Genomic DNA, 269,297 nt, shown 5'->3' on the forward strand with positions numbered 1-269,297 from the left:
GAGTGGGCGCAAAGGGCGGCGGGCCCGCGGGCGCAAAGGGCGGCGGGCCCGCGGGCGCAAAGGGCGGCGGGCCCGCGGGCCAGGGCCCCGCAGCCAGCAGGTGGTCGAGCGTGGCCAGCGCCCAGTGCAGGGCGGCCCCGGCGTGCGCCAGCTGCCAGGTGAGCCAGGCGCGCTGCGAGGCGCTGGGCTGCGTGCCGCCGGCGGGCCCCGGGAGGAAGGCGCCCCCCGGGGCCCGAAGCTCGCCCAGGGCCACCTCCAGCCCGCCCAGGTGGTTGACGACTCGCGAGAGCGGGCACGGGAGGGAGAGCCAGGCTTCTGGGGAGTGGCGTCGGCGGCGCTTTGGGGAAGTGGGTCGCTCCTCCCGGAGGTCAACGCGGCGTTGCGGGCCGCTCGTCGTCCCTGGCGATCTAGGCCGGTGCTTTGGCTCCTCCAGGCGCCTCGGGCTGGGAACAGAACCTGCGCGGGACACAGAGCGGGAGGTGTCAGAGGGACTGCGCGCAGCGCTAGGGGACCCATTTCCAAGGTCCCAAAGCCCCTCCCGACCCCGCCTCCCCCTGCCCTCCATCCCCCACCCCTCCGCAGCTGGCCTCCGCGCCCCATCCTCTTGGCCCCTTCCTGCATCCTGGGGACTCCGGGGCCCCGTCCGGGGTGCCTTCCTCTCCGCCCTTTCAAACTTGAAGCACGTCTCATCTGGGGCCACCGGGGGCCCGGCTTCCTGGCGCACTGAGGGCTTCCTCGGCCCCCTCGGGGCCCCCCACTCCCCGCTCCCCTTCCCGGGGCCCTGCGCCCTCCTCCCCACCCCTCCAAGCTCCCAGCACCTAAACCTGCCTCCTCTGCGCTCGTGGGGCCGTCGCGCTCTGCTGGACTCGGGCTTGTCGTGGCCTCTCTCTCCGGCTGGGGCTGGGGCTGGTCGTGGCTTGACCTTCCGCCCTCGGTTTCCGGTTTCTCTGCCGGGACTGCGAGGGGAGCCATCCGGGCTTCTCCACCGTTTGTGCCTGGACGCAGAGGCCTCCCGGCTGTGCCCGCTGAAAGCTGCGGGGGAAGAGGAGGTCGACAGTGAGTGGGCCATGACCCCGTCCGTAGACGGCTGCGGGAGGGTTGCAAGGGCCAAGCTCCCAGAGTGACTTCAAGGCAGGAATGGCTCTGCTCCCAGGTGCCCCCCACCCCCTCCTCTTTCTGCAGCTGCCCAAGACCTGCAGTCCCCACACCGCAGGTCCCTTCCTGTCTCCTGACTCTGGCTGTTCCCCAGCTGCCTAGCACCCTCCAGCAAACCCTCCTGCGCGGGCGCACCCAGAGGGTGGCCCGGCTGGCGGAGCCACCCACCGCACAAAAAGTCTGCCTTTCTTTGACCTTACGTTTCCCCACCACCTGCCGCATCAGGGCCCGCGGGGCGGGGGCCGCTGCCTTTGTCACCCCAGCTCTAACTCTCCTGCCCCCCTGGCCCCCTGCCACCCCCTCCGCACACCAATCCGCGCAGACAAGACACTCGACCCTCACTCACCTCGTCCTCTCTCACAGCCCTCCCGGTTCTCGCGGGTCTCCATCTTCCCCTGCTTTCCACAGGGAGGTCTGTCTTCTCCCTTCTCTTCAAAGGGCAGGTTCCCCATCCAGGAAAGAGCTCTGTGTTCCCGGCGAGGAGGCTCTACCCTCTGGCAGCCTGAGCAGCGCAAGCGGGGAAATGGCGGGTTGGGCGCAGCCCGCGGGCTTTTATAGGGAGCCAGGACCCCCTGCTGGGTGGGCCCAGGAGGGTTGGCTGCGGACACGCCCACAGTGGCAGGCTACCTTGATTAGGTTAGGCGGGTTGGAGGAGTTCTGCTTTCTCCCTGGGTCCCTGCCACGCTCTCTCCAGCAAGTGATGAGCAATTTTGCGGAGTGGCGGAACAGAGACAAAGGTAGCTGTGGGCTTCACGGTAATTTCAAAGAAAGTGCCCTACTTCGTTGCCCATTTCGAAGTCCTCTCTACCTGTGCGTTGGGCGATTTCTCCACTTCCTGGTGTGCACCTGCGTGTGTGCGTGAGCGTGCGTGCCCGCGTGCGTGTGTTTGGGTGTGTGCACACTATGCCGAGAGTCGGGCAAATTTCGAGTGAAGGGAGACCGCGTCCCGCAGGTTCCCTTGCTCCTGCAGTCTGCGGAGGAAAAACTCCTTTCTGCCAGGGCGGCAGGAATCCATCTACGGACGTTAGGAAAGGACAGGGTGTGCTTTCGTCCCAAATTAGATTTTTCTATGGAGAAAGAGGCAGCAGAGGAGAGTGGGCCGGAGGGCCACATTTTGCCCACGACCAGCCAGGTTTGAGTTCGTTCCTCCTAGGCCTCACGGTCTGATTTTCTCCTCCCCTTTCTGTACCCGACGGGTGTTGCTCCGAGATCAGGACCATCCATCCCAGCGGGCTGCGGATGGGATCATCGTGTGTGTGTCGCCGCAGCCCTCCGCCTCGCTCGCTCGCTCGCTCGCTCGGTGAGCACGCGAATGAAGGAAGGGGCACAACTCTAGGCGGGACCCGGCGGGGTGTGGGGAGGAGCAACTCGGTAAGAGAAGACAGGGAGAGTCAGACGTGCCAGGCGCAGGCTGTCCCGGGCGAGTCTTAGAAACCGTGCGCGCGGAGAAGTCCGCCAGAAAGGAAGCAGGCGAAAGCAAATGGGATGTCCGCAGGGCCGGTGCCATGGGATCCGGTCTCGCCCTGACGGCTTTCATGGACATCTAGGGCTCGCTCTCTCTCCACCTTGGACCTGGCGCAGAGAGGAGTGAGGCCTGAGGACAGGGCTGCGTGGCCAGCTGGGTGTGGGAGGCGCCAGCACAGTAAGGGCTGGTCAAGGGGTGGCAGAGAGCGATACGGGGGTTGCTCAAGAAATCGCCGCTGGAACTGGGATCCAGCCATCCCACTTCTGGACGTATCGCCTAAGGACACAAAATCGGGGTGTGGAGCCAATGTGTGTCCTGCCGCGTTGGTTGTCGGCACGCTGCATGTAACCAAGACGTGGAATCGACCTAAGTACCCATCAGCAGATGACTAGAGAAGGACAAAGGAGTAGGGTTCGCAGAAGAAACACGTCAGGGAAAGGAAAGGAAAGCCTGTCATCTGAGACGTCATGCATGGACCCAAAAGTCATGGTACCCAGTGAAATCAGCCAGGCCCATCCGACCCGTATTGCATGATCTCCTTGGGATGTGGGATGGGAAGCGGTGAGGATCACGAAAGTAGAGAGGAGAAAGGTGGGTGTCTGGGCCTGGGGCCGGGGTAGGGGCAGGTGTAGGGGCGGGGAAACGATGCCAATGCGAGACGTGGGTCAAAGGGCACAAAGTTTCCGAGAGACAGGTGGAGTGCTTCCTGGATATCCATGGCAGGGCAACGTGAGTACGGTGGAGCAGAATGTAAGGTTCTCTTGAATACACCCACGGGAGTAGAGCTGAAAATTCTCCCGACAGGGACAGGGGACGCCTGTGGGGCGATAAGTGTGTGAATTCGGCCGATTCTAGTGAATTCCCTAATGAAGACGTCACACACGGTAAATGTGTATCCTATTTATTGTCATTCATGCTTGAAGGCACCGGCGGGGGAAGGAAATATTAAATCGCAAGACAGAACTTCAAGGAGAGATCACTTCTAAGAGAGTCTAACGTCCGTAGGAACGCTCTCGGGTTCACAAGGATTGACCGAACACCAGGATACGTCGCTCTCCATCTGAGGCTTGCTCCAAATGGCCCTCCACTATTCCAGGCACGTGGGTGTCTCCCCTAACTCTCCCTGCTCTCCTGAGCCCATGCTGCCTATCACCCATCGGTGCAGGGCCTTTCTGAAGAGCTCGGGTGGATTCTCTCCATCCCCCCTCTTCCCAAGAAAAAAGCCACCGTTCCAAGACACCCAGTGGGACATTCCCCTTCCACCTCCTTCTCCAGAGTTGCCCAGGTGTTCATCACAGGTTAGGGAGAGAAGCTCCCGGGTTTCAGTTACAAGGCATAGGACGCTGGCATGAACACACACACACACACACACACACACACACACACACACAACAACGTGCGCGCGGGCACTCACACACAGAGACACAGGCGCGCCCGCGCGCACACACACACACACACACACACACCCCACTCGAAGAGGTAGCCACAAGTGTCATTAAACACTTGACGACTGTTTTCCAAAAACGTGGATGCAGTTCATCCATGCCAAAGCCGAGGGTGCAAACACGGAATGGTGGAGAGATCCCAGAGGCTCACCAAACCCTCTCAGGAATATTTTCCTGACCCTGGGGGCGGAGGTTGGAAACATTGAGGACATTTCTTGGGACACACGAAGAAGCTGACGGACCAGGCATTTTCCTTTCCACCGCGAATGACCCATGGCGGGGGCATTTCACTTTCCCCTGCAAATCACCTATGGCGAGGTACCTCCCCAAGCCCCCACCCCCACTTCCGCGAATCGACATGGCTCGGCCTCTATCCGGGTGTCACTCCGGGTAGGCTTCTCAACGCTCTCGGCTCAAAGAAGGACAATCACAGGTCCGACCCCAAAGCCCACACCCCTTCCTTTTGTTATACCCACAGAAGTTAGAGAAAACGCCATACTTTGAGACAAATTAAGAGTCCTTTATTTAAGCCGGCGGCCAAAGAAATGGCTAACGCTCAAAATTCTCTCGGCCCCGAGGAAGGGGCTTGATTAACTTTTATAGCTTGGTTTAGGAAGGGGAGGGGAACCCAAATGCAGGGATTCTACAGAAGTAAAAACATGCAGGAATCAAAAGAAGCAAATGGTTCCAGAGAGATAAACAATTTAAAAGACAAATGGTTACAAAATGTAACCGTTCTTTGTACCAGGCGCAGGGCTCTAAATCCTTCATTACACTTAGATATAGGTGCTATGCCGGACACCAACTCAAGGCTTTACGTTGTTATCTCTTTGAGAAAAATCCTGGGAACTTGATACACTGTTTGTGCCAGTACCTTATCAGTTGATTGGGCTCCCTTGAAATGCTGAGTAGCTGCTTACACAGGTCAACTCCTTGCGGAAGGGGGTTGGGTAAGGAGCCCTCAGTGTCTTGTAAATTAAGGGGTCAATTGGAGTTTGTCCAGCATTCCCAGCTAGAGAGAGCCTTATTTACACGAGAAGCAAGGCTAGGTGATTAAAGAGACGAACAGGGAAGATTCAAAGTGGCGAGTTAGAGCAAAAAGAAGGTTAGGCATTTCACTTTCCCAGAAAACGCGCAAACATTCAATGGGAGAGAGGTCCCGAGTGGTCAAAGTCCCAGATGTGGTGAGCCCCCGGAAGGAAAAACCGTGTCTTCCTTAGAATGCCCGGAACAAGAGCTAGGCTTCCGGAGCTAGGCAGCCATCTATCTCCGTGAGCCGGCGGGAGGGAGACTGCCGGGAGGGGAACTGGGGCGGAGCCGTGCTTCTTTCTGCTCTGCTGCTGCCGGGGAGCTCCCGGCGTCCAAGCGCAGGAGGCCGCCGTCCTGCAGGGCGCCGTAGAGTTTGCGGGGCAGAGTCCGGGATCGTCTCTGGGGCAGAGGGTTCGAGCTTTTCCAAGGCGAGGGTGCTGGCTCCCGTGCGCACCTAAGGCCGCCCAGGAGTGGGCGCAAAGGGCGGCGGGCCCGCGGGCGCAAAGGGCGGCGGGCCCGCGGGCGCAAAGGGCGGCGGGCCCGCGGGCCAGGGCCCCGCAGCCAGCAGGTGGTCGAGCGTGGCCAGCGCCCAGTGCAGGGCGGCCCCGGCGTGCGCCAGCTGCCAGGTGAGCCAGGCGCGCTGCGAGGCGCTGGGCTGCGTGCCGCCGGCGGGCCCCGGGAGGAAGGCGCCCCCCGGGGCCCGAAGCTCGCCCAGGGCCACCTCCAGCCCGCCCAGGTGGTTGACGACTCGCGAGAGCGGGCACGGGAGGGAGAGCCAGGCTTCTGGGGAGTGGCGTCGGCGGCGCTTTGGGGAAGTGGGTCGCTCCTCCCGGAGGTCAACGCGGCGTTGCGGGCCGCTCGTCGTCCCTGGCGATCTAGGCCGGTGCTTTGGCTCCTCCAGGCGCCTCGGGCTGGGAACAGAACCTGCGCGGGACACAGAGCGGGAGGTGTCAGAGGGACTGCGCGCAGCGCTAGGGGACCCATTTCCAAGGTCCCAAAGCCCCTCCCGACCCCGCCTCCCCCTGCCCTCCATCCCCCACCCCTCCGCAGCTGGCCTCCGCGCCCCATCCTCTTGGCCCCTTCCTGCATCCTGGGGACTCCGGGGCCCCGTCCGGGGTGCCTTCCTCTCCGCCCTTTCAAACTTGAAGCACGTCTCATCTGGGGCCACCGGGGGCCCGGCTTCCTGGCGCACTGAGGGCTTCCTCGGCCCCCTCGGGGCCCCCCACTCCCCGCTCCCCTTCCCGGGGCCCTGCGCCCTCCTCCCCACCCCTCCAAGCTCCCAGCACCTAAACCTGCCTCCTCTGCGCTCGTGGGGCCGTCGCGCTCTGCTGGACTCGGGCTTGTCGTGGCCTCTCTCTCCGGCTGGGGCTGGGGCTGGTCGTGGCTTGACCTTCCGCCCTCGGTTTCCGGTTTCTCTGCCGGGACTGCGAGGGGAGCCATCCGGGCTTCTCCACCGTTTGTGCCTGGACGCAGAGGCCTCCCGGCTGTGCCCGCTGAAAGCTGCGGGGGAAGAGGAGGTCGACAGTGAGTGGGCCATGACCCCGTCCGTAGACGGCTGCGGGAGGGTTGCAAGGGCCAAGCTCCCAGAGTGACTTCAAGGCAGGAATGGCTCTGCTCCCAGGTGCCCCCCACCCCCTCCTCTTTCTGCAGCTGCCCAAGACCTGCAGTCCCCACACCGCAGGTCCCTTCCTGTCTCCTGACTCTGGCTGTTCCCCAGCTGCCTAGCACCCTCCAGCAAACCCTCCTGCGCGGGCGCACCCAGAGGGTGGCCCGGCTGGCGGAGCCACCCACCGCACAAAAAGTCTGCCTTTCTTTGACCTTACGTTTCCCCACCACCTGCCGCATCAGGGCCCGCGGGGCGGGGGCCGCTGCCTTTGTCACCCCAGCTCTAACTCTCCTGCCCCCCTGGCCCCCTGCCACCCCCTCCGCACACCAATCCGCGCAGACAAGACACTCGACCCTCACTCACCTCGTGCTCTCTCACAGCCCTCCCGGTTCTCGCGGGTCTCCATCTTCCCCTGCTTTCCACAGGGAGGTCTGTCTTCTCCCTTCTCTTCAAAGGGCAGGTTCCCCATCCAGGAAAGAGCTCTGTGTTCCCGGCGAGGAGGCTCTACCCTCTGGCAGCCTGAGCAGCGCAAGCGGGGAAATGGCGGGTTGGGCGCATCCCGCGGGCTTTTATAGGGAGCCAGGACCCCCTGCTGGGTGGGCCCAGGAGGGTTGGCTGCGGACACGCCCACAGTGGCAGGCTACCTTGATTAGGTTAGGCGGGTTGGAGGAGTTCTGCTTTCTCCCTGGGTCCCTGCCACGCTCTCTCCAGCAAGTGATGAGCAATTTTGCGGAGTGGCGGAACAGAGACAAAGGTAGCTGTGGGCTTCACGGTAATTTCAAAGAAAGTGCCCTACTTCGTTGCCCATTTCGAAGTCCTCTCTACCTGTGCGTTGGGCGATTTCTCCACTTCCTGGTGTGCACCTGCGTGTGTGCGTGAGCGTGCGTGCCCGCGCGCGTGTGTTTGGGTGTGTGCACACTATGCCGAGAGTCGGGCAAATTTCGAGTGAAGGGAGACCGCGTCCCGCAGGTTCCCTTGCTCCTGCAGTCTGCGGAGGAAAAACTCCTTTCTGCCAGGGCGGCAGGAATCCATCTACGGACGTTAGGAAAGGACAGGGTGTGCTTTCGTCCCAAATTAGATTTTTCTATGGAGAAAGAGGCAGCAGAGGAGAGTGGGCCGGAGGGCCACATTTTGCCCACGACCAGCCAGGTTTGAGTTCGTTCCTCCTAGGCCTCACGGTCTGATTTTCTCCTCCCCTTTCTGTACCCGACGGGTGTTGCTCCGAGATCAGGACCATCCATCCCAGCGGGCTGCGGATGGGATCATCGTGTGTGTGTCGCCGCAGCCCTCCGCCTCGCTCGCTCGCTCGCTCGGTGAGCACGCGAACGAAGGAAGGGGCACAACTCTAGGCGGGACCCGGCGGGGTGTGGGGAGGAGCAACTCGGTAAGAGAAGACAGGGAGAGTCAGACGTGCCAGGCGCAGGCTGTCCCGGGCGAGTCTTAGAAACCGTGCGCGCGGAGAAGTCCGCCAGAAAGGAAGCAGGCGAAAGCAAATGGGATGTCCGCAGGGCCGGTGCCACGGGATCCGGTCTCGCCCTGACGGCTTTCATGGACATCTAGGGCTCGCTCTCTCTCCACCTTGGACCTGGCGCAGAGAGGAGTGAGGCCTGAGGACAGGGCTGCGTGGCCAGCTGGGTGTGGGAGGCGCCAGCACAGTAAGGGCTGGTCAAGGGGTGGCAGAGAGCGATACGGGGGTTGCTCAAGAAATCGCCGCTGGAACTGGGATCCAGCCATCCCACTTCTGGACGTATCGCCTAAGGACACAAAATCGGGGTGTGGAGCCAATGTGTGTCCTGCCGCGTTGGTTGTCGGCACGCTGCCTGTAACCAAGACGTGGAATCGACCTAAGTACCCATCAGCAGATGACTAGAGAAGGACAAAGGAGTAGGGTTCGCAGAAGAAACACGTCAGGGAAAGGAAAGGAAAGCCTGTCATCTGAGACGTCATGCATGGACCCAAAAGTCATGGTACCCAGTGAAATCAGCCAGGCCCATCCGACCCGTATTGCATGATCTCCTTGGGATGTGGGATGGGAAGCGGTGAGGATCACGAAAGTAGAGAGGAGAAAGGTGGGTGTCTGGGCCTGGGGCCGGGGTAGGGGCAGGTGTAGTGGCGGGGAAACGATGCCAATGCGAGACGTGGGTCAAAGGGCACAAAGTTTCCGAGAGACAGGTGGAGTGCTTCCTGGATATCCATGGCAGGGCAACGTGAGTACGGTGGAGCAGAATGTAAGGTTCTCTTGAATACACCCACGGGAGTAGAGCTGAAAATTCTCCCGACAGGGACAGGGGACGCCTGTGGGGCGATAAGTGTGTGAATTCGGCCGATTCTAGTGAATTCCCTAATGAGGACGTCACACCCGGTAAATGTGTATCCTATTTATTGTCATTCATGCTTGACCTATCCGGCTGCCGATTGGTTCATGTGTGTATCTCCACAGCCTTCTTCTTTGCTCTGTGAGCCCGTGAGTCAAAGAAAGAGCTCAAGTGTAGGCACGAATGGGGTAGAAACTCACGAAGTTTGGGAAAGGAGCTTCAGATGTTTGGGTCGCTCCCTGTTTTTGGCAAGCCATAGAAAATATTTACAAAGAGCTGTGCCCAAAAGGGAAAAGCTGAAAAGAAATTTTAATGTGTGGAAGGCCAGTGTCATTGGATTCATTCATGGCCTTAAGTCTTTTATATACATCTCAAGCACCCTCCGCACTGGAGTCAGCATGGATTGTAGTGTGGCCTTTGTATAGGGTTTGTTGTTCAGCTTGTTTTCTGATATGCCCAGAAGATAGTTATTGTCTAATATGGGGAGAAAAGGGCATCTTGGTGCAATTTTGCTGAGATAGTCCATTAGGCCAGTGGTGGTAAGGAGCAATGTGGAAGTCGTTTAATTAATTATTAGTGGAACTGGGATCTAAGCATTCCCAGTCTGAGCATACAGCCTAAGGAAATCCATGTACACAGTAAATATCTACGAGATTATGTTGGTTATAGGTTTTTTCTTTTTGTAAGGTACAAAATCTTCCTAGGCATCAGTGGAGACATAAAAAGGAATACTATTCACATTTTTAGTGGAAATTCTGTCATTTTTGACTTCATGAATAAAGCTGAAGTTTTCATGTCTAGTGGGTAATCCAGGCCTGTAATGTTGATATTGTGTGATCTCACTTGTGAGATCAACAAAGGTGAAAATTATAGATGTTGAGAGTGGATAGTTGGGCTTCATGGCCTAGGGCAGGGGCAAGATGGGCATAGGGAGACGTTGGTCAAATGGGTACAATTTATCAGAAAGTTAACTTTAGAGTTTTCTGGATATTCATGGCATGGCAATGTGAATATAGTTTATACATATGAATTGTACACTTGAAGATGGCTATGAGAGCAGATTTCAGAATTCTCAGCACAGGATTAGAAGCATGTGCGGTGATAAATATTAATTAGTTTGACTTAATTCCCAATGAAGATATAATTCATATATATATAACTATATATATAGTTTTCTTTAATGAATCTGGGAAAAATATTACATTTCCAACAAACATGAGAATGAAAGAAAGAAACACACTAAAAGAAAATACAACATTAATAGGGCTGATCTGCAGTTCATGTGTATTGATTTACCACCTGGATATTTTGATCTATATCTGAGGTTCTTTCCAGCTTGCCCTTCAATATTGTAGATTCACTGGTTGCTCTGTTGACCCCAAGCTGTCTACCTGAATGTCACCCATCAGCTTCAGCTGCTTTGTCCAGTGCTCTCATGGTTTCTATCACATCTCTCTTCATAAGAATGAAGCAACTATTCCAAGACACGCAGTGGGACATTCGCCTTCCGACCCTTTCTCCAAAGTTTACCACGTGTTCATCACTAGCTAGGGGGACAACCTCCAACTTTAGGTTAGAGTATATGAGATTCTATTGTAAAAACTTTATATACTTCGAGGAAGGGTGCATTTGGGGGGAAATAGGCTGCAAATTTGATTACCACCAACATGTGTAGTCATCCCTCTTGCAAGTTGAAATGAATGATTTTTTAATTAATTGATTCTCTATATTAATTATATTTACTTTGTTTCTTCATCAGTGTGAGATTTCTTTTCAGACTAATAACTTGAAAGTGTGAGGATATTCTTTAAGCAGTTTGGATGACTGAATGATATTTAGGAATTGATTTAGGAGAGCCTGCTGAAAGCAGAAAGACTAGATATTTTACACCCTTGGAGGTTTTGGTCAAGCGTTCAGGAGTCAGGCTGGGTGTGGTGGCTCATACCTGTAATCTCAACACTTTTAGAGGCCAAGGTGGGTGGATTGCTTGAGCCCAGGGGTTCAAGACCAACCTGGGCAACACAGGAAACCCAGTCTCTACAAAAAATACAAAAAAAAAAATAGCTGTGTGTGGTGGCAGATGCCTGTAGTCCCAGTAGTCCCAGCTACTGTGGGAGCTGAGGCAGGAGGATTGCTTGAGCGTGGGAGATTGAGGCTGCAGTGAGCCATGGTCATGCCACTGCACTTTAGCCTGGACAACAGAGCAAGACTGTGTCTCAAAAAAAAAAGTGGTGTATGTACACAATGGAAAACCATTAAGCCCTTAAAAAAACACAACAGGAAATTCTGTCATTTGCAGCAACATGGATGAACCTAAAAGACATTATTTTAAGTAACATAAGCCAGGCACAGAGACAAATACATGACTTCATTTACATGTAGAATCTACAAAAGCTGAACTCATAGAAGTAGAAAGGTGGTTACTAATGGCTGGTGGGAGGTGGTTGCATGGAGAAAGGGGAGATGTTGGTCAGTAGGTACAAAATTGCAGTTAGGAGGCATAAATTCTGGTGTTCTTTTGTACAGCAAGGTAATTATAGTTTGTAATAATGTATTATATATTTCAAACTAGCTAAAAGATGGGATTTTAAAGTTTGGGATGATGGCTCATGCCTGTAATCCCAGCTACTCAGGAGGCTGAGGAAAGAGATTGCTTGAGGCCAGGGGTTTGAGATCCTATCTCTTAAAAAAAGAAAGGGGGAGGGATTTAAATGTTCTCATCACAAATAAATGATAAATATTTAAGGTGACAGACATACGAATTACTCTGATTTGATCATTCCACAATGTATACATGTATCAAAATATCACTTTGGACCCCATAAATACATACAATTTTTATTTGTCAATTAAAAATAAAACAAATAGTACATGAAAGAACTTTAAATACTTATTACCAAGTGAAAAAAAAACCACCTGAAACTGCTGCATACTGTGTGATTCTAACTATATGGCACTCTGGAAAAGACAGAACTATGGAGACAGTAAAAGATCAGTGGTTTTGGTCAGGCGTGGTGGCTCACACTTGTAATCCCAGCACTTGGGGAGGCTGGGTTGGGAAGATTGCTTGAGGCCAGGAGTTCAATACAAGCTTGGGCAGCATAGTGAGACTCTCATCTCTCCAAAAAGTTTTTTAAAATTAGCAGATGTGGTTGTGTGCACCTGTCGTCCTAGCTGCTCGGAAGGTTGAGGTGGAAGGATCACTTGAGCCCAGGAGTTTGAGGCTGCAGTGAGCTATTATTATGCCACTGAACTCAAGCCAGGGCAACAGAGTGAGACCCGGTCTCTAACAAAACAAAACAACCAAAAAGATCAGTGGTTGCCATGGGTTAAGGGGAGGAAGTGATGAATAGGCAGAGCACAGGGCATTTTTAGGGCAGCGAACCTATTCTGTATGATACTATAATGGTGGATACATGTTATTTTATATTTGTCAGAACTCAGGGAATTTACAACACCAAGAGTGAACCCTAATGTAAACTATGGGCTCTAGGTGATAATGATGTGTCAATTCAGATTCTCCGACTGCAACAAATGTACCACCCTGGTGAGGGATGTTGACAGTGCAAAGGCTGTATGGTGAGGGGAGGGGGGAATATTGGAACTCTCTGTGCTTTCTGCTCAATTTTTCTATGTGCCTAAAACTGCTTTATAAAATAAAGTGTTTTTTAAATGAATATCCTGGAAACAATACCTATATCAATTAAATTAACATAGTGATATATTTCATTAATAATGAATATCTACTGCTTGATTAGAATGAGAGTGAGAAATGGGTCCCAAACTCTCATACTTTTGTCTTTCAGCAGCAACTCAGTGACAAGAAGACATTAGAGCTAGAGCTTGAAAAGGTCAGGTTTTGCTAGTCAACCCAAGACTTAATTTTTCCTTTCCAAGAAATTTCAGGTCCACAATGGCTGAGGGCCTCAGTTTTTAGACTCGGTCCTCAGAAAACAGAGCTCTTTAAGGAGAGGCTCAAAGGAAGGAAGTCAGAACCTGGAACACCTGTCCTAATCTTTGTTCTGCCCCTTTATGTGAATTATACAATGATGGTGCAGGGCAATGGGTCTTCACTGCTAGATGATGTGGTGAGATGTAATAGAAGAAGCATTGGTTGTTTGGCAGGCAAAAATTTGAGGTCTTGACTTTAGTCAAGTTTCAACCTCCCTAAATTTCAGACTCCTCATTTGAAAGAGCCCCTGGTTTACCAGCATCATAGGGTTGTTGTGATGATGCCCTGGAACAATGTGCATGGCAGGGCTTGCAAATGACAAAGCATGGTACACACATAAGCCCTACTAGTATTGACATTAACCCTTTGACCTAGCATAAGTAATCCCTGGTGCTCAGGGTAACTATTGAAGTAGTCTATTCCCAATAAAGCATTTGACTCAGCTTCCAACAGATTTCCTTTGCTCCTACATTCGGTTGACGTTACCTGGGCTCCTAATATTCCAGCACAGAGAGCTCACCAGAAAGTCTCTAAGGTGGTACCAGACCAACTTTCTCTTTGAAAAGGGTGATTAATCTCTTCTGTTATTCTAGGTATCCCTCTTCCTTGCTTGCCTCATAGAATTCTAGGTCCCCTGTGCAGCATGGTGTTGACCTGACAACAGAACCATAGGAATGAAATGTGAAAGGAAGCGGTGGGATAAGTGATAAAAGGAGAGTAGCAAATTCAGAGATGTGGGTGAGGCAGGATAGGCAGCCAAGGAAGTAGCAATGTCCTCAGGACATGGCAGCCATGATGGTACAGTCAACACAATAAACCTCAGCATTCGCATTGTAGTCCAGCTCATTCAAGCAAAGCTATCTCTAGTAGGGAATTTCTCCTGTAGAGAGTATGTGCATTTTGATTTCACCTGTCCTCAAACTGACTCTTTGCTCATTATAAAAGTAAAAAACACACCCCTGGGTGGAGATTTAAGATGCTAATGAGATATGCAATCTATGAACAAATATGTACTGCTACTGCATCTGTGCACCCAGAACACCACCCAGAATATGCTTACTAGTAACAACTTTTCCCAACCCTTTATGAATAATCATGTCCAACTCCCATAAAGGGAGTTGCCCCAGTGCAGTCTTTACTGTCTCATTCTTACAAATAGCCCACCCTGAATCCTGTCTCCCTCAGGGTGTACTGTCTATTCTGCACTTAACTCTCAAAATATTCTTTTTCTTTTGCAATAAACTACTGTATACTGCATTTACTTCACTGTGTGTCTCTTGTTTAAATTCTTTTTAACCAAAAAGGCAAGAACTTGAGGTCCCACAACAGCTGTCAACATGGGAAAATGGGACATCGCTAAGCCTGCCAGTCAAGACTGTCCCCATTCTCCTCCAGGACACACTTTTTGCATCTTGTATCCTATAGGCACCTGCATGTGCTTCCTTTTGAGGGTAGATATATAGAGCAGTTACATCAAAATCCATGCTCTAAGGAGCAAGATAGAGCAACCATGAAAATGTACTGTCTGAGTCCATTTGACAATGGACTATAAAAGTACCACAAGCTGTATGGCTTCTAAACCACGGAAATTTATTTCTCATAGTTTTGGAGACTGCACAGCCCAAGATCCAGGTGGAGTCAGTGTCTAATGAGGGTGTATCTTCCCACTGTAACCTCATGGTGGAAGCAGCTAGCTAGCTCTCGGTGGTCTCTTTTATAAGGGCACTAATCTCACTTATGAGGGTTCCACCTTCATGACCTAATCACCCCACAAAGGCACCACCTCTTAATAATACCATCACCTTGGGGGTTATGATTTCAACCTATGAATTTTGGGAGACTCACACATTCAGACCATAACACACATATTGTTTAGTGCCAGGAGCTGAGGGAAGATTTTTTTCTGTCTGTCTGTCTGTCTCTCTCTCTCTCTCTCCCTCTCTCTCCCCACAGGCTCAGTTGAGTCACCATTCATTCTTGCTTACATACCTCTGACCTCAGACTGGATTGAAATATCCCCTCACTTTCCTTCTTTTTCATTATCACCACCGGGTGCCTTTCTTCAATCACAGCACTGTGTGATACTGGATTCAAGATTGTTCATGGACCATATTTTGCCACCCCCTTTGCCTTCTACTCACAGAACACACTCAGATCCTTCTATATTCAGAACACACTTGGGATCCTATTTTGCAACCAGTACCTGCCTTTGTCTTTGGACCTCACCACCTCACCTGACCCCACACTCTCCCAAGATCTCAAGTTCTCACCAAGTTGACTTGCCCATGGGTTCCATTAATTCATTGTTTTGTTTTCCTACAGTAACGAGGCTTTTTGTTACAACTTCCAGCTAAGCAAGGTCTTGGACAAAGGCCTCCTCCATTGGTCCATGAGGGGCCCTAAATGTAACCTAATGAGGGGTTTAGAAATCTATTCAATGAAGGGTCCTCTGGGAAGGGACAAAATGTGGCTTGGTAAGGTACTCAAAGAGTACTCAAAGAATGGGTTATCAAGAGGCCCAAGGGAAAAATCTAAACCAGAAAGACTGAAAACATCTAGAACATACAGTTGGGCAAGAATATGGGAAGATCAATTCTGGGGGGATGTGTCCTTCATGGACTGCTGCACACCCTACACCGCCCAATCCAGGGAACTTCATCCTAGGAAGTCAGAACCAGACATTTGACAGTCTTGTGACTGGAATATTATCAGAACTAGTCTCAAGACTTTTCCTTTTTTATCTATGTCCTCAAAAGTTTTTGGAAGCCCAAATTATGTGGCTTGGGATACACTTTTTGAAGTCTTCAGATACAAAACACTGTTTAACAATCCCCACTCCCAACCCCTTCCCCAGTCTAAGTTTTGTTTCTCATCAACCCATGTATGATTCAAAGGCTGACTTTATAGCTGTGCCCATGAAGCTTCTTAGAAGAAGCCCTCAAGCAGGTCAGAGAGAAGAGGTGATCCTGGACAAGATATTATCAACAAATCAAGAGAAAGAGACCTTAGGATACTCATAGCAGAGGGGGATAAATTAGGGGTTGCAGGATTGGAGCCCATTCACCCTATGGAGAAGAGTCACCCAGCACAGGAGAGGTGATTGGCAGAGACTCCGGGTACAAGATGCCCAGTTCTTGCTATGGACTCCACCAAAGTATATCTTAAAAAAACATGAGGCATTTGTTTCAGTGCTTTTATCCAATTAAACAGAGAAGAAAAGAAAAGGCTGGCCAGGAGCATGCCAGCCTTTTTTTACAAAGCCCAAGCCCACCAGAAATCAGGGCTGCCTCTGTGGACAAAAGGATGCTGAAACTCAAAGAGCAAGTCAGTTATTTGGCCAGAGCCTAAAGAAAACAATAGGGCTGAGAAGTGTAATTAATGCAAGGGAAAGATGTCCACTCATTGAGGAACTCAGGGCTCAGGCAGAACTCAGAGTTAGATAGTCCTGTGACTGAAAGGCTCCCTATTTCCTGAAGAAGGAAAGAGCTGACATCTGCATCCTGCAGGCTTCAAGTAGATTATAAGAGTCTGCATGATCTCAATAATAGGCAGGTCCCAGATAGCTTGGAAAACCAAAGAATGTGGTGTGGTTTCATGATGGGCAATCTGAGGAAATCCACTTCCATCTTCTCTGAGCAGCCTGTATCTCTGGGCAGGCCCTGGCAGCCTGGACCAGGGATCCAAGGGACATCAGGCCATCCCCATGCCTCCTCAGGCTCTGTTTATAAGGTTTGTTTCCTCAAGTCAGCCAGAGAGTTGTCCTCTATTCCCTCCTCCCAGCAACATTTCCCTCAAGAAATATTTCTGCCCAATTAGAGAAAACGTATTGCTGCTCACATTATAGTTCCTCTGAAGAGTCTTGTCTCTGTTTCTCATTTACAGTGGTAGTCATTCTTACCATATATAGCTGTTTCTCCTTAAAGGAAAGTGGTTTCTTCTGTCTTTGCCATGTTTGGAGGAAGTTGGGAGTATCTTAAGACTGGGCTTAGAGAAAAGAAGTCAAGTCCAGCTCTTACTGATGACTTGACTTCTTGGGTTAGGGAGGGGTTTTGACAGTGGCATCGCACACCTCCCTCTCTCCCAGGTTCTATCATTTGTTCAATGAATACCTCCTATCTAATGAACACAAAACCCAACTGGACAAGTGTTTAGAGGCTTAAATAATGAGAATAAAATCTATTAAAGAACAACCCTCACAATCTAGACTTATGCTCTCTGCTCCTTCATCATACTGAACTGTATGCAGACATATGGTGTTATTCGTGGGGGTGCATAGGCACCACAGGGCCACAAGTGTCCTACTCAGCCCTCAGGCAGGGCAAGGGATAAGAAACTTCACACATCTCAACGTGGAACTGGAGTTTGGGAGGCTTGAGGCCCTGAGCTCAGGGGATAAGGAACAATCCTCATGACCCTAAATACATTGGTGAAGAAGAACTACCTCTTGCACCCAAGATCCCATCCCTTTCCTGATTGAGTCTGGGGAGATGCTTCCCAATTCTTAACTTAGCCTTAATGAAAATATGCAGTTGACTACCAACTCCCCTTGCCTCTCCCTTTGTGACAGATTCTGGAGTATCAGGGAATGAGAAGTCTTGGCTCTATTTGTGGATTAGGAAGTGGGCAGAGGAAGAGGCCAGAGGGAAGAGGAAGGGTAAGGTCTTAGCAAAGCTGAGAGTGAAAGAACTTATTATTACTGGGCTTGGGAAAGACAAAACCAACACACTCCCCCCAAAAAGTGTCCATGTATTTTCAAGTACACTGAACTCATTCTCCAGCCACTGGAAGCTAGCTGGATTCCCACCCAGGGACATGAAAATCAGCCTATGGCTGGGCCACCTTGCCCAATCGCTCATCCACCACAAAACAGCTCAACTCTGAAAGTGTTCAAGCATAAGATTATTCTCCAGAAAATGGTGTTTTGTGAAAGCTAGAAAAGGTAGCCACTGTCCAGTGGCCACAGAGATGGGTGAGCTTCAAGGGGACAGGTTTTGGGGGTTATTGCTAAGGTAGGTCATCAGTGGTGGTAGCAAGGCCAAGGAACAAGTTATGTGCTCCTTAAGGATCTTCTGTATGTCTGGGGTTCATCTATCTTAAAACAAACTTGGAACTCAACATCTTGGAAAAGGGAAGCCCCTCCCTATAGGGACTCACCGTGGCACCTGGCTTGATGACAAAAGGCAAGGAAATCACATAATCTTCAATAATGAGATGGTTCACAGGGCACCTGCACAGTGCCTGCAGGCAAATAGGAAGATATTGGGATTTGAGTGCCTAGGAAGGAAGAAAACCAGTGAGGAGGAGAAAGATTGACCCAGCCTGTGGAAAATATGGGAATATTTTCACAGTCACTAATTATGGCGTTCTCTCTCCTGCCAAACACACACACAAAACCACACACATACATAAACTCACACACACTGACCTAGTTTTCCTATTTGCTGTGACTGGAAAGGACTCCACATAATATAACAGTGCCATCTTGGCCAAAGGGTGTGTGAGCTTGTCTTGAACACAAACACAATGTCTGTAGGGGTGTTTTTGTGCTTGGACATTTCTTTGTGGATAAGTGATATTTTTGCCTTCCTTACCGCCATACTTTATTACAAATGTGTAGAATGTTGTCCATGGTGTTAATAATTGGTCCAAGAAGGTTTAGGTGCTCCCTATCACCTCCATGTGCTTGATACAGTCCTGGGAGCTCCCCTCCACGGATTCCTACAGGCCATGCATCTTATATATGTTGCTCACTGCTATCTAGTGAGCATCTAGTATCCCCAGCATCTAGTGCTTAGCATTTATGTGGTACTCAAGAACCACTTAGGAGACCAAATGACTGATGGGAGGTGTATCTGGGGATAGGGCTTGCCCATCATGTCTTGGGATGGACCCATCCTAAAAGGGGAGGGAAGGAGGCCTGATAGGCATCCAACTCAAACTGTCTAGTGGAGGTCACTAAAGACTTCACCTCTGGAACATGAGCTCTGCCTTCATGGCTTCCAGAAGACAAGAAGTGGACGTGTAACCTCACAAATTAGGACCTGGAGGACACTTCTGGGTTACTAGAGCTTCTTTCAGCCCTTTCCGATGGATCCCCCACCCCTGCCTCAGTGGGCAGTGATTGGCCTTGTGAGTCTTTGGGGGGCTGCTGTGTTCAGAAGTGACCCTGGGCCCTCAGAACCTCATGCATGCTGTGGTTTTAGAATGTACTCAGAGAGGTGTTGACTGAGCTGGGCCTGCTGCAGATGCAACACACCTTCTCTGGTGTAGCTCTGTGGAGATGAAAATAGTAATAGTAATAATAATAATAGTAATACTATTAGTAATAGTAATAACTATTAACTACTGTACAAATTTGCCATGGCCACTGCAATACCACCGCAAACTTTTTCTTAAAAGAACACCCATTTATTATCTCACAATTCTGTAGGGGGATTCAGAAGTCTGGATGGAATCTACTGGGCACTCTGCACATGATCCCCAAGGTTGAAATCAAGGCTGCAGCTATTTGGGCTCCTGTCTGGAGATTCTGGGGGAAAATCAACTTTGAAATTCATTCAGGATGTTGGGAAAAATCAAATTCCTTACACCTACAAGTCTGAGGCAGGCTTTCCTTTGCTGACTGTCAGCTGGGAGCTGCCATCTGCTCCTCTGGGCTTCCTGTATTCTCTCTAACTGGCTGTCTCCATCTTCAAAGCAGTAACAACTTGTGGAGTCTCTAACTTGGAATCTTTCTCTGCCAGCCAGAGCAAGCTTTCTGTTTCTAAGGGCTCATGTGATTAGATTAGGCCCACTGAGATGATCATTTTCTGTCAATGGATTAGTAACCTTAATTACATCTGCAAAATCCCTTTTGCTACAAAACGTAATATAGTCAGGGAAGTAACAATAGGGGGCAGAAAGATATGATGGGGACCAAATTCAGCTTGCTACCACTCGAGTCCATTGAGGTCACTCCATGTACTGGCCTCAAAGCCTTCAGCTTGAGCCTGCAATTGTATGTTATAAAATAAAACTATTATACATTTACATGAGTACCTTTGTTCTCCAAATGTAAATTCTAAGAATACTATCTGCAAAATAAACACATAAAAACAAAGTTTAGGCCGATCGCAGTCACTCACACCTATAATCCCAGCACTTTGGGGGGCCGAGGTGGGCTGATCATGAGGTCAGAAGATTGATACCATCCTGGCTAACATGGTGAAACCCCGTCTGTACTAAAAATACAAAAAATTAGCCGGGTGTAGTGGCACGTGCCTGTAGTCCCAGCTACTTGAGAGGCTGAAGCAGGAGAATTGCTTGAACCAGGAGGCGGAGGTTGCAGTGAGCCGAGATTGTGCCACTGCACTCCAGCCTGGGCGACAGAGCAAGACTCTGTCTCAAATACAAACAAACAAAAAAACAAATTTCAATCTATCTGACTAATTATTGAACATATTTTTATTCCTTTGCTGCTAAGGTCATCATTAGTTCTAGGCTTTAGTTAATATACCCATGCATACATACATACATTTCAGTTGATTAGGCAACTTTAAAATATATGAGTAGCTGGAGTTTGTAAAAACCATTTTGCCACTTTTTCGTGAGAACCTAGTTCTCTTCTTATTTTTCATCAAGGAAAATATTCACCCTTTACAATGCTCACCCACTAGGCAATAAAAATTGCTGTGTGTTTCCTATTTATCCCTATCTGAGTGGGGTTCTTTATCATCATTACCAGCCACTATGGGGAAGAGTACACATGACCAACCCCACGTTCCAGAACATTGATGTGGATGCATTACTAGATAATACTTTGGCTGGCTCCTAACATCCTCTTTGGAGATACAGTGAATGTGCTCTACATGAGGGGGAGAGAGAAACATGAATTTTGGTGACCTAAAGGCCACTCTGTAGCAGAGTCTATGCTATATGTTCACCAAGCCCAATTCACTTTCCCCTTGGACACAACAAAATATTGCATCCCTTGCAGTTAGTTGGGGCCGCATGAGTGAGTTTGCTCAATACAACATGAAGAAAAGTCATGGATGCCATGTTTGTACTTGGCTATATATATTTTCTGTATGCAATCCTCCTGTTTCTCTTCTCCATCTATAGCAACAATGGAGAATACATGTCAAAGAAAATGGCATCATTAAAAATAATTTTCTAGCATCCGCCACATTGACATATAGATCCCATTCTAGCTCATTCATAGCCCACAATAGGAACTAGGAATTATCTGTTGTATCCCAGGCAATGCTGTGAAAACTATAAGCAAGACCCACTTCCTGGATACATCTGGGACTCCATTGTTCCCCTCCAAGGTTTGATCAGAGAGAGTGGTACTGAATACACTTCTATCCCATACCTTTCCTCTTCTATTTCTCTCTGCTACTGAGACTTAGCCCAAGAACCAGAATGGCTCTTAACCTGTTTTCTGATTGATAAGAACTGCCCCTATTGATATTCTTTCTTCTATGTGTGCAGTGGGGTAGGAAATAGGCAAGAGAATCATGAAAAAAAGTAAGATTTCAAAGCACAGGAAACACATCAGGTTAAATTTCAATTTTTTTCAGCCCAGTAAGAACAGAAATATAGTGATTAATTGTGAATCAATGGGTCTCTTATAAGCCAATGTATAAGATTTTATTCATAGGATTATAGGAATCCACTGATGGAAATAATATGACTTGTACTTTTAGACTAAATGTATATTTGGCTTTATTTTTGGCCCACACTGCCTGAAGAATTAAGTACAACATTAATGTCAGTTTCTTAAGAAGGGTCTGTAGAAATTAGATGATGACACAGAATACATGCAGTATCTCCCTTTAAACTTCCCCCAAAGTTCTAAGTCATACGAAAAATAGCTTCTACTCTCTCAATTCTTATTGTAAGAATTCTTACTGTTACATGTAAGAATGTAAGAGACCTTGGGTCCTAGGACAATGCCTGGAAAATAAGATCATGGAAAGAACAATGGCCAACTGAGAGTAAATTAAACACAGAGCGGACAGGACAGGCACAGGAAGCACACCATCCCATCCAATCACTGCCTCAAAGCCAGGTACAGAATGCAGGCCTGCAGTCTCCATCAAGTGTTGTGTTTTTTTGTTTGTTTGTTCATGGAGCATACAAAACTTGAATATCTAACTACCATTTAACTCTTTATCTCATTAAAAATAAAGGGTTTTTTTGTTTTGTTTTTTGGAGATAGGGTCTCCCTCTAGGCCGTCAATGTTTTTAGAGTCTTCCATGTGGTTCTGATGATGCAGGCTCCAATTTGAGGAGGCTGAGGAAGGATACTTAGATGGGGATGAGGGAGGAACTGCATTTACAGGAAGTCATAAGCATCCAAAGACAAGTCTCTATAGCAGGATATATTTATTTTCTTTTTGCTTCTAATTTTGAAATAAAACTACTTCTTTCTTTTTAAGATGGAATTTCGCTCTTATTGCCCAGGCTGGAGTGCAACAGCGCTATCTTGGCTCACTGCAACCTCCACCTCCTGGGTTCAAGCGATTCTCCCACCTCAGCCTCCCAAGTAGCTGGGATTACAGGTGCCTGCCCCATGCCCATCTAATTATTTTTGTATTTTCAATAGAGATGGGGTTTCACCATGTTGACCAGGCTGTTCTCGAACTCCTGACCTCAGGTGATCTACCTGCCTCAGCCTCCCAAAGTGCTGGGATTACAGGCATGAGCCACTGTGCCCAGCCAAAATAAGACTATTTTTATGTGTATATAATAATGCATAAAAAACAAATTTTTAGGAAAAATATGCTATTTTCTTGTGTGCACATATTTTATCCTAAAGATATCTTACCCAAAATCCCAATTCAAAAATTAAATCCTGGCCGGGTGCGGTGGCTCACGCCTGTAATCCCAGCACTTTGGGAGGCTGAGGCGGGTGGATCAGGAGGTCAGGAGATCGAGACCATCCTGGCTAACATGGTGAAACTCTGTCTCTACTAAACAAAATACAAAAAATTAGTCAGGCGTGGTGGTGGGCGCCTGTAGTCCCAGCTACTCGGGAGGCTGAGGCAGGAGAACGGCGTGAACATGGGAGGCGGAGCTTGCAGTGAGCCCAGATCGCGCCACTGCACTCCAGCCTGGGCGACAGAGCGAGACTCCGTCTCAAAAAAAGAAAAAAAAAATTAAATCCCTACAGAAAAACTGAAGCATTCTCCATCATTCCTGTCGAGGAAACATTATTAATATCCATATTATCTTTGTTATTTTTAAACCATAGTATTTTGCAGAGAACCTGATTATATCCCTTAACAATTGAGAACAAAAATATTTATTTTAAATGTTTATTACATATTTCCTTTGAAATTTTCAATGGCATAGTGCATTATTAATCTGCATAATATTTTACAATGGTAGTATCTATGCACACAATAATATACACAGAAACATGTTGGAAGTGTGTGTTAACATTTTTGGAAATGGACAGAACAAAGGGGAAGAAGCCTGCACCTCAATACTCAGGGCAGAGACAGGCCCCTCTAGGGCTGAATTTGAGGTCAGCACCATGTGCAAAGCTGATCTGGGCCTGCTGCAGAAAAGATGCTAAACTCATGTACACCACCTGGCCTCACTTTCCTCCTGTCCTCTGTGAAAGGGACAGGAGAATAACGGTCCCTTACCAGCCAATTAGCAGCTGTGGCCCTTGGGCAAGTAAGTCCCTTTTCTCCTCTGAGCCGCCCACTTTCCCAAGGTTCTGAGCCACAGAGAGAAGCTAGACCTGAGGGGGACATGGAGACACCTCATCGTACCATGAAAAGAAGTGGGCATCCGTCACCACCTCCCTCAGCATGCAGTTAGCCCGTTTTCCAAACTGCCATGATATATTTCACAGCCCAGGTTAGTTGGGGAAGAACAGGACTGTGCTGGGGCTCCTGGCTGCATTCCTGCTCTGCCTTTTGCTGCTAGCGAGGCCTTGGCCAGGACACAGCCCCTGTGTCCCCAAGTTTTCTCCTCTGTCATATGGGAATGATGATCTCATAGGGTTATGGGGATGATTAGACTCAACAACAGCAAGGGTATAAAATTGTGTCCAGCATAAGCAATCAGTGGTGTAATAGGTCAGGAGAAGGTGACCTGCAGGGCTCAGCGGTGATCGGGAGAGGTGATCACAATTAGCAACTGGAGAGAGCCTCCAGGTCTTGCGAAACACTGCGATTCGACACAGGTGGTGGTTTCACAGCATATTCAATTTCAGACAACATACACACCGCATCCTTAGGATACCCGGACTTTATGTTGGTGTATTATTCTTTTCAGAAAGCGTTTTAGTTTAAGTTATAGGTTTTGTTTTAAAGCAGGACCTGAGAATTAGAAAACAATCCTGGAAAAGATTCAGGCCTCTGCAGGCTGAGATGGGTCCCAGGTCTATATCTCTGAGGAGGAAAGAGGAACTCATTGAATTTGGGGGAGTACAGGGGAGCAGAGAGAAATTGCACTGGGTGTGCGTATGCGTGCGTGCATGTGTGTATGTGCGTACACAAACAGAGGGGCTGGAGGAGGAAATCAGCAAGGCCCAGAGAAGGGCAGAGAATCTCGAGGCCCGAAGGGCTGGTACTGCACTTGGCTGGATGGCAGGATGGCAGCACAGCGGCCTGAGGTTCATGGGTCATTTTTGCCCCCTCTCCATGCTCACGGACCCTTCATGGCTGTCCCCAGCTCTGAGATTTGGGCCTTGCAAGCTAGAACCAAGCATGCTCTCTGCCCAATTCTGAGGCAGTCGTTGGGACTGCGGGGCCGTGGACCCCTGCCAGGCTGGCCTGTCCCCGGACACTCAGGATGCACTTCGGCCTCCTGGCTCCTGCAGTCACCTGCACAAGCCTCCTTTTGAAGGTAATTTCAGGAGTTGTTACAGCAACACCTGCGAACTGAGGCAGACGACAGGGCCACCACAGAGGTGACACTGTGTGCAGGGAGGGGAGAGAGGAGCCACCTCTAGCTTTGCTTCCTGTGCCCCCAGGGAGTTGCCACTCATAGTGGGCTCCACCCTCCCCCCACCAACATGTTCCCTATCATCCTCCAAAAGCCACCGCCACTGTGCCCAGGGCCATACTCACCACTGAGTCCTGCCCAGACCAGGGACCGTCGGTCACCCCATCACTTTGAGTTTCCTCCTGCCTGGGCCACATCCAGATTCTGGGATGTTTTCCACACTCAGCCTCACTTTGCCTTTGACGCGCTATGGCCTAAATGTCAGTGTCTCCCAAATTTATATGTTGAAGCCTAATTCCCAATGGGGTAGAACGAACAGGTGGGGCCTTTGGGAATGCCCTGAAACCAGGCAGACTTTCTGAATAATCCCCTCCTGAAGGAAGTTAGTGCGCTCATCAAACAGGCTCCAGCAACCTCCCTTGTCCCCTTCGGCCACATGAGGACACAGCTAGAGGCACTGCCCTAAGGAATGGGTCCTCACCAGGCACTGAATCCTCAGGCATCTTGATCTTGGACTTCTCAGCCTTCGGAACTTTGACAACACATTTCGGGCGTTAGTAACTCCCCAGGCCAATGTACTTTGTTAGAGGAGCCCACCGGACTAGGACGGGCCCTCCCTTCTCACCTGACGTCACATACTCCCAGGATCCGCCCCTCACAAACTCACGCGTTGTGGGAATTCCTTGGGTGAAGGGGCCAGGAGAGGCCCCTGTAAACTGCTCACAGGCAATCAGAGGTCCCTTAGAATGGGGAGGACAGCAAGCACAACAGGAATCTATCAACAATGCACGACACACAGGACCCCAGCAGACCCTCACAGAAAAGGATCAAAGAGGGGAGGCAGAAGAGGGGATCCGCCACCACAGTGTGACAGCCTCCTACCCAGAACAGGGCAGTGGCAGAAGACGCAGGGAAAAGAGCCAACAAGAACAGAAGATGCACCTCACAGAGCCCAGAGTGGCTCCTGCTGTGTGCAGAGCCCAGGAACACCAGAAATCACAGCTGTGTCTATGGTCCAGAGGGACGAGTCAGTCGTTGACCACATCCTACATCACAAAACAGGGGCCTTTTCTAGAGTGAAGGCAAGGAGAGAACGTATTCACCACCCAAGAATGTATTCACCACCGAGGTGGGGAGCAAATATACAAGATTCGCGAGACTGCCAGGCCCCGCCTTTTCTCACAGAGGAAGAGGATGAAGCCGCATTCTGCAGGCTCTAGTAGGCTCCGAAGTTGGGGGCTGTGATCAAGAATAGGAAGGTCACACTCAGAGCTGGAAAGGCCCAGAAAGCTAGGAAGTCCCCCCGTCAGCTACTGTGCCCCAGGCCATCCACATCCACACACCCCAGTGCCTCCTGCCCCAGGGAGAAGAGTCTCTGGGTCCAGGACCCGAGGTCTGCAGAGACTCAGGAGACACAGAGTCCTGGGGTTCGCCACAAGCTTCATCCGAGGGTAAAATGCAAACCAGGATGAGGCATTTGATTCAGGGTCCTCCTGCACTGAGAAGAGGAAGGACAAGAAGAGCCATGGCCAAAGCAGGGGGAGTCAGGATGAGGCAGAGGCCGAGCTGCAGGCAGAGCCACCTCTGTGGTCCTAACCCGGGGATACCAGGTTCCTCCGGCCACCCCTCCCCACACTCCCCAGCTGACTTGGGAGGAGGCTTGCCATCACTATCCCGAAATTCTGCTCCAACGCTACACATATAGAGCTTCTGACTCTATAGAAGCAACGTCTGCATACACCAAGACAACTTGAATGACCCCCACCTAGCACGGCTCTCTAGTGACGCCCTCTGTCTGGCATCAGCTGGACTTCTGTGTCTCTTCTATCAGCCATGCTGGCTGCTGTCAAGGCAGTGCTTGGGTTTAAGGGATCCCAGGACTTTGTGCTCAGAGCGTGCAAGGCTCCACCTCACCCTTCCTGAGCGCCTGCCTGGGCTGCCCACACACACCTGCGCTGGGGAGGGGCAGAGGCGGCCACACCCACTCACATCTAACTCTTCCTCTGGGCCAACAGTTCACAGGCCAATAACTCCAAAATGCCACCCGTTCTTCATACATTTCCAAAAGAAGGAATGAAGAATACGGTGGCATGTTCACAAGCCTTTTTCTTCTGGAGGAAAAACAAAACTTTGACCAACGACACAGATAAACCAAATGTCTGCCCTGCTCCCTGACAATCCTTCACTTTCTGCAACCACGTGCAGAGGTGGGTACGGACAAGGCCACTGAGGCTTCTGTGAAAATAAATCTCTCAGTCACCCTAAAGGAAGGGTAAGAGCCATGGAGCTTCCTATTTCACCAAATGTGGAGGGGACGTTTGGGGGTGGTGGACCCTGCATTCTGAGGGGAAAGAAGAAACAGGACCCACTGCTGGGACCAGGGGCCAGCAACCCCCAGGAGTCCCTGGGCATTCAGCTGGAGGTGGCTCCCCCTGCATTGCCACCCACGGTGCGGCAGCCCCCGTTCTTCCCTTCTGTCCATCAGGACCCATGGAACTGGGCACCCGGCTCTGGGGTATGGAGAGCACACAGGAGGCCTGGCTCCTCCTCACCCCTGACTCTACAGAATTGAGTCTCAACTCAAGTCCCACATACAGGTCTTGGCTTTCTTTCCTGTTCCAACCCCAGAGAGGGCATAGATGCCCAGAGTGAGGGGACGGTTACTTGGCCACCAGGTGTGGAGCATCCCTGGCCAGCTGCTGGGAACCCCGCAGACCGAGGGTGTGGCTGGTACAGGGGGAAAGTGAGATCCTCTCCTCCTCTCTCCTGCCAAGAGTGGGCCAAGGAGAGAAGGGCCAGGGAAAGGTCCACTAACAAAACCGAGTGGGGAGGAGGGGTGATGGCCACAGCTTTCTACACGGAATCCTGAATGCCACAAGAAGTGTCCCCACCTGCTTCCATGCTGGGAACACAGTATTAGACCTCAGCACGAGCCACATGTCCCTGCCCACCCCTCGCCCAGAGGGGGATCAGGAACAGGAAGGACTTTCCAGTGCCATGGACAAGCCCTGGGTGAGCACAGGATGGGGGGGTCCTGCTGTGGTGGGTCCTGGGCTGACCGGAGCAGGTCCCAGAAGCAGGCGAGGGGCTGTGCAGTCTGCAGCATAACTCTGAACTTGACAATGAGGTCTCTCCGCTGAGTGCATACCTTGAGGAAGGGAAGCATCTTTCCATGGAGTCTGCCCCATTGCCTGCCAATGGCATTCGTGCCCATCTAGAGGACCAGCCGCCACCCCTGCTGGCTGCCAATGTCCTTTCAGGCAAACACGGCACCTTGAGAAAATGAGGCAGAGAGTGAAGGAAGGGTTTGAGTAGGAAAGTCACCAGCTGGTACTGACAAGGACACTGAGGGTACAGTGGTTCCATCTGAGCAGAAGTGTGTGCCAGGGCTTCCCTTGGAGCACAAAGACAATGCTGCAGGGATGGCTTCTGGCCTGGAAACTCCCTTTTTGGAAAGTGACCTGTGGCTCCAGGTAGCTGTTCTGTGTGCGACGGTGCTGAATCTTGTCCTTGTCCTTGGTGGGACCCCTTGTGCTCAGGGTGGAGGAGCTCTCCGTGACCTCCCTGGACCAGGTAGTGCCACGGGAGATCCCCTTCAGGCACTGTTGCACACAGGTCTGCCCTGCCATCTGCAGGAAGCGTGCGGTGTTCCCGGCTCTCCTTAGACACTCTCAGCCACTGAAGTCACTCTCCAAGCATCCAAGGGAGGCTTCTCCCTGCGCCTCTGGGTCATGTGGTCAAGGCCAATGCAGGGCAGAGGAGTGACCGCTGGAAAAGAAGAGCCCAGATGAAGTGCAGTCACCTACCTGAGGCCGGGCTCCGCTGGAAGTCCTCATGAAGTATGTCTAGGAAGAAACCACCAGAGTCACTGAGGGCCCCTAGATATGCAGTGCGGAGGGAAAGGGCAGCGCGGCTCATCTTCATGGAACCATTGCTACAGTGCTGGGATTTCATCACGCCTGCTAGCTTCATTAGTTACTATTCCCATGAAAAAGTAACATAGTAATGCAACATTTTATTTTATTACTATTTTTTTTGGACGGAATCTTTCTCTATCGCCCAGGCTGGAGTGCAGTGGCAAGATCTCGGCTCACTGCAACCTCCGCCTCCCAGGTTCTAAGACTTCTCATGCCTCAGCCTCCCCAGTAGCTGGGATTACAGGCACCCGCCCCCATGCCCGGCTAATTTTTGTATTTTTAGTAGAGACGGGGTTTCACCAGGTTGGCCAGGCTGATCTTGAACCCCTGACCTCAGGTGATCTGCCCACCTTGGCCTCCAAAAGTGCTGAGATTACAGGCGTGAGGCACCGCGCCCGGCCTTAATGCAACATTTTAAAAATCAAAATTCATGCTAAATATTCCATTGTGAGCAAAATATCCACATTTTAAATCAAGCCATGGTCAGATCCTGCAACTGCAACACTCTGACAGCTGTACAAGCGTTGGGCACGATGCGAAACTAAATTTTGGCAAATTCCATTCAACCTATAAAGTTGTCACCAAAGAAAAGGAAAAGTACTCACTTGCGGAATGTTCCAGACAGCTCCCAGGCGCACTGCACTGCCAGAGATGGGGGATCTGCTCCCCGAGGACTGGGGCTTTTCCAATGAAGGCCATTTTCCAGTTTCGTCTAAAAGCACAGAAGGACTTCGTGAAATGTTTGGCTTTTTCCTAAGGGAAGGAGGTGCCTACAGCGTTGCCATCACTGCTGCTGGCCACAGGAAGATGCGTACATATCGTCCCGCCCTAAGATCATGTTTTGAAAGTGGGCGACTTTGGAAATTAACTGAGGCTGTAACTGCCGAATAGAGCTGACGGGATCGGGGAGCTGTTCCGATGAGTCTCCAGAGCGGCCCGGTGACCGCAGGAGCTCTGAGTCATCAAAGACCGGGGCCAGGGAGCCGGGAAGGGGAAGGGCCCGCTGCTCCCGGGCCACCCCGGCACACATGGGCTAGGGGCAAAATTTCATGCCGCAACAAAGCGACTCATTTTTTTGGAACTGAGACTGTTCCAGAACTTCTTACTCACTCTTGGCGCCGCCCCAGCGCTTCCAGGCCCCGGACCCGCCGCAAACACCGCTGGGCTTGGACCCAAACCGCGGTCCGGTCCCGCCCGGTCTGGTCCTGTCCCGTTGGAGGTGGCGGTTGGGCGCAGCGCCAGGCGCGCGCCCTCTGCTGGCCGTTGGGAAGCAGCGAGGGAAGCGCTGAGCTCGCGGCCGAGCGGTGGTCGCTCGCCCCCTCGCGGGCTCTCGCGGAATCGCTGACATTCTACGTCTCTTGCTCTCTGCTCCTGGCTGGAGACTGTCTGCTCCAGCCTTGCCTGCTCCCTTTCCTGGGACACGCCTTGGAGCCATGGCTTAAAAGTAAGGACATCTTCATGCTTTTGAGATACCTGAATAGTAGATATCTGAATAGTATCTCCTCTTAGTCAGGCCTGAATACAAAGACCTGCTCCTAGTTCTCTTGGGAAACAGGACATAGTCTCAAAATCCAGAAGACCCAAGAGTCCTGTTCCCACCACCACATTCTCCAGGCTTCAACCAGCTGGACACGGAGGGCCACGGTGGTGCGTGAGATAAGATCTCCTGGAGAAACTACCCTCCAGCCTTGATCACAATCAGGAAGATGAAAGCAGATAATCTACTTTGTCCCTGTTTGGGAATCTCTATCTAAAGGTTCTTCTAAAAATTTGCCCCCATCTGAAGGCAAAGAAATACAGTCTTTGCCTGGGAGGTTTTTAGGGGTGAAATTGCAGTGCTCTTTTTCCACCAGGCGCGATGTATCACGCCTGTAATCCTAGCATTTGGGAGGCTGGCGGTGAGAGAAGTGAGAGGCTGAGGGGGAAGGATCCCTTGAGGCCAAAGTTCGAGACCAGCCTGGGTAACATAACGAGACCCCATCTTAAAAAAAAAAATACATTACATGAAAATATGGTTTTATTTCCCTTCATTTGACGTTCCCCACAGGAAAGCTGTATAGGAAGTTAAACTTGTGGCTCTTTCTAATCAATTATACCGATTGTTTGCCCAGCTCAAAAAAAAATCTCAACTCTTTCGCCCCGGTTGGCAAATATTAGTACCAAAATAATGGAATTATTTTGACAATATCTTGTACATTATGAGTTACAAAAATGTTTAGAGAGAAGAAAATTTTTATTCCTTGAATATTATTTGTAATATTCTTTGATCTATTACAATGATATAAAATAGCATTTGCTGATCTTTTGTTTGAACTTATCTTGTGACACTTTCTTCAGAATAGTATTTTGTTAAAACTGGTAGGTATCATAAAGATAAACAGTGACCAGTAGCTTGATTGTATTACAAATTTTTCTTTAATGTAAGAGGTTGGGGCAGGTATTTCTCATCAGGTGACTCACCTGTTTGGCTGTCTTTCAAACAGTGATTTAGAACATGGGTTACCTGGCGTTTTGAGGCTTTGATTAACGTATAACTAATTTTGTAATTGTGGTGCTTAGGTCTATTCCAATCCATGTAAATGGAGCATTCCCAGCCAGAAGCAGAGAGCAAGGGACAGAGGGAGGATGTCAGCGATTCCGCGAGAGCCCGCGAGGGGGCGAGCGACCACCGCTCGGCCGCGAGCTCAGCGCTTCCCTCGCTGCTTCCCAACGGCCAGCAGAGGGCGCGCGCCTGGCGCTGCGCCCAACCGCCACCTCCAACGGGACAGGACCAGACCGGGCGGGACCGGACCGCGGTTTGGGTCCAAGCCCAGCGGTGTTTGCGGCGGGTCCGGGGCCTGGAAGCGCTGGGGCGGCGCCAAGAGTGAGTAAGAAGTTCTGGAACAGTCTCAGTTCCAAAAAAATGAGTCGCTTTGTTGCGGCATGAAATTTTGCCCCTAGCCCATGTGTGCCGGGGTGGCCCGGGAGCAGCGGGCCCTTCCCCTTCCCGGCTCCCTGGCCCCGGTCTTTGATGACTCAGAGCTCCTGCGGTCACCGGGCCGCTCTGGAGACTCATCGGAACAGCTCCCCGATCCCGTCAGCTCTATTCGGCAGTTACAGCCTCAGTTAATTTCCAAAGTCGCCCACTTTCAAAACATGATCTTAGGGCGGGACGATATGTACGCATCTTCCTGTGGCCAGCAGCAGTGATGGCAACGCTGTAGGCACCTCCTTCCCTTAGGAAAAAGCCAAACATTTCACGAAGTCCTTCTGTGCTTTTAGACGAAACTGGAAAATGGCCTTCATTGGAAAAGCCCCAGTCCTCGGGGAGCAGATCCCCCATCTCTGGCAGTGCAGTGCGCCTGGGAGCTGTCTGGAACATTCCGCAAGTGAGTACTTTTCCTTTTCTTTGGTGACAACTTTATAGGTTGAATGGAATTTGCCAAAATTTAGTTTCGCATCGTGCCCAACGCTTGTACAGCTGTCAGAGTGTTGCAGTTGCAGGATCTGACCATGGCTTGATTTAAAATGTGGATATTTTGCTCACAATGGAATATTTAGCATGAATTTTGATTTTTAAAATGTTGCATTAAGGCCGGGCGCGGTGCCTCACGCCTGTAATCTCAGCACTTTTGGAGGCCAAGGTGGGCAGATCACCTGAGGTCAGGGGTTCAAGATCAGCCTGGCCAACCTGGTGAAACCCCGTCTCTACTAAAAATACAAAAATTAGCCGGGCATGGGGGCGGGTGCCTGTAATCCCAGCTACTGGGGAGGCTGAGGCATGAGAAGTCTTAGAACCTGGGAGGCGGAGGTTGCAGTGAGCCGAGATCTTGCCACTGCACTCCAGCCTGGGCGATAGAGAAAGATTCCGTCCAAAAAAAATAGTAATAAAATAAAATGTTGCATTACTATGTTACTTTTTCATGGGAATAGTAACTAATGAAGCTAGCAGGCGTGATGAAATCCCAGCACTGTAGCAATGGTTCCATGAAGATGAGCCGCGCTGCCCTTTCCCTCCGCACTGCATATCTAGGGGCCCTCAGTGACTCTGGTGGTTTCTTCCTAGACATACTTCATGAGGACTTCCAGCGGAGCCCGGCCTCAGGTAGGTGACTGCACTTCATCTGGGCTCTTCTTTTCCAGCGGTCACTCCTCTGCCCTGCATTGGCCTTGACCACATGACCCAGAGGCGCAGGGAGAAGCCTCCCTTGGATGCTTGGAGAGTGACTTCAGTGGCTGAGAGTGTCTAAGGAGAGCCGGGAACACCGCACGCTTCCTGCAGATGGCAGGGCAGACCTGTGTGCAACAGTGCCTGAAGGGGATCTCCCGTGGCACTACCTGGTCCAGGGAGGTCACGGAGAGCTCCTCCACCCTGAGCACAAGGGGTCCCACCAAGGACAAGGACAAGATTCAGCACCGTCGCACACAGAACAGCTACCTGGAGCCACAGGTCACTTTCCAAAAAGGGAGTTTCCAGGCCAGAAGCCATCCCTGCAGCATTGTCTTTGTGCTCCAAGGGAAGCCCTGGCACACACTTCTGCTCAGATGGAACCACTGTACCCTCAGTGTCCTTGTCAGTACCAGCTGGTGACTTTCCTACTCAAACCCTTCCTTCACTCTCTGCCTCATTTTCTCAAGGTGCCGTGTTTGCCTGAAAGGACATTGGCAGCCAGCAGGGGTGGCGGCTGGTCCTCTAGATGGGCACGAATGCCATTGGCAGGCAATGGGGCAGACTCCATGGAAAGATGCTTCCCTTCCTCAAGGTATGCACTCAGCGGAGAGACCTCATTGTCAAGTTCAGAGTTATGCTGCAGACTGCACAGCCCCTCGCCTGCTTCTGGGACCTGCTCCGGTCAGCCCAGGACCCACCACAGCAGGACCCCCCCATCCTGTGCTCACCCAGGGCTTGTCCATGGCACTGGAAAGTCCTTCCTGTTCCTGATCCCCCTCTGGGCGAGGGGTGGGCAGGGACATGTGGCTCGTGCTGAGGTCTAATACTGTGTTCCCAGCATGGAAGCAGGTGGGGACACTTCTTGTGGCATTCAGGATTCCGTGTAGAAAGCTGTGGCCATCACCCCTCCTCCCCACTCGGTTTTGTTAGTGGACCTTTCCCTGGCCCTTCTCTCCTTGGCCCACTCTTGGCAGGAGAGAGGAGGAGAGGATCTCACTTTCCCCCTGTACCAGCCACACCCTCGGTCTGCGGGGTTCCCAGCAGCTGGCCAGGGATGCTCCACACCTGGTGGCCAAGTAACCGTCCCCTCACTCTGGGCATCTATGCCCTCTCTGGGGTTGGAACAGGAAAGAAAGCCAAGACCTGTATGTGGGACTTGAGTTGAGACTCAATTCTGTAGAGTCAGGGGTGAGGAGGAGCCAGGCCTCCTGTGTGCTCTCCATACCCCAGAGCCGGGTGCCCAGTTCCATGGGTCCTGATGGACAGAAGGGAAGAACGGGGGCTGCCGCACCGTGGGTGGCAATGCAGGGGGAGCCACCTCCAGCTGAATGCCCAGGGACTCCTGGGGGTTGCTGGCCCCTGGTCCCAGCAGTGGGTCCTGTTTCTTCTTTCCCCTCAGAATGCAGGGTCCACCACCCCCAAACGTCCCCTCCACATTTGGTGAAATAGGAAGCTCCATGGCTCTTACCCTTCCTTTAGGGTGACTGAGAGATTTATTTTCACAGAAGCCTCAGTGGCCTTGTCCGTACCCACCTCTGCACGTGGTTGCAGAAAGTGAAGGATTGTCAGGGAGCAGGGCAGACATTTGGTTTATCTGTGTCGTTGGTCAAAGTTTTGTTTTTCCTCCAGAAGAAAAAGGCTTGTGAACATGCCACCGTATTCTTCATTCCTTCTTTTGGAAATGTATGAAGAACGGGTGGCATTTTGGAGTTATTGGCCTGTGAACTGTTGGCCCAGAGGAAGAGTTAGATGTGAGTGGGTGTGGCCGCCTCTGCCCCTCCCCAGCGCAGGTGTGTGTGGGCAGCCCAGGCAGGCGCTCAGGAAGGGTGAGGTGGAGCCTTGCACGCTCTGAGCACAAAGTCCTGGGATCCCTTAAACCCAAGCACTGCCTTGACAGCAGCCAGCATGGCTGATAGAAGAGACACAGAAGTCCAGCTGATGCCAGACAGAGGGCGTCACTAGAGAGCCGTGCTAGGTGGGGGTCATTCAAGTTGTCTTGGTGTATGCAGACGTTGCTTCTATAGAGTCAGAAGCTCTATATGTGTAGCGTTGGAGCAGAATTTCGGGATAGTGATGGCAAGCCTCCTCCCAAGTCAGCTGGGGAGTGTGGGGAGGGGTGGCCGGAGGAACCTGGTATCCCCGGGTTAGGACCACAGAGGTGGCTCTGCCTGCAGCTCGGCCTCTGCCTCATCCTGACTCCCCCTGCTTTGGCCATGGCTCTTCTTGTCCTTCCTCTTCTCAGTGCAGGAGGACCCTGAATCAAATGCCTCATCCTGGTTTGCATTTTACCCTCGGATGAAGCTTGTGGCGAACCCCAGGACTCTGTGTCTCCTGAGTCTCTGCAGACCTCGGGTCCTGGACCCAGAGACTCTTCTCCCTGGGGCAGGAGGCACTGGGGTGTGTGGATGTGGATGGCCTGGGGCACAGTAGCTGACGGGGGGACTTCCTAGCTTTCTGGGCCTTTCCAGCTCTGAGTGTGACCTTCCTATTCTTGATCACAGCCCCCAACTTCGGAGCCTACTAGAGCCTGCAGAATGCGGCTTCATCCTCTTCCTCTGTGAGAAAAGGCGGGGCCTGGCAGTCTCGCGAATCTTGTATATTTGCTCCCCACCTCGGTGGTGAATACATTCTTGGGTGGTGAATACGTTCTCTCCTTGCCTTCACTCTAGAAAAGGCCCCTGTTTTGTGATGTAGGATGTGGTCAACGACTGACTCGTCCCTCTGGACCATAGACACAGCTCTGATTTCTGGTGTTCCTGGGCTCTGCACACAGCAGGAGCCACTCTGGGCTCTGTGAGGTGCATCTTCTGTTCTTGTTGGCTCTTTTCCCTGCGTCTTCTGCCACTGCCCTGTTCTGGGTGGGAGGCTGTCACACTGTGGTGGGGGATCCCCTCTTCTGCCTCCCCTCTTTGATCCTTTTCTGTGAGGGTCTGCTGGGGTCCTGTGTGTCGTGCATTGTTGATAGATTCCTGTTGTGCTTGCTGTCCTCCCCATTCTAAGGGACCTCTGATTGCCTGTGAGCAGTTTACAGGGGCCTCTCCTGGCCCCTTCACCCAAGGAATTCTCACAACTCGTGAGTTTGTGAGGGGCGGATCCTGGGAGTATGTGACGTCAGGTGAGAAGGGAGGGCCCGTCCTAGTCCGGTGGGCTCCTCTAACAAAGTACATTAGCCTGGGGAGTTACTAACGCCCGAAATGTGTTGTCAAAGTTCCGAAGGCTGAGAAGTCCAAGATCAAGATGCCTGAGGATTCAGTGCCTGGTGAGGACCCATTCCTTAGGGCAGTGCCTCTAGCTGTGTCCTCATGTGGCCGAAGGGGACAAGGGAGGTTGCTGGAGCCTGTTTGATGAGCGCACTAACTTCCTTCAGGAGGGGATTATTCAGAAAGTCTGCCTGGTTTCAGGGCATTCCCAAAGGCCCCACCTGTTCGTTCTACCCCATTGGGAATTAGGCTTCAACATATAAATTTGGGAGACACTGACATTTAGGCCATAGCGCGTCAAAGGCAAAGTGAGGCTGAGTGTGGAAAACATCCCAGAATCTGGATGTGGCCCAGGCAGGAGGAAACTCAAAGTGATGGGGTGACCAATGGTCCCTGGTCTGGGCAGGACTCAGTGGTGAGTATGGCCCTGGGCACAGTGGCGGTGGCTTTTGGAGGATGATAGGGAACATGTTGGTGGGGGGAGGGTGGAGCCCACTATGAGTGGCAACTCCCTGGGGGCACAGGAAGCAAAGCTAGAGGTGGCTCCTCTCTCCCCTCCCTGCACACAGTGTCACCTCTGTGGTGGCCCTGTCGTCTGCCTCAGTTCGCAGGTGTTGCTGTAACAACTCCTGAAATTACCTTCAAAAGGAGGCTTGTGCAGGTGACTGCAGGAGCCAGGAGGCCAAAGTGCATCCTGAGTGTCCGGGGACAGGCCAGCCTGGCAGGGGTCCACGGCCCCGCAGTCCCAACGACTGCCTCAGAATTGGGCAGAGAGCATGCTTGGTTCTAGCTTGCAAGGCCCACATCTCAGAGCTGGGGACAGCCATGAAGGGTCCGTGAGCATGGAGAGGGGGCAAAAATGACCCATGAACCTCAGGCCGCTGTGCTGCCATCCTGCCATCCAGCCAAGTGCAGTACCAGCCCTTCGGGCCTCGAGATTCTCTGCCCTTCTCTGGGCCTTGCTGATTTCCTCCTCCAGCCCCTCTGTTTGTGTACGCACATACACACATGCACGCACGCACACGCACACCCAGTGCAATTTCTCTCTGCTCCCCTGTACTCCCCAAAATTCAATGGGTTCCTTTTTCCTCCTCAAGAAATATAGGCCTGGGCCGCATCTCAGCCTGCAGAGGCCTGAACGTTTCCCAGGATTGTCTTCTAATTCTCAGGTCCTGCTTTAAAACAAAACCTAAACTAAAATTAAAACGCTTTCTGAAAAGAATAACACACCAACATAAAGTCCGGGTATCCTAAGGATGCGGTGTGTATGTTGTCTGAAATTGAATATGCTGTGAAACCACTACCTGTATCAAAACGCAGTGTTTCGCAAGACCTGGAGGCTCTCTCCAGTTGCTAATTGTGATCACCTCTCCCGATCACCGCTGAGCCCTGCAGGTCACCTTCTCCTGACCTATTACACCACTGATTGCTTATGCTGGGCACAATTTTATACCCTTGCTGTTGTTCAGTCTAATCATCCCTATAACCCTATCAGATCATTTCCATATGACAGAGGAGAAAACTTGGGGACACAGGGGCTGTGTCCTGGCGAAGGCCTTGCTGGCAGCAAAAGGCAGAGCCGGGGTCTAGCTGGGAGCCCCAGCACAGTCCTGTTCTTCCCCCACTAAACTGGGCTGTGAAATATATATCATGGCGATCTGGAAAACGGGCTAACTGCATGCCGATGGAGGTGTTGATGGATGTCCACCACTCTCCACTTGTTGGGAGGAAGCCTGAACGTCCCCCTCAGGTCTAGCTTCTCTCTGTGGCTCAGAACCTTGGGAAAGTGGGCGGCTCAGAGGAGGAAAGGGACTTACTTGCCCAAGGGCCACAGCTGCTAAGTGGCAGGTAAGGGACCGTTATTCTCCTGTCCCTTTCACAGAGGACAGGAGGAAAGTGAGGCCAGGTGGTGTACATGAGTTTAGCATTTTTTCTGCAGCAGGCCCAGATCAGCTTTGCACACGGTTGGTGCTGACCTCGAATGCAGCCCTAGAGGGGCCTGTCTCTGCCCTGAGTATTGAGGTGCAGGCTTCTTCCCCTTTGTTCTGTCCATTTCCAAAAATGTGAACACACACCTCCAACATGTTTATATTATTGTGTGCATAGATACTACCGTTGTAACATTTTTTGCGGATTAAAAATGCACTATTGTATTGAAAATTTCAAGGAAATGTGTAATAAAACATTTAAAATTAATATTTGTGTTTTTATTGTCAATGGATATAATCAAATTCTCTGTAAAATATTATGATTTAAAAAGTAATATGAGCCAGGCGAGGTGCCTCACACCTGTAATCCCAACACTTTGGGAGGTGGAGGCGTTTGGATCACCTGAGGTCAGGAGCTCAAGACCAGCCTGGTCAATGTGGTGAAACCCCCGTCTCTACTAAAAATACAAAAAATTAGCCAGGCCTGACGGCAGGTTTCTGTAATCCCAACTACTCAGGCAGCTGAGGTAGGAGAAACGCTTGAACCCGGAAGGCGGAGGTTGTGGTGCGCCGAGATTGCGCCGTTGCACTCCAGCCTAGGCAACAAGAGTGAAATTCTGTCTCCAAACACACACATACACACACACACACACACAAACAGAAAATAAAAGGTAATATGGAGATTAATAATGTTTCCTCGACAGGAATGATGGAGAATGCTGCAGTTTTCCTCTAGGCATTTAATTTTTGAATTTCCGCCTTGGATAAGATATTCTTGGAATAAAGTGTTTGCACACTGGAAAATGGGCTGATTTTTTCTAAAACTAGTATGACTATACCCACACAAAAGTGATTTTATTTTGAATTTAAAAGATAAAACAAGAAGTATGTCCTGCTCTAGAGACCTGTGTCAGGTGCTTTCACCGGCTGTAAAGGCAGTTCCTTCCCTCCTTCACCTGAGGATCCTTCCTCAGCCTCCTCAAATCTGAGTCTGCATCATCAGAACCACCTGGGGGGCTCCTGGAAACACAGATCACATGGCCCTCCCCAAGGGTTTCTGAGCGAGCAGTTCTGATGGAGCTGAGTAGTTGCTTTTTCTTTTCTTTTCTTTTTTTTTTTTTTTTGAGATAGAGTCTCGCTCTTGCTCTGTCGCCCAGGCTGGAGTGCAACGGTGTGATCTCAGTTCACTGCAACCTCTGCCTCCTGGGTTCAAGTGATTCTCCTGCCTCAGCCTCCCAAGTAGCTGGGATTACAGGCACCCGCCACCAGGCCAAGCTAATTTTTTTTTTTTTTTTGTATTTTTAGTAAAGACGGGGTTTCACCATGTTGGCCATTCTGGCCTCGAACTCCGGACCTCAGGTGATCTGCCTGCCTCAACCTCCCAAAGTGGAGTAGTTGCATTTTAACCAATTCCAGGCAATGCTGATGCTGTAGGTGCTGTATCCACACTTGTGATCCGCTCACCCACTTGGTAGAACTGGAAAGCCAGGTAGGACACCATGGTTCATGCCTGTAATCCCAGCACTTTGGGAGGCTGAGGCAGGAGGATCCCTTTAGGCCAGGAGTTCAAGACTAGCCTGGGCAACATAGCAAGACCTCATTTCTACACAATAATTTCTAAAATTAGGCAGGTCTGGTGGCGTGTGCCTGTCTAGCTATTCAGGAAGGAGGCTGAGGTGGGAGGATCACTTGACACCAGGAGGTCAAGGCTACAACGAGCTATGATTGTGCCACTACACTCCAGCCTGAAGGACAGAACAAGACCATTAAAAAAAACAAAAGCTAAAGGCATAATTTTCTTGGAGTTCCTCATCTCATGTGTTCCTTTTAAGACCTGGAAGAAGTAAGCATCTTATGTAGGAGATGTTTGCCAAGAACAGTTTGTTGTTGTTTACTCTCTGCACAGTGGCACAGATGAGGTGGCCTTTTTTCTACATACAGAAGCTGTATGTAGAGGCTATTTTAAGACAACAACAAACCCAGACGCTCCCCTATCAATTTAAAGACCATTTTTAAGGACTTTTAAGGAAAATAGTCAACAGCTTTTTTTTTTGTCTAGAAGAGTTTCTGGTGCTCACGCATGTGGTTGAGTGAGGTCAACATGCAACCACAGCAACAGTGATGGAGCACAATATTGTGGACACAAAGTAAACCACAACTCTGAAAGGCAATTTCAGAGTGAATGATATATAACGGTCCAATAATTTTGTGGGAATTACAGATGCTTGGCAAAGGGAAAGATGTTGCAGGTCATAGTAGATATACAGATGGTCCCCAATTTACCATGGTTCTACTTAATGATTTTTTTTTTTTAGACAGAGTCTTGCTCTATTGTTGAGGCTGGAGCGCAGTGGCGCTATCTCAGCTCACTGCAACCTCTGCCTCCCAGGTTCAAGCGATTCTCATGCCTCAGCCTCCGGAGTAGCTGAGATTACAGGTGTGCACCACGAAGCCCCACTAATTTTTTTTTTTTTTTTTGGTAGAGATGGGGTTTCACAATGTTGGTCAGGCTGGTCTCGAACTCCTGACCTCAGATGATCCACCCATCTCAGCCTCCCAAAGTGTTGGGATTACAGGCGTGAGCCACCATGCCCAGCCGACTTACCATTTTTTCACTTTATGATGGTGCGAAAGCAGTATGCGTTCAGTAGAAACCATACTTCAAGAGCCCATATGACATTTTGTTTTCATTTTTGGTACAGTCTTTAATAAATTACATGAGATATTCAACACTTTATTATAAAATAGGCTTGTGTCTGATTATTTGAGACCACTGTGGGCTAATGTAAGTGTTCTGAGCATGTTTAGAGTAGGCAAGGTTGAGCCATGGTGTTCAGTAGGTTAGGTGGATTAAATGCATTTTTGACTTACAATATTTTCAACATGGTGGATTTATCAGGATGTAACCCTGTTGTAAGCCGAGGCACACCTGTACTAAAAGACACTGAATTGTCCACTTTAAAAGGATGAATTGTATGGCATGGTATTGTTAGGGAAACAGAAGAATAAGAGAGCCAGGGTAACACCATTTTAAAATCAACTCCATCTTATTGCTTCTCGGCCTTTTGTCTAAGATCAAGTGTAAAATCAGCTCCATCTTCAAACTAGCAAGGCACGTTCCTTGCCAGTCACCACCCATGGTCTTAAGATGTTTATGGCTGAGTAAACAGCTTAATAATACCAGCAAGGACAAACTTCTAAGACAGCAGAATGTCCAGTTCTCCCAATATCACATAACAGTATATACTTTTCAGATGATTACAGACATGCTTTGATGTACTTAGGCACCAAAATGCCAAAGATAGTTTTCTTTAAATCAGAAAAATAATAAATTATGTCACGCTGTCAGCCCACCCACACATAGACATAGCTTAGCTTTTATATAGGTAAGACCCTTATATAAGAAAAGCCGGCCGGGCGTGGTGGCTCACGCCTGTAATCCCAACACTTTGGGAGGCCGAGGCTGGCGGATCACTTGAGGTCAGGAGTTCGAGACCAGCCTGGCCAATATGGTGAAACCTCATCTCTGCTCAAAATATAAAAATTAGCCAGGCATGATGGCACGCACCTGTAATCCTAGCCACTAGGGAGGCTGAGGCAGGAGAATCACTGGAACCTGGGAGGCAGAGGTTGCAGTGAGCCGAGATCAAGCCACTGGACTCTAGCCTGGGTGACAGAGTGAGACTGTCTCAAACACACACACACACACACACACACACACACACAAATGGTCATCAACAGAGGCCATGACTGTGCCAGCTATGGGGCAGGAAATACTTTTAAATAATTTGCTGGCTTAACCAAATGTTGATACTTAGCCCCATGGATGCCTAAGGGAATACTTAGTTAAATATGAAGGACAATACAAATATGCAGATGTCATATAGTTTTTTGTTTTTGTTTGTTTTTGTTGTTGTTGTTGTTTTTGAGACAGAGTCTTGCTCTGTCACCAGGCTGGAGTGCAGTGGCGCGATCTCGGCTCACTGCAACCTCCGCCTTCCAGGTTCAAGTGATTCTCCTGCCTCAGCCTCCCAAGTAGCTGGGACTACAGGCACACGCCACCACACCCAGCTAATTTTTGTATTTTTAGTGGAGACGGGGTTTCACCATGTTGGCCAGAATGGTCTTGATCTCTTGACCTCAGGTGATCTGCCTGCCTCAGCCTCCCAAAGTGCTGGGATTACAGGCGTGAGCCACTGTGCCCAGCCTGAAGAATGTTTTAATTTAAATTCTGTTTAAATAGAAATTTAAAATTCAATGATGCAAAAATTCAGATGAATTTAAAGAATTTATCTCTATGCAATGGATAACATACTATTTTTTTTCTTTTTATTCAAACTCATTTTCCAACCCATAACCAGTCACTGAAATTTCAGGTATCCTAGGCGAACTTTTCCCTATGATTCATTTTCATTTACTTTTCATTGATTTTATTTTACAGACTTGTGAGTATTAAATAAATAGCTCTCACTGAGAGCTATTAAATGACAGAAGATGTTTGAGTATTATAACGTTTAGTTGTTACAGTAAACTCATTAATATTATGTACTTGTCCTATTTGGGCTAAGTAGAAATGTTTGCACAAATTTCTATACAAGGCCAGCTTGCACCACATTGACTACACAAAGCAAATCATAGGTGTATGACTGTCGCATTGCTGAATACATTCAGACAATCAGAGGCTCCTTGCATAACTTGTAGCCCAAGCATCACCAGGATGGCCATGGGAATTGTCATCTGACACCTGATGTCATGTCCTGGGAAACACATTCAGACCCTTTGGATGCACAGAGGCAGTGGGGCATCAAGGGTGTGAGTCCTTTCTTTCTGTGACCCAGGTGAGTAACTTGCTTCCCCATATGTGCCCCGCTAGTGGGCCCAGCTCGTAACAGCTCCAGACCCCAATGCTACTGGTGGAGACCAAATTAATGCATAAGGTAGTGGTTATTCTGGAGGGATATTTCCAAGCTATAGAAGCTAACCAATTGCTTTCCTCTGCTCCAGATGTATTTCTTCCTAAAGAACCAGGACTATGTGGGTGATCAACAGTTACAGTGCTGATTAGACACTTACGAATTTTTATTCAGTCTTTTCCTAACCCTGCAGGGACGTTCCTATTTCTTCCCATAATTGCCACATCTTTTTTTTCACTCCAGGAATTCTCCTGTCAGAATTCATCTCAGTTTCCCGTGCTCTCTTGGCCTTTGTAACCTGGCTGGCAGGAAGTCTGGGATCCCAGGATCCTGTCTGTTAATAACAGCAAATTTAGACGGGTGTGGTGGCTCACACTTGTAATCCCAGCACTTTGGGAGGCTGAGGCAGGTGGATCACTTGAGGCCAGGAGTTTGAGACCAACCCCTGGTTAACATGGGGAAAATTTTTGTATTTTCTCTACTAAAAATATAAAAATCACCTGAGCCTGGTGGTGCATGCCTGTAATCCCAGCTGCTTGGGAGGCTGAGGCACGAGAATTGCTTCAACCTGGGAGGCAGAGGTTGTAGTGATCTGAGATTGCACTCTAGCCTGGGCAACAGAGCAAGACTCTGTCGCTAAATAAATAATAAACAAAATTAAGAAGAGATAGGGTTGGTAAAGAGGAGCCAGTAAAGGACATGGAGACAGGCAGGCCACCAAAAGTGGTTGTATGGCAACTCCTGCTTTCCTTCCAAGTCATAGACCTGCCTCCCTTGGATTGGGGAGATGCCTCCTGTTTTTTCCTGTAACCTCAACTCCATTTGTTTATGGCACAGTAAAAACATATGTCCCTTTTTCTAACCTTTTGGTATTCCCTGAGGACAGAGACTGTGCCTGAGCATTTTTGTGTCCCAAGCACCTAGCATCTACGAGTGGACATGCATTTTCTGGGCTTGGGGCCTCTTATTGCTCTTTCATCCTTAAGCATTATCTGCTGGCCCACTTAAAGAGGAACCATCAGACTGAAGTGGCTGTAATGCCTTGGGTTCCCACAGAAGCAAACCAAAACCTAAATCAAACGCATTTCTTATAAATGACTGACTGAGAGGAAATGAAATTTAAGTTTCACCAATCCAAAACCTCCAGCTAACCTCTAATTACATAACTAGGGGACTTTCTATCTGGGTAATCCAAATAAGGCAACAACATAATTGTAAACAATCAATTATTTTCCATGCTTTGCTTCCTCATTCACCTTATAAAAGCCTTTCCTTCAAGCCTCTCAAGTGGAGCCCCAGTCCAAGGTTGGGTGCTGCCCAATCCATGGATCTTTGTTTGCTCACATAAACTCTTTGAATTGTTAATTGTGCCTCAGTTTAATTTCTAACACAGTCAACCTTCTTCAGTCCTTCAGTGAGGTAGAAGATATGGAAGAAAAAGTCCAAGGAAGAATTACCTAGGATCCACACAGAAAGTAAAAGGAAATGAGAACGTGCAGAAAAATAGTTAGTTTCCTTTGAAGTATTAAGGGAGCTTCCTTAATCCTACCTGGACAGTGAAGATCCCTGAGGCCATTGGTGAGAACATCTTCAGACCACCCTAATATCTTTTATTTTATTTTTTTATTTTTATTTTTTTGAGATGGAGTCTTACTCTGTCACCAAGCTGGAGTGCAGTGGCACGATCTCACTGCAAACTCCCCCTCCCGGGTTCAAGCGATTCTCCTGCCTCAGCCTCCCGAGTAGCTGGGACTACAGGCAGCTAAGTCCCACCACACCCAGCTAAGTTTTGTATTTTTAGCAGAGACGGGGTTTCACCATGTTGGCCAGGATGGTCTCGATCTCTTGACCTCGTGATCTGCCCGCCTTGGCCTCCCAAAGTGCTGGGATTACAGGCATGAGCCACCGTGCCTGGCCCCCATATCCTTTTTATTTAAAAAATTGTTTTTGAGACAGTGTCTCATTCTGTTGCCCAGGCTGGAGTGCAGTGATACAATCACGGCTCACTGCAGCCTCAACCTCCAGGCTCAAGCAATCCTCCCACCTCAGCCTCCTGAGTAGCTGGGATGACAGGCACACTCCACCATGCCCACCTAATTTTATATTTTATAGATGCAGGATCTCACTATGTTGCCCAGGCTGGTCACAAACTCCTGGGCTCAAGCAATCTTCCCACCTCAGCCTCCCAAAATGCTGGGGTTACAGGTGTGAGCCACCGTACTTGTCCCTCACCTCCGTATAGTGCGACATGTCGTTTTCCTGATACCGACTCTCATTATTCTCTCATTTTTTCAAAAGAGAAACTGTGTTTCCACTATGTCTTCATTTTTCTTATCCCCAGATCTTCCTCCATACATAACTTTTTTCTTTTTAAATTCAGACATGCACAAATATTTCTGTTGTATCAATTAGGAATAAGTATGAATGCTCACAACAGAAAACCCAATTTATAGTGACTTAGGTTTTATTTTTCTTAGGTAACGAGGAGAATAGGGGCAGGCAGTCTAGGACTGGAATGATGGCTCTGCTGTGCCACCAAAAGTTCTGCTTCCTTCTGTGTCTGCCTGCCCAGCCTGACCTTGTGGCTTGTGTCCTCATGCTCATCACCTTCCGGTTACAAGACACCCATGACTTATAGCATAGGATCCCACTTCCAGCCTGAAAAGAAAGAAAAGGCAAAGGGCAAAAATCTTGCTCTAGCTGAGTTTGCCTCCTTGTAAATAACTTTCCTAGAAGCCCCACCCAACAACTTACGTTTACATCTCATTGGCCAGAACTGTGTCATGTGGCCAGTTTGGGTGCAGGGGAGGCTGAGAAGATTTAAGTTGGGCACATTGCTATCCTGAACAAAATCAGGGTCTGTCCGCAGGGAAGAGGAAAGAATAGATATTGGGTGGACAATCAGCGGTATCTGCCATAACTGTCCGAAAAACAAAATTTGGGTAGGTGTTAGATTGGCGTAACCTTCCTGGAAAATATTTTGGCATTATGAATCAAGGGCCTTAAAAATAGCTCCACTCTCACCTAGTAATTGCATTTCTAGAAGTCTGTCCTAAGGAAAGAGTCAGAAATACAGATCAAGAATTCTGTGCATAATTTTTGTCTTTAAATTTTAATTATAATAAATTCTAACTTTTTGAAGAGGTCATACATTTACATGCTTCAGAATTAAAAAGGTACAAAAGACTTCAAAGAATAATCTCCCGCCCACACCTGTCTTCCCCCCATTTAGTTTTCCTTTTCTGGAAGTAACCAGTGTTATCAGTTCCTTATGTATATTTCTGAAAGTACTCTTTACATATACAGCAAACACATGGGTGTGTATTTATGAGATACACACGCATTCTTTCTTTTTTCATACAAATGGTGACATGCTATTCATATGACTGTGTGTCTTGGTTTTTTTCACTTAACGAGATATTTTGGAGTTAATTTCATATAAGAGTTTCCTTGTACTTATGAAAATATGGACCATAATTTATTTAATCAGATCCTTATAATCAAACATTTAGATTGTTTGTAACAGCAAAATTACAGTATAGTGTATAATCCTGTATATAATGCCACTTTGTAAATGTGCTAGTTTTATCTACAGGATAAATTCCTAGAAGCAGGACTGTTGGGCTAAAGGACATGTGCATTCACAGCATTATTTATAACAGGGAAAGATGGAAAGTAAATTAAATTGTCCTACTTAAGGGAGCAAATTATATAAATTATATTACATTTCTATGGTGCAGTATTACACAGCCCGGGAAGATGCTAATGAACTATGTTAGAGAATTGTGATGTACATACACATACAGACACTTGTGCATACATATCCATAAAGTTCTAACTATAACTGAAAGAACATATCACTGTTCATTGTGGTTTATTTGGTAACAACTGTAGGATTATGAAGGGATGACAATCCCAGGTTTTGTCCCATACTGGAATGTTATCAAAATAATAAAGGAGTTTGTGGATTAGCCAAGTACATTTTCTTCTCAGGTGTCTAGATTCAATATTATCCCCCACTACTTTCAAGACTAGAATGTGCAAGTCTTCAGAGAAAAGAAGGATGCTTCTTTGGCATTCTAGGTATTTCCTAAGCTTGAGCAATTCACCTCTTTTATGTCTACTTTGCATTTATACTTACAAATAGGAACAGGCAGGCCACAGAAAAAACTTAACATTCAAGCTCAGTAATAAAGAAATATTGGCCAGGCGTGGTGGCTCACGCCTGTAATTTCAGCACTTTGGAAGGCCAAGGCAGGCGGATCGTTTGAGGCCAGGAGTTCAAGACTAGCCTGGCCAACATGGTAAAACCCTGTCTCTACCAAAAAATACAAAAATTAGCCAGGCGTGGTGCACATGCCTGTAGTCCCAGCTACTTGGGAGGCTCAGACACAAAAATCACTTGAACCCAGGAGGAGGAGGTTGCAGTGAGCCAAGATCATGCCACTTCATGCCAGCCTGGGCAACAGAGAGGGACTCTGTCTAAAAAAAGAATAAAAAGAAAAAAAAGGAAATACAAATTAAGGGAATGAGATTCATTCACCTATCAGATTGGCAAAATAAGTTATGGTATATCCATATAATAAGATTTGGATATGCAATACAAGGCAGGTCTTTTAAAGATAACTTAATCACTATTAATGAACTTGGAAAGGGGACCACAGTGTGTTAAATGAAGAGAGCAAAAATTCTAGTTCAATAAGTATGGTATGTTCCCATTTTCTATTAATACATTTTGTCTTTGTGGCTATAAAGAAAAGATTCCTGAAGACCATATACCAGACTGTTAATAGTCATTTCCTCTAGGAAATGGGATGAAGGGCTGATATTCTAAGCTTTTTACTTTTCTTTTGCATTACTTGATTTTTTTTACAGTTTTACAGTAAGCATGTATTACTTTTGAATTAACAAAAATGTAAAATCTTATTTCTGATTAGGTTGTTTTCTAGTCTATGCCTGGAATGTGTTCCCTTCTTAAAATGCTTTTTGCACATTGCCATAACTGTTTACTTGTTTAACTTTACAGCCTGACTGTAATCATCCTGAGGGGATGCTGTCTATTTGGTCTCTGCTGATTCCCTAACACCTGGCACTGATCCTGACATTAATGGGTGCCAGTTAATATTTGCTGAATAAACACATTATCTCTCCTTAATATTTCTGGGCTCTCCCCTGTTCTATCTGTACTCTCTGTTGTAGGGTATAGAAGGTAGTCAATCAGTAGCATCCCCTTCCTAGCCCCAGTTATTAACAAGCTGAGAAGTACCACAAAGACAGGTGGCATAAAAAAAAGAGTAAGTTAAGTTGGAGGATATAGCAGAATATAAGAACCAAATGAGCCAACTGCCTGCAGCCTGGAATTAGACAGACTTCCCACCATCAGAGGCAGCCGTGGACCAGGGTAAGATTCCTATGTAGAAGGCCTGCCTGGACCGACTGCACAGAGGAGCAGCAGAGCACCCAGGTCACCAGGGCAGTTGGGAACAGCTTGATTCTAAGAGGGGAAAGGGAGGAGCTGAGTTGAGTTTCTTATTCTCCAAATTGTATCAAGTTACTCCTCCCTGGGGAAGAACAAAAGGGTGGAGAGAGGGCATGCAAATCATAGTTTACCCTGGAAGGAAATTTCAGAAATGGGGAAGAGTTGTCCCTCTATCAACTCCAACTGCCATTTGTTCATAGTTTGTGCCTTATTTCTTACCCAGGGCCGGTTTCCAACTGATCTCTCGCCATTCAGTCTTCAATCCGTTTATCCATTCAGATCTATCTTTTTCTTTCTTTCTTTCTCTTTTTCTTTCTTTTTTCCGTCCTTCTTTTTTTCCTTCCTTCTTTCTTTCTTTTCTTCCTTCCTTCTTTCTTTCCTTCTTCAGATCACCTGAGCCCAGGAGTTCGAGACCAGCCTGAGCAACATGGCAAAACCCTGTTTCTATAAAAAATTAGCTGGGCCTGGTGGCACACACCTGTAATCCCAGCTACTTGGGAGGCTGAGGCACAAGAATCATTTGAGCCTGGGAGATGGAGTTTGCAGTGAGCCAAGATTAAGCCACTGCATTCCAGCCTGGATGACAGGAAAGGTGAAGGGCTGTCCAAGACTCCAGAGTGAACAGGGCTCCGGGCCACAGTTGGCCCTTAGATTGCATTTCTGTAACCTAAAAATAGGTGCTTCCTCAGGACAGACTCAGCTTGTGTGGGTGGCACACCTGAGCAACGCCTTACACAGGGGCTAAGGATCTGACATAAGTGAGATCAGCTGCCTTACAAACAAGGGAGCCTATCCTCCTTCAGCTGATGCTTGTCATGCCTTGAAGAGCAGTATCCAACCCCAAAGATCAACCAGACCCTCTCCAAAGCTTGACCTTCCTGTCTTACAGAGATACTCAGGGACTAATTCTGCCCTTTATTGTTTTTTGTCTCTTTAAGGATTTTCTTTTCTAACCTTAAAAATGGGAAATTCAATAACCTAAATCTGTTACATTGTTCAGTAGCTTTTACTTTTTCATTTTAATTTGTCATTCTGACAGTGGTGTGAACAACGTAGAAAATCATACTAGGAGTCAGTAACCTTTGTTTTCCACATTTGCCAAAATCATCCCTTGGGTTGTGTTTTTTTAAGACTACAAGAAAAGGGTTCAGTATCAGGAATTAGAGAACTATTCTTGCTGACCTGCCTATAAAGGATTTGATCGTGGAAGCCTGCCCGTATTATTGATTCAGTAGCTCCTCTGAATCTACTTACTCACAACATGTATTAAGTCCCTCATGTGTGTCAGATGCCACATTAGTAACTGGGGACACATGGCCTGACCTTAGGGAGGTCTACAGTTTAGCACAGGAAGGTGTAGAAACAAGTACCATAAAGGATTATAGATGCTGTGGTGGTGTGAAGTGTGTGTGTTTAAGGTGTGGGGCAGAGGAGAGCATGGTCAATTCTAATGAGGATAAGGAATTTCTGGAAGTTCTTCATAGAGGACATGATGCTTATGCTTTGCCTGGCACAGGCATTGGGGAAAGAGCAGACATTGAAGCCAATATTCTTTTTCCAACCTTGAAGCCCAGAATCTTCTAGCTGTGTAACACTGGGCTGGGGAACCTTTGAGCCTGCTTCCAGATCTGTAACATTAGAATAATAATAGTAATCTCATACTGTAGGGGTGAAGCTTACGTTGGTTAGCTCTGAAAGTGCATCATCAGCATGAAACTGCCATTTCTGGAAGCAATCACTTTCTGGTTCTTATAAAAGAGCCCATTGTAAGGGGCAAATGAGGAAGATTCACACTGGCTGCCTCAGACAGGGATCTCCACATGGAAACATTAAAGAACAGACAGTTTCTGGTGGAGTGGGTGAGCAGGGGAAAGGATATTCAAATCCAAACTACCTGTGCTTAAAAGAACTCTAGTTCAAAGTGTCTGAAAAGCCAGTGTCCTTGGAGCTGTCCTTGGTTCTGATCTCGCCAAGGCTTAACTCTTGTCATCTTGGGAAAGCCTGCTTGGCTCTCTGCCGTGTCACTTTGCAGGAGTCTGAACTGTTGCCTCCATCCAGCGATAACATGATGGATTTTACCATATTCTCCAGTCGCCTGAGAGGAGTGCTGGGCTCCCATTCTAAAGTTCTGCCCTGGAAACTCACATCACTCCCACAAATGCATAGGAAACGTTTAGCTCTTGCTAGAGCAGTGGTTCTCAACCAGGGCCAATTTTGTCTCCCAGGGAACACTTGGCAATGTCTGGAGATATTTTTAGTTGTCACAATTCAGAGGTGGGGCATTTGCTGGTGGCCCCTAGAAGACAGAGGCCAGGGATGCTGCTAAACGTTCTGCAATACACAGGACAGTTCCCCCACAACAAAGAATTATCTGGACAGTCTGGCCCAAAATATCAGTAGTACAAAGACAGAAACCATGCTTTAGAGTTGAGGCAGTTGGTGTGGTAATTAAAACTTTGCTGGACATAGGTCTGGCTTAATGATCTGGATTTACCATTATAACCTTGGCTAAGTCATAAGTCACTGAACTCTTCTAAGCCTTATTTTCTTTCTTTCTTTTTCTTTTTTTTTTTTTTGAGACAGAGTCTCACTCTGTCACCCAAGTTGGAGTGCAGTGGCACAATCTTGGCTCACTGCAGCCTCCACCTCCTGGGTTCAAGCAATTCTCCTGCCTCAGCATCCTGAGTAGCTGGGACTACTAAGCCTTATTTTCTATGTGTGAATGTTTAGGCTCCTGAACTAGATGGCCTCAATGCCCCCTGTCTGTTCTAACTCAACATATCTTAAGTCCATAAATACTTGGTGAGTAGTACGCTCCTAGCAACTAACATTCTGCGAGACTATTAATATAAAATATAATGGAATGTATAAAATAAAGGAACAGAATGGGTAAAAGTTGTAAGAGCTGATATGATAAAAGTTTACTACTCGGTCAGGCATAGTGGCTCATGCCTGCAATCCCAGCACTTTGGGAGGCCGAGGCAGGTGGATCACCTGAGGCTAGGAGTTCAAGACCAGCCTGACCAACATGGAGAAACCCTGTCTCTACTAAAAATACAAAATTAGCGCTATTGCACTCCAGCCTGGGCAACAAGAGTGAAACTTCATCTCAAAAAAAAAAAAAAAGGTTACTACTCAAATATATACCAAATTTACATATAATATGCATGTTAGACAAAACACAGATAGTAGATCTTCAAGTGGCGAGAAGAATGACACCTTCACTAGCAGTTAAAGAAATATAAAATATGCCACTTTTCCTAATCTTCTGAAAGAAACAACTCAGTGGCATTAGGACTGTGAGGAAACAAATGCACTTAGATATTCTTCTGTCTCTGAACAAACACAATCTGGCACTGTGAAACAGTAGGAACAAATGTGGTTCTTCAGCTCAATCAAATTATTCCGTTACAAAAAGTACACCTGAAATTCACTGTTACATGTATAAAATTCATGGGAACCTAATATTTTAAAGTAAACACATACTAGATTACCCCCCAACACACACACACACATACACACACACATTATCCACTAAACAGTGGATAACAGACACACACACACTTTATCCACTAAACAGTGGATAACAGACACACACACACACACTTTATCCACTAAACAGTGGATAACAGACACACACACACACACTTTATCCACTAAACAGTGGATAACACACACACACACACACTTTATCCACTAAACAGTGGATAACAGACACATACACACACACTTTATCCACTAAACAGTGGATTACAGACACACACACACACTGTATCCACTAAACAGTGGATAACAGACACACACACACACACACACACACTTTATCCACAAAACAGTAGATAAAGTCACTGGATTTAAAGAGTTAATTTTCAAAATTAGGAATAATCCTTTGTATTATGTCTTCCTCTTAAATATCTTAAATACCAGCTTTAGAGTTCATGGGGGCCAGGGAGGCACACAGGTTCCAGAAGGAAAGGAGCCATCCTGGATTGTGGGCCCGCTCTTCAGGAGAGGAAGGTGAGAAGCTCCTTGTGCAACTTTCCATGTGGAGATCCCTGTCTGAGGCAGCCAGAGTGGATCTTCTTCATTTTCCCCTCACAAGAGGCTCTTTTACAAGAAGAACCAGATAGAGGTTGCTTCCAGGAATGGCAGTTTCAGGTTGGTGATGCACTTTAAATATAGAGACCCCTACCACACTGGTTCCGAGTGACTTGACAAGGACTTGCCAACCTAGCTGTGCCAAGGACAGAGAACACATCTCAGGATGCCATCTTTTCATGACCCTCCATTGCATCTCCCCTGGGTGTGAGGAAACAGACATCTTTATTCTGCCTATAGGTCAGGGATGAAGAAGTAGCTGCCACCACCACTGCCACCACACACAGGAAAAGCTACAACTAAAAGAATTAATCTAGGAAGTATTCCTCTGCTCCCTAAAGTCTCACTTGAGCCTACAGCATTTTCAGAGGACTCTTCAAAAGAGAATTCAAAGACGGTCGGATGTAAGCAGTGACTGAAACAAAGGCAATGAGATGAGAGGTGGAAAGGAGACCAAATGTAAAAGACAGCAGAAACTTGAGTGGACAGTGGCACAAAGCAAGACCAAAGGGCAGCAGCTGTCCCCACCCTGGGTACAAGAGGTTGGTTGCATGTACATATGGTACTGGATCAATACTGCATACTGCAAACACTGCAGGTATGGGCATATGTGCACATAGTCAATTGCACTTGCATGTATACATATGCATTAAGATATCTTTATGAACACAAATGCATATGTGTATTAAATGCATGTGTATATATGAACATGTGAACAAAAGTATGCAAATGTCCATACCTGCAGTGTCACATACTGAATGTTATTATGGAGACTATTTTGGTAATTTTAAGCATCCTAGCATCCAGGGAACAATGTGCTCCTCAAAGCCAACCCACTGGTATGTGAGGGGACCCTCTTCATATCTTTGGTCATAAGCCAACTGGCTGTTGGTTGGATGACCCCTAAGAAATCCTCAGAAGAGTTGTTCCCTGATTGATGTGGAGAGGGAGATGGCTGCCTGGGGTGGAGGCCATCACTGCCTCTATTAATCCAGGGACCAGCAGCATCAGTGCCCAGCAGACTAGGCAGGGCACTCAGCACACACAATTACCAGGCCCCTAGGTTGTGCCAGAGTGTTACGAGCTACAGTGGTGGTCTTTCCCTTTTGTAAGACCTCCATGACTTTGCTCCAGTAGTTTTCCCTCCTGGAATGTCTGCTCAATGTTTGGGGCCTAGCTCCAGTGTCACTGTTGCATTCAGGAAGCCTTCTCTTGTCTCCACCTCCTCTTCTCCCAAGTTGAAATGTATCACTACATTCCCAATGCACTGTTTCTATTTTGGACCATTGTAATGTAGTCATGTGAATACCTGCCTCTCATGTGTATGAGAAACATGATTTATCTGTCTTTGCATTTGCACCATCTGGTGTAGTACCAAGCATTTAATATGTTTCAGTGTACTGTTGATCTGAAATGGCTCCTCAGCCTTGCCCCTGTATTTGGGATATGATGAGTGCACATATCCTTCCTCTGATTAAGGCAAGTAACATTTAATCACTTCTGGGGTCTCATAGTGTAGTGAAAAATACAGAAATTTAAAACATCATTTTAATAAAGTGGTGACAGGGTACAAATGCAGAAGCTGCCCATATTTGGGCCTCAGAGTGACAGTGCGGGCGCAGTTGCTCACCATGCAGTCCTTTAGCTGGTGCCTGGGGCAGGGAATGGCCTGGCAACTGGGAAGGGACAGAGAAGCCCTGCCAGCCAGCAAGGCCAGGTGGCTTTCCCATAAGCTGCTGAAACCTGCCCAGGGCACGGGGCTTCATTCCTTTGCCAGGATGAAACACCCGGATAGGGACACAACCGTTCTCATGGAACCAGGAAGGTCGTTTGTGTTCCCCGCCCAGCTCCAGCATCCAGCCCAGTGCCTAAGGGAGGAAATGTCCTTCCTAGCCAAACCTGGTTTCAGCTTCCAACCATGATGGGAATTGTGTTCTCTGGCTTGGGAAATACATAATGGAGACAGACAACCTGGAGGTTTTGACCCCATCTGCCTCAGCCTGGCCAGAGGAACCAACACAAGGATGATCCACCTTTGGAGGATGCCCCTGTCTTTACCAGCAATCTTGTGACCTTGGATCAGCCATTTCTCCTCTGAGCTTTCTCCTCAAGGCTGTGAATCCACAAAGACAGGGACTGTAAATGCCGCATTCACCACTGAATTCTAATCACGTACCTGTGCTGGCACATAGATATGCTCAATAGATATTTTAAAAGTATGTGAATGTATCTCATCTGCTCTAGAATACTGTTTTAGAAATAAAGGACACTTTTACTCATAAAACTAAGTGGGTTCAGCTAAAATCACGATCTTATTTTGTCTTTTTTTCTCCACCGGGGATATTCTCGCACCTCAGAGGTTACTCACGCATTCCTCAAATGACACGGAAAGTAGAGGGGTGGCGTGGAAGTTGAGATCGAGGGTCATTCTTCCAACTGTTGGGCTTACTCAAGTAGTTTAGGGAAGACACTTCAGAGGGGTGGTTTGGTGGGAGGCGAAATTCTGTGGTCTGGGAGCCAGGAAACTTGTTCTGTTTCCAGGTGGCACCAGTAGCTGTGTAAGCTGAGACAGGCCCAGGCACAGGACACAGGCTCTGTGGCCTTTCTCACCCCTCCCTTCCCAGGTGCCCATCCAGACCATGCATATGAGGACATCTCTGTCTCAGGGACACAGGCAGCCCCTCTCCATGTGCATGGGAAATAGTTCTTAATATTAACGAAAAACTGCCACTGCCATGCTGGGTACTTCAGGCCGCAGCTCAGTGTCTCTTAACTCAGGAGTGTTCCAGACACCTCAGCAGCAAGACCCTGTGGAGGCCAGTCCCTCTTTGGTATCTTTTATGTAAGAGAAGAGTTGGTTCAGCTTCACAATCAGGACAAGGAGGGCCAGCTGCAGCCCAGGGCGGGAGGACAAGCCCAGGTCTCAGAACTGGAGTTGAAAGATTGTTAGCAGGTGTCAGAAGATCTGGAAATTGGCCATTAGAAATTGTGCAACCTAGAAAATCTGTTTAGCCTCTGTGGACTATCACTTTTGGGACGGTCAGTGAGACAATGCAGATGAAAAGTAGATTGCTAAACTGGGCACAGTAGTGCGTGCTGTAATCCCAGCTATTCAGGAGGCTGAGGCAGGAGGATCATTTGAGCCCAGGAGCTCAAGACCAAGCTAGGCAACTTAGCGACACCTTGTTTTGTTTTGCTTTGTTTTGTTTTTTAAAAAAAAAGCATGTTCTTTTACTAAACAGCTGTTGAAATTTAAATATTTACACCCCATCTTTCTCAAAGCCCATTTTTCTGAGAAGAAAAAGGAAACTGGTAGAACTTCATTCTTCTTTGAAGGATTGTCAGGATGATCTTTCCACAGCCCTCTGAAATCATTTCTCTCCTTTGCTCAGAGATATTTAATGAAGGAATTGCTGCCATTTTCTTTTTTGTGAATCTGATTAAAATTATGGATCCTCCCAGGAGAGAGAAGTGCCCCTGCGCTGATGCACGTGAAGATTTGCATATAATTTCTGTGGCTGTCTTACACCCGGAAGTCTATGAATCCAGGTTGCAAAAATCCAGAAAAGGAATGTTTGAACTCTGAAGCATCTCAGAAGCCAAGATTATGATCCTTGATTACACTGGCCATGCCAGTCTAGACAGTGCCAGTAGCCTGCCATGTCTCTCAACTTCTGGTTCATCACCAGGGAATGTTCAGTTCAGACCTACAAAAGTTGACAGTCCAGGCAAAATCTGCCTTTGAATAGCTCTTTCCTCACCCTCGCTGCTCCTCAGACACTGTCAGCTGCCTTCAACGCATGGCACTGGTGTGGGAATAGGTACAATGGTGAAGCAGTCAGAGGCAGGTGGAGGCCTTGTGGTGATGAATCAGGGCTGGCTTCCAGCTCTGCTCTGCCACAAGTGCTGCTGGGTCCTTGGCAGGTCAGGTCCCTTGATCCCAGGCCAGCGCTCCTCCCTCTCTCTGCTGTACCACTGCCCTGGGCTCATCTGCAGAGCCACGCCTGCAAACTCACACTGGAGGAAACAGGCTGCCTCCTAGGAGAGATCCCAGCTTGAATAAAGGCTCCTACCAAATCCAAGAACCTCAGAGAAGGGCAACAGTGCAGGTGTGGAGCTCACACTGTGCTTTCTTTCATAGAGCATAACAGATGTTCTGTACTGTCCCTAAAAAGGGACAGGAATGGAAAATGACCCCCCTCAGCCTTCCAAAAGTTTGGAGCCAAGGTATTGTCCCCACTGTGGTGTCCTGTTGGAGATTTAGATCTCACATTGGGTCAGTGTCTGGAGGGTAAGAAGCTTCAGCTGGACACAGTGGCCCACACCTGTAATACCAGTACTTTGGGAGGCCAAGGTAGGAGGATTGCTTGAGCCCAGGAGTTGGAAGTTACAGTGAGTTATGATCGCACCACTGTACTGCAGCCTGGGTGACAGAGGGAGGCTCTGTCTCAAGAAAGAAGAAGAAGGAGAAGGAGAAGGAGGAGAAGGAGAAGGAGAAGGGGAAGGGGAAGGGGAAGGGGAAGGGGAAGGGGAAGGGGAAGGGGAAGGGGAAGGGGAAGGGGAAGGGGAAGGGGAAGGGGAAGAAGAAGAAGAAGAAGAAGAAGAAGAAGAAGAAGAAGAAGAAGAAGAAGAAGAAGAAGAAGAAGAAGAAGAAGAAGAAGAAGAAGAAGAAGAAGAAGAAGAAGAAGAAGAAGAAGAAGAAGAAGAAGAAGAAGAAGAAGAAGAAGAAGAAGAGAAGAAGAAGGAAGAAGAAGGAAGAAGAAGAAGAAGAAGAAGAAGAAGAAGAAGAAGAAGAAGAAGAAGAAGGAAGAAGAGAAGAAGAAGAAGAGGAAGAGGAAGAGGAAGAGGAAGAAGGAGGAGGAGGAGGAGGAGGAGAAGAAGCAGCAGCTTGGAAGTGTTCCTGATAGACCGGAATACCTGAAGTCAGTGAGCCAGAGCTGCAGCCCCAGCTCTTCCTTTGCCCTCTAAGTGTCCTCAGGGAAGGCACTATCTTTTCTGACATCAGTTTTCTCTACTATCATAGAAAGTATTTAACACAATGATATCCAAGGCTTTCTCATATCAAAATGTCTCACAATCTCTGTTATTTCTTCACTCCTTACCAAGCAAATGCCTCTAAGGCAGTGCCTGATTTCTGTTTATCACAGGTACCCTTCATTTTTTATGGGCTCAGGTCCCTTGGAGACAAAACAGAGACATACACTTAGCATCTCAGCACAATTCTTTCCTTACCAGGCACTGTCACAATGGCACTTTGGGAAAGAGCAGCCAGGTTGTGATGGTTCTCTCATTTTACAGATGAGGAAAGGGTTTCAGAGAGGCTGTATGACTCACCCAAAGTCAAACATGGACTCACAGGATGTCAGTGTTAGAAAAGATGTCAGAGACTAAAAGAAGATAATCCTCACTGTCATTTTATTGATAAGGAAACTGAGGCCAAGGTAGTGACAACGGTGGCACCCTCAGGTTCTAAGACTCCTAGTCCTGAGTTCTTCCCATTAAACTGCTTCCATTTCATCATTGGTAAACTGAGGCTAACCATACCACCCAACTCATAGGGTAGTTGTGAGCCCTTAGCACTTAGAGGTAAACACTCGATCAATAACAGCCATTATATGATGCTGCCTGCACTACCTGCTATATCCATTTAAGATTTATCCATGACATCTTTGGCTAGAACTACCCCAAACAGACTTTTCATAAAACATTCAACTTTTTGTCACCTGCAGTGGGGAACTGAGAATGGGTTGGGTAAATAAAGATGAGTGAGGGCCGAGAGAGTTGAGGGCCTATTGTTTGGGGGGTGGGAAGGTAGCTGTGCTATTGGGAAAAATTCTCCTACATATGTAGAAGAGCCCAACAGTCCCCCGTTGCAGAGATGAACACAATGGAGAGGGACATCCGGGCCCAACTGGCAGCTCACAAAGAGTTATTGTCACTGTGTTTGACCTTGTTCAACGTCCCTGAAACAAGGGCAGCTGAGTTCTTGTGACAATCAGTGCCAGTTATTGGAGCACAAAACAAGCTCTGTGTGAGTTCCTGCCTTTCTTCACATGATGCTATCTCATTTTGCATGGCACTTTACAGTTTATCCAGGATGAGACTTAGGCAGACTTTATCTTACCTTGTCCCCACAGAATCCCTGTGCAGGGGACAGAGAATATCTGTCATCATCTCACAAGATTTCATCTCCATTTTACAAGCTAGAAACTGAGATGCAGAGATGGTTGAATGACTTTATATAAGGTAACACAGTTAGGACATAGCTTGGCCAAGACCCAAACTATTGTTTTTGATTCCTTATTTAGTCCTGTCCGAGTCTTCTCTCCAAAGGACTATAATGACCAAGTGATTTTATTGTCTTCCTTTGCTCAACTCAAATGATAATTACTCTGAGAAGTTTTATACAGTTCTGTGTGAAGGTCATATTCTTTCTTTGTTCTGTTTTTCTGTGCCTACTCTGAGCTATCATGAAACTACAACAGAGCCCTGAATATACTGCCTCATGTGCTGGAATGGAGCCCTTCAACATAATTAAAGGATCACAGGCATTTGTGCTCCAGGAAATCTCCAGCCTCTATGGTGATGACTTGTCATTTTAAGTAATCACGTTTTTTAATAAAGCAGTATTTCTGAGAATTGCAAAGGACCTCTGAGTGTCAGAGAAAATAGCCTGACACAGCAATTCCACTCCGAATAAAAATGAAAGCATATATCCACAGAATCACTTGTACATGAGAGTTTGTTGTTGCTGGAAATAACCCAAATATACATTGACAGGAAAAATATGTCCACACAGTGGAACCCTACTTAGCAATAAAAAAGACCGAACCTCATAGCTCAGCCTAATCTCAGAGACACTGGGTTTACTGTTGCGGGAAGTCAGGAACCCCAAATGGAGGGACCAGCTGAAGCCATGGCAGAAGAACATAAATTGTGAAGATTTCATGGACATTTATTAGTTCCCCAAATTAATACTTTTATAATTTCTTATGCCTGTCTTTACTGCAATCTCTGAACATAAATTGTGATGATTTCATGGACACTTATCACTTCCCCAATCAATACCCTTGTGATTTCGTATGCCTGTCTTTACTTTAATCTCTTAATCCCATTATCTTCGTAAGCTGAGAAGGATGTATGTCACCTCAGGACCCTGTGATGATTGTGTTAACTGCACAAATTGTTTGTAGAGCATGTGTGTTTGAACAATATGAAATCTGGGCACCTTGAAAAAAGAACAGGATAACAGCAATGTTCAGGGAACAAGAGAAATAACCTTAAACTCTGACTGCCTGTGAGCCGGGCGGAACAGAGCCATATTTCTCTTCTTTCAAAAGCAAATGGGAGAAATATCGCTGAATTCTTTTTCTCAGCAAGGAACATTCCTGAGAAAGAGAATGCATCCCTGAGGGTAGGCCTCTGAAATGGCCGCTTCGGAAGGCGGCCGTCTTTTATGGTTGAAGCTGTAGGGATGAAATAAGCCCCAGTCTCCTGTAGCGCTCCCAGGCTTATTAGGATGAGGAAATTCCCACCTAATAAATTTTGGTCAGACCGGTTGTCTGCTCCAAACCCTGCTCCTGATAAGATGTTATCAGTGACAACGCGTGCCCGAAACTTCATTGGCAATTTTAATTTCGCTGTGGTCCTGTGGTCCTGTGATCTCTCCCTGCCTCAATTTGCCTTGTGATGTCTTGTTACCTCGTGAAGCACGTGATCTCTGTGACCCACACCCTATTCGTACACTCCCTCCCCTTTGAAAATCACTAATAAAACTTGCTGGTTTTATGGCTCAGACGGCATCACGGAACCTGCCGACATGTGATGTCTCCCCCGGACACCCAGCTTTAAGATTTCTCTCTTTTGTACCCTGTCCCTTTATTTCTCAGACCGGCTGACACTTAGGGAATATAGAAAAGAACCTATGTGAAATATTGGGGGTGAATTTCACCCGATATCTGGCTGAATTTCCCCCGATAGTTTACCAAAAGGAGCCAAACACAAATGAGTACATACTGTATGATTCTATCTAGATGACCTTCCAGAACAGACAAAACTAAACTATAGTGATAAAAATTAGAACAATGGTTGTAGAGGGGAGGAGGGGTGGTGGGAATAATTGACTAGAAAGAGGCACAAGCTAATTTTCTAAGGTGATGGAAAAGTCTATATCTTGTTTAGGATGATAGTTTTATAGATGTATACATTTGTCAACGCTCACCAAAGTGTATGTTATAACTTGTTTAGTAAATTAATTATACCTTATTAAATTACACCTCATTTTTAAAAGTCCAAATTGAGGAAGAGCAAGAGTTACTTTAGGAAAATGTGTTTTCCTTATAACTCTATGCACTCACACACTTTGTTCTGCATATGCTTCCATAGGTTAGTGATATATATTAGATACATATATATAAATATATATGTATTTAGTTTACATCTCCATTTTATAATGTACAAGATATTTTACAATATATAATATACAATACTTATACACAATTGTGTATAAATAAACTCATATATTTAGTTTACATCTCCATTTTACAAGCTGGAAACTGAGATGCAGAGATGGTTGAACAACTTTATTCAAGACAAGACAGTTTTGTTTTGTCTGTTCTGGAAGGTCATCTAGACAGAATCATACAGTATGTACTCAGTGTCTCTGAGATTAGACTGAGCTATGAGGTTTGGTCTTTTTTGTTGCTGAGTAGGATTCCACTGTGTAGGTAGTTTTCCTGTCAATGTGTATTTGGGTTGTTTCCAGCAACAATAAACTCTCATGTACAAGTGATTCTGTGAACATATGCTTTCATTTTATAGAAATATATATCTAATTGATATATATCACTAACCTATGGAACCATATGCAGAACAACCCATAATATATATCTCTAACAAATATTATATATATATAAAATATGGTCACTTTGAGGAAGACTTTCAGAATGATCCTTGGCTTTTCGATATTTAGTTAATCTAACACGTTTTTTCTTTTTCCTTTTTTCATTTTAGAGACTGGGTCTTTCTCTGGCACACAGGCTTCAGTGCAGTGATACAATCATAGCTCACTCCAGCCTCTGTCTCCTGGGCTCAAGTGATCCTCCCACCTCAGCTTCCTGAATAGCTAGAGCTACAGCATGCACCACCATGCCCAGCTAATATTGCTAATATTTTAGTTTTTTGTAGAGATGGGAGTGTCTTTCTATGTTGCCCAGGCTGGTCTTGAGCTCTGGCCTCAAGTGATCCTCCCACCTTGGCCTGCCAAAGCACTGGGATTACAGGTGTGAGCCATCATGCCCATTCTGGAATAGCCCATAACGACATATAGGAAGTCAGGATCACTACGGTAAGAATGAGGAAAAAGCACCATAAGGATGTTCAGAAAAAGTATCCACAAGACAGTGCAGTGTCCTACTGAGGGTGAGGGAAACTGAATCCTGAAATGGGATTCACAGATGGGAGGTTAGGGGACAGGCAAATGCAGGGAACAGCTTCTTCCACTTAACAATATTTAATCCTCTTTTGAGTACCTTGATATGCCTCCTAAGAAAGGTCCTGTTGCTCATCCCTAAGAAAGAGCCTCCAGAATTAGAGTGTTTGGGCTCTGCCCTTCACCAGCTGTGTGCCCTACAGCAAACTACTTGGGCTCTCTAAAAAGACAGGGATCATGATGGCACCTATGTCATTGGTTATTGTGCTGATTGATTAGAAAAAACAATCCACATGAAGTAGGTAGCATAGAATTAGATACATAGCAATTGTGCAATAACTGTTAGATAACAATTATTGTTATCCCTAATATACATGGAAAGCTCAAGCAGGCCCTGGAAATTCAGAGGAAAACTCCATATTCTAGTAGCAGAGACAGACAAGTTGACAGCTCATTACAAGTATCATGTGCTAATGACACAGACAAATGAGATTTAGTGATTCTGTACTATAGGTTATGTTTATTCCTGCAGGGGCCCCCCAGAGGTGGAAAATGACTTTCCTATCTTCAGCACAGTCTGGAGTCAGGTCTCCTGAGTCTCAGCCCAGGGGTACATCCACTACACTTTATCCCTTTGAAAGAAAAGGCTCTTTGAATTCTCTAGAGCTCTGTTTATCACTCTCTAGAAACAGCTATCTGTCAGTTACTGGAGAAACAGGTTAGGTGACCTCTTTACATGGTCCCTATGCTCAACCTATTTACACAGAAGCAACTCTAGGCTGCTTTCTGGAAGCTGACAGCCCTACCTTCCCCTCTGCAAAGTAGGCAGGGGCCTTACAGATGGAGATAGTCTATAAAGGAGCTGTCTCCAGGCATGAAGGAATGGGAACAGACTATTCAAGAGCTGATATGAGAGTGGGAACCCAGACAGACTGGCTCCAGGTCTAGACAGACACATCCAGGCTCTGGCTGCAAGCAGTGCTGGTCCTGGAGTTTGCCAAATAAGGGATTAGGGATGTGGATTGCCATTAACCCTGCAGCTTTCACACCCCGGATTTGCCTCCTAGGGGCTTTCTCATGGCCAGCAGTGAGCATCCACCCATTTCTCCTTTCCCTCCCCCTTTTTTTCTTTCTTTTTCTTTCTTTTTTTGTAGAGATTAGGTCTTACCATGTTGCCCAGGCTGGTCTCGAACTCCTGGGCTCAAGCAATTCTCCTGTGTCAGCCTCCCAAAGTGCTAGGATTACAGATGTGAGCCACTGCACCTGGCCTTTTCTTCTTCTTCTTCCGCTTCCTCTTCTTCTTCTTCTTTTTTTTTTTTGAGACATCTCGAAAGTCTGTCTCTGTCTGTCACACAGGCTGGAGTGCAGTGGCGTGATCTCGGCTTACTGCAAACTCCGCCTCCCGGGGTCAAGCAATTCTCTGCCTCAGCCTCCTGAGTAGCTGGGATTACAGGCGCCCGCCACCATGCCTGGCTAATTTTTGTATTTTTAGTAGAGACAAGGTTTCACCATCTTGGCTAGGCTGGTCATGAACTCCTGACCTCGTGATCTACTTGCCTTGGCCTCCCAAAGTGCTGGAATTACAGGCATGTGCCACCGCGCCCGGCCTGGCCTTTTCTTCTTTATTTCAAGTGCCACACTCTCAGACCCTCATGTTCACTCACACATCATTCCAGCACTTACCCACATTCTTAGCTCATACATCTGCTCATATAAACTGAGGCTTAGCACTCACTCTGACTCCCAGGCACAGAATCATAAATCCACCAAACACACATGCAGACACTCCCATGCAGTCACACACACACTCATTCACACATACCGTAACATCTGCACACACACTGTGCACACAATTCACATCCCCATACACACACAGGTGACCCCTCATCCACAATGCTTTGCTGACCAATCACTTATGATATCTCCAAAGGGGCTGTTTAAGCATGTTTCGGACAGATGCCTGGACCACTGAGTTTCCCCCCAAAAAAGCCTCCCTGACCTGTCAACTATCAGGTGGTTGGTTCTCTGCCTGCAAAACCCGGACCCCAAACAGTGCAAGGTGTTTGCTGAGTGAACGAAGTATCAACTACTTATCATCTTATTCTTCAGATTTGCCTCTGAATCACCGTGGTAGTAGTGTGATATGGATGTGTTAACAACTTACTGCCAAATTTACACACCTTCTTTGTTCGGCTAAATTAAATATTTCTCAATACTAACTGCTTTAATAAGAAGAGCTTATATATGGGGAGTCTCAACCAAAAAGAAAAAGATAGAAATGGTACTAACTATCCAGCCCCTCCACCCCAATCCCTAATTGGTGGCTGCAGAGTTGAGATCTGGGAACGTTGCCTCTTAGAATGGAGGTTGCTCAAAACAGACACGATACAAATGGATTCCTCCCAGGACACTGATTAGCTACTGGAGTACCATCCTCCCCATCCAGAGAGAACAGAAGGGACAGGGCTGTGTCTCAAAGGTATTGTCCTGGTGGGTACACATAATACTAACCACCAGCCTCAGACTGTGACCAGAGCTAAGATGCATTCAAGTGCCTCCCTGACCCCTCCCCACCACCAGAAAAACACCTTTTGTTATCAGAGCAGAACCAGCTTCTCCCTAAGCTATCTCCCCCAGGGCAATGCGTCAGAGCCAGGTGGTTTACATCTGCTAGGCATTCTTCCTTCTCAGACTCAGGCACAGTGGGTGGGGAGTCTACCTACAGTGGCCTCAGCTATTGGTTGAACGATATATGGAATTGCCTTTTTTTTTTCAGGTTAAAAATGGTCAAATGTCAGCCATTTCATCTGGTCAAATGAATACTTTATCCTACTCCAAAAGACAAGTCAGAACATTTTTCCAGTTGGCTCCTTCCTCCAGCACCAAATGATCATTTGATTTATGATACATTGGGAGTCAAAATATACATAGTAGATCAACAAGGGGATATCAACAAGATGCTCCTGTTTGAACTGTTTTAGCGTTTCTGGGGGTGAAAATCGGTTTATTTCTTCAAGATGAGGAAAACCTGCTGTGGAGGAAATTTACCATACACAAGCTGAAACCTGCTTTGCCAAATCTCCCTAAGATTAGGAAATGGCATACAGTCCAGATCAGGTAGAGATTTTTGGGGATACATTCAGAACTCTGAATGCAGCAGGAAGCCGTTACACAGGGACAGAGAGAGGGGTTCCATTCCTATCTTCTTTTCATGAGACTGAAAAGAAGTACAGGGCCAAGCTTCTGGATAAGCACTCACTTTTTTAAAACATTGTGTTTATAGATCCATGTTCACTGCAGCATTATTTACAATAGCCAAAAGGTGAAAGCAACCCAAGTGTCCATCAATGGATGAATGAATAAACAAAATATCATATATACTCACAATGAAACGTTATTCAGCCTTAAAAAGGAAGAAAATTCTGATACACATCACACTACAGACAAACTTTAAGGACATTATGTTAAGTGAAATATGTCAGTCACAGAAGGACAAATACTATGTGATTCCACTTAAGAGGTATCCAGAGACATTCAAGTCATAGAGATACAAAGTAGAATGGTGGTTGTCAGGGGGCAGGGGGAGAAGGGAATAGGGAATTGTTAAATGTTCATAGAATTTCAGTTTTACAAGATGAAAAGCATCTTGGATATGGGTTACACAATGTATAATTAATGAATATAATTAACAATACTGAACTGTACACTTAAAATGGTTAAGGGAGCAAATTTTATGTTGTGTGTGTGTGTGTGTGTGTGTGTGTTTGTTGTTGTTGTTTTATTTTGTTTCGTTTTGAGATGGAGTCTCGCTCTGTTGCTCAGGCTGGAATGCAGTGGTGTGATCTCCGCTTACTGCCGCCTCTGCCTCCCAGGTTCAAGTGATTCTTCTGCCTCAACCTCCCAAGTAGCTGGGATTACAGGCACCCATTACTACGCCCAGCTAATTTCTGTATTTTTAGTAGAGATGGGGTTTCACTACATTGGCCAGGCTGGTCTCAAACTCCTGACCTCAAGCGATCTGCCTGCCTCAGCCTCCCAAAGTGCTGGGATTACAGGCATGAGCCAACATGTCTGGCCTATGTTATATGTGTTTTGTCACAAGTTTCCTTAAAAAGTATTTGTAAATCTGCTGTCATCAGCTGGATGGGACGTGGATGGCTGTTTTTCAAACCTGTTTACCCTGCAAATGTGGGGCAGTCTGAGCACTGGCCTTCCGAGCTCAGTGTGGCATTGTTGGAGGCACCAAGGCCCCTCAGTCTTCCTGCAGGAGGCAGGCATGCAGGGCCTGGGAGTCCCGGGCAGCTGGAGTGGACAACCTTGCAGCAGCTGTGAAAGGAACCTGTCAAGACAACTGAGGCAAAGAGCCTATACCTGTGAATTCTCACAGCCCTGGCTTCAACAATGAAGGGATCCACACAGCACTTACCTTCCCTGCAAAGCTAAAACAAACCATTGCTTTCTTTCTCAGCTCTCCAGAGTCCTGCTGTTCGCTCTGGTTTGGCTCAAAGCCCTTTCAGACAGTCAGGAAAGTTATAAATGTGGATGCCCCCTACAATAGGCTGAATAATGGCCCTAAAAATTATCCAGGTCCTGATGCCTGGAACCTGTGAATGTTATCTGGCAAAAGAGACTTTGCACACGTGATTAAATTAAGGATCTTGAAATGGGGAGATAACCCTGAATTATCTGCTGGGTCCTAGATGTAATCATAAGGATCCTTAAAAGAGAGAGGCAGCCAGGCGTGGTGGCTCATATCTGTAATCCCAGCACTTTGGGAGGGCCAGGTGGGCGGATCATGAGGTCAGGAGATCGAGACCATCCTGGCTAACACGGAGAAACCCTGTCTCTACTAAAAAACAAAAGAAAATACAAAAAATTAGCCGGGCATGGTGGCAGGTGCCTGTAGTCCCAGCTACTCGGGAGGCTGAGGCAGGAGAATGGCATGAACGCAGGAGGCGGAACTTGCAGTGAGCCGAGATCATGCCACTGCACTCCAGCCTGGGAGACAGAGCGAGACTCTGTCTCAAAAATAAACAAAAAAAAATTGTTAAAAATTAGCTGGGCATGCTGTAGTCCCAGCTACTCAGGACGCTAAGGCAGGAGGATCACTTGAGGCCAGGAGTCTAGACTGCAGTGAACTATCATTGCAATAATGCACTTCAGCCTGAGTGACAGAGCAAGACCCTGTCTCTAAAATAAATAAATATATCGGGTAGTCAGAATGGCCTCACTAAGAGAGTGACATTTGAGGAAAAAAAAAAAAAAAGAACAAAATGCAGTGAGAAAACATACATATTAAAAACCCATTGGTAGTTCCTTCTTGTCCCACAGTAAATTCCTGACTTTAAACACAGCCTCCGGGTTGTTGGTGGCCTGGCTCCTGCTTCCTCCAGCCTTACCAGCACAAGATCCAGTAAACACTTGCCCCCACGACACACACACCCACTGTCTCCACACAGGCCAACCTTGAATGTGCACGCTCCCCCTGTGTCACACACATCAGATCCACAATACTGCTCATGGCATAAATATAAAGTAATAGAGGTATCGTTGGAGAGAAGATGGAAGGCTAGTTGATGGAGTTACAGGGAAAATATGCAAAGGTCCTGGCCATAACATGTTCAACTCCACCCTCAGGCTCACTTACAACTGCAGATCAGCATGTGGAGGGCAGTTGCAGGTCATCCATTCCACCCCTCACTGTACGGATGGGGACATCAGGGTCCCAGAGACGGGTAGTGGCATCCTTGGGGATCACACAGCCTTACCTGCACATAAAGACCCAACATTCTGCAGGAATTACATGTTGTACATGTGGTCTTTTCATGAGCCTCAAGTTCCTCTATTGAACCTCAGAAGTAGAAATGACTGGTTGGATTTCCGCTCTACCAACTGACTACAAATGAGCCCAGGTTAAAGGGTCTCTCAATAATCTTTGTGACACTCAAGGCAGCGCCATCTTCCCTGAGTGGGGATTCTGTCTCAGGGGGTCTAGGTGTGCGATGGAAAGACAACAACAGACTATTGTTCCGTGAAGGAGGGGAGTCATGGGCTGTCAAAACACAGAATCCGGAAAGAATCTCTTGCCATGGACCCAGGCTTGGGTGGCTGTGTTGTGATCTTATGATCTAGGATCCCATGGTTTGCAACAAGCTCTCTGCCTGGGGGACAGGGAAGGAGTGCCTCTGGTGGTACAGAAAGAAATGGGGCATTTTAGGACTCCCTGGCTAAGTGTTGTAACCAAAACATCCATGAGGAAGTTAGAAGTAAGTGTAAAGGTCATCAGATTGTGACAAAGCCAACAAAAACAGTCAAATGAATAAAGCTGTGTTGCAGATTCTTCAATGCAGGTGGGGGGAGTGGGGTGCACCGGAGCCCACTTATGTGAAGGTCAGATTATCTTACTCCTGCTTCCCATGTAAGGCCCAGAGAGGTGAAAAGCTATACACCCTCCCCAGTTCTTGGAACCCAGATGCTTCAGAGATACCCTTAGCCCTTCTCCCCAGTGCTTCCCCATGGCCCAGTAAACCATGACAATAGCAGCTCTCCCTCTCCAGCCCCATCACAGTGCCACGGCCCATGTTCTCTCCCTGAATCTGCTCCAATCCCTGACTGCTCCCAGCCCCCATTAGCTTTCAGACTGAGAATCTTAAAAGCTATGTGGGCCTGGCGAGGTGGCTCACGTCTGTAATCTCAGCACTTTGGGAGGCCGAGGCGGGCAGATTACGAGGTCAGGATTTCAAGACCAGCCTGACCAATATGGTGAAACCCCATCTCTACTAAAAATACAAAAATTAGATGGGTGTGGTGTTGCGCGCCTATAGTCACAGCTACGCGGGAGCCTGAGGCTTGAACCCGGGAGATGGAGGTTGCAGTGAGCCAAGATCGCGCCACTGCACTCCAGCCTGGGCGACAGAGTGAGACTCTATTTCAAAGAAAAGAAAAAAAGCTGTGTGACCCTGAGGATTCCACCATTTACTGAACAAGCTCCCACTGCCAGGTTACATGATAATTTAACATGTATGTTTTCATTTAATCCCTATGACATAGATTTTATTATTATTTTCATTTTACTGACCAGAAAACTGAGGTTCAGAGATGTAAGCTATTTGCCTACGGTCCCAAAGCCAATAGTTGATGCGCATGGATGTGAACTGAGGTCAGCTCCAGGCTCAAGGTCTCTGCTAATACTGCCCTTAGTAAGGTTTCTCTGAAGAGCCTCTTTACTCATAGGCTGATTGGCAAAAGGTTCCTAAATATGCTTAAGAATCAATAACCGTTAAAAATCCCTCATCCTGCAAGAAACTCCCCACCAAAAAACTGGATCAGTGAAATGAATAGGCAATACACAGAAATTGAAGTACCAGTAAGAAAAATAGTTTACTACCCTAGTAATCAAAGAAAAACAAAATTACATGAGTGTATTCCTTTTGGCTTATCAGATTGGAAAAGATTTTTTTAAAAAGAAAAATGTAATTATCTTGTAATGACTACACTAAAAATCTAGGGCATAATTGACTTAATTTACTCCAAATTTGTTGCTATTGTGTCCATAGCACGGACTTTTCCATTTTCAACTCAATATATGTTACGCTTGGGGTAGTTTATTACAATGAGCAATAAACATTCTCATAATCGCCAAGACAAGCCAAGTGCAAAACAGGAAGTGCGAAGACAGAGGGCAGCAGGTGGTCCCTCTCGCTCGAGACTCCGGGAACGCCAAGCCTCAGCCCTTGGGAACCTGGGGCGCGGCGCCTGGGTCCCGGCCAGGGGGCGCGCCCGAGGACGCCGAAGTAGGGCGCGTGTGGGGACCACAACTCCCAGGCGCCCGCGCGCCGCCTCGCCCGGACCACGTGATCCGTGCGGTCAGGGTCGCTATCGCGGCGGCTGAACTGACTCGGAGCGAGGAGACCCGAGCGAGCAGACGCGGCCCTGGCGCCCGCCCCGCGCACTCACCATGGAGGTAAGTGCCGGGCGCCACGGTGAGGAGGGTGGGCGGCTGGGGCGGGGTCTCCTGGAGCTGCCATCTCGGCACCCCGAATCCTCGCTGCCGCTGTCCCGGGGCTAGTGAGGGGTGTGTTGGCAGCATTGCCAACAGCCGGAACAGGGTTGGGGGGACGCGGCAGGTACAGGTTGCGGTGGCTCTGTGGTTTTCCTCTTTATTTGTCCCTCCTGCTGGGAGGCAGTCCGGCTAGGCGAGCAGTTACTGAGCGCCCGCGGTGGCGCGGCTTGAGAGTGGGGGCGCGGTGGCTGAAGACAGCTGGGTCCGGGGTCCCCAGCCCCGGACCTCTGGCCGGCGCCCCAGGGCGGAGGGCAGCGCCTTGGGAGATTCCAGGAAGGCTTCCACGAAAGGGAAACCCCCGGCGCATTTCAGCCGGCAGCCCCGCGCGCACACCGAGGGCATCCCCGGCCCTGCTCTTGTCAAGTTTGTAGCCTGATTCTTCGGAGAACAAAACAGAACCAGCTACTTTCCAGCTTCCCTACACTTTCAGTCAGAAAACAGCGTTTCGGACAAGCTGTTTTTCTTGGTAGGGTTCACCTGGGCTGGAGAGAACGACAGCTTGCAAGACTCGTTCGTCTTTGAAGAAGTCATGTCATTTTCTTCAACCCATGAAGAATGTCATAGAATTTAAGATACAGGAAGCTCAGCCTGAGCAACATAGCTAGACCCCGTCTCTACAAAAATTAGCCACAAGTGGTGGCAGGTGCCTGTAATCCTAGCTACTCGGGAGGCTGAGGCAGGAGGATGAGGAGGATTGCTTGGGCCCAGAAGTTCCAGGCTGCAGTGAGCCATGACCTTCGGCCTGGGCAACAGAACAAGGCGTCCTCAAACAAACAAAAAGCAAAAAAGATATAGGAAGTGTATATAGGCCATTTAGTGAAATGATCAGCCGTCCTTTAAAAAGGGAAATAGATGGAAAGCACTTGCAAAAGTTCCCCAGCCAGTCAGCCTAGCAACTGGGACCTTCATCTCCTTCCCAACCCTTGTTTACAAATAAGGAAGCTTTTCTCAAAGTGTAAGTAACCCCAAATGAAAAAATATAGAAGAAAACAAGTTCCAGGGATTGCTCCCTCCTTCACCACAGCCCCACCCTGAAAAAAGCACAAATCAGTTAAACTGTCAGAGGCCAAGATTCATCCCAAGTAGGAAAACAAGATTGGGGCCCTGCCCCTTGCCTATCTGACCACAAAGCCCTTTAATTGAAAACTGTAGCCCAGATCGCTTCTCTCAAGTCAGGGCGTGCTGATTTCCATCTTTTCCTCTAGCAAAAAGGCAAAAGTAGAAAGGGTTGAGTGACAGGTGAGTCTTCGTCCCTCCGGGGCTTCGGACTCCGTGGGTATTTCCAGCTCTGAACACACCGTACAGTTCATCTTCCCAGCTGTCTCCTGCTTCTCTGGCTTCAGAACCATCCTAGCCAACTGCTCTCTGGCCAGGGCAGGTGTCTCTCAGGCGGCTTGGTCCCTAGCACCCCCAGGGAGCCTCCACTGTACCTCCCTTTCTCTGACCTACAACCTGTTGTAATTATTTGCTCACTTAAATGTCTCCCCCTCATAGACAGGTAGCTCCCTAAGGGCCAAAGACTTGTCCCATTCATCTCTGTATCGCCAGGGTCTGCACAGACCTAGCACAACAAAAAGAAATCTTTCAAATTACTCTTACTGTTCTGTGGGTGTTCAGGTCTATGGCAAAACATGTTTGGGCTGTTTTGGGCTCCTAAGATAACTGGCCCAGGCCCAAGGATGATAGAAGGAAACCAGTTATGGCAACTCCCTGACTGATTAATTAGCCACTAGGGACATTCCATTCATACCATCTGCTTTACCAAATGGACTCAGAGAAGGGGTGATGGGCGTCACCCCTACCTCCACCTGGCAGAGATGGTGCTAGAGGCTTCTGCTGAGGATGAGGCCATCTCCGGTGTAAATGGAGTTTCACAGTATTGTTTGTACCTGTTTGGTTTTGTATATCAATCTTGTGTAAACATTTTGCTGTGTGAACAAATGTTCTTTTTGAAAGCCTAACAGGAGAGATCTCTGAGTAGTAGGACTCAAAATGATTTTTTACTTTCTTTTCGGTACTGTGTCAGCTTTTTACATTGAGCTAGTGCCACTGGGGGTGGGGGGCAAAACCTATTCTTATTTTTAAACTCTTCAACATTTTTTAAAGTCTTCAACATGATTTTCATCATGTTGTGATGTGACCGCCTAGATTTCCATTTTGAGGATCTCATATAATTTACTTGACCAGTCCCTATTGGTTGACAGGAGACCATCATGGTTCCTATGATTTCTCAAAGTGTGACCCCCAACAAACACCTGTCCCAGAAACACCCAGTACACTAAGGTTTGAGAACCAGTACAGGCTTTCCAGAAAGATCTCTGGCTCTGGGTACCTGATTGCTGAGTGACCATGGGGAGATAAATGGGCTTTTATGTACCTTCCTTGTTAATTTAAAGAGGTTAATAATAGTTGGCACCTGCGGAGATGTCACAGGGAGTGACACATAATAAATGGAAGGTGAACATGGTACAGGCACATGCAGGCCCTCAGAAGACACAGAGCTATGTGGCTGTTCTGTCCAATCAGATGCTTTCACATTTCTTTCTCTGTCCTGCAGCTCCACGGTCTCCAGTGAGCCCAGTCCCTGGGTAGGCGCAGGCAGGGGTTGGTGACACAAGTCAGACCCCTTTTGGCACTGAAAGGCATGTTAGCTGAGTGCAGGGAGTAGAACAGCCAGGTTAGTCCCACGTCTGTACCAAACCCCAGGCTGCAGCGTCCAAATCTGAGAGGAGATGCATAGATGTGGTGCCCCATCCAACCCGGAAACAGAGGAACACTCACTGTTGCTGTTGTTGTTGTTTTGAGACAGAGTCTTATTCTATTACTCAGGCTGGAGTGCAGTGGCATGATCTTGGCTCACTGCAGCCTCCACCTCCCAGGCTCAAGTGATCCTCCCACCTCAGCACCTCCCAAGTAGCTGGGACTACAGGCACATGCCACCACGCCCAACTAATTTTTGTATTTTTTTGTAGAGACAGGGTTTTGCCATGTTGCCTAGGCTAGCACTTTTTTCTTTTACAAGGTTTCAGGAAAAGAGTAGATAGAGCTCAAGATGGGAGCCTGTGAAAGTGAGGCCAAACCAAGGGAAAGGGTTCCTAGAGTCCTGTCCTCATCTTACAGACGAGGAGACTGAGGTCCACAGGGGGCTTTCTGTGTGTCAGCAGCTCAAGGCCACGCAGCTGGTTCCTGGCAGAGCTGGGAGGCAGATCCAGGCAGTGCAGCTTTAGAGATGGTGTCCCTAACCACTAGCCTTGCTGCCTCTCTTCAAACTGCAACAAAGTGAACTGAGCCTCAGAATCTCCTGAAGGGGGCTGGTTAAAATCTGTTGTCCTTGTCTCCTGTGGCTCTGACCCTGGACTCTGATTTAGGGGCCTGAGGAGGCCCAGGAATCTGTACTTTTAATAAGGCCCTGGAGTCTAAGCAGCTGCTGCTGTCCCTCTACACTAAGCCGCTTGCCAGTGTGGAGCTCATGATTGGCCTGTGGTTTCCCAGTGATTCACCCAGGACTGACTCTGCCTCTGTGGATCCGGCTATAACAGCATTGTCATCCACACCTGTGATCTGCTCCAGTGTCCTCCCTCCCACCCTATCCTCTTTGCCTTTTCATCCTGTTGTCCGCTGTCGTCCCTGGGCTCTGGTCTTACTCTCTCATCCCCAGATTGGTCCTTGTTTGTTTCCTTTATTTAAGGTGCACTGTTTATCTTTCTCAGGAAATATGGGCCAGCTACTGGCTGAACATCCTTTGGGGGCTAAGCATGACTACCCTAATTGCACAGAGGCTTTTTCTCATACATTCCTTCCTCTCCCCAATTTCTTCCCATATTTTGTTCCAAAGTGGCCATATCAGCTTCTTCTGCTGTTTGCGTATCTTCCTGAAATGTTAAAACAACCGAAAGACAGCACAGCCCTCATCTCTGTCTAGTATTGCACAAGAAAGTGGGCTCTTCTCTGTGCTGTAGCATCTGTTTTCCTCTTGCCAAATGAGGGCCTGGTAAGAAGACCCAGGATCCAGTCCTGATGCTGCCACCAACTCACAGTGTGACCCTGGGCATGTCACAACTGCCCCTTGGACTTCCGGTGCTGCCCTGAGAAGGTGCATTGAGAGCAGTTAGGAGCACAGAATCTGAAGCCAGCCCACCCAGGCAAAATTCTAGCTAGCAACTTGGCAAGTTACTTAAATTCTGTCTGCCTTAGTAGTCTCATCTATGAAATGGAGCTAAGAATAATAATTCCCCTCTTGAATTAAGTGAGTTAAGACATATAACGTTTTTAGAAGAGTGTCTGGCACAGAATAATCAGTAAGTGTCATTTCCCTCCCAGTATGAAAAAAGAGGGTTGCTCTAAATTAGCACTTCCTAGAGTATAGTCGATGCGATTCTTTCCCACAGGGCACTCAACAAGAGAAAAAGGGGAGGAGAGAGTTCTAGGTACAGGCTTCTGGCAGTGCAGAAAGCTGTTAAACCTTATTTTGTCCAATTCCAGTCTCTCCCAAACTCCTTTGACCATAGAATCCATTTTTTCCAGTACCTCCTAGCATCCTGTGCTTCTCCCATGGAACACTTCTGAGAAACACCCCTCTAGCTTTGACATGTATGGGAAAAAAGGCACTGGGGTTATTGAGCCCTTACTGTGTGTCACTTTGTGTGGATGGCTTTGCAGAGTTTTCCCCCAGCTCCCCTCAGAGGAAACTGAGGCCAGAGAGAGGCCCTGGTTAACAAATCTGTTTTGTTCCAAATCCTGGACTCAGTCTACTATTCTTTACTATCTCCTTTGGTCCTAACTATTGAGAGGGGGAGGACTGGAGACTACTAGAACACGCAAGGCCTGTGGTTTAGGGCTGTCATCTGCAAGCAGAAGTTTGTGGCTCTGGTTTCCGGGAGGCTACGGGACACCCACATGGCACAGCTTCCTAACAAAATGGCAGCTAATCAAATCTGCCTACCCTTCCACCCCCACACTGATGTTTGCCTCCGCCGGAACTCCTTTTCTGTAAGAACTGATGGCCCCCACAGCCTTCACAAGAACCCACAGTCTCACTCTGTATCTTCCTCCCTTGAACACAAACTGACAGTAACCCGCTTCTAAGGAAGTCAGGCAAATCCTTTTCCCTCTTCGTACTCATTTTCCTCACCTGGAAATGAGATGTGGTGGAGAGGGACTCAAGTTGGGCCAGATCAGCATTTTTCAAACTGAGTTTCAGCAGAGCTCAGATTTCTCTCCCCTCTCCATCCTGAGCCCCGTGTTTTATATAATGGAATTAGAAGAAAGATTTAAATTGGCTAGTGTTCCCTGGCGAAGAAAGCTGAAAGCCATGGGACTAAAAACTCTGAGGATACCTCTAGTGCTGAGATTCAAGGATTCTAATATTTGGCCATTGTCTTAGAAGGCTAAGGCTTCCACTAGCTGATTACAACTCAGCCAGGATCTCCTTAGCTGGGTAACACTGACAAGAGTTTGCAGAACTGCTTGTGCTAGCTGAGGGCTTACCTGGGGACCAGAGGGGGCCTTCACTTCCCTGAGAGGGTGAACTAACTGATAGATCTGTTGGGCCCTCATCTTTCCAGTCATTAAGCCTGGTGTGGGCGTCTAAACTCACCATCCAGCTCCCACCGTACCCTCCTTTCTTGGAGACGGGGAGGAAGCACCGTGTCCTGGAATGTCCAGGGCTTTGGAATCCACCTAGACTCAGGTTTGAATCCCAGCTCTGGCAACTTACTAGCTTTGTGACCACCATCTCTAAGTCTAGTTTCCCTAACTTTCCTTCCTGTAAAATGGACCTAATTGTCCCTGTCACACAGAGGACTGTTGTGACAATGAAATGAGATGATGTAGAAAAAGCCCTTGATGCCACCCTGAACATGAGGTGGAGCAAGCAGCCTCTGAAAAGGCATCTGACAGGCACTGCATGGTCACTGGTTTTACTTGCAGTCTTTCCTGTAAGGCTGTGAACTCACCAAGGTCAGGTCAGAGACATTAACCTACTTCCATAATGCTAGGCACACAAACTGGGCTCAGCAAATGTATAGGGAATGAGTGGACAGATGTGGAGTACAGTGAAGACAGCTGCCTCTGGGCCCCTCCATGATAAACACTGTGGGATCTGTCTAGACTGAACAGGACAAAGAGGACTCCAGGCTCCCATCACACGGGAGCCTGTTCTGGAGCTACAGCAGAATGGCTGGGGTCCCGGGGGGTAAGAAGAGGCAGTTGCACTTGGAAGGCATGGAGGGGACATCCCCACATAGTCTGAGGACACTGTCACATCCTGAGCCAGTTGGTCCAGTGAGGATGGGCACTCCCACACCTCTATTCTCATATGGAGCAGGGCCAGCTCAATTATAGCTCTGCTGCTGACCCTCTTGGGCAAGTCTCAGCTCTTTATGGCCTCAATTGGCCCTGATGACTTCTGATGGCCCTTCCAGCACTTCCAGTGACCCCATTTTTGGGGGCTCCCAGAGGAGGTGCTGGAGAGCATTAAGGACCGTAACTTCCACTGCCCTGCGCCCCTATAATGCAGATTCCCTTCTCTTTCAGATGCATTTCATCTTCTCAGATACGGCAGTGCTTCTGTTTGATTTCTGGAGTGTCCACAGTCCTGCTGGTAAGAATTGGGGACCTCAAACTTGTAGCTTGGAAGGCCTTGTAGCACTAGGCAAGGGAGAATCTGGGTTCTCTTGATTCTCTGTGGGCATTTAAGTGAGGCTGATTCCTCTGGCATAAACACTGAGCAGGAACTTCACATTTATAATTCCATTTGTAACCACTCCCCTTCAGATCGCAAAGGGCTCCATTATCTTACTGATCCTCACAAAGGCCGAGAGGCAGGGAGGCAGCTTTTCCCTCTGTTACAGGGCAAGAAACTAAAGCTCAGAGACAGGAAGAGAGACTCATGCAGGGTCACACAGTAAGTACGCATCAGAGCCACAACTAGATCAAGGCCTCTGGGTGCCACCTGGCACCTCCCTTATCCAGCGTTCATTGTTCTGCACCAGTTCAGAAGCCCACAGCAGCTGCTGGAGATGAGACACCAATTTGAAAGGGAAGAATATTCCTTTGATTTGAAAAGGCAGAGTTTGTCACTAATTCATGAAGAAGTTATTTTTCAACTTAAATAACTGCATCTTAAAAAGAGACTGGAAACAGCCCAAATGCCCATTATTGTGGGTGCAGATTAAATAAATTATGGTCATCCCTACAATAGGTTACCATTTCTTGTTATCTATTGCTGAATAAACAGTGGCTTAAAACAAGTCATTTTATCATTCTCTGTCAAGGCTCTATGAGTTGACTGGACCCAGGTGAGTGGTCCTCACTGAAGGTCTCTCATGCAGTATAGTCAGACAGTGGCTGGAAGTAGGGTCATTTGGAAGAGTTCCTCACTCTCATGCCAAGTGGCTGATACTGGTTGTTAGCTAGGACCTCAGCTGGAGTTGTTGGCTGAACACCTACATGTGGCATCTCCTATGGCCTGGGCTTCCTCGTGGCAGAGTGGCTAGATCCAAGATTGAGTGTCGCAAGAGAACAAGGTAGAAGTATGTGGGATTTTCAAGACCTAGCCTTGGAAATCAGATAGCATTACTTCCACCTTTATTGGCTGAAGCAGTCACGAAGTTCTTCCTAGGCTAAAGGAGATGGAACAAACATGGACCCCACCGCTTGATGGCAGGAGTGCTGACATCATAAGAAGGGGATGTGGGGTGGAATATATGGGAGTGGCTGTCTTTGGAAAATATAATCTATCACAGATACGATGAAGCCACTGGGGAAAAGGTAAATCTGTGTGAACTGAGGTAAAACTGGATGATAAAGTCAAATGCAAAACAGTATGTGTAGATAGGATGCTGTCATTTGGACAAACAGAGGCTGATATATACATTGAGTAACAGAGGTTGCTCTGGGGAGGAGAATTGGGGTGAAGGGAGATTGGGGTGGGAAGAAAACTGATTTTTCTCTTTTTTTGAAATGGAGTCTCTGTCGCCCATGCTGGAATGCAGTGGCGCGATCTTGGCTCACTGCAACCTCCACCTCCCAGGTTCAAGCAATTCTCTTGCCTCAGCCTTCCGAGTAGCTGGGACTACAGGCAGGCACCACAATGCCCAGCTAATTTTTCTGTATTTTTAGTACAGACAGGGTTTCACCATGTTGGCCAGGCTGGTCTCAAACTCCTGACCTCAAGCGATCCACCCGTCTCGACCTCCCAAAGTGCTGGGATTACAGGCATGAGCTACCACACCTGGCCTGAATTTTCATTGTATTCTTTTTTGCACTGTTTGAAGTTTCACCATGTACATGAAATTACCTATAATTTTATGTTTTAAAAACCTGCGTCTGTCAGATGATTTCCTCCTGGGAGCCTGTGGGAAAAAAACCCAACTGTTTTTCCTTTTCTTACGCTCATCACACTTCTGTGACCAGATGTGTAGGCTTTCCCTCAGTGACAACTTTTCTGATACCAGCTGGGTGTCCTACAACTCAGTTCAAATCTGACACTAACCAGTTAGTGCAGATCCTACAGGTTAAGGGCACAGTCCCACAAGGCTGCGCCCTGCTTCAGGCACCAATCACAAGTCACAGCTTGTCTCCTGTACTTCTGGCCAACTTTGGGGTCAATTATTTGATAGAATGGTTCACAACATTCAAGGAAACACTTAAAAAGAGTACAAATGGGCCAGGTGCGGTGGCTCATGCCTGTAATCCCATCACTTTGGGAGGCTGAAGCGAGTGGATCACCTGAGGTTAGGAGTTCAAGACCAGCCTGACCAACATGGTGAAACCCCGTCTCTACTAAAAATACAAAAAAATTAGCCAGGCGTGGTGGGGGGTGCCTGTAATCCCAGCTACTTGGGAGGCTGAGGCAAGAGAATTGCTTGAACCCAGGAGGTGGAGGTTGCAGTGAGCCAAGACTGCGCCACTGCACTCCAGCCTGGGCAACAGAGCGAGACTCCATCTAAAAAAAAAGTACAATGAGTAGCTGGGTGGAAAAGATGCATGGGGCAAAGCATGTAGGAAGGGGTTCAGAGCCTCCAGGCCCTCCCTGGGCTTGCCACCTTCCAGGTACCCTCATGTGTTCAGCAGCTGGAAGCTTTTCAAATCCTGTCCTTTTAAAAAAATTATTCATATATAATAGTTGTACATGTTTTGGGGTACATGTGATATTTTGATACCTATATACAATATGTAATGATCAAATCAGGGTAACTGGGGTGTTTATCACCTCAAACATTTATCTTTGTGTTGGGAACATTACAATTCTATTTTGAAATATACAATAAATTATGGTTAACTATAATTTCCCTACTGTACTGTCGAATACAACAACTTATTCCTTCTATGTAAACCACATTCTTTTGGGTTTCTATGGCGTCTTCATATAGAGGCATGATTGATGACCTCATTGGCCACTGGTGATCAATTCAACCTTCAGTCCCTGTCTCCTTCCAGAGGTAGGGAGTGGGGCTGAAAGTGCCAACCTCCAAGCACAAGGTTGGCTCCCCTGGCAACCAGCCCCCATCCAGGAGCCTCAGGCATCAATCATCTCATTAGCATATAAAAAGACACCACTTCAGAGTTTCCAAGGGTTCTAGAAGTCGTGTGCCAGGAAACCAGGGCAGAAACAGGATATATATCTCTTATTATGTCACAGAGTCCAGTAAAATACTTTAGCTGGACCACTTATTATCCCTCTTAGTGAAACAAAAGTAGTAATTAACAGTTAATTTTACACAGCAGCTCTAATAAGCACTTGATAGTTTGTGTAAAATAATTTATTGGGTTTTTCCCCTATTATAAAAGTAATATATATAAAAGAAACCTTAGAAAGTTAGGCAAGAACATAAAAACCACCTGTATCCTACTTTGCTGAGATAACTATTAGTCTTGTGTTGTTTATCTTTCCTTCCAGACATTTTTTGCATACTTACATATAAACAGGACCTTGCAGTACTCATCACTGAACAAGAAGTCGCGACAGATTTGTGCAGCCTGCCAGGGGAGAGGGTGGGGTGATGGTACATGGCTCCTTCACCCTCAGCCCCTGGATTTTTCAGGTGGCTTCTCTTCCTGATCTCAAAGCCACACTCCGGCTAAGAAAGGTCTGGTGAAGACAGTGAAGAAGTTTGGAGCTCAGCAAGGGTGGGGAAGAAGATGCAGGAGAGAGGTGGATGGAGTGGATTCCATGAACAGGTGGAGGTGCTGGAAGGGAAACAGTGCTGGCCTGGCCAGGTCTCCACAACTCTGCCTCCTTTGACAGGCATGGCCCTTTCGGTGTTGGTGCTCCTGCTTCTGGCTGTACTGTATGAAGGCATCAAGGTTGGCAAAGCCAAGCTGCTCAACCAGGTGCTGGTGAACCTGCCCACCTCCATCAGCCAGCAGACCATCACAGAGACAGACGGGGACTCTGCAGGTTCAGATTCATTCCCTGTTGGCAGAACCCACCACAGGTACAGGCAGTGGGTATGGGAAAGGGGCAGAGGCCTCACATTCACCCTGAGAGACAGGCTGGCCCAGACAGCATTAGCCCCACTTCACAGAGAGGACAGCAAGGCCCAGGGAAGGACCAGGACTTGCCAAAGTGGCTACACATAGCCAGGTGAACTAGAGCTCATGTCTCCTGATGCCCAGGCCAAAGCACTCTCTGTGAACAGCCATTTGAGAGGCTCAGAAGGCTTTCTTTAGGGAACTGTGATCTTCAGATGCAAGCCCCTATCTAGCAACTGGGGTGGCCACCCACCCTCCCCCAAATCTCACCAGTTCCATGGGTCACTAGGCTCCCATATCCAGGAGGGGATCTGCAGCTGTCTTGAAGCAATGTATCCCATGTGGTGGGAAGAGGATGACAAGCTCTCCTCTCCTCCCTTCCCACTCAAATCAGGCAACCATTTAGGGTCCCTATTCTGCCCTCTGTCCAGCCCCAGCCTCACCTGTGCTTAATAAGCCTGCCCGCTCCATCACTAGCCACCCTACATGGGTGTCTTAGATCTTCACAACTGCACTGCAAGGGAAGTATTCTCATTCCTATTTTACTGATAAGGAATCTTACATTCAGAGAGGTTAAGACATTTGTCTAGGCCACTTTTAGTTAGTGGCAGGTCTAGGAACTGATAATGTCACCTAAGACCATGCTTTTTCTTTCCATTGTCATACTGCCTCCCAAAGTAGATTCAGGGGGGAAATATGCCTTACTGATGATTTTCTCTTATTCCTTATCAGAAAGACAGATTATAGATACTCTCATTTTCCCCCTTGCCTAAGATGCCAAGAAGCTCGGAACCAAATGTAGTGAAGATATGTCTCTTTAAAAAGAAATCTCTTGAGTTTTTTCTGGGGGTAGGGGTAGGGGGGACAGAAAGAAATCTCTCCTGGGTTAAGCATACAAGTTATAAATAATCGGGTCACGTAACTCAACAGCTTTCTACTCCCTGATATCAACTCCCAGCTTCCTCATTACCAGCTCATTACCAGGATTAACTTGCTTCTCCTTTTTATCTAGGTGGTATTTGTGTCACTTTGGCCAGTCTCTAATCCATGTCATCCAGGTGGTCATCGGCTACTTCATCATGCTGGCTGTAATGTCCTACAACACCTGGATTTTCCTTGGTGTGGTCTTGGGCTCTGCTGTGGGCTACTACCTAGCTTACCCACTTCTCAGCACAGCTTAGCTGGTGAGGAATGTGCAGGCACTGAAGCTGGAGGGACACGGGGCCCCCTCTTCCAGACACTATACTTCCAACTGCCCTTTCTTCTGATGGCTATTCCTCCACCTTATTCCCAGCCCCTGGAAACTTTGAGCTGAAGCCAGCACTTGCTCCCTGGAGTTCGGAGGCCATTGCAGCAACCTTCCTTCTCAGCCAGCCTGCATAAGGCCCAGGCATGGTCTTGTGTCTTAAGACGGCTGCTGTGACCAAAGGGAGAATGGAGAGAACAGGGATGGCAGGGTTACTGAGCCCATGACAATGCATCTCTGTGACTCAAACCAGGAATTTCCAAAGATTTCAAGCCAGGGAGAAGGGTTCTTGGTGATGCGGGGCATGGAACCTGGACACCCTCAGCTCTCCTGCTTTGTGCCTTATCTACAGGAGCATCACCCATTGGACTTTCTGACCTCTTCTGTCTTTGAGGGACAGAGACCAAGCTAGATCCTTTTTCTCACCTTTCTGCCTTTGGAACACATGAAGATCATCTCTTCTATGGATCATGTTGACAAACTAAGATTTTTTTTATTTTTCCCATTGAACCCCTAGTTGGCAATTTTGCACATTCATACAAAAAATTTTTTAATGAAATGATTTCATTTTATTCATGATGGATGGCAGCAACTGCTGAGACCTATTTCCCTTTTTTGGGGGGAGAATAAGTGACAGCTGATTAAAGGCAGAGACACAGGACTGCTTTCAGGCTCCTGGTTTATTCTCTGATAGACTGAGCTCCTTCTAGCAGAAGGCATTGCCTGCAGGAAGAAGATCATCTGATGGCTGTGGGTGTCTGGGAAGCTCTTCATGGCCTTAATGGCCTCCTTTATCCTCATCTTTCTTCTATGCAAAACAAAAAACTGCATCTAATAATGTTCAATACTTAATGTTCTCTATTTATTACTTACTGCTTACTTGTAATGATCTGGTGGGGAAACATGATTCATTCACTTAAAATACTGATTAAGCCATGGCAGGTACTGACTGAAGATGCAATCCAACCAAAGCCATTACATTTTTTAAGTTAGATGGGACTCTCTGGATAGTTGAACCTCTTCACTTTATAAAAAAGGAAAGAGAGAAAATCACTGCTGTATACTAAATACCTCACAGACTAGATGAAAAGATGGTTGTAAGCTTTGGGAATTAAAAACAAATACATTTTAGTAAATATATATTTTTAAATAGTCTATGACTGTTCTTTTCTCCTAATTGCAACAGAAAGCACATGAACCCTTATAACAACTACAAGGGCTGAGTGGGGCTAATAGAGCTGGTAGTGCCCTTTATAAGCCTGAGGACAGAGTCCATCCATCTGCTACAAAGACAACTCTGCTCAGGGAAACCCATCCCTGAAATGCTGCACCCAGGTAGACACCCCAGAATGCCAACTGAGGCAAGTCATTCTTCATTCATAAAACAAGTATTAATTGAGTACATGCTATAAGAAAAGTAACTGTCACACGGACTTTAAGCACCTGTGTTGGCACAATTATTTAGCATCTTCTCTCCCTGCGGGCAGAAGCAAATATAATAGCCACTAGTTAATTTATAATAAGAAATAACTGCCCTAGAGAGTAGAGTATGTCACACCTTTAGGACTGATCAGGGCATTCCCCCATGTTTGTAGGGAACTGGAAAGCTGCCTGGTGTCTCAATAAGTTTAAGATTTTGTAGAGCAGGTGTGTTCTCGCTGATGGAGTGTCAACTGTCCATCTCTTAAGTCCTGACCAGCTAATGCTCGCTCCCCTGTGGTATGCGGAGATGGGCATCTCCATGGATAATTGGCAAACTCTTCAGTTTGACAGTCTCTTTAAATGTGGTTAGACACTTGTGTAGAGGACTTAATTTTTTTCTTTTTTTTTTTTTTTAAAGAATCTATGCTTTAGAGGCTGGGTGTGGTGGCTTACACCTGTAATCCCAACACTTGGGAGGGCGAGGCAGGAGGATCACTTGAGGCCAGGAGTTCAAGACCAGCCTGGCCAACACGGTGAAACCCCATCTCTATCAGAAACACAAACGTTAGCTAGGCGTGATGGCAGGCACCTGTAATCCCAGCTACTCAGGAGGCTGAGGCAGGAGAATCACTTGAACCTGGGAGCTGGAGATTGCAGCAGTGAGCCGAGATCGTGCCACTGCACTCCAGCCTGGGTAACAGACCAAGACTCCATCTCAAAAAAAAAAAAAAAAAAATCTATGCTTTAGAAACAGTGATTATATGGGTAGACCTAGTAGGCAATCCATTGCTTCACTCTTCAGAGCCCAGTCACAAAAGGTGATGTTTTTCCTAAATTCCTAATTAAAAATTTTTTTTTAATTTAACAACTATCTGGCTGGGCGCGGTGGCTCACGCCTGTAATCCCAGCACTTTGGGAGGCGGAGGCGGGCGGATCATGAGGTCAGGAGATCGAGACCATCCTGGCTAACACGGTGAAACCCCATCTCTACTAAAAATACAAAAAATTAGCCGGGCATAGGGGTGGGCACCTGTAATCCCAGCTACTCAGGAGGCTGAAGCAGGAGAATGGCGTGAACCCAGCGGGGCGGAGCTTGCAGGGAGCCGAGATGGTGCCACTGCACTCCAGCCTGGGCGACAGAGCAAGACTCCGACTCAAAAACAAACAAACAAATATATAGTGCTTATTCTGTATCAGGCAGTCTTCTAAGCACTTGCAAAAATTAACTCATTTAATCTTCATGACAAGGCAGAAACTATTTCTGTCCTCATCTTAGAAATGAGAAGCTCAGGCACAGAGAAGTTAAGTCACTAGTTAATAAGTGGCAGAGCCAGGATTCAGAGCCAGGCAGCCTGACCCCAAGTCCATTTCTTCATCAAGTCAGATGAGGGGGCCAAGGCTGAAAAGGTAAGTAACTTGGCTAACACCACACAGCACCGAGTGGAACAGGGATGTGAACGCAGATCATGCTCTTTCTATTTTACCATTAATGGTGGAAATTCTGTTTCAGAAGATCTAAGGTGGAGCCCAGAAGCCTGTTTCTAAAAGCATCACCGCCCCTTCCCCCAACCAGTGACAGTCAGGCTGTGCTGGCCAAGAGCCCAGGCTCTGGAATCAGATGGCCAGGATTTGAATTCTTGTGCTGAGGCTTCCTAGATATGTAACTTTGGGCAAATTACTTTACCTCTCTAAGTCTCAATTTTCTCCTCTATAAAACGGTGATAACACTGTCTCCTGCAGTGGTTGCTAGAGATAAGCCAGTCTGTGTAAAGTGCCAAACAGCACTGCCTTTTGTTAAGCAACAAAGAAATAATTAGTTCTCACTGCCTCCCAGGCCCGCACACTGGAGACATATCCAAAGCCTGCAAGGATGATGCCAGGCCAGATGAAGTGGAATTTTGAGTCCTAGCTTTTAAAACATTTAAAATCAAGAAACATTTTTATTAAAATTATTCTGTTTTTTTAAAGACTGATTGCATAATCTTTGGAAGATCCTGGAATCAAGAAAATGACAAGTATTTTCTCACTACTGTTCTCTGCCTTAGTCCTGGTCCCGTGAGTTCTAAGGGAATGGAAGCTGCTCTCAAAGTGAAGAATCCCTCAGGTGCCATGAACAATGGAAAGAAGGGACCCTCTCACCTTCTTTGCATGGCTTCCTAGACTGCAGGACTAAGCCTGCAGGAGCAAGAGGATGACTGGACTAGTCCTCACAGAACCATCATGCCCCAGGGATGGGCTAGGACTACAGTGGTGACTTTCTTTGAAAGCCTAAAAGTTCCAGGGTTAGGTACCAAAGGGAGTAAATATGCCACAACGTTTTGTGCACGTTAACTGACCCAGATCTGTAAGACTCCTACCCTTAGATTCCCAAAAAGGAGCACAGACAGTCCTTGGAACCAAACTCAATTTTTCTCCAAGGGCTTGAGTCAAGTTTCATTATAGACATTTATTTTAGTTTTATTTTCAAAGTCATTGACCTCTTGTATCAGATTTAAGGCAGAGAAGAAGATACATGTCCCAGGACTACAGGCCAGGCTGTTAACTGCACCGGGATTTAGATGGTATAATCTCCCTTAGTTCTACCAGGGAGACCTCAGCCCAGGTCTTGTTGCCGGGGCACAGTTGAGCACTGGATTCAGGTAGAGGAGGGCTCCCAGGTCAGTCTGAGAGTTAATGAAGAGATTAAAAAGTCTGGCAAAGGACAGGACTCTTACAGGTGACTGGCTGGAGGGGAACCTACCAGTCCTTCTTCCAACTTGCTGCTGAAAACCCAGTGTTCTTTAAGACAGGGTTATGATCCTCTTCACCAGGTCTGGCGGGGGTGGGGCTCAGAAGGTGGCCAACCCACCCTCTGAGCCCAAATATTGTTCCCAGAATGCTCACCTTGACCTCACCCTGTGGCTCGCCTAGACCCAGGGTTGGCTGTGCAAAATCATGCTTAGGGAAGGGTTGCAGAGAAACCTTTGCACCAGTTTCCTGGGTCTTCATCCCAGCCAGTCAATGTCATCGTCATCATCATCATCTCCAAAAAGGGGTGTTGGGGGCGGGCGTCCCTTCATGCTCTGATAAAACAGGAAAGAGCAGTCAGTCCTCACTTGTGCCTGCACCACTGGACTTTCCACCTGTGAGTGGAAGCAATCCAACTTCTGTTCCCAGCTCTGGGTCGGAAAGGAGGTTGTACTGACAGGGCCAACTCTGAGGCCAGCAAACCTAGGCTTCCAGATAAAGCTGAGACAAGCAGGCAGAGAAGGGAGGCAATCTTTCAACAGAGACAAAAGACGAACTTTGTTTGGCTAATCTCATCATTTATTTATGATGCACATGTATTGATTTGACAGATTTTCCTCTCATGCAGTAACTTACACATTTTGTGTGGAGAAAGAAGGGTCAAAGAGGAAATACTGGAGCAGGAGAAAGAAACAGAAGCAAAGCAGCCCTGAGAGAGCGAGAGTAAGTGGGAAGAAGGGAGGTTGGGAAGAAGACAACCACATATGGAAAAACACTGTTGTTGTGGCCTAAGGTGGCCTGACTGGCTCTGGGTGTGATCCCATCATTTGAAAAAGAGTTTAATTTGGAGGCTTGGCCAACTGGAGAATCCTAAGAGGTGAAGAACACGGGGCCACAGCCTCCCACACCTCTAGCCTAACTGGCACCACCCTTGCTCCTTCCAGCTAAGGTAGTGGGAGTGAAAGGGACTGATGGGCCATGAGAGACCCACTCTTTTCACAACTTGAGCTCCCGGCCTTTCTCCTCTGGATTGGCAAGGGAACAGCACCTACCCGGCTAGCAGGGATTGATGCCAGAGACAGGCACAAACTGAATAGTCTCTACTAAGGCATTCTCTGCTCTGGTGAGCAACTGCCAACCAGAATCCATCTTCACAGGGCCAGGCAAAAGGGAAGGCAGCGTGATGTGTATACAAGTCTCTGGGCTAATCCCATGTCACTACCAATTAACCAGACCTCGTACTTCTCTCTGGACATCAATGACGTGATCTCTAACTCTGACAGTACAGGATTTTCAAGTGTGGCTCACAGCTTCTGTTTTGTCCTGACTAAAGTTCTGGCTCTACATTTACTAGCTATATAAGCTTAGTTAAATTATTTAATCTTCCTGAGCCTCAGCCCTCTGATATATAAAATGGGATAAAAGTACCTACCTCATTGGATTAGTAGATTAAATGACAACATTTGTGAAGTCGTTTTCAGAGTACCCAAGAAATATATGTTAACTTGACAGTATTGGTACTAATACCAATAATATGCTCACTAATTAAAAGCTTCCAACTATATTTAGGGCAGTCACTTAGAATATACTCAACTGGGTTTTTTCCTTTTTTTTAGGGCAGAATTGGTATTCTCGATTCTCAAATGAAAATTTAACTCTTGAGAAGAAAGGCTAATGGAAGGAACTGGTACATTCCCCAGAGGAACACAGGCAAGAGGGAAGGGCTCTGATACATACAAGCTGGAGCATAGATCCATCACAGCTCTCTGCTCAAGGTTTTGGCAAAAGGCAAAATCCACTCTGGCTGATACATGAGGGGACAAAATTTGCCCCATTCACCCTCATATTTCTGTCCTTTGGATGGACTGAGCCTGAAGCCCGCCTGTGTTCTCCATATGCATTTCAGAGCAGTCAAAATGGCCTAGGGACAGCCAGAACGGTTGTAACCTAGCACAGTGGGGAACAGCAGATGCGAGAACCGGGGTTCTAATTCAGTCCCTATCAGTGCCCTCCTCGCGTGGCCTTCACTCTTGTTCTATGAAGCTATGCTATTCATACTGAACCCATCTTGTGCCCAGGGATATTGTGATGACAAAACAAGGCAGCAGGAAAGCAGGCTGAGTAAGTGGAAAATGCTCAGGAACAGGAGGTCTTTACAGGATCCTGGGGATTAGTCCCAGCTTTGCCATTAACTCACTCTGTGGCTTTGGGTAAATCATCATTTTGAGCCTCAGGTTTTTTATCTATGAATAAGGATGCCAGGCAAGATGATCTTCAAAGTCCTTTCCAATTCTAAAATATAAATAATATCCTAGCAGATTTGGGGAAAACTAAGGCTTCAGCATTCCAATGTGGGACTAAGCAGCTCAGCTTTCTTCCTCTGAGGGGACTAATTCCTGCATGGACAGAGACTATGATTCTTTCTCAAAAGTAAAGTGGTAAAGTGGTTATGTGACCATCCCCTACTCTGCTTACAGAACTGTACCCTCCCAGCCCAGCCCCAAGCCTGCTCCCACAGGGCCCTGCACACAGAGTCCAGGGAGTGGGCCACCAACAGGCTCCATTTCTCTTCTCAGAGCCAGTAGGGAAGAGCCCCCAGGTGGGTGTGTGAGGACTTGACAGTGCCTGGGATTTCCTTACCACCTCGTCTTCATCCTCCTCCTCAGGCTGTGCTTTGGGCCTCAGAGCTTTCAGAGTTGCCCCTTTAAACAGTTCATCCTCTTCATCCCCAGAGAGACTGAAGGAAAATCAAGTCATAGAAAATGTTATTGTTCCTGCTCCGGGTCACAGTACCCACCACCTACAAGGGTCGCTGGCCCTTGGGTAAGAATGCAACAGCGTTGGTCACTGCTCAGGAATTCCTCCCACCTCCGCTGCCACCATCTCTTCCCACACCCTACAGTGGCCTCCTAGTGCAGTTGGCCCCCTCCAGAACCTACAGCCAGAGTCATCTTTTCAATGTGACCTTCTCAGAATCCTTCCCTAGCCACCCTATCTAAAGTGGAACAACTCCTTTAGAATAGCACTGTTTCTTTTTCAAAACGACTTATTATACTTTATGATATATAAGTATGTATTTGTTTTCTCCACTTGACTGTCACTCCTTAAACTCAAGAACCAAACCTGCCTTGCCTACCACACTATCACAGTGCCCGCCACACTACCACAGTGCCCGCCACACTACCGCAGTGCCCGCCACACTACCGCAGTGCCCGCCACACTATCGCAGTGCCCGCCACACTATCACAGTGCCTACCACAGAGCCTTGTACACGGTAGGTGTTGTTGAATTAATACATCAACTAATGAATGAAGACATGAGTAAATTAGTCTCTGAAGGATGAGTTGCCAGCCCTGGAAAAAACAGAGACACTCACCACAGATAGCTACCCTGTCCCTGAAGCAGTGCTCGGAGGAACATACCTGGAACGCTGGGAATGACGGCTGGGTCTGAGGGCTGCTCCCGCAACTGTGGAACCTGCCTCTGTGCTTGACAGCTCCTTGTGGGGACCGGTGGAGCTAGTGACATCATCTTTCTTGAGCTGTGGAGGCTGAGGGTCTCCTGGGCTTTCAGGCCCTAAGGCCAGTGGGTCCCCCTCCTCGGGGTCTGAAGTCAGGGACAGTCTTGTGGAGCTTTCTTGTAGTGGGCCATCTGGTGCTACTTCCCTGACACAGACCTTTCCTGGTGGGTTGTCGGGCTTAGCTGCCATTGGGCTGGCAGCAAGTGACTCCTCACACTCAGAGTCCATGGATACAGGGCCTGGGGGCTCAGGTGGAATTGAAGTCGGGGGCCCCAGAACTCTGTGGGATGGGATGCAAGACAGTTCGGGTGGAAGGGAACCATCTTTTATCTCTGAGAGTGCCTCAGCTTCTGAGTCTCCTTTCCTTCTGTGTCCATCATCCTGGGAAGTGGTGAGGGCCTGAAGAGGCAACAGGACAGCTTCCTCGACCACCTGCTCTAAGGGCACCATGGGAGACTCTGGCCTCTGCCTATTCAGGGGTGCTTGAGGCTGCCCAGAACTGGCTGAGGCTGACTGCTCCTGGGAAGGTCTTCGTGGCCGCTCTTCTGCTTTTTCTTCTTCTTCTTCACTGCTGCTCTCTTCCTTCTCTTGCTCCTGTTGGTTTAACAGCTGAAGAGTCACCATCTGTTCAAAAGCCAAGGAGGAGATGGTCACTGAAAGGAACACAGTAGCCACTCCTAATTCTTATTAACACTACTGGTCATCTAGTTTAAATGACTTTGCTTCTTTCCTGTTAAAAGAGGCTGACCATATCTGTCAAGTCACTCAAGGCATCCTAATTACTGAGGAACAGTCCTGAATAATTTTCTTTTTTTTTTCTTTGGAGACAGGGTCTTGCTCTGTTATCCAGGCTGGAGTGCAGTCGGGGGCAATCATGGCTCACTGTAGTCTTGAACTCCTGGGCTCAAGTGATTCTCCTGCCTCAGCCTCCCAAGTAGCTGGGACTACAGGCACATGCCACCATACCTGGCTAATTTTTAAGTTTTTAATTTTAGTAGAGACAAAGTCTCATTATGTTGCCCAACCTGGTCTCGAGCTCCTGGCCTCAAGCAGTCCTCCCACCTTGGCCTCCCAAAGTGCTGGGATTACAAGCATAAGCTACTGTGCCAGCTTTGAACAATTTTTTATTCATGATCCCTTGAAGGTACTTAAGCAACAAAATGCCCGATACAATGAAACAAACGACAGCTGGCTGGCTGTACCTTGATCGTATTCATGATGGTTCCCAGAATGGTCCTGCCATTGTAAGATTCCTCCAGCTCAAACTCTCTCCGTAAGGACTGGAACACCTGGTTCATGATCTTCTTGACCTGTGTGAATGTCAAAACACATGCTGCCAAAATCCAGTCACTAAAGGATGCATTAAATTCCAGAGAGGTGTATGGAAGGACAAAATGAAGCCATCTTAGATCTCTACACTGGGATACCACTGGTCATAAGCAGAGACACTGAAGGCTGTCACTGTGGAGAGGATGATATTAAATAATGAGCAGCACTTTGACAGAAGGGCTAGTCATGCGAGTTACCTATCAAGGGCAGGCAAGCTGTGGTCTGTGTGCCCAAGACTGCTTAAAGACCATTTCTTGATGTCCCCCTCCCACCGTGAGCACCACTAGGAGCTGCCATAGGCTCTAAGGGTCAGAGGCCAGTGGATGCTGGGCACACTCCCCAAGCCCCATTCCTCTTCTGTGGTTAGAGGCCCTTCCTATACCTGTCAAAACCTCAGAAAGATAGGGTTCTTTGGGTTTGTCACTTAATATATAAGTATGTATTTGTTTGTTTTCCCCACTAGACTGTAAGCTCCTTAAACTCAAGAACCAAATCTGGGCCGGGCATCGTGGCTCATGCCTGTAATCCCAGCACTTTGGGAGGCCGAGGCAGGTGGATCACAAGGTCAAGAGATCGAGACCATCCTGGCCAACATGGTGAAACCCCATCTCTAGTAAAAATACAAAAATTAGCTAGGTGTGGTGGCGCGTGCCTGTAGTCCCAGCTACTCAGGAGGCTGCAGCAGGAGGATCGCTTGAACCTGGGAGGCGGAGGTTGCAGTGAGCCAAAATCATGCCACTGCACTCCAGCCTGGTGACAAAGTGAGACTCCATCTCAAACAAACAAACACCAAATCTGGTTCATTTTAAAGTCATGAGACAAGTAAAACATCACTAAAGTTAGAAAAAGAGCTATTAACACAACATACTGGCCACGTTCTTTCTGAATGCTTGATATAAATGGCTTGCTTCTTCTTTGAAATACCAGCTCACCTTCTCTGAGGGGTCAGATGCAGCAGCTTCAACCCCAGACATCTGGGACTTGTTCTTCTCTAGTTCCTTGACGTGCTGTTCATTTTGCTTGGTGAGAGCTGTGATTTGGGCCTGGAGGGCTAAACACTGCAAAACAAACAGACTGTGGCTGTGGCCTCAGGAACCTGGATTACCAGGTGAAGGTCAGAAAACCCAAGGGGAGGAGAACCACCCAAACATCAAGTCTCTTTTTTTTTTTTCTGCATATAATAAAAAGACAATTTTATTTCAATTTTTTTTTTTTTAATTATTATTATACTTTCAGTTCTAGGGCACATGTGCACAACGTGCAGGTTTGATGCATAGGTATACATGTGTCATGTTGGTTTGCTGCACCCATCAACTGATCATTTACATTAGGTATTTCTCCTAATGCTATCCCTCCCCCAGTCCCCCCACCCCCTGATAGGCCCTGGTGTGTGATGTTCCCCACCCTGTGTCCAAGTGTTCTCATTGATCAGTTCCCACCTATGAGTGAGAACATGCAGTGTTTGGTTTTCTGTCCTTGTGACAGTTTGCTGGGAATGATGGTTTCCAGCTTCATCCATGTCCCTGCAAAGGACATGAACTCATCCTTTTTTATGGCTGCATAGTATTCCATGGTGTATATGTGCCACATTTTCTTAATCCAGTCTATCATTGATGGACATGTGGGTTGGTTCCAAGTCTTTGCTATTGTGAATAGTGCCACAATAAACATACATGTGCATGTGTCTTTATAGTAGCATGATTTATAATCCTTTGGGTATATAACCAGTAATGGGATTGCTGGGTCAAATGGTAATTCTAGTTCTAGATCCTTAAGGAATCACCACACTGTCTTCCACAATGGTTGAACTAATTTACACTCCCGCCAACAGTGTAAGTGTTCCTATTTCTCCACATCCTCTCCAGAATCTCTAAACATCAAGTCTTAACCTCACCTAGGTCTGCTGGTGTCCACTCCCTCAGCGCCCCCCAAGACCCCCTGCCTCAGAGAATTCTATCTCCTCATCATTCGATTTCAACTCAAAACTTCACTTTCTCTTTCCCAAGAAGGTTGCTTGCCTTGTTCCTAATCAGGTAAAAAATATAATGAAAAAAGAGCAGGAGGGTAGGTAATAACTAGTCATTTAGACATAAACATTCAGCATTAACAGCAACCCATTTGTCTGCAAGAACCCATTCTCTGAGCCAAAAGTTTTCAACTGGACAACCAAAAGTTTTCCGTTTTCAACGGAAAGAAACTGACCTCGAATATGGACTTTCATACCATGACCCTAAGCCATGTCCCATCTCTTTCTTTTTCAGACCTGATGATCCCACCACACCCCAGCCTCCATCCTATCTCAGTGCCTTTGCCCAGGATGTTCTGCCTCCTTTGCCGCCTTACCAAAGCTATTTGTCCTTCTTGGCTCTGCTCAAATGTCACCGCCTTTGGGAAACCTTCCCAGCTCTCCTGGGTACTTCCTCTTCTGGGCCCCATAGCACTTAACACCTATCTTTGTTTCTTTGTCTCCCTTTCTTGACTGTGAGATACATGAGGAAGGGTTCCTTGTATGCACTTCCTTTAACACACTGGATGGAATACAACTGACTCTCAATAAATATTTGCTTAATAAATGAACGATCCAATAATAATGGGAAACATGTTCCAGAACACTAGTGCTGTTTTCTCGTTTTCCAGGTCACTGACCTATCACCCCAAATAAGTATGTGAAAGATAACTGACAAGCTAAACAAGTGTGGTTTTGTCTTCTAGATATTAATAACTCTTAGGCTCAGAAGGATCGACAGGACTCAAACAGCCTGCTTGCCTCAAGTTAACTGGGCTGCCTAAACTGTCTGACTCAAGAAAAATATGTACCTTTTCCTGAAGTTGTACGAGCTTCTGCTGGTAGGCGTCTCTCTGTGCGCACACCTCCTGGTACTGCTGCAGGTGCTCATCCTTGGCGGAGGCCAACAAATGTTCACATTTTGCTTCCCACTGGGTCTGTAGCTCAGCCTGTACTAAAGACAGCTGCCAAGAGAAAGTAATGACCATATCATCCTTGGGGGTGGGGGAGTGAGATTCCATTGCACCTAGGGAAACCCATCTTTCAAAAAGCAAAAGAATAAGCTAACAGCCCAGATTTAACTGGGAAACTGTTTAAAAGACTCTCATTACTTTTAAAGTAAATGCTCTTCTTAAGATGTCATTGGTTGTCAGGACTCCAAAAGGTACTCCAAGCAGACAAAAGTGTGCCTATCTAGATAGGTCCCTGGAGGGCAGGGCCATGTGATCATTGCTTTTCAGGGTCTGAACCCTAAACTTTATAGGTTCAGAAACTTTTTTTCACCAAAATTCCCAGAGGTGGTCAAATTGAGGGCACCAATGCACTCTAACTAAACATATGTATGCATATAAATTTTAAACTTATAATGAGAAAGGTTGCTGTTGCACAGACTAGAGATCCAGCTGTGTCCTGCCACTATCCGTGGTTCCCTTCCTGATGACTTAAATTAATCCCTTCTTTTCAAGGATGATAATGTGTCTGAAGGATGGTGTCCAATGGTCGATGGCTTTGGCCTTATCATGTTTGGAATCTTTTTGTAAGAAAACTATTTTTCATTTTTACTTATGTAATTAAATATTAACTAAGCTTTAAAAAAAGAAAGAAGATTCTCCATTCGATTCCTGGCTCTCCTGCACATATCTGGATTACTTTTTCTACCTTTCTCCAAAGTGAGAGTATCAGCTATGAGAAATGTCATCCTAAAGGGTAAGGAAGAAACCAGAAGCTTTTCTCTCTGAGTCCTTCACACCTTCCCTCTATTTCCAGAGTGCTTCAGTTTCCCATTACCTGCTCTGCAGCTGCTTGGTCTGTGGACACTCGAGTCTTTTTCAAGAGTTGTCGAAGTTTGTCCAGTTCCTCCTGGTATGACTTGCGAATTTCATCTATCTCCTCCTCGGCCTGAGAACGCTCTTGAGCTGACTTCTTTTTCCTTTCTGAGAGGTTCTTAGGAACAAGAGAACCATCATCAGCTCTAGCTTGTTAACAGAGAATAAAAAGGGATGATGGCGGTGGCAGTTAATTACCTTGTGGGATCCTTACTCTATTTCTGAAAACTCCATTTTTTAGTTGAATTTTCCCCTAAATATTCAACATTCTTGGCTACTGGGTGAGGAAAATGGTGACAGGAGAAGGAAAACAAGAAGAGCTGTATCTACCCCTCTATTAAGAGCGAGGGAACATCCTAACTTTAATAAGGGTACAGGAAATCAGACATTCTCATACCCTGATAGTAAGAAAATGAATGGATATACTCTCTTTGGATAGTAACCCTGTGAAAAGCCTTTAAAAACATACGTATCCAGAAATTCCACAAATTGTAATTAAGGATTCAATAAGTCATAGTCATAAAGAGTGTGTTACAAGGATGGTCACTGTAGTAGTATCTAAAGTAATGACAAACTGAAAACAGCCAAGAGGTTAGAAAGAATTGGTTAAAAATAAATAAATAAAATGGAAAAAATCCTAGAAAAAAATGCAATTGCAGACCAAGATTTACCCTCTTAAAAGGCACTGGGCCAAAACAGCTTTACCTAATGAGATTTACTGAAGCCTCAGGAGCAGTTTATTATTTTCATATTTAAATTACTCCAGAACAGACAAAAAGATAGAAATGTTCTCACTTTGTTCACTTAGTATTTCCTGATATTAAAATTTTAATCAACAAAAGATACTACAAATAAAGTTAAAAGACAGCAAGCTAGAAAAATATTTACAACATCTTTGACTGACAAAGGATTGATACCCTTAAAAGGGTTTACAAATCAAACTAATAATAGGAAAAAAGATAAAGGACACTAAAGAGAGAATTTACATAAGAAATACAAATAGGTATTAAATATATGAAAGCTCTACTACTAATAAAAATACACATTAAAACAAGGTAACATATTTCACCTGTCAGACTAATGAAGATTAGAAAAAGTGATACATGTAGAGTGGGGAAGAATGTGACAAATGGGCTCACTCACATAGTGCTGAAAGTGAAAGCACTATTCTTTGAGGATAATCTGGTAATATTTATAAAAATTCAAATATGTAGACTTCCCTTTGATCCCATGATTCTTACTCATGCAATCCATCATGTAGGAATGCTCAAACAAATTTGCAAAAACAGTTATATAATATAAGACTGTCCATAGGAGCAATGCTTAAAATAATGAAAAAATAAAAACATAAATATCCATCGATAGGCAAATAATTAAACAAATTGTGGTACAGCCTCATAGTAGGCTACTATGCAGCAGTTAAATACAAGTGAGAAAGATCTCCTTCTTATGTAGTACAAGTCCACGATATTTTCCTAAAAAACATTAAACATGATACAATTACTGTAAAAAAAGTTGTCAGTATACATACATGTATGTGTGTGAGAGTGTGAATGTATGTTTTCTACATACAGAAAACAATCTGGAAGGATCATACACTTTATAATTGTCACCCCCAATGTATGAGATTAGAGCGGGGAAAATATTTTTTTTAATTTTATACTTTTCTATATTATTTGTATTTGTTACAATAAGCACATACTATTGTAATTTGTAAAAGGAAAATAAAAATGTTTATTAAACAGCTAATTCGGGCCAACTGGGTTGTAAAAAGCTTACCTTTTCCAAGGACTCCTTCTCAACTCGAAGGTCAGTCAGTTCCTCCTCCAGGGATGTCACCTTGAGTTCCAGTTGTTTCCGGCTCTGCTTTTCACTTTTGAATTTGGACTGTGCTTGCTCAGAGGTTTCTTGGAGCTCTGGGATACAGGAGCAGAGAGACTTCACTACAGAACCAGAGCTGTAATGGGCTATGTGTTATCCCAGCAGCTCTTTTTTTAAATTATTTTTTGGAGACAGAGTCTTGCTCCATCACTCAGGCTGGAGTGCAGTGGTGTGATCATAGCTCACTATAGCCTCCATCTCCTGGGCTCAAGCAATCCTCCTGCCTCAGCCTCCCAGAGTGCTAGGATTATAGGCGTGAGCCCCTGCACCTGGCCCCAGTGGCTCTTTCAAAGCTGCGTGCTTTGATTTCCCAATCCTACCACACAAGCAGCCTCTGCTCACTTCTTTCAACATCACCTCACTGACCAGCAATAAGATTTGTCAAGCCATCAGCTGACTCCCTCATCAACCCATATTTATCCCATAGAAAGTCATCTCTGTGTGTACATGTCACCTTCTCCACATAAGAAATGGAAAAGACATGTTCCCAGCAGTCAGAAATGACCTTTGAAACAGATAACTCCCACAATTCCATTTTGGCCACCATCTTAACACGCTGCACCAATCATTGTTTAGTATTAGTCCAGGTTCTTTCTCACTGCTTGAGTAAGATAGTCTCAACTTTCTTGGTAGCTGGGACATTCTACCAAGAATTTGCTTTCAAAGCATCCCTTCTCAAATAAAGCTCTTTGAAATAAATAAAATTTGTTTGGGAAACTTTTGAGACTCTTATGGCTCTTGAGGTAATTGTCATAAGGCACCACAAAAGCAGAAATGAGACATCTGAACAACATTCAAATCTAAGACTGTCTAACACATTTGCCTCATGTGGGCCCAGTCATGCTCTAAAAGGGAAGAGATGGGCTGGGAGCAATGGCCCATGCCTGTTAATCCCAACACTTTGGGAGAACAGGGTGGAAGGATGGTTTGAGGTCAAGAGTTCACAACCAGCCTGGTCAACATAGTGAGACTCCTGTCTCTACAAAATATAAAAAATTTTTAAAAAAATAAAAGGGAAGGGATGTATCTTCAAGGTAGCACCTTACCAATTGACATCATTGTTTTCTAGTTCTCTATTAGGCAAATGAAATTTGCTTCCACCCAACTCTGCTGCTGCTCCAGCTACCCCTTGCCCACTAGTCCCATGTCTGCCTTCCATATTTGTTTCCATAAACCAAGGTAGATTAATCAACCTGCTGGTCTTCACAAATCTTCTATCCAATCACCATGTCTTGCCAGGCACTGAACTAAGACTAATATGGAGGAGAGGACTTTACAAAGATGAGCAAAACACCATGCTTATCAAACTGTGATAAGGGTTATAATAATACACTATGAGATAAAGGATTTTTTTTTTTTTAAAGAGATCAAATGTTCTAGAGAAAACTAGGAAAGCTTCTGAAAAAGGCAGATTTTGAAGAGGACTGAAAGCGAACATTGGTAATGGTGGGCATGTCAAGTCCAGAGAATAGCATGGATAAGAAGCAAGACAAGAACTACAGGATGAGCTGAAGAGCAGCCAGCAGGCTTGCTGGTATAGTCAGGGCCAGGATGAACTGGACAATATAACGGGAGACAAGCCAAGCAGGATGGGCCTTGAGTGTGAGGCTGAAGAGTTGCAATCCATCTTCTAGGAAAGAAGAAACCACACCAGGAAGCATCTCTTTTTTAAACTCCCACTGAGTCATGAGTTAGAACAACACATCAACTATTCCAGGCATTTGAAGCCAATCATAAGTACCAAAGATTTTGAAGCCAACGCCTCCCCAAACAAAAGGTAACTGTGGCACTGATCAATTCCACATGAATAGTCAGTTCTTTTGCTGTTCCTTCTGTAAAACAATCATGTAGGTTTTATACTAGTCTCCTTTAGTTTTTGGTGCAGTCCTTCAAAAACTTCATGAGCATCATGCCAAAAAGATTGAGAGGAAGAAAACAGCTTAATTACTTGAGTTTAAATGGCAACAATCCCAGCATCCCCCACCTAGCACATACCTGAGAGCTTTGCCTGCACTTTGGTGAGCTGGCCCCTGAGAAGATCTGTCTCCTTCAGGCTTTCTGTCAGCTGCATCTGCAGCTCTGTTTCCTTTTTTTGGTGAGCAGTCATTTTCAGCTGCAGATGAGAGACCTGTGCAGTGGCCGCTGCTAACTCCTCTGTCACCTTGGCCTGAATAATAACAAAGTATGATGTCACTTTAAACATAGCTGTTCTCCATGCAGGTGATGAACCAACCTCACCTAACTCTATGTAGACTGAACTAGTAAACAGGGAGTTACAGCTGCCTTCAACCTTCATTAAACATAATTCAAATTATGGGGGTGGACCATCTCTCCTATACAATTATATTACTACTACTATTACGACTCCTACACTATTATACCTATACTAGCATACTTAAATTTTTTTTTTTTCAGAGATGGGGTCTCGCTCAAGTCATCCAGGCTAGAGTGCAATGACATGATCATAGCTCACTGTAGCCTCGAACTCCTGGGCTCAAGCAATCCTCCCACCTCAGCTTCTGGAGTAGCTGGGACTACAGGTGCAAGCTACTATGTCTGTCTCTATTATACCTTACATACATTTTTACAGTTGTCTATTTCCTTATTATCATTTGTCTCTTCTTATTGTGTTCACTGTACCCACTTGTTTTAAATATATTTATTCCTTGCCTTATTCCAAAGTCTTTATCGGTTTTATAGATTGCATTTAAAATCTGATATTTTGACTCTCCTAAAAAAAGAAAATAAAGGCTGGGTGCAGTGGCTCGCGCCTGTAATCCCAGCACTTTGGGAGGCAGAAGCAGGCGGATCATGAGGTCAGGAGTTTGAGACCAGCCTGGCCAACATGGTGAAACTCGGTCTCTACTAAAAATACAAAAATTAGCCAGGCATGGTGGCCGGCGCCTGTAATCCCAGCTAATTGGAGGCTGAGGCAGCAGAATCACTTGAACCCGGGAGGCAGAGGTTGCAGTGAGCTGAGATCGTGCCACTGCACTCCTGCCTGGGCAACAGAGCAAGATTCCGTCTCAAAAGAAAAAAAAAAAAAAAAAAACAAGAAAATAAAATTGTATATAAAATAAAAATAACATGCCACTGCTCTGCCTATGGGGTAACCGTTCTTTTATTCCTTTACTTAATAAACTTGCTTTCACTTTAAAAAATAAATAGGCTATAAATGAGTATCTGAGAGCATATGTAACCTTTAGACTAAGCTTTAAGATACTTATTTTTGCTATTCAGTAGCCTTAGGTTTTCACCTCCTAAACACAGATGACAATGAAATGTAGAATTTCCAGATATAGGAGTGGCTTTCATCTACTCACTGTCCTGCTTCAAATGGCCTAATGAAAACAAAACTAACTCAGAGCTCAGAGAGCTTTGCATCTATTCATAGCTCAGAGAGTTCACTAATAACAGAACATGCACCTCTCTCACAAGGACTTGCAGCAGCTAAAACACTGGAAGGGACAAATTCCAAAGGCGTGCCAATCAAATGGAGGGTCACTCTCCTGCTAAATGTTAAGCAGAGTGGAAAATCACCCAAAAGCTCTTTTTATCTCAGGTCCTTAGCTAGAAAGGCCTCTCAGAAGCATAAAAATTAATGGTGTCCCCCAAATGCACATGTACACAGAAAATAAGGGAATGGATATTAATAATCATTATTTTTGAGTGGAAGGATTTATATTTTATGTTTGCTTATCTGTATTTCTAAATTTTCCAGACTGAACAGATGAAACTTTTATGATCAGAAAAAAATGTGTATGTGTGCGTGTGTGTGTGTGTGTGTGTGTGTGTGTGTATAGGTGTATTTATAATTTTTTTGTAAGGTCAGGGTATAATCAAGTGAGAAGGGAAAACACAAAAAAATCTACAGAGTGGATGGGATGGCTCCCTGGTTCCTACCCTGGATCAAATTCTACTGCTGACATGGAGAGTGAAAAAAAGAAAGCAATGACAGCAAGAACCAACAGTTCAGAAAAACAGTGAAAAAAAAGCATGCAAGGTAAAAGCAGGAATATAGTACTCAAGAGAGATAATAATTTGACACAGGAAAAGGAATATAGCTGAATGGAAGGGGGGTCCTATGCAGATCTTTTACCCTTTCATTCTCTGAGCCTCGGTTTGTCCCTGTAAAATAAAAAGGTTAAACTAAGAAGGCGACCTCTAATAGCTCTTCCAGTTTTAGCCATTATTCCACGATTTTTTGTGGTGCTATTATATCACAGTGAAAAATAATTTCATTTACCAAATATTCATTGAGCCCTCAACCATACCTTTCTGAGCTGTGTCTGAAGGCAGAAAATTGCCTCCAGGGATGAAAGGACCTTGCCCACCTCCCTTTAAAAGGAGAGATCACCAGGAAAACTGTTAAGTGAGAAGTGGATCAAAAGAAAAAGAGGGGAGAGTCAAGGCTCAAAAAGTTTCACTGAAATAAAGATGATCAAGTAAAACATACGGTACTTGGCATCCCAGTCATATGCATCATGAGATTCCCTAAAAAATTTGTGTGAAGCATGGTATCTATAACACAGTGGGTTGTGGCAGGTATTAGCTGTGATTACTCTTGTTATTATTACTTCTACTGTTTTGCTATTATAAATAGAGCATCTACTGGGCTCAATGCATGGTATCAGACATCTCTGGGGTTTATCAACATGAAAACATTTGGGTAGATTACTGAGCTAATTCAGGGGCTGGCAAACTATGACCTATGAGCCAAACTGACCTATTATTTTTGTAAATAAAGTTTTATTGGAACACATACACACACAAAACAGTGCTTCTCAACATGAGAATCACATGCTTAAAATGTGATTCTTAAAAATGCTGCCCCTCCAGAGATTATGACAAAAGAAATCACTGACAAGAGCAGTAATTCCTACACCTGGCTATAGGATCTTTTTAAAAGTGCAGATTCAGGCCCCAGCTAGATATACTAAATTAGAATCTCTGGAGGTTCGGGATTTAAGAATATCTAGTTTTAATCAAGCACCCCAAGTACTTACTTGAGGTAAATTCTGAGGCAGCCAGTGTTTGTGGACCACTGATCTGGAACAAGTTACAGTAATCATTTTAGCCCTGAATAGTAACAGTGAGGCCAAATAATATATTTACATGCCCTTTATAAAGAAAAAACAAACAAGCAAACAAAAGGAGTAAAGGAAAGGAAGAGAAGAAATAAAAGTAGAGGAAGGAGAAATAGTAAAAGTGCATTTAGTGGGTGGGGAGTGGTGAAATGACTTCAGTACTACCTAATGATAACAATGTCACAGGCTGCTGATCTTGACCTAGGCATTAGGAGTCAGTCACATAAATAAGAAACGGTATAAAGTAATGGGAACAGAACAGGGTCAGGATTGGACAGGGCTGTGCAGGACAAGGCACTGCTTGCCTGGATTCTAGGGCTAAGAGAAGACAAAGATTAGCATAAGACATAGTAAGGAATCCTCATTACAGAATATGAGAAAGTGAGTAAACTCCACAAGTTACAAGTGTGTTCAATCTAACTTTTCATGTTTTCAAGGAAAACACAAATACAAAATATAAACAATTTCTAAACCTCTGAGAAGAAAGACAGCAGATGAAAAAGTCAGGATCTCCTAGCTGATGAGTGGTAGCCCGAACAAGAAGGAATCCATTCAGGATAAAGAACGTCACTGGAGCAAGGGGAGAAGCGAGCTTCGGAATCAGCAGGTCCCAACCCAAGATCCACTACTTACTGCTACTGCAGGAATAGGTCAAAATTCCTAGTTTTGAAAGGATTGAAGTCAAACGGTAGTACTTTAAAATACTTTGGCAGACACAAATAAAGGAGCAAACAATCTTAAATTCTACTAAAAAGAACCTACACATCTGTTACCTGGCATAACAGAAATTTTCTGTTGATTCTGTCAACAGAATAAATTTAGTTTCCAATAAGCTGTGTAATTTTTACCTAATCAAATTACTAAGATCAGTGATTATTTTTGAGTCACCTTACTGTGAAGCATATTATAAAACAGAAATGTAGATGATGGATACATGAAAACCTGCTGGGAGATATCCAGTTCTTTTTGCAGTGATGGCAAAAATTCTGTTGAAAAGCTGACTGGTGAGTATGTACACGGGACCATTCCTTAGCCCTACCCATCCTGACCTGGGCTTTTCTCTCCCCAGTTGCTTTACCTTCTCTTGTTCAGCATGCAATACTCTTGCCTGTGTGTTTTCTGTGGCTGTCTGAAGTGAGTTGTTCCTCTTCTCCATCATCAGGTTACTCTGCTCAACATACCTGTGAAAGAAATAGGGAAAAAGAAAACATTTATCAAGCACTGAGTGTATGGCAGGCACAACCCAGTGCCCATTCTGTTCTCACAACATTGCTGCTCTATACCTTCGTCAAACGCAATCTGAAAGCATTTTCTTTTCCTTAGATCTGAAGTAGTGAGATCTAAGGAAATCAGGTTGGAAGCAGGAACCTGGGCCAGCAGTGAACTACCCTGAATAATGGAGAGGAAAAGAATGTGAAGGGTGTGTGATAATGGGAATGAGTAGGAAAGAGACAGGAGTAAGGAGGCTATAAGAAAGAGGGAAGAAGAGAAAGCCACTCCCCCAGTTCTGTCATGTGGGAGACAAGAGACAGTGGAGAAGAGAAATATGGGAGAATGATTTTTTTAAGTGAAATGCTGTGTTGTGATGTGTTCCACTCATCCTCCCCACCCACCCCTCCAAATCTTCAGAAGTATCTACAAAAAGTACAAAATCCTTAGGTCATATATGGGAATCAGTGAAGTTTTGGCTGAGTTCTGATGGATAAAATAGAGTTAGCCCACACAGAAGAGAGAAGAGTTGACACCAGAGTTCTGTAAGTAATAATACCAGTTTTAAAGATAAAGAAACTAGGGCCAACAGGAATAAATAACATGCCCAGAGCCACAAAATGAATGAGGGTCAGAGCAGGAATCAAACACAGGTCTGCCCTACATCACAGCCTACTGAGCTCCTCCTACTGCAATGCCTCTCAGAAAACAGGCAATAATTCACATGACAGGCAGGAAACAGAAATGGCAGAAATACATACGTACTGCCCTAAACAAATACGTGTACTTAAGCTGGGCATATACACAATAAACCCTTTTGTCCATCCTAGCCAGGCCCCGTACCTGTCATTACCTCTGATTTCGTTCAATTAGTTCACTAATCTTGTCATTCTGTTCTTCTATCCGATTGCTCTTTTCAAGGATCTCTTGCTTCAATCTTTCATTTTCCTAAATTCAAAATATATGATGTACAATTTAAGTGTCTTGGGAGAAAAGTGCCAGATAGAAGAGAATCAACTTGAACTGACAGGTGACATCGTTAACATATTTTGAGACAAAACACTAGAACTTATGTCCACATGTATGTTAAAACAACACATCAGATTATACCTGATGGATACAAATCACTGGGTCCAATGCATTGAGTGAATAAATGGCTAAAAAAAGAAGTGAAATTCTGAAGTATGGTCAAAAAAGCAATGTTTCCTTCAGAATATATAGTGATAAGTCACTTGGACAGAATTAAGCCATAATGGATTTTCTAGAATTGTCTAACCCAGTGTAGCGTTTATCACAGGCTATTTCTGGGGTGGAGGTGTTAAAGAGTAGTACCTCCGAGAAGAGAGGATGGGTAAGACCTTCAGCCTGAGTGGTATGTTCTTAATCACCCTCACCTGAATGATTCGCTGGATGTTGCTCATAATCATGCTTGTTTCCATTGTAACTGACATGCTAGGAATAAGCATGGAATTGCCAGCACTATGTTTCTGTAACTCTTCAACCTACAAAAGGGATACCAGAAAGACCTTGTGAGAAATTATAAAATGAAGAAATACAATTTACCTAAGATTTGACCCTGTTGTTAAGGGGGTTAATGAGTTCCTGGGACAATCTCTAACTGCAAGTTAGAGTTTTCTCCTACTAACCGGATCCCAACATAATTATAACTATCCTTGTAGGGAAATAACCTCTCACTACTACCAATACAGGAAACCGGAGTTTACCTATAGCTCTGGCTGCTCCCTGTTTACATCCCCACTTTCAACATCACCCCAACCCTGACTCAGTCACCTTAGTCATGAGATGATCCATTTTATCAGCCACTTTGCTGACTGCCATTCGAATTTCAGTGTTATGTTGCCGGGCTTCAGTCATGAGAAATGAAGCCATATCACCTGATCCTAAACAGATATAAGCCAAAAAGAAACTTATGAAACTGGAGCAGAGGAAACTGTATGAAGAAAAGCCAGTAGCTCTTCCAGTAAAGAAAGAAATTAATACTTCCATACACTAGGAAATGCTATAGGTGACTCCACCCTGTCAGGAGAAGATATATGGGAGAGAGTAGAGGCAAAAGGGCTTCAAAGTAAACAACTAAGCCATGTTCCTGCAAAATGCATCAAGGGCTACATCTGGTCCAAGGGCACAAATATGCCCACTTTGCACTGCCACAGCACTGGCAGCTCAGATTGCTTTTCCGTTCATCCAACTGTATGTCAAGCATTGTACCAGGTACCAGGAATATAGCAGTAAACAAAACACAGCTTCTGCCCTTGGTGAGCTCTCAGTCTGGCTGGGAGACTGACATGTAAAAAATCATTACAAGAGAGTGTATTAAGTGCAAAACAATGGACCATATACTAGGTATAAAAGTAGCACAGAGAAAAGCACGATTAACTCTTTGGTGACACGCGTACAGAGTTGTGTTTGTGGGAAGAGAGGAAAGAAGGACAGAGAATAGTCAGGGAAGGCTTCAGAGGAAGATGACAGTTTTGATGGATGAAAAAGCATATCCCAGATGGAGAAGGGCAGAGCTTCCAGATAAAGGCTGCATCCAGGAAATCCTGACCAGTCCAGAACCACAAATTATGTTGCAGGACATACTGGCCTCTTCCTACCACTGTCCTAATACTAAATCTGATTACTAAACAGAAGACTAACAAACAGCAGAACAAGGCAGGATTTCATCATAGCAGTTTACACTTTATTTTGGTTTGATTTTTTTACATTAGATACTCACATTTGTACATGCATACAAAATATCTGAAAAGTTACCCAAGTAACTGTTAACAATAGTTTCCCAAGGTCAGGGGGTTTATGGAGGGGAAGGACAGTAACTTTTCACTTTACACACTTTTGTACTGCTTGACTTTTTTTATAAAAGTCTCTTATTTTCATAATTTTAAAATGTTAACAGAGTAGCTTTCATTAGAGATACTAAACACCTATAGTATTCAACTTTCTCCCAATTTCCTCCAATGTTTTGCTCTTTTACTATTTTCTCTAAACTCTAGCTACTCTAACAGAGGAATTAAAAGGGCCAGGGGAGAAAATCCAAGGAACAAAACACAGAATGTGGACACAAGGAAACACTGGGGGATGATGGAACTGTTCTAAAATAGGATTTAGTGATGAAGGCACAACTCTGCAAATTTACTAAAAAACTTTTGAATTGTACATTTAAAATGAATGAATGTATGGAATATATATTATATCTCAACAAAGCTGTTAAAAAAGAGAAGAAACAATGAGTAGAGAGTTGTTGGCGTGAAAATGAAAGAGGAGCAAGAAGAGGGAAAGCACAGCAAGAGCAGAAGATGAGAAACTGAGGGAATTACTCCCTACCTTGGAAATGGGGAGGCTGAGAGAGCGGTGCTGGGTACAAAGGCCGAACGGGCTGCAGCTGGGAGGTGACGGCAGATGCCTGGGGATAAGTGTAGGCTTGCATACCTGCATAGGGCTGAGAAACTGACAAGTTACCACTGGTTGATAGAACATTCATGTCTTTCTTTTTTGTTCACATTTTTCTTTGGCGGAATAAAGTGGATGAGCTGGGAGGAGACTCAAACTTACTGAAGCTAGAGATGGGTGAGATCTGGGTTTGACGGCGGGTAAGGACTGCAGCAGAAAAGTTATCTATGTATCCCAGGGGAAACCAGTCACTAAACTTCTACCCAGAAACTGAATAAAGTGTATCTTAGGTCACTACTGAGTCATCTGGTGAGATGATTTAATTAAGCAGGGATTCATTCCCCACTATCAGGTCTATTGTCTAAGAGGTTTTTAGATTAATAAACTCTGCTTAGCTTCCATTGAGTTCAAAGAAGAAGTGCTCACTGAGATTCCAAACCAAATCTGCCAATTTCCAAGGATGCCTCTCCCCTGCTAGATTCTGAAGCTAATCCGCAAGACCAAGAGTTCTCATGTTCCTTTGAGCCTCGGTCACCTTAACTGTAAGAGGAAGATAATAATATCACTTCATAGGGCTGTTGTGTGGACTAAATGAAGTGAGATAGGTAAAGTTCTGAAAAGCTAGTAAGTTACAGGCCTGACAGATAGTAAGCGCTCAATAAACAGCAGCTTTTATTTTAATGAGGATAGTAATTCTTCCTTGAAATAAGGAAGTCTAGCTCATTTCCAGGGATAGATATAACTACTCATCCACTTAAAAAAAATTCTTAGTCTACAGGATAGTAATTCTCCACGGAGGAGAGAAGGGACGGGGAGAAAGAGGGCAACAGTGGGACTTTTTCCAGTTTCGAGACTCCCCATGTTAATGAGGCATAGCCTATCCACCATCACTCCCACACCTCCATTAAGCATCACCAAGCAGTGAGCAGCTATTATCAGTGACAATATGCCTTATCCACCAAGTGTGTTGAGGCAGAAGAAAGGGTCTGCTACCCCTGGCAAACAGGCTGCTGCCACTGTCTTCTGTGATAACAGGAAAAAAGCCTTCTTTGAGAAAAGTTTACTAGATAGCAGAGTCCAGCTACATTTTCCACATGGTTCCACTTTTAAACCATACCATTCTGCTGAATATACTGCAGAATGTTAGCCTGCCAACTTTTAGTAGAAAAGAATACAGAAGAACGTGAATATACACACTTCAACTGGATATGTGTGAAAAGAAAAGGAAACAAACATTGATTGGATCTTTACTACGTTTTACTAGGGGCTCTACTTGTTCTTGCATTTAATCTTTATGACACTGGAACGTAGGTAATCCTTTGCCTGGTTTAGAGATGAGAAAGTGGTAACCAAGGAAGGGAAAAAAATTACAAACTCTGGGGAACTGCTACTGTATGAAATGTACAGGAAGAAGAAAAGAGACTGACCAGAACCACGGCAAATTATAGGATATAATTAATACAGTTATAAAACGTTACCTGAAAGGATTGGGCATTTCCAGATACAGCTGAGTGGGAATCAAGAGATGAAACTTGCATTAAGGCAGCAGAAGGTGCCTGGAGCCCAGAAACAGATGGCTGAGGTGCTGAGATAAAGGGAGACATTTTCACTGTTATCCACCCTTGCTTCTTGGTGTGAGTCTAGACTAGCACCTTACATACCATCATGCTTCAGACTCAACTATTTTCCTTGCCTAGTCTCCCTACACTTAGCTCTACTGCAATCTCAGGAATGAGCCAGTGGAAGGAAACTGGGTGCTCTCATATGCTTCTGACTCAGCCCTAGGATCCCATCCGACAGGAAGTGCAGAACACACCCAGGGAGATGTCTTAATAGCTGAGTGCAGATTTCCAAAACTGACAGTGCAACATAGCAGAAGCCACAACCAGCAGCCAGGTCCATCTCTGGGTGTGAAAATGCCTTACCCAGGGACAAACTGACAAGCGTCACACTCTTACATTTACACTTTAGTCCTCAGTACTGAAACAATGCAGCCTAACAGTTTAAGGAACAGTGACAATAATTTTCGTGCTGACCCATTCAAGGCCACAGAGCCTCAGAGAGGTTCCTTACCCTGTGAGGTCATCTGTGGTAACGCTGGATGGGCCGGCTGAAGAGAGGGCTGGACGGACGGAGTCACCACAGGCTGCCCACCTCCTCGCAGAGCATTCACATCCTGAAACAGGAACGAGCGTTTGGGTTACTCTGTACGGGGTCCCTCATTGAAGACTGAGGCTGACTGTCTGCCCTAAACCTGCTTCCAACACAGGATTTCTAGGCAAAGAAGAGGAAGGAAAGGTAAGCAGAAGGCCAAGAGTTGAGGGTGTGGGTTGTGGAGAAAAAGCACTCTGCTATGGAATAAAGTAAGAGTCCTTCTCCCTGTAATCATATTGAATGAGTAAATCTAGTTAATTTCCACAAATATTCTCAGAGGTTGATGTTCTATTTTCTGAAGCAGCTAAACTAACCACTCTTCAGAATATATCATTTTCCAAACCAGTAACTACCTTAAGACAAATCTAATCTATTCCCACAAAAAAGGTGGTCTTTTGCAAGAAATAATCCAGCCTCTTCGCTTCTTACAAATCATCCCCATAGGCCTCAAGGTACTCAATGAAAATCAGATAACGTAGGATTCACTGCACCTGATTAACATGCTGTTTTTGGATAATATAGTTTTAGGATGTTTTTCCAACATTCTTTCTTTTCATAAAACCAAAGCTTTTCATAAAATCAAAGCTATAACTCTAAACAAAGTTATTCTACCTCCTGCTTCATCTAAGAAACGGAAAATCTTGAGGCCCAATATACAGTGACTGTAATCTGCTATGCTATAGTTCAAAGACCAAAGTTTCAGACATTCTTTTACTTTAGAACTTCACCTTGTCCCCTTATATTCTCTTCTAGAAAAACATCCCAGTTTTAGATTTCTACAGCTCTTAACCAACCTAAATGTTTAACAACAGAGTGAAAGGAATTATAATAAAATGATATAATAGAACACTGGGTTTCCTTTAAACCACTTTATTTACTTAAATTATTTATGTTAACGTAAATGTTTATGATATAACATTAGGTTTAAAAATCAGGTTACAAAGCAATGTATAAAGATGAATGCCCTTTTTGTTCAATATGTTTCTTTTCTATAATTTTAAATTATTCTAAAATGAATAAGTAGCACATAAAATTTTTAATAAAAATATTCTTATTTACACTGCATTTCCAGACCAGAAAAAAATTAATCCTATAACAATAGGCCTCAGAAATCCTATCTTCCTTTAAGATGTTAAATCTATGTAGAGCTTTTTCAGGAAGAAATAAAACAAAAATGTAAAATATAAAGTATATTCCAGAAAAAATTGTTTCAAGACCATCACCCTTTCCTTGTTTTCTGTCAAAGTAAAAGAATACTAAAAATCAATCTAAGTTATATATTTCACTTCAATTGAGAAAGGACGATTATATTCAATAAAGAACTAACCACTAGAAAAGAATTAAGTTAAAATTAAGTTACTTCAAAGCATACACCAAATTCCAAATGGATTAAAAATTTAGATCTAATTATAAAATATTGATAAATATCTTTAAAAATACATGTGATATTTATAATCTGAAAGTGGAGAGGCTTTCTAAGCATAATGTCAAAAGCAAATAACAAGGGGAGAAAATTGACAGACTTGAATTCAATAAAATTATTGAACTTCTAAATAGAAAACAAACACAAGAATACCACATACAAAGTCAAAAGACATACTAGTTGGAGCTTTAGTGATAGGCAACATCAGTGAGAAGACCAACATTTCCCAAAAGAATCTAAACATTCACTCAATAAATATGAATTGAACACCTGCTATGGATTGGGCATCATGCTGCCCAGAGAGTGATCTTTAGTAACAACAGAGATTCCAGTAAAGAAGGCTAAATTAACTACTGAAAACTGCCCAGTTCTTGTAAAAGATCTACAAAATTGCTTCCATCTCTCAGGGAAGTACTAATCACAGTAGAAACACATGTACCAATACCAATCTGTATCATTTTGCATATTAGCCCTCTAAATAGTGATTCTGCCTTAGAGGCAGAAAAAACAATCACTCCAACCAAATGAAAAGAAAGATGATGGCAACATCTGTACTATTCATTCTAATACAGCCAGGGGGACATACTTCGATTTCTGAATCATTGGAATCCAGCTGTGGTGGAAGGATGGGCAGCATGGGCTGGCCCATTTTAGCCATCCGAGAGATCAACTTGGCTTTGACTGCATCGGGACTCTAAAAAGAGAGGAAAGTCACAAAAATCACTGTGATCAAGGCTCATCACCTTCAGGCAGTTCTATCCCTTTGGCTCTTGTATCAAATCCTTCAACAAATCCCCCTACCATATCTATTTTAAAACATTTCCTCTAGAAAATGAGAAAGATTTCTTGCATAGAAGTATACATGGATCACAATTAATAGCAGTAAAAATCATTCCCTCTATCTTTGGAATGGACAAAGTGGTTTCACATATATTGCCTCATTTCAATCAAGTCTCCCCAGCAGGCATAATTAGTCTCATTTTACAGATGAAAAACTAAAGTAGAGATGTTAAGAAAGGGAGGCATTTTAGGTGACAGTACCCTCACTCAAAAGCCTGAAGCAATTTGGTAGATATTCAGAAGAGATCTGTGGAGAAAAGGAAACAGGAGCTCTTTGTTTTAACTTCAGGTTCATTTAACTATGACTTGGCATTAACTACCCACTAGACCCTGTGCTAGAAGCTTCCATTAACTGATCCAAAATTTCAGAATGGCAAGTGAGTACAGCTGAAGGTGCACAACATGAGCTATTGGGTGTAGAAGGAAATGATCATAACCTCCATTTTTATTATTATTATTATTTTTTTTTTTTTTTGAGATGGGGTCTCTATCACCCAGGTTGGAGTGCAGTGGCGTGATCTTGGCTCACTGCAACTTCCATTTCCCAGATTTAAGAGGTCTTCCCACCCCAGCCTCCCAAGTAGCTGGGACCACAGGCGCTAATTTTTTGTATTTTTGATCGAGAAAGGGCTTCACCATGTTGCCCAGGCTGTATTTTTATTATTTCTAAGCTATCAATGTAAGACATTGAGTTTGCTTACAGGGACTGGTGGTACTTTATGTACATAATTTGTCAATAAACATATACTGGGAGTGTGTGCTTATTTTTTCTTAACTGATGATATATCCAAAAAAAGTTGGATACATCAGGAAAGGACTAGTTATATAAACCATATGCACACAATGGAATATTGTGATATGCAGATTAAAATGAGGAAGCTCTCTATACACCAACATGAAAAGATTCTGCATTATATATATATATAATATAAATTGTATATATATAGTTATATGGAAAAGGCAAGGTGCATTACATACAGAGTATGCTACTTTGTGTGTGTGAAAGGAGGGAGGTATAAAATATACATTTCTACTTGCGTGCACCTGCATAAAGAAACACTGAAAGAATATATAAGAAACTAATAAAAGCAGTTACCTAAGGGGTGTGAGATGGAATAGGGTAGATAAGGACAGGAATAGGAGTGAGTCCTCACAATGTAGATCTTGTTATATAGTTTTGATAACTGTGCCATATAAATGTAATTACCTATTCAAAACAAAAGATAAAAACTAAAATGGAAAAGAAAAAGAAAAAGAAAGGTGGTTAATTTCATGTTATGTGAATTTTGCCTCCATTAAAAAAAACAAATTTGTTTAAAAAAAAAAGAGAAGAAAAATAGTTTGAGGCCATTAGTCTGCTAGAAGTTACTATAGCCTTAGAAATAGGTAACAAGAGTTGTTATGACTACAGAGTACAATGGAACCAATATTGGACCATTTTTGTGACTGTTCAAAGATCTGAGATAATAATTATTCTTAAATTTTCTTCTGATTCTTTGATTTAACCTTCCGGGTTTAGGAGATCACTTCAAAACAATTATTTGCTTAATAATTCCTGTTGGATTGAATATAAACAAGTAAACTAGGGTTGCAGAGATATTAGCACCAATTTCACTCCATGCAACTATTCTGTTTCCCAGTGCAGTAGGTGAAGGCCACAGGGCTTCAGAATTTGAAGTGCCTCGGCCACTGTCTGGTCCACAGGCAGCAAACTCAGAAGCCTTCACAGACCACGCAGGCCAGCAGCAAACTACCATACGCATCCCTCTTAAAGGCATTCAAATCCGGATTTTACTAAAACAGCATGCTGGCACTCTCATCTTACAATTGGGGAAACACAGAGGCTCAGTGACCTGCTCAAAGTCCATCAGCTGGTGAATTAGTACAGAGCTCCTCTGTGAGAATGAAAGTATAAAGATATGTAATGTTAGCAATACTTATGATAATAATAAGAGCTAATGTTTACTGAGCGCTTACAATATGCCAGACACAATACTAAAAACTCCATAGGCATTATTTTATTTACAAGTCATAAAAATCTCTTTGAGATGGGCAGTATCTCCATTTTACACATGAGGAAATAAACATGAAGCTTAGAGAAGCTAAATTAAGGTCACAGAAAGCAAGCAGAAGAGAGCTTCTAGAATTAACCACTAACACAATCCTCTGAATAAATAATATTTCTAAAATTGAAGTGCACCTTAACTGAGAGAGGCTCCTCCCTCAGTTGAACACCAGTATCCTAATAATAATCACGGTGACCACTTATTAAAGACACACTGAACACAGGCTCTGAACTCAGCACTTTACAAATTATCTCTAATCCTCACAAAAACTGTAAAAAGAGACTATGAGTTCCTTTTAACTAATGAAGAAGCTGAGGATCACAGAAGTTAGACAATTTTCTCAAGGCCACGTGCTTATAAGAATCAAGATTTGAATCCCTATGCAGAAGCTGAGGCTAACTTACACTGACTCCCAAGTAAGGGGAAATGAACAAAGTAACCATTGATTTAGCCTAGAAACTTTTTAGCCTCTTAACTTTTTTTTTCTCTAACCTACCTATCCTAAGCACATAAAACCTCAGCACACTAGGATTGAGGGAAAAAACTTTTTTTTTTTAAAGGAGAGACGAGGCCTCACTATGTTGCCTAGGCTGGTCTTGAACTCTTGCACTGTAGTGATCCTCCTGCCTCAGCTTCGAAAAGTGTTAGGATTACAGGTGTGAACCACCATGCCTGGCCAAGACTCTTATACTTACTGTATTTATTGCAAGTTGTTCACTGAGGGAGTTAGATTTGGTACGAAGAGCTGGCTCCCTGAAAGCAAATAGACCATATTCCAAGATTGAAAACAAAATCCAGAATCACAAGTCCAAATTATATTGGATAAGCAAATTGTTTTTTTAAACCTGTGCCAATTTAATGACTGTGAAACAGAATTTTAACTCTTCTTTCGTTTGCATAATCTTTGAATGCTAGTAAAGATGAACAACTTTCCATCCAAATGCTTATATTTACATTTTTTCCATGAGTATATAATTTTGTATTTATGCCCTTTGCTTAGTTTTCTTCCAGAATTTTGTAAGTATTCTGAGTTAGTGCTTTTGCAGCCTACGAATATTAAACCTTTGTCAGAAAAATCTGATACAAGTATCTTCCCCATTTCCCTGATCCCATTTTTTCCAGTTATTTAAAATTATTTTAGTTTTTAACTATATCTCTATTTCTGAACCCCTCTAAGAATCATTTTTATGAGCCATAAAAGAGCTTGATACAACTGCAGTATCTTACCCTGATTTGAAAGGTATTGATGTGGGTAGTGACACAACAGGATCAGCAGAGAGGTTGTCAGCACCAGGGATAGGAGACGGAGCTGCAGAATCACGGGAACTAACACTGTGACCATCAGAGCCAGAATCTCTGGCAAACTTCACCTAGGGAAAGAGTCATCGCAGGTGGAATAGGCTACAAATACCCTTCCCCTTTCACCCTCCTTTCATTTTACTTATTCTTCCTTACACAAGCCATTACCTGTTCATTGTAGGCAAATCAGAAAATGTAACTCAGCCAAAAAGACAAAGGTAGCAATCACCTGCAATCCAACTACCATTATATTATCTGTGTCTGTATATACCTTTTACAAAACTGGGCCATGCTGTTTTGTAACTTGTTTTGTTCACTCACTGACATGTTAACCTATTTCCATATCATTAAATATTAATTTGCAACATTATTTTTAACTACTGAAGAGTATATTTAACTTCAAGGGTCAGCCCTTCACTGCTATGATCTATAGGAAAAAGTCTCCAAAGGATTTTAGGAACTAAAGTCATAAATATCTATGCTATTAAAAAGTATATTTCACCAATTCCTCACTGTTAGACATTCAGCTTATTTCTATCATAAACAATGCTTCCGTGAACAGCTTTGTATGTGTATTTTTTATATAATCTTAAATATTTCCAAACTATAAATTAAATTTTAGTTAAATATTTCCAAACTATAAATTAGTTAAAATTGTTGGATAAAAGGTATGCTCATTTTGAAAGCTTTTAACCCATTTATGCCGAGTGTTCCATTATTGGAACACTAAGCTTGTGGGAGTTATTTATATCCTACTGCTCAAGGTCATCACCAAGGTCTGATTTTTCACAAAAAAAATTTGCAACCTCCAGCATAAATGGGTTACCATTAAATTTCACACCAGAAAGAGTGAACTAGTTTATACACCACAGTAGTGTATAAATCTTTCTGAACACTCTTGCCACATGGGGTATGATTCTCTACCAGCCTTGTGAATTTAATATGCATATCAATTTGTCATTCTTTGATTATTGGTAAAACAGAAAATTTTTTGTTTCACATGCCAGTCATGATAAGACTCAAATTGGTTTGTTATCTATCACCAGCCATGATTTCTTCAAACTCAAAGGAAAATTGACAGAGAATATAAAAGCTGTAAAAAAGAAAAAAGGCAGCAGGGCACATGTCATTGAAAGAGGGCTAGAGTGGCCCAGCAGGATGACAGTGTCCAGTTAGGAACAGTTAAGAAAGCATCACTGAGAAGGGAAGCACATCCTTTCTCTGTGACAGGTATAACAGTCACAATGAAGATGATCATAATATTCCCTATTTGTATTGTATTTTAGAGTTTATAGTAACAAACCCTATCACATTTGAACCTAACAAACAGTATAAAGCCAACAGGATCATTTCGGGCAGGGAACAGGTAGTATTAAGTTGACTAAGCACAATTTGTTGCACAGAAACTATATATATTCATGTTAAATTTTTTACATGGTACAAAAGGTACAGTGACAAAAAGTAAAACTTTCTGAACTCCATTTCCATTCTACAGAAAAAAAATCACTTTTAATGATTTCTTTTAAAGCTTCCAGGAATTTTCTATGAATATATGAGCATATATGTGTGTATTACGTATGTGTGTATACACATATATGTACATATGACTATGTACATGGATATGTATATACGTATACACACACACACACGCACACACACACGCATATGAGACCACACTATCCACAACATTCTGCAACTTGCTTCCTTAACAATAGATTTTTCATATTCTTTAAGAGCTACATAAAAGTCTATGAAAAAAACATAATTTAACCAGTATCTTAATGATGGACATTTAGGTTGTTGCCAATTTTTTGCTATTACTATGTGACAGAGGTAGTCGTAGTAAAACATACACACACACAATCTTTGCATACTTACGTAAAGATATCAAGAGAATAAGTTTGTAGCCATAAAATCACTAAGTAAAAAGTATATACACTGGGCAGTAGTCACTATTTTATAGACAAAATAAAAAGCTTAGTGTGAAGATGTGACTTTTTTTTTTTGAGACAGAGTCTTGCTCTGTCACCCAGACTGGTGTGCAGCGGCATGATCTCAGCTCACTGCAGTCTCCGCCTCCCAGGTTCAAGCAATTCTCCTGCCTCAGCCTCCCAAGTAGCTGGGACTACAGGTGCATGTCACCACGCCTGGCTAATTTTTTCTATTTTTAGTAGAGATGGAGTTTCACCGTGTTAGCCAGGATGGTCTCAATCTCCTCACCTCGTGATCTGCCCACCTCGGCCTCCCAAAGTGCTGGGATTACAGGTGTTAGCCACCGCGCCCGGCCGAAGATGTGACTTTCTTAAAGTCACAACCACTTCTAGACTGAATAGAGAGCCAGGAAGGACATAATACTTTGGTCCTTAGATTTCAAAGCTGTTGCTATTTCTGACTACTCCATTTCTACTTTTTCAAAGAAAAAGAAATGCCTTCAGAACCTGGTTTTCAAGTATCTTCATTTATTTATTCATTTTATGTAACTAGCAAAGAGACAGGCAGAGGACTCATCAAACAAAACACAGACAGTTTCACTCACCCGCCTAACCTCCACCTCGAACACCAGGATCGAGTCCGTTGCTTGAGTCCAGCCTATTACCCCTTCTGAGCCAACAGCACAGGCTGGAGGGATAATAAGCAATCGCTTTCCTCCTTTTTTCATGCCCAGCATTCCATCCTCCCAGCCCTTTAAAAATCAGATAGGAAAAGCTCATTAAACAAGAAGCTCCTCAGAAGACAAAGTGAAGTACAGCAGCAACAGGTTTCATTTATCCACACTTTCAGGTTTACTCAGTGCCTCCAGAGGTCAGGTCTGACTACTGCCCCATGTTGGTATAAGAATATCTAGAATACACCCTCTAAACCTACTTGTAAAAGCAGGCATATCTAGGGTTGCATGAAATATACTTATCTTAGATGATGAGAGAAAATGGGAGGAATAAAAGAACAGCAGTAAGAGAGAAAGAAAAGCTATCACTAAAAAGCATGTTTTCGGCTGGGCACAGTGGCTCATGGCTGTAATCCCAGCACTTTGAGAGGCCGAGATGGGGGATCACCTGAGGTCAGGGGTTCAAGACCAGCCTGGCCAACATGGTGAAACCTCGTCTCTACTAAAAATACAAAAAAATTAGCCAGACGTGGTGGTGCGCTCCTGTAGTCCCACCTACTCAGGAGGCTGAGGCAGGAGAATCGCTTGAACCCAGGAGACAGAGGTTGCAGAGAACTGGGATTGTGCCACTGCACTCCAGCCTGGGCGACAGAGCAAGACTCAGTTTCCCCCCACCAAAAAAGAATGTTTTCTAGGAAGTGTGGAAAGTGCTTTACATGCATGATCTTGTTTAAGCCCCTCCAAAAACTTCATAAGGTTGTCAGGATTATCCCCATTTTACTTCAATAACTGAAGCTCGTGGAGATTAAGTAACTAGCCCAAGATCACACAGTTAGTAAGTTGTTAAGCTAAGATTCAACATTAGATCTGTCTAGGTTCGGTGATCATGACTTAACTGCTATGATCTATGGGAAAAAGTCTCCATAGGATTCTGGGAAAAGCAGTCATGAAATGATGGAGACAACCTTTTTGCCACACAGATGAATGAGTACAGCATAATGCATCATCACTACCATGTCCTGACACCATAATATACCACATGTGTAAAACATTCTTTATTTTATAAAACACCTGCACAGTTAATAAAGAAAAAATTCACAACTTGAACCCAAGTTCTTGGATTCCAACCCCAGTGCTCCTCCGCTGCTGTCACAGTTGCCTCCTACAGTGATTGGAAAGTGCTGATTCAAAGCAACCCAGACAGATGAGATTCAACCCTTTATGATAAGTTTCGAGAAGAAACTGTCTCACTTTTTCCCCTGTTAGGCTATAGGAAGGATGAAATAATATTCTCAGAGTCATAGAATGGAAAAGAAAAGGTCAGGACTACAGAAAACAATTGTAACCATCTTCAATATAGTGTCTCATAGATAAAAATCTCCCAAATGCAATGTAACACATTTTCCCTTTGTATTCTTCATCCAGGCATTTCCAGATGTCAAAAAGATAACCTGATTAGAAATTCCACAGGCCGGACACGGTGGTTCACGCCTGTAATCCCGGCACTTTGGGAAGCCGAGGCGGGTGGATCATCTGACATCGGGAGTTCGAGACCAGCCTGACCAACATGGAGACACTCCATCTCCACTAAAAATACAAAATTAGCTGGGCGTGGTGGCGCATGCCTGTAATCCCAGCTACTAGGGAGGCCGAGGCAGGAGAATCGCTTGAACCCAGGAGGTGGAGGTTGCAATGAGCCAAGATTATGCCATTGCACTCCAGCTTGAACAACAAGAGCGAAACTCCGTCTCAAAAAATAAAAATAAAATAAAAAAAGAAATTCTACAAAATTTAATCTAAGTTAAACCCACTGCAACTGATAAAACCATAAAAAAACACAGTTAAGCCTTTACCTTGATGACTTTTCCTGATCCTAATTTCAAGCGAAGCAACTTATCTTTGTTAGCAGTGGAGTCAAAAACCTGCAATTTGATCGAAGGAAATTAGGCCAGCCAATTTCAAAAATAATAATAACCATTATGATATTCAACTAACTACATACCAGCACAGTACTTCTGGAATAGGGAATGTCAAATATACTGGGAAGATAGTTTCTAAAGGACCTGAAATATTAGACCACATCATAGCTAAAGGGTATTATAATGAATATCTCTGAAACAGTGATTTCCCAGGTTTAGAAAAAAAAACACATTACTACAACTGTGTATTCAAGCATTTTTCATCCACAATACACTTTCAAATAAATTATCTCATTTTGATGCTGACACTAACCCTGCCGAGTAAGCAGAGCAAGATCATTAGCCTCCATTCACAAATGAAAAAAAATAAGAGTATAAATGACTTGATCAAAGTCAAATTAGTATATAATTGGATCTCGAATTCAGATTTTTCTAAACTCATAGTCTAAAGGTCTTTCTCTCATATGATATATTGCTTTTAATGGCTCAATAATATTAAAACACAGTAAGTTCAATGTATTTACAGTATCTACTATAAGAAAAACTATAAGGAGGGTCTAAAAAGAAGTTTTAAGACTTAATCCCATAAGAATATATTCAAGTGTAAAACTGGTATAGGAGGACAAGACATACACATGAACAACTGGCAAAAATAATAGTACTGAGGAAATTGGTTCCCACTTTCCCTAAGTAGAAGTGACAGAGTGGCACTGAGGATCTTTTGCACATTCACATTTCATAATATGCCCCCAAAGCAATTGCAGTGTCTAAAGTGGGGCTCCTAAAATATTTCTATTTGACAACAGCAGCCGTTCACAGTAATAGTATCTTCCCTGGGAATAGCCCTCATGCTATATAAGTTTACAAAAGAACTTGCAGGGTGCATTTTCTTACCTGGCCCAGCACGTGATTCTGAAAGAGCCAGCCAGTATAGGCCACTTCCAAAGAATCTCCAACTTCTACAGCAGGGCCGTCTGCCACAATGAGGTCCTGGGAGAGCACTGCATCCAGGGAAGAGGTACTGTTGCACTTAGCAATGCACACCTGCAAGACAAAATCAAAGCAGCATAAATGTAGTTTAAGCTCAATAAGTACTCATTCCTTTATTGCTACTGCTCTTTCTCAAATAGCTTCATCCACTAACAAAACAGATTACATGTTTAGAAGTAAACCAAACGAAAGCCAGTTATCTTGCCAGGGACCAAAGTGCCTAGGAGTATGGCTTTGTAGTCAGAATGTCTGGGTACAGATCCAGGCACTGCCACTTATTAACTTTGTGACCCTGGCCAAATAATCTCTATGTACCCAAGATGGAGAGGATGCTTCACAAATCTCATAGGATGGTTATGAAAATTAAATGAGCTAACTTAAGTAGAGTACTTGAAAAGGTACCTGGCAAATAATAGTAAGTACTTAATAAACATTAGCTATTGATGATCATACTGATTTACTGTTTCAGTGTTTGGGAACCTAGGAAAGAAAGGGGAGCTTTGAAAAAATGTCAGAAGGCACTTCTAAAGACTGCAGGAGAAAGAAGGGCATTTACAAAATCATGTTGCATTTCCAGAATCCACATCAATACCATCTACAGATTTGGCCATATTATCTTAGGACAAACCTTAGACAAAGGAGTCAGGGGCATCTTTGTGAATAATTATTCTATTCTATTTATGAATAATTATTCTTGGGCTTGTGTTTTAATATTATTAAGCCCTCAAAAGCAATATAGTATGAAAGATCTTTATGAGTTTAGAAAAATGTGGATTCGAGACCCAATTTTATCAGTGTTTTAACATAGTATCCATTAGGAACTTGCTGCTCATTTTCTTTTAAAAAGTTTCAGAGGCTGGGTATGGTGGTTCACACCTGTAATCTCAGCACTTTGGGAGGCTGAGGTGGGTGTATCACAAGGTCAAGAGATTGAGACCATCCTGGCCAACAAGGTGAAACCCTGTCTCTACTAAAAATACAAAAATTAGCTGGGAGTGGTGGTGTGCGCCTGTAGTCCCAGCTACTTGGGAGGATGGGGCAGAAGAATCGCTTGAACCCGGGAGATGGAGGTTGCAGTGAGCCGAGATGGCACCACTGCACTCCAGCCTGGCAACAGAGCAAGACTCTGTCTCAAAAAAAAAAAAAAAAAAAAAAAAGTTTCATTATTGTAATCAAATAAAAACAATGAGGCATCATTTTTTTTTTTTTACCAAGTGAAGAAGATCAAAAGAAAAAAAGGATCATTCTAAATGCTGGCAAAGGTATGATGAGAAAATTGATATAAATGTGAAATAGTACAATCTTTCTGAAAAGCAGTGTGCCAAAGTGTATTAAGAACCTAAAAATATCTGGACCTTTTGACCCAATCACTCACTTACTGAAATAAAGCTTATGGAAATATGTAGGGGGGGAAAAAGGACAGACTTCTATAAAAAATGCTCACCACGGTATCATTTATTGCAGAGACAGAAAACAATCTAAATGCACAACATAAGGTTAATGATTACATCAATTAAGAAACAAATGTTATGGGCTGAATGTTTGTGTCCCCTCCGAATACTTACACTGAAATCCTAATTCCCAGTGTGACAGTATTAGGAGGTGGGGCCTTTGGGAGGTAAGTAAGCCAGGAGGGTGGAGCCCTCATGAATGGGATTAGGGACCTTATTAGAGAGATACCAGAGAACTCTCTCACCCTCTTTCTACTATGTGAGGATACAAGAAGATAGTCTGCAACCCAGAAGAGGGTCTCACTAAAACCCGACTGTGCTGGCACCCTGATCTCAGACTTTCAGCCTCGAGAACCGTGAGAAATAAATTTCTGTTGCTTAACCAGACTACGGTAATTTGTTACGGTAGCTTGAATTGACAACATGCATATTATGTAGCCTTCAAAAATGTTTCCAAATAGTTTTTCATGAGGTAGGAAAAGATGAATTATACATTTTTAAATAAAATAAGCAAGATAAAGAACTATTAAAGGACTGTATCTACTTATGTATATTATGCATAGAAAAAAGGAAATATGTTAATAGTGGTTACTTTGAGTAGTAAGACTATGAGTGATTTTTTTTAATGCTTTTCTAAATTTTCCACAATGAGTATGTAGTAACTTAACTCTCTCTCTTGCTCTATCTCTTTCTCTCTCTTTCTTTCTTTCTTGTACAGATGGGGTTTCACTATGTTGCCCAGGCTGGTCTTGAACTCCTGGGCTCAAGTGATCCACCTGCCTCAGCTTCCCAAAATGCTGGGATTATAGGCATGGCGTGAACCACCACATCCAGCCTAAAACATTCTTTGAAAACACTATTTTTTAAAGATAGTTTTATTTATTCCTTAAGATAATTTATGTAGTAGAAAATTATTTAATATAGTAAGATTACATTTAGTCTTTCTCTGTTAAAAAAGAAAAAGACTAAATTGTCAAGCAGTTTCAGTAAGTATTCCTATTATTTTCCTGAAATCATACAATAGGTTGAAGTGGCAAATTTAGTGGGTTTTTTTATGCTAGTCACTAACAAAACACAGCAGATTATGGGTTTTCTGTATGTTTCCCTAAAATTAAGGGAAATCCAAACAAGTATTCTGGCTTTTCACAGGGAGAGTAAGATGTTATCACCTGCTTATTGAACTCCACAGCAGCCTTTTCCGACTCAAACATGATGGACCAGTTCTGTCTCTGGTCATCATAAAAGGTGCTGTAGTTATTGGGCCGAACCTGGAGAAAGGAGAAATATTAAGATAATTCATCCACAAGCAGTATTATACCAGATAAACATGACTGCCTAAGCTCATAGAGTAGGGTCGTGACTCAGGTGGACCCAAAGAGAAGTATCAGAGATCTTTCTTCTTCCCTCTCACCCTCTACGATTCACCCTTTAGTCCACATTCCCAGAAGGAGCCAAGAGACCTTTCTGAAAGGTTCTGTTAGATACTCACAAGGACATCCAGGGCTGAACCAGTGGATCTAATTTCTACTAGGTACAATCAGACCAGTCTCTCCTGTAAACCTATCCCGAAGGAGCTAATGATTCCAATATGATGAAGTCTTACCATTAGCTCAAAGTTCACATGAATCCTAGCAACCGTAACTGGCTGTTGCTGACTGATATAAAGAAGAATCCTATACTGTAGACAGCAACGACAGATAGAAAAAAAAAAGAGAGAACAGAAGTTAAAAGGCAGTATAAAATCAGCAATAAGTATCAAGGGTTGTGCTTCATGCAGCTATTAAACTCAAAATCTATTCATCCTTTAAGGCTTCAACTTTAAATTTTATCTTCTCACTGTCCACATTAATCTCTTCTTATTTTGGCCTTACTGTTTAACTGTAATTGGCAATGTCTTCATTTTGTTGGTGTTTTCATTTATACAAGGGGTGACTAAGAGAGAGTGGCTGGTTGTGTAAAAGAAAATACAAATTGTTTTTAAATTGATGAAAAACATAAAATACATGTACATTATATGTGTATGTGCCCACGTGACCATCAACCAGATTAAAAAAATAGCAGAGCATTTCCCACACCACAGGAAGCTCCCTCATGCCCTCCCTAGTCAATAATCCCTACCCTGAGGTAACCAATATTCTGACTTCTATTGCTGATTAATTTTGCTTTTTTTTTTTTTTCTTTTTGAGACAGAGTCTCTCTGTCGCCCAGGCTGGAGTGCAGTGGCACAATCTTGGCTCACTGCAACCTCCGCCTCCCAGGTTCAAGCAATTCTCCTGCCTCAGCCTCCCAAGTAGCTGAGACTACAGGTGCACACCACCACACCCTACCAATTTTGTATTTTTAGTAGAGACCAGGTTTCACCATGTTGGCCAGGTTGGTCTTGAACTCCTGACCTCAGGTGATCCTCCCACCTTGGCCTCCCAAAGTGCTGAGATTACAGGTGTGAGCTACCACACCCAGACAATTTTGCTATTCTTAAATTTGTATAAATAGGATTATACAGAGTATACTATTTTGTCTTGCTTCTTTCACTCACCGTATCTATAAGAGTAAGCCTTGATACTTCATGTTCCAGTATTTTGTTCTCTTTTATTGTCACGTACTATTCTATTATGTGAATATACCATAAACTCTTCATTCATTCTCCTGTTCATAAACATTTGAGTTGTTTCCAGCTAGAGGCTACTATGAATGATACTTCTATGAACATTCTCCATGTCATTTTTTTTGAGACGGAGTTTCACTCTTGTTGCCCAGGCTGGAGTGCAATGGCATGATCTCGGCTTACTGCAACCTCCGCCTCCCAGGTTTAAGCAATTCTCCTGCCCCAGTCTCCCAAGTAGCTGGGATTACAGGCATGAGCCATCATGCCTGGCTAATTTTTTTGTATTTTTAGTAGAGACGGGGTTTCTCCATGTTGGTCAGACTGGTCTCGAACTCCCGACCTCAGCCTTGGCCTTCCAAGGTGCTGGGATTACAGGCGTGAGCCACTGCGTCCAGCCTCTCCATGTCTTTTGAAAGACATAGACATTCATTTCCCTCAACTTAAAGAATGTCCTTTAATGTTCCTTGTAGTGCAAATCTACTACAATGAATTCTCTCACTTTTGTTTGGCTGAAAATTTATTTTGCCTTCATATTTGAAGGATATTTTTGTTGCTATAGAATTCTGTAATAGGCAGGGTTTTGTTTTCCTTTCAGCACTTTTAAAGATGTAATTCTACTGTCTTTGGATTCCAATTACATGGACGTTAGACCATGTCCCACATCAGTCTTTGCCCTGGTCTCTTTCCATTATTTCTTCTCTCTGTGCTTCAGTCTGAATATTTTCTATGGAACTGCCTTCGAAGTCACTAATTCTGTCTCCTGCTGTATTCTTACTCTGTTAAACCCATCCAATATGTTCTTAATTTCAGAAATTGTATTTTTCAAATCTAGAATGTCATGTGATTATTCTTATAGATTCTAATTTTTTAAATTCTCCATCTTTTCATCCCTTTTGTACTTTTCCTCTATTTTCTTTAAGACATTATTCCTAGTTGTTTTAAGTGCTTTGTATGTTAACTGCAATGTCTAGATTATTTGTGAGTCTGCTCCTAGTTTATTTATTCCCTTGATTATCAGTTACATTTTCCCACCTCTTCACATGTCAAGTAATTTTTTACCATAGGCCCAACTCGTATATAAAACAACATGGGGGATAAAATCATAAAACTCTTAGAAGAAAACATAGAGGTAAATCTTCATGACCTTGGTTTTGGTAATGGATTCTCAGATAAAACATCAAAAGTACAAGTAACAAAAGAAAAAAATTGATAACATGGACTTCACCAAAATTAAAAACTTTTGTACATTAAAGGACATTATCAAGAAAGTGAAAAGATAATCTATAAAATATCTGTAAATAAGGGTTTAATACTCAGAATATATTAAAAGACTACTACAACTCCACAACAAAAAGACAAACAATCCAATTTTTAAAATGGACAAAGGGCTTGAATAGACATCTCTCCACAGAAAATACATGAATGGTCAATAAGCAAATGAAAAGATACTCAACATTAGACATTGGGTAAAATGCACATTAAAACCACATTAAAGTACCATTCCACACCTACTAGAATGGCAAGAATTTAAAAATAATAATAATAACAAAATGCTGTCTAGGATGTGAAGAAACTGAAACCCTCATACATTGCTTGTGGTAACGTAAAATGGTGTGGCTGCTGTGGAAAACAGTTTGGCAGTTTCTCAAAAAGTGGTACATAAAATTACCATACGAGTCAGCAATTTTCACTCTTAGTATACAGCCAAAATAGGAACTTGACCATATACTTTTATGTCAGTCTTCACAATACATATTTTTTTGTCTATTCCCAATAGACAAAAGGTATAAACAACCCAGTGTCCATCAACTGATGAATGAATAAACAAAATGTGGTATATACCTACAATGAAATATTTTTCATTCATGAAAAGGGATGAAGTACTGATGCATGCTAAAACATGGGTGAACCTTCAGGACATTATGCGAAATGAAATACATCAGTCACCAAAGACAAATACTGTTATGATTCCGCCTATATTAGGTACCTAGAAAGGGCAAATTCATAAAAACAAGAAGTAGATTTGACCTTATGGGCAACTGGAAAAAAGGAAGAAGTAGAGTTATTGCTTAATGGTTACACTTTCTGTTTGGGAAATGGATAGTAGTGATGGTTGCTCAATCAATACTGTGAATGCAGTATTCACGGTATTGAATACTGTGAATACTGTGAATGCAATTAATGGCACTGGATTATGCACTTTAAAATGGTTAAATGGCAAAATTTATCTTATATATACATATGTATGTGCATACATATGTATGTGTTTGTGTAGGTGTGTGTACATATGCACCCCACAATTAAACAACAAACAAACAAAAAAATGCCCAAATTCTTAAGCTAGAATCATATCACAAAGGTCAAATTCAACAATTTTGAATGGTTGGATTTGTTTTAATGCACAATAGTAAGCAAAATGTGATCATTTACTATATGCTTGATATTATAAATTAACATTCAATACAAACAATCAACTTTATCTTCTGATAAACAAGACATTGGGCAAGCCAGATAAAAGCCAGCTCACTGGTATTATTTGGGACATCTGAATATACATGAGATGTGGGAGCACTCTCACCTCTCTGGCTGTGTGGTTCCCCAGAACTGCAGCACCAAATTTGCCCTGCTTTACATATTGACCATTTGTGCTATAGAAGGAAGAGAAACAACAAGTATTAATACTTCCCTAAATTCTGCAGGACCAGCTTTCTTTTCTGTCATACAGAAGTGGGAACAACAGTCATTCAGCCTCTAGACAGGGACATGGGTGAGCAGTTTAAATTTTTTTTTTTTTTTTTTTTTTGAGATGGAGTCTCTCTCTGTCGCCAGGCTGGAGTGCAGTGGCACAATCTCGGCTCACTGCAACCTCTGCCTCCCAGGTTCGAGCGATTCTTCTGCCTCGGCCTCCCAAAGTGCTGGGATTACAGGCGTGCGCCACTGCACCCGGCCCAGCAGTTTATAATTTAAAGCTCATATACTACTTCCTTACTCTTTAAATATAAATATCTATCATTCATGCTATCTCAGTGGAGAGGCTTTCTTTGAGCATTTGACAGCTGTTGAGGGTATAAGCACTCCCTAAAGACAGTAGACAAGATAATGGCTTTTCAAGTTTTACCACAGAAATCTCCAATTCAGATGTTAAAAGTTCTACTGATATTTTGTCCGTGAAAGGGCTAAATAACCGTTTTGCAACAAACAGGTTTTTCGAGAAAAAGTAGAAGCTTAACTGCACGCCCTTCCACCAAACTTCAGAGGGTGTTCCTTCTCAACGACTTACTATCGATATGCATGGACTGCTGTTGCGACCAGTATTGTGGGAGTGCTCATGGTGGCCGGTGCTGTTTTTGGTATTGCCTGATTTCCTGAAGATGAACAAGAAAACAAAGTTGTCATTCACTTCTTGCTTTAAACTAATTTTTTTTTAAGACGGAGTTTCACTCTGTTACCCAGGCTGGAGTGCAGTGGCGCGATCTCAGTTCACTGCAACCTCCACCTCCCGGGTTCAAGCAATTATCCTGCCTCAGCCTCATGAGTAGCTGGGATTCCAGGTTCGTGCCACCACGCCCAGCTAATTTTTGTATTTTTAGTAGAGATGAGGTTTCACCATGTTGATCAGGCTGGTCTTGAACTCCTGACCTCGTGATCCACCTGCCTCAGCCTCCCAAAGTGCTGGAATTACAGGCATGAGCTACCGTACCTGGCTTTAAACTAATTTTTAACCATTGAACTAGCTTCAAAATTGATCTTTATACTTTACAGTTAGTGTTGTAATGTTTTTATGATTATCCTTATTTGATCCACAAAGCAGCCCTATGATCTAGTCTGGGGGTGAAGAAACTGAGGTTCTAATCACCCAAGTGCCTCACACAATTATACCATTATAGTGCCTAGGTCTGAAACCCATGACTCCAACTCCCAAACCACACACCCCAAATAAGTCTTTGGCTAGACAAGGAGTACTGTCTAAAAAGTGAGGTCATAGTCCATTTATTTATTTTCTCCTTCCAGTATTTTGACAGCTATAATATATGAAAATAAAGTTATTTCCCCTTCCCTGACTTCTAAGGTGGGAAATTCAGTAAGATATTTAAATCACACCCATTAATTAATTTCACAAAGTACAACAGAGTAGGCTGGGCGCAGTGGCTTCTGCCTGTAATCCCAGCACTTTGGCAGGCCAAGGCAGGTGGATCACGAGGAGTTCGAGACCAACCTGGCCAATATGGTGAAACCTTATCTCTACTAAAAATACAAAAATTAGCTGGGGGTGGTGGCGTGCACCTGTAGTCCCAGCTACTCATGAGGCTGAAGAGGAAGAATCGCTTGAGCCTGGGAGGCAGAGGTTGCAGTGAGCCGAGATCACGCCACTGCACTCCAGCCTGGGTGACGGAATGAGACCCCATCTCAAAAAAAAACAAAAAAAAAAAAGAGAGAGAGACTACAGAGTAACACTAACATTTTCAAATACCATGTTAAGAGTAAATCACATTTATGCTCACTATCTGAATGTGATGGAAGTGTAGTGAGATAATACTGATGCGGACATGACATGCAAGAACTTATATTTCGAAAGAACTCTTGTTTAATTTTTTCTGTATTAACACTTTTTTTTCTGATTATAGAGTACAAGTGCATTGTAGAAAACTTAGAAAATACAGAAACACATAAATTAATATGAAACATTTTTGTGTGTACTTCCAGTTATCTCCTTATAATAAATTCCTTAAAATGGAATTATGGGATAAAGGAGCATAAAAAATTTAAGGTTTGGTTACATCCTGTCAAACTGTTCCTCAGGCTGGACGAGATGGCTCACACAGGTAATCCCAGCACTTTGGGAAGCAGAGGTGGGCAGATCACTTGTGGTCAGGAGTTTGAGACCAGTCTGGCCAACATGGCGAAACCCCATCTCTACTAAAAATACAAAAATTAGCCAGGTATGGTGGCGTGCACCTGGAGTCCCAGGTACTTGGGAGGCTGAGGCATGAGAATCGCTTGAAACACAGGAGGCAGAGATTGCAATGAGCTGAGATCACGCCACCGCACTCCAGCCTGGGTGACAGTGCGAGACTCCATCTCAAAAAAAAAAAAAAAAAAAAAAATTCCCTTGAACAGAGAGGGTCTTCTGTATTGCTACTTTATTTATTTGTAAATGCCTAAAGAAAACTGTATAGGCAATCTTGCTTCTACAGCTCCCCGCTAAAAGCATTAACAAACTCATAGTTGCTGTCTTCTGATTTAAATAATCAAGTTAGCCAGGTGCAGTGGCCAGGAGTTCAAGGCCGTAGTGCACTGTGATGGCACCTGTGAATACCACTACATTCCAGCCTAGGCAGCAAAGCAAGACTCTGTTTCTAAAATTAAGTACAATAAACAATAAAAATAAAAAACCAAGTGTTTTCATTGGGTGGGAACTAAGGTTGTTTCTTTTTCTCCCATTAACTCAACCACTTTAACGCTGAAGCACACTGCTGATGAAGAGATGTGCCACAGGAAATATAAAAGCATAGCCTACTAGAAATCTGGCCAGGTTATGACTTGGAGAATAAGAGAAGCACCTACAGCAAAACTGCCTAAAGTAATAGGTAATATTTAAGGCAGGGGTCAGCAAACATTTTCTGTAAAGGGCCTATAGGCTGTGGTATAATATGAAACATGTTTGGTCTTTGTCCTCAGTTCCTGACACAGTGCTCCTAAATCCCTTTTAATTTCCTGAGTGATAAGAGTGGTAGGAATATCTTTTGTATAATCCAATTTTAGCCAGCATGATAAGGAAGGAGGTCCCCTTTGCTTTAACCTATACAACAAAAGTAACTTTGAAAAGACCAACTGTTTTTTGTTCTGTTTCTGCTTTCTTCAGCCCTTTTCTGCCTATAAAGCCAACCTCCTCTGCTCAGCTCATCACAACATTCCATTTTATAGAATGAAGTATTGCCCAATTCTAGAATCTCAAATAAAAGCCAATTAAGATCTTAAAACTACATGTGTTATAACTGTATCTTTTGACAATGAGGTGACTTAGAGTGGGGCCCTAGAGGGGTGGAGCCTCAGGATGGAGCCTACAGCTAATCTGTCCAGATAAAACAAGTGAAAAGTAGGTCTTCCTTCTTGCCAAAACACTGGACAGTGCCTACTTAAGAGTGCCTTGGGCAAAGTTTGGGAGAGCTGTGTCCATATGGGGCAGAAGGCCTTGCTTTCGAACCTCTCCATCAGTTCCCAACAAAGCACACACCATCTAGCTGCTAGAAATCAGGATCCCAGATCTTAGCGAAGCACTCACCACTGGGGGTGAGCTTAGCCAGACTAGTCAAGGATACACAACCTGGCATGTCACTTTTGGAAGGCTGCTAACCCTTCCATCTAACCTGATAAGGCACAATCCTAGTGCCAGTTGTGATGGCTAATTTTTTTTTTTTGAGACGGAGTCTCGCTCTGTCGCCAGGCTAGAGTGCAGTGGCGTGATCTTGGCTCACTGCAACCTCCGCCTCCTGGGTTCAAGCAATTCTCCTGCCTCAGCCTCCCGAGTAGCTGGAACTACAGGTGAGCACCACCACGCCCAGCTAATTTTTGTACTTTTAGTAGAGACAGGGTTTCACCATGTTGGCCAGAATGGTCTCGATCTCTTGACCTTGTGATCTGCTCGCCTTGGCCTCCCAAAGTGATGGCTAATATTGAGTCTCAACTTGATTGGATTGAAGTACACAAAGTATTGTTCCTGGGTGTGTCTGTGAGGGTGTTGCCAAAGGAGATTAACATCTGAGTCAGTGGACTGGGAGAGGCAGACCCACCCTCAATCTTGTTGGGCACCATCTAATCAACTGCCAGCGTGGCTAGTATAAGGCAGGCAGAAGAAGGTGGAAGGGGCTGACTTGCTGAGTCTTCGACTTTCATCTTTCTCCTGTGCTGGATGCTTTCTGCTGTCGAACATCAGACTCCAAGTTCTTTGGCTTTTGGACTCTTGGACTTACACTAGTGGTTGGCCAGAGGCTCTCAGGCCTGCAGCCACAGACTGAAGGCTGCACTGTCTGCTTCCCTACTTTTGAGGTTTTGAGACTTGGACTGACCCACTACTGGCTTCCTTGTTCTTCAACTTGCAGACAGCCTATTATGGGGCTTTACCTTGTGATCGTGTGAGTCAATTCTCCTCAATAAACTCCCCTTCATACATACGTATATCCTATTAGCTCTGTCCCTCTAGAGAACCCTAATACACTCTTGTTTTTATTTTGTTTCGGTTTTGTTTGTTTTTTTTTTTTTTGAGACGGAGTCTCGCTCTGTTGCCCAGGCTGGAGTACAGTGGCTCACTGCAACCTCTGCCTCCTGGGTTCAAGAGATCCTCCGGCCTCAGCCCCGCTAGTAGCTGGGATTACAGGCACATGCCACCACACCTGGCTAATTTTTGTATTTTTCGTAGAGATGGGGTTTTGCCATGTTGACCAGGATGGTCTCAAACTCCTGACCTCACGTGATCCACCGGCCTCGGCCTCCCAAAGTGCTGGGATTACAGGCATGAGCCACCTCGCCCAGCTAATACACTCTTAACTTACCTGTTGCTGCCGTTCCCTGGCCTTTCTTAGGCTGTTTTGGGGCTGTGTACTGGAAAAATTCATTTCCATGGCCAGCAGCTGCCTGATCCAGTCCAAAAAGTGAGGCCAATCTGGCACTGTTAGTAGAAAATGAAAAATGAAATTTCACTGATATACCCCAAACCTGGAATTATTATAAAAGCTGCTCATCTCCAACCTTGAACAAATACCTCCTTGACTACATCCCACCATTCAATACTAGAAACACTTCAAGCTAGGAAAGCTGATTAAAAATTAAAAAAAAAAAAGAAATAAAAATATTGGACATAGCAAAGTGTCTTTGAAATCAAGATTGTGTATGTGATTTGAACATCATCAGTTGACCCTGTTTATCCCCAGGACCTTGGTCAAGGCATTTCTTTTTTCTGGACCTCAGTTTTTCCACCTACAAATTGAAGTGATTAGTTCAGATGCTCTCTATGGTATCTTCAAACTGTAAATTCTTGCTTTTAGCAAATCAGTTTCTAGTCACCCTTAATGATTACTCCCCCTCCTGCTTTTTACTAGTTTATTCAATTGAAATGAAGCTATGATACAAACTTACCCATCAAGCATGGTCCCTGCCATCCTTTCATCTAACAGAACCATTCTTTCATCATTCCTTGCAAAAAATCTTATCCCCCACCATTCCACTGAAACTCATCTTGCTAAAATCACTAACAATTTTTGTTTGTTTGTTTTGTTTTTGTTTTTTTTTAGACGGAGTTTCACTCTGTTGCCCAGGCTGGAGTGCAGTGGTGTGATCCTGGCTCACTGCAACCTCCGCTTCCCAGGTTCAAGCGATTCTCCTGTCTCAGCCTCCCAAGTAGCTGGGACTACAGGCGCATGCCACCACACCTGGCTAATTTTTGTATTTTTAGTAGAGATGGGGTTTCACCATGTTGGCCAGGCTGGTCTCGAACTCCTGACCTCAAGTGATCCACCCACCTCGGCCTCCCAAAGTGCTGGGATTACAGGTGTGAGCCACCAGGCCCGTCCGATCACCAACAACTTCTTTGTTACTAACCCCAGTTTACCAGTCCTTCTTATTTCACCTCATACCACCTTTTTATACTGTCAATTAATTTGTTCTTCTTCAAATTCTTCTCTTGACTTCTGCAGGGATTGTGGAAGGAACAGGTCCAAATAAGATATCAATAAATACTAATGCAATCCCTGGCTTGTTTTGCCCCATTTCTCTGGCTTCTCTTTAACCCCTTGGGCTCTTCTTCTTCATTTGCCCAATCTTTAAATGTCCCTGTCTCCAGGGCTTCATACTTTCTCTCCCTTGGTAGGGTTTCATACTGTCTCTCTCTACTTATTTACCTTGGTATCAAATGCTATCCAAATGCTGATGATGCTCAAATCTGTATTCCCAGCCCAGAACTTGCTCTTGAGTGCCAGAAAACATAGATACCCCACAGGCAATACAAATGTAACATGTCCAAACCAGAACTCATATCCTCCAATGCCCACTGCCCCAGCAAAACCTGTTCTTCCTTTTGTGCTCCAAGACCACTGCCAGGTTCAAGGATTCTAGAGAAGGACTCAATGGTCTCAGCATATAGTGGTACTCATGGCTAAGATCTATTACAAAAGAATATACAGCAAAATCAGCAAAAGTAAAAAGTGCACAGGTTGGCTGGGCACAGTGGCTCATACCTGTAATCCCAGCACTTTGGGAGGCTGAGACGGGAGGATCACTTGAGGTCAGGAGTTCGAGACCAGCCTGACCAACATGGTGAAACCCTATCTTTACTAAAAGTACAAAAATTAGCTGGGCATGGTGGCACACACCTGTAATCCCAGCTACTCAGGAGGCTGAGGCAGGAGAATCGCCTGAACCCAGGAGGCAGAGGTTGCAGTGGGCTGAGATCGCGCCACTGCACTCCAGCCTAGGCAACGAGAGCGAAACTCCGTCTCCAAAAAAAAAAAAAAAAATTATCCAGTCTTGGTGGTAAACGCCTGGAGTCCTAGCTGCTTGAGAGGCTGAGGCAGGAGGCTCAACTGAGCCCAGGAGTTTGAGACTACAGTGAGCTATGATCATGCCACTGCATTACAGCCTAGGTGACAGAGCAAGACCCTGTCTCCCCCAAACCAAAAAAAAAAAGGATTACTAGATTATCATAAATGTCATAGGAATGAGACTGGTGGCGTTATAAGAAGAGGAAGAAAGATCTGAGCTAGTATGCTTGCCATGTGATGCCACGTGCCATCTCGGGACCCTGCAGAGAGTTCCTACCAACAAGAAGACCTTCACCACATACAGCCCTTCTGACCTTGAACTTCTCAGCCTCCATAACTGTAAAAAATAAATTCCTTTTCTTTATCACACTTTAGGTATTCTGTTATAAGCAACAGAAAACAGACTAAGAGATCAGCCAAGAGCCAACCTTGTAAGCAGGGCTTTTTAGGAATAATAGTCTCAGGCTTGCTGTGTTAACTCTTTAAAACAATTTTTTTTTAGAGACAGGGTCTCAATCTGTCACCAGGCTAGAGTGCAGTGGGGCGTTCATGGCTCACTGCAGCTTTTGCATCCAGGGCTCAACCAATCCTCCCGCCTCAGCCTCCCAAATAGCTGAGACTACAGGCATGCACCACCACACTCTAGGGATTCTCCCACCTCAGTCTACCAAGTAGCTGGGACTACAGGCATGCACCAAGAAACCTGGCTAATTTGTGTATTTTTTGTAGAGACAGGGTTTCACCATGTTGCCCAGGCTGCTCCTGAACTCCTGGGCTCAAGTGATCCACCCACCTTGGCCTCCCAAAATTCTGGGATTACATGTGTGAGCCACTGTGCTTAGCCATGAACATATTTCTTAAATGGTAAGACCTGATCTGAGGTGCAGAATGGATGTTGTGTTAGCAGGCATGAAAACAACATTAACCTTATACATCTCCATCAGAGTTTGTGAGTGACCAAGTACACTGTCAATGGGCAGTAATAATTTGAAAGAAGGCTTTTTTTTCTGAACAGTGGGTCTCAACAGTGCATTTAAAATATTCAGTAAACTATGCTATAAACAGATGTGCTGTCATCCAGGCTTTGTTCCATTTACAGAGCACAGGCAGAGTAAATTTAGCATAACGCCTAAGGGCCCTAGGATTTTTGGAATGGTACATGAGCAACGACTTCAACTTAAAGTCACCAGCTGCATCATCCCCTAATAAGAGTAAGCCTGTCCTTTGAAGTTTTGAAGCCAAGCATTGACTTCTCCTCTCTAGCCATGAAAGTCCTAGATCTTCTTCCAATAGAAAGCTGTTTTGTCTACATTGAAAATCTGTTGTTTGGTGTAGCCACCATCACCAGTTCTTTTTGCTACAACTTCTAGATAACTTGCTGCAGCTTGCAATCACTTGCTGCTTCATCTAGCACTTCCATGCTATGAAGATGGCTTCTTTCCCTCAACCTCATGAACCAACCTCTGCTCACTTCCAACTTTTCTTCTGCAGCATCCTCACCTCTCTCAGCCTTCACAGAATTGAAAAGAGTTAGGGACTTGCTCTGAATTAGGCTTTGGTTTAAGGAAATTTGTGACTGGTTTGATGTTCTATCAGATTCCCTTAAACTTTCTCTATGTCAGCAATAAGGCTGTTTTGCTTTCTCATCATTTGTGTGTTCACTGGAGTAGCACTTTTAATTTCCTTTAAGAATGTTTCCTTTGCATTCACAATATGGCTAACTGGCACAAGAGGCCTAGCTTTTGGCCTAGCTTTTGTCTTTGTTTTACACGCCTTCCTCACAAAGCTTAATCATTTCTACCTTTTTTTAAGCAAGAGATGTGCAACTCTTCCTTTCACTTAAACACTTGAGGTCATTGTAGGGTTATTAATTGGCCTAATGCCAATATTGCTGAGTCATGGAGTATAGCTAGGCTCAAGAAGAGATTAAAAAAAAAAAAAATAGAGAACTGCCAGTCAGTGGAGCAGTCAGAACATACACAACATTTATCAATTAAGTTCACTATTTTATATGGGCGTGGTTTGTGGCAACAACAATTACAATAACACCAAAGATCACACAATAACAGATATAATACCATTGAAAAAGTTTGAAATATTCAGAGGATACGTGTGTGTGTGTGTGTGTGTGTGTGTGTGTGTGTGTGTGTGTGTGTATATATATATATATTTTTTTTTTTTTTTTTTGAGATGCAGTCTCACTCTGTTGCCCAGGCTGGAGTACACTGGCACAATCTCAGCTCACTACAACCTCCGCCTCCTGGGTTCAAGTGATTCTCATGCCTCAGCCTCCCAAATTGCTAGGATTACAGGCGTGCACCACCATGCCCTGCTAATTTCTGTATTTTTTAGTAGAAACAGGGTTTTGCTATGTTGGCCAGGCTGGTCGCAAACTCCTGGCCTCAAGTGATCTACCCGCCTCAGCCTCCTAAAATGCTGGGATTATAGGTGTGAGCCACTGCAACTGACCAAGAGAATATTTTTGAATATTAAGAGAATTACCAAAATGTGACACGGAGACACGAAGGGAGCAATTTTGCTGTTGGCAAAATGATGCCAATAGACTCGCTCAACACAGGGTTGGCCACAACCTTTATTTTGTTTAAAAAAAAAAAAAAAAATCTGCAAGGCACAATAAAGCAAACAGAAAAAAAAAAAAAAAAAAAAAAAAAGAGGTATGCCCAGGGTCTGGTATGTAACAGGCTCAATAAATGAATTCAAAGTCTAGTCTGGCTCTGAGCGCCTCTTCTCCAAAGGCATCCTTAGTTTAGGTGAAGTAAACATTGAAACTTCCCAACAAGTTATTTTGGCTTTTCAGGTTTTTTTAAAACAAGTTTTATGTATAGAGAAATATGCACTAGCATTTTACAAAATAAATTTGATATGACTTGAAACTATTACCTTCTTTTCTCAAAGTAGTCTAGTGTAAGTTTAAGTTTCCTGTAAATAGGCCAGAAATGCCTACTGTAAAGGACTAAGAGGTTTAAATGAGATTGTAAACGCAATGCTTGAGTGAGAGCAGCTCTGGCCTAAAAAGACATCAACAAATACTTATGGAACTTAGAAGAGAGCAAGATTTGTCCTTTCAGGCAGGAAAATTCAGGCAAATTGCCTAAAGGAATAAGATTCTGGAAGAGTTGGGTTTCACTATCTTTAACACAGTAAAAAATGTACAAAGCTTAGCACCTAGTTAAGATAACACAGCTTATGCACAGATTACTGCTAAGAAATGAATGTCCTTGTTAGCTTCAGTAAGCCATGGGTATTGGGCTTGCTGTTTTAATTTTGCAGGTATAGCCTTTTAAAAAGGAAAGACAAGAGTGTCATAAGTGAACTGTGTTTCCATAGATGTTCTAAAGACCAGCCAACTGAAGACTACAAAGTCAATCCAAAAGCCAGGTCAACCTAATTAGTTTTCAGATTAATTCCATTTTCTTTTTTTTTTTTTGAGACAGAATTTTGCTCTTGGCATCCAGGCTGGAGTGAAATGGCAGGATCTCGGCTGTGCAACCTCCACCTCCAGGGTTCAAGCGATTCTCCTGCCTCAGCCTCCTGAGCACCCGAGATTACAGGCACCCACCACCATGCCTGGCTAATTTTTGTATTTTTAGTAGAGATGGGGTTTCACCACATTGGCCAGGCTGGTCTTGAACTCCTGACCTCAGGTGATCCACCTGCCTCAGCCTCCCAAAGTGCTGGGATTACAGGTGTGAGCCACCATGCCCAGACTTTTTTTTTTTTTAATGAGACGGAGTCTAGCTTTGTCACCCAGGCTGGAGTGCAGTGGCACGACCTTGGCTCACTGCAACCTCTGCCTCCCAGATTCAAGCGATTCTCCTGCCTCAGCCTCCCAAGTAGCTGGGATTATAGGCACCTGCCACCACACACAGTTAATTTTTGTATTTTTGTAGAGACGGAGTTTCATTGTGTTGGCCAGGCTGGTCTCGAACGCCTGACCTCATGATCCGCCTGCCTTGGCCTCCAAAAGTGCTGGGATTACAAGCGTGAACCACCACACATGGCCCCATTTTCTATTAATATCTGTAATGGACTCTACATCAACTTGGGAGATAAGTTACTTGTAAATTTTTAGCAGGGCATTGTGGCTCACTCTCAGAGGCTGAGACAGGAGGACTGCTTGAGGCCAGGAGTTCAAGACTAGCCTGAGCAATATAGCAAGAACCCATCTTTAAAAAAATTAAAAATTACCCAGGCATGGTGGCATGCGCCTGTAGTCCCAGCTACTTGGGAGACCGAGGCAAGTGGATTGCTTGAGCCCAGGAGTTCGAAGCTGCAGTGAGCCATGACTGCACCAGTGCATTCCAGCCTGGGCAACAGAGCAAAACCCTGTCTCAAAAAAATAAATAAATAAACAAAAATAAACAAATTATTAGATTTTTCCACTACTAAGGAACTCTCAAATGTACACAATCTCCCTATGTTGGCAAGAATGAGCTTGCTAACTCTGGACTTGAGTCTATATTTTAATTCATAGGAAAGTCATGACAGAATTAACTACATTAAAAAAAAATGTTAGACAATGCATTTAGTCGCCAAGGACCTCACCTCACCTCAGTTTTATATTACTTTTCTTTCTCATCAAAAACAAAAACACATGCATTTATACTGTATCAATGTATTTTAATAAACAGAGATTCTTTTTGTTGGTAAAGTATTAATACTTTTTTAAACAAACTGACATCAAACATCTATTTCAATAATAACAACAATAGCACATAGGCAGGTCTGGTGGAATCTGCCTACCTGATTTCAGATCCAGGCTCTATTACTTTCTAGCTGCATGATCTTGGGCAACTTACCTCTCTGAGCCTTTCCCATTTGTAAAATGGATATAATAGTTAATAGTACCTCACAGAGAGGAGTAAATACAATTTTATATATATATACATTTCTCGTTTGTAAAATGGGCATAGTAGGTAAAATTATTTCATAGAGTAGAAGGGAGGAATAAATACAATAATGTCTATGTATTTCTTAGAACAGCGTATGGCATTAATTAAGCACAGAGTATGTATTTATATACTTGTGAACACATCCTATTATCTCAAAATGTGGTTCAACTCAGATACCCCTGCAAGGGTGGAAGCATGCTTGATTGACACGCAAGTTGACCTGCAACCATAAACTAGTATTATCATTAACATTAAAACCATAGAACTGGGAAAGGTCTCAAAGTTTATCTAGGTTAAACGTCATTATTGAATAGGTTGGGGTATGGAGGGACAAGGATGGAAGATAATCTGTCCAAAGTCACATTCCTAACTGGGGACAGAATCAATATTAGAATCTAGGCTTTTTCCTATCTTTTACAGAACTTAAAATGCTTTCTGATGATCAGTTAATTTACCTTTTTACCATCTTTAGACTGGTGATTTATTATTACTATGCTAATCAGATCTGCCTACACACACCTTTATAATCTAAAACAAATATATACATAATTGGCCCCTTAAAAATGCTTTGTGATTATTATTCCTGGATTGATCTTATTCTAAGAGACTAAAATAAAAGTCTCTTAGGGACAGAAACTGTGCCTTATTCCTATCTGGATTAGCTGAAGCCAAGTACTATTACTTCATTACTATTACTTCCCACAACGGTGAGGAATGGGCTAAAACAAACTAACAAACAAAAGCAAGCCTCCTGATTACTACTTCTAGATTAATAGTAAACTCTAGGAGGCCTAGAAACTCAGAAGGCAGATTATCAGATACTCCCACTTCTATTAGGCTTGACTATCCTTAATGAAATCAAGCAAGTCATGTGTTTAAATCAAGAGACTTGGAACTTAAGCAAGTATACTTATAGTAATATATGGCTATAAAAGAGGAAGTGAAAAGTAGCTGCAGTATTCACTGTCATATGTTCTACTTCCTTAGAGAAAACCAAAAAAGGAATAGCTAAATCAGAGAATTTTGGTGAAACTTTCTGTATTCTCAGTGTTAAATTTGATTTGGTTTTCCTAATAACCGTGGGGAACAAAAATAAAGTATAACTTTCCTTAGTATGTCTTTTATCATCAAATTAGCTGTTGTCTATGTCTAGGAGCACAGTCACATGCCTAGATTTCAAGGGTCTCAGATCCTTGAGAAGCCCGCTCAGGAAAAAAGAATAGTTGAGCCACCAAGAATTTATCTCTGGCCAGGAATCTGGAAAAGAGCACATGACTGTCATTACCTATCCCATAATTTTCAGTCAGCTTGGACTGATTGTTGCATGAAAATTGGGAACCCTAACATTACAGACTTCTCCCAAATACTTTCACATAGTGAAGAATGTGAATTTAAAGTGGAATAGGGAAAAAGGAACCAAAGCACAGCTTAACTGTAAAATAACTGAGAAACGGAAAGAACTCAAAGTGGAACTAAGTGAATGCAGGCCATCTAAAGACGGGGTACGAAGGGAACAGAGTGGTGAGAGTGAAAAGACTTAAGGATAGGTAATATAGAGCTATTCAGTGTAAATCAAAAGTTCCTATTTAACGACAAAAGAAGGCCAGTGTCATTTTATGGTCATTCATCTATTAACTCATTTGTTTATGTATTGTCTATGACTACTCCCACCCTACAAGGCAGAATTGAGTATTTGTGATTGCAACAGAAACCACATGGCCCAACAGATCTGGAAGCAACTTAAGGGCAGGCACAGCAGTTTAATCATTTTTGTAACCTCTTAGCATTTAGCAGAATAAGGAGCATATGTGATGTATTTGTCATTTTTCCAGTACATTCTTCAGCACGCACAAAATTTGTTAAGCATATGTTCAAAGAAAAGCTCTGCAATGATCAGAGCTTGGTAGCTCACAAGTTTGGAGGAAGTCAAGCTGTCCACTGGCACAACACAATGGAAAAGGCTAAACTGACTACTAAAAGAGACAAAACCCTTCCTCTCTTTAAAGATTTCTATTCCAGGCTGGTATATATTAATATAATGCTTGGGGAAACTGGAGAATGACAGAAGTCTGTTACGTTGGTTTTAAGCTTTAACCTTTACAAAGTGCAATTTCGCAGCTATTATTCATTCAACAGCCACTTCCTGAGCACTCAGTATGTGCTAGGTACCATGCTGGGTGCTAGACAGAAATGAACAACATAAGCAGTCCCTGTCCGGTGAGGACTCATAATCTAATAGGTTCGGGGTACAAGAATAGAGGCAAACACACCTAGCTGTAGGAATAAGGAAGAGAACGCAATTCATTCTGCCTGAGGCTGCAGGAGAAGGAAAAGCATCCAAAACGTGACATCCGAGCTGGGCCTTGAAGAATGCTAGAGCTGACCCACCAAGGCCTGGTTCTAAAGTGTCATCGCCTTCTCCACGGAGAAAAGAAGTCTCATATCAGCCCCAGCGGACTCCTACAAAAATTCTGAGGCAGGAAGTCTCATTAGCAATCATTCCCATTTCACCGGAGAAATTGTGACCCAGAATGCAAAAGGCAAACCCAGGGTTATCTTCCCGCCAAGAGAGATGCCGGGTCCCGAACCTCAGATCGGCAGAGTCAGCACAGTTGCAAGCTCTGCCCAGATTCTGAGAGGTGTAGGGCACCGGAATGTGGCAAGGGTCTCCCCCCGGAAGTTGGGAAAAAGCCTGAGAAGAGATCGACCCCCCTCCAACAATCCGCCGGTATCTCTCAGCCACGCCCTCCTGCGCATACTTCTCAGTCACTCACCCGCCGCTGGGCGAGAGGAAATCGGTGTCGTCCTCGTCCCCCGCACCGAACATTGCGTTGGCTTTCACCAGGTTGCGGGGAGGAAGCTGGGTATTCCCAGAGTCCCAGGGCCTGTCACCGCCGACGTCGTAAAATGTCGCGGCGGCGTGCTGCTTTCCGGCAGGGCGAACTCCCGCACGGTCTCTGGACCGAAAGTAGACTGGGCTCTGGAGAAGGTGGGGCAAAGGCAAATGAGAGACTCGCGCGGGCACGCGCGCAGCGTGACGTCAGGCCTCTCCAGCCCGCAGCGGGGCGGAGCTTCACAGCCCCTTGCAGGGATTGGTTGGTAATGCTAGGGGGCGGGAGGGGGCGGGAAATCCTCGGCCTCGGTGGAGGTGGTGGACACGTCGAGCCGGGTAGAAGTGGAGGGGCCGTTCGAAGAGTCTTGAGGGGGTGACGGGTTAAGATTCGGAGAGAGAGGCGCTAGTGGCTGGACTTGACCTGGGAAGGTAAGACTTCTCTCGGCCCCTCTTTCGCACCCCTGTGCATGGGTACCGTCCTTTCCCCAGCGGGACAATGACCCTCCTCGCCGCTCTCCTCAGCTCCGCGGAAGGAGAAAGAGCTCGGGACTGGAAGGTTAAAGACTTGGGCTTCGGCCCGGCCCCTGCAGTGGCATAGCCAGAGTGACCTTGGGCCGGGGTGCTCGGTGCCTCAGTTTCCCCGTGTATGCAACCGGTCATTTGTCCAGTGCTTCCATGTGCCGGCTGGTCCAGAAGCTTTTAAAGCTCAGAGGCCATCGATTTCAATCCCGGCCTCCTCGTAATCTCAGAATTTACAGATAGGGAGACGAAGGAACTAAGCACCCGGGTGACTAGTCCGAGGTCACAAAGAGTAAAGGGCAGACTGAGACTGGATCCCTCGTCCTTTGATTCAGGACATAGTGAGCTAGTGGGTGAACAAGAACCTTATCAGCCCTTAAGCACTGTGTGCCCTTACAGAGTGACTATTGAAAGACTGTAGCATATACCTCGAGGAAAGTCCCCTTTCTAGAGTCCACCTGTATTCTACGCGGATGAGGTGCAGAAGAGCTAAGATATTCTGGCGGTGGGTGATGGAAAGGAGGATACTTTGGAGGCAGACACATCCCCAGCCCAAGCTTGGCGTGGGTTTCCCTGGGTCTTCCTGCGACAGCCCTAAATCAACATCAATTGTGGCGGACTCCTCTGCCTCTAGTTTCCACCCTACCTGTATCTTACATAAGTATTTCTTTGGTTAACCTGGTATCATTCTCGAAACAATCCTGGGGTAGTCCTGGCTTAGCCAAGGTGTGGCTAAGGAGATAGTGTCCCAGCGTAGCGTCCACGGACTCACTGGAGTTCTTGGGCTTCCCCTCACAGTCAGGTTGGTACTACTACAGGTGTCCCTTACGTGAATGTTTCAATCTGTCAGTATGAAATTGAAATGAAATGATTGGTAGCTCCCTCCCAGAGAACTTTGCACCTCCTGGCAAAGATGTTAAAGCAGCGAAGGCTCACAGTTGGAATGATGCAACTGGAATCTAAGCACTAGAACCGGAACTGGAACTAGAATCTAAGGACTAGCACTAGAACTGTTGCAGTAACTCTGTTTAGTGTGTGAACTTGGCTACCTCTTGGAGGTGTTGGGGGAGTAACTGGATTAAGTACCATGGCACTTTCTAATCCCTCTCCCCAACGCTGGTCACTGTGATTGCAGCACTGAAACATCTAAATGTTTGACAGAAAGAGCTTGCTAGCCCCTGGCCTACATTATCTATGGTATTTTTTTTTAACATGGAGTGAATACTTAAAGTCACTTGCAAAGCAGTCTTACTGCAGAATCTTTCTAGGTGTTTATGAAATGTCCTTCCAGCTTTTTGTTTTAAAAAAAAAAAAAAATGGCCAAGGGAATATTTGAACTCTTATCTTGTATTCTTGGGTGGAGCTGATTTTATCCTGAATGTTTAAGTAGCTTTTGTAGGTACTCAGGAATCCTAAAATCAATAGCCTTTTTGGTGATTGGAACATCACGAACATGCATACCCAGATTATCACTGTAGAAACACAGCTGCTGATTCTCATTAGCAGTATGAGGAAGAGGAAGATGATGGTGAGTCTTCCCAGGCTTTGAACTGCAGGACTGGATGCACCTAAAAAAAAAAAAAAAAGAGAGCCACTGTCTTCCTAAATTCATGTATCTTCAGATTGGTAATACTGGACTAGGAATCAGGAAATCTGAATTCCTGTCCCAGCCCTTATAACTCACTCTGAGTTTGGGCCAGGCTCCCTAAACACTGTAAAATGAGTGGATTAGACCTGAACTTCTACTGAGTAACTGCTGGGGATACAAAGGTAAGTAAGGCACAACCTTGATCTCAAGTTTAAAGTAAGCATTTTTGTCTATTTGTTTTGCTTAAATATACAGCTTTTAGAATACTCATAAAATATATTGTCAACCCAGTGAAGATTGGCCAGGAAGCAGCAATTTTTTTTCTCCACCCTCCACCCCCCTTACTCCCTCAGGGAAGCAGCAATTTTAATAATTATTTTCAAATTATCAGCAATTTTGCAACAGAGATGACAGTCTTTATATACGAGTATACCCATACTAATCTGTACTGATGCATGCATTTTAAAATTAGTAGTTTAAAGTTATAACCAAGTTATATCAGGTATAATGATAGGAATATGAATTAAATGCAGGTTCTGGAGGATCTATAACATTCTATTCACTCAGTCACTGAAAGCAGACTTAGGGCCATTAGTTGGTTAACTGAAGAAGTAAGTTAAAGCAGGGAATCATACAGATAGTAGTTATATTTATAACATTTTAACGAACACATGAACATTCTTTTGCCATTCTTTTAACATAAGGCCTCAGCCTTTTCTTGGAGTGTAGGACCCTGTTGCCTGTTTTTTATAAGTAAAGCTTTATTAGAACACAGCCTTGCTCATTTGTTTATGTATTGTCTATGACTACTCTTACCCTACAAGGCAGAATTGAATATTTGTGGTTGCAACAGAAACCACATGGCCTGCAACATCTAAAATGTTTACTTTTGGCCCTTTATAGAAAGAGCTTGCTAGCCCCTGGCCTACATTATCTATGGTATTTTTAACATGGAATGAATACTTAAAGTCACTTGCAAAGCAGTCTCACTGCAGAATCTTTCTAGGTGTTTATGAAATGTCCTTCCAGCCTTTTCTGTTGTCTCCCACACCTGACAGCAAGTTTATGTGTTATCTGTATGCTCACTTTTTTTTTTTTGAGACAGAGTTTCACTCTTGTTGCCCAGGCTTGAATGCAGTGGCACGATCTCGGCTTACCACAACCTCCACCTCCCAGGTTCAAGCAGTTCTCTTGCCTCAGCCTCCCGAGTAGCTGGGATTACAGGCATGTGCCACTGTGCCGGGCTAATTTTGTATTTTTAGTAGAGATGGGGTTTCTCCATGTTGGTCAGGCTGGTCTGGAACTCCCGACCTCAGGTGATCCACCTGCCTTGGCCTCCCAAAGTGCTAGGATTAGAGGCGTGAGCCAACACTCCCGGCCTTGTATGCTCACTTTTATCTAGTCTTTCCAAAGCATTCAATGTGGTGTTTTAGAAATAACTACTAGAGAGGCTATGTAGTACAGTAGTTAAGTACTTGAGCTCTGGAGCCAAATTGCTTTGCCACTTATTAGTTGTATAGGCCATAGGCAAGTTACTCAGTTTTTGCCTTTGTAAAACAGGCATAATAGTAGTATCCATTTCTAGGTTTCTTGTGAATATTATAGGAGTTAATTCATGTAAAGCATTTAGAACAGTGCCTGGCAGGTAGTAAGTACTCAGTGTTAATTGCTGCTGTCATTTTTCTCTTCTCATTTATACTTCATTGCTTCACATAGTATTTACATACTTTCAGTAATAAGCACAACTGGCATAAATAGGTTTGTGAATAAACACACCGTCACCATTGATAAGCACACTTCACAGAGGGGGAACCAGAAGTGTTGTTCCCATCACATTGGAGAATAGCTTAATGGTGTGATGTCAGTTAAATTGAATAAGAGAGTTCTGTGGGATAGTTTGCTAAGAGTATAAGGCAACAGTTCACAAAAGAAAGTAATGGATTAAAATTGAAAAGGAATCCAGGACCATATTTGTCAAATACCTTGAAGGTCAAGGTGACAAGTTTGTACTTAGATCGGTAGGAAGTGGAATTTTTTATTCTAAATGGCGTGATTGATGTAAAAAAGTTCAAATGGCTTAGGAGTGTATGAAGTAAAAAGTTACATTTCCCTAGCTCCATTCCATGTCAGTAGCCACTTCATTTTCTAATGGCCCCTAGAACATGAGGTTGTTGTGACGGCATGGTAAACACCACTTGGGGCACTGGTATTAATTTGTTAAAATTTTCAATTCAGCTTTCCTTTGGATTATAATCTCAGTTTTGAATTGAGAAAAATAAAGTTTCCATACTGAATGTGAATAAAATGAAATGACTGTTTTGAAAGTAGATACCATACTCATAAGAGTCTTTGATTCCTAAGTCTTTCTCTATCTCTTGTTTCCAACTTAGAAGTCTTGGTAGAGAAGGACTTAGGAATCAGAGACTCATCTCTACTGTTAACTCCTTTTTGCACCTTTCCCACCAGAAGTGCTACAAGAGAGAAAGATGATATAATTATCACTAGAAAAACAAAGTGTTCGGCCAGGTGTGGTGGCTCCTGCCTGTAATCCCAGCTCAGGCACATCACCTGAGGTCAGGAGTTCGAGACCAGCCTGGCCAAAATGGTGAAACCCCGTGTCTACTGAAAATACAAAAATTAGTCAGGCATGGTGGTGGGCACCTGTAGTCCCAGCTACTCAGGAGACTGAGGCATGAGAATTGCTTGAGCTCTGGAGAGGCAGAGGTTGCGGTGAGCTGAGGTCACGCCACTGTGCGCCAACCTGGGCGACAGAGCGAGACTCCATCTCAAAAAAGAAAAAAGAAAGAAAGAAAGCAAAGTGTTTACAGTGACAAGTTGATTTCAACTAGCAGTTGTCAGATAAGTTAGTAACAAGGCATCACCCAAATAACTGCATTTTAAAGTGGACAGGGCAGGCCTGACTGGGGAAAAGGGAGGGAAGGGGTAGGGGGTTCCTGATGCCTGTACTCCCACATGCAGCTCTTAAAGCCATTTTAAAAACTTAAAAGTTGTCTGTAGTTTTGTGACTTAAGTATAACAAGTCATCAAAAGTCTGACACTTAATACATTACAATGAACAGTTTATGCCAAAAGAAATCTTATAGTAGGGCCTGGGAAGGAAATGCTTTTGAAGTTCCATTGCTTTGAGTAATATCATTTTATGATTTAGGTAACATCCCCAAGCAGAGGAGGGGCCCATCCTTAGGAATGCAAAGCCCTGCAGAGAAGGAAAGGGTTGAGAAGGGTCCACCCTACCTCTTTTCCTTTACACAATGGCCGTAGGCTTTTGTATACAACCTGCTTTTGTAGGCTTAGGACGTTATGAAATACAGCATGGTAAGATGGAAGCCTGAATCTCAAAAGTAAATATGAGAAATGATTCGGAGGGAACATATAAAGAGAGCAAAATTCTAGCAACAGGTGATATATTTCCCTAGATAGAAGAGTTATTGTAGAACTATGATGAGTGTTTATATAATTTTGAAGCAGTTTAGAGCATCTAGAATGTAGTCATTTAATTTATGAAATGAAAGAGAAATGCTGTAACTCATACACCCGCATCCTCTCTCCTACCTTTTCTGATGGCTTTTTATGAGTTCTCACACAACCCCTATGCATAATCTATACCTTAGTACATTTTACATTATTTTAAAATTATTTACATGTGTCCCTCTTTCACTAGAATGGGTTTCTTAAGGTTAGAGTTTCATCATGGTACCTTCATTCGATAGGTATGCAATAAATAGTGAAAGAATAGTCTGAGTTCCTCGGAATTGCATAGCAAATGAGACCTAAGAGCCAGATCTAGAATGCAGATCTAGAACCTCTTTCAATTCCTAGCCCAGTACTTTTACTGCCACACCATACAGCCTCTATCTGAGATATTGAACAATTTTTTTCTTTTTTCTTTATTTTTTTCTTGAAACAGGGTCTTGCTCTGTTGCCCAGGCTGGAGTGCAGTAGCACGATCTCAGCTCACTGCAACCTCTGTCTCCCAGGCTCAAGCAATCTTCCCATCTCAGCCTTTCAAGTAGCTGGGACTACAGGCATGCACCACCACACCCAGCTAATTTTTTGTATTTTTGATAGAGTCGGGGCTTTGCCATGTTGCCCAGGCTGGTCTCAAACTCCTGAGCTTAAGCAGTTTGCCCACCTTGGCCTCTTAGAGTGTTGGGATTACAGGCGTGAGCCACCATGTCCATCCTCATTTTCATTCTCGTACTGCATTTTCATTAAATCATTCAAGTTCCTTTTATCTTGTGTAACATATTTAATTGCATTTTCCTACTGAATAAAAAAAAAGGGAACAGTTCAAATGTTTTCTAGTTTCTGTCTTACACCATATTAATTTCCAATATTATTCATAGGCAAACCAACAACATTATTATCCAAACAGTTTAAATGCTATATAATATAACTAAAGTAAAGTTTAGACAAGGAGGACCATTGTCTACCTTTGATTATAACAATAAAGCAGTTAAAGCAATGCTTTGCCAATGTATATTTGTCTGACTAGCTAGTTTTGTTTAAATCAAACTGTGAAAGGCTGTATACTTCAAGAGACATGAAAGTGAGCCTTATGTGTGACTTAGCTCCTTTCAGAGATTAATTTTGTCATCTAATGAGCAAGCAAGCTATTATATTTCATATTTACTGTACCTTAAAATTCGAAAGTATTTAACATATTTTATTTGACCCTTACAATACTATGAGATTGGCAGTGTAGGTATTTTAATATCTGTTTTGCAAATTTTGCAAATTTTGGTGATTTGCTTCATGTCACATGGCTAGTATATGGCAAATGTGGGTCCAGAGCTCAGAACCTTTGATGCCTAGTGCTGCATGCTTTCTCTACTCTAAGATACTATCTAGAAAACACTGAAATTATCACATAAATCATACTAAAGCACAGTTAGCGGACTGGAAGTGCATCAAGGCTACAAAAGGATCCTGTAAGAGGAGCATGAAAGGGTGCATCATGTGATTACATTATTCCAGGATGTGGCTTACCCAACAACAAAAGGTATCACAGAAATGGAGTAAAGTAGCTGGGAGATCCACTCCCATTGGACTTAGGCCCTGCTATCATTACATAACTAAAAGACCTTTTCAATTTGTTTGTTTGACATATCAAATTTGAGTTGTCCTATTAGAACCAGGCAAATAAAAGCTTTTGTAAAGGCCTTTGGAAGAATATAGTTGTACACTTGATCTTCTTTGTACGGAAGGGTGGGAGTGGGCAAGAGAAATAGGAGCTTCTATGTTATTTGTCACCAGAACAGGATATGTAAAGCTCAGAAACCCCTCCTGCTTAGCTGCTTCCCAGCAAGCCGTCCGGAGAAATGGGGCTGGAGAAAGCGGTTAGTCTAGTGTTACAGAGCCTTCTATCAGAAGCAGATGTTATGGATTCACCTAACTAAACAATATTAGTGTCATCATTTAATAACATAAGCCTCAGTTTCCACATCTGTAAAATAAAGGAGTTGGATTTGATGATACTCTTTTTTTCTTTTGAGTTGGAGTTTCGCTCTTGTTGCCCAGGCTGAAGTGCAATAGTGTGATCTCGGCTCATTGCAACCTGCGCCTCCCAGGTTCAAGCGATTCTCCTGCCTCAGCCTCCCTAGTAGCTGGGATTACAGGCATGTGCCACCATGACCGGCTAATTTTATATTTTTAGTAGAGACGGGGTTTTTCCATGTTGGTCAGGCTGGTCTTGAACTCCTGACCTCAGGTGATCCACCCGCCACGGCCTCCCAAAGTGCTGGGATTATAGGCGTGATCCACTGCACCTGACTGATAATTTAATTTTTTAAATAGGAAATATATTCACATGGTTTGTAATTCAAAAAGTACACAAGGATATTCAGTGAAAAGTATTTCATTTACTCCTACCCACTTCTGACCAGTTCTCCTTAGGGACCACGGTCCTATTTTGCCTCCCAGGCTCAACCAACAACTTTGTTGTTTCCCCCCAACTCCCCTGCAGATGGTATAGGTATATAAAAATAACATGTACATACGCTGTTTCCTTTTTAAGTTTTTGCAAATTATAGCATACAGTATATTCTGCTTTTATTTCATTTCATAATACGTCTTAGAGATCATTCTATATCAATATATAAGATCATTCTCATTCTTATTCTGCAAAGTATTCCATTGTATGAAAATATGATAACTCATTTAATCAGTGCCCTATCAATGAACATTTAGGTTGTATTTTTAATATTTTGCTATTATAGACAATCCTGTTATAAGTAACTTTGTACATACACATTTCACATATGTGCCAGTTTATCTGTAGAATGAATATTTAGAAGTGGGATTACTGTGTTAAAGAATGTGGGCAGACTGATGACTGTTCTAGTTTTGATCTTCTATGAGACTTTAACTGAAAATGATTAGTGGAAAAGAAACAGTATCATTTTCTTGGTAATATCTTAATTTTTATCTCTTACTATTCAGAACTAAGTCTTAAGTAAGAGCCAAGAATAGGTAATCTCGCCAAAATTATGTTGAATTGCAGACTTCACTAAAGTCACCTGCATCTTGGTCTTGTAGATTTTTCTAGTGCTTTTCAGTATAATACCATTCAAGCTAATTTGCAAGGTGAATATTATAAACTCAGAACAAGAGGAGACTGTCTCCCAACTATGTTTACTAGTATTTACCAAGTAGAGGATTCAGAAGATTTGCTCTTTATTACAATTTATGTAGGGGGTGAAGATGGAAAGATAAAACAAAGAGAGCCTAAGAAATATCTGTCTCTGTCTGTGTTTTACTGTCTTCCCAAATTTTTGGATGGTTATGAGGTGTGTGATAACTTTACAAAGTGTATGATACCGTAACAATTACTAATCTTTTGGGGATTTGTTTGTTCGTTTGTTTGAGAGACAGAGTCTTGGTCTGTCGCCCAGGCTGAAGTGCGGTGGCGCGATCTCAGCTCACTGCAGCCTCAATCTCCCAGGCTCAGGCTATCCTCCTGCCTCAGCCTACCAAAGTAGTACAAAAGTAGATCCTATGGCCTCAGCCTATAGCTGAGACTACAGGCATGCATCTCCACGCCTGGCTACTTTTCTTGATTTTTTGAGGAGACAAGGCCTCACTATGTTGCCCGGGCTGGTCTTGAACTCCTGGACTCAAGAGATCCTTCCACCTCAGCCTCCCAAAGTTCTGGGATTATAGGCATGAGCCACTATACGCTGCCTGTTTTGTTTTTAATTAATACATAATAATTGTACATATTTATGGGGTGCAGTGTGATATTTTAATACGTATATAAATTGCATAATGATCAAACAATGGTATTTAGCATATACATCACCTCAAACATTTATCATTTCTTTATGGTAAGAACATTCAGAATTCTCTCTTCTAGATATTTTGAAATAGCCACAATAACATTGTTTACTATAGTCACTAGTCTTTTGGGGAAGCTAGGGACCATAAAGCAGGTCAGAATTGTATCAGCCCCTCATACTTTCTTGACTATAACCTACTAACTTTTCTTTTCTCCCCATCTCACCTCCCTCATTCTCTTTCTAAGTACAATAAGCCATTTGTGAAATTTTCCCTGTTCAGTAGCAAGTTTAAGCCAGAGCCTCCATTCTTTCCATCTCTGAATTCCCTATAGCCTCTGGGGCAGAGGGTACTTCATAATACTTGTTGAGTTGAATTGAGGTAGATGTCAAAGTGATCTGACCTCTACTTTGCTCCCCTCTCAAGTGCCATATCCTTCCTTTTCCCTGCTCAGCCTTGACACACCTATCAAGCCATCCCTTTGCATGCTTAATTTGGTTCAGGAAAGGACAAGAGACCAAGTAAATTATTTATCTTGAAGAGGAGTCTGTGTCTGCCTATGTTTAAGTAAATGCGCACACACACCTATCTTTCTGGCTCCTGCTGCCATTCTTTGTGTTGCACTTAAAAATTGGGGGCCGGGTACGGTGGCTTACACCTGTAATCCGAGCATTTTGGGAGACTGAGGGAGAAGAATCACTTGAGGGCTGGAGTTCAAGACCAGCCTGGGCAACGTAGGGAGACCCCCTCTCTACAAAAAGTTTTAAAATTAGCTGGGCATATGGTATGTACCTATGGTCCCAGCTACTCGGGAGGCTGAGGTGGGAGGATCACTTGAGCCCAGGAGGTGTAGGCCGCAGTGAGCTGTAATCATGCTACTGCGCTCCAGCCGGGGCAACAGAATATGACCTTCTCTCCAAAAAAAAAAAAAAACAAATGGGGAAATTATTTATTTAGTTATGCATTAGTGGTAGCTGTGGAGTTAGGCACACTTGGTAGGAACAGCATTGGAATATATCATTCAAAATACACATGTATCTTTTTATTCACATGAATTTCATTTTATGTGTATGAAATCATCAAGATCAAAGTAAATATTAGATGAATATGAACTCTAGCTTATTGGACATTTAGAAGATAGAGTTTGATTAGTGTTGATTTTTTTTTTATTTTAGATTTTAAAAACTTGTCTATGGGCCATACGTTAAGTACTCATAGTATCTCTGTGGAAGAGTTCTGATAAACTCTGGGATAGGAGATAGCCAGGCCCACATGTGGACTATAACTCTTGTAAAGTTACAGATAACAGAATTATATGGTCTAACATGCAGCTCACTTAGGCAGTCCTACCTTTCCAAATGTTTTCTTCAATGCCATATTCCCAGGGAAAATTGCTGCTGGGTAGTTGAAACTAGGTGCCTCACTGGACTTCTTCCTGTCTATTATTTGGGCAACTTGTAAAAGCTTACAAACTTTCTAGAAAGTAGCCCTGAAAACAGTTCCTTCGTTATGTTTTTAGCAATACCACAGAATACATGGTTCTATGTTATAGCTTAGAATTGCTACTACCCTTAAAAAATTGGAACATAGAAAAGATGGACAAAAACCTAGTATAATGTATCATTATTTCCATTTCAAGATGGCGTTTTGAACTCATCTCTTTTCCTTCCCAAAATCCTAGTGAAATTATCATAGGAATATGAGGAAGCATTATTTATAGTCAGAAAACAGGGAGACAGAAGCCAGAAACTTTAAAACATTTCAAAGAAAATGTGATACAGATGGGAATCAAATTGAAAAAAATGACTGACCACCTGATTCAACATAGATAAAGGCTACCTCTGTCAGTAAATTTAAATGGGTAGGATTCATTTACACACTCCTGCAAGCTCCCAAATCAAGAACAGCAGAGATGGTCAGGCGCGGTGGCTTACACTGGTAATCTCAGCACTTTAGGAGGCTAAGGCGTGGGGATCACCTGAGGTCAGGAGTTTGAGACCAGTCTGGCCAACATGGTGAAACCCCATCTCTACTAAAAATTTAAAAAAAAAAACAAAAACTAGCCAGGTGTGGTGGCGGGCACCCGTAATCCCAGCTACTTGGTAGGCTGAGGCAGGACAATCACTTGAACCCGGGAGGCGGAGGTTGCAGTGAGCCGAGATCGCGTCACTGCACTCCAGCCTGGGTGATGAGAGAAACTCTGTCTCAAAAAAAAAAAAACAAAAAAAAAAAAGAACAGCAGACATAAGGAAGAAGTGTTAGCTATGAGGTAACTGGTGGACAAATCAAGGATTTGGGGAATTGTACTTATACCATATATAGAGAGAACAGTAGATTGAGAAGTAAAAATGAGTATTTATCAAGAACTTCCTGTGTTTAGACACTGTGCTTAAGTAAGTGTTTAAGTGTATACTGTCAAGAGGTAGTTGCTATAAACATCCTTAGTTTAGAGGAAACTAACTTACCCTCTTAATCACTGTGCTGTTGCCTCAGTGAACTCCTGCTAATAATTCTTTAAAACAATCCTATGAAATAGGTTACTTTTATTTTCCCAACTTTAGAGCTGAGGCAAAAAGATATTAAGTAATTTGCCAAAGGGCCCACAACCAGTAGGTACAGTTTTACCGGTTAGAGAATGAGTAGATCTCCTTGCATATTTGAATAGCTGCCATAATAAAGAAAGGGGAAATATCTTTTCTACCCACAGCTTCCTCCTTGTGTTTTTTTGTTTTTGGTGGGCTATTCAGGATCTCAGATCGAATCCTGGTCTCAGAAAGACAGTTGACAAACCCTGGAGAGGTCAGCTGGGAACAAATGTAAAAGTCTCAGCAAAACTGTGTACTTCCTGTTTGAGGTCTGTCTTTCTGGTAGTTCAATCCCTGTATTTCACAACTAGTCTACAAAAATAAAACTACAAAAATATTTAATTTCCCCTCCCTCTGGGATTTCGAGATTTTACTTATGCAGCACGTTAGAAAACCTCTCTCAAATCCCAAAGACGAGTGATTTGGTATTAAATTCAGTGTTAGCCCCCAAGGTTCTTTGATTATTAGGTGGTAGTCTGTGTAAATTTTATGTGAGACTGGGCTAATTCTGTGACCTTTTTGGAATTTCAGAATAAACAAATGCATTATTTTAGTTCCTGGTTGAATCTTGGCTTTCTTTTCTTTATTACTGATACATAATAATTGCACATATTTATGGGCACAATAATTAATAATTGCACAATGTATAATGATCAAATCAGGGTATTTAGGATATCCATCACCTTCAATATTTATCATTTCTTTGTATTGGGAACATTTCAAGTCTTCTAATTATTTTGAAATATACAGTGTATTGTTGTTGACTATAGTCACCCTTCTGTGCTATCAAACACTAGAACTTACTCCTTCTAAGCATCTATTTGTTCTGTTAACCCATCTGTCTTCAATCCCACCCTCACCCCACCTTGAGTACACACATATACACCCTTCCCAGCCTCTGGGGACTGTTCTACTCTCTACGTCCATGGGATCTACTTTTTTGGCTCCCACGTATGACTGAGAACATGCAATATTTGTCTTTTTGTTTGACTTTTTTGTTTTTTTTGGTTTTTTTTGTTTTTGAGACTGAGTCTTGCTCTGTCACCCAGGCTGGAGTACAGTGGTGTGATCTCGGCTCACTGCAACCTCTGCCTCCCGGGTTCCTGAGTAGCTGGGATTATAGGCACCTACCACTACGTCCAGCTAATTTTTGTATTTGTAGTAGAGACGGGGTTTCACCATGTTGGCCAGGCTGGTCTCAAACTCCTGACCTCAAGTGATCCACCCGCCTCCCAAAGTGCTGGGATTACAGGCGTGAACCACCGCTCCTGGCCATCTTTTTTTTTTTTTTTTTTTTTTTTTTTTTTTTTAGCTCTCACTTGTTGAACATCCAGTTCTTAGATTCTGTGTACTAAGTATCTATGTTGTACATCTCTGTAATTCAGAACTGCGGTTCTCAAGCGTTAGCATGCATAAGAATTGTCCATGGAACTTGATAAGCACCTAAATTTTGAGGCCCTACTCCCTAAGAGGTGATTCAGTGGTGTGGCATAGGGTCCATAATTTTTATTTTTACCCAAACTTCCCTGATGATTCTGATCCAGGCAGTCCTTGGACCACACTTTGAGAAGCACTTGAGTTAGGAGGAAAGTAATTAACATTTATTATTTACTATATATGTTATTAACATGCCAGTCTCTTCAATATGTATTTTTACATTTGATATTCATACTGTTGTGAGATTTTTATCCCAGTTTTACGTGTACTTATTATCCTCACAAAGTTTTTGTAACTTGTTACGAGTTTTAAGGATGGCAGTGCCCGTTAGGATAAAAAATAAAGTGTGATAAATAGACTACATTAACAGTAAAAACTTCTGTTCATCAAAAGACACAATAAAAGAAATGAAAAGGGAAGCCACAGACTGGGAGAAGATATTTGCAATGTGTGTGATGATAGAAGACTCATCCAGAATATGTAAAGAACCTTTACAAATCAATAAGAAAAAGACCTCACAGAAAAATAAGCCACAAACTTGAACAAATACTTAACAAAAGAAAGGATATCCAAAAGCCAATACATGTATGAAAAAGTTTCCACTTCAATAGTCATTAGGAAGATGCAAATTAAAGTTTAATTTATACCCACCAGAATGGCTAAAATTAAGTAGACTGACTCTAATAAGTGCTGAGAAGAATGTGACCAGTCTTGGGGAGGGGAAGTATTTGCAAATGTTCACAGCAGTGTTATTAAAAACCCTGAAAACAGTTTAGATGCCAAGAGCAGAAATGAAAAGTTAAGTTGCATATTCATTCAAAGGAAACTATAGAGCAATGAAAAATAACAAACTGCTGCTACACACAATATGGATGAACCTCGCAAAAATTATGTTGAGCAAAGGACCCAGACACAATAGTACATTCTTTCTGCTTCCATTTATATAAATTTCAAAATCACAGAAGACTGTGTATGATTTTAGAAGTCAGGAGAGAAGTTCCTTCCGGAGAGGAGGAGGAAGCATGACTGGGAGAGGCAGGAGAGGGGAGCTCCTGGAGTTACTGGCAATAGTTACTGTTCTGGGTAACAATTAAATAAAATATACTTACTTTATGGGGGAAAAAAGACGGCAATGCCCTGCAACAGTGAGCAGCCTGACTCCGAGAACAGAGTGGGCTCTTGCCCTTGCTGTTTCTGCTTTGGCAAGGTGCCTCTCCGAGGAGATGATTGTTTAAGATTGGTTCTGGAAAGTAATATGAACAGTATGTTCTGGAATGTGTTTAATCAGTGTTAAAGCCACTGAAATGTTAGAATGGCTAAAGTATATCAATCATTATTCAGAGTGCGTTTCATTGTTTTGTTTTGTTTTGTTTTGAGACAGTCTTGCTGTGTCGCCCAGGCTAGCGTGCAGTGGCACAATCTCGGCTCACTGCAACCTCTGCCTCCCAAGTTCAAGCAATTCTCGTGCCTCAGCTTCCTGAGTCGCTGGAATTACAGGTGCATGCCACCAAACCTGGCTAGTTTTTGTATTTTTAGTAGAGATAGGGTTTTGCCATGTTGGCCAGGCTGGTCTCAAACTCCTGGCCTCAAGTGATCTGCCCGTCTTGGCCTCCCAAAGTGCTGGGATTACAGGTGTGAGCCACCGCGCCCAGCCCTATTATTCAGAGTGCATTTCGAAAAGTCAAGTGTGCCTTTGTTTCTCACTGAAACTATTCTTTTTTTGTTGGTTTTTTTGAGACAGAGTCTCGCTCTGTCGCCCAGGTTGGAGTGCAGTGGCGCGATCTCGGCTCACTGCAAGCTCCGCCTCCTGGGTTCACGCCATTCTCCTGCCTCAGCCTCCCAAGTAGCTGGGACTACAGGCACCCGCCACCATGCCCGGCTAATTTTTGTATTTTTAGTAGAGATGGGGTTTCACCGTGTTAGCCAGGATGGTCTCAATCTCCTGACGTCATGATCCGCCTGCCTCGGCCTCCCAAAGTGCTGGGATTACAGGCATGAGCCACCGCGCTCAGCCCTCACTGAAACTATTCTTATATGTACCTAAACTTTTCAGACCGAAATAGGCTCTAAAGATGAATTAGTCTGTTCCTTGACTCCGGAAGCTATGACCAGAAAGGCTGAATTACCTAATGTAATGGAAAACCAGGGCTAGAACAAAAATTTCTAGTCTTATATTTTTCAAATTGTAATCATTATGAAGATTAAGGTAGGCTCCAGCCCACCGATTCCCTTTGCCTGGGAATTATCCAGAACACTGTTGAGTCAGTGTTTGAGAGTGACAACCGTGTGACAACATTCAGCATATGAAAGTTCACACAAAGCCATGATAATTAGAGATGATCTGATATTTTAAAGGAGTAGAATAAATGGTGACATTTTTATGAATTATTCTCAAAATTTCTGTTTCTGACCCTGAAAATACAAATAATAGAAAGGCATTTGGGGCTTTTGTGCATTATTCACAGAATGCCAAAATATGGCCTAGAGCGCTTGGGGCTGTATGGAAGTCCATTTTCACCCCACTTAGAGCCACTTAGAGGTAGAGCAGCCAAGAATACTGCAGATGACAGTTGTAGTGCATACTGTATGCCGGAAGCATGGTATAAAGCATTGCAGAACACAACTGCTCTGGAGGTGGGTAACGATTAGATTTAGCTCCTCCTGGACAACTAAATGGTCAAGGATTTCATAGACTTGTCAGAGCACTAGGATAGCTTGACATTGGTTTACCCTGAATGTAGAGAATATCCAATTGTGCCTCAATAGGAATAGGTCTACATTTTTTTTCCAAACCTCTCTCAAAAACAGCTGTTTCCTTGCCTCCATTTTTCTGAGTTGCCCTTAGACCGCAAAAAAAGCTTACTTGATGTTAAGAGACTAGGAACATAGACAGGAGATAGTTGGATAGAAGGACCATGCTATGAATAATAAAAAGAACACTGGGCTTGAGGTCAGAATCAGGCTTCTAATGATGACCACTAGACTAACTGCCCTGTGACCTTTTCTAGTGTTTTAACCTTTATACCTCAGTTTTCCATCTGAAAAGTGAATAACTATTCTTGTTTAATCTAGGCCTATTCTTTTAAGTGGAGTTAAGTTTGGAAACATACTACAATGTTGTGGCTCAGCAATTCTCAGAAAAAGCGTGCATGAGAGCAAAAGTAAATGAACTTACTGTCGGTCCCAGACTTAGAATCAATCAATCAACAAGTATTTATTGAATAGCCACCTAAACGGTATATTAGACTGCATATAGCCTTTACCTAAGCCTTATAGTGAATTCTGTAAACAAGATATGAATGCATTAACCTCATTGCCGAGCTCTCACAGAGCATAATGATAATATTACCGCAGAGTAATAATAAGGCTTTTACATATATGGTCTTTTCTCCCCTCTTTTTCCCCATTCATTATCTTATTTGAATCATATAGTAACCCTGAAGGAGGACAAAATAGATGTTATCTCCATGTTTCCATGAGTTTCAGATGAGACATTGAAATTCAGAGTATGAAAATGCTTATCAAGCGGGTAGGACAAATTGAGAAATATCTGGAGACATTTTTGGTCGTCACAACTGGGGCAATGCTACTGGCATTGAGTCAGTAGAGGTCAGGGATACTGTTAAACATCCAGCAGTACACAAGACAGCTCAGACCACAAAGAATTATCCAGTCCAAAATGTTGTTAATGGTGAGGTTGAAACCCTGAGATAGGTGTTTCCCCAAAAGAACTCAAAGTGATAGAGTTGGAACCAGAATCCACATCTTTGACTCACTCTAGTGTGTTTTCACTATCTCTAAAGCAGGGAATTAAAATCTGGAGTTCACAGGCCAGGCGCGGTGGCGCACACCTGTAATCCCAGCACTTTGGGAGGCCAAGGCAGGTGGATCACCTGAGGTCAGGAGCTCAAGACCAGCCTGGCCAACATGATGAAACCCTGTCTCTACTAAAAATACAAAAATTAGCCAGGTGTGGTGGCACACGCCTGTAACCCCGCCTATTTGGAAGGCTGAGGCACAAGAATTGCTTGAACCCGGGAGGCAGAGGTTGCAGAGACTGTGACGCTGCACTCAAGCCTGGGCGACAGAGTGTGACTCTGTCTCAGAATTCTTTTTAAATTAAAAAATAAATAAATAAAATCTGGAGTTCACAAGTCTTAGATTAATCACTAATGTTTTGAAGAGGTATGAGTGACAAGTCGAGTTTGTTTAGATCATTGTTGAAGGTGTATAGTATAGATTGTGTAATCCATTAAACACTTGCTGTATGTCTCACAGTCTGCTGCCCATGTCCCGCCCAGAGGCTAGTTTACCTTCATCGTATCTATTGATTTATTTATTGAGCAAGTACCAGATTTGAGTCATTTTACCAAAATGCTATTGAAATCTGGACACGATCCCTGTAGCAATCTCTATGCATAGGACCTGTTGCCAAACTAAAGACCCATGGGACTTTTACAGGTAATGTCACCAGGAGACTCAGCTAGAAATTAGTAGAGCTGGGATTTGAATACCTTCTGACTCCAGACTTTTTTTTTTTTAACTCCTACCCCCAGACTCTTAACAATAGTCTGTAAGATCAAATCTCACCTGCAAAGGGTGGCATGTGACTTTTAGAAGCTCTTAAAATCCAGGAATAAATTCTTCTTACTAGTTTTTGTAGAATATTCTTAAGTTGTGCCCCTCAAATCATTTTATGCCCAGAAATTGGATGATTCTTCTCATCTTTCTAAAGTTTTAACAGATGCCATTCTGGATCCTGGCAAATTAAACAGCTGTAGCCATAAGGATTTAATCTATAAAGATTTTTTTCATTCTGTAAATCTGCCTCAAAGAAGAACTTAAGCAGGAAATATGAGTCCCTGCATATTACCTTTAAATAGCTTCCAGTTGCCCTGGAAATAAAATTTAGAATCCTTAAAATGACCTTTAAGATTTTTTTTTGAGACACAGTTTCGCTCTGTCACCCAGGCTGGGGTGCAGTGGTGTGATCTTGGCCTCACTGCAACCTCTGCCTCCTGGGTTCAAGTGATTCTTCTGTCTCAGCCTCCCAAGTAGCTGGCACTACAGGCATGCGCCACCACGCCCAGCTAACTTTTGTATTTTTAGTAGAGATGGGGTTTCACCACATTGGCCAGGCTGGTCTTGAACTCCTGACCTCAAGTGATTCACCCTTCTTGGCCTCCGAAAGTGTTGGGATTACAGGCGTGAGCCGGCATGCCCAGACATTCTTAATTGAGTATCCTTTATGCTTCCCTCTTCAACCTCATTAGCCTCTTCTCCGCTCACTCAGTATGTTCTGTTCATACTAACCTTGATCCCTTATTGCTTCTCTCGACTCAGGAAGGCTCTTCCCTTTCCTTCTACTAAACTCCAATAATTAATTTATCAGTCTGTTTAAAGTCAGCTCCTTTAAGAAAGCTCCTCTCTTTCGCTTCTCACCTGTCCTCCATCTAAATTAGTTCTTTCACCGTTATTCTCTGCCACAGTTCATTGTTGTACTTCCTTCATACCACTTACACAAATGGTAATTATACCTACCTATATATATTTATTTGCTTACATTTTTACTGAGAGAGCCTTCTTCCTCTTGAGTAGCCCCACAAAGGCAAGTACCTTGTCTTTTTGCATCAGACTCCTTATAGGTAGATATTGAAACCTACATGGATTTTGTAAGAATTAATAAATACTCTTTGAATGAATGAATATTTGGTAAGTATTCTTCCAGATGCTGTAAGGAAGTAAAAATTAGAAAGTTTCTTGCCCTCAAGAAGCTTGCTGTGTATATATGGCATTTTTTATCTTGTATTTTAAAAACTATAAGTCAAAATTTCTGTAAGAGAAGATTGCTAGGGAAATTCAAAAAAGAGAGATTTCTTAGGAATTCAAGAAAAACCTCCTGGAATGAGCTAGATTATAAATCAAAAAGATCAAGGGCCATGTTTTAGCTTTATCCTTAATTCTGGCACATTTTCGTGCATGATAAATGTTGAATAAATAATGGCAGGATTTGTACATATATAGAAAATGAGGGGAAAAAATAAAAGGAATTCCAGGGAATTACAAAAGCCTGAAAACGCATACAAATGTCAAAATGCTGAATTTTATTGAGGGGCCAGACATGGTGGCTCACACCTGTAATCCTAGCACTTTGGGAGGCCGAGGCGGGCAAATCACTTGAGGTCAGGAGTTTGAGACCAGCCTGGCCAACATGGTGAAACCCCGTCTCTACTAAAAATACAAAAATTAGCTGGGCATGGTGGTGCTTGGCTGTAATCCCAGCTACTCTGGAGGCTGAGGCAGGAGACTTGCTTGAACCCAGGAGGTGGAAGTTGCAGTGAGCCGAGATCGTGCCACTGTACTCCAGTCAGGGCGACAGAGCGAGACTCTGTCTCAAAAAAAAAAAAAAAAATTATTGAGGAAAAGTGAGTAGGTCAGTTTCAGTGGAACATATGAATGTGAAGCGGAGTAGATTGAGATAAGGCTGGAAAGATAAGTCTGTAACAGACTTAAATGCCACATAGTGAGCTTAAAAATCAGTGTATCAATATCAGAAGTTGGGGGTGAAGATACTTAGGTTTCTTTTTGCAGGCAGAAATTAATTTTTCAGAGTGCAGCCTAAGAAGCAAATTATAGCTTGAGAAATACATGAAAATAGTATCTGCAGTACAAATACTGGTTTAGCTTGGAGTACCGGTTCATCAGCATCATCACTGTCAAATAGCAAGATTCAGATTCCAATGGGGCATCTTCTGTTTTGGCTTGACTAGAAAGAGAATTTTGCTTCCTTATATTTCTGGAAGCGAGCAACACACTTGCCTGACAAGTCCCCAGAGGTATTTGAACAGTTATTATAGAATTTGTGTATTACTGAGGAGCACCATGCAGTGACTGCTAAGGTGCTTCCAATTCTTAGTGGGATTCTGTGACCCACAAATTAAGAGACAGAACACTCAGGTTTCAATTTCAGGTGATCTACATATAGCTAAAGAAATGGCTCATCCATCTCTTTCCAGACCGAATTGTTTGGAGCCAGACTTCTCTCCTTAGCTGACTCAAGAAAGAGTAGCATCCAAGAGGGGCTCATTAAGCATCTGCAGTTGATAAAGATGAGAAGGAATTTTAGAATACTTTCATTCAACTGTTTCTCCTACCATTTCTCAATACCATTCTATCAGTGTGATGTATGGGCACTGATTCAAAATATCATAAAAACATTTTCGAATATTTTGTGAGACCTAGTTCCAGTTAGCATTATTAGGAAAGGCACAGTATACTGTGGCTCTTCAGAGCTCTTAAAACTAGAGGATCGTGAGGTCAGGAGATCGAGACCATCCTGGCTAACACGGTGAAACCCCGTCTCTACTAAAAATACAAACAATTAGCCGGGCATGGTGGCGGGCGCCTGTAGTCCCAGCTACTTGGGAGGCTGAGGCAGGAGAATGGCGTGAACCCGGGAGGCAGAGCTTGCAGTGAGCCGAGATCACGCCAGTGCACTCCAGTCTGGGTGACACAGCGAGACTCCGTCTCAAAAAAAAACTAGACGTTGGAGTATGGCGTGGATTTGTTGCACTAGAGATTGTAAGGATGGGCATTTCAGACTTAAGAAACAATGTAGGCTAAGATATCAGACAGAAAAGTGGGGGATGTGTTTCCTAGGAGTGCTAGAAACTTTCGGCCATTGGACTTGTTTGGCTGGAATACAAAGTACATATAGGCAGAAAAGGTAGGTTGGGTTCTTTTTGTTTTGTTTTGTTTTGAGACAGAGTCTTACTCTTGCCCAGGCTGGAGTACAGTGGTATGATCATGGCACCCTGCAGCTTTGACTTCCCAGGCTTAAAGCAATCCTCCCACTTCAGGACCTCCCTCAGTAGCTGGCACTACAAGTACATGACACCACACCCAGCTAATTTTTTGCTTTTTTGTAGAGATGGGGTCTCACTGTATTTCCCAGGCTGGTCTCAAACTCCTGGGCTCAAGTGATCCTCCCACCTCGGCCTCCCAAAGCACTGGGATTACAGGCATGAGCCACTATGCCCGGCCTAAAATCATTTTTAAGTTGATCTTATCTTATAGTTTGTTCCATTTCCCCTGATGTCATTTTATATGGCACTTGTCAAGGCTTCATGCCTTAGAGACTTAATTCACATAAAAAGTTTTGGTTTAGCATTTCAGACCACTTAAAGGTCAATAGCAGCCAGTATAATCCCTTCCCTTCTTCTGCTCTTAGAAACAGGTATGAGTTTTGTTTGCAGTCTCTCTCATATTTGTCACAAAACACATATTTTCCAAAAGTATTTGAAGGTAAATTTGGCTAGAAAATGTAAACGTTCAGATCTCCCAAGAGCTTTGTGTTTTATACACTAGGCTTCTAAGCCTCCCAAGGGCTTTGTGTTTTTATACTCTAGGCTTTTTTTTTTTAAGTTTTAGCTCTAGGTGGAACTTCATGGATTATATAATTCAGTATTCTTATAGTTAAGGAAAATGAAGCTCTAAAATATAAAATAACTTACCCAATGTAGTATATGTCACCTGTGTCCTCTCTCACATTTAAACTACTTCTTTGCCTTTATATTTTGTTGTTTATATAGTAATTACATGGTCCATTCATGTTTACTCAGAAGACATAGGTGACCTAGGGATTGGACATTGGGCATTTTCAAAATTGAGTTTGACTTTAGCATGTTTTCTCTTGCAAATAATAGCCTTCAATGGCTGTATAATTCATCACGTAATCACTTTTTCCAGGATCTGTCTTGCCTCAACAGGTTTCTCATCTCCTTTGCTGAGTTTGAACAGCTTGATAAACTGGAGTGATGTAGAAAGATGAAATTTATGATAGAAGGGGATGACCTTCAACCGATATCTGGAGATAAAGTGTTCCTTTGTCTTCTTCTTTCTTTTTAAGAGATGTGGGGGTTGGGGGGGGTGGGTCTCACTATGTTGCCCAGGCTAGATTCAAACTCCCAGGCTCCAGTGATCCCCTGAGTAGTTGGGACTGCAGGCACGCACCACTGCCCCCAGCTTTTTCCTGTCTTGTTCTGATTAGAATTAAATCACAGGTTTTTTGTTTTTGTTTTTTATCTTTCCGTAAGTACAGTTAAAGTAAGATTCTCAGGGCAGCTCCTGAGTTATCAACCCTTTTTGCTAAAATAGATATTTTTAGCCAAGAGCTTATGAGTAAAGAAGCTATTCCTACTGGCCAAGTGCAGTGGCTCACGCCTGTAATCCCAGCACTTTGGGAGGCTGAGGCAGGCAGATCACCTGAGGTCAGGAGTTTGAGACCAGCCTGGCCAACATGGTGAAACCTCATCTCTACTAAAAATACAAAAAATTAGCCAGGTGTGGTGGTGGGCACCTGTAATCCCAGCTACTCGGGAGGCTGAGGCAGGAGAATCGCTTGAACCCAGGAGACGGAGCTTGCAGTGAGCCGAGATCGTACCACTGTACTCCAGCCTGGGTGACAAGAGCAAAACTCCGTCTCAAAAAAAAAAAAAAAAAGCTATTCCTACTAATTCATAGCTTCTGTTTTATTCTTTTAAAAACTTGTCAATCCATGCAGCATTTCTTGTTTGCCTAGATCACTGGCCACTCATAAATGAAGGCACTTAAAAGTTTTAAGTGTAATTATTTGAAGTAGTTTTCTCCTTTATATCTCTGACAGTTGGTTACTTTTTATGCAGCTTATTAGTCTGATGAGTAATTCATCCACATAAATTCTGCTATTACTTGAGTCTGGCATAGTTTGGCTTTTTTACATGAGAAGGGCTTCAGGGAAGGTATATGGTGAAGAAAGAGAAAATATCTCCATCTGTCAGGGTCAGAAAAAAACAAGAGTGAGAGAGAGAATAATGTAAGGATTATTGAAAGCTGCAGATAATCACTAAATTAATTCTTGGCCAATTCTATTAATATCCTTCTCAGCCCCAACATTGCTATGAAGAAAAGCAAGTGAGAATTTATTATAGATGATCCCTTGGAGTTATTATCAACAAAGGCAAAAGGCAAAACAGTAGTCAGGTTTTATTGGAGAAGTTTTAAAAAGATAAAATCTAAGATTTGTGTGTGGGCGTGTGAGGTAATTATAATGGTGGGTTTGGGATAATTACTTTCCTGAGTGCAGACTATCCTTGTAAGACTACAGTTGTAGCAAGTGGCGTATGGGCTACTGTCACTTGACAGACTTAATCTGGGGAGAACAATATGCGTTTGTATGTATATAATTGTAAGGTATTTTACATTTGTTTTTTTTCTTGTTGACCTGACCTATTTTCTTAGTACCTCCACTCATCGTTTTACTTACCGTTTTTAATACATTGGTATGGCACAACTTTAGGAGTCTTTAAGTTTTTGCCAGTTCTGGCCGAGACCCATAGTTTAATCAAGCCTACCCTTTATAAGAAGAATTGATCAAATTAAGTATACCTACGATCACTGCACCTCAAGAAAGACATAGGCAAGGGAAAGGCAGCTAGAATATCAAAAGGATTATATGGTTATATTCATCCAATTATGGTCACATTTCTGTTGGTTAATTTGGGTTTTGTTTTGTTTGTTGTTATTGTTTTGTTTTTTGTTTTTCTTTTTTTTAGTAGAGACAAGGTTTCACCATGTTGGCCAGGCGGGTCTCAAACTCCTGACCTCAAGTGATCTACCCACCTCAGCCTCCCAAAGTGCTGGGATTACAGCGCTTTGTAATGTAAAATGGGATTGCATTTTGTACACTTTATAATGTAATGGGATTACAGCTCACTTTGTGAGCCATGGCACCCAGCCTCTGTCAGTTAATTTGGAATAGGAATATGAAGCTAGGACCCAGGGAATGAGTAGGAAACATTACAGCCTTCAAAGGGAAGTCTTCTCCCTAAATATTTATCAAATTGTATTTCCCCTCCCACTTACTGGGAGCTACTACGTTTTTTCCGAGCAACTGCAGTATTTTGGCCTAGAATGCCACTAAGTTCTTTTTTTTTTTTTTTTTTTTTTAGACAAGGTAGTATCATTCCTGTTGCCCAGGCTGGAGTGCATGGCACGATCATGGCTCACTGCAGCCATGACCTCCCAGGATCAGGTCGATTCTCCCACCTGAGCCTCTCAAGTAGTTGGGACTACAGGCACACATCACCACACCTGGCTAACTTTTTTGTATTTTTAGTAGAGATGGGGTTTCCTCATGTTGCCCAGGCGGGTCTGAAACTCCTGGGCTGAAGTGATCTGCCTGCCTCAGCCTCCCAAAGTGTTGGGATTACAGATGTGAGCCACTGTACCCAGCTCTAAGTTCTGTTTATTGCAGTATTATATCAAGGTCTCCCCTTTGTTTTCCTACATCTCCTTTGCCACCATTCCTCCCCAAAAGGTGTGTGGGATTTATTGAGCCATCATCAAGATAATTGTTTTTATTTTTTAAGACAGGGCCTCACCCTGTCGCCCACGCTGGAGTGCAGTGGTGCAATCACCACTCACTGCAAACATGACTTCCCAGGCACAAGCGATCCTCCCACACCCTCTCAAGCTGGGACCACAGGTGCACACCAGCATGCCCAGCAAATTTTTGTATTTTTAGTACAGACGAGGTTTCACCATGTTGCCCAGCCTCGGTTCAAGTGATCTGCCTGCCTCAGCTTCCCAAAGTGCTGGGATTACATGTGTGAGCCACCATGCCCAGCCATTAGGATTTGTTTTTTTCTTTTTTTGAGATGGAGTCTCGCTCTGTCACCCAGGCTGGAGTACAGTGGCACGATCTCAGCTCACTGCAACCTCCGCCTCCCGGGTTCAAGCGATTTTCCTGCCTCAGCCTCCTGAGTAGCTGGGACTATAGGCGCGTGCCACCACGCCCGGCTAATTTTTTGTATTTTTAGTAGAGACAAGGTTTCACCATGCTAGCCAGGATGGTCTTGATCTTCTGACCTCGTGATCTGCCTGCCTTGGCCTCCCAAAGTGCTGGGATTACAGGCGTGAGCCACTGCACCCGGCCGATAATTTTTATTTTTATTTTATTTTATTTATTGAGAAAGAATCTTGCTCTGTATCCCAGGCTGGAGTGCAATGGCATGATCTCAGCTCACTGCAACCTCCACTTCCTGTGTTCAAGTGATTATCGTGCCTCAGCCTCCCACGTAGCTGGAACTACAGACACACCACCACACCCAGCTAATTTTTAGTAGAGATGGGGTTTTGCCATGTTGGCCAGGCTGGTCTCAAACCCCTAGCCTCAAGTGATTCACCTGAGATTACAGGCATGAGCCACTGCACCCGACCAAGATAATTTTAAAATTCACCTATAGGGGCAATCAAAATAAAACCAGAGCCATTTCTCAGAGTATCTACTAACCCCATACAGGTCGTCAAAAGGCAAGATTCGCCCAGTTAAACTGGTTGCTTGATCATGTGGACATAGTCTGTAAGCATGCATCCCTGTTTATGGTAGTGTACTGTCTTTGACCTTGAATTTTCTGTATAAGTGCTTGCCAGAAACTTACAGTTACCAATTATAAGTAATGACTACAGAAAGCAGAAGAGAAACTAGATAAATTTCTCTTTGTTTAATGTTTTTACAAATCTAAAAAGGAATATGACCCTAATCGTTTTAAGAAAAAAGACTTTCTTCCTTATCATGGAAGCCAGGAAAGACAGGCAGTCTCCAAAAGAATTGTCTGGAGCTCCAGATTATATCTGTCTGAGCTAGAGAAAAGAGCCCATGTGCAGATGTATGACTACTTCTGTGTAGTCTTTTTGTGCAGTCTAATCTCCATAGTCCCTATGGATTATTACATCTTATTCTTATTGTACAATAGAAATAAGGCCAATACTCAATGCTAAGACTCAGAATAGGCATCAGAATTTAGCCATCTTGCTAATTTCCTAACTTCTGACCATAAATTCATATGTATTTTTGTTAAAGATACTAGATTTTACAGACTGTGTCTGTCTTGCAGGTGATGAGGCAGGTATAGGGAAAACTTTTTTGATAATCTTCAGAGGTTGACTGTGAAAGACCCTTGACTATAAGGAGGTTTTGAAAGCTGTTTGGAAAAATATCATACCATACTTATTAAATGGGGGAGAGGGGAAAGCAACAGAAGTGCTGAGCTCTTCAACAGTCAATATAGCATTTACTGTTTCCTATATTTAATAGCATTCAGAACAATAGAAACAAGTTGGCACATAGCCAACTTCAGGTACCTAACTGAAGATAAATGTTCCCTAGAAACTGAATAGTTTAAAGCCTTCCTGAGAAAGAAACTCCTTTTATTAACTATTTTATGTGAACTAAATTCCACATAAATTCCTGCTTAATTTTTTTAAATAGTCAATTCCTAGACCATTTCTCATCTCCCTTAATGATCCAAGAAGATGGCCAGGCATGGTGGCTCACGCCTGTAATCCCAGCACTTTGGGAGGCTGAGGCAGGCAGATCACCTGAGGGCAGGAGTTCGAGAGCAGCCTGGCCAACATGGCGAAACCCCGTGTCGCTAAAAATACAAAAAAATTAGCAAGGTGTGGTGGCGTGCACCTGTAGTCCCGGCTACTTGGGAGGCTTAGGCAGGAGAATCACTTGAACTCAGGAGGCGGAGGTTGCAATGAGCTGAGATTGTGCCACTGCACTCCAGCCTGGGTGACAGAGACTCCATCTCAAAAAAAAAAAAAAAAATCCAAGAAGATTTCTGTGCTAGAAGGAAGAGCTCTTATGAACTATTCATATGAGTGTTCATAGCCACTTCGTAGTCTCAGGAAATCAGGACAGGCAGAAAGAGACTTGAAAGCAGTGCTTTTTTTTTTTTAAGACAGAGTTTTGCTCTTGTTGCCCAGGCTGGAGTGCAATGGCGCAGTCTCAGCTCACTGCAACACGGCCTCCCAGGTTCAAGTGATTCTCCTGCCTCAGCCTCCCAAGTAGCTGGGATTACAGGTGCCCGCCACCACGCCCGGCTAATTTTTTGTAATTTTGTAATTTTTTAGTAGAGATGGGGTTTCACCATGTTGGCCAGGCTGGTCTCAAACTCCTGACCTTAAGTGATCCTCCCACCTTGGCCTCCCAAAGTGCTGGGATTATAGGCATGAGCCACTGTGCCCAGCCTTGAAAGTAGTCTTGACTCAAATACTTTGTAGGAGAGAAGCTAACAGACAAGTCAAGGGTTGTCTTAATAAAGTCAAGTGAGGAGAGAAACCCAGATAATATTTTGATTAACGCCTTCTCCCACGAAGTTCACTCATTGGATTTTCCCTACTCAAGTTCTTTTATCCCCTAATATTCCACATAATGATAATAGCTGCCATTTATCAGACACTTTGGTAGATGCTTTATGTATGTTATTTCATATAATCCTCCCAAGAATCCTCCAAGTTGTACAGGCTGGAAACCATCTCCAGAAAGGCTAAGTAACTTTCCCAGGACATACAATCAGATCACCTTCTTTTTCTTTTAAAATTCACCTTCACCTTCCAAATTCTTTTTACAGATGTGTTCCAGTTAGATAGTTAAGTCCTGTCACTCCATTATTCTAATGCAAAGGTGATTCTCCAGTATTGCAAAGGTGATTCTCCAGTATTGAACTATTTTGAATTCTGTTGAAGAAAACTAGTATACCTCAAAAAAAAATATAAATGAAAGGTCAGTACAGTAATTCTAATCTTTCTTTGTTTTTTTTTATTTTTTTATTTTTTTTGAGATGGAATTTTGCTCTTATTGCCCAGGCTGGAGTGCAATAGCAGGATCTTCCCACACTGCAACCTCTACCTCCCGGGTTCAAGCGATTATCCTGTCTCAGCCTCCCAGGTAGCTGGGATTACAGGCATGCACCACCATGCCCAGCTAATTTTATATTTTTAGTAGAGATGAGGTTTCACTATGTTGGTCAGGCTGGTCTTGAACTCTTGACCTCAGGTGATCCATCCACCTTGGCCTCCCAAAATGCTGAGATTACAGGCGTGAGCCACCACACCCAGCCACAGTAATTCTAATCTTTCCACCCTAGTTATAAGCTCAACTTGGTAAATAAAATATTTTAGGTAGATTTTATCATAGATTAAAGGTTAGGAATCCTAAAGGTTTTTTTATTGTTTGTTTTTCAGTTCTGTCCCTGAGTTATATATTCAGATTTTTTTGGTTAGTATTTGTAATGGTGGTGAGAACTGGTAGGCATTTGGGTCATTAGGGATCCACCCTCATGAGTAAATTAATGTCCAGTCTCAGGAGTGAGTGAGTTATTGCTCTCACAGGAATGGATTCGTTCCTGCAAGATTGGGTTGCTATAAAGTGAGCCCATGTCTCTTTGCACATGCCCACTTGCCTTTCTGCTTCTCTGCCAGAAGCCCCACAGATGCTGGTACCATGCTCTTGGACTGTCTAGTCACCAGAATCATGAGGCAAAGAAACCTCTTTTCTTTATAAATTACCCAGCCTGAGGTATTCTGTTATAGCCACACAAAACAGATTTAGACAGTATTCTTCTTTACAAATAATTTGTAAATTTGGCCTGGCATGGTGGTTCATGCCTGTTATCCCAGCACTTTGGGAGGCCAAGGTGGGCAGATCATTTGAGGTCAGGAGTTCAACACCAGCCTTGCCAACATGGTGAAACCCCATCTCCACTAAAAATAAAAAATTAGCTGGGCATGGTGGCACATGCCTGTAATCCCAGCTACTAGGGAGGCTGAGGCTGGAGAATCGCTTGAACCGGAGAGGTGGAGGTTGCAGTGAGCCAAGATCGCACCACTGCACTCTAGCCTGGGTGACAGAGTGAGACTCTATCTGAAAAAAAAAAAATAGAGCAAAGATTGTGTGACCCTGGATTTTAACTTATTCTTACATCAGTACCCATTTTTATTTTGGAAGAAGCTGAGCTTGAGTCAGATTAAAGCTACCAAAGGAAACAGGCTAAAAAGAACCAATGCTAGTTTACCTCCTGTAAGTTGAATGTCTATTCTAGAGAGAATGGGTTAGGTGTGTTTGATTGCTTTAGAAGATAACTTATCCAAATACATACAGCACATCACTGAAAATTTAAGTGGGAAGAGAAAAAAATATAATCACTTTTATTTATTATGCTTTAATAATTAATTTGTAAGTTTTTCCTTTTTTGATGTCACTTAGCTTTGGCATATTCCCGTGGGATCTTTTCCTAAAATAAAGCTTTTAGTGAGCGTAAGGACTTATCAGGATTGGTTTGTGTTTGAGCCTACAGCGTATGTTTATGTATTAATCTCCACCGGCTTTGTACCTTCCTATTCATACACCATTCGGTAAGCCTTGCATAGGATTCCATTACAACATATCCATTGTCTACTGACAATGAGAGCAAGTAGATTCTGCTCTTGTTCTATCTCCTAGTATATTTGGATGTGAAATATATCCTGCACAAATGACACTTCAAAACAGGTGCATACTTTGAAAGGTTTTCTTGGGATTTGTATATACCTTGCCCTGGGTCACTGATATGTCTGAAGAGATTTGATAATGTGGCATCATTGAGTAGATTTCTCTAATTGATAACGAGGGGCGTGAATAATTAAGAACCTGTGGGTCTTCAAAATTAGTTCATGGTAATAATTAATGTTATAAAGGTTCATCAAGGAAATCATCAAGATTACAACTTTTAGGTAGTTTGTGGTACTATAGTCTTGCTTTTTTTTGAGATGGAGTCTCGGTCTGTCACCCAGGCTGGAGTGCAATGGCACAATCTCAACTCACTGCAACCTCCACCTCCCGGGTTCAAGTGATTCTCCTGTCTCAGCCTCCCAAGTAGCTGGGACTACAGGTGCCTGCCACTAGGTCCGGGTAATTTTTGTATTTTTAGTAGAGACAGGGTTTTTAGTCAGGCTGGTCTTGAACTCTTGACCTCAGGTGATCTGCCCGCCTCGGCCTCCCAAAGTGCTGGGATTACAGGGTGAGCCACCGCACCCAGCCTAGTCTTGCTTTTTTAACAGTCCTCTACATGTTATCTTATATCTCAAAATGAAGATTATGACTGTTCAGTTGCCCTTTCTAGTTTTTAGCCTTAAAGCTCCTTGAGGAAAGACTCCATGTGATTTTCATTTCTTTATTTCCTTTGGTCTTAAGAAGGCACTCTTGCAAATATTCATTCCCTCTTCCTGACCAGGATTCATATTGATAATATGGAATGAAATAAATCCTTGATGGTTTTCTTATGCTATAATCATTTTTCAGACTCTCATTGGAAGAGAACAGTATTTGTGTCTTCTGCCTCTAGCTCTTTATGAGGATGTGTCAATAGTCTTCCTGGCTAGCAAAAGTCTTTTCATTCTTTTTTTTTTTTGAGACAGAGTCTCGCTCTATTGCCCAAGCTGGAGTGCAGTGGCACAGTCTCGGCTTACTGCAAGCTCCGCCTCCCAGGTTCACGCCATTCTCCTGCCTCAGCCTCCAGAGTAACTGGGACTACAGGCACCCACCACCACGCCCGGCTAATTTTTTTGTGTTTTTAGTAGAGACGGGGTTTCACCCATGTTAGCCAGGATGGTCTCGATCTCCTGACCTCGTGATCCGCCCACCTCGGCCTCCCAAAGTGCTGGGATTACAAGCGTGAGCCACCGCGCCTGGCCAAGTCTTTTCATTCTTATTGCATTCGTTTGGTTCAATATCATAATTTATGATCACTCAGATGCCAGTGATCTCTCCATCCTACCATGATTACCTCTTTATCTGAAAACAGCTGCCCACCTGCCATTTGCCCCATCACTGACATTTTGAGCATGGTCTTTATTTTATTGTGTATTGTATTTTTTAGTGTTTACTCTAAAAACATTGTAGACAAAGACCCTGTTATATATCTTTTTATACCTCCGATGTAATCTCTTTATGGTAATGGTATCAATAATACCAGATTGTCGAGCTCTGTAATTTTTTTTTTTTTTTTTTTTTTTTTTGAAATGGAGTCTTGCTCTGCTGACCAGGTTGGAGTGCAGTGGCATGATCTCTGCTCACCACAACCTCCGCTTCCCAGGTTTAAGCAATTCTCTGCCTCAGCCTCCCAAGTAGCTGGGATTACAGGCATGTGCCACCAAGCCCAGCTAATTTTTGTATTTTTAGTAGAGATGGGGTTTCACTGTTGAGCTCTATAATTATAAAATAATGTAGTGTCTGGCATGAAAGTGGATCTTTGATTATGCCTACCTGATGCTTTGCCTTATCCTTCACTAGAAATAAGAACCTATTTCTTAAGCCAGCTGTCATAGAACTATGGGGTAGGAGTTAACAAGGAGAAAACAGATAAATAGATGGCTCCCTGAATCTATATAAATTTCCTACCCACAGTCTTTTTTTTTTTTTTTTTTTTTTTTTTTGAGATAGTCTCCTGTCACCTAGGCTGGAATGCAGTGGTCCAACCTTGAGTCACTAAAACCTCCACCTCCCAGGTTCAAGTGATTCTCATGCCTCAGCCACCCGAGTAACTGGGATTACAGGTGCATGCCACCACACCTGGCTAATTTTTTTGTTTTAGTAGAGATGGGGTTTCATCATGTTGGCCAGGCTGGTCTCAAACTCCTGGCCTCAAGTGATCTGCCTGCCTCAGCCTCCCAAAGTGCTGGGAAAACAGGTATGAGCCACCACTCCTGGCCAATTTCTTCTTTACCTCTTAGTAGTTGTGTCTTATTTCTCAGCTTATTTCCTTCACAGCATGAAATTGTGTTTATTCTTTCTCTCCCTATCGGGAACCTTGTTTGTCTTATTCATTGTTGAATTATTAGCACCTAGCTCAGAGTTTGGTATGTAATAGGAGCTTGATAAATATTTATTGAGTGAATGAATAATGAAAAGCATACTTGGTTTCATGAACATGAATACCTACTTGGAATTTTTAAAACCACTTTTTCTTCCACAGACTGGAGTTGAGGGACACATAAAGAGAATCCACCAACACCTCCCCCTGCACATACACCAGCTTCCCATTCTCCCACTCCAACTCTAGCTATAGGAGTTATTGTTCCTGGGCCGGGCACGGTAGCTCAAGCCTGTAATCCCAGCACTTTGGGAGGCCGAGGCGGGCAGATCACTTGAGCTCAAGAGTTTGAGACCAGCGTGGCCAACATGGTGAAACCCCATCTCTACTAAAAATTAAAAAATTAGCCAGGTGTGGTGGCACGCACCTGTAATCCCAGCTACTCGAGAAGCTGAGGCATGAGAATTGCTTGAATCCAGGAGGCAGAGGTTGCAGTGAGCTGAGATCACGCCCCTGCACTCCAGCCTGGGCAACAATGCAAAACTCTGTCTCAAAAATAAATGAAAGGAATTATTGCTCCTTGGTTTATGTCCCAGATGGACTTTTGCAGCAATACAGTGATGTGGTAGTAAAGATACAGGGCTAAATTTGCAGTTGTCTAGACTTAATTTAATATAGAGTATCCAATTTATACCTTGTTTTTCATGTTCTTCACTCTAATGTCCTGGTAGGATTGAAATTGTATCTAAAGTCTGAGCACACTGCTTGCCTAGGGCCACAGTAGACCTTTCTTCAAATTTAAATTAGCTGAAGGCTGGCTGTCCTGTATGTGAAAATGTAATCCAAATATCCTGATTAGGCACACGCCATCCCAATTAGGTGAATTATCTGAAGTCCTTGCTTTTTATCTGCTGACATTTATGATTAGAAAGCCTTAAAGCAGTTAAATTTCATTAATGGCATTCATTTGTATCTTATTACAGATTGTCTGTTTCCTGCAACCCAAAGAAGCTGCTTTTCTTCTCCTTATCTAATATTTAAGTTTGAACATATATTAAGCATACCTATTGAAGGAACTATACTGGCGGGGCACGGTGGCTTACACCTGTAATCTCAACATTTTGGGAGGCCAAGGCAAGAGGATTGCTTGAGCTCAGGAGTTCGAGACCTGCCTGGGCAACATGAGACCTCATCTGTATGATAAAACAAAAAATTAGCTGAACGTGGTAGTGGTGCAGGCCTGTGATTCCACCTACTCAGGAGGCTGAGGTTGAGGCTGCAGTGAGTTGCACTCCGGCCTGGGTAATGGAGCAAGACCCTGTCTCAAAAAAAAAAAGGAACAATTCTGCAGAATAAGGAAGGGTTAGGCATCTGTAGCCCTACGTGTAAACCCTTTCTGCTACAGTCTCCAAAAGTGATCCCTATTAGCACGAGTTCCTTCTCTCTCTCTCCATCTGTAGATTATGAAAAATAATTCTGAGTAAAGATGCTAGGAGAGCATTCATTTATTAGATGAATTCCATATAGACAAAGTATTTACCAAGAAACAAGCCCAGGAGCAGGGAACCACCAGGTTGCCTGGTGAACCACTAGGTCAGAAATGGAGTAGGTCAAAACTCCTGTACTGATCAGTAGTGGGATCATGCCTGTGAATAGCTATTGCATTCCAGCCTGGGCAACATAGCAAGATTCCATCTGTAAAAATAAAAAAAATAAAAAAAAAAACAAGATTTTTATATCCTTAAATTATTATATATAATTCTTTCTCTTAAAAGAATCTTCTGCTGACTCTCAACTTTTCCTGGAAAAAAATGGATCATTCCCACCATATGGGGATGAGCTATATGGACTCCAACAGTACCATGCAACCTTCTCACCATCACCCAACCACTTCAGCCTCACACTCCCATGGTGGAGGAGACAGCAGCATGATGATGATGGTGAGTGCCATAGGAGGGGTAATGCAGGCCCTTTCCCACCCACTTGGGTAATAGAAATAATGGAATTTTAGTACTGGAAGCTTATTATCTTTAAAGGTCAGTTTACCAGTGAGGATAACTAAAGCAGACCCAAGCAAGTCAAGTCATTTGCTCAAGATTACGTGGCAAGCTACTTACAGAGTCACACCAGAACCAAGATTTTAGGCTTCTTTCTTTGGTAGTCCCTTCTTCTAAAATCGACTCTTTTCTGAATTAGGGGTTCTGGTCTTTATGCCTTGGGTGGAAAAGAGAAAAAGACAAAAGTTGGCCGGGCACAGTGGCTATATCCCTATAATCCCAACACTTTGGGAGGCCGAGGCAGGTGGATCACAAGGTCAGGAGATGGAGACCATCCTGGCTAACACGGTGAAACCCCATCTCTACTACAAAAAATTAGCTGGGCATGATGGCATTCGCCTGTAGTCCCAGCTACTTGGGAGGCTGAGGCAGGAGAATTGCTTGAACCCAGGAGGTGGAGGTTGTAGTGAGCCAAGATCTCGCCACTGCATTCTAGCCTGGGCAACAGAGTGAGAATCCGTGTCAAAAAAAAAAAAGATAAAAGTTGATGGTGGGGGCCCAGGAGAAAAATTGATGGTGGGGGCCTAGTAGAGTACTCATGCTCGGTGCCTGTGGTAGTAACGCTAACATGAGGGCAAAAGCCGCCCACTCACGTGAATGTCTCTTATTATCCAGATCTTCTACTTTTAAATGTTCTAAGCTTCTTTGCCCCAAATTCTCATTTAGAATTTTCATTCATCTCTAACTGACTTGTTTTGGTTTTCTGGCAGCCTATGACCTTCTACTTTGGCTTTAAGAATGTGGAACTACTGTTTTCTGGTTTGGTGATCAATACAGCTGGAGGTGAGTAAGGCATTACGTAGTGTTGGAAGGTGATAGTCACATGAGAGACAGTGACAAATAATTTGGAAGTCCAGCACCTCTTTCTGTCCTAATTACTAAGTCAACATGGTAATGATGCATAACCATCTTGGTTCCTATTTCCTACCTAGAAGGTAGGAAACACAGTACTTTTTTGGTCCTCTGGTAAACCTCTGTTAACTAACTTGTATGTTTTGGAGCTCTAAAAAATAATTTAGATACCAGATAGAAGTCTTTTGCAATCCATTTTCTTCCATTCTTTTCCAGAGTTTTTTTTTTTTTTTTTTTTTTGAGACAGAGTTTCACTCTTGTCACCCAGGCTGGAATGCAATGGCAGCTATGTTGGCTCACTGCAATCTCTGCCTCCCAGGTTCAAGTGATTCTCTTGCCTCAGCCTCCTGAGTAGCTGGAGTTACAGGCACCTACCACCATGCCCGGCTAATTTTTGTATTTTTAGTAGAGATGGGGTTTCGCCATGTTTGCCCGGCTGGTCTCGAACTCCTGACCTCAAGTGATCCGCCCACCTCGGCCTCCCAAAGTGCTGGGATTACAGGCGTGAGCCACCATGCCCGGCCTCAGAGTGTTTACTTATTTGATAAGTTATTAGTCCTGGACATAAGACTAAGTCAAGTTAAATACCACAAAATAACTCTAAGTTTAAAACTATTGCTCTAATACTTCAATTTTACGATAAATTAAGTGCCACAAATTGTGAAATGACTTGCCCTCAATCATAGAGTTAATATGTCAGAGCTAGGACAAGGACCCAGACCTTCTAGAGCTACCTAGACTGGTGTTTTTTTTTTTTTTTTTTAGTCTACCAAACTGTGGCCCACATCCTTCCTGATTCTTGGCATGGCCCATCTTAGTCACACCTAGTTTTGAGGTAGATGATTACCCATCTCTTTGTGTCTATTATGTTGTATGGTATACTTTAAATTTAACTTGCGCAAACTCAGTAGTCAGTTAGTCTGCCTTAGGTACCAGATGTCTCTTTGGAGCCATAAAATCAATTTGTTTTGGGAAGAAGGAGAGCATTTAGTTCAGGTAATGTGTTAAATTAGCAGTTTGAATACATTTATATCGTTACCAACACTTCACAGTGTGAAAGACTTAGAATTGAAATGCCTATTCAGGAAATGTAGTCAGCCACTTACGAAACTAAATTGTTTTATTCCCTGTTTCCGTATTCTACATTGTGCGTTTCAGTGTAACAAACCTAATTTAATGACATGAAGCAGTCTGACCAAAAGGTTATTGTTGTTCTGATCATTTTTCTTATCTTAATCAGAAAGTAAATATGTTCTTGGCAGAGGCAATAGTTTTCAGTTACACCATCTTAGCTATTCTCCTATCTGAGCAAGAGAAGAGGTAATAATATAATGTCTTCAAAAACTGAGAGTAGCATTTTTTCTATGTGTCTTTCTAGCTGGACAGCACAGTAGCTAATGATTTTGCACATGTTTGACAGTACCACCATATTTTCCTTCCATACTTAGAAATGGCTGGAGCTTTTGTGGCAGTGTTTTTACTAGCAATGTTCTATGAAGGACTCAAGATAGCCCGAGAGAGCCTGCTGCGTAAGTCACAAGTCAGCATTCGCTACAATTCCATGCCTGTCCCAGGACCAAATGGAACCATCCTTATGGAGACACACAAAACTGTTGGGTAAGAACTGAACAGATCCAGATGAAGTCCTAAAGAGCTCGATCAGTTAAGCAGCAAAGCGCAGCTATGTGATCAGCAGCAGTCCTCTTCTTGAGTTAGGAGTTCTGTATGACCTTGATCAAAACTGTCCTTGGAGGTTTGGGTTTGTAGGTCGTGAGCAGGCCAAAGGAGGAATGAGAGGAAGTCTTCTGCAAATATGAATGTTTGTTCTGAGTTGTATGGATTGGCCACTTTGGAAGAAGGGAAGTGAGGAATCCATATTTTAAAATATTTACCAAAATAATAATGAAAGAGTTAAGAAATTCAGATCAAGATATAAAAGAATGGCAGATTGCGGTTAATTCTATAGAGTTACACCTAGTCAGCTCTGTCCTCTTTTTGTTTACAATATAAGACTGTCTTGATTTCTGTGTTCTGTCTAAGAAAGTATTTGGATGATTCTTGGTTTTTCCCATAGATTGGCAAACGTTTTTTGAGATTGTTTTAATAAAAATATAAGTCTTAAAACCAAATTGGACCTTAAGAAATCCTATAGACTGACATCCTGCTTTCAAACAAGCAGTGTTATTTATTGTACTGATGAGCTTACTGAGGACCAGAAGGATCGTGACCTACCTAAGGTGGCACAGGGGATGAGTAGCCAGGTCTCCTTATCCCTAATTAAGTAATTTCTTCTATACTACCCAACCCTCAATTCTATTTTTTTTTCTTTTTTTCTTTCTTCTTTTTTTTTCCTGGAGACAGGGTCTCCCTCTATTGCCCAGGCTGAAATGCCATGGCACGATCTTGGCTCACTGCAACCTCTGCCTTCCAGACTCAAGTGATCCTCCCACCTCAGCCTCCCAAGTAGCTGGAACTACAGGCGTGAGCCACTGCACCCAGCTAATTTTTTTTATTTTTTGTAGAGACAAGGTTTCGCCATGTTGCCCAGGCTGGTCTGAAACTCCTGAGCTCAAGCAATCCGCCCACCTCGGCCTCCCAAAGTGCTGGGATTAAAGGCATTAGCCACCACCCCCAGCCTCTGTTTCCATTTTTGTAGAATGTAAACTTTGCAAAGGTGGGAAGCCTGAAAATATTCGGGCAGATGAGCGTGAGAGGGTTTACGGCTTCCCTTTCAGGATCTAAGGTGGAGGTAAGTCGGGATTACTCCTCGTCCTTTTCTCCTCCTCCGGAAAAGGGTTCCTTCTACTGGAGGAACCACAGCCATATCTGGCCAATGTTTATAAGCCTGACAGCCCTGTGCTGTTTCATTTCCACGGACCAATCAAAGAACATTCAAGTACCCATGAGTTGCCAGAGTGGCTGTCCAGTTCCAGCTGAGCTCATGGCAAAAACTCTTCCCTCTTTCTCCTGATCTGAAGAACTCCTAGGAGTCCCTGATTGTTGTGTCCCTGTTTACTCTCCAGGCAGCAGATGCTGAGCTTTCCTCACCTCCTGCAAACAGTGCTGCACATCATCCAGGTGGTCATAAGCTACTTCCTCATGCTCATCTTCATGACCTACAACGGGTACCTCTGCATTGCAGTAGCAGCAGGGGCCGGTACAGGATACTTCCTTTTCAGCTGGAAGAAGGCAGTGGTAGTGGACATCACAGAGCATTGCCATTGACATCAAACTCTATGGCGTGGCCTTATCGATTGCAGTGGGAAGTTGTTGAAGACTTGAAGACGTGATTCCTGCTCCAATCATCCCTTCTTGCTCCTCTTTGTGCACGTACACACACACACACACACACACACACACACACACACACACACACACACACACACACACACACACACACACACACACACACACACACACACACCCCTGCTCAACAGAGGTTTAGTTTACAGTCTCTGAGCTAAAGTAGTAACCTCCCAAATTGTTTTTTCTAATAAGCTGAGATTCCCATTTCTCTTAAGGAGAAGCCACCCATGAGATGTCTTTTCCTTCTCCATCATCTTAGAGCCAAGTTATATGTTCTTGTCTAATCCATGTAGCTTTTTGTTCAATGACTTGATCATCTGCTTCCTTTTTGAATTTTTAACAGATAGTAAGTAAATTTGGTGGTTTTTTTCCCTGGGTCAGTGATGGAAAGGGGTTAACTTCAGCCAGGATTGATGGCAGCTGAGGGAAATTCTTGCCCAACTAAACCCAGAACTCAAACTTAACATTAGAAAATAAGGTCCAGGGCTGGACACAGTGGCCCATGCCTGTAATCCTAGCACTTTGGTGGGGCCAAGGCAGGCTGGATCACCTGAGGACAGGAGTTCGAGACCAGCCTGGCCAACATGGTGAAACCCCGTCTCTACTGAAAATACAAAAATTAGCCGGGCGTGGTGGTGGGCGCCTGTAATCCCAGCTACTCAGAAGGCTGAGGCAGGAGAATCACTTGAACCTAGGAGGTGGAGGTTGCAGTGAGCCAAGATGGCGCCATTGCACTCCAGCCTGGGTGACAAGAGTGAAACTCCATCTCAAAAAAAAAGAAAAGAAGGTCCAGCTTTTGGATTCAATGAGTGGGAAATACATTGTGCCTTTCTCTATATGTGATACGTTATACCAAAATCTTTGTAGTGTGCAGAGGGGTGATTTGAGACTAAATACAGGCTTAGAGCTTGCAGAGTGTGTATTTTTGGATGGCTGACTCATCAACTTGCATTCCCACTTAACACTTTGATTAGCATGAACTTGCCAATCAAAAAATGACAATCAATTTGAGAAAATAGAAATAGATATTTTTAAATAAAACCATTCGCAGTTTACTTTGGCTTGATACCTTGGTTTGTCCCAGCTGAAGTGAAGCAAGAGAGTTTGAATTATTTTTCCCATTATTGTTTTCGCATGTCTGCCTCTAAAACTGTGATTTTCAAGGTTTAGCGTGCATCAGAATCACCTGTAGGGCTGATTAAAACACTAATTGCTGGGCCTCAACCCAAAAGCCCCCAAAGTGGCACTTCTGAGTTCCTGCTGATGTTACAAGGGACCACACTTTGAGAATCTCTGCTTTAAGCTAAGGAAATATTGCCTGGTGGGTTGGCTGCCTGGTATTGGGCATGGAAATTTGAATTGCTGATTGGTAGATGGTGTGTCTGGACTTAACTCACGTAGTAAATACTGCTGATCATTCCACATTTATTGAGCTCCACCTGTGTGTATGTGTACCCAAGCACACATATGTGAAGGGCTATAGCCAAAGTATTTTTACTAGCCTGTATGAAATCACTAGTCCTTATTTTTAAAGGTCTATGGTTTCTTGGAAGTAGTTTGATTGTTGAGAGAGACCTTTGATCTGCAGTGTAAATCTACCAGTCATGGGCCAGAAGGGCAAAAGCCCAGCTTTCTCTTTGGAAAGACTCAGGCTGTGGTTTGTTGATGGCCAGGTATTCCTCAGGCTCCAACAACTGTGCTTATACCAAGCAGATCCTCATCCTCCATATAATCATCTTTGTTATTCGTGGGGGTTTAATTACATTACAAGTGGCCAAAACCCCTGTTCTCAGTGAAGAACCACATTGGATTTTTATTCTGTTCAGTTGTAGTCTACACTGCAGTCTTATTCCTGGTTCAAACTACCTCTTTAAATTGATTTGTCTTGTGCTGGTCTGTTAAATCCTGCCCTCCTTGGTGCTAGATCCAGTTGTGCCTCAGGGCAGAGGAAACAAGACACAGCTATCCTGTTGGCCTGTGTTGTGGTTTTGAAGTTTGTACTTTCTCCGTGGGTGCCAGTTAAATATTGGAGAGCAAGGAATGTGGACTTGTATGGCTTTGAACCAAGAGAGGGTTATGGGCCTACTGGATTGAGGTTAAAATCCAAGAACCAACATTTAGAGCTTTGTGCTTTTCTCTCATTCCATCACCTTGTAATGATGATACTTAACGTGAGCAGGGTGAATGACAGGTACTGACAAAGTCCAACACAAAGGTATAATACAGCCTGTTGTCTCAAGCCAAGGAATCATAAAACCATGAGAAATAAATAGGAATCAATAGTAGTGACACTGGTGCTCTCTAGAAATCTCAGCATGAGCTGCTATAGAATACCCTCCCAGCAACAAAACCTTATCAGTAAGGCCAGCTAGACCCAATAGCCCACGCCTGTAATCCCAACACTTTGGGAGGCCAAGGTGGGAGGATGGCTTGTGTCCAGAAGTTTGAGACCAGCCTGGACAACATAGTGAGATCCTATCTCTATAAAAAATCAAAAATTAGCCAGGCATGGTGGTGCATACCTATAGTCCTGGCTACTTGGGAGGCTGAGGCAGGAGGATTGCTTTAGCCCTGGAGGTTGAGGCTGCAGTGAGCCATGATTGCGCCACTGCACTCAGCCCGGGTGACAAAGCAAGACCCTGTCTCAGAAAAAAAAAAAAAGAAAAAGAAAATTCAAGGCCAGTTAAGACAAAATGCTATGACTTTGAAATTCACAGAAAGAAATAACAGTTTAGATTAGGTCTTCAGGTATTCAGGATAGAGATAATCTCCTGAAAAACCTGAATTTCAGAGATTCTTAGACTGGCTGCCAAAGGATGAAGCTAGTGAAGGAGAAAAAGCTTAAATTCCATCTTGAGCTCTTGGATTGTGATAATACAATGATTTCATTAACTTTTCATTTCTGTATACCTGTTCATTTGGAATTTAATGCTTGACTTCTTTGTTCATTTTGGATCTAAACTTCTCCTTTCTTCCTTCCCCATTCACATCTGTTAGAAGACTGCATCACCATTTCTTTGGCCCCCTTACTCTGTTGTCCTTTCCCTTTTCTTTCAGTTTTTTTTTTTTATCTCATGTCTAGTATATTGTCTCCATAGCCCTCCTGATGCAGTAGACAGTGCTATGCTGTGGATATAATACCAACCAGAAATTGGCATTTATAAACTTGTTAAGAGACTTTAACCATGCTTCAACAGGCAGTTGACCCACTGGAATTTCTATAAGGCTGGTACCCTTCCCAGAGTTACAGAATCTTAGGTGCTGTCTCTAGTCTGTGAGGGAGGAACTCCCAGCATCCCCATTGCCCACAAATGGAATCCTCACTGTATCCACTAGGAGATTAGAAATTAAGGTTTCTTCACTACTTCTATGGTAGGGTTGTCTGAAATTCCCTTTCAGGCTGTGGGTACTGGTCTTGGGTTCTAGTCATAAGGGGTTCCTTATAAGGAGCAGGCGGAGGGGAGTACACTTTCATGTCATTTAATTTTGATCCTGCCCTCTCCAGCTGCTCCTTTAAAAGATACATCAAAAGATACAAACTCTGGGCTGGGCACAGTGGCTCACACACTTTGGGAGGCCAAGGGGGGGCGCGGATCACCTGAGGTCAGGAGTTTGAAACCAGCCTGGCCAATGTGGTGAAACCCCATCTCTACTAAAAATACAAAAATTAGCCGGGCGTGGTGGTGCATGCCTGTAATCCCAGCTACTCTGGAGGCTGAGGCAGGAGAATCGCTTGAACCCAGGAGGTGGAGGTTGCAGTGAGCCAAGATGGCGCCATTGCACTCCAACCTGGGCAACAAAAGCAAAACTCCGTCTCAAAAAAAAAAAAGATACAAAGTCTGCATTTGATATAATGCCTTAATTACTGGGTCTACAATTAATGTTGTCTGTTTTAGATTGTAAGCTCCTGGAGAGCAGTATTGCTGTAGTAGGAATGTTTTAACAGTGTCATATGAAAAAGAACAAAATAAATATTTTGATTTTGTGATTCTATGCAAGTCTTTCTGCCCAGAGTGATAATGCAATAAGCTAATCTCTTCATAGTCTGCATAGAGTCTGGCCATTACCATCAGTTTTTAAGATGTCCGTATTGTGGCCGGGCGCAGTGGCTCATGCCTGTAATCCCAGCACTTTGGGAGGCCGAGGCGGGTGGATCATGAGGTCAGGAGATCAAGACCGTCCTGGCTTACACGGTGAAACCCCGTCTCTACTAAAAAATATATAAAAAATTAGCCAGGCCTGGTGGTGGGCACCTGTAGTCCCAGCTACTTGGGAGGCTGAGGCAGGAGAATGGTGTGAACCCTGAAGTCAGAGGTTGCAGTGAGCCAAGATTGTGCCTGGGCAACAGAACAAGACTCCGTCTCAAAAAAAAAAAAAAAAAAGATGTCCGTATTTTAGGTGGTATGATCCTTTTAGGTTTTCATCTCACTCTCCTCCTACTCTACTTAAAATGACATGCCTAGTACATGCCAGAAGATCCACGTGACCTTCTGCACAGGAGACAGGGTCTTCATGAACCCACAAGTATTTCAGTGTACTGAGGATTCCTCAGTTTAAAAGCCAACTTTTGTCACATCATAATCCCTTCCCTGTTTCTGCTGTGAGGCAAGAGGCTCTGAGCTGGGCCCATAGGAAGTTCACCGCCAAACCTTGAGATGCACAGTGACCCTGCCAGTCCCTTTGGTAATGCCAAAATGCTGACATTACTTGCTCTTCCCACTGGCCCCCAGTGGGCATCTTGCCATCACCACCATTCCTAGTCTCTTAGTGTAGTGTCATGAACATGGACTTAGAGGAGTCAATGAGTTTGGATTCTGGTTCCACCACTTACTAGCAGTATGACCTTAGGAAGTAAGTCTAATGATCCCTAAGCCTTAGTTTTCTTATTGAGATGGAGTCTCACTCCGTCACCTAGGCTGGAGTGCAATGGTGCAGTCTCAGCTCACTGCCACCTCCATCTCCCGGGTTCAAGTGAGTCTCCTGCCTCAGTCTCCCAAGTAGCTGAGGCTACAGGCACACACCATCGTGTCTGGCTAATTTTTGTATTTTTAGTAGAGATGAGTTTTTGCCATGTTGGCCAGGCTGGTCTTGAACTCCTGAGCTCAACTGATCCGCCCACCTCCGCCTCCCAAAGTGCTGGGATTGGGAAAGGTGTGAGCCACTGTGCCCGGCCATAATACCTGTTTGAATTAGGCACCTAGCACAAAATAGGCATTCAAGCCTTAGTATATTTTTTTATTATCTACAATTGTTGTTACTTCAGCTTTCAGGAGAATGAAAAGTAATACTCTTCTTGATAAGGTTAATAGGTTAGTATTTTTTTTTGTTTGTGTTTTTGAGACGGAGTTTTGCCCTTGTTGCCCAGACTCGAGTGCAATGGTGCAATCTCAGCTCACTGCAACCTCTGCCTCCCGGGTTCAAGCACCTCCACCTCAGCCTCCCGAGTAGCTGGGATTGCAGGGATGTGCCACCATGCCCGGCTAATTTTGTATTTTTAGTAGAGACAGGGTTTCTCCATGTTGGTCAGGCTGGTCTCAAACTCCGGACCTCAAGTTATCCGCCCACCTCAGCCTCCCAAAGTGCTGGGATTACAGGCACGAGCCACCATGCCCGGCCCTTCTTTTTTTTTTCTTTTTTTTTTAAATTTTATAGAGTCAGAGTTTCCCTGTATTGTCCAGGCTGGTCTAACTCCTGGACTCAAGCAAACCTCCTGCCTCAGCCTCCCGAAGTGCTGGGATTACAGGCATGAGCCACCACACCTGGCCCTCTCCCACTCGTATTACTCAGACTTAAACTACCCCAAAAAGGCTAAAGTCCTGCTAAGAGTCTCTGTAGAACTGATGATTCAAGAGGCTCTTATGATCACAGCTGGTGATTCCCTGTGTTGAATTAGTGAAAACAGGCCAGGCACAGTAATCCCAGCACTTTGAGAGGACTGTTTAATGCCAGGAGCTCCAGCCCAGCTTGGGCAACACAGATCCCTGTCTCTACATAAAACAATAAAAATTTAAAAAAAAAATTTTTTTTTAATGCCCAAAACAATAGGGCATGATTCAAAATTGTCCTCTGAGCTGCCTCTCTGGTTCTTTCTGGGAAAAACGCTTAGGCAAGTTGAGAAAGGAAGGAAAGTTGGAATAATGGCAAAACTGTTAGAAGCATTCCTCTTATTTCCCTCCATTGCCTGTCCTCCCAACATTATACCCAAACTAGTTACAAAGCCATTCTGTAAAGAGATCTGGTACCTACAATTTCTTCAGATTTACACAATATCACTAGAATTTAATTTCTACAAGGGCAGGGATCTTTGTTGAGTGGCACACGGTAGACACTCAATAAATACTTGTTGAATAGATGGGTTAAGTGAAAGTGGCAGGGATCAACTAGTGTCCTGTGCTTAGGGTCTTTTAATAAAGATGGAAAGAATGACGTTAATCTTGTAGCAATTATCTTTTAAAGTCTGGGGATTAACAGTACTGTTATACTTCATTAAGGATGCCTCACGTTTTTCCAAAAATATATTTATTTTTAAAAACAAAAAATCAGATCAGTTTTATAGAGTCAAATTTTCCAAAGACAAACCAGAGTTTGGATTCCAGCTTAGAGTGCAAGTGAAGCATCAGTAATCTCATGCAGAAGGATTTGTCTCTGCAGGAGGTACATTCTGCTTGACTGCAAGCACTCAATTCTCTAAATCTGGTTTGTACTTCTGCCATCATTTTATTCCATTCCAGCGCTCTGGCATGCAAGGTAATCCATCTCTAAAATTCAAGACTTCCAAATTGAGATGAACGATTATTGGGCTTGGGTTGGGGTTTATAACCAATCCGATCATTGATCATTTGTTCCCGGCTCTTGGGATCACTGCTGAGCCCAATGGCTCCTTCTCCATCACTGCCTCCTACAACTTCCACATCTTCCTTCTGTTTCTTACGGGTCTGAAAGTATAAAAGTTTTAGGATTAAGGCAACATTCTTTCAATTAGCAAATGTTTATTTAGAACACCTACCATGTACTAGGCATGGGCTAAAGGATAGAGTTAGGGTGTAAAGAACAATAAACTGAAATCCTAGGTTTGGAATACTTAGGGGCACAATGAGGATATGGTGTTAAAAGTTGTAACCCCTGATCACTTGAGGTCAGGAGTGTGAGACTAGCCTGGCAAACATGGTGAAACCCTATCTCTACTAAAAATACAAAAATTTGGTGGGGGCACGGTGGCTTACATCTGTAATCCCAGCCCTTTGGGAGGCCGAGGCGAGCGGATCACGAGGTCAGGAGATCGAGACCATCCTAGCCAACATGGTGAAACTCCATTTCTACTAAAAATACGAAAATTAGCTGGGCATGGTGGCGCATGCCTGTAATCCCAGCTACTCAGGAGGCTGAGGCAGGAGAATCGCTTGAACCAGGAAGTCGGAGGTTGCAGAGAGCCGAGATGGCGCCACTGCACTCCAGCCTGGCGACAGAGCGAGACTCTGTCTCAAAAAAAAAAAAAACAAAAGATGTAACCCCTACCCTCCAGGATGTCACAGTCTAATAGGGAAACAGGCAAACAGACGATTATAGGGTGATTAGGGCTATGACCTATGACAGAGAGAAGTCTACACTGCCAAAGAGACAAGAGGTAAGAAGTTGGGGTGTGGTGGTACAACAGGAAGCTACAACTGGAAAGATGTAAGAGCAGACAAGGGGGAGCAAAGGGCATTTCAACAAATTTATTATTCTAGAGAATAGACAGAAAAATAAATTAGTAAAGAAATAACCACCAAAAATCTATAGCCTGACTGATCCCGTGAGATTAAAAGTAACTCAAGAAGGTTTTATGCTATCTTATCAAAAAGTCTGGGTTTTGTGGCTTCATTTTGTTTTCAGATAAAAGGTTTGGCTCTTAAGTCACATGTGACTGCAGAATCCACAAAGTATGTCTTAGTTTGATCATTTTCAAAAAGAGACACTTATCCCATAACTGCCACTACCTGACTGTAAGGATAACAGATGATAACTTTCTCTAAGAGAGTGAAATGATGTTTTATCCAAAGTTACTTAATAATAATAGAAGAATGGCTCAGCTACTCAAATCACTGGAATTACCACCATTCTTCACCACTTGCTACTGAACTGTGGGCATTTAAATGCCAAGCATCAGGCTGACCGCAGTGGCTCATGCCTGTAAATCCCAGTGCTTTGGGAGGCCAAGGCAGGAGGATTGCTTGAGCCCAGGAGTGTGACACTAGCCTGGGCAACACAGTGTCACTCCATCTGTCTCTACAAATTTTTTTTTTTTCTTTAGACTGAGTCTCCGTCTGTCGCCAGGCTGGAGTGCAGTGGCGCCATCTCGGCTCACTGCAACCTCCGCCTCCTGGGTTCAAGCAATTCTCCTGCCTCAGCCTCCCAAGTAGTTGGGAATACAGGCACATGCCAGCACACCCAGCTAATTTTTGTACTTTTAGTAGAGACAGGGTTTCAGCGTGTTAGCTAGGATGGTCTCAATCTCTTGACCTCGTGATCCGCCTGCCTTGGCCTCCCAAGGTGCTGGGATTTACAGGCATGAGCCACCGCACCCAGCCCACAAAAAAATTTAAAAATTAGCCAGGCATGGTGGCGCATGCCTGTATTCCCAGTTATTCAGGGGACCTGATGTGGTAGGATCACCTGAGCCTAGCAGGTCAAGGCTGCAGTGAGCTGTGATCATGCCACTGTACTCCAGCCAGGGTGACAGAGCAAGACCCTCTCTCAAAAATAAAAATAAAAAAATAAAATAAATGCCAACACTCACAAAGTATTACAGGGAATAAAATAAGGTATTGCCTTTTATGTGGCAAATGACCTTCCTGATTACTAGTAAGTGATGTTAGAAAGTTCTACCTAAATACCTTTATGAAAACAAGTTCGAAAAGGCAAACGACTCTATCATTCTGAGAATATCCAAGTGGAATGAAATCACTTAAAAGGCTTCCCACTTTGAGCAACTGCTGTTTCAGAAGCTAGAGTCACAGTAGTATAATCAAACTCATGTTGGTAATAAATGAAACAGGCCAGTTTTCTACTGGTTTCACTTTAGTTTAGGGCATGACTGTCCCTGCTTCCTAAGTTACTCTAAAACAAGGCAAAACCCACTAGATAACTGCCTTTAGTGGAAAGACTAACTCAATTGTGAGCTGGCTGTAGAGTCAAAGTTCAGCATGCTAGCATTTTATGAGATTCGTTACAACTGAAGTTTAAGCCATACTTTAAAGCTCATCCTTAATAATATATGAGTTTTTAGAAAGCAAAAATTACGATACTTAGAGAACACTAAAGTCTCTTGGGATGAAGCAGGGGGAAAGAAATCTAAGTTATTAGTCTTCATATGAAGCATATACAATACATAATAAAGCTGTTGGTGAATACATGCAAAATGTACTGTCCTCTGCCATATAGTACAAGTACCTGCTAGGACAGCAAATGAAAATAGACTTGCATTGAGCCCTCCTTTGGACCTGGTATTGCAGGGATCAGATGCAGAGAGAAATATACTAATCCCTGACTTCAAGGAGCTCATGGCCCAGTGAGGGAAAACAAAAGCAAACAGACAATTACAACAGAGAGTGACAGTGCCTATGAGAGAGGTTAGCACAGGAGGATAAGGTTGAGCCTAACCCAGCTGGGGGCTGGAAGGAGTAAGAGTTAGCCTGGCAAAGAAAAAGAAAGGGCTTTTCTGGCAAAGGGAACACTGTGTATAGGCATTGAGATTAAAGATAACCCAGCAGTGAAAGTGGAGAGATAAGCAAGGACCAGCTCACAAAGGACCTCATATGCCATGCTAGGGAATTTGGAATTTATTCTGTAGACCACTGAAGAATTTAAGTCTTATTAATGGACATCTAATACTGTGTAGCAAGGCCACACTTAAAAATACATATGGAGCCCCTACTATGAACTAGATGGTAGGAACTCAATGGTGAAGCAAACAGACATGATTTCTGCAATCAACATTCCTAATGTAAATGATTTTAAAATAAATTGTAAATTACAATAAATGCTATGAAAAAAATATGGTGCTTTGTGAGAGCCTGCAGAGATGGAGGCAGCATGGATGGGAATGACACATGTAACTTGGATATGGTCAAAAGTGGCCTCTTAAGTTGAAGAGTTGACATTTAAACGAAGACTGGAAGAAAGGGAGCACTCCAGGCAGGGGGAAATAATATGTGGAAAGTCTATGGAAGTGATAAACAGTTTGGCATGTTCAAGGAAATGAAAGGGAGCCAGTGTGGCTAGGGTATAGAGGGCAAGGCAAAGAATGGCACAAAATCAATCTGGAGAGACACTAGAACATACAAAATCTTGTAGGCCATGGTGAAGAATTCAGATTTTGTTATAAGTGCAGGAAACTACTGAGGAGTTTTAAACAGGAATGACAGGATTTGAAAATTTTTGAAGATCATTCTTGATACTGGATGCAGAATGCACTGAAAGAGACAAAAATGGAAGTAGAAGACCAGTTAGGATGCTACTACAATTATACAGGGAAAGATGGTTACTTAGCGCAGGACTGTAACAGTGGAGATGAAAAGGTATGGGTGGATTCTAGACATATTCTGAAGGTAGAACCAAAGGGTTTACAGACAGATCAAATATAAAGCATAAGAGAAAGGGAGGACTCAGGAATGACTGCTAGGTTTCTGGCCTGAGGAACTGAATTGATACTGAAATGGGAAACACTGGGGAAGAATGGAAGGGATGACTGGTTCAAGGGAGAAATCAAGAGTTTTTCTCTTTTCTTTTTTTAACATGTTAAGTGTAGTAGGCTGAAAAATGGCCCCCAAAGCTAGCAGGTCCTAATCCTGGAACCTATAAATGCCTTATATGGGAAAAGGGCCTTTGCAGGTGTGACTAAATTAAGGATCTTGAGATGGGGGGATTATCCTGGGTTAGTCAGGTAGGCCCTAAACACAATCACACATATCATTATAAGAAGGAGGCAGAGGAAGTTTTCACAGACAGAAAAGAAGACAATATGACTCTGAAGGCAGAGACTGGGGTGATACAGTCATGAGTCAAGGAATGCTAGGAGCCACCAGAAGCTAGAAGAGCCAAGGAATGGATTCTTCCCTAGATCCTCCATAGGGAATGTGGCCCTCCTGACACCTTGATTTCAGCCCAGCAATACTAATTTTTGGCCTATAAAACTGTGAAAGAATAAATTTCTGTTGTCTTAAGCCACGAAGTTTGTGGTACTTTGTTACAGCAGCCACAGGAGGCATACATGAAGTTTGAGATGCCTGTAAAGCATCCAAACAGAGATTTCAAATAAGCTGTTGGTTTTAAGAGTCTGAAGTTCAGAAGTTAAAGTTATTGTGTATGTATGTGTGTGTATATACATATTTATGTATGACAGAGAGTCTCACTGTTGCCCAGTGTGGAGTACAGTGGAGCCATCATAGCACACTGTAACCTCAAACTCCTGGGCTCAAGCAATCCTCCTGCCTCCGCCTCCTGAGTAGCTCAGGCATGCGCCACCCTGCCCAACATAGAGACAAGGTCTCACTATGTTGCCCAGGCTGGTCTCAAACTCCTGGCCAGAAAATGCTGGCATTACAGATGTAAGCCACTGTGCCCACACAAGAATTATTATCTTAAATATCCCTTAAGCTTTGAAAGTTGTATTCATGGCTGGGCGCAGTGGCTCACGCGTGTAATCTCAGCACTTTGGGAGGCTGAGGTGGATGGATCACTTGAGGTCAGGAGTTGAGACTAGCCTGGCCCCAACGTGGCAAAACCCCGTCTCTACTAAAAATAAAAAAATGAGCCGGGCGTGCTGGCATGAACCTGTGGTCCCAGCTATGCGGGAGGCTGAGGCAAAGGTTGCAGTGAGCCAAGATCATGCCACTGTACTCCAGCCTGTGTGACAGAGCGAGACTCCATCTCAAAAAAACACAAAGTTGTATTCATACCTCCAGGTCCTTTCGAATGTTCTCAAACTCTTCAATGTCATCAAGCTTTAGCTCTAGGCGTGTTGGTTTTCGTCTCAGCATACTGAAGTCAACACTAAGGGCCAAACCCAGTGAACTATTAGCTGTTAAAAATGAAAGAGAGGAGGAAAATCTGAAGGTGATAAAGTCTCAGATACAAAACATAAGATCAATTTGCAAGTATGTACACTAAAGTGAACGGAAATATTAAAAATTTATTTGAATTCACACATAGACTTCTAAAGTCTTTTTTTTTTTTTTTTTTTTTTTTAAGAAATAGGATCTTGCTCTTTGCCCAGGCTGGAGTGCAGTGGCATGACCTTAGCTCACTACAGCCTCAACTTCCTGGGCTCAAGCAATCTTACTGCCTCAGCCTCCAGAGTAGCTGGGACTACAGGCATACACCGCCATACCTGGCTAATTTTTGTGTTTTTTGTAGAAATGGGATCTCTCTCTGATGCCCAGGCTGGTCTCAAACTCTTGGGCTCAAGTGTTCCTCCCTCCTCATTTTCCCAAAGTGCTGGCATTATAGGCAAGAGCTACTGTACCCAGCCAACTTCTAAAGTCTTTAAGTATGTGATTATTACATTTTTGTTACATTATGGAGATCTACAGCTCTGTAAAATCAAAAACTCTTTCTGTAAGAATTTAAAATAGCAAACTGCCTATAAGAGAAATTCTAGGTAACCATCACTTTAATCTCATGTTCCAGTCACATTCAAAGAAATACTCTAGCTAAAAGAATAAACTATCACATCTTATCTTAGTATAGTTAGAGGAGAAAGTGGACAAACCAGTGAATTTAATCTACTCTACATGAGAATTGTCAGAGATTTGTGATCACTCCTGAATGCTAAAATCAGTTTTCTAAATCTCAGGAAAACTCCAACTCACCAATTCACAGGATTATCCTCAGCGTCCAAACAGATCTTAAATGTGTACGTCATTCATTAAACAAACACTTCTTGTGTTCCAGCTACAGAGTTAAAAGGTACAGTCATAATCTGTGGGGAAAACAAAGAGAAAACTGTGATATTGTGTAACGAGAACCCTGATGAGGATACTGGCACTGGCATCACACAGGCACCTAATCCAGTCTGGGCTGAGTGTGGGGTGGACAAGGATGTCAGGCAAGCCTTCCTGGAGAAAATGATGTCTTAGTTGACTTCTGAAGGGCAGGCAGAGAGAAGAGTGCACAAGGTGGCTCAAGTACAGCTTTGGTAACATAGCAAGACCCTGTGTCTACAAAAAAGTAAAAAAAATAGCTGGGCTGGTAGTGTGTACCTGTAGTCCTAGCTACTCAGGAGGCTGAGGTGGAAGGATCACTTTGAGCCCAGGAGTTTGAGGTTGCCACAGTGAGCCATGACCTCACCATGAGACCCCAACTCAAAAAAAAAAAAAAAAAGAGGCTCAAGAGAGCATTCCACAGCCTGAAATCCCAAGGTAATACTATGTTAACAAAAACCATTTTGCTTTGTTTTGTTTTTGAGAAAACACAACCCCCCCAATTGAGTTTAATATCTGTTGATGGCATCATTTGTATATTCTCCACAGCATCCCCTAGAGTGTATCTATAAAAACAGTCAGTAAATGTTTGTTGAATAAAAGGTGAGATCATTCTTGAGCACCGTGCTGTTTTTCCATTCCCATTCTTTACATTCTTATTTTAACACAAAAACCCTGTGAAGCTGACAAAATGATTCCTATTTCACACATAAAGAAGTCATCGAAGCAAGCTGTTCAGTTTGGTTAATAATTTTAGCCTCCTATAAAAATTATAAAGGTCAACATGATAAGCATTAAGTGAAAATGATGGAAGTGAAAACTCCTTGAAAGTATGTACAGATACAAATTATTACACGTATCTAGGATGAAACTAAGGACTGTGAAGTATACAAAGGAAGAAATAGTTCCTTCTCCCATGAAGCTTAGGATACTACAGGTGATATTATCAACACAAAACACTGGCACATTACATTTCAAATTGCTTTGTACTAAATCAGGCATTATCTTCTACCAGATTCCAATGCAGACAAATGGTAGAGAAAGCCAAAGTTCCAAAGAGGGAAAGAGAGGGATAGGGATACCTAAAAGAGGGAAAAAAAATCTATACATTTTACCTTTTCTGCAAACTGCAAAAAACTGGCCACTAGGGAGCAGTATAGAGTAACAGTTAAAAGTGTTGGCTGTAGAGGTTAAAGGGCACAGGTTTTAATCCCACTACACCACTGATCTTGAACAATTCGTTTCATTTCTCACTAGACCTTAGTTCCCTCATCTGTATCCTACTCTGCTGTTGTAGGACGTGAATAACGTAATGCAGAGTAAGCTCTTGGAATGTTATTTGGCACTTAATACCTGTTCAATAAATAACATCTATTATTGCTGTAAATGTTCTAGGGGGTTGGATGAGGATCTGGCCAGCTAGGGATACGTCAATATTTTGAGGATCTCCCACCGCCCACGTGGGGATAAAAACCTTATCCTGTTCGTCTCTAATGCCCCAGCATCCAGCAGAGCAGAGAGACGTACAGAGTTACCTGACACCTTCCTATCCATCATCTTACTCTCAATCTGATACAAAGACCGGGCTGAAGACAAATCAACAAAATCAGGCCGAAGCTCCTCCGCCGGGTCTTTATTTGACTTTGGCACTAGCGGGCTCTTCTAGGTTAATCTCTCGCCGCAGCCCAAATCCACCGCCGAGCCACTAAGCTCAGAGGGGGACCCTGGGAAGACTTCCGGACCATGGAGAACAGTCCTCGTCCCCTAGCTCCAGGCCTGTACCTCGGATCCCAGGCAAGGGTTTCTATGGTAACATGGTCCTCGGCTCCAAGAAGACGTAAACACCCCCGTAGGCCCGGGGGGCACAGCGGACCCCGGAAGCCCTTGACTCGCTCCAGAGTTCAGCCCCGAGCCGCGCGAGTCGACTCACCTACCTCTTTTCAAGCCGGCCTAGCCCCTTCCCGGAACCTCGGCTCCCCCCACGAAACTACTGCTAAGCCAACTGGACTACACTTCCCAGACTGCTTGGAGCCTCTCTCCGCAGAACCTCGTGTTCCGCGAGCTTTTCTTGGAGGTTCTAGGAGGGATGCTCCTCAATGCCACGACGCCATTTCCTACTACGACTTCCATCATGCTCCGCGCCGCTCCGGGGGCGGTGACCCCTCTTGGCCCACGTCCTGTCTGTGACGCAGTTCCTGTCAGTGACGCACTTCCCCTCTGCTGGGCGCGCAGTGGACGGTCTGAAAGGGAGTGCTCGGATTTCGCTGGGGCCTCGCGGCTCCAGAGCCCAGCATGGCTTCCTCGCGAGCCTCCACCACGGTACGGAGCCCGGGAACTCAGCTCACTCTGGCAGGGAGCGCTAAGGGGGAAGGGGATCTCTGCGGGAAGGGGCCGTTAAGGAGCGGGAGAAGGTGGTGGAGGGCTGAGGAGGAAGGCTGCGGGACTCAGTGGTGTCCTACACAGCGGACCACCGTTTTCCTGATCCCTAAGCGCTTTCGTGGACTGTAGCTTATTTGCATCTCTCCCACTACAGCCCCAAAGGGCAAGCATCTCTTTCGACTCATCCAGTGACGGTGCTCTGAAATAGGGAAGTGTCTTGGCCCAAGGTTTATGCCTTTGGCAGATCTCAGAATTTTAATGAGACCTACTAACTCCTACTACCTCACGTCTAGGAACGTTTGAAATGTATACACTTGTGATGTTGTAACTTGTTATCCTTAGCACCGCGTTGGTTATTTCATCTATCCTTAGTATTTCCCCAGTGATGAGCAGTAATCCTGGAAGCATAAAACACGAGATTGAACACTTCCAACGGAATGAAGTAAACATTCCAGAGCAAACCTTTCATAGGAAAATACCCGAGAGAACCTCACTAGTTTTATTAATCCCGTCAACCAAAGTGAGGGACTGAAACACCCTCCCCCAACCCTCACCTCCTCAAATCAATGAAGAACGTCTTAATTAGTGTCCAATTTGTCCTTTCGATTACGGAGGAAATAGGACTGTGAAACTCAGGGTGAGCTTCATTCTCTGGTGAAGTCCGGTAAATTGCCAAGATTAAACCGTAGTTTAATCCAGATCTTTGATTTAGCAGGCAACCAAAACTAAAGCACCCGATGACTTAGTTGCTCCGGTCGTGAAGAAACCACATATCTATTATGGAAGTTTGGAAGAGAAGGAGAGGGAGCGTCTGGCCAAAGGAGAGTCTGGGATTTTGGGGAAAGAAGGACTTAAAGCAGGAATCGAAGCTGGAAATATTAATATAACCTCTGGTAAGATGCAAATTGTGAGCCCGTCTTTATTTACCTCTTTGTGTAATGAATACCTTTCTAAACTTAAATATCACCAGTTTTATAATGTCAAAAAATTTCCTTTTTTTTTTTTTAGACAGTCTCGCTCTGTCGCCAGGCTGGAGTGCAGTGGCGCGATCTTGGCTCACTGCAACCTCTGCCTCCCGGGTTCAAGCAGTTCTGCTTCAGCCTCCCGAGTAGCTGGGATTACAGGCGCACACCACCACGCCCGGCTAATTTTTGTATATTTAGTAGATACGGGGTTTCACCATGTTGGTCTGGCTGGTCTCAAACTCCCGACCTTGTGATCCGCCCACCTCGTCCTCCTAAAGTGCTGGGATTACAGGCGTGAGCCACTGCGCCCGGCAGAATTTGAGTTCTTAAACTTGCAGCTATAAGGCTGTATTTTGCCTACCCCCTTATAATCATGCAGAGAGCCTTTTTCTTACAATCTGTTATATAGTTTTTCTTCTATGAGTGAGCAGTCTTATCAAAAATTCAGTGTACATTTGGATTCAGATTGATTCCATTTGTCTTCTGGAGATCTAACATAGTTCTGGCATTGGTTTGCAGCTAGAGTGGTTCATGATATTCTCCCTTTTGAAGTTTTGCAATTATTTTTTACCCAAAGTGAAATCTTTTTTTTTTTTTTTTTTTGTGACAGGGTCTCACTCTCTTGCCCAGGCTGGAATGCAGTGGCGTAACCTTGGCTTACTGCAACTTCTGCCTTTTGTGTTCAAGTGATTCTCCTGCCTCAGCCTCCCGATTAGCTGAGATTACAGGTGCCCGCCACCACACCCAGCTAATTTTTGTATTTTTAGTAGAGACTGGGTTTCACCATGTTGCCCAGGCTGGTCTCCAACTCCTGACCTCAAATGATCCACCCACCTCGGCCTCACAAAGTGCTGGGATTACAGGCATGAGCCATTGCACCTGACTGAGCTATCTTTTTTTATTATAAAAGTAATAGTGACCAAGCCTGATGGCTCACACCTGTAATCCCAGCAGTTTGGGAGGCTGAGAAGCAGGAGTCTGGCTTGAGTCCAGGAATCCAAGACCAGCCTGGGCAAATAGTGACACCCCATCTCTACAAAAAGTAGAAAATTAGCCGGGCATGGTGACACGTGCCTGTATTCCCAGCTAATTGGGGTTCTGAGGTGGGAGTTCAAGGCTGCAGTGAGTCATGACTGTGCCGCTGCACTCCAGCCTGAACAACAGAGCAAGACCCTGTCTCAAAAAAAAAAAGTTATTTTTCTTTTAAAAGATCAAACAATGTATAAATGTGTGAAGTAGAAAATTCTGTATTTTTTAAATTAATTGATTGTATATCTTTCTGAGAATTTTAATACAGCTATAAAAATATGTAATTTTTTCCATAAATGAAAACATGATACGTAAATTGTTGTATAACCCCCATTTTTCATTTATATACCATTGAGGATATCTTTCCATATCAGTAATGAGAGGTCTACTATATTTTTTAAATAAAATTATGCATATTTGTCCTAAGAAATTCAGACAATACCAAAGGGCATAAAATGAAGACTGCTCTGCAGTAGGGACATCTGTCAGGTTTCTCATTGATTCTCCCACACATTTTCTAAACACATGCACTGTAGCCTAGTGACTTTTTAAACTTTTTATACTGTTTTTAAACATAATGTCACCACTGTACCTCATTTTTTATCACTTGTATTTTGGTGTGGGTTTCAAAACTATTGCTAGATTATCCAGAAATCCTTATAGTTGTGGAACTCTCATTTTCATGGTAATTATTTACAGTTTACTTGTTAATGGTTTGTTAAGTATCTCTATACTGGGTCTCCTTTAGAGAATAAATAGCTCTGGCCATTGTTACAATAATGTTTCTGTTACATCTTCTGGATAGACAGCCTAGTTAACTCATTTGCAAAAGATGTTCTGTATTCTTACTTGCTGGTCTCAGCCAAAGTGTGTGTTTATATAGGCGTAAAGTTAATAAATGAAACAAGAGGTGGCTTGAACCATTTTCTTGCCTTTTGAAGCTGTGTCATTTAGGTTTATGTGTTTGGCATAATTTAATATACTGAAAAACAGTAAACTATAAAATGTGTAATAGACAGTTACTTTTCCCTCAGGGCATACACAGACTGCAATTACTAGAAATTATTTCTGTCTATTTGAAGAAGATCTGCTGATGTTGCCTGTTTTCTTTTTAATAGGAGAAGTGTTTGAAATTGAAGAGCATATCAGTGAGCGACAGGCAGAAGTATTGGCTGAGTTTGAGAGAAGGAAGCGAGCCCGGCAGATCAATGTTTCCACAGATGACTCAGAGGTCAAAGCTTGCCTTAGAGCCTTGGGGGAACCCATCACACTTTTTGGAGAGGGTCCTGCTGAAAGAAGAGAAAGGTTGCCTTTCTAAATATTTACTTTTTTTCTTTATTATAATCACAGGGTTCTACTCCAAATTTTGGTTGATCATTTAGTTGAACTTTAATAGAACATCTCAAATCATGTTAACAATATCTTACTGTGTTTATATGAGTTAGCCCATAATCTGTCTTAGGCCAATTTTTACTCCACTATTAATTTTTCTTTTTTTTGTGTTTTTGTTTTTGTTTTGTTTTGTGTTTTGAGACGGAGTCTTGCTCTGTCACCCAGGCTTGAGTGCAATGTCGTGATCTCAGCTCACTGCAGCCTCCGCCTCCCAAGTTCAAGCGATTTTCCTGCCTCAGCCTCCCAAGTGGCTGGGATTACAGGCACCTGCCACCACAATTTTTTTTTTTTTTTTTTTTGTATTTTTAGTTATTTTTCATATTTTTGTATTTTTAGTAGAGACAGGGTTTCACCATGTTGGCCAGGTTAGTCTTGAAGTTCTAACCTCAAATGATTTACCCACCTTGGCCTCCCAAAGTGCTAGGATTACAAGCGTGAGCCTTCATGCCTGGCCCGTTTTTCTTTATAGACTGGGAAGAAGGTGCTAATGTGCTCCCTTGCCTCCCCTCCCCAGTGCGAGTTTTGAATTGGATAAACATTTGTTGTTGGGCTTTGAAAATAGAGACATCAAATGCATTCCATATCAATGACATAAAAAAATGATAAATGTTTTTTGGATTTTATTGAAGAGGGTTACCATCCTCGGATAATGCCCTCTTGTTATTTGCAGGTTGCGAAGTCTTTTAGTTGTGGTCTAGTCACACACAATTATGAGGAGCCCCTCTGGTCTCTCTGTCCACTGTCTCATCTCCCCTTCATCATCCAGCTAGTTGGAAAGGTCTTTTCTATTACTCCCTTGAGGTCCTTACCCTTATTTACTCTTCAGCCTGCTGCAAACTGACCAACCCCTACCACATTAAAATTGCTCTTTATTAAGATCACCAATCCACCTTTACTAAGAATAGCCCTAGTATACTGCCAGCCACTCCCTCCTTGAAATACTCCCTCCTTGAACTACTCCCTTTCCTTCATTCTCCTAAGACCAAATCCTCTTGGTTTTCCTCTTCTCTCACTAGCTAATTCTTCTCACTTACCTTCTAAACCTCTTTTTCTCTGCCTGCCCTTTACAGGCTGCCTTTTCCTCTACTTGCCCTTGGTGATCAGCTCTACTCCCACGGCATCATTCACTGTGTGTTCTGATGATTCCCAAATCTTTCATTGCAGCTCAGGTATCCCACAGGTACTTCAAACTTGAGACATCTGAATTGAAATATTTCCCCACCTCTCTCCTGTACTCATACAATTCTTAGTTGAAAATCTGCCTAGCCTCCTTTATAATCCATTAGCAAAATCTAGTCTGTTCTACTTGCGAGATACAACTCCAGCTATCTTCTTTGCTCTATCTTTACTGCTTTCAAATCTGCACTGTTGTGATAGCCCCAAACATGTTGTGTTAATTGCTTGCTTAAAATCCTAGATTGTCTTCTCATACTTGGAGTAAAAAACTCTTACTGTGGTCTGTAAGGCCTTCAGCCTTACCCATATCACCCTTCCTCAATTTACTAGAATAGCCACATTGTTCCTTATGGAATATGCTAGTTCTTTTTATGTCTTTCCACATAATTGGTCTATTTTTATTCTTCTGTCTTGGCTTGTAGAGGCTTTCTTTCTTCCTTTTTTTTTCTTTGAGACGGAGTCTCGCTCTGTCACCCAGGCTGGAGTGCAATGGTGCAATCTCGGCTTACTGCAACCTCCACTTCCCAGGTACAAGCCATTCTCCTGCCTCAGCCTCCCAAGTAGCTGGGACTACAGGCACGTGCCACCATGCCTGGCTTATTTTTGTGTTTTTAGTAGAGATGGGGTTTCAACACGTTGGCCAGGCTGGTCTCAAACTCCTCAAGTGGTCAGCCTGCCTGGGCCTCCCAAAGTGCTGGGATTACAGACGTGAGCCACCGCGCCCGGTCTTTCTTCTTCATTTTTTATTTACCTGGATCCCTGTCAGACTTCTTATTCTTTTGTTTCAGCATAGATGCCACCTATTCAAAGAAGCCTTTCGTAACACCTAACCCCTCCGTTCTCTGTCATAGTATGTACTTTTATTAGCCTTTTCAAAGGGTATACTTTTTTATTATTGTTTAGTTTGTTTTTTCCACCAGCAAAGTCTATCTTATTCATTATTATGTTCCTTAAAGGAATCCTTTGAGTCACTACTGCTACTATCTGAATTTCAGTCCACCGTTGTGACTCAGAGCATCACTACAACAGTACTGTCTGATTTCCCTGCCATTATTCTTCCCTTTTAATCCATTCTTCGTACTGTTTCAGGGATCTTTCTTACCTGTAAATCCTCCTGAGCGCGGCATTAGCAATTCTTTGTGACCTGGCTCCTCCTTGCATTTGCAGCCCTATTCTTCACCAGTCCTCTTCTATGTTCCACGCTCCAGCCATATTGAATTATTTGTGACTGCAAGCTCAACATGTTTTTCTTACCTCCAGGCCTTATTTGTTTAACCCTCTGCCTGACATTTTCTCATTCTTGACCCCCTTGACCTGATTAATTGAGGACTCAATTTACATATTACCTTTTTTTTAATGAAGCCTTCCCTGATCCTCTAAGCTTAGTTAGATGCCCGTTACAAAGTCCCCTCTAGCACTCTGTGCTTACTGCTATAGTGATAGGTAATATAATGAATTATAGTTTGCCAGTACTCTCTGTTGTTTCCCCAGGACTAAGCTACTTGAAATCAAGAACTGATTCTTAGTCATCACTGTATAGTTAGCACCTGAGTCAGTATCCAGTACATTGTGGCACTGAGTGAAAGTTGGCAGTCTTCACAGACCAAGTGGTAGCAGCGTAGGGGCTCATTGACTCTAAACTGTATAGAGTAATTGCTTATAGTTGAATTTTGGGAATTTCCAAATAGAGAAGACTGAGTGGGAGAAACCACACTGGGAGTTTAGCCATCCCTTTTTGACTCTTAAAGAAGGTTCCTGGAGGGCCGGGCATAGTGGCTCATGCCCGTAATCCCAGCATTTTGGGAGGCTGAGGCAGGAGGATCACTTGAGCCCATAAGTTCAAGACTTGCCTGGGCAACATAGCAAGCCCTTCTCTCTACAGAAAAATTTAAAAATTAGCCAGTTGTAGCAGCATACCTGTAGTCCCAGCCACTCGGGAGGCTGGGGTGGGAGGATCGCTTGAGCCCAGGAGGTTGAGGCTGCAGTGACCCATGATCATGCCACTGCACTCCATCTTGGGCAACAAGACCTCATCTCTTAAAAAGAAAAAAAAAAGGTTGCTAGGTGATTTGAACAGTGAGAGAATAGTAAAGGCTTGCTCCCATCTTAGGGGAGCTTTAATAACAGTGTTTAAAACTGTGTTAAAGTGTACTTTAAAAACAGTCTTATCTCAACCAGGTTTAAATTCTGATTTTTTTTTTTTTAACAGGTTAAGAAATATCCTCTCAGTCGTCGGTACTGATGCCTTGAAAAAGACCAAAAAGGATGATGAGAAGTCTAAGAAGTCCAAAGAAGAGGTAGAACATGTTTTTAACTTCACAGTATAAACATGAAGGAAATGAGGGGATAGGTCTCTCGTTTTCTGCTTTCAATGTTTTGCTTTGCTAAGATGTTGGGGGGAAATGTCTTTGAAGGCTCTACCATTCAAGAATAGTTGCTGGCAGTAGTTTTGGTTCCTTTGTAAGTATGAATGGAGCTAAGTGAGTTTTCCAGTCAGGAAAGAATCATAGCATTCCTGGCATAACCATCTAATTACATATCATAGAAAAAAAATACAGTAGAAAGTCCTGTGCCTGATTTCATCCTATTACCGAACGAATTCACCTTCCTTCTGGGCAGTTAAAATGGAGAAATGACAGTTATAAGAGGAGTAGAATGCTTCAGACTTGACCTTTCTGCTCTTAATTTGTCTTTCAGTATCAGCAAACCTGGTATCATGAAGGACCAAATAGCTTGAAGGTGGCAAGACTATGGATTGCTAATTATTCATTGCCCAGGTAAAGAGAGCCTCCAGTAGAAAAAAGAAGCATATTTTTTGTGTGTGTTTCCTCTCAGGAACTGAGTGCTTGATAATGACTGTGGTTGTTAAATGAAATTGAGGGGTAGAGTAGAGATACATGTGGGTCCTTGTTTACAACCCTGTTGCTCCTGGTGATGGTGTTTCTGTGTCACAGGGCAATGAAACGCTTGGAAGAGGCCCGACTCCATAAGGAGATTCCTGAGACAACAAGGACCTCCCAGATGCAAGAGCTGCACAAGTCTCTCCGGGTAAGATGCTCCCAGCGATTGTCCCACATCTTAAAGGTTCTTCATGTTTATTTGATTTTTCTACTTTGGCCCACCTCTGGGAAGGTAGAGGCAACTAGAGTGATTCCTCCCTGCTTGAGTTGAGCTGCTGTTACATGGAAGGACCATCAGTTAACGTGGCAGGAGCTTACTGTGCTTTGTACTCAGCAGAGGCCTATGGTTCTATTCTTTATTTCTCCCCGTTAATATGTCAAAGTTTCTCTGGGGTTTTCTGTTTATATTTAGCTGACTCAGAAGTTGTGATACTAAGACTGTAGAAAACAGTTGAGCACAGTGGCTCAGTCCCGTAATCCCAGCATTTTGGGAGGCAGAGGCAGGCGGATCACTTGAGCCTCAGGAGTTTGAGACCAGCCTGGTCAACGTGGCGAAACCCTGTCTCTACTAAAAATACAAAAATTTGCCAGGTGTGGTGGCATGCGCCTGTAATCCCAGGTACTTGGGAGGCTGAGAAGGGAGGATTGCTTGAACCCGGGAGGCAGAGTTTGCAGTGAGCCAAGATCACGCCACTACACTCCACCCTGGGCAACACAGCAAGACTCTGTCTCAAAAAAAAAAAAAAAAAAAGACTATAGAAAACAGCATGCTGGAGTTTCATATAACTTCATTTATCAATGTATGTGTCTTCTAACAGCAGCAACAAAACCATAGAAGAATCTTGGGATGGGTTAAAACTGAAAAGCTGCTTTATTGTTCTTTTTATGGTGGAAAAGCAAAGGAACTCTTAGATTAACCTATTAATGATCACCGTGTGTGTGTTTTTTTTCTTTTTAAGTCTTTGAATAATTTTTGCAGTCAGATTGGGGATGATCGGCCTATCTCCTACTGTCACTTTAGTCCCAATTCCAAGATGCTGGCCACAGCTTGTTGGTAAGTTCCATTTTACAATGACATTTTTTCCTAAATGGGGAACAGGCTCAGGAAAAAAATTAGCATTTGTGTTAGACGTCTATTTCTACGTCCTCTTTCTCTGCTTCTCATGATCACACTAAACTACAGATGTCAGTCAGTGCTCTACCTGTTGTATAATACAATGTAGCCTTGCTTTAGCCGTTCTCACTTTTCACCAGTGACCCCAGAGATCCATTACACAAAGCACTCTGTCACATTCTTGACACTAGTGTTTTGGAACAGGTCCTATAGTGAGTTTATAGACCAACTAGTATCCATAACTCAGTCTGGCTTTTCTTTTCCAGTTATGTGACCTTGCTAAGACACTTAATTTCTGTAAGCTTCAGTGTCCTTATCTGTAAAGTGGGATGAGGTAGTGTTTGTAAAGCATTTTGCCTTGACAGTGCCCGGTATGTAGTAAGGACTCATTAAACGTTAATTATTGGTTTATCTTTGTTTTATTTTCTTATTCATATGTGGATATGCAGAAAACTCAGGATGTGGTAACTTTGTTGTTTTGTTTGAGTTTGGTTGTGTTTTTCTGTGTGACGTGGCTATCTAATGAGAAAGGAAACTTAGATTGAATACACAGGAGCTACTTGACTAGGCCAACCTTGAGATGGGTTCAGGAGAAAGCCAAGGGTCTGCACAAATGAGTCCACCTCTCCAAGCCTCATTACCTTCATTATAAAGTTTGATCATTCCTGCCGTACCTGCTTCACAGGTCTGTTAGATCATCCGAGATAATAGATATAAAAGTAATTTGTTGAAAAATTTCCAAAATAAGAAGTCTCTAAAAAGTTTAAGGCCAGCCAGGCACATGGTGGCTCACACTTGTAATCGCAGCACTTTGGAAGGCCACAGCAGGAGGATCACTTGAGGCCAGGAGTTTGAGACCAGCCTGGGCAGCATAGTGAGACCCTGTCTCTACAAAATCTTTTTTTTTTTTTTTTTTTTTTTTTTGAGACTGAGTGTCACACTTTCGCCCAGGCTGGAGTGTAGTGGCGCGATCTCGGCTCACTGCAAGCTCCGCCTCCTGGGTTCACGCCATTCTCCTGCCTCAGCCTCCCAAGTAGCTGGGACTACAGGCGCCCGCCACCATGCCCAGCTAATTTTTTGTATTTTTAGTAGAGACAGGGTTTCACCATGTTAGCCAGCATGGGCTCGATCTCCTGACCTTGTGATCTGCCCACCTTGGCCTCCCAAAGTGCTGGGATTACAGGCGTGAGCCACAGCACCTGGCCCAAAAAATTTTTTAAAATTTACTTAATTTTTTAAAACGTTAGCCAGGTGTGGTGGCATGCGCCTGTTAGTCCCAGCTACTCAGGAGGCTGGGTGATAGAATTGCTTGAGCCTGGGAGGTTGAGGCTGCAGTGAACTGTGATCACCCTACTGCACTCCAGCCTAGGTGACAGAGTGACACTCTTTCTCAAAAAAAAATTTAAATACTTTGTAATCAGCAAAATACTATTCATATTTAAGGATGGTATCACTATTAATATTAGTATTGTTGGATAGTTTAATTTGCCCCACCTTCCCTCACAAGTGGATCCAAAAGTTAAGGAGAATGGCTACTGGTGTAGTGTTAATTATAGTCCAATAAAAGCCTCTGGTTGCGTGCGGGCTGGAGGTAGCTTTTTCTTCTATAACCCTTCCAACTAAAAGGCTTTTATTTTTCTGTCAGCCATTGTAAAGTTTATTGGGGGTGAGAAGAGATTGTCCTTTAGTAATATTACCAAGATACCTTTTCCTTCCCAGACCAACCCTGGCTGAGATGCTTTCCTTTGTATTTGATAGGAGTGGGCTTTGTAAGCTCTGGTCTGTTCCTGATTGCAACCTTCTTCACACTCTTCGAGGTAAGTTAGAGTCTTATCCAAATCTCAGTCTTTTTCCCAGTGTGAACTCAGTTAAGCCTTAAACTCTACTTGACACTCAGACCCCATACACAGCATTAATCCTTGATTTGATTTGACTTAGTTTTCTCTGGCTGCAAGACTGGACTATCACAACTTCCTACACATCCACTTTTCTCTCATGTCCAGTCACACTCTGGCATTTTATAATCTCTAAACCAAAAACCACAATGGGTTTTTTTGTGTTTTGCTTTTTTAAAAATGTAATTCAAATATTAGCTTAAATTAAAATAGTTCATGTTTTAATAGTTGAATAGTCACTTGAATACTCTATATGTCCACATGTTCCCTAGTATATAACATGGGTTATAAAGAGGCAGGAACCTTTTAACTTGCATCTCTTACACTCCTTTAGGGCATAACACAAATGTAGGAGCAATTGTATTCCATCCCAAATCTACTGTCTCCTTGGACCAAAAAGATGTCAACCTGGCCTCTTGTGCGGCTGATGGCTCTGTGAAGCTTTGGAGTCTCGACAGGTGAATATCACTGTTCTGTGGCCCACACTGCCATCACTAAAGTAGATGTTTGATTGGTTGGTCCCCAGGACCTCAGTAAAAATCTGGCATTTAGGCCATGCGCAGTGGCTCACACCTTAAGGCTGAGGCAGGAGAATTGCTTAAACCCAGGAGGTGGAGGTTGTGGTGAGCTGAGATTGCACCACTGCACTCCCACTTGGGTGACAGAGCAAGACTCCGTCTTGAAAGAAAAAAAAAAAAAATCTGGCATTTAACCCCCAAGATGGTTTAAGAGTCAAGGTAACTTAGTGTGAAAATGAAGTAAGTGGAAGATTTCATTCTTAGGCCTGTTCTTACTAAAGGAGTTATGTCCGTTTTTTCTTATCTGTTAACTTTGGATCTTGATTTTTGCCTATAGCCTAGTGACCACTATTTCCTAGCTCCATTTGTTCCAGAAAGATCCAGCCTACCTCCTACATGATAGATTAACAATGAACTTAAGATAATATTCTTGGCAGTTCATTGGTTCTTAGCAGACAGCCACAGAGGAGAGGAAAGTGAGGTTCTGTCTAGCAGTATTACCAGGGAGACGTCTCCTCCCAATAGCATAAATACATTACCTAGAATGTATTTTCCAACTACAACAGTTTTTAGAAATGTGTTTATATGATTGTTTTCCAAAAAAAAACTTTGGAAGCATCCTGTTGGCCAAAAGGCATCTGAAATTAATTGTTTAGTTTTCTTTCTTTGGGAAAACACACGAAGGTTTTTACCTGAGAATTTTTATGAGAGCTAATTAGTGTCTTCACTCCTCACCAGACAGGGTCTCACTTATGAGCACAGCAAGTTTTAATTGGCTTTGGTAATACTTAGCAGTATTTATTCCCCTCGGGCTTTGGCTTGTTCTGTGTATGCACATTGACAAAGTTCCCTTTTTAATTGTGCTCCTTAGAGTCCATGTTTATTTCCTTTTGCTGATGTTCAGATCTTTTGGTGGTTGCTGGGTAGCAGAATTTAATGGCCACCAAAAGGAGACTAAGCCTCATCTCTATTTAGGAGTTCCTTTTTCATTTGGATCTTGGAACAGGCCTAAATTTGAAAAAGGTTTATCTGTAATCCACTTGTACCAAAACTGTGTGATTTCTGTGTCCTTATATGTCTTCCAAAGCATATTTTCTTTCTAGAATCCAGGTACCTCCTTTGGTGCAGAATGACTATTTTGCTTATTGGGCCAAAGTATTTTACAAGTGTAGTTACAATTTAGCCTCTCGTGTTGTACAGAATGAGTATATCTGCACAAAAGGTAAGCAGTTTTGTGAACATTTATATGTCTATAAAATTGTTTATATGTTTGGTTCCTTTCCAGTGATGAACCAGTGGCAGATATTGAAGGCCATACAGTGCGTGTGGCCCGGGTAATGTGGCATCCATCAGGACGTTTCCTGGGCACCACCTGGTGAGCCATCCTGTTATTGTTTTATCCATGTAGGCCTGTGGCATCTTCTTAACCCTTTATGGCTATCTGCCAGGTAAATTTTTAGAGCAGAGATCTTCAGGTAGGATTTTCTTGCGCTGCAGGGAATTGGAATCAGAGGAGAATGTTTAATATAGTGAGGGCTAAGTATATTTGCCTTTTTTTTTTTTTTTGAGGTGGAGTCTCACTCTGTCACCCAGGCTGGAGTGCAGTGGCGCGATCTCGGCTCACTGCAGCCTCCGTCTCCCGGGTTCAAGTAATTCTCCTGCCTTGACCTCCTGAGTAGCTGGGACTACGGGCGCGTGCCACCATGCCCAGCTAATTTTTTTATTTTTAGTAGAGACAGGGTTTCACCATGTTGGCCAGGCTGGTCTTAAACTCCTGACCTCAAGTGATCTTCCCGCCTCAGCCTCCCAAAGTGCTGGGATTATAGATATCAGGTAATGCGCCCAGCCATATTTGCCTTTAAATTACAATTAATCTGAAATTTCAGAGTTACAAATTACCAGAAAACAAGGATTTTCACTCTTGTCCAATGCTACAGGTATATAAGTTTCCCTTCCTGGTTCTGTAAGTTCAGGGAGGCTAGAATCTGTTAGAGAACTTTTCCATTAAGTTATAATTTACATACAATGGAATGGATTTATTTTAGGTGTACAGTGCTGTCAGTCTTTACAAATGCATACCATTCCTGTGACCCACAGCCCTGTCAATATAGAGAACAGTCCATCACCCCAGAAAGGCCCCTCATGCCCTTTTCCAGCCAACTCCCCCTTCTAAAGCAACTACTGATCTGACTTCTGTCACCATAAATTAATTATGTCTATTCATACTGTGAATTCATTTGTGGCAGGCTTCTTTCACTCAGCATAACATTGTTAAGAGTCATTCATGTTGTTGCATGTATCAGTAATTCCTTTTTATTGCTGGGGGTTATTCATTTTTATGACTGTGCCATAGTTTATCCATTCTCCTGTTGATGGACACTTGGGCTGTTTCCAGGTCTGGTCCAGTCAGAATGAAGCTGCTATAAATATTCTTGTACCAGGCTTTTTGTGGACATGAGTACAATTGCTGGGTCACAGGGTAGAGGTATTAGATGTATATTTAACTTTTTTAAACTCCTCACCAGTTTTCCAAAATGGTTACACCATTTTACATTCCTGGAGTTCTGGTTACTTCACATCCCTGTTAACATTTGGTGTTGTCAGTCTTACAATTTTGCCCAGTCTAGCAGGTGTGTAGTGATCTCCCATGATTTTCATCCTTATTACCCTGATTGCTATTGCTCTTGAGTGCTCTGTCATATGCTTTGCCTGGTTTTTTTAATTGAGTTTGTCTCTTTTGTCTTTATTTCCATGTGCATAGTCAGTTATACCACCTTGTATTGAAGAGACTTTCCTTTCTCTGTTGGAATTGTTTCAGTATCCTTGTTGAAAAACATCTGATCATATATGTGTGGTTATTTCTGTACTTCCTATTCTCTTCCATTGATCTATTTGTGTATGAGTGATTTTTGTATCCCCAGCATCCAATTTAGGGCCTAGTAAATGTATAAATGCTTGATGAATGAAAGAATATAACAGTGGAGGAAGAAAGAAGGCAACAGTCTTTGCTGGGCCATTCTTGGGGAATCCTGTTATTAAAATAGCCACTAGGTTGGGCATGGTGGCTCACACCTATAATCCCAGCACTTTGGGAGGCCAAGGTGGGTGGGTCACCTGAGCTCAGGAGTTCGAGACCAGCCTGGCCAACATAGTGAAACCCCATCTCTACAAAAAATACAAAAATTAGCCAGGCATGGTGGCGCACAGTTGTAGTCCCAGCTACTCAGAAGGCTGAGGCAGGAGAATGGCTTGAACCCGGGAGGTGGAGGTTGCAGTGAGCCAAGATTGCGCCACTGTGCTCCAGCCTGGGCAACAGAGTGAGACTCTGTCTCAAAAAAAAAAAAAAAAAGCCCTAGAGGTTTACAGCAATTCCATGGTTTTCAGCTAGCACCTAAGGCAGATAAGCTTAGTTGTTGAGTCATTGTTTATGTCAGAAAGGAGCTTCCTGTTAATATGGTTATATGAATAGTTTCAGAAGCATTAATAACTTAAGTTATAATGACTTATAATACCTTATGTGTTGTAGAAACTGAATAAATACCAGCTGGGTGATGTTAGTGTGATTTGGTTTTAGCTATGACCGTTCATGGCGCTTATGGGATTTGGAGGCTCAAGAGGAGATCCTGCATCAGGAAGGCCACAGCATGGGTGTGTATGACATTGCCTTCCATCAAGATGGCTCTTTGGCTGGCACTGGGTAAGACTTCTCCCATGTAGCCAGGGGCAGTTCAGTACTCTCACCTCTTATGTATACCTGCTTCCACAGAGAACTGGATTCAAAGTGTTCATTTATAACTTATTTTATCAGGGGACTGGATGCATTTGGTCGAGTTTGGGACCTACGCACAGGACGTTGTATCATGTTCTTAGAAGGCCACCTGAAAGAAATCTATGGAATAAATTTCTCCCCCAATGGGTAAAATAAACACACTGAATGAGGGGCGAAAAAGGTTCTGGGTCAGCAAGTACTCTATTTCTAACTTCAGTACTGCATCCAATCCATAGCTATCACATTGCAACCGGCAGTGGTGACAACACCTGCAAAGTGTGGGACCTTCGACAGCGGCGTTGCGTCTACACCATCCCTGCTCATCAGAACTTAGTGACTGGCGTCAAGTTTGAGCGTAAGCTTTCCTCCTATTTTAGGTCTAAATGACACAGACAAACAGTATTGTGTTCCCGTGGAATGCAGGCCAGGCTTTAGCTTAACTGAGAAGTAAAACAGGAGAGAATTTGACCTACTGGTAAAGGAGCAAATTATAATTTCCTTCCCCCTGCCATACCCTTAGATCTGTGGGAAAGCATGCTTCTCGTTGCAGGAAGTAAAGCAGACTTTCATGAGTGCTTTGCTTCATTCTTTCCTCCATGGATGCTCTGAGCACTGAATCCTTAATATTATTCTGAATAGATTCTCGGTCAGGGAATGAGCCAAAAGACCTTACTGTTATTTGTTCCCTTAAGTCTGTAGAAACAAGTTTTTTCAAAAATAGTATGTTTTTTAAAAATAGTATGTTTTTGCAGACTTTTGTGCTTTTGTCTTCTCTTTTGAATACTTGAATTCCTCAAGCAGTTCCCCTTCTCTTCTCCTGTAGCTATCCATGGGAACTTCTTGCTTACTGGTGCCTATGATAACACAGCCAAGATCTGGACGCACCCAGGCTGGTCCCCGCTGAAGACTCTGGCTGGCCACGAAGGCAAAGTGATGGGCCTAGATATTTCTTCCGATGGGCAGCTCATAGCCACTTGCTCATATGACAGGACCTTCAAGCTGTGGATGGCTGAATAGATGACAATGGAAAAAGGACTTGAACCTCAAGCTCTCTCTTAGGAGCTGTTTTCCTCAAAAGAGAAGAATTGAAGTGTTTAGTTCTATCATGTTTTCTGCCAATTACCATGCATAGACCCTCAGTAGAATTGGATTTCCATGTCAGCCCCCACTCCAGGAAGGTAGCCCAATCCCTAGGTGATGGGGAACCCCTCTCATGGTTGAAAATTTATTACCTTTTTACGCCCTGCCACAAACTGTGTAGACATTGTTTTTATTAATCTTTTGTTTGGCTGGGCGTGGTGGCTCACGCCTGTAATCCTAGCACTTTGGGAGGCCGAGGTGGGTAGATCGCTTGAGCTCAGGAGTTCAAGACTAGCCTGGGCAACATGGCAAATGCTGTCTCTACAAAAAATACTAAAATTAGCCGGTCGTGGTGGCTTGTGCCTGTGATTCCGGCTACTTGGGAGGCTGAGGTGGGAGGGATTGCTTAAGCCTGGGAGGCGGAGGTTGCAGTGAGCCGAGATTGCGCCATTGCGCTCTAGCCTGTGTGACAGAGCAAGACCCTGTCTCAAAAAAAAAAATTTGTTCGAATGCCTTATAGCCTTCCTCACAGCACCCACAATTGTGACTGACTCTGCATTTTTAATTCTTGAAACTTGGCTTTCCATAACATGGTACATGCTTCAGGACTACATGTGACCCAGAGAGCAAGGTGGCTGAACTATAGTCTGGAAGTCCTTAGGTAAAGAGGCACATCTCACCACTGATTGGTTAAACCATGCATCATAGCGAGCACTTTTCCTTTCCCTGGAGAATGGGATGTGAAGCAGTAGACCACAGCCACGCCGATGGTTATACAGTGAAGAAGACTTCACCTCTTCCTATTGAGTTTGCTTGGAATGCTGACAGCATCAGGCAACTCTGAACTGAACATTTGCTTTGTCAGAAAGTATCTTTTATTTTACTTTGAAGTTTGGCAACCTTCATGTTACCCCAAAGCAAAACCATTGTGTCAGGAGTCAAACAAATGTTTAGAAAGCAAACATGATGTCTCTATTGTACAACCTCCTTTCTGTTGGCTATTTAAAGGATGTACTTCGTGTATTAAAGGGTACTTTATGTTGAAGTAACTGGAAAAAACCCCTAATGGGTATTCCTAAACCTTTTCTTTATTCCACATTTGCTACAGTAAAATCCTGTTACAAAACTACCCTATAAAGAATTATTTTCTATAGTTAAGCATTTTCTGAATCCTAGCCATTGGTCCATAGAGGTCTCCTTTTTTTGGTTTGGGATATAATGGATGATCTCAAATATGGATCACTGATTTATGTCTCCTTAGCACCTTGTTAACAATTTTTTTAAAAATAGAAAGCTGTTTGCATTTTGGGCCAGACTGCCAGTAAGCCAGGCCTGGACTCAATTACAGTTCTTACTTGTCTGTCATGCACCTCTTTTCAGCTCAACTATACAACCTCTGAACTCTCAAATTACACAGTAAATTCAAAAAATATATACGAATTTGGAAGAAGAAAAGGTTGTCTACAGAGGAGAGTTATTAAAGAAAGGCTTCTTGGCCCGGCACGGTGGCTCAGACATGTAATCGCTTGAACCTGGGAGGCGGAGGTTGCAGTGAGCCAAGATCACGCCGTTGTACTACAGCCTGGGCAACAGAGCAAGACTCCATCTCAAAAAAAAAAAAAAATTTGCTGTTGCAGAGAGGTTGACAATGGCTTTGGTCAGCTCTATTCTGTGGACTCTGAATGTGTGATATATAGCCAAACAACTGGTTTGTTGTGTTTCATTTTGAGACAGGGTCTCGCTTTGTCACCCAGACTGGAGTGCAGTAGTGCAAACACAGCTCACCACAGCCTTGACTTCCTGTGCTCAAATGATTCTCCTGCCTCATCCCCTCATCCTCCTGTGTAACTGGGATCACAGGAGGATGCCGCCATGCCTGGCTAATTTTTTTGATTTTTTTGTAGAGACACGATTTCGCTTTGTTGCCCAAGCTGGTCTCAAACTTCTGGGCTTGTGATCCTTCTGCCTTGGCCTCCCAAAATGCTGGGATTACAGGCGTGAGCCACTGCGCCTGACCTAAACATACTGTTTTTAATCTGATTTCAATTATAACCAAATAGTTGCATTTCCTATGTAGTTGTTCAGCTTCCGAATTCTCAGGACTACCCTCTGTTGCTCACTTCACTATTCAAGTATTAATGAATTCTATTTCATAGATTGTGATGAAGAGAAAATTTTTTCTTCTTTGTAGTACGTGTAAAATAATGAACACTGGTGAATTAGCATGCAATTGGATATAATGTGCTAACAAAGATTTTTTGTTTCTCAGGTTTAAATTTTACTATTAGTTCCCTTCGACTTGTTTTTCTTTGTTTTTTGGTTGTTCAAGAGGTAGCAGTTGGGTGAAAACATTTCATCTAAGCCTTTGACAGAACAAATACCTTGTGGGCTATTTCTTCACAGGAATTAAAACATCATTGTAAGAAAGTGGTTAAGAAGCACAAAGCCAGGCGTGGCATTTGTGGAAATGGCAAGATAAACATAGCCACCGTTTCACAGAACACTTAGTCCCTACCTAGATGGTGTACCAGGCACATTCAGATACCTTGTTTAATCCCCACAATCTTTTGAGTTTATTATTCCCTTTTTACGGACAAAACAGGCTCCAAGAAGCACTTGCTGAAGTTTACCCAGCTAGCAAGTGATGGAGCCTGAATTTGAACTGTCATCTGACCATTGGTGACCTTATGAAGGTTTCACAGGTTCCCCACACTGGCCAGACAAAAGGACCGGTACAGCCAGCGTGGCCTGTTTCCTGTACGAAGTCTGAGCTTTTTAAGGACTCTGCACTTTGTATAATGCCCCCCACCTTTTTTTTTTTTTTTTTTTAAGAGATGGGATCTCGGCTGGGCACAGTGGCTCACGCCTGTAATCCCAGCACTTTGGTCAGGAGTTTGAGACCAGCCTGGCCAACATGGTGAAACCCCGTCTCTACTAAAAATACCAAAAATTAGTCAGGCGTAGTGGCAGGCACGTGTAATCCCAGCTACTCAGGTGGCTGAGACAGGAGAAGCGCTTGAACCCGGGAGGCGGAGGTTGCACTTAGCCGGGCTTGTGCCATTGCACTCCAGCCTGGGCGATAAGAGCGAAACTCCATCTCAAAAAAAAAAGATGAGATGAACTAGGTTCAAACGATCGTCCTGCTTCAGCCTTCTGAGTAGCTGAGATACAGGCATGGGCCACTGTGCCCAGCTTGTATACTGCCCTTTTGACAAGTCACTTCCATCTCTGAGCACATGCGCATGTTAAAGTAACTCCCCCACATCCTGAACGGATGAGGAGCCTATTATCAACAAGATAGCTATTTGCATTTGTGGTTAGATGATCTTTCATCCTGTGGAACTGTGGCAACATAAGCATTGCAGCAGGTGTTAGTATCCCAGACCTCTGAGCCCTAAATGTCAGCAGCACAATTCACCCCCTCCACTGACTACAAAAGATGCTCCCATCCATTTCCAGATACATTCGAAGAGGATGGGACTGCCCCAAGGCTAGAGCTACCGAATATGAAAACAGGAGACACCATAATGTTGAGGCAGCCCTCCATCTCCATCAGCGGGTTCAAGGATTCAACCAACCATAGGTCGAAAATACACTACTGACCATATACAGACTTTTTTTTTCTTGTTATTATCCCCTACACAATACAGTATAGCAACTTCACATAGCATTTATATTGTATTAGGTATTGTAAGTAATCAACAGATGAATTAAAGTATACAGGAGGATGTGTGTAGGTTATATGCAAACACTACATCATTTTGAATCAGGGACTTGAGCATCCTTGGATTCAGGTGTCTTCAGGAGGTCCTGACCATTTCCCCCTGAATATCAAGGGATGACTGTATATCCTCATCTATCAGAAAAACCCTCAAACTTACATCTTGTCTTATTTGGGTGGTGTATCAACCACTCCAAGGATCTAAGTTCTTTTTCGACTGAAAAGACTCTACCACCTACTAGCTGGGTGACCTTGAACAAGGTGGAACCTCAGTTCCATCTGTAAACTGGGGATTAAGCTTGCTGAGGTTAGTAGGCCCTAGTGCAGAGGCCAGTGTTCCTTCCTGGGCTTTCCTCAGTTCCTCCTGTCCTGAGCTGCCCTCGCCTGTCTGCTTAGCTCAGAGGACATGGTGAGATTATTGCCTAACTTACCTGCCACAAGTTTAAGGAGCAACGCTGTGTAAAGAAATGAAGTCAATGGGGAATGGTGGAGTCCCAGCTTTAGTGTAATTATCTTTGATGGCACAAATGGAGAGATAGTTGGCTAGTCCCCTACAGGAATATGTAGGCAGTTTTGCAACTTTGTAATGGAGATTTTTTCTTCATATTGGAGCTTAAACCGTTTGGTTTTTCTAAATGTGAAAGATACGTATTGGATATTTTGGAGTATTTTGTACATTAAAACACCTGGGGGGAATCTAACATTTGGAGCAAATCAACCAACTCAAATTCTGGCCTCTGAACGCTTATTCTACATATCAAAAAAAAACCCCAAAACCTCAAAATGTTATCCTTACATATTTGTGATGGTATCTTTTGTGTGTGATGGTATCCTTTGTGTGTGATGGTATCCTTTTTTTTTTTTTTTTTTTTTTTTTTTCCTGAGACAGAGTTTCACTCTGCTGCCCAGGCTGGAGTGCAGTGGCACAGTCTTGGCTCACTGCAACCTCCGTTCCCTGGGTTCAAGCAATTCTTCTGCCTCAGCCTCCTCAGTAGCTGGGATTACAGGCACGCGTCACCACACCCAGCTAATCTTTGCTGGGGGTTACAGGCGTGAGCCACCGCACCCAGGCTGTGATGGTATCTTAACCACTTTAAAATTGTTTCAGAGCCTTGAGCCACCAGGCAAGGTTAAAACTGGGGAAACAGAAATCAGGGTTTTAGACACTGCAAGGTTGCAACTTATCAAGCAACAGCCTGAGCCCCCAAATTCTGTCTGATTGGTTCCTGGATTCTATCATGTAAAGTGAAAGCTAGGGTTCCCCCGCTGCCTCGTATGGCCTGGGATGGGAGCTAAACCTTTGCCTGTGTCCAGCGTTTCCATCTTCTTGAAGCCGGAATTATGGAGCTTGAGGGAGGGGAATCAGAACTCTACCCCGTGTCCATTCTAATCAGGGCCTCTGTATCTGCCGGGAGGAAGAAAGACCTATTCCTCCAAATCCCAGACTTCCCCTAGTCCACTGATCCAACATCGTTCACCTTTAGATTTCACCTAACACTCCATGAAGTACACGCTGGCAAGAGGTGGTCTCATAAAAGCAGCAGCCGAGTGAGCACACCCCTTCCTGCTAGTAAGGGCCGTCTGCCACCCCTGGATAATCCTACTCTTCCCTTCCCTCAGTTCTGGCACTCAGCACCAGCCCAGTAAATGATCGTGGAATGAATAAGTGAATGAATTAATGAATGCAGAACACTTTTACTGCAACCGGTGGCAAGACATCCAAAGAGAAACAAACACACATTTACCCACAAAATTGAAGCTCACCTCCCAATTTTTTTTTTTTTTTTTTTTTTTTTTTTTAGCAACCCATAGTAAAAGAGCAACTCAAAAAATATGCACTGATTTTGAAGCAGCTCCAGTGAGAAATGCAACTTGCTATTTGGGCTAGTCAGGTTCCTGGATACCATTGTGCAGCCCTTTGGCACAACTTGCTGTGGAGCTCTGTGGTCAGAACTGCTTCTCTGCCCTTCCATGACACCACAGGCACACCCGGAGGTCGCTCCACATCTCCCAGTCCTTCAAGCTTTTCGTTTTTTTGTTTTTTTTTTTTAATTGTTCCCAGAAGCAAACACATGTCCTAAACAATCCCTGGATTGTAAAATAAACAACACTACAAAGGAAGACAATACCAAATGAGGCTCCGTAGTCACCATACCCAGCAGCAACCGAAAAAGGTTTGGTTTCTTGTCTGGGAACAGCACTCACCCCACACCCCAAAGGAACTGCTTGGTCCAAAAGATGGAGAATATGAGCAACAGAGTGACACTGAGGATGACGGCCATCAGGTAGGCAAAGATGCGGAACTGAGGGTTGCGGAAACACTCCCTCAGAGAGTAGTGGCTGGGGATGCGGATGGGCGTAGGCACAGTGGCAGAGGCCGTGTCTAGGGGCGGCCCAGTCTGGCCCCCAGGCTGGGGGCCAAGGTCCAGTGTGTAGACTCGAGGCTGGCGCAGGAAGTAGCGGCTCTTGGGCTGGTCCTTGAGGCACAGCTGACGGCCTTCCAGGGTGACATGGTGGGGCTCCAGGCGGAGCAGGGTGAGCATGGCAGTGTCCGTGGGCAAGTCAGTCACAGGCTGCCCTGAGGCCAGCACGGTGGGCTGGCGACAGAGCGGGCACAGCAGGCAGCGCCGGGCTGGAGTCACCAGGCTGAGGTGCGCCAGGCATTCCACACAGAAGGAGTGGCAGCAATCCAGCATTTTGGGGGTATGGAACGTGTTGTTGAAGGGGTTCCAGCAGACGGGGCACTCGGCCTCAAGCTCCCAGCCCTGCTGCTCAGCCATCCTCAGCCACACAAGGGGAGGCCTCGCAGAAGAAGTCCTGGCAGAAGGGGGAAAGGAGCAAAGGAACAGTCATGAAGCCCCATCCCTGTGCTTGGCCTGGGGCAAAGTGTTCTGTGGATGTTGAAAGGTGTAATTACCACGTTTTACTTAGGTTCAAAAGCGTTTTGTTCTTTTTTTTTTTTTTTGGATTTCTTTATTATTATTATTATTATTATTATTATACTTTAAGTTCACCAGTTCCTAAGCCATCGAGTTGAGTCAAATGCTCCTGCAGCCTCCCCTCTGTCAAGGTGAAGGCCTGGGCCACCCCTACCAAGAGCCGCCAAGTGAGCCGGCATTGGAGCAGACGGCGCCCCGGGCTTTGGAGCTGGACGCAAATGCTCCCTATGGTCAGTGTCTGTGCCCTTGGCTGCCCTGAATCCAGGGAGCTGGGGGTAAGCTGCAGTCTGCGGGTTTTGCTACAGGACAAATGTTTCCTTCCCTGCTACCTCAAATCTCTGACTAGCGCAGAGATGGGTTTTGTGAATTCCCTGGTCTGTCCCTCCTATGGGGACAAATGCCAGCCCTCTTTCCCTCCTCCCCTTGAGCAAGAGGGCCAACCCTCCACATCCTACTCACCCAGTCCTTGGCCTGGCAAGGGGGCCCCTGGAAAGGCCTTTCTCCTTACCTGGAAGCCTTGCAGAAGCTCCCCTGCCCCAGTCCCCAGATCAGCCCTTCCAGAGCCTCTTCCCCATCCTCTGCCTACTCTAGTTCCTCCTCCCTCCCTTTGTCCTGGGAAACCTTCAGGGCACGCACCTGGGCTTCTGTGGGCTCCAGGGTGGTCAGGCAGACTACTCTGGAGGGCCTGAGGCTCCAGTCGCTCCCTCCCCTGAATCGGCGAAGCTTTGGGAGACTGCCTTCTTGCCACCAACCCAGGGGCCTGTCTCCATGGCAGCATGCACGCAGCACCTGGGGCTGCCAGGTGGCCCAGTCTGCAGCCTCTTGAGCACACCTGCTTGGAGCCGAGGCCAGAGAGCTTCCTAGGGGGTGGGGTGGGGAGGAAGGTGGGGGACCTGAGTTCCCCCCAGGGCATGGCAACTAATTGAACCTGGAAGCCAAGCACCTGTGAGATTGTGGGCAGTCCCTTCAAGATCTGGAGTCCCTGGTCTGGAAAGGTAGGGTGGCAATTTCCTCTTTCTAGATGTGAAGAGGGTAACTGAGTCTTCTGGGCTTCCTCTCTCTGGGGCCCTCATTTCTCTTTGAAAGTGGCTGGAACCTCCTCCTTGCACAAAGTGGCTGCCTGCTCAGCACTTCAGTTGCTGTGAAAGTCACCTACTTTGAAGCTTAAAAGCTCCAACTATCAGATTCAGTCCAGTCACCCGCTGATCTTTTAATGTGCCTAAGTAACTGCAAGGAGCGTGTACAAACCTCGCTGTCTTCTGCTTTGTTCTTAGCACACAGCCAGTCAGCCTTCCGAGATCTTAGAGCTGGCCATCCCACCAACCTTAGGGAGTTAAAGCGGGGAGCTGGAGGGAGGCACACTCCAGCCCGGCTTCTCCGTTTCAACCAGAAATACTTGGCTTTTCTCTGTTTCTCATATGGGTCATTTGAATAATTTGAAGAGTTGATCTGCTGGGGAAAAGAAAAAGTTTAAAAACCAATTCTCCCTCTGAACTACTCACTTTGCAGATGAGAGACAAGAAGTGACTCACCCAAAGTTACCCAGCTAGTTAATGGTGACATGGGACCCATGTCTTCAGACTCATGGTTTTCGTAAAGACAGAAGGCTGCATCCATGCCGTCCACCTACTCAGTGCGTGTTACTAGCTAGATAATAAGTGTTTGCATGTGATCAAGAATCCTTCACGGCCAGAAGACTCATGTTAGAAATCCAGGAACTGTGCAAGAGGGGATCTGGGGGAAGAGAGTCTCCCTAGAGCCCCTGATATGACATCATCTACCCCGACTGAGCCGATGTCTAAAGCAAAACCTGCTTATACTCTCTGACCTGTCGCTTCCTGGTTTTCTTCTAGACCTCTGGCACTGCTCCAGACAGGGAAGGAGGAAATGAAGATAAGCGGAGGGAGATGGAGCCCTAAGTGAAACCAGGGTAGTTTAGCAGGGCTCTGCACCAGTGCTTTATTCTGCAGTCCATTCATCCAGTCAGTCATTATTGAGTGCTTACTCTAGCTCAGGTGCTGTGCAAGGTATCATGGTGAATAAAATAGACACTATCTTTGACCTCATGATATTTAGAGTGTAGTGAGGCAAAGAGACATTTAATGAGTAATGGGCAATAAATAAATACACAGTTTTAATGGTTGTTAATAAAGGGCAAAAAGGAAAATGGGCTTCGGGTGCTTGGTGGCTGCTCCCGATGAGACCACCGGAGAAGGTTTCTGCAAAGAGGTGACAGAAGAGCTGAGACCAAAGTATATAAGAATCCAGCCACGCACAGTGGAGGAAGAGCGTTGCAGGCCCAGGGAACAGCATGTGTGGCCCCGAGGTGAGAAAAGGTCTTCCAATTTGAGAAAGTGAAAGGAGCCCAGGGTGATCAAGGTGTGGTGGCTGGAGTAGGCAAGGTGGGGAGGGATAGGACGCGTGACCTGTGAGCTCAGGAGCTCATCTGGATTTTATTCCAGGGGTGAGCGGTAGGGTAAGGTACCTGATCCTATTTTCATTTTTAAAACACCATTCTAGCTGCAGAGCAGAGGACAGGCTGAGAGGGATAAGATCGGGAAGGGAACACCCATTCGGGCTGCAGCAGTGTGGCTCAGGCGTGCGATGGTGGTGCAGGTTAGGCAGTGGCGGAGAAGATAAAAGGGGATGAGATAAGTGATATCTTTGGGGACAGAATCAAAGCCACTTCCCAAGAAGCAGTGGAGTTCTAGGGATCCAGTTGTAGTTTCTGTCAAGGTTCATGATGCCAGATCCATGGCTATTTAGGGCTGTGATTCCAGTTGAATTGCTTGACCTCTCTGTGCCTCTATTTCTCCTTGTGAAAAGGAAGCCAAAACTAGTAAAGCTTTTAGTTAGAGCCCAGCACCCAGTAAAGACCACAAAGCGGCGCACCACCTAACAATGGGAATATGTTGTGAGAAACGCATCGTTGTGTGAACAGCACAGAGAGTATAGATGGTAGAGCCTGCTACAGGCCTAGGCTATGCGGTCTAGCCTGTTGCTCCTAGGCTACAAACCCATACAGCTTATTATGTTCTGAATACTGTAGGCAATTGTAACACAATGATAATTATGTGTGTATTTCAACATAAACTTAGAAAAGGCAAGGTAAATATATGGTATTATAATCTTGTGTGGCCACCATCACATATGTAATCCACTGTTGACCAAAACATTGTTATGGATATATGAGGCCGTTGAAATTATTAATGCAAATGGATTTGAGAGAAAGGAAGGGTCAAGGTTGACTTCAAAGCCATGACAAAGTCCTCTGCATCAAGCTTTGAGAAGCCCCTGAATCCCAGAGTGTGTTAGAAGCAGACCTTTAATATTTATCAGAAGCCTTAAACTGTATGTAACCTTGACTCATCATTTCCCCCACTGGGAATCGATTCCACGGAAACCATCAAGGACTTCTGCAAAGATGTGAGTACAGAGATGCCCATGCAGGCGCTGGTTTAACAGTGACGTATGGAGAACTACGTCATCATCCAGTAATAGGACATTGATTAAGTAGATTCTGCTCCATCCATAGGAAGAGATATTATGCAGCCTTTAATGTGATGTGGTAAAACTATTAATATGGATATATGCCTAGGATATAATGTCATTAAGCAAAAAAGAACCAGCAACAAAACCATATTACCATATAATCCAATTTTCAAAAGTGTGTGCGCAATGGAAAAAATGTCTGGAAAGATAAACAACCAGATATTAGCAGTGGTTATCTCTGGGGGAAAGATTATAAGTTTTTTTTTTTTTTAATTCTCTTACCTGAAAATTCTAACTTTACTCCAGTAAGCTTGTATTACTACACATCAAGGTCTCCTGTTTCCCCCCAAATCAGACCTACATTCTCTGAAGTTCCATGGCCAGAGCTGTAAAAGGCTGTCCAAGAGGAGGAAGGATCATTATTGCCTGGATCTTTATCTGTGCTGCTCTCCCAGGGATCCACTGCTGTTTCAGGATCAGCTGGGGAGAGACTCTGGCCATGTATCACCTCCACCCCAAGCCAGGACATCTCAGCTACAGTAAATCCTAAACACCGCCCCAAAGTCATCTCCTTGGTCTATGAACAAGTCATCGCCAAATATCAATTGTCTCCAGCATCAGTCCATCGTTTTCAACCAAGAACTGGCATTTCCACAGCACTTCACAGTTTATAGAGGGCCCTGGCCCTTGCTAAGATCTAAGTGTGGTGATCCATCTAGATAGGTTACTTGCCTTTTAGGATTTTTTGTTGTTGTTTGCAGAAAGCCATTTGATACTCTAAAACCACCCTGTGAGAGAGGCTGAATGGGGAGTAGAAAGGTGCCGGCTTTGGAACCAGATTTGGAAGCATTTGTCATGGACAAATGGCTTAACCTCTCTGAACTTCATTTTCCTCTGTAAAAAAGGCTAATCATCCCACTCCTACAGGGTTGCTCTGGGGAAGGAATAGTCTATAAGGTGCCCAGTAGAATACAGAAGGCGCTCAATACAGAGTTAGCATGATTATTTTTAGACCCATTTTCTAGATGGGGAAGCCAAGGCTCAGAAGGGTGAGGCGACTTGCCTAAGTCTTCCCAGCTAAAGAGTGGCTGAGTTTGAAAGATGAACCCAGTAGCCTGCCCTCCCAGGCCAGAGTTCACCTGCCGCGCGCTGCACGGCTGCTGCCTCTCTGGACTCTGGGGCCCAGTGACCCGTCCCTCCGCGACCCTCTCTGTCTCCTTACCTGCTCCCTCGGAGCCGCCTCCTCCGCCTCCCTTCCGTGCAGCCTTGCACGCATGTGCTTTGTTTTCTGACTTCCCAGGCCCGATTTCCAGGCAGCGTGGGCGGGTCTTATTTGCATAGGTCTTAGCAGCGCTTGGCCAGCTCTCGCTGTTCCAGGTTTTCTTCTTCCTTCTGGTGACTTTAGACTTCCTGTACACTCGGGAAGCTTTGGTTGTTTTGTCTTTCTCCTGTGAGTCACTCTGGGTTTTTCTCTGAGGGGGTCAAGTGCACTCATCCTTGCAGTCCTCTGTTCTGGGTCCGGTTGATCTCCTACCATCCCCTCGGATTCCACTGTCCTCTGCGCGCTGACCCGCCTTGACTCCTGGCTTCTGCCGAGATGGATCCTTCCCTATGCTGAGCCCCTGCAACCAAAATACAAACAGCTCTTGCAAAATACTAACAAAAGCGGCCACTAATACAGCAGAAAAATAGTCGGGAGACGGTTGAGCATCTGCCTGAAGAGCCAGGGTTCTCAAGCAAGGCACACTTCTAGGTCAGAGTTCAGTCCTCACTGAGAATCCAAACTCCGTTTAACTAGCGATGGAGACTTGAGCAAATTAGTTAATGTCTGCCAGCCTCAGTTTCCTCACCTGAAAATGGTCATAATAACCTACCTACTTGATCTATAGATTAAACGAGGTAATACGTGTCGAGATCGCATAATAGCACAGTGCCTGGCACACAGTAACTCGGTAAATGTTAACCAGAACTATTATTGTTATACGACCGGTCTGTTCACGTGGCCCATCTTTTGTTCCCGCTCAAATTCTTTTTGTACCTATGGTCCTCTTTTCTTTCTTTTTTTATTCAGATGTAGTCTTGCTCTGTTGCCCAGGCTAGAGTGCAGTGGGGCAATATTGGCTCACTGTAACCCCCACCTCTCTGGTTCCAGCAATTCTCCTGCCTCAGCCTCCCGAGTAGCTGGGACTACGGGTGCGCGCTACCATGCCCGGCTAATTTTTACATTCTTAGTAGAGACAGGATTTCGCCTTGTTGGCCAGGCTGGTCTCAAACTCCTGACCTCAGGTGATCCACCCGCCTTGACCTCCCAAAGTGCTGAGATTACAGGCATGAGCCACCGTGCCTGGCCCCTTATTTCTTTACTGACATTTTCAGCCATACTTGAGAAATAAACAAGTAAATAAATGTATCTGCTTGGTGATGTAATCAAATGCCCTAGTCCCCTCATTTTGTGTTTTTTTTACATTAATTTTTATGTATTGATTTATTTTGAGACAGTCTCACTCCATCATCCAGGCTGGGGTGCAGTGGCACGATCACAGCTCACTGCAGCCTCAACCTCCTGGGGTCAAGCAGTCTTCCCACCTCCGCCTCCTGAGTACCTAGGACTACAGGTGCATGCCGCCGTGGCTGGCTAATTTTTGTATTTCTTGTAGAGATGGGGTTTCTCCATGTTGCTTAGGCTGGTCTCAAACTCCTGGGCTCCAGCAATCCACCTGCCAAAAGTGCTAGGATTACACTTGAGCCACCGCGCCCACATTTGATTTTTAAATAGGTAATATATTTACATGGTTGAGCATGTGAATGGTTTGATTTCACAGTGAAAACTTTCTCTTCGCAGCCACCTAGTTTGTTGTGTATCACCTAGTTTGTTGTGTATCTTTCCAAAGATGTTTTATGCATAGACAAATAGCATGTCCATGGAAAAACATCTATGTATTCCTTTACCTCCTTTTTACACAAATGTGCATATTATATACACTGTTCTGCATTTTTCTTTTTTCATTTGATGATGTATTTGAGATATCATTCTGTATTAGTACATAAAGACCTTCTTCGGTTTTTGGCCCAGCGCGGTGACTCACACCTGTAATCCCAGCACTTTGAGAGGCCAAGGCGGGTAGATCACTTGAGGTCAGGAGTTCAAGACCAGCCTGGCCAACATGGTGAAACCCCGTCTCTACTAAAAATGTAAAGATTAGCCGGCATCATGGTGCACACCTGTAGTCCCAGCTACTCAGGAGGCTGAGGCAGGAGAATCGCTTGAACCTGGGAGGCGGAGGTTGCAGTGAGCTGAGATCGTACCACTGCACTCCAGCCTGGGCGACAGAGCAAGACTCTGTCTCAAAAAAAAAAAAGAAGACCTTCTTCGGTTTTTTAATGGTTGTATCAGATTTCATTGAATGGCTGTACCATAAATCACTTCACCAATCCCCTATTGATCTAATCCCCTCATTATAAATATATAAATATTTAATGAAAGAATAATGCAAAAATGCTGATTTTAAGTTAGCCTAGAATTGTGTGAAAATAAAACTGTGGACTTTGGGAAGTTTTAGATCTCTAAAGAAAATATCTAAGTAATTCTCCTCTTTCTGAGCTGGAGACAAGAGGTATATGATCGCTGATGACCTCAAAGTTCCTCTCAGCTCTGGAATTCCCTGCTTTTCGGTGTCACTACTGGTTAACTGAGGTTACTGGGGATTCGAGACACTGATTTAGTCCAAAGAATCTGATTTGTATTTGAGAGTTTGGTAGTCATGCTTTCTGGCTTGGCAACATAAGAAAACATAAAGAAGTTCATCTACTTTGACCTAATCATGTAATTCCCCAGAAGTATCAAAAAGATATATTTTGGTTGAGTGAGGATATTCATTTGCAGTTTTATTTTAATCACAAATGATTGAAAACACTCCAAAACCCCATCAATTAAGTGAAAAACTACATAATCATTTAAAATGATGATATAGAAAGATTTTCATTGACTTGTAAAAATGGTCACAGTATACTGTAAATGGAGGGGGAAAGCAGCTTAAAAATGGTGCATGTTGGCCAGGTGCAGCGGCTTATGCCTGTAATCCCAGCACTTTGGGAGGCCGAGGCAGGCGGATCACAAGGTCAGGAATTTGAGACCAGCCTGGCCAAAAAAATACAAAAAAAAAAATTAGCTGGGCATGGTGGCAGGTGCCTGTAATCCCAGCTACTTGGGAGGCTAAGGAGGCAGGAGAATCGCTTGAACCTGGGAGGCAGAGGTTGCGGTGAGCCGAGATTGCACCACTGCATTCCAGCCCGGGCAACAGAGAGAGACTCCGTCTCAAAAAACAAACAAACAAACAAACCAAAAACAAAACAAAACAACAAAAAAAATGGTGCATGTTGGCTGGGCACATGCCTATAATCCCAGCACTTTGGGAGGCGAGGTTGGAGGATTGCTTGAGCCCAGGAGTTCAAGACTAGCGACCCCATTGCTACAAAAAATAAAAAAATTAAAAATTAGCTGGGCGTGGTGGCACATGCCTATTGTCTCAGATACTCAGGAGGCTGAAGTGGGAGGACCACTTGAGCCCAGAAAGTCAAGGCTGCATTGAGCCCAGATTGCACCACTGCATTCTAGCCTGGGCAACAGAGCAAAGACCCTGTGAAAGATAGAAAAGAAAAAAAGAAAGAAAAGAAAAGAAGAAAAGAGAGGGAGAAGGAAGGAAGGAAAGAAGGAAGGAAGGAAGGGAGGGAGGAAGAAAGGAAGGGAGGGAAGGAGGAAGGAAGGAAGGGAGGGAGGCAGGGGAAGGAAAAGAAAAGGAAAGAAAGAGAGAATGTAGCATAAGCCAGATTTTGTAAAGCATAATTTATGTATAAAGACTGCAAGGCCATGAGGCAAAATGTCACAATTTTATCTCTGGGTGATGGCCGCTCATGTTTTCACTTTCTTTTTGCTTATATTTTCTAAGTTCTCAAACATGTATTACTTTTGTAGTAAGAAAGTTCACTTAGAAAGTAAGTTAAGTCTGAGTTTTCTGCAACCAGGGTATCCAGAACTTAAAAAGATAAGCAGGTAGGGCAGGTAAGAAGTCAGTCATGACATTGTAAGCATTGAAATAAAAATAAAATAAGTCATAGCCAGGCGTGGCCTGTAATCCCAGCACTTTGGGAGGCCGAGGCAGGCAGATCACTTGAGGTCAGGAGTTCGAGACCAGCCTGGCCAACATGGTGAAACCCCATCTCTACTAAAAATACAGAAATTAGCCAGGCATGGTGGTGGGTGCCTGTAATCCCAACTACTCTGTAGGCTGAGGCAGGATAATCACTTGAACCCAGGAGGCGGAGGTTGCAGTGGGCTGAGATCACGCCATTGCACTCCAGCCTGGGCGACAAGAGCGAAACTCTGTCTCAAAAAAATAAAATAAAATTTAAAAAGTCATGGCTGTGCAGAAGCTCTTTAGTTTAATTAGATCCCATTTGTCAATTTTGGCTTTTGTTGCCATTGCTTTTGGTGTTTTAGACATGAAGTCCTTGCCCATGCCTATGTCCTGAATGGTAATGCCTAGGTTTTCTTCTAGGGTTTTTATGGTTTTAGGTCTAACGTTTAAGTCTTTAATCCATCTTGAATTGATTTTTGTATAAGGTGTAAGGAAGGGATCCAGTTTCAACTTTCTACATATGGCTAGCCAGTTTTCCCAGCACCATTTATTAAATAGGGAATCCTTTCCCCATTGCTTGTTTTTCTCAGGTTTGTCAAAGATCAGATAGTTGTAGATATGCAGCGTTATTTCTGAGGGCTCTGTTCTGTTCCATTGATCTATATCTCTGTTTTGGTACCAGTACCATGCTGTTTTGGTTACTGTAGCCTTGTAGTATAGTTTGAAGTCAGGTAGCGTGATGCCTCCAGCTTTGTTCTTTTGGCTTAGGATTGACTTGGCGATGCGGGCTCTTTTTTGGTTCCATATGAACTTTAAAGTAGTTTTTTCCAATTCTGTGAAGAAAGTCATTGGTAGCTTGATGGGGATGGCATTGAATCTGTAAATTACCTTGGGCAGTATGGCCATTTTCACGATATTGATTCTTCCTACCCATGAGCATGGAATGTTCTTCCATTTCTTTGTATCCTCTTTTATTTCCTTGAGCAGTGGTTTGTAGTTCTCTTTGAAGAGGTCCTTCACGTCCCTTGTAAGTTGGATTCCTAGGTATTTTATTCTCTTTGAAGCAATTGTGAATGGGAGTTCACTCATGATTTGGCTCTCTGTTTGTCTGTTGTTAGTGTATAAGAATGCTTGTGATTTTTGTACATTGATTTTGTATCCTGAGACTTTGCTGAAGTTGCTTATCAGCTTAAGGAGATTTTGGGCTGAGACGATGGGGTTTTCTAGATATACAATCATGTCATCTGCAAACAGGGACAATTTGACTTCCTCTTTTTCTAATTGAATGCCCATTATTTCCTTCTCCTGCTTAATTGCCCTGGCCAGAACTTCCAACACTATATTGAATAGGAGTGGTGAGAGAGGGCATCCCTGTCTTGTGCCAGTTTTGAAAGGGAATGCTTCCAGTTTTTGCCCATTCAGTATGATATTGGCTGTGGGTTTGTCATAGATAGCTCTTATTATTTTGAGATACGTCCCATCAATACCTAATTTATTGAGAGTTTTTAGCATGAAGGGTTGTTGAATTTTGTCAAAGGCCTTTTCTGCATCTAAAGAGCTTCTGCACAGCAAAAGAAACTACCATCAGAGTGAACAGGCAACCTACAAAATGGGAGAAAATTTTCACAACCTACTCATCTGACAAAGGGCTGATATCCAGAATCTACAATGAACTCAAACAAATTTACAAGAAAAAAACAAACAACCCCATCAAAAAGTGGGTGAAGGACATGAACAGACACTTCTCAAAAGAAGACATTTATGCAGCCAAAAAACACATGAAAAAATGCTCACCATCACTGGCCATCAGAGAAATGCAAATCAAAACCACAGTGAGATACCATCTCACACCAGTTAGAATGGCAATCATTAAAAAGTCAGGAAACAACAGGTGCTGGAGAGGATGTGGAGAAATAGGAACACTTTTACACTGTTGGTGGGACTGTAAACTAGTTCAACCATTGTGGAAGTCAGTGTGGTGATTCCTCAGGGATCTAGAACTAGAAATACCGTTTGACCCAGCCATCCCATTACTAGGTATATACCCAAAGGACTATAAATCATGCTGCTATAAAGACACATGCACAAGTATGTTTATTGCGGCATTATTCACAATAGCAAAGACTTGGAACCAACCCAAATGTCCAACAGTGATAGACTGGATTAAGAAAATGTAGCACATATACACCATGGAATACTATGCAGCCATAAAAAATGATGAGTTCATGTTCTTTGTAGGGACATGGATGAAATTGGAAATCATCATTCTCAGTAAACTATCGCAAGGACAAAAAACCAAACACTGCATATTCTCACTCATAGGTGGGAATTGAAAAATGAGAACACATGGACACAGGAAGGGGAACATCACACTCTGGGGACTGTTGTGGGGTGGGGGGAGGGGGGAGGGATAGCACTGGGAGATACACCTAATGCTAGATGACGAGTTAGTGGATGCAGCGCACCAGCATGGCACATGTATACATATGTAACTAACCTGCAAATTGCGCACATGTACCCTAAAACCTAAAGTACAATTAAAAAAAAAAAAAAGTCATGGCCTTTTTCCAGGTCACTAATTGTCTAGTGAGTCAATGCATTATCATAATGTCTGTGGGTGGTCAGGCTAAGGAGTGTTTTGCCAACAGTGAAAAATTTTTCCAGGGAGATACCCGGGAGAGATAGTGAGGTATCTCAGGAACTTGAGAGTTAAACTAATTTATAAAGTTCATGCTTGTGGGGGCAAGATCAGCCATCTGGAAAAGCACCTCACCTAAGCAGTAACTTAGACCCGGGTGAGTGAAGAGTCGTGAGACTTGGTGGAGCCCAGCCAAGGTCTGGAGCAGAGGCGTAGGGTGGTTTTAACTCATTTGGGAAGGAAGAGGTGGCAGAGGGCAGAAGGTTGGAGAAAAGGTGATGAGTGCAGCAGGTTTAGAATCCGGCATGGTCAGTGTTTAGCAGGCCCCAGTCAAGGGCAGAGGGCAACTCTCCCTAGGGGGCCACCATGACATCATCACTCAGAGCCTTTCCTGAGGCTTGTCTAGCATTTAGGACAGTTCCAGCAGCATAGGCATCACTTAGAGATTGTTAGAAACGCAAAATCTGGCCGGGCATGGTGGCTAACGCCTGTAATCCTGGCTCTTTGGGAAGCCGAGGCAGGCAGATCCCTTGGGGTCAGGAGTTCCAGACCAGCCTGGGCAACATGGCGAAACCCCGTCTGCACTAAAAATACAAAAATTAGCTGGGTGTGGTAATGGACACCTGTAATCCCAGCTACTCGGGAGGCTGAAGCAGGAGACTAGCTTGAACCTGGGAGGTGGAGATTGCAGTGAGCCAAAATTGTGCCATTGCACTCCAGCCTGGGCAACAGAGCAAGACTACGTCTCAAGAAAAAAAAAAAGAAAGAAAGAAGAAATGCAAAATCTCAGACCCACTCCAGACCTACGGAGGCAGAATTTGGATTTTTACAAGATCCCTGGGAGATTCAGAGACACATTACAAATGAAGAGTACTGATTTAGGAGACATACCTCCAATATATACTCCTTGATGCCTTCTGATTATATTCAGCTTCAGATTCATAAAGGCTCCCAAGGACCTGACACCCTAGGCAGGGCAACGTGAATCCCAGCCTGGGGATGGGCACCCCCGGCCTCTGCTGTGTGCAGCATCTGAATTTGCTTTCCAAGTCACAACCCCTTATTCAAAACCTTTGGTTCCAAGTGTATTTCAGAATTCAGAATTTTTCATATTTTAGGAAGGTAAGATGATGCATTTGCCAACTCTCCCAATTCTCCCAGTGGGATCTGGGGCAGTACCCTATATTCAAACACTAATATCCTGCAGCTTATTATGAATATTGACACCAAAAAGAATAAACATCACAAGATCAGGGAAGTTTTGGCACCAAATTTAATGAAAAACCTTAGTTTTCAGGCTGGGCGCGGTGGCTCACACCTGTAATCCCAGCACTTTGGGAGGCTGAGGCAGGTGGATAACAGGGTCGGGAGTGCGAGACCAGCCTGGCCAACATGATGAAACCCTGTCTCTACTAAAAATACAAAAATTAGCCAGGCGTGGTGGCACGTGCCTGTAATCCCAGCTACTCAGGGGGCTGAGGCAGGAGAGTTGCTTGAATCTGGGAGGTGGAGGTTGCAGTGAGCCGAGATTGTGCTACTGCACTCCAGCCTAGGCAACAGGGCGAGTCTCTGTTGCAAAAAAAAAAAAGACAGCAAATAAACTCACCTAAAACTTTAGACACAGAGATAATTGCCCACACATTTGGATTAAAGCTTTTCTCTCTCTTTATATTTTAAATATATATTTTATATATTTTAAAATAATAGATATAATTATTTTATATAATTTCATATAAAATGTCACACTGTATGTAGTTTTCTAGCCTCTGTTTTTCACTTTTCATCTTTTTATATAATCAAAGAGTCTTCTACAGCCTTTTCTTCAAAATCAAGGTAGTTTTATTGTATTTTGGTTGTAAAAGTGATAATAGGAAAAAACAAACATATATTTGCTTATATGTGCATAAAGTCTCTAAAAGGATACACTAGTTGCTGGTCACACTGTTTACCTCTGGAGGGAGCCAGATGGAAGGCAGACAGGGACGAGAGAAGGAATTTTAATTGTATAATCTTTTAGACTCTTGATTATTACTTTGTGAATGTATTCTCTATTTCAAAAATAAAATTAAAAAAAAACTGATACATCCTCACTGCAAAAGAAATCAAGCAATATAGAAAGGAACAAAGAAGAAAAAATTCATCTTTAAACTCAATACCCAGATACAACACTTAATATTTTTGCCATATTTCTTCCAAGTCTTTATCTATGAATGTACAGACATGTGTATGGAGATATTTTTACCAAAACAGGATGATGCTGTACGATGGTTTTTGTTACCTGTGTTTTTCATGTAGGGTGAATCACAGACAGCTTCCATGCGGCCTCATTTTAAACATCTGCATTGTTATTGCATGCAGTTAGCCAGTTACCAAAAAATTAATCCAGGTGAACTGAGTCCAGCATGTGAACACGCAGTGCCAGGTAACACCAACCCCCTGATCCAAAGCTGAGATTTTCTTTTCTTTCTTTCTTTCTTTTTTTTTTTTTTTTTTTGAGACAGAGTCTTGCTCTGTGGCCCAGGCTGGAGTGCAGTGGTGCAATCTCGGCTCACTGCAACCTCAGCCTGCCAGGTTCAAGCAATTCTCCTGCCTCAGCCTCCTGAGTAGCTGGGATTACAGGCATGCACCACCATGCCTGGCTAATTTTTGTATTTTTAGTAGAGACGGGGCCTCACCATGTTGGCCAGGCTGGTCTCAAATTCCTGACCTCAAGTGATCCTCCCACCTTGGCCTCCCAAAGTGCTGGGATTACAGGCGTGAGCCACTGTGCCCGGCCCAAAGCTGGGATTTTCAGTTTGCTGTCTGTAGGATCTCAAATAGGCAGGATGTTATGTTCCAGAACCTGGAGAGATAACATCTGGAAATGGGCTAGATGTTCCTTCTGTCCATGGTGTTTAAACCCATGTCGCTTATTCCATAGGTGCAAACACCTCTACCTGCCCCCTTCCCCTCAGCCTTTATGCCCACTACCACCAGGATGACGCCAGAGAGGGCCTTGGTGGCCAGAGCCAGTCTGCATGTCAAAGACCCAAGCTCCCATCTGGACTCTGCCACACACTGAGTGACCCTGGGCAAGTCACTTTTTCTTCTCTGTAGAACAGAGGTAATAATCTCCATGCTGCCTTTCTCAGAGTGTTGTTTTGTTAGAAGAATCAGATGAGGTTATGACTGTGAAAGTAGTATGTAAAATACAGGGCACTGTACACATAGAAGGTTTTATTGTTACAGTCTGGCCTCTTCCCTGGAGCTGTCAGGGAGAAGGTAGATGCCAAAACCAGCTGGCCCAGCTTCCTTCTGTGATTGGCTCATGGAGCAAACATTCCCCTTGTGCACTTTTCAACATCTACACACTCATCTTTAAAATGGAGGGTTGTAAAGGTCAAGGGCACAAAGCGTTGACAAGGGCGTGGAACAACTGACACTCTACTAATGCTTCTGCACAGCTGGTGGGAAGTAAATTGGTACAACCTCTTTGGAAAATTGACAGTATATACTAAAACTGATCATGTGAATTCCCCTATGTACGGCCCAGCAAGTCCTCTGCTATTTATGTAATAAACACAGGTATTGTGGATGTTCACCAGAAGACATGTTATTAAGATGTTCATAGCAGAACTATTTGTAAGAGTCCCAAACTAGAAACTACCCCTAAATGTCCATCAGTAATTAAATGGATAAATTACAATATTTTCATGCAATGGAATAGGATACAGCAATGAGAGTGAATGGTATTCAACTACATGCAGCAATATGGAACAATCTTACAAATGTGTTGAGCAACAGAAGCCTGACCAAAAATAAGAGTGCATACTTGTTTCACTAATCTATACTTGTTTCGCTGCATAACAAGTATAGATCCCAAAACTTAATGTCTTAAAACAACAGATAGATTACTTCTCATGAGAAGATGGGATAGCTGTGCAATTTCTCTTCTGATTTCATCTTAGTTGAGTCATAAGGCTGCACTCAGCTGCAGATTTGGCTGGGTGGGAAGGTCTGAGGTACCCTCACATGACCTCATTCTGGCGATGCTCAGTTCTTTCCCAGGTGGCCTAGACCACCTTCCTTACACGGCAGTCTGGGGTCAGCATTTCAAGAGAGTGAAAGTAGAAGCTGCAAAGTTTTAAAACTAAGGGTTGTAACTGTCAAGAGTTGTAAGGGCCCAGCCTCAGGAGCTGCATCATGTCCGTTCCTCTGCATTCTATTGGTCACCCCATAAGTCAAAAGGCCAGCCCAGATTCAAGGGTGTGAAAATAGACCCTACCTCTCCATGAGTAGAAGTCACATTGCAAAGTGTCACGCATACAGGAACAGAAGAAATCTGCGGTCCATCTACCACAATACACTGTGATTCCATTTATAGAAAGTAGAAAAGCAGGTAAAATCCACTGAAGCTGTTATAAATTCTTTGACGAATGGGCCTGGAGAGGAGTATGAGAGACCATCTGGGTTCCTGATGTGTTCTGCTTCTTCATCTAGGTACTGATGACCAGAATGTCCAGTTTATGAAATTCAGCAAGCTATTAAGACATCTGAAACTTTTTACGTGATTACTATACTTGAATTGAAAGTCTAAAAGTTATATAGTGGTTTTAAAAGAATGCAGTTCATTTCCCTTTCCAGTTACAGTTCCATCCATCAGGCTGGTGGAGCTGCTCATCTCCTCAATGTTCCTCAGGACCCCCGCTTCCTTCTTTCTTGCCATGCCATCATCTTGTCCTCATCGAGAGTTGAAGATGTTGCCGGCAGTCTGCATTCCAGCTAGCGGAGAGGATGCAGAGGGGTAGCCCTGGACAAGCACATTCCTTGCAAGCTAATAAGGTGGAAGTTACACACATTACTTCCACTCACGATCCACTGGCAAGCACTGATTCTCACGGCCTGCCTAGCTGGGAACGTAGTCTTAGCTGGGCAGCCTTTGCCAAGGATATGTGCCAATTTCAGGGAAACAACTAGCAGTCTACTGCATTTTTTTTTTAACGGAGTCTTGCTCTGTCGCCCAGGCTGGAGTGCAGTGGTGCGATCTTGGCTCACTGCAGCCTCTGTCTCCTAGGTTCAAGGGATTCTACTGCCTCAGCTTCCCCAGTAGCTGGGGACCACAGGCACGCACCACCACATCCGGCTAATTTTTGTATTTTTAGCAGAGATGGGATTTCACCATGTTGGTCTGGCTGGTCTCAAACTCCTGGCCTCAAGTGATCTGCCCTCTTCGGCCTCCCAAAGTGCTGGAATTACAGGCATGAGCCACCGCACCTGCCACAGTCTACTACATTACTACTAATAAAGCTGTTCTTTAATAATTATGTTTTCAGAAGGCCATTTGGAAATACTTTTTATCTCACTGTTGGATTATAAAAACACCAAGTGACCCAAGTTCTACACTTTTCTGTGCCAAAATGAAGAACATTAATAATAAGCATCCATTTCCCCTTAAGTATATATATTTAAATCATAAATATGTAAGTAAATGTATACATTTATTTAAATTTTAAATATGCAATTGGCCAGGTTCCAAGGGCTTATCCACCTTCCTGGAAAAAAAGTCAATTGTCTTTGGAAAATTCTTTGATATGATTTTAGAGGGCAGCCTCTAAAATGAAGTGTTCAATGAGTGTTCAAGGAATGAATGAATTTTAGTAACCTGTATCTTAGGTGCTGAGAGTATCTGATTAGGGCGTATCAGACTAAAAAAAGTCCTCTACGGACACTAGAATTTACTAATCTATTTTCTACTTAAAATGCATAGATAATTTGACATCAAGCACACGTACAGTTTATGGAAACAATTTTATTGGTAACAGAACCCTACTACCTCATCAGAGCCCCACTATTTTCTCACGTGTACTTTCCTTCTCCTGGCAGCCTGTCCCCCTTCCCTGGGACCCCCTCCCAACTCATTCCCGTGAACTTTCTGACTTGCTGCCTCTCTCCCTTCTGGGAAAAAGTGTCAGCTGCTGCACTAATAATCCAGCACATGATAGGACTGTCCCTGAGACAGCTGTCTACTGCCCCTAGGCACTTGGGCAGGGGATCTCCTTGGAGCCAGAAAGTGAATAACTGGTCTTGAAGATACAAACCATGTCATGGTCTATGACTTTGTGATACGATGCAAAGGAAAGTGTTTGGGCTTTGAGTCAGGCACACCGACCCAGATTCATACCTTAGCTCTTCTTAATATGTGTGTAATTTTGGGCAAAGTGCTGCCTGTTTCTAGCCCTCAGCTTCCTCATCTGTGAAATGGAAATTACAATACAGGGAACATTGAGAATAACAAATGAGAATAAATGTATTTAGCCCTCTGTAGATGCTCAGTGACCGAGCTTCCTCTCCCACTATCTCTTTGTCTTTCCAGAGTTGAAAGACCCATAACAAGGAATCAAAGGAGAGTGAAACGATGACTAAAGGGTTAGAGGATAAGATCTAAGAATGGATGAAGGAGGCCGGGCGCAGTGGCTCACGCCTGTAATCCCAGCACTTTGGGAGGCTGAGGCGGGCGGATCACGAGATGAGGAGATTGAGACCATCCTGGCTAACACGGTGAAACCCCGTCCCTACTGAAAATACAAAAAAATTAGCCGGGCGTGATGGCGGGCGCCTGTAGTCCCAGCTACTCGGGAGGCTGAGGCAGGAAAATGGCGTGAACCCGGGAGGCGGAGCTTGCAGTGAGCCGAGATTGCGTCACTGCACTCCAGCCTGGGTGACAGAGCGAGACTCCGTCTCAAAAAAAAAAAAAAAGGATGAAGGAATGGTAAACGTTTATTTTTATTTTATTTTATTTTATTTTATTTTATTATTTTATTTTATTTTGAGACAGAGTCTCTCTCTGTTGCCTAGGCTGGAGTGCAACGGCACAATCTCACCTCACTGCAACCTCTGCCTCCCGGGTTGAAGCGATTCTCCTGCCTTAGCCTCCTGAGTAGCTGGGACTACAGGCACGCACCACCACACCCAGCTAATTTTTGTATTTTTAGTAGAGACGGAGTTTCACCATGTTGGCCAGGATGGTCTCGATCTCTTGACCTTGTGATCTGCCCGCCTAGGCCTCACAAAGTGCTGGGATTACAGGAATGAGCCAACGCGTCCGGCAGAATGGTAAATGTTTAATACAGAAAAGGTTAACATATAGTCTGGACAGAGAGGACAATAAATAATTATGGCTACCATTTGTCACCACCTTTCCTGGCATTTATTTATTTATTTATTTATTGAGATGGAGTTTCGCTCTTGTTGCCCAGGCTGGAGTGCAATGGCACGATCTCGGCTCACTGCAACCTCCGCCTCCTGGGTTCAAGCAATTCTCCCGCCTCAGGCTCCCAGGTAACTGGGATTACAGGCATGCACCACCATGCCTTGCTAATTTTTGTATTTTTAGTAGAGACAGGGTTTCTCCACGTTGGTCAGGCTGGTCTCGAACTCCTGACCTCAGGTGATCCTCCTGCCTCGGCCTCCCAAAGTGCTGGGATTACAGGTTTAAGCCACTGCGCCTGGCCTTTCCTGGCATTTAAAATAGCTATGTCCAGTCTTCAGAACAGCCCTGTGGCGAGGTATGATCATGAAACCCATGTTATAAAGTGAAGAGGAAACAAATTTTATAACTTGCCCAAGATCATCCAGCTAAATGGAGAAGTAGAGATTCAAAGTCAGGTCTGACTCTTTGTAATAGCTTAAGAACAGACTCTCAGCTGGATGCGGTAGCTCATACCTGTAATCTCAACACTTAAGGAGGCTGAGGCAGATGGATCACTTGAGCCGAGGAGTTTCAGACCATGCAAACACACAAAAAATTAGCCAGGTATGGTGGTGCGTGCCTGCAGTCCCAGCTACTCAGGAGGCTAAGGAGGGAGGATTGATTGAGCCCTGGTGATTGAGGCTGCAGTTAGCCATGATCACACCAAGAGAGGGAACAAGGAAGGTGGCTGTCAGCCATGGTATCAGAGACAAGCAGAGGCCAGAGAAGACAAATGAAAAATCTTTCTTTGGCTGGGACTTGTCAGAAAGGGAATCTCCAGTGTTGGTGATGGCATCACCAACAGCCTCACGCGCCTTATGTGTGGGCGTCTCTGAAGGCAAAAAGAACTCCATTTTCCCTGGAGGAAAATGGACCTGTGAGCACGAGGCTGAGGTCTGACTCCTGGGGGCCACACAGGCAGGCCTGAGCACCTTGCCCTTCCTCACTGAAGGGGGCTTAATGTCTGGGGCACAGTTGACTCCATCCCTCTCTTTTTTCCCGTTTTTTTTTTTTTTCATGACAAGGTCTCATTCTGTCACACAGACTGGAGTGCAGTGGCACAATCTCAGCTCACTGCAAACTCTGCCTCCCAGGTTCAAGTGATTCTCCCACCTCAGCCTCCCAAGTAGCTGGGACTATAGGCATGCATGTACAGGCTGGTCTTGAACTCCTGACCTAAAGTGATCCGCCTGCCTCGTTTTTCCTGTATGTTCTAATGTTATTTCAGGGATCCCCTTTGCCTCACTCTGGCCATTCCAAAACATATATATGTTTCATTTATATAAATCCAAATAAAAATATTAAAATTGCAAGTGAGATATTTTTGGCCTTAATCTTTGAATTTCAATGTTTTTTTATCTGTAGAGCAGGTGTGCTAACTCCTATAATTCTGGGCAATGCCCATGTGGTTCTTGGCTGCTTCAAGCCATCTCAGGTCTGATTTTCACACAAGCTCATCAGCATTGGGCTAGAAGGGTACCGCCCTCCCACTCTGCTGCCACTTCAAATAGAAGTCCAAGCTTTCGCTTTCTTGCCCTGACTTTGATTCTTCACACTGCTGAGGAGCAGTGATTGAAGCTTAATTTCATTGTCTACAGTCTGTCTCTTCTATGGGGCTGCACTATTCTTTCCCATCTCAATTATTTCTGATGTAACCAAAACACTCTCTCTCCCCACTGCCTTTTTTCTTTTGTAAAGACTTGGAAAGGGTCAGTTCCAGAGGCTCGAGCCCTGTGTTCTGACTTTCACAGACAGAGGTCTGCCACTCTTACATTTACAGGTCATCATTCTGAGCAATAAACTTTTTTTGAAGAGTAGTCCTAAAAGCTCACTAAAAAGTTGCATTTGTATTTAACTTAAATAGAGAACCTTATGTGTAGTCCATGTTTCTGGACTCTATATCTGATTTTGAATCACTGGACTTAAATTATTGGACTTACAACACTGATACATCTTGTAAATGAACCTAAGCAAAGAATACCAGCCCTACATCCCACTCCCCGCAAGATAACTGGGAAAGACACAAAGCCACACTGAGGAGGAGCCATGGTTTGATATTGTCCAGTGAGTGTCTCTTGGCCTCAGAATGCTGCCACTTCCTGCAGTTCCAGCCCTTGGCTGTGGTCCATTCTGAGTAAGTGAATTCCTCTGTTAAAACTTGCACACAATAAGGAGATGGCGTCACCAACAGCCAGAGAAGTCAAGGGTCCTGATCCATCCAGAGACAAGGTGAAAAGGCAGGCTGCGGGGGAAAGGGGGACCAGCAGATTAGGCCAAGAGTGTAGCATCATGAAATGTGATGTCTTCATGAGAAATGCGAGGAAATAAAGCATTTGCTGTACATATCTAACCCATATGAGAGAGACCCCACTTCTTCAGAGGAAAGCATACCAGGGAGGTCAGAACTTGGGCCAACTCCATGACTTCAATGGTAGAGAATGGCACACGGGCCAAACAGGATGCATACCATCACCAAGAAGTATAGGGGTCTCACCGGCTAAAGACATGTTACAAAGGTGCCCTCAGTCATCTGCCCAGAGAATAAAGCAGGGCCCAGGCAGGGAAAAACACACGAGGATACTGATCTTTAGCTGCTGGCTTCCTGGGGTCTTGATGCCTTGGAGATGAAGGATAATGGGAGAGCCTGAAAGGCAGTCTTTGGGGGTTTCAGCTGACCCATCTCCCTCCATCTGCATCTTAGAGGCCACTCTTCTAAAAACTACAGGCGCATACCTGGTGGGCAGGGAATCTGTGCCACTTGGTCAGGTCAACACTTTCAGACCTCATTCTTCCTGGTCAGGTTTATGATCATTAAGTCTAAAACATCTCCTCTTTTTCCTCAAGCAACAGTTACACCTGGGTGGCTGGAGAAGCCACTCCAGGTAACAGTACAACAGGCTGTCCTTACTATGGAAGTTTGGCTTGTGGCCACAGCTATTTGCAGAGTGCCCACAAGACATGGTCCTGCCTCTATTCTCTGAGGGAACTACCCTGTCTCCCTTGAGAGGAGCTGAGTTCTAGAAGACTGTTGTAGGAGAGATTTGGTTTAAAGTTCTTTAAGTCAATGCTATTTCTGTCTGTGACAGAACCCTGTGTCCAGGACAGAATAGATGGAGGCAGTGGGGTGCTGGTAAACCAGCTTTCTGGAAGAAAAAACACCACCACCACCAATTCATAGCACTTGTCAATTTTCATCGTGTAAATACCTCCACCATGATCAGATTTCAGGCTACCAGAGGTTTAAAAACCAGTTCACAAAAAATCCTGAATATTTAACAATCGGCCAGAAGGGGCTGGCTCCAGCAGATCCAGGACTCTGGGGAGCTGGGTTGCATAAGACATCTTTTTTCTCTGATGCTTTGAAATGTTATGAGCTTACTGTGTTCTTAAACTTCAGCTACAGAATCAAAACAGGGCAGAGACTTTCTGAAACTATCCTTACTCCCCCTTACCCTCACCAAGAGCTGAGGCTTTCATTTTAGTCCTTTAAAGAAGACTTCAAAAGTCGCAATTCTTGTTCTCTTTTCCAGATATTTTGAGTGTCACAAGTTAGAATCTAATGAAGAACTTCAGGTAGAAAGAATGTAAAAGCCAAATCTATGTGAGTTCTCAGGAATGAGTCTATACAACATGGTACCAGGGGATACATGGGGATAGCATCTTGACATCACCTCTTAACCATGGGACTGGACAGTGGCAGAAGATGGGTGGCTTTGTAATGCTGAGCAATGGGAAGAAGGAGTTTTAAAGAAGGTTTTAGGACTTCATGTATCTTTTGAGGAGAACAGCAGGCTGCTTACCTCCAGTATCTTGGTTCCAAATCTTCACCTTGCAATCATGTGATGAGGTAGCAATTAAAGGCATCAAGGCCAATGCTCTTGGTAGAAAGACGCAGGATGCGACAGTCTGGAAATGCCCCTTATACTCACATATTCTGTTTCGAGTCTGTCTTAGGTCCCACAACTGCAAAGTAATGACATGGACCAGCTCATACTCACTTGTCTAGCTTTATCCATGAATATCCATCTCCCCCTACTCCCGTGATGCACCTATTCCCTCCACTTACCTGCTCACGTAGCTAGCCCTTATCTTCATCCATCCACAGACCCAACAACCCATCCATCCACAGACCCAATGACCCATCCATCCAGTGATTATTTCAAGCCTCAATTATGTCTCAAACAACCCTGGTTAAGAATGTGTCATATGAGTTTTTGCCTTTTTAATGGTTAGGGAAGTAAAAGCTCCCAGTCCTACAGCATGATGGTGTTCCATCATGGGGAACCCATGGGGAGCCCCAAAAAACAGTATGGGGTTGTTTGCTTTCGTGGCAACTCAAAAGCTGCCTTATTTCAACCTCTTGGCATCTGTGGGTCCTGTGGGGACCCCGTGGTTAGAAGTACCCCATAGGTATAAGTACATCTAGGTGCAGACATTCTGATTTAATGCCTAGATGCTGAACCTTGATGTGTGAAGACTAGTGTCTACAAGAGGGAAGTGCCAGTCAGTGCTGCCAGTCCTACTCTCATTGATACAGATCAGATCACAGCTGGAGAATAATGTTCAGGGAGGAGAGCAAATTGAATTATGTCCAAAAAGATAATGAAGTTATTGAACAGCATGTTATCCAGGGAATAGCTGTAGGAGCTGGAAATGTTTCACTTAGAAAACAGATGCTATATTCAAAGGCTGCAACACCCCAATCTACCATTTACTAGGGATGTGGTCTTGTGCAAGAGATGTCAACTTGCCATGTCTCTATTTCCTTGTCTGTGAAATGGAAATTATAGTAGTACCTAACTCATGGGGTTGTTTTTAAGGATTAAATGAGATATTACATGTAATGTGCTCATCCCAGTGCCCAGCACACAAGAAATGTTCAATAAAATAGGAGGCATAATTGTTCTGTTTGAATACTAGAGAACCCTTTTAATGGATATTCTACAATTATGAATCTAAGGTGCTTTGGAGGAGCCTAGGCAATCTATTCCAAAATTAACTGCAAGGAAGGTATATGAGTAAGGGATGGAGTAGGCCCTGGACCAACACTAGAGCTCCAAATTTCCTAAAAAGCTTGAGCTTCTTTTACTGTGGCCATGCCTATAATGGGAATAAATCTGGTTCTTCAAACAGTCCCTCCCCTCTCTAAGCTCTCCTGGGAGTAGAGACATCAGCAGGCTGGTTCTGTGTTTAGCTCCTCCCCATCTTGACTCTCATCCCATTCTTCTTTCCTACTACCAATTCAGAGAGCCCTAAGTTGATGAATGTGTCTTTTCTTTATTTTTTTGAGATGGGGTCTCCCTTGTTGCCCAGGCTGGCCTCGAACTCCTAGGCTCAGTTGATCCTCCCACCTCAGCCTCTGAATAGCTTGGACTACAGGCACATGCCACCATGCCCAGCTAACTTTTTATTTTTTTATAGAGACAGGGTCTTGCTCTGTTGCCCAAGCTAGTCTCAAACTCCTGGGCTCAAGTAATCCTCCCGCCTCGGCCTCCCCTATGAATGTTTCTTAAATGAAGCAACTGGAATGCAAAGGATCACTCACAGTATGCTTTTGAAAGAGGCCTGAGCCATTAGCAAAGCCTGCCTGTGTAGCGCAGCTACAGGCATGAGGCCAGAGTAAGTGATCTGTTCATCAGCAACCAGATACCTGGACCTCACACAGTCTCCTACCGTGGCTTCACAGCCTTCTCCTCCAAAGCCATTGCTGCAGGAGACACACTTGTGTCCATCCACACTGACTTCACAGTAGGTCTGAATGTGCTGCTTTGCAGGAAACATATGAGCTAACTGCAGCCCCCGACTGTCCCATAATCTGAAAGAGATTAGGGCAGGAAATTAGCTTGTAGTAAATGTGGCTGAAATACACCCGTATTGTCCCACTACCATAAAAGTCTTGGCTCTTTGCTGCGTAGGCCAGTCAGATTGGAATGGCATGATTTACCAAAAAACAGCAGCATGAACCAGATCAATCTCTGAGACTCTAAAGCTGGCAGGAAGTAACCAAATTGAATGACATCTGAGTTCTTTCTATTTTGAGATCAGTTAATAGAAATTGAGACCAAGCATCTTAATTGTACAAGTTAACTTGTTAATTTGGTCCTTTGAGACACTGCTTTCTGTGGACAAAAGGATATTTCTGTGCCTGTGACTTAAATTTTTAAAAAGATACTTATTATGATATGGGAGATCAGTCATCATTCAGAATTAGTTACAAAAGATTTACATACAGATCATGGCCAGCCTTGGCTATGGGGTCCACTGGGGAGTGTTTTGTTTTGCTTCTTATTTCATTTTTACCTCTTTACCCCATTCCTACCATTTTCTAAGGAGAATCTCTTCTGAGATCCAAAGTTTCTAGTTATTCTCTCTGGTCTAAGAACTACTGGCTTTACTGACTCCCCTGATGCTGATTCCGACCCTGCTTCCCCAGGGAGGGCTTCAGCTGAAGGCTGGGTGACTGAGAACACCAGCAGCCATGCAGGGGTAGCAAGGAGAGCCAGGCAGCCGGACAGGGTGGGACAAGCAAGTGACTGATTCTGAGGTTAATCTGAACACGTTCACACAGCAGGAGCTGGCTGAATCAGATGCTTTGAAACTATCCAAAACAGGGGTTTTTACTTGGCCTGATCTCATGGCACACAACCTCTACCTTAATGATCCATGGGGCCAGAGCAGAGAGGCCCCAGCAGCAGTGAAGGGCAGAGGAACAGAAGGCTCTGGGAAGGGCAGAGCAATGTGGAGAATCAGAGCGGGAATGGAGCCATGGACACATGGGAGCCACAGACCTCACCAGAAACACTTTCACAGCTGCTCAGTAAGCCCACCTGAGGGTTTTATCTTCAGAGGTCTGTAGTATGTATGGTTCTCTGGGGACCCAGCACAGGTGAGTGACCTAGAAAAAGAAAATGTTCACAACTTCTCCACACCAAGTCATTCCTCTGCTGTAATTCCTGTCAAATGTGCTAACTAGCATCACTGTGCCTCTTCTCAAGGATTCTGAACTAGCAAATTCATTTACAGGCATCTTAGGTTTTGCAGATACCTATCAGCCATGCTCTACCTGCATCTCCTGGGTTATCAGCAGCAAGGTAACAGCTGGGCCAGTTGTGAGCACCAAAATACATGCAGGCACCCTTAGAGTGCCTGAAACCCCAGCTGTGTGGCAGATAGAACAGCCCCTGTTGTAAGGTGGGTTCACTGAAACTCTAGCCCCAACACCTCATGGGGATCAGGAAGAGCATTCATGTTTCTCTTTATCCCTGCAGGCCCCTGCTGGACAGGCATAAAACAGTTTCCAAAATAACCTGAAATAACAGGATTTTCTTTTCTTCCAGTAACCTCCACCAATATAGAGGGCATGGGGCAAGCACATCTGACCACTGGCAGTCATCTTCAAAATTAGAAAAGATGACTGGGACTGAAATTTGACAACCACTAAAAGAACATCTACTATGGGTCAGGCACAATGACAGGTATTTCACATCTAGTATCTGAATTCATCCTCTGAAGAACCCTAGCAGGTGATAAAATTCTCCCCATTTTATAAATGAAGACACAGACACTCTAAGAGCTTAAGTAACTTCCTTGAGATAACATAACTGGTAAGTAATAGATCCATGATTTTAACCTGAATATGACTGACTCCAAAGGCTCTGCAGTTTATACCAGTCTGCTACTAGAAAACAACTGGTCCTTCAAAAGCAATGCAAATTCTACATCAAGCAAAAGGTAATGCTTATTTCTCCACATGATGTTACACATATGAACATACAATAAGCATAAGCTGTGAGGTCCTGGAAGACAGGAACTATGTTCTTGGTCACTAACCCTGTTCCTAGCACAGTGTCTGGCCCACAGAAGAAATGGAATAATGAAAGAAATAATGAAGACACCATTTTAAATTCCAATATAAGTGAGTAAAATCATTGTCTGGAGCAGAAGACTCAAGGGACCATCTAATCTAATAACCCCGAGAGGCCAGGGTCTCACAGCAGGTTAGGGGACAGCAATTGGGACCCAGGCTCTAATTTCTGCTCATGGGCCTCCTGATTTCTCTCCCGAGCCTCTCCTTCACCCCATGCTCCTTTCTGCTGCCCTGTTCTGTACCAAGTTTGAGTTCATACCACGTTCCTGGAGACAGATGCTCTTTCCACACTCTGTCCTGTCACCACATCCCACAGAAGCAGGGTGTTGTCCCGAGAGCCAGTGCACAGCTGTGATGAGTCTTTGGAAACAATGGTGAGAAGACAGCCTGTGAGTGGGGACCTGAACAGGGCTTTTCAGAAGTACAAAGGCATTGGGAAGAGGTCCGCTTTGTTTTACCTGGACTCACAGCCAATCCGGTGACCACCATGGCATGGCCACACAATTGCTGCCTTGGTTGTGAGGAACCGTGCAAGTCCCACATCATGACCATCCTGTCACGAGAGGAGCTGAAGAACTGGCTGGATTTGGGAATGCAGGCTACCTGCTCAGGGAAAAAACAACAACACTGAGATAGCTCTGGTGTGCTAGTTGGACTAGACTTTAAATTGGGGGAAAGATGAGTCTGCGTAACTCCCTCCCCTCACACACTTCTTTTTTTTTTTTTTTTTTTTTTTTTTTTTTTGAGATGGAGTCTCACTTTGTCACCCAGGCTGGAGTGCAGTGGCGTGATCTTGGCTCACTGCAACCTCCACCTCCCGGGTTCAAGCGATTCTCCTGCTTCAGCCTCCCGGGTGGCTGGGATTACAGGCGCCAGCCACCATGCCCAGCTAATTTTTGTATTTTTAGTAGAGACAGGGTTTCACCACGTTGGCCAGGCTGGTCTCCAACTCGTGACCTCAGGTGAGCCACCTACCTCGGCCTCCCAAAGTACTGGGATTACAGGCGTGAGCCACCGTGCCCGGCCCCCACACACACTTCTCAGAAGAGTAATACCTAAGCTTGAAATCTATGAATGCACAGCATGGGCCAGTCTGAATTTCCACCTTTTTCAATGTTGTGCTACCTTTTCCTTTATGTAGCAGATTTCCTCCTGTCCTTCAGGGTAAGGTTAAAAATCTCACCTCCTCAGATCATGTCACCTTGGTGAGGATGTTCCCCCTCTTGGGCTTCCTATAGAACTTCCTCCTGTGGGATTCCTTTTGCACTTGATCATCACCACACCCCAAAAATGGATGCTGTACTGTTATGACAGGTGATTCTGTTATACTTACGAAGAATTTGAAGTGAATCTCTGTTCCATTTTATGCTTTTTACCTTGAATACAACTTTGCTTGATATTATTATCATCCCAACTCCTGCTCTGCTTGTTTACATTTGCCTGATATATCTTTGCTGACCTGTTCTTCCTGTTCTGATCTCTTCCATCGTGTTTCTTTTTTTTGTAATTGTGGTAAATATACATAAAACTTACCATTTTAACCATTTTTAAGTGTACAACTCAGTGGCAACAAGTACATTCATTGTTGTGTAACCATCACCACTATCATCTCTAGAACTTTTTCATCATCTCAAACTGAAACTCTGCAACCTTTAAACAATTACTCTCCATTTTCCTCTCCCCGCAGCCGCTGGCACCCACCATTATTCTACTTTCTGTCTCTATGGACTTGACTATTCTAGGTACCTCATATAAGTGGAATCATACCATATTTGTCCTTTTGTGTCCGGCTCTTACTTAGCATAATGTTGTCAGGGTTCAGCCATGTTGTAACATGTATCAGAATTTCATTCCTTTTTTGTTTATTTGAGACAGGGTCTTGCTCTGTCACCCAGACTGCAGTGCAGTGACCTGGTCTCGGTTCACTGCAACCTTCCCTTCCCGGGCTCAAGCAATCCACTTGCCTCAGCCTCCTGAATAGCTGGGACTGTAAGTGTGTGCCACCATACCTGACTAATTTTTGTATTTTCTGTAGAGACAGGGTTTTGCCATGTTGCTCAGGCTGGCCTCAAACTCCCGGGCTCAAGTGATCTACCTGCCTGGGCCTCCCACAATGCTGGGTTTACAAGCATGAGCCACTGTGCCTAGCCTATTTCATTCCTTTTTAAGGCTGAAAAATAGCCCACTGTATGTATATTACCACATTTTGTTTATCTATGAATCTGTCAAAGGACATTTGGGTTGTTTCCAGCTTTTGGCTATTATAAACAATGCTGCTATATACATGTGTATGTGTGTGTGTGTGTGTGTGTACAAATATCTGTTCTATATTTACTGTTTTACTTTCAATCTTAAAGCTGTTTTGCATTAGATATGTCTTATTTTTTATTTATTTATTGAGACACAGTCTCACTCTGTCGCCCAGGCTGGAGTGCAATGGTGTGATCTCTGCTCACTGCAATCTCTGCCTCCCAGGTTCAAGTGATTCTCCTGTCTCAGCCTCCTGCGTAGCTGGGATTATAGGTGTGTGCCACCATGCCTGGCTAATTCTTTTTTTTTTTTTTAATTTTTAGTAGACATGGAGCTTTGCCATGTTGGCCAGGCTGGTCTTGAACTCCTGACCTCAAGTGATCCACCCTCCTTGGCCTCCTAAAGTGCTGGGATTACAGGCGTGAGCCATCATGCCCAGCCTAGATATGTCTCTTTTAAACAATATATAGGTGGCTTTAGTTTTTAACTCAGTAAGAGTACTGCCTTTCAATAAGTGAATTTATCCCAATTACATTTACTGCTATCATATATATGTTTGATCTTGTTTCTTCCATCTTTTCTGTTGGTTTTTGAAAAACACTTTGTCATATTTTCATTGTCTTCTTTTTCTATAAAATTGTATATTTGTTTTTAGAGTTATTTTTCCCTTTCTTTATATTTTTAATTTAAATAATATGGAACTTAAGTTCTTCTCATGATACCTCTGTATATGTATTAATATCCTTAAACTCATATTCTCAATGTATTAATTTCAGAAAGAAAACAGAATCTCCTGTAAGGAAAAAATTTTTTTTCTTTAATTAGCACAATTATATTACTTCTGGCTTGTTCCCACTTTTGTAGGTACTCTCTTGGATTTTTATCTAGTCTATTATCATATTATTAATATTTTGTATTTTATACATATAAATTTTTAAAAGAGTTAAAACAATTACATTTCTTCTCATAGCCCTGGTTTTGACAATTCTTTAGACATAATTCTGTGTTTAATTGGATTGAAGGCTCATACAGTGAATTCAGTTTGGAACTTCTTTAATATTCATTGGCTTTATTATTCATCATTCATTCACTTTTTTTTTTTTTTTTTTTTTTTTTGAGAGGGAGTTTCCCTCTTATTGCCCAGGCTGGAGTGCAATGGTGTAATCTCGGCTCACCACAACCTCTGCCTCCTGGGTTCAAGTGATTCTCCTGCCTCAGCCTCTCGAGTAGCTGGGATTACAGGCATGCGCCACCACACCTGGCTAATTTTGTATTTTTAGTAGAGACAGGGTTTCTCCATGTTGGTCAGGCTGGTCTTGAACTCCCGACCTCAGGTGATCCGCCCGCCTTGGCCTCCCAAAATGCTGGGATTACAGGCATGAGCCACCGCACCCGGCCCATTCACATTCTTTAATAATATACCTTCAACTATATTATTGAGGAATGCTTTGCATATGGCAAGATTTTACAAATTTAAGAATGTCTTTCCATTGCCTTTACATATGAACAACACTCTCCGCACATACAGATTCTTTTTCTTTCTTCCTTTCCTTTCTCTTTCTTTCTTTCTTCCTTTCTTCTTTTTCTTTTTCTCTTTCTCTCTTCTCTCTCTCTTTTTCTCTCTCTCTCTCTTCCCTCCCTCCCTCTTTCTTTCTTTCTGACTGGGTCTCGCTATGTCACCCAGGCTAGGGTGCAATGGCACAACTATAGCTCACTGCAGCCTCCATCTCCCTGGCTTAAACGATCCTCTTGCCTTAGCCTCCCAAGTAGCTTAGACTAGAGGCATGCACCACTATGACCACCGAATGGATTTGTATTTTTATTTGTAGTAGAGACAGGTCTTGCTATGTTGCCCAGGCTGGTCTTGGAACTCCTGAACTCAAGCAATCCTCCTACCTCAGCTTCCCAAAGTGTTGAAATTTTAGGAATGAGCTACCCTGCCTGGCCAATTTTTACTTTTTAATAATATTTTTCCTCAAATCTTTTCTCTCCCAGATATTTCTTCTATTGTCTTACTTTTTTTTGAGACAAAGATCTTGCTCTGTCACCAAGGCTGGAGTGCAGTGAAATCATCACAGCTCACTATGGCTTCAACCTCATGGACTCAAGTGATCCTCCCACATCAGCTTCCTGAGTAGCTGGGACTATAGGCGCACACAACTACATCCAACTAATTTTTTAATTTTTTTGTGGAGATGGGGTCTCATTATGTTGCCCAGGCTGGTCTCAAATTCTTGGGCTCAAGCAATCCTCCTGCCTTGCCTTGCCAAAGTGCCAGCATTACAGGCATGAACCACTGCACCTGGCTTGTCTTATTTTTTCAATTTCTTGTTTCATAGAGTACATGTTCTCTTAATTTATAGAGAGTAAAAAGCATTAATCAAATTTTATCTTTGCTTCTTCAGTAGTTCTTCCTTGAAAGTGTATTTTCATCTAACATTAGCTTGTTATATGTGTATTTAAAAAAAATCTAGGCATATAGGCCTCACTTTGGATCCTTTCTGCTTATTAATCTTTTCATCTTTGAATGAGGGTAAGTCCAATTTTTGGCAGTAAATCCAGTAAGGCTTGATACATGCTCAAGTGTTACATGCACACACACATGCATGTGCACACACACACAAGTGCCACACATACACACACTCACACACAGTCAATTCTCTCTCACTTTCTTTCCTTTTAGTCCAAGGTCCACTATAACTTGACTTGTCATGCTGAATATTGATGGTTGATTATGTCTTGATTTGTCATCCTGAATATTGATGGCTGATTATGTCTTGTCTAAATAGCTGAGACTACAGGTGTGCAACTCCATGCCTGGCTAATTTTTTTTATTTTTGGTCAAGATGGGGTCTTGCTATGTCCCAGGCTGGTTTTAAACTCCCAGCCTTGGGCGAATCACTTGAGGCCAGGAGTTGGAGACCAGCCTGGCCAACATAGCAAAACCCCATCTCTACTAAAAATATAAAAATTAGCCGGGTGTGGTGGCACAAGTCTGTAATCCCAGTTACTTGGGCGGCCAAGACAGAAGAATAGCTTGAACCCGCGAGATGGAGGTTGCAGTGAGCTTTGATCAAACGACGGGGAGAGTGAGACTCTATCTCAAAAAACAAAACAAAAAATTCCTGGCCTCAAATGATCCTCCTGCCTCAGCCTCCCAAAGCACTGGGATTACAGGTATGAGCCACCATGCCTGGCCAGTCCTTCGGCATTTTAGGGTGACCAGAAGCAGGAGAAGCAAGCTGGCAGCAGCCTCAATTTTGTTACATTGTCTTGTTTTACTGGTAAACAATCTATATCTTCAGTCCTCATCTTTCTAAATAAAGGGCTGTTGGTAGGACCATTCAGAACCAGCCAGCTCTTTTAGTGAAATCTGCACTCTGCCAAATATCTGGGGATAAGTGCATTAGAGCATGGTGTTCTCTATCAGTCTAGTTCAGAACACAACGTATCTGGCAAGCAAATATCATATTCTGTGCTATGGGATTGTGGCTGATGCCTAGTTTTGTTATAAATGAAGTGTGTATCTTAATTTTTGGTTCATTTAGATGGATTTCAGAGCAGGGAATTATATAAATTGGCATTCTCTATCATTTTTGCTGGAAGCTCAGTCTGGTCTGTAATGCTATCTAACAAATTAATTTTTATTTCATTGTTATTGAATGTTCATTAAATGTCCCCAACTAGACTAGAAGGTTGCTGAGCACAGGGATTTTGTCATTTTCCTAGCTATGGTAAGCACAGGGTAAGCCTAAGCCTTCAGTACTGTACCTGTTGAGTCAGGATAGGTCAGGGAGAGTTGTTATCAGCTGTGTTCTGTTTACTACCTGTGCTATTAAGGGCTTAATGACAAAAGAAAAATTGTGTTCGATATGCCTGTAACAACAACTAAGTGAATGGTTTGCTCTGTTTCTCCTGAAGTAGGACTTCACAGCATCAAACATACCTTTGCATTTTTCCTTAAGACCAAAGATTCAATCACTCTTAATATCTAGAACTATTAGCTATCCTTTATTCAGTTCCAGATTGCCTTCATAATAATCATTTGAAAATTACCTTGGTGATCTCATGTTCATGTCCTTTGAACCTTTTCACTACATTTCCAGTTTTCCAATTATAGGCCACAACTGTCTGAAGAGAGTGAAGATTGTAGTTTCATTACTCAATTCTTGTTAAAGTGACACTAGCCTCTACTGCATTCTCACCTTACTTTCTCCCTCCTCACTCACTCCCTCTCTGTTCAGGAACTTGCTCAAAGCATTAGGGGTTCCCTGTTGTGGCCGTCCCTCCTCACGTGCCCCTCCTTTATGAGTTTCTTTTCTTTCCTCCTGGTTGTTCTCTGTCTCTCCCTCCGACATTGGACCACTGCTCTAAACTTACTGATGGGTTTGGGCTAACATTTCCCAAGGAGAACTGATTCCACTGGAGGTTCTGGCTGTAGATGGTGAAGGAGAATTCCACATAGGGTTAGATTTGTTTTCCCTACTGTACTGTATTTTTTTGCTGTGGTGTTTTTTTTTTTTTTTTAATTTACCATTTCAAGCTGGGCGCGATGGCTCATGCCTGTAATCCCAGCACTTTGGGAGGCCGAGGTGGGCAGATCACCTGAGGTCGGGAGTTCGAGACCAGACTGACCAACATGGAGAAATCCCATCTCTACTAAAAATACAAAATAAGCCAGGTGTGGTGGCACGTGCCTGTAATCCCAGTTACTAAGGAGGCTGAGGCAGGACAATTGCTTGAACCTGGGAGGTGGAGACTGCCGTGAGCCACCCTGCCTGGCCTAGATTTTAAGACAAAATACTGCCAATTAAACTATGATACTTCGATGCATCCTGATTTCAGAAGTGTTAAAATGTGAAAAGTGAAAACAGGGCCAGGCACAGTGGCTCATGCCTGTAATCCCAGCACTTTGGGAGGCCGAGGGGGGGGCGGATCACCTGAGGTCAGGAGTTCGAGACCAGCCTGACCAACATGGAGAAACCCCATCTCTACTAAAAAAAGAAATACAAAATTAGCCGAGTGTAGTGGCACATGCCTGTAATCCCAGCTACTTGGGAAGCTGAGGCTGGAGAATCGCTTGAACCCAGGAGGCGGAGGTTGCGGTGGGCCGAGATGGCGCCATTGCACTCCGGCCTGGGCAACATGAGCAAAACTCTGTCTCAAATAATAATAATATAATAAAAATAAAATAAAATGTGAAAACATGCATCTTAGAACCAGTGGAATACAGTATGCAAATGGAATTTGAAGATTCTAAAAGGCTATGGAAAATGAGAGACATTATTATTTTTTGAGACAGAGTCTCGCTCTGTCACCCAGGCTGGAGGACAGTGGCCCGATCTCGGCTTACTGCAACCTCCACCTCCCAGGTTCAAGCAATTCTTGAGCCTCAGCCTCCCAAGTAGCTGGGATTACAGGCAAGCGCCACCATGCCCAGCTAATTTTTGTATTTTTAGTAGAGACAGGGTTTCGCCATGTTGTCCAGACTGGTCTTTAGCGCCTGTCCTCAAGTGATCTGCCTGCCCTGGCCTCCCAAAGTGCTGGGATTACAGGTGTGAGCCACCACACCTGGCCCATTATTAGTATTATTCACTACAAAAAGAATTAGCAGTTGTGCTACCAGTGTCCCAGCTGTGAGGGCTATGATAGATCCAAATATGAAGGAGAGAAATGTGAGAATGGGAGGAAGGAGGACAAAAACACAGGGAGGAATCATGATGCATACCAGTGTAGACAGCATAAAAGAAGAGATTAGACAGTTCCTTTTGCTGACAATTAACTCCTGTGTCTCCCTGTAGGTGTAACATGGGATTGGTGGGAAGTATAATCTTTGCCATTTATAGAGAGCATGTGGGTGGTCAGGCATAGTGTTAAGGATCTCACCTACGTTCTTTGATTTAATCTTTAATAACCACCTGTGAGGTGGCATTATTATTCCCACTTAACAGATAAGACTGAAGCTCAAAAAAATTTAAAGACTTTTCCAAACGAATGGGAAGTGGCCAAGCAGGGATTTAAATCCAGTCTTTCTAACTCTAAAGCTCATATTTTTACACTCATCAACCCTGCTCCAGAAATGCAAATCCTAGACTTCCTTTCAAAATATCTTTCTTTCCCTGCAATAAAGTTCATTTCCCGGGAAACACTGCAAACCCCACCTTATCTTTCCCTCCAGAGACACAAAGGTCTGAGTTCAAAGCAGCCACGACAGAGACGGTATCCATGTGAGCTGGGCTATACTCTTGAAAAGCTTTAGTTTGAATTCTCTCTTCTATAATTTCATCAGGCCTGCTAAAAAGAGTATAGAAAATGAGAGACCCAGTGGCATGGGAGTGGATGGGGGTGGGGTGGGGTGGGGTAGGGAGAAGAATGTGGGTTAAGAAGGCAATTCAGTCCAGACTAAGGAGAAATATTTAAAAAGGAGGAGAGAAGGGAGACCCATTTACATTGTCAGCAATGGTATTATTTACTCTGAAAATGTGCAGAATGACTGAAGGATTGGAATCTGATAAAGGGGGATCCTGAAGCCAAGAAGCCAGGAGTCTTTCTTTGCTCACACTAGCAATTAATCCTAAAGATTTAGGGCCCCTCTGTGTATGGGTGCAGACACTAGCTAATAAACTGACTGTTTCTTTCTTTTGAGACAGAGTCTCACTCTGTTGCCCAGGCTGGAGTGCAGTGCTGCAAATGGCTCACTGCAGCCTTGACTTCCTGGGCTCAAGCAATCCTCCCACCTCAGCCTCCCAAGTAGCTGGGACTACAGGTTCATGCCATTATGCCCAGCTAATTTTTGTATTTTTTGTAGAGATGGGGTTTCGCCATGTTGCCAAGGCTGGTCTCAAACTACTGAGCTCAAGCAATCTGTCCACCTTGGGCTCCCAAAGCGCTGGGATTACAGGTGTGAGACAGCACACCCAGCCCTGACTGTTTCTTATCCAAAAGAAAACACACTAAACTATTCAGGGAAGGCCATCAACATTCGCGCTGGGCCTTCTCTTTCTTTAGTGGAGAGTTTTAATGGGGTATGATAAAACCTGGGCTCCCAGGGGAGGATTGCAGTACCTGTATTTATAAGTGCTGTGTTTGAGTTTGCTTTGCAGTTTCCCCATCACGACACGAAACCTACACGAAACCTTCTGTGGAGGAGCTTGTTTCAGTTGGCACCTGAGTAGCAGCATCCCCTGTGACTGCTGGAAGTTGTGTTCCCTGTTTAATGAAAAGAAGAATACATATTGTTAATTTTGTTAGGCACAATAGTATGATGTTGAAAATAAATCCTTTTTTAGACTAATTAATTGTATGCTTTTGCTTTTCCTCCTCACCCTGCTTCACCCTTACGGCCCTGAGGTTGCAGATACACAAAAACAAAACTGATTTTAAAAAAGACTAAGAAGTCCTGTAATAAGTAAAACACAGAATTGCCATATGGTCCAGCCATTCTAATCCTGGGTTTAAGGCCAAAAACACAGAAACAGATGTTCAAACAAAAATTTGTGCACAAATGTTCACAGCAGCACTGTTCACAGCGGCCAAAAAGTGAAAACAACTCAAATATTCGTCAACACATGAGTGGAGAAACATCATGTGGTCAATCCACACAATGAAATATTACTCGGCCATTAAAAGGAATGAAGTACTCATACATACTACATGGGTGAATCTTGAGAACATCATGCTAAGCAAAAGAAGCCAGACACGAAAGGCTACATAGTTCATATTCTACATATGTGAAATATCCATAGTTGGCAAATCTATAGAGACAAAAAGCAGATTAGTAGTTGCCAAGAGCTGGAATAAGGAAGAGACTGGGGAGTGACTACTTACTAGATACAGATAGAATGTAATACAGAATATCTTAATAGGCTAGATATAGTTTGGATATGTGTCCCCTCCAAATCTCATGTTGAAATTTGATCCCCAGTGTTGGAGGTAGGGCTTAGTTGGAGGTGTTTCGGTCATGTGGCCAGATCCCTCATGAATACTTGGTGACATCTCCCTGGTAATTAGTGAGTTCTCACTCTATTAGTTCCCACAAGAACGAATTGTTTTTAAAAAGCCTGGCACCTCCCTCCTCACCTGGTTCCTTCCTCTCTTGCCAAGGGATGCCTGCTCTCCTTTGCCTACTGCCACGGTGGAAGCTTCCTGGGCCCTCACCAGAAAGAGAAGCCTGCGTCACGCTTTTTATACAGCCTGCAGAACCGTGAGCCAAATAAACTGCTTTTCTTTATAAACTACTTAGTCTCAGTTATTTTTTTATAGCAACACAAACAAACTAAGAGACAGAGTTTCCTTTTGGAGTGATGAAAATGTTCTAGAACTAGATAGTGATGATGGTTGCACAACAATGTCTCTGTATACTAAATGTTACTAATCATAAATTTTATGTTATGTGCACTCTGCCACAATAAAATAAATACTAAGAAGATATAATCAAAAATAAAAAAATAATTTACACTACTGAAGCTTCTTGAAAAAGAAAAGCCTCAGTTATTCTAAAAGGTTATAACCTTCCTTGGTTGTTGGATTTTTTTTAAATAATTTCACTATGGCACCTCTCAGTGTGCCAGAATCATGAAATAGATGTTCTGAGATGCTAGAAATAATGGCACTAAATGAGACAATGTAGGTAATGACCTAGACTAGCAGTTCTTAAAGTGTGATCCATGGAACATGGGGGATTCCTGAGAGCCTTTCAGGGAGTTTGGGAGGACTTCCCTTTTCCACCCACATCTCTCAGTGAGGCCCTTCCCTCCCTCCCTCCCTCCCTTCCTTCCGCTCCTTTTCTCTCCTCCTTCTTCCTTCTTCCTTCTCCTCCTTCTCCTTCCTTCTCCTTGTCCTTCTTCTTTCTTCCATTTTCCTTCTCCTTCCCCTTTCTTTTTTTTTTTTGAGACAGGGTCTTACTCTATCACCCAGGCTGGAGTGCAGTGGTGTGATCTCACTGTACCCTCAACCTCCCAGGCTTAGGTGATCCTCCCACCTCAGCCTCCCAGGGAGCTGGGACTACAGGCTTGCACCATCATGCTCAGCTAATTTTTTTGTGTTTTTTGTAGAGACGGGGTTTCACCAACTCCTGGGCTCAAGCAATCCACGTGCCTTGGCCTCCCAAAGTGGGGCCTTCTTTTCTTTTAATATCTCAACATAAACAATAGATTATAATAGACTGAATGCAGAAGCAGATATCAGAGTCCAATTGTCTCCTTTTTAAGGCAAACATTAGAAATTTGCAAAAACATAAAGCGATACCATTTCTTCTAACCAAATATTTTGGTTTTGGAAAGTATATTTATTTTTCATAAAATGATGTTTTATGTTAATATGCAATAGGTTTATTGCTATTTCAAAATTAATAAGTAAATGTCTTTAAAATTTCTGTTTTTTAAAATTAATTAATTAATTTACTTATGTATTTTATTTATTTTTTTGAGACGGAGTTTCACTCTTGTCACCCAGGCTGGAGTGCAATGGCGTGATCTCAGCCCACTGCAACCTCTGCCTCCTGGGTTCAAGCGATTCTCCTGTCTCAGCCTCCCGAGTAGCTGGGCATGCGCCACTACATCATGCTTTTTTTTTTTGTATTTTTAGTAGAGACAGGGTTTCACCATTTTTTGGCAAGGCTAGTCTCAAACTCCTGACCTCAGGTGATCCACCCACCTCAGCTTCCCAAAGTGCTGGGATTACAGGCGTAAGCCACCGCCCCTGGCCTCATTTATTTATTTTTAAATTTAACAAACCCTGCATGTGGCATTCAATCTCAGTTTTAATGTCAAATGATGGTAGCAGAGCAGGATTCGAATCCAATCTATAACCTACATAAGCAAAACCTCTTTGGGGGTTCTTAATTTTTAAGAGTGAAAAGAAGTTCTGAGACCAAAAAGTTTGAGAGCCAGTGACTTAGAATTTAAACAATGTTAATATTGGATTATATATTAGAATTAAAGAATAATGAAACATTTTCCAGATTTACTTGTATCATCCCCCTCAACTAACAAGGCTAGAACTGAAAAGAAAGAGAATGAATTATGCATTCAAAGGTGCTCCTCTACTCATTCAGGAAACACCTCCTAAGCACCTTATTTGTGTAGGTCCTATACCAGTTGCTGCTGAAACTGAAAAAAAGAGAAACCTGAAGATGTGACCAGCATGAACATTTGCTGGGACCAAAGGAACCTAACGAAAGACCAGTCTCAACTACTCCAGGTCATGTGTCCCCTGCAACTGGCTGTGATATCAGATAGCTGAGGGAAGTATGGGGGGCAGTGGGAGCACCCAGTCCCCATTTCTTCTGAGGTTCTGCCTAAAAGTTCTAGTAAATGAGTTTCTTATGGGTATGACCAACCTAATTCTAGGAAGAACTGTCTACAGGAAGAACTGTTTACAGAAGAGAACAGCAGCTAAAACGCACCAACTTAATATTCTCATTCATAACATTAGCATTAAAAAAATAGAGCTTTCCAGAAGAATTTCAGCCTACATTTTGAGAAGCTGCTAGATAGAACTGACCTCCCGACGAGAATAGGTAACCAATACAGAAAAGCACAACGCAATGGAAACAATGTGAGTGGCATCAAGAGGCCGAGGATCTACCCCAGCCCTGCCTCATCCCATTACATGTCCTTGAGTAGCTCCATTCCTCACTCTGGCCTCAGCCTCCCCAGCTAGAAAATTAGGACACTATACGAAATGATTTTTAGTAGACTATGTGTATAATGAGAGAAGGTCTCTCATTATTCATCTTTGTACCCCGAGTGGCTTACACAGTACTGTACAACAAAAATACTTGTGAAGTGGCGAATCTAAGGTCCCTTCCACTTCAGATATTCCAGGATTTTCTATAAGAGGCCACAAGATGTAATGAGAGGCAAAATTCAAGATAGTTTTCAAAAAGTTTGGGATGTGGTATTGTTTATAGATAGAGGGTGCAGGGCTTCTTATCTTTCAGCCTAACCTATTTTTCAACATTGTCATCAAATTAATGACAGATGCCATCCATAGATCTAGGTCACTGGAAATTGCAGGTGCTATAAATGGATTAGCTCTGCTCAAAACTGATTGGTATAGTCAGAGAGCCATACTTCCCAAGTAAAGCATATTCATGGGACATTCTAAGGAAAAGGTAACTTTTAGAATTACTTACCCCCAAACCAATAGGATCTTCTTGGTGAGCTGCCCTATTCAATAATTTGTAATGTGTATCCTTTGGAAAATAGTTCAGGCAGCCACTTCTTAATCTCTGTAATTAGTGGGAAGCCACTGAAGTTAATCTCTTCTCTGTCTAAGCATGTTTGCACTGAAAAGAGATTTACAAGGTAAATAAAGACCTTGTTTATTAAAGAGATGGTTAGGTGTAGTTTTCCCTCACAAAGAAATAAATATTTTACAAAATTCCAAGATTATCTCTCTCACTTTTCCACAATTCAGGAAAGTATACTATAGTGTTAATTATATATCTATTTTTAAATATGCAAAATATATTTAAATACATTGTTAAACATTTTGATTTTGCTCATAACATAGTACTTCTATTCATCAAAAATCTTGAGTTGACTGCTTATTTCAGAGTTTACTGCTTTTGTGAAAAAGGCAATTTCTCCTGTTTTAAAGAATTCTCCTAGAATTTGAGATGAAAGAGCTTTTCAAAATCACTGTATATAAACCATTTATTTATTTCAAGATCTGCAGAGTAAGGGTAGAAATATTATTTGCTCAAAATTATAACTGACCATTTATTTAAAGATCTGCAGAATAAGGATAGAAATATTATTTGCTCAAAGTTATAACTAAGTAAATCTCTTGACTTCTAGTCCAGAATTTCCATTATAAATGTCTACAAAGAATGAACAGTTTTATTGCATTTTAATAACTCAATTTTAAGAATTCAATTAAATTCTAAATATTGATTGACAGTGCAGCTTATTCTGAGAATTAAGGGCAGCACAGAATAGTCAGAACAACATTTGATTAAATGCATTAGTGTCCGCATTAGATAGGACTAGTTGTGAATTATAGCTCAACTGTGGCCTTGGGTTAAGTTGCTGAACCTCTCTAAGTCTCACTTTCCTATGTGTAAAATAGGATAACAACTCTATCATTGATTTCTGCGAAGATTAAAAATAGCACTTAAAATGTACCAGGAACTGCTCTATGTTTTATATTTATTAACTCATTTTATCTATTCCACAAGCCTCTGAGATACTGTTACTACAGGTTGAGCATCTAATCCAAAAATCCAAAATCCAAAATGCTCCAAAATCTAAAACTTTTTGAGCACTGACATGACATTCGAAAGAAATATTCATTGGAGCATTTTGGATTTTTTTTTTCTTTTTTTTAGACAGAATCTTACTATATTGCCCAGACTGGAGTGCAGTGGCACAACCTGGGCTCACTGCAACCTCCACCTCCCAGGTTCAAGCAATTCTCCTGCCTCAGCCTCCTGAGCAGCTGCGATTACAGGTGTGTGCCACCATGCCCGGCTAAGTTTTGTATTTTTAGTAGAGATGGGGTTTCACCATGTTGGCCAGGCTGGTGTCGAACTCCTAACTTCAAGTGATTCACCCACCTAGGCTTCCCAAAGTGTTGAGATTACAGGCATGAGCCACCGTGCCTGGCCACACTGGAGCATTTTGGATTTCAGGTTTTCCATTAGGGATGTTCAACCCTTAAGTATATAATGCAAATATTCTAAAATCTGAAATTTGAAACACTTCTGGTCCTAAACATTTCAGATAAGGGATACTCAACCTGTATGGCCATTTTGTAGATGTGAAAAGTGAGGCACAGAGATATTAAATAGCTTGCTCAAGTTTATACTGCAAATAAGTGACAGAGCTGAAACTTGAATTCAGGCAGTCCAACTCCAGAGGCCCTGTTCTTGACCAGCATATTATACTGTATCTCTACAAAAGCTGGTGCATATAAAACTTCTGGTTCAATCTGGCAAGTTGTTAACAATAAATTATGGTTACTAGCATGATTGCAAGATTAACAGTGATCATACTGGAAGCAGCATTTTCACCCTTATTAATACTGTTCATAATGCACAAATATTAATGCACAAATATACACAGAGAACACATACAAATGGATATATGAATCTAGAGGATATTAAAGCTGAAGGAAATTATGGGCTCTGTTCAGAGTGACTGGACCCAATAAAGCTAAGAATTCATTATATTACATTGCAAGGCAATTAAAAAGTCTCAAGAATAAAGTATATAAATTTGGGTTATGTCTACGTTGTTGTAATTTATCATGAGTAGACTAAGAAATAAAAGTACTACTAAGTTATCTTCCACTATTTTTATTAGGAACATGTAATATACTTGAGAGGAGGTATAATTTCTGGTTCATTTTTGTATCTATGATTTGACCTTAGCCTAGGAGAATGAACGCAAGGCAAATAAATACCTGTTGAATGAATGAATGGAATACTAAGATGAAGAGTCTGCTTGGTGGTACGTATTTTTTTTTTTTTTCTGAGATGGAGTTTCTCTCTTTTTGCCCAGGCTGGAGTGCAATGGCGCGATCTCAGCTCACCACAACCTCCACCTCCCAGGTTCAAGCGATTCTCCAGCCTCAGCTTCCTGAGTAGCTGGGATTACAGGCGCCTGCCACCATGCCCAGCTAATTTTGTTTTTAGTAGTGACGGGGTTTCTCCATATTAGTCAGGCTGGTCTCGAACTCCCGACCTCAGGTGATCCGCCCGCCTTGGCCTCCCAAAATGCTGGGATTACAGGCGTGAGCCACCGTGCTCGGTCCAGTGGTACACTTTTTAAGGACCCAACAACATAAGCTCCCTTTTAACCTGCCCAACAACATATCCTTTAGAGAGCAGTCACCCTGTTTCATCCCAGACTCCAGACCCAGAAAGGCTGGAGAGGACATGAGAAAATCTATAGATTCAATTATGGCTCTGGATGTCCCCGTTGGTTCCAGTTGGAACCAAGCCTCAGTCTGAATCCCAGCACTTCTTTCTATTTCAATATGCTTTCCAAAGGCCTTGGGATATCCAGTAGTCACTCTAAACCACCCTAAACAGAAAGCAGAGAATTCTCTTTTAACTCTCCAGTGCAATATTCCTTGATATACACCAGCACCTGTCCAACTGTTCTATTCCATGAAGAAACTGGGACTCAGAGGGCTGTAACTTGCTGAAGGTTACAGGGGCAGAGCTCGGTGGACTGGACCTTATTTCCCTGGTCCCCTGTTAATGCAAATGCTGATATCTTATCTCCCTCCGTCTCCCCAAATCTCCCTCTGCACACTTCTGTCTTACACTCTGGGAGACCAAGGCATCTTTAGTCGCCAAAACAATGCTCAAAGAAAGAAAAGTATGAGCAGAAACACCTGGAAGCTGGTCTGGTTCAACCCTCTAATGGTACAGATAGCGGAAACTGAGGCCCAGGGAATAAGAGGGTCTTGCCTAGAGTCACACAAGGAGCCAGTTCTAGGCCACCACTCTCAAGGTTGCCTCAAATTTTGGGGACGACTTGTGTGCAGTTTTTCCTTTCTTCAGATCGCAAATGCTCCTCTCCCTGCCCATTATATGAACAACTAAAGCTTATTTTGTTTTTGTTTTTAAGAGACAGAGTCTCGAGTCTCGCTCTGTCACCCAGGCTGGAGTGCAGTGGTTGCTCACTGCAACCTCCGCCGCCCGGGTTCTAGCAGTTCTCCTGCTTCAGCTTCCCAAGTAGCTGGGACTACAGGCGCACGCCACCACTCCCGGCTAATTTTTTGTATTTTAGTAGAGACAGGGTTTCACCGTATCGCCCAGGCTGGTCTCGAACTCCTGACCTCGGGCAATCCACCCGCCTCGGCCTCCCACAGTGCTAGGATTCCAGGTGTGAGCCACCTCGCGCGGCCTAAAGCTTATTTTTTATGTGTATGTGGAAAGCGGAGAGAGGAGTCCCCGAAGATGGGAACCTAGCGCCACCCAGCCCAAGGTTGGCCCTCATAACCGCTCTCCGCTTCGACCAAAGGGCGAGGGTTGCCTGCTCCTAGTCTGCCGCTACGCCCCTTTCTCCCACCTCAGGCTCAGTACCCACCGGTAGGCTGCGGGGCTGGAGCTGGGGCCGGTGGGAACGCGGAGCCTGGGGCTGTGAGCAGACTCCGAGCCCTCCCGCGCCTCCGCCCCTAGCAGCAGGCGCACGTTGCTAGGGCGGGAGTGCGGGAGAAAAGCCTCCGGGCACCCTCGCAGGCCGCCGAACTGCAGTTCCGCTCGCCTAAAGCTGGGACGGAACTGAGTGCCTGGCGCTACTCTCTTCGTGTAACAATGCACCGATGAGGTCCAGAGAAGAAGACGCTTGTGCCCAGGACCCCGCTGCCAGAAGAATCTAGACAATCCAAGGAAAACGGGTACCTTTGTAATAGCTATGGAGAAAGCACTTAATAAAGGTCATCTTTTAAATTATTAGTCGCTCAGATATACATGTTGCCGTATTTCTTTGGAGTTTCCCTGATTTCGACTAGAAATTCCTCCTTTGGACACTCCCCCAGCTCCCCACTCCTCTATTCTTTTATTTTTTTCATTGAACCATTACAGCCTAGTACCATAGCAAGAAGAGACCCCTCAGTACCTTCCTGAGATCCGAATGGGAAGACAGTTGTGGAAACTAACAGTTTTTACAGCTGCGGTCGCATTGCTTCCAGACTAGAGTCTATTCATCTCCGTATTCCTGGTGCACAGTATGGGGCTTGGTATATAGTAGGGGCTTGTTGAATGTTTGTTGAATGAATGAATGAATGGCTGGGATCCTAGCCAACATTTATTTATTTATTTATTTTTAAGACGGAGTCTTGCTCTGTCGTCCAGGCTGAAGTGCAGTCGTGCGATCTCGGCTCACTGCAACCTCTGCCTCCCAGGTTCAAGCGATTCTCCTGCCTCAGCCTCCCAAGTAGCTGGGACTACAAGTGTGCGCCTCCATGCCCAGCTAATTCTTGTATTTTCAGTAGAGATGGGGTTTCATCATGTTGGCCAGGCTGGTCTCGAACTCCTGACCTCAGGTGCTCCACCCGCCACGGCCTCCCAAAGTGCTGGGATTACAGGCATGAGCCTCCACGCCCGGCCCTAACATTTATTTTGAACCATAGTAGGTTTCTCTGCAGTGTTGATCTGGTAAAACAGCCTTCAATGAAGATTTGTGGAGTTTCTGAAAACTGGGTGCCTTTGAGGGGGTGGGAATAGTGAGAGAAGTTTGCCTCCACATACTGCCTATTGGGTCTGTTTTCCAATCCAGGGAAGGGATCCCCTCCATGGCATCCCTGATGAGGTATCTGTAGCCCTAGTTGATGCTCGCTCTGTAATGATGGACTCATTACTTTCTAAGTTAGTGACCTATTGTTGGGAGATTTCCTTCTGGCAGGAGAAAGTATCTACCCGTATGCCACTTGAAACTCTGATCTTCGTTCAGAGCCGATGGCTCTCCTTACAGACTTAATCTCTTTTCCCCACAACAGCCTGGCAAGCCACAACCAGGATAGACTTAACTGCTTTGTCCTGGGACACTGGGCTAGGCTCAGTGCAGCTACAGAGTTGGGTTACTAGATCTCTGCACCCAATATGTTCCTGCTCTGGGGATGTTTTTCCCTCTGAGAGAGAGGCTTTAGGCTTAAGGCAGGAAAGACTCCCAAACTGGTACCTGTAGCCAGGCCTCTCCCTGAGCCGGACCTGTATATCCACCTGCCACCCGCCCATCTGCAACTGGCAGTTTAAAAGACACCTCATTCTTGACATGACTCATACTGGAAACATCATCTTCCCCTCAAACCTGTTCCCCCTCTTTTCCCTCTAAGTGCTGGGCACTACCATTTACCAGTCACCCAAGCCAAGGATCTAGGAGTCATTTGTAACTTTACCCTCGCTTCCTCGTTCAAGAACAATCCCCGAGACTTCTCAGTTCTGCCTGCCAAACATTATAATAATAAAAATCTGTTCACTTCTCTCTACCTACCACCTGGATTCAGGCCAACATCAGGGTGTGATAAATTAAAAATGACCACAACTTCTTTGTAGCTCTTCCCATCAAGGCTGGCTTTGTAACTTGTTTTGACCAATAGAATGCAGCAGGGGTGACATTGTGGGACTTCTGAGTTTAAGCTTCAAAAGGCCATGCAGTTTCTGCTCCCATCCTCTTGGAACATTGCCAGCATGGGAAGAGGACCAGGCTAGTCTGTTTGAGAGACATGGCCCATTCAGTAGCTAGCACCAAATGCCAGCCATGTGAGTGACTGTTGCCCAGGCTGGAGTGCAGTGGTGCGATCTCGGCTCACTGCAACCTCCGCCTCCTTGGTTCAAGCGATTCTCCTGCCTCAGCCTCCTAAGTAGCTGGGATTACAGGTGTGCACCCCTACGCCCGGCTGATTCTTGTATTTTTAGTAGAGACAGGGTTTCACCGTGTTGGTCAGGCTGGTCTCGAACTCCTGACCTCATGATCCACCCGCCTCAGCCTCCCAAAGTGCTGGGATTACAGGTGTGAGCCACTGCGCCCGCCTCAGTGTTATAATCTTATGGGACCACCAGGTACATGCAGTCCATCATTGATCAAAATGTTATTATGCAGCATATGACTTTATCCTCAGCTTAGAGGCCATCTCCCTCTCTGCCCCCCAAGTCTTCCCTAACCATTTCTCCCCTTCTCCAGACTGGGTTAACTATTCTTCTGTGTTTCAAAAGCCCCCACACTTTCCACCACATAGTATAACTTTTCATTTACTTCTCTCTCTCACTCAGCTGCAAGCAACAGAGGCAGTGACTGAGTCTCATTTACACTTGTATTGTTGGTGTCTAACCCAGGGTCTGGCACAGCACTGCAAAAGAACTTTCTACAATTATGGAAATGTTCTATACCTGCATTGTCTAATACGTTAGCCACTAGCCCTACTAGCTATGGAGCACTTGAAATGTAGCTAGTGCAAGTGAAGAACTGAATTTTAAATGTTATTTATTTTAATTAATTTAAATTTAAATAGCCACATGGGGCTAGTGGCTATGGTATTGAACAGTGTAGGGCTAGCACATAGTAGATGGCCATGGAATATTTTTGAACAAAGATTAAAAGGGAAAGACAGTCATGACAGACAGTTAGGACATGATAGAATGCTGTGGGTATAAGCAACATAATTTCATGTCTACCTCTCCTGGCTCCTCACTTCACATCCCCTCAACTTTATACTACCAGTGCTTTGTCTTAGTCCATTTTGTGCTGCTATAACAGAATACTACAGACTGGGTAATTTATTATGAACAGAAATGTATTTGGCTCATGGTTCTGGAGACTGGGAAGTCCAAGATCGAGAGGCTGCATCTGGTGAGGGCCTTCTTGCTGCATTATGACATGGTGGAAGACATCACATGGTGAGACTGCAGGAGTAGTGAGGGAAGGGGACAAACCTATCCTTCTATCAGGAACCCACTCCCACAATAACATCATTAATCCGTGCATGAGATCAGAGCCCTCATGATCTAATCACCTCTTAAAGGTCCCACTTCTCAACACTGTTACAAGTAGAATTCAGTTTCCAGCACATGAACTTTGGGGGACATGTTCAAACCACAGCAGCCTGTGGCTCTGCCTTATTTCAATATAATCCTAGTTTTTGGATCTTTATGGCCTGAGTTGATTGTTCTCTCCTGGACTTGCCCAGATTGGTAACATCTGTCCTGTGAAGTGGGCTGGTCTGAAGAGCCCTCTGGAGAAGAGAGCTGTTATCATCTAGTTTAGTCTGGCCTGAGCAGAGAGGACTCTGTCATTGGGAGACTTGGACTTCATCATAGAGGACCCATGTGATCTGAATTTTTCTGCATGGCAGGCTGCCAAATCCCTCTTAAAAGTGACGGTTAAAGCTGGCTGTACTGTGAAAACACCCCAGGAGGAAAAGAAGCCACAGTGTTGGTAGTCTTATTGCTATTCCTGGAAACCATGCAAACCCCAGTCAGATGACTTCCAGCCCTGACACCAGAGATACTGGATCAGTGTCTGAGAAGGAAGGAGGAATGGACACAGTCCCAGGCAGAAGGGGGCTGGGCTGGGCCAGGCCAGGGCCCCACCAGGCAGGCAGAAAAGGCTGGCCCTGACACCGAGGAGCAGGCCTGAGGGAAAGTAAAGGCTAGGGAAGAATAGTCCTTTCCAAAAGACTTTCCAAAATGTTCATTAAAATAAAAAAGTTTAGGCCTGGTGGCTCACACCTGTAATCTCAACAATTTGGGAGGTTAAGGTGGGAGGATCACTTGAGGCCAGGAATTTGAGACCGGTCTGGGCAACATAGCAAGACTCAGGTCTCTACAGAAGTTTTTTTGGTTTTACTTTTATTTTTTATTTTTTCTGAGATGGAGTCTCGCTCTATCGCCCAGGCTGGAGTGCAGTAGTGCAATCTCGGCTCACTGCAAGCTCCGCCTCCTGGGTTGACACCATTCTCCTGCCTCAGCCTCCTGAGCAGCTGGGACTACAGGCACCTGCCACCACACCCAGCTAATTTCTTTCTTTTTTTGTATTTTTAGTAGAGACGGAGTTTCACTGTGTTAGCCGGGGTGGTCTCGATCTCCTGACCTTGCAATCCACCCGCCTCAACCTCCCAAAGTGCTGGGATTACAGGTGTGAGCCACCACACCCGGCCCAGAAGTTATTTTTTTTTTAAGTTTTTTAAAAAAGATCCAAACCAAATGCTATAAATGAGCAAGTGAAAGGGCAGGTTAGAGAGCGGGTTGTACACATAATCCCAATTTTGTAAAATAAATGTGTTCCAGCTTGTATCATATAGTGGGAGCTAATGAATGCTTTAACCTATGTGTGAGGACCTGTAAGTATATTTGTAGCAGTTTTTCACACATTGTAAATCGTGTGAGGTTCTTTGAAGATTGGGGAGCAGAGTTCATGGTACAGAAAGACATCTTGCATTTACTAGTCCTCTGTCTGGAAATCTCCTCCCCAGATGTTTTCACGCCTTGTTTTTTCCAGTGCCACTTACCTGAGAGGACTTCTACGCCATCCTTTCTACACCAGCACCTCTATCATGCTCTTTTTCTTGTAATACTTGAATCTTTTTCATAGCCCTTATCATTACTGACATTATATTACATATCCATTTGTTGCATTTTATTTGTTCATGAAAGTAGACTTTGTTCTTCTTGACTGTTGTATCCCCAGTGTCTAAGGCCTGGCACACAGGCAGGGGCTCAATAAATCTGTTGAATGACTAAAACGTAACAATGGTGTCCATTCTTCTCTTCCCAGCTCAGAGTGCCTGAAGTTCAAGTACAGCCCTGCCTATGCCCATGAAGCCTCCAGAGGTTCCCTAAGAGCTCTAAGCAGATTTCAAATTTTTTTGACCTCATAAAGAAGTACATTCATTCTCCACGGTGCATATATACGTACATATAGGCCAAAGACAAAATTACAACAAATGTAGTTAAGTGATCTTATTGGCTTTTATTAGCACTTCTAGAATCAGGCAACACCTAATTCTATAAAACAGAATGTTCCAATGAGCTGAACAGAGGACATGGGCTTTATAGGTAGAAGATAGCTGGAAAAAAAAAAACAAACAAAAAAACAGAAATAAGGAAAAAAAAGAGGATTGCTCATTTCAAAGTTAGTTTCCTTTTAGGGTTAAAACAGAGAGGGCTTCCTTATCATGCCAGCTAATTCTGTACTATTTGGGGATTTTAATATGCTCTCTCTTTCTCTTTTTCTCTCCCAATTTCTTGGAAGTTCAGATAAACTACTCAGTTTTGGTTTGGTGAAGTGGCAATTTAGCATGAGTAACTCCATTTTGTTTTGGTTTGGTATGGTGGGGCCTAGTGTGGAAGCCCAGTCCAAAACAATGACCTTCCATTCATTTTGTTTAACTATATATATGTGATTGAAACAACAAAAACCTTACTAAGAGCATGTTTTCTGTTTTGTTCTTTATTCTTTTCTTTTTTTTTTTTTTTGGAGACAGAGCCTCACTCTGTCACCCACCACCCAGGCTGGAGTGCAGTGGTATAATCTTGGCTCACTGCAACCTCTGCCTTCCGGGTTCAAATGATTCTTCTGCCTCAGCCTCCCAAGTAGCTGGGACTACAGGCATGTGCCATCACGCCTGGCTAGTTTTTGTATTTTTAGTAGAGACGGAGTTTCACCATGTTGGCCAAGCTGGTCTCGAAGTCCTGACCTCAGGTGATCCACCCTCCTCAGCCTCCCAAAATGCTGAGATTACAGGTGTGAGCCATTGTGCCCAGGCTTTTCTTTCTTTTTGTAAAAGATGCTGATCTCCACCCCTTGAATTTATTGATATGCCAACTAATAAAGGGTTGCCACTGCCTTAGGGCAGTGTTTCTAGAAACAGTCAAGGGGCTCCTTTGCATCCTAGTCAAGGAGTGACTGCCACAAATGCAGCTTCTTGGTTTTATCCCAGACTTAATGGATGAAAATCTTACCAGAAAGTCTGCGTGTTTTACAACTCCTCCTCTTTCCCCTCCTGACCATCCCCTGTCCTCCAACGATTCCGAAGCCTGATAAAGCTTAAGAGCTATAACCGGGGAGTATATGAGTATCCCAGATGTGTCCTGCAGGGCTTGATGAACAGATAGGGAAAGGGGGATTCTTCAGTTCCAGTCCAACTTGGCTCATAAGTGGTGAAACAGAGGAACCCGACTTGATAAAAGTAAATCTACTCCTACCTTAGCCCTTTGCATTTGCTGATGCCACTACCTGAAAGTAACTCTGGTGATTTAGGGGCTGTTTTCCAGATCCTGGACCTGGTAGGGCCAATGACTGCTCTAGGGCCACACCCAGTGAAGGCCCCCCTCCCCCGCCCCAACTTTCCCTAAGGATTTTAACCCTTGTTCCTCCCCTGCCCTCCACAATCTCTTTTCTTTCTTTTCTTTTTTTTTTTTTTGAAACAGAGTCTTGCTCTGTTGTCCAGGCTGGAGTGCAGTGGTGCGATCTCAGCTCACTGCAACCTCCACCTCCTGGGTTCAAGCGTTTCTCATGCCTCAGCCTCCCCAGTAGCTAGGATTACAGGTGTGCACCACCACGCCCGGCTAATTTTTGTGCTTTTAGTAGAGACGGGGTTTCACCATGTTGGCCAGACTGGTCTCGAACTCCTCAAGTGATCCGCCTGCCTCAGCCTTCCAAAGTGCTGGGATTACAGGCATGAGCCACTGCTCCTGGCCACACAACTTCTTTTCTTTTTAGCCTTCACACAAAAAGCACCTCCTGTTTTCTTTGTTTTCACCATACGGTTTAATAATTCCCCATCCCCAGTCCTTAGAAGGAACAAATTCTAACCACAATCTCTAATTACTGTGGCCTATTTCCCTCCCCACCCCCAGAGGTGTGTAGATGCTGTTATGAGGACATCACCCTCCCACTGGGATGCACTGGAAACTTCTTTCGATGCCAGGAAAGCAGCACCCCTGTCACTAAAGAACGTCACACAATTTACATTCTGAAACTTGCTACAACTATATTTACAGATCCTCACACATATAATAAAAACTTTTATTATTCCCTACTGTATATCAGACACCCAAAGTAAACACTTTGTAGACAAGATCTCATTTTATCCTTGAAGTAGCCCTCTAAGGTAGATAGTATTATTATCGCCTCTGTTGTAGAGATAAGAAAACAGACACAGAAGCTGTGAGTAACCTGACCAAGATCCCATAGCTGTAAGCTGCATAGCTGGGATGAAACCAATGACTATATTTCACTCAGTGTTCTCTCTAGTCATATGGTGTAATATTGTCTATCTGGGGTGACAATGTGTCCCCACTGGATGATGACACCACTGTGTACCGCTCTGGGTAGCTCTGGGGCTGTTAGCTGCCCTTACCCCTCAGTTGCTAAAGCACTAGTGGCTGAGAAGGAAAGGGTTCTATCTCCTTTGTGTAGCCATTGCTTAGAGAAGCTTCAGAGTAGAGGTGCTAGAGCCCCTGTGAGCTATGGGATGTAATGTTTCTCTTTCAGTTTAGCTCCCGCCTGTGTTCAGTTCTGATGCACTCAGAGTACTCCCTGACACCTGAAGGCCTGGGCCCTTCCCCTTTTGAGAGAGTGCCCAGCTTTCTGCCAAGACTCCTAAGAAAGAATTTGGGGTTGGTGGCCGGGCGCGGTGGCTCACACCTGTAATCCCAGCACTTTGGGAGGCTGAAGGGGGAGGATGGCTTGAGCCCAGGAGTTTGAGATCAGCCTGGGCAACGTGGCAAAACCCTGTCTCTACGAAAAATACAAAACTTAGCTGGGCACAGTGGCACGTGCCTGTAGTCCCAGCTACTCAGGAGGCTGAGGTGGGAGGATCACTTGAGCTGGGGAGGTCGAGGCTGCAGTGAGCTATGATTACACCACTGCACTCTAGCCAGGGTGACACAGTGAGACCCCATCTCAAAAAAATAAAAATAAATAAATAAATAAAAAAAAGAAGAAGAATTTAGAGTTGGAGAGCAGCGTTCTCCTTGTATGCCCAGACAGACTAGACTGGATCCCCAGCAGAGGGCTCAATCTGGGCTCAGACTAATATATAAGATCCTGGGGGTGGGGAAAGCCCTAAACAGCTCAGGTACATGTTAGCAGTTTTTCTTTCTGGGGTGGGGGTGGGTGGATTTTTCTTCCACATGCTTATTTGCATATTTTGTTTTCTTCAAAATAAAAAGGCATTACTTTTTTTCAATGCTAGTTTAAAAAGAAAACTCAAATAT

General features: G+C 44.0%; 7 protein-coding genes and 2 pseudogenes across 24 annotated transcripts; 4 read left to right on the forward strand and 5 right to left on the reverse strand.

Annotated features, from left to right (window-relative positions):
* Positions 1–23,254: 23,254 nt before the first annotated feature.
* On the reverse strand, positions 23,255–29,922 carry LOC129043825 (uncharacterized; annotated as a pseudogene).
* A 1,789-nt stretch (positions 29,923–31,711) lies between these two features.
* LOC129043826 (uncharacterized) lies at positions 31,712–38,368 on the forward strand (annotated as a pseudogene).
* A 31,497-nt stretch (positions 38,369–69,865) lies between these two features.
* Positions 69,866–82,962, forward strand: SLC31A2 (solute carrier family 31 member 2). 2 transcript variants are annotated; one of them, XM_054500892.2, is made up of 4 exons: positions 69,866–69,991; positions 76,625–76,691; positions 80,340–80,529; positions 81,579–82,962. In XM_054500892.2, the coding sequence occupies exons 1-4, from the start codon at positions 69,986–69,988 to the stop codon at positions 81,745–81,747; spliced, it is 432 nt and encodes a 143-aa protein (XP_054356867.1). In that variant the 5' UTR covers positions 69,866–69,985; the 3' UTR covers positions 81,748–82,962. The 2 variants fall into 2 exon arrangements, with proteins under 2 accessions (XP_054356867.1, XP_054356868.1); XM_054500893.2 differs by lacking the exon at positions 69,866–69,991 and adding an exon at positions 79,992–80,246 and having other exon boundaries at positions 76,633–76,691.
* A 2,698-nt stretch (positions 82,963–85,660) lies between these two features.
* FKBP15 (FKBP prolyl isomerase family member 15) lies at positions 85,661–147,254 on the reverse strand. 6 transcript variants are annotated; one of them, XM_063649804.1, is made up of 30 exons: positions 147,121–147,254; positions 142,841–142,947; positions 140,802–141,007; positions 131,132–131,247; positions 126,862–126,946; positions 126,160–126,229; positions 122,580–122,654; positions 122,146–122,244; positions 119,430–119,579; positions 118,470–118,538; positions 116,548–116,694; positions 113,940–114,082; positions 113,408–113,465; positions 110,393–110,500; positions 108,303–108,405; positions 107,708–107,814; positions 106,164–106,278; positions 104,610–104,719; positions 104,213–104,320; positions 103,672–103,766; positions 102,688–102,790; positions 98,518–98,689; positions 96,421–96,557; positions 94,604–94,759; positions 93,628–93,780; positions 91,743–91,868; positions 90,684–90,791; positions 89,384–90,105; positions 88,602–88,698; positions 85,661–86,296 (listed from the first exon to the last, which is right to left on the reverse strand). In XM_063649804.1, exons 1-30 carry the CDS (start codon positions 147,179–147,181, stop codon positions 86,219–86,221), a joined length of 3,984 nt encoding a protein of 1,327 aa, XP_063505874.1. In that variant the 5' UTR covers positions 147,182–147,254; the 3' UTR covers positions 85,661–86,218. The 6 variants fall into 6 exon arrangements, with proteins under 6 accessions (XP_063505874.1, XP_063505875.1, XP_063505877.1 ...); XM_063649805.1 differs by lacking the exons at positions 142,841–142,947; positions 147,121–147,254 and having other exon boundaries at positions 102,718–102,790; positions 140,802–141,004; XM_054500896.2 differs by lacking the exons at positions 85,661–86,296; positions 140,802–141,007; positions 142,841–142,947; positions 147,121–147,254 and adding an exon at positions 140,298–140,493 and having other exon boundaries at positions 87,715–88,698.
* Positions 141,142–183,172, forward strand: SLC31A1 (solute carrier family 31 member 1). Its single transcript, XM_054500900.2, has 5 exons — positions 141,142–141,289; positions 174,735–174,899; positions 175,727–175,799; positions 177,317–177,485; positions 178,892–183,172. The coding sequence occupies exons 2-5, from the start codon at positions 174,771–174,773 to the stop codon at positions 179,091–179,093; spliced, it is 573 nt and encodes a 190-aa protein (XP_054356875.1). The 5' UTR covers positions 141,142–141,289; positions 174,735–174,770; the 3' UTR covers positions 179,094–183,172.
* Positions 183,173–185,676: 2,504 nt separating this feature from the next.
* CDC26 (cell division cycle 26) lies at positions 185,677–194,205 on the reverse strand. The gene is made up of 4 exons (XM_054500902.2): positions 194,068–194,205; positions 192,023–192,132; positions 191,111–191,232; positions 185,677–186,109 (listed from the first exon to the last, which is right to left on the reverse strand). Exons 3-4 carry the CDS (start codon positions 191,189–191,191, stop codon positions 185,933–185,935), a joined length of 258 nt encoding a protein of 85 aa, XP_054356877.1. The 5' UTR covers positions 191,192–191,232; positions 192,023–192,132; positions 194,068–194,205; the 3' UTR covers positions 185,677–185,932.
* A 111-nt stretch (positions 194,206–194,316) lies between these two features.
* PRPF4 (pre-mRNA splicing tri-snRNP complex factor PRPF4) lies at positions 194,317–211,479 on the forward strand. 3 transcript variants are annotated; one of them, XM_054500898.2, is made up of 14 exons: positions 194,317–194,452; positions 195,228–195,405; positions 197,625–197,811; positions 201,284–201,371; positions 201,772–201,851; positions 202,029–202,122; positions 202,934–203,028; positions 204,847–204,905; positions 205,318–205,441; positions 206,787–206,876; positions 209,076–209,198; positions 209,310–209,417; positions 209,507–209,625; positions 210,094–211,479. In XM_054500898.2, the coding sequence occupies exons 1-14, from the start codon at positions 194,426–194,428 to the stop codon at positions 210,285–210,287; spliced, it is 1,566 nt and encodes a 521-aa protein (XP_054356873.1). In that variant the 5' UTR covers positions 194,317–194,425; the 3' UTR covers positions 210,288–211,479. The 3 variants fall into 3 exon arrangements, with proteins under 3 accessions (XP_054356873.1, XP_054356872.1, XP_054356874.1); XM_054500897.2 differs by having other exon boundaries at positions 194,330–194,452; positions 195,225–195,405; XM_054500899.2 differs by lacking the exons at positions 194,317–194,452; positions 195,228–195,405; positions 197,625–197,811; ... (1 more) ...; positions 201,772–201,851; positions 202,029–202,122 and having other exon boundaries at positions 204,808–204,905.
* A 4,344-nt stretch (positions 211,480–215,823) lies between these two features.
* On the reverse strand, positions 215,824–222,619 carry RNF183 (ring finger protein 183). 3 transcript variants are annotated; one of them, XM_054500906.2, is made up of 3 exons: positions 221,725–222,619; positions 217,647–218,459; positions 215,824–216,888 (listed from the first exon to the last, which is right to left on the reverse strand). In XM_054500906.2, the coding sequence occupies exon 3, from the start codon at positions 216,849–216,851 to the stop codon at positions 216,273–216,275; it is 579 nt and encodes a 192-aa protein (XP_054356881.1). In that variant the 5' UTR covers positions 216,852–216,888; positions 217,647–218,459; positions 221,725–222,619; the 3' UTR covers positions 215,824–216,272. The 3 variants fall into 3 exon arrangements, with proteins under 3 accessions (XP_054356881.1, XP_054356880.1, XP_063505879.1); XM_054500905.2 differs by having other exon boundaries at positions 218,259–218,459; positions 221,725–221,796; XM_063649809.1 differs by having other exon boundaries at positions 218,259–218,462; positions 221,725–221,785.
* A 12,741-nt stretch (positions 222,620–235,360) lies between these two features.
* On the reverse strand, positions 235,361–260,880 carry WDR31 (WD repeat domain 31). Of its 8 annotated transcripts, none has more exons than XM_054500908.2 (11): positions 260,668–260,880; positions 256,758–256,910; positions 252,686–252,829; positions 251,782–251,914; positions 249,677–249,751; positions 243,829–243,973; positions 243,630–243,730; positions 242,331–242,398; positions 241,177–241,318; positions 239,304–239,466; positions 235,361–237,745 (listed from the first exon to the last, which is right to left on the reverse strand). In XM_054500908.2, exons 3-11 carry the CDS (start codon positions 252,799–252,801, stop codon positions 237,585–237,587), a joined length of 1,104 nt encoding a protein of 367 aa, XP_054356883.1. In that variant the 5' UTR covers positions 252,802–252,829; positions 256,758–256,910; positions 260,668–260,880; the 3' UTR covers positions 235,361–237,584. The 8 variants fall into 8 exon arrangements, with proteins under 8 accessions (XP_054356883.1, XP_054356882.1, XP_063505881.1 ...); XM_054500907.2 differs by having other exon boundaries at positions 251,782–251,911; positions 260,668–260,852; XM_063649811.1 differs by having other exon boundaries at positions 251,782–251,911; positions 259,031–260,761.
* Between the last annotated feature and the right edge of the window lie 8,417 nt (positions 260,881–269,297).

The sequence above is a fragment of the Pongo pygmaeus genome, chromosome 13, assembly GCF_028885625.2.
Source record: "Pongo pygmaeus isolate AG05252 chromosome 13, NHGRI_mPonPyg2-v2.0_pri, whole genome shotgun sequence".
Classification (NCBI taxonomy): Eukaryota; Metazoa; Chordata; class Mammalia; order Primates; family Hominidae; genus Pongo; species Pongo pygmaeus.

Excerpts from the sequence above, each read along its gene's own strand:
- WDR31 (XM_054500908.2), bottom strand. The coding sequence starts at position 252,801 with ATGCTGCTACTCAGGTGCCAACTGAAACAAGCTCCTCCACAGAAGGTT. Across the intron at positions 251,915-252,685 it reads CACAGCACTTATAAATACAG|CAGGCCTGATGAAATTATAG; the intron begins GTACTGCAATCC and ends TACTCTTTTTAG. Across the intron at positions 243,731-243,828 it reads CGGATTGGCTGTGAGTCCAG|ACTCATCACAGCTGTGCACT; the intron begins GTAAAACAAAGC and ends TTGTTTCCAAAG.
- RNF183 (XM_054500906.2), bottom strand. The coding sequence starts at position 216,851 with ATGGCTGAGCAGCAGGGCTGGGAGCTTGAGGCCGAGTGCCCCGTCTGC.
- SLC31A2 (XM_054500892.2), top strand. Across the intron at positions 76,692-80,339 it reads GAGTGTCCACAGTCCTGCTG|GCATGGCCCTTTCGGTGTTG; the intron begins GTAAGAATTGGG and ends CTCCTTTGACAG. Across the intron at positions 80,530-81,578 it reads GTTGGCAGAACCCACCACAG|GTGGTATTTGTGTCACTTTG; the intron begins GTACAGGCAGTG and ends CTTTTTATCTAG.
- FKBP15 (XM_063649804.1), bottom strand. The coding sequence starts at position 147,181 with ATGAAAATGAGGATGGACATGGTGGCTCACGCCTGTAATCCCAACACT. Across the intron at positions 113,466-113,939 it reads TCAATACCTTTCAAATCAGG|GGAGCCAGCTCTTCGTACCA; the intron begins GTAAGATACTGC and ends ATTTGCTTTCAG. Across the intron at positions 104,720-106,163 it reads TCAGCCTCCCCATTTCCAAG|GATCAGGTGATATGGCTTCA; the intron begins GTAGGGAGTAAT and ends ATATCTGTTTAG.
- CDC26 (XM_054500902.2), bottom strand. The coding sequence starts at position 191,191 with ATGCTGAGACGAAAACCAACACGCCTAGAGCTAAAGCTTGATGACATT. Across the intron at positions 186,110-191,110 it reads ACATTCGAAAGGACCTGGAG|ACCCGTAAGAAACAGAAGGA; the intron begins GTATGAATACAA and ends TTATACTTTCAG.
- SLC31A1 (XM_054500900.2), top strand. The coding sequence starts at position 174,771 with ATGGATCATTCCCACCATATGGGGATGAGCTATATGGACTCCAACAGT. Across the intron at positions 174,900-175,726 it reads ACAGCAGCATGATGATGATG|CCTATGACCTTCTACTTTGG; the intron begins GTGAGTGCCATA and ends GTTTTCTGGCAG. Across the intron at positions 177,486-178,891 it reads GAGACACACAAAACTGTTGG|GCAGCAGATGCTGAGCTTTC; the intron begins GTAAGAACTGAA and ends TTTACTCTCCAG.
- PRPF4 (XM_054500897.2), top strand. The coding sequence starts at position 194,426 with ATGGCTTCCTCGCGAGCCTCCACCACG. Across the intron at positions 205,442-206,786 it reads AAGCTTTGGAGTCTCGACAG|TGATGAACCAGTGGCAGATA; the intron begins GTGAATATCACT and ends GTTCCTTTCCAG. Across the intron at positions 206,877-209,075 it reads CGTTTCCTGGGCACCACCTG|CTATGACCGTTCATGGCGCT; the intron begins GTGAGCCATCCT and ends ATTTGGTTTTAG.